This window comes from Cetorhinus maximus, chromosome 8 (genome assembly GCF_964194155.1).
Source record: "Cetorhinus maximus chromosome 8, sCetMax3.hap1.1, whole genome shotgun sequence".
In the NCBI taxonomy this organism is placed as follows: domain Eukaryota; kingdom Metazoa; phylum Chordata; class Chondrichthyes; order Lamniformes; family Cetorhinidae; genus Cetorhinus; species Cetorhinus maximus.
In genome coordinates, this window is record NC_135886.1 from 61,561,592 (window position 1) to 61,849,949 (window position 288,358).

Here is a 288,358-nt window from a genome sequence, read left to right on the forward strand (position 1 = left end):
CGCCAACAAGGTTGGGAGCTGCACCGAGGTTAGAGACGCCTTCGGGATTTCGACAAGCAAACGCCAGGTCAAGGTCACGCTCAAGACCGATGGTAAGGGAGTCGTCTTCCGCCCTCCTTCCAGCTTCGCTACTGGGGGAAGCCGTGGTTACCTTGTCTACGCTGGGCAGCCCAAACTTTGTCGCTCATGCGGCAAGTCTGATCATGTGGCGGCCAATTGCAGCGCCGCCCTCTGCAAGAACTGCAAACAGGAAGGGCACCAGACAAAGGACTGCAAACAGACTAAGTGCTGCAGCCTGTGTGGCAAGGCAGGCCACCTCTACAGGACCTGCCCCAAACGCTGCCTCACTTATGCACAGGCAGCCAAATCCAATGAGGGGGAAGCAGATGAAATGCTTCTTGTCACTACTACCAAGGACACTTGCAACCCTCCAACACCAAGACCCCAAGTGAGAACAACGGGACAAAGGAGGGCACAGAGAGAGACAAGGTGGAGGAAAAGATTGAGGCAGCAGACAGCCAATCAACAGCACTGCCCCCTGAACCTTCCACTCCTCAGAAGAGCGAATCAATGGAGGAGGAAGCAGCGGAAAATCAGCAGGGGGAGCGGCAGCTGGTGAAGAGAGCCAAAAGGAAGAACGGGCTGAGAAGGGGCCAAGCCACTTCCCAGATGAGTAAGGCAAGAGGTGTCTCCCATCTGACACAGATGACAAGGGCAGCTGCTCTTCAGACGAAGAAGGGAAAGGGCGGCACCTACAGAAGAAGCGGCAAAGCTCTAGGGAGTTGGAGGACGAGACACCTGAGCTCCAGAACATTGGAGACTATGAGGAGACTAGCGCACCCCAACTTTGCCCACAACCCAAAGAGGCCAGCGCACCCCAGCCCCAGGAATCTGGGAGCAGTGAAGCGCTCAGCGCACCCCAGCTCCGGGAAGCTGGGAGCAGCAACGCCCCAGAGGGGGAGAGGATCGGAGAGACTTCTCCAACAGAGGACATTTCAAATCTCGTTCTTTGCACGAACCCCCAGATGCCATCTGAGCAGAACATCTCCAATGGGGTGGTTCAGGACAGTTTCCTCAGCCCATCCAAAGTGAGACAATTTGTGAACACTATGGGTATGCAGGAGCAGACCAAAGACCTGGAACTCTCAGAGACAACAGGTTTGGTAAGAGACTAAATGCTTTAAAATGGGGTAAAGATTGTATCCATAAATGTGCGTAGCATTAAATCTACTACGCGATGTGTTGCGACCTTGGACTACCTAACCAAGGTCAAAGCCGGCCTGCTGTTTCTGCTAGAGTGTGCGATACCGCACCTCAGCTCCTACAGGCAATGGTCACGATGGTGGTCCCATGGGCCATCGATCTGGTTGGGAGGAAATGACTCTCATTCCTCCGGCCTGGGTATTCTGCTGCGGGGAGGCAACTTCACCGTCTCCGAGGTTAAGGAGGTGGTGGGTGGGCGCCTCCTCGTAGCAGACGTAATGTACAAGAATGCTCCAGTGCGGTTAATTAATGTGTACGCCCCGTCACAAGGGGCCGAGCGGCTGGCGGTCTTTCAGCAGCTCCCATTGCTGCTGGTGACCTCCAGGCTGGTCATTCTGGGCGGTGACTTCAACTACATCATCAATGCAGCTGGACGATCCGGCAGGGCCGTCAGCAGATTGGACGCTATGTCCAGATCCCTGATGGAAACAGTTAAGGATGCCAAGCTGCATGACGTCTTCAGCAACCCTGCAGACGGAGCACAGCGTAGATACACCTGGTCATGGCCAGACGGGTCCACCTGTTCCAGGATAGACGTCCTGTTTGTGTCCTGTGCATTTGCAGTCAGATCCACTGACGTCAAGCCGGTGTTCTTCTCTGACCACTGCCTCCTACTGGCTGACTGTCACTTAGAGGAAGACCAGAGGGTGGGCAGGGGGGCATGGAAGCTAAATGTGCAACTGCTGACCCCAGAGAACATTGAGGAGCTCAAGAGGGATTACAAAGGTTGGAGAACCGTGAAACCCCTCTTTGAGTCCCTGACACACTGGTGGGAAGTGATCAAGGGAAACATCAAGAGGTTTTTCATCCTCAAAGGCGTCCAGAAAGTTGGAAAGGAACAGAGGGAAATGTCCCGACTCCAGAAAAACATGCGGAACCTGCTCCGGCTGCAGTCGACGGGGGTCGATGTCAAGGAGGAACCCCAAGAGGTGAAGAGCCAGCAAGCTTCGTTCTTTGCCTCGGAGGCCTCCAAGGTCATCTTCCGTTCCAGAGTCCGCTCCGTGGAGCAGGATGAGACGTGCTCACGTTTCTTCTTCCAAAAGGTACATAGAGAGAGCTCTGTGATCAGCATCCTGAAGGAAGAAGACGGTTAAGTAAAGTCATCGCAGTCCGACATTTTGAGGATCAGCAAATCCTTTTATGCCGGATTGTATGACGTGAAGCCCACAGACAGCACGGCCTCCCAGTCCTTCCTGTCCTCTATCACGGAGGTCTTAGACGACAGTACACGGGAGAGCCTGGACAAACCGCTAACTCCTGACGAACTTACTAAGGCCCTTGAGTCCTTTGAGAAGAGTAAAACTCCCGGAAGTGATGGCTTGCCGGCGGAGTTGTATTCGGCTCTGTGGGACTGGATCGGCCCAAACCTACTTGAAGTGTACGCGAGTATGCTCCTGGCCGGCAGCATGTCAGAATCCATGAGGAAAGGCATCATCAGCCTCATCTACAAGCACAAGGGGGAAAGGGAGGAAATTAGAAATTGGCAACCCATTTCACTGTTGAATGTGGACTATAAGATTCTGTCCAAGGTCATCGCCAATCGGGTCAAGTCCGCTCTGGAATTGGTGACCCACCCTGACCAGACCTGTGCTGTGCCGGGCAGGAAGATCTCTGACAGCCTAGCGCTGCTCAGGGACATGATTACCTATGGGCAGGACAGAGGTGTAGACACCTGCCTCATCAGCCTGGATCAGGAGAAGGCCTTTGACAGAATATCGCACACCTACATGGTGGATGTGCTCTCCAAAATGGGGTTTGGGGAGGGAATTCGCAATTGGATCCAACTGCTTTACACTAACATCAGTAGCGCAGTCTCAATCAATGGGTGGGAATCAGATAGCTTTCCTGTTAAATCTGGAGTCAGGCAGGGCTGCCCTCTCTCCCCTGTCCTGTTTGTGTGTTGCATAGAACACTTTGCTGAGTCCATCAGGAAGGACCCGGGCATAAGATGAGTGACAATCCCAGGCAGTGGAGGCACTCAGGTCAAAGCCTCCCTGTACATGGACGATGTCGCCGTCTTCTGCTCGGATCCGCTGTCGGTGCGCAGACTGATCCACATCTGCGACCAGTTCGAACTGGCCTAGGGAGCCAAGGTAAATCGTGGGAAGAGCGAGGCCATGTTCTTTGGGAACTGGGCTGATCGATCCTTTGTCCCCTTCACCGTCAGGGCTGACGGCCTGAAGGTGCTGGGGATATGGTTCAGAGGGACTGGGGCATGCGTTAGAAACTGGAAGGAGCGAGTGTCTAAGGTGCAAAGAAAACTGGGCATGTGGGAGTGACGCTCCCTCTCCATTGTGGGTAAGAACCTGGTCATCAGGTGTGAGGCACTCTCGCTGTTGCTGTACATGGCGCAGGTCTGGCCCATTCCAGACTCCTGCGCGATGGCGATCACCCGAGCCATCTTTTGCTTTTTCTGGAAAATGGATTGTGTCCGTAGGGACGCAATGTACAAGCTCTCTAGATAAGGGGGGAGAAATCGTGCCCAACATCGCCCTCATACTGATGGCCACCTTTGTGTGCGGCTGCATCAAGCTGTGCGTAGACACTCGGTACACAAACACCAAGTGTCACTACGTGCTGAGGTTCTACCTGTCTCCGGTGTTGCGAAGGATGGGTCTGGCCACGCTGCCGCGGAACGCTCCAAGTGGTTGGACCGTGCCGTACCACCTGTCCCTCGTGGAAAAATTTATGCAGAGAAACAGCTTTGACCACAAGTCCATCAGGCAGTGGTTGGCACGTAATGTCTTAGAGGCCCTGCGGGAAAAGGAGAGGGTGGATCCTGTGGGATGGTTCCCCGAGCAGACTGTCAAAGTCTTTTGGCAGAATGCCTCATTGCCAGAACTTTCCAACAAGCACCAAGATGTAGCTTGGCTGGTGGTGAGAAAGGCCCTCCCTGTCAGATCCTTCCTACACGCCAGGAGTCTCACCCCCTCTGCACGTTGCCCTCCAGGTGGCTGTGGTGGGGACGAGACCGTTGTTTACCTCCTTGTGGATTGTGCCTTTGCAAAGTAGGTCTGGAGAGAGATGCAGTGGTTTTTGTCGAGGTTCATCCCGAGCAGTTCTGTGACACAGGACTCTGTGCTCTACGGGCTGTTCCCAGGGACACACACTGAGACAAACATCAACTGCAGCTGGAGGATCATCAACTCGGTGAAAGACGCTCTTTGGTCTGCCCAAAACTTGTTGGTCTTCCAACGCAGAGTTGTCCCCAACCGAGTGTTGCAGACTGGCACATTCCAAGGTCCAGGACTATTTGCTGAGGGACGCACTAAAGCGTGGGGCAGCCACCGCAAAGACGCAATGGGGAAAGGTCACTGTCTAAGACCTTTTAACCATAGTGCACCGAGGGGCTGGGAACTGTTGAGAGCCCCTCAGGCTGTACAGCTCAAAATGAATGTCTGCATTGAATACTAATTGTATTATAAGTGTATTGAAGCACCTCAGAGTGCAACATGATGTATGTTGATAACTCCAATACCATTGTCTGATTGTCTGTAATGACCATATTGAAATGATTGTAATATTCATTGATTGTATTGATGCACCTCGTGAACCATATGTAAAAGTTGAATCTGATTGTACTTTTGTGATGGTGATTTTGAAATGTTTTGGAACATTCTTCCAGATATTTTATGAATAAAGTATATTTTTCAAAAAAAATTGTGCCTTATTACATCACTGTGTGGAGGGTACTGTACTCAGTCCCACATTAACCCCGTGTGTGCCACATCTTTATACTACTACATGTCTGTCCTGTTTTGCCCTTACGCATTCCACATAGGTCAACTGCATCCAGTCCATTACATCTGTCATCCATTTTCTCCTTTGTTTCTCTCTGCTATGTTTTCCATCGATCCTTCCTCCCCTCCCGTCTCTATCTACCGTCTGCTCTAATGGTGTGACCAAAATATTGTATCATTCTTTCTTTGATGTTATGCACTAGTTTCCTCTTTTCTCAAGCCAGTCCCAGCACTTCCTCATTAGTCTCTCTGTGTAGATTATGCGGAACATCCTCCTATATAGCCACATCTTGAATGCATTCAGTTTACCAATAGTCTCTTCATTCGTTGTCTATTTGTTGTCCATGCCTCCGAGGAAAATAACATAGATGAAAAGTTGTAGCACCCCAGCACTTTTTCCTGAAGATTCAGGTTCAGTTTCTTTGTGTTTACGTTTCTAAATGAGCCCCAAATCTTTACCGATAGTAGTAATTTTGCACTTCTGTGGAATCATCCTTTAAAATCTATTTTGCACTTTCATCAGTAACATAGCAACCAGAACTGTATGCAAGAATTACTTACATTGGTGAGACTGTAGTGTGTACATGCACCCCAAACTCTGAACTCTGAACACTGCACATCTTGGAAAACAAAACTGAAATGATTGTGCTGACTGTAAACAGTGACAAGTTGAGAGAGAATGTTAAGATCAGAATGTAACAGAAAAATTACTGACTCGAAAACTGAATGATAATGTGCAGTTGCAGAGTCTTCACTCCAATGCAAGGCACCTGCCCCATTACCATTTTAATTAGACTTCTAGCCTGAGGTATCTTTCAGCTAACAGAGCCTCCATTGGGCTTCCGATTATCATCATAGAACTAAAATGATCATAGACTGTAATGTTTTCAAAGCTCAGGTTGACCTCCAGATAATATGAATCAATATAAGGCTGAATAACCTGTCATTTGTTCTTGTTCGTGTCTCAGGGTTGAATCTGTTTGAATAAGCACTCACGGAGCTTCCTCAGGCAAAAATTATACATTTAACTCCTTCAGGGAGAGTGTAACAATGCTACAAAGCACAGAAATGTTTTACCAATCAGGAACATCAAAGATGTATTCCAGAACTACTAAACTGCTGATTCTCACCATAACACAGCTCACTGTCTTGAAATATCAGTGATTCTCCACTGAGATCAAATGGCTCTGAGCTTACACTCGTATAGTTCGATCCACCAAGAGGTGAATACTTTTAAAATACGTAGGTGTTTTAAAATGCTCAGTTAAAGCATCACTTAGGGAGGACCTGTATGTGAGATGCCTCCTGCCTGCCTCAGGCACTCCTGCACACCCGGAATTTGGAAAGTGATGAGGAAAATCAATGAACTGGAAAAGCAGAAAACAAAAACCTACTGAGGAAGATCAGAACATTTGGCAAAAAGAAAAATTTAGAAGATAAAATGTCATTAGGATTAGCTCAGTTTGAACATTCTGTATAAACAGCTCAGGCTTAATATTTGCAATAAATTGCCCAGCATAAACAGCATTGTGGTTATGTGGTGGGACTAGTAATTCAGAGACATGAGTTCAAATCCCACCATGGCTGCTGTAGGATTTAAATTCAATTAATTAATAAATCTGTAATAAAAAGCAAGTCTCAGTAATGATGACATTGTTTGCTATAAAAACCCATCTGGTTTACTCATGTCCTTTACAGAAGGAAATCTGCCCTCCTTACCCAGTTTGGCCTACATTTGACCACCGGCCCACAGTAATGTGATTTACTTTTAAATGTCCTCTGCAATGGCCTGGAAAACCACTCAGTTGATACAGAAATATTTAATAAGAATTAAACTAGATGGACCAGCCTGAAATGACAAAGACACATTTAGTCCAGTTGACCCTGCATATTCCTCATCACTGACATCTGGGAATTTGTGCCAGAATTGGGAGAGCTATCCTACAGACTAATCAAGCAACTGCCTTTGTCCCTGGGTATGTCCAGTCTCATCTGCAGGACAGACCCAGCAGAGGCGGTGGCAAATGGCATACGGTTGGTAGGGAGTTACCCTGGGAGTTCTTAACACTGACTCTGGGCCCCTTGAAGTCTCATGGCATCAGGTCAAACACAGGCCTCCTGTTGTAATATAGCTTTAAGGGATAGCAGCATGACATCATTGGAAGGGAATTATGTCATGTGATCCAGCCTCAGTTTCACTTTGGCTTGTGAACAGAACACATCACACACAGCTCTGCTGCTGACGTCTTCAAGTTTTCTACCTTTGTATCGCTGTTCTTATTCAATGTGTTTATCCAATTCCTAATGAGTGATTGGTGCCTTTATATAATTGTGAAAACATGACAGAAACCTCCTGATGCTTACCACCGACAAACCCATCCTCAATGTTGAGTGCTCCTCCAGATAGGACATCATTTGGAAGAAGCATTGAGGGTGGCAAGGGCACATAATGTACTCTGGGTGGGAGACTTCAACGTTTATCACCAAGAGTGGCTCGGTGCTACCAATACTGACCGAGCTGGCCATGTCCTAAAGGACATAGCTGTCCACTGGGTCTGCAATAGGTAGTGAGGGAGCCAACACTAGGAGAAAACCTCATTGTTTCAAATCAAGGAAAGGTATACTTGCACTGGAGGTGATACAGCGAAGGTTCACTAGATTAGTTTCTGGGATGGGAGGGTTGTCCTGTGATGAGAAGCTGAGTAAATTGGGCCTACACCCTCTGACATTTAGAAGAATGAGCAATGATCTTAAGGAAACAGATATTTTGAAGGGACTTGACAGGGTAGACATTGAGATTGTTTACCCAGCCTGTTACTTAGTTGGGTCACAGGGTGGACGCCGTGGGTTTGCATCGGTAGAAGAGAAAGTTCGGGCAATAAAAGATGTGCTCTCACAGTCCAATGTAACCAAACTCAAGCCTTTCCTGGGTATAATCAACTACTATAGTTGCAAAACTTATCAACTGTGTCAGCACCATTACGCTTGTTGTTAAAAAGGAATCATGGTTGGTCATGGAATTCACAACAGGAAGAAGCCTTTGTGAAAGTAAAGAAACTGTTGCATTTGTTGCGGTTATTGGTACACTACGACCCAGAGAATGAGTTGGTGTTAACATGTGATGCCTCTCCTTATGGTGTAGGTGCTGCGTTATCACATAGAATAGAAAATGGATCAGAAAGGCCCATTGGCTATGTCTCGAGAACCCTCTCCACAGCCCAGAAAGGTTATTCCCAGTTGGAAAAGGAAGGTTTATTGGCGATATTCAGAATGAAGAAATTCCACCAGTATCTGCATGGGTGACATTTCACCATTGTGTCGGACCAAAAATCATTAATGGGTTTATTCAGTGAGGATAAGGCCATTCCACCAATAGCATCAGCAAGAATTCAACATTGGGCTTTGATATTATCTGTGTATGAGTGTACTTTTATACACCTGGCTTACATATGGCAAATGCAGATGCACTCAGTCATCAGGTAGCATTGTACATGCTCCAGTGCCACATGAAGTTGGTGCTTGTGCTGAATGGAATGTCTGTGTGTGTAAAGCAAGTTAGAAATTGGACGAACAGAGATCCAATTTTGTTGACAGTCAGAGACCTTGGGCAGAATCAGCCCAGATTTGCACTAAGTGCAGTAGTGGGCGGGTAAAACGGCGTTATACCCGTCAGCTGCAATGGCGGCTTCTCACACCGTATCATTCCAAACCCACTGTGTTAATTGTGCATTCCCAGGAAACAGGCCATTTCGAAGAGCTCCAATTCGCCTGCCATGCCGTCACCTCGCCGCTTCAGCACGCCAGGCACCGCAGAATCATAGAATTGTTATGGTGTAGAAGGAGGCCATTTGGTCCATCATGGTCTGCACCGGCTCTCTGAGCATTTTAACTTAGTGCCAATCTCCTGCCTTTTCCCAGTAACCTGGCACATTGTTTCGATTTAATTAATCATCCAATTCCCTCTTGAATTCCTCAATTTTGAGTCCACCACCACACGTCCAGGCAATGCATTCCAAACCCTAACTATTCACTGTGTGAAAAACCTCGTATTTGCTTCTTTTGCGAAACACTTTAAAACTGTGCCCTCTGGTTCTCGACCCATTTCTAAGCGGGAACAGTTTCTCCCTATCTACTCTGTCCAGACCCCTCATGGTGAAAACTTCTACCAAGTCTCATCTTAGCCTTCTCCTCTCCAAGGAAAACAGTCCTAACTTCTCCAATCTTTCCCCATAACTGAAGTGTCTCATCCCTGGAACCATCCTCATAAACCTCTTCTGCACCATCTCCAATGCGTTCACATCCTTCCTATAGTGTGGCGTACAGAACTGTACACAATACTCCAGCTGAGGTCTAACCAGTATCCTATATATGTTCATCCCTGCTCTTGTACTCTATGCCCCTATTAATGAAGTCTAGAATACTGTATGCTTTAGAAACAGCTCTCTCTACCTGTCCTGCCACCTTTAATGACTTATGTACATATACACCTAGGACTCTTTGCTCCTGCACACCTTTTAGAATGGTATCCTTTATTTTGTACTGTCGCTCCATGTTCTTTGTACCAAAGTGTTTCTCCGCATTGAACTTCATCTGCCACCTATCTGCCCACTCCACCAATGTATCAATGTCCTTTTGAAGTTCCACACTGTCCCCTCACAGTTTACAATTCTCTCAAGTCTTGAGTTGTCTGCAAACTTTGAAATTGTCTCCTGAACTCCAAGATCTAGATCATTTATACTATCAGGAAAAGCAAGGGTCCCAATACCGACGCCTGGGGAGCTCCACTACAAACCTTCTTCCAGCCTGAAAAATACCCTTTAACCATTACTCTCTGTTTCCTATTCCTCAGCCAACTTTGTATCCACGTTGCTACTGTTCCTTTTATTCCATGACCTATAACTTTCCTCACAAATCTGTTGTGTAGCACTGTACTGAACGTGTTTTGGAAGTCCATATAAACGACATCAATGGCCTTGCCCTCATCAACCATCTCTGTTACCTCTTCAAAAAACTCCAGCAAGTTAGTTAGACACGATTTTCCTTTAACAAATCCATGCTGACTCTTCTGAATCAGTCCACGTTTCCATGTGACTATTAATTATATCCTGAATAGTTGTTTCTAGAAGTTTCCCCACCACCGAAGTTAAACTGACTGGTCTGTAGTTGCAGGGCAGATCTTTACAACTTTTTTTGAATAAGGGCGTAATGTTTGCAATTCTCCAGTCCTCCAGCACCTCCCCGAATCTAGGGAACATTGAAAGATTATGGCCAGTGCCTCAGCAATTTCCACTCTCATTTCGTTCAATATCCTTGGATGCATCTCATCCAGTTCCGATGCCTTATCAACTTTAAGTACCGACAGCTTATCCATTACCTCCTCCTTATCAATTTTATACCCTTCTAGTGACTGAGTTTCCTCCTCTGTCACCGTGGCCTGGGCAGCATCTGCCTCGTCGGTAAAGACAGATGCAAAGCATTCATTTAAAACCTCAGCCGTACCTCTTGCCTCTATGTGTAAATTCCCTTTTTAGCCCCTAATCAGCCCTACTCCTCCATTTAATACCGTTTTACTATTGATGTGCTTATAGAATACTTTGGGATTTCCTTTTATGTTAGCTGCTGGTCTTTTTTCATAATCCCTCTTTGCTTCTCGTATTTGCTTTTTCACATCCCATCTGAACCTTCTGTATTCAGTTTGGTTCTTAATTGTATTTGCTATCTGACACCTGTTGTAAGCACGTTTTCTTCTTTAACTTAAATTCTATCTCCTTTGTCATCCAGGGAGCCCTGGATTTGTTTGTCCTACCTCTCCCTTTTGAGGGAACATATATTGACTGTACCCAAACCATCTCCTCTTTGACGGTAGCCCATTGTTCAGCTACTGTTTATCCCGCCAACCTTTGGTTCCAGACTATCTGGCCCAGCTCTGTTCTTGCCCCATTGAGGCCCACTCTCCATCAGTTGATTATTCTTACCCTGGATTGACCAATGTCATTTTCCACCGTCATCCTAAACCTTATGATGCAATGATCACTGTCCCCTAAATGATTCCCCACTGTCACTTGATCTACTTGGCCTGCCTTATTCCCAAGAACCAGGTCTAGCAGTGCCTCCTTTCTTGCTGGACTGGACACATACTGCGGTAAGAAATTATCCTGAATACAGTCTAGGAATGTTTGCCCCTCACTGCCCCTTACACTACCACTATCCCAGTCTATATACAGGTAATTAAAGTCCCCCATTATAACTACTCTATGATCTTTACACCTATCTGTAATTTCCTGGCAGATTTTGTCTTCTATATCCTTCCCACTAGCTGGTGGTCTATATATTGCATCGAGCAATGTAATTGCACCCTTCTTATTCCTTAGCTCTAGCCAAATCAATTTTGTCCTTGAATCCTCTGACATATCCTCTTTCTCCGGTACTGCAATACTTTCCTTAACCAAAATTGTCACCCCTCCTCTTTTTTCCATTTCCTATCTTTTCTGAACACCTTGTAACCAGGAATATTTAACACCCAGATCTGCCCTTCCTTAAGCCAGGTCTCTGTTATCGCCACAAAATCATAATCCCACAAGGTAATCTGCGTCTGTAACTCCCCAATTTTATTAACTATACTCCCTGCATTCATGTACATGCAGTGTAACCCTGATTTAGACTTCATTACTTTCTCCCTTACTCCGACTCCATCTATTAACTTACTATTCTCTATTTTAGTGTTATCTGCCTCTCCCAACATTCCGTACACCCTGATATTACTTTCTAATATTTTTTCTTGGTTCCCACACCCCTGCTGAGTTAGTTTAAACCAGCAAAATGCCCCGCAAGGAACTCAGTCCTGGCTCTGTTCAGGTGCCACCCATCTTCCTCAGAGCCAGTTCCAGTGTCCCAGGAACCTAAAGCCCTCCCTCCTGCACCATCTTTCCAGCCATGCATTCATCTACCATATCCTCCTATTTCTGCACTCACTGGCATGTGGCAATGTGTGCCACAGGACGGGCATTCCGCTTGGCTGAACTGACCTGCCATGCCTTAACCTTAAACTTTTAAATCATTTTATTTATTTAAACTTTAGTTACTTTTACTTACTTTAACCTTACTCTTGTACTATTAATGATAAACTGGAGGTTAGTAGAAAGCAAAAATTCTTTAACCTACTCAGAAATCCGCCCCCTCTCCTGTGTCTAGAAATTCTTATTTCCCTGAGCTTGTTTAGAAATTTACGTTTTTTAAAATTACTGGGATTGAAGCATAGTCCCTAACAGTAACTGCTGAAAATCCAATCAACTCATGACTTTCCTGTGATGTCACTTACACACTTTTTTTCAAATCCACTGAGCAGCTCAGGAAGGGTGCTCCCACGCAGGTCTGACTCCTGTCGCTCCCACACAGCTTTGACTCCTCTCTTTACTCACAGCCCTGGAACGTGCTCCCATGCAGGTCTGACTCCTCTCACCCCCGGAAGTAAGACTGCTGCTCCTCTCGTGCTGTTTTCAATCTCCAGACACCACAGTTGAAGTACAGCCACGCTCGGTGCTTCCAGCCCAGGACTGCAGTAAAGAAGACATGGCCCCTAAAGGCAAAAAGACTGTCACCCTCAAGTGCCTTTTGGACGCCATGGGGGCCCACTGTGATGTCCTTTACCCCTGCTCTGGCTGCAGGAGGGGCAGCTACATTACCACTCTGGCTTGGTAGGCGATGGCTGTGGTGGTCAATGCCAATGTTGCACATAAGAGATTGCAGAAAGAGAATGAGTGATCTCATCTGTGCAGCCAGGGTATGGCAACCATCTCATCACTCTAAACACACACTTACAAGCCCATCACACATTCACTGGCATCTCACTCACTGCCAGCTCAAGGGACATCATCACCCATTCTCCCACACATGTCCATCTGGCCTCATCTCCTCTGGAGACTGCCTCCTCAGCCCTCACCATCTTGAGGCCACTTGCACAGATCAACATGTGCCCCCACTCACACCCTAGGATACCCTCCTTCCCCCTGCAGCCTCTTCCTTTGCCTGAGGCCATTTCTCCCCCTTCCCCAAGCAAGCCCTGGCCCTGCAGCCATTGAAAAGCCACTCACATACGGCTGATCTGGTAGGTAGAGACCTGTCTGTGAGCCACCCTAAAAGTGATGTGTTGTGTCTGTGAAGCCTGGCGCTGATGCCTGCGAGTGCTGCCCAAAGCAAGGTAGGCAAACAAACCTCGAAGTCCTGAGCAAAGTGCAGCCCGCCAAGTGCACGCCTTAAATACGGTGTTGTGAAACACATAGGCATGTTTTCCCACCAACATGCGTGGATGATCCAGTGGAGGGGGTGGGGGGAGGGGGGTGGGGTGGGGAGGAGTCCGGTGGGCTGGCCTTGTAATGATATGCTGATGTATTATAATGAGGTTCCCAACACTCCATGGCGGGGAACGCGGCCCACCATCGGCGGGCGCAGCAGGCGACCGCAAACTGGTTTAACGATGCTGTGAAACCGATTTTTCACCTTTTCCATATTGTCACCATATTGTCCGCTCATGCCACTGAGCACGCCCAATGTCAGTGGTCATGGAAAAATCCCGGCCCGTGTCTTGCCAGGTTGGTCAAATTCACCTGCATCTGAAGAGTTGAGACCATTCCAGGCCCAAGAAATGGAGTTAAGTTGTCAAGATGCAATCTTGTTGTGGGGATCAAGTATTGTTGTCCCTTCGCATGGAAGAGAACCACTCTTGACAGAGTTTCACACTGCACATCCAGGCATATCGAAGATGAAAATGCTTGTGTGAAGCTATGGCTGGTGGCCAGGCATAGACAGGGACATTGAAAGAATGGTCAAGCACTGTCTCCATTGTCAGCAACAACAGAAGTTGCCTGTTTCAGCTCCACTGCATCTGTGGGAGTGGCCTGGTCGACCCTGGGTTAGACTATATATTGATTATGTAGGACCATTCTTAGGTACTATGTTTTTGTTGATTGTAGATGCACAATCTAAATGGATGGATGTGTACGAAGTCAGATCACTGACATTGAGCGCAACTATCGAGAAGCTGTATCATTGTTTAGCATACATGGCCTACCGGAAATCATGGTTTCTGATAACAGTACAGTTTTTACCAGTATAGAGTTTCAGAGATTCATGAATTTAAATGGAATCAGACATATTAAAGCAGCCCCATAACATCTCCCATCAAATGGGTTAGCTCAGAGAGATGTGCTAACTTTCAAACCTGGAATGAAGAGGTTATCAGAAGGCACTCCAGAATCTCGACTTCCCCACTTTCTTCTTGGTTATCGTACGATGCCACATTCGATTACGGGTTCAACACCGTCTGAATTATAGAAGAAACACCGCCTATGTACAAGGTTAAGTCTGATGTTTCCAAACTTAGAGGGGAATTAGAGAGGAATCAGAATAACCAAAAATTGAATGATGATATTCATAGCAAACTCGCACATTCTCTGTAGGAGACACAGTATTATTGGAATTTCGGAAGTGGACCTTGTTGTGTTCCTGGAACCTTTGTCTCAGAGACTGGTTCCTTTTCCTTCCAGGGGGAAGTGGAAGCCAGAATTGTTTGAAAAAGCATGGACCATATTTGTGATAGAGAGACATTCCAATAACTAACTATTCCGCCTGTGATTAACATCGAACTATTAATCCCTGAGGTGACAAATTGACCTAGAATAGACATGCCGGATGTCTCTGTAGAGTTGCCAAACCCTGAAATGCCACTTTCTAATAATGTATCTTGTGCTGCAGTTCCTGATCATGTCAATCCTGTGAAAGAACCTCAAGTGGTAGAGCTATGCCGCTCTACCCGAATAAGGAAATCACCACAGAGACTTAATCATTAATCACCTGAAGTTGTATCTATGTATATGTTGTTGTATATTCAAATGTTCTCTGTAAATAGAAACTGTAAAAAACTAATGGGGAAGAAATGTAGTAATTGAAGATAAAGCCCCTCCTGCTACCTATCAGGGGTCACATGATGTTCTTGGAGGCTCCGAACATTGAGCCCCAAGTGTGGTTTATCTGGGGGGGTGGGGCTTCCTGACAAGAGTCCTAATCAAATATGTAGCATCCGAAAAACACTCTGTAATAATCTGGTTCTTGTTGAAACCTGTCTGGTCCGTCAAGTCATTACAATGATACAGCACCAATGCAGTCCAGCTGCTGCTGATCCCTTCTAATCCACATGCAAAAATTCTTTCATGTTTTGAAATGCTACAGCCACAAACCACATTTTAAATGTGATCATTAAATTAGAATACCATAATAAAATGCTGCCCACTCACCAATGTAATGCAATTCCTTCAAATCTCCCAGTAGGAGAATCTGAATAAATAATACATTGAACCGCTGTTGGATCCTTTAACTTCATAAATCAGACGCTTGTTGGATCATTGGGAGCTTACGGCCATTATTGTACAATCTATGTTTCAGAGGCGATAAAATTAATATTGATGCAGGAAATTTCTGATCACGATTGATTGTGAACTAGGCAGAGTTATGATAATTTCATAAGGAAGGCAGCACAGTAGTGAAAAAGGCTCTGAAAATTAATTTAAAAGCAAAAAACTGCGGATGCTAAAAATCCAAAACAAAAACAAAAATACCTGGAAAAACTCAGCAGGTCTGGCAGCATCTGTGGAGAGGAGCACAGTTAACGTTTCGTGTCCGCATGACTCTTCAACAGAACTGAAGAGTCATGCGGACTCGAAACGTTAACTGTGCTCCTCTCCACAAATGCTGCCAGACCTGCTGAGTTTTTCCAGGTATTTTTGTTTTTGTTCTGAAAATTAATTCTTGGTGTAAATATCCATGTATGTTACTTAAAACAGCAACAAGATGCACTCCTACAATGGGAGCATATCTCCAGGAAATTCAGGTTCGTTATTCCTGGTTACAATATTTTCGGGATAGACCGATTGTGGTGCCAGTGTTGATGAAGGATTCGGCCCTGCCTTAAAAGCTAAAGATGTCCCACAGGTGCTTTAAGACAGAATCTATGGGCAGAAACTTTCGCTCGGCGGGCAGGCGCGTGCCTGACCCGCTCAAGTGTGAAATGAAACATCAGCCGAACGTGCCGGCGTCAACGCGCGATAGTTCAGTCGGCGGGCGCATGCTGGAGTCGGCAGCGTACCCACCAGCAGTTAAAAGGCCTGTTAAGGCCATTAAGTTAACGATTAAATTCAATTTTTCACTGCCCATCCAACCTAACAGTTGGCGGGCAGATGAAAAGGCCAAGAGGCCTTTGCATTTTTTTAGAAACCTCATCCACGGGTGGGATGAGGTTTCCAATAGCAAATAAAAATAAAAACTTTAATTTTTCATTAATAGCTTGTCCCTGCTCATGTGATAGTCACATAAGGGGACATGTTTCGTTACATTTTTATATTTTTATTTATTTCTTTCAAATGTCTTCATCTCCCTGAGGCTGCTCTGTGCCTCAGTGAGATTATGCAGTGCTCTCCCACGCGCATGTGTGAAGTTTGCACTCAGCCCGCTTGCCCTCCTCCCCTTCCCCGCACAATCAGCGCTCAGCGCTGCTGCTCGCATTTCATGCTGGGCAGGCCTTAACTGGCCCGCCAGTGTGAAATTGCGGTGCGGTGCCTATTGCGAGCGGTGGTCAGCTTCCCGACCACCTCCGCCTTCCCCCACTGAGCCTGCCAGCCAAGGGCAAAATTCTGCCCTATATCAGTAGATAGGGAATAGGGAGGGAAATTGTGTAATTTTCGATGTGTATTACAGGTCGCAGGATAAGATAGAGGGAGAGATCCGCACACAGTTCAGAAGAATATGTAAGGACAAAAGGGGCATTATAGCGAGTGATTTTAACTATCCCAAGGTAGTTTGGGTAAAGCGTGAGGTCAAAGTGGCAGTCAGGGAGGGATTTGAAAAGGACAATGATCTTGAAATTGAGGCATTCTGGACCAGGAGACAACAGATCAGTGAACCCGTCCAGTGAACTGGACTTGGTGCAGTTATGACATTATAGCATCACTTCCCACTTAATGGCATTAAATCGCAACTGCCAATTTCTGTATCATCTGCAAACTTCAAGATTTTATTCCCTATACTCATTTATATATAACAAAAAAAACAATGGTTCCAATAACAACCCCACTGCATACTTCTCTCCAGTGGGAAAAACAACCAATCACCCTAACGATTGTTTGGCCAATTACGTAGCCATATTCCCACCATCCCTATAATACCACGAACTTCTATTTTCTGAACTAGTCTGTTATGCAATAGTTTATCAAATGTATTTTTAAATCAGTTGTACAACATCTTCTGCATTACCTTCATCAATCCTTGTCTATTACTTCATCAAAGAACTCAATCAGGTTAGTCAGATATGACTGGCCTTAAACAAATTTGGCCAGGCAATCCTTTTAATATCCCATGCTTCTCCAAGTGAGAATGAATTTTGTCCTTGACAATGGTCTCTAGTTGTTTTCCCACCATTGACATTAGACTGAATAGCCTTTGGCAACTGTTCCTTCAGACTTTCCGTTCTTGATTCAAATCTTCCACCTTACATGCTCTTCCCTCTGATTGTATTGACATCATGGCTCATTTCACTGTTTCCCATTCTAAGGCCTTCTTTCCCAGATTTCCAACTACACATGTTTGAAACTCAGCTTGGTGTTAACTGCACGCTGGCAGGAGAAATCCCTCCAGCTTTTCCATTCCTTCTCATACACACGCTGCAGTTAGTGAACTTTGCATTTGTTACACGTTTCTGCTCCTGGAGCCCAGATTGGTTCTATTGAGTTCCATAAAAATAAAAACAAAAGTTATATTAAAATATTAAATTAATATAAATCAGATTAACCAACTTGGAATTTCACATGAAATGTCACAACCTATAAACCGAGAGCTTGAAACTGGGATTAGGCTGGCATGGATACATTGAGATGAATAACCTCCCTCTGTGCTGTAAGTCCCTTTGATTCTGTGATTAAAATTTGAGTGAGGAAAGGAAAAGGATTAAATGGGGGAATGGCAATAGTGCGTGTCAATATAAAGTAGATAAATAGCTTATTTTAATTTTAAATTTACTTGTAATGTGTATTTTAATAGTTCAGAGTTAATATCTAACAAGATATAAGACTCATTCTCTGTTTGAGTAGACTGGTAGCTGCAATATTATTGTTACTATGTAGTAATAAATCTATCCCCAGTGTTTATATAGATTTATTACGATAATATTACTGCTTGTTTAGATTTAATATCTAGTATTAAATCGATCCCTGGAGTTTGTGTAGATTTATGACTGCAATATTATAGTTTGTTTAGACTTAATGCCCAGTAGTAAATCTCAGTATTTCTGTAATATTAGTGTTTTATATGTGTCATTTAAAAAAAGACACAATGTGCCTGGAATAACACTCAGTCAACAAGCACAGGATTAAATTTTGTTTTTGCTACTGTACAAATTCAAACCATTTATTGCTTACAAGTAAAAATATTCCTCTTTCAGTTTCCTAAACATCCTGACTTTATGGACAGCTTGTAATAATGGCTTTGTTCTCTAAATTGAATAAAATTCTCTGATGCTTTTTATGTAATACATTCATTGGAAGAAGTTAAACAAGGTGGGAGAGGGAACAATGGAATTTCTCATCAATGTTGGATTGCTTCCAGGGTGGAGGGAGAATCATTCACAGGATACTAGCACTGATTTCTGTACTCTACATGGAAAGAAAGACAGAAACAACTTGCATTTCTATAGCACTGTTCACAACCTAAGTCCCAAAGTACTTCATAGCCAAAGAAATATTTTTGAAGGGTTGTTCACAGCAAGCTCTCACAAACAACAATATGATCAATGACCAGATAATTGGTGTTAAAGATATTAGTTAATGGATAAATGTTGGCCAGTATCCTGGGGAGAACTTCCCTGCCATTCAGTTAGATTAAACAAGGAAGATGTGCCTTTTATCAGTCCGTGTTGGCTCTCCTTAATTAAGTCAAATCGATCTAAATTGAACCCTGACATTGTCATCAAACCTGCTGACAAGGGTGGTGCTGTTGTTGGCTGGTGCACTGACCTCTACCTCGCAGAGGCTGAGCATCAACTTGCAGACACTTCCTCCTACCTCCCCCTGGACCATGACCCCACCACTGAACATCAAGCCATTGTTTCCAGGACTGTTACTGACCTCATCCCTTCTGGACATCTTCCTTCCACAGCTTCCAACCTGATAGTCGCCCAACCTCGGACGGTCCGCTTCTACCTCCTACCCAAAATCCACAAGCAGGACAGTCCCGGCAGACCGATCGTGTCAGCCTGTTCCTGCCCCACCGAACTCATTTCTAGCTATCTTGACTCTATTCTCTCTCCCCTTGTCCAGTCCCTTCCCACCTACATCCGTGATTCCTCTGACGCCCTACATCATATCAACAATTTCCAGTTCCCTGGCCCCAACTGCCTCCTCCATGGACGTCCAATCCCTCTACACCTCCATGCCCCACCAGGATGGTCTGATGGCTCTCCGCTTCTTCCTCGAACAGAGGCCCGAACAATCCCCATCCACCACTACTCTTCTCACACTGAACAATTTCTCCTTAAACTCCTCTCACTTCCTCCAAATAAAAGGTGTGGTTATGGGTACTTGCATGGGCCCCAGTTATGCCTGTCTCTTTATGGGGTATGTGGAACATTCCTTGTTCCAGTCCTACTCCGGCCCCCTCCCACAACTTTTTTTCCGATACATCGATGATTGCTTTGGTGCTGCTTCATGCTCTCGTCTGGACCTGGAAAAATTTATTAATTTTGCTTCCAATTTCCACCCTTCCATCATTTTCACATGGTCCATCTCTGACACTTCCCTTCCCTTCCTTGACCTCTCAGTTTCAATTTCTGGTGATAGACTGTCCACCAATATTCATTACAAGCCTACCGACTCCCACAGCTACCTTGACTACAGCTCCTCACACCCCGCTTCCTGTAAGGACTCCATCCCATTCTCTCAGTTCCTTCACCTCCGTCGCATCTGTTCTGATGATGCCACTTTCAAAAACAGTTCCTCTGACATGTCTTCCTTCTTCCTTAACCGAGGTTTTCCACCCACAGTGGTTGACAGGGCCCTCAACCGTGTCCGGCCCATTTCCCGCGCATCCGCTCTCACACCTTCCTCTCCCTCCCAGAACCATGATAGGGTCCCCCTTGTCCTCACTTATCACCCAACCAGCATCCGCATTCAAAGGATCATCCTCCGCCGTTTCTGCCAACTCCAGCATGATGCCACCACCAAACACATCTTCCCTTCACCCCCCCTGGTGGCATTCCACAGGGATCGTTCCCTCCGGGACACCCTGGTCCACTCCTCCATCACCCTCTACACCTCAACCCCCTCCCACGGCACCTTCCCATGCAACCGCAGAAGGTGCAACACCTGCCCCTTTACTTCCCCTCTCCTCACCGTCCAAGGGCCCAAACACTCCTTTCAAGTGAAGCAGCATTTCACTTGCACTTACCTCAATTTAGTCTACTGCATTCGCTGCTCCCAATGCGGTCTCCTTTACATTGGAAAGACCAAACGCAGAACGGGTGATCGCTTTGTGGAACATCTTCGGTTTGTCTGTAAGCATCACCCAGACCTCCCTGTCGCTTGCCATTTCAACACTCCACCCTGCTCTCATGCCCACATGTCCGTCCTTGACTTGCTGCGTTGTTCCAGTGAAGCTCAACGCAAACTGGAGGAACGGCACCTCATATTCCGACTAGGCACTTTACAGCCTTCTGGACTGAATATTGAGTTCAACAATTTTAATTCATGAACTCTCTCCTCCATCCCCACCCCCTTTCCGATCCCCCCCTTTTTTTTCCCAATAATTTATATAGATTTTTCTTTTCCCACCTATTTCCATTATTTTTTAATGTATTTCCACCCATTGTTTTATCTCTACCTTTTAGCCTATTTCGATCCCTTCCCCCAACCCTACCCCCACTAGAGCTATTTGTTTGTCTTGCTTTCTACCCTTAATGTCACTTATTAGCATATTCCTTAGATAATATCACCACCTTCAACACCTCTTTGTCCTTTTGTCTATGACATCTTTTGGCTATCTCCATCTATCAATTGCCCTCTATCCAGCCCTACCTGTCCTACATCCCCACCTTAAACCAGCTTATATTTCACCGCTTTTCTATTTTTACTTAGTTTTGTTGAAGAGTCATGCGGACTTGAAACGTTAACTGTGTTCCTCTCCGCAGATGCTGCCAGACCTGCTGAGCTTTTCCAGGTATTTTTATTTTTGTTTTGGATTTCTAGCATCCGCAGTTTTTTGTTTCTATCTAAGTGCATGTTGATTTGATTTCCCTGATTATTGTTTCTAAAACCTTACCCTCCACTGATGTTACTTGGATGGTCTGTACACCATTTTTTGAATATTGTCAATCGTTTGTCGATCTCCAATTCTTTAGCACCTCCCACATATCCAGTGAAGATGGGAAGATTATGGTAAGCCCCTCCACTATCTCCATTCCTACCTCCTTTAGCAACCTGGAGTACAAGTCATCTGGACCAGGTGACTTATCCAGTACATCCTGCCGATCAGTTTACACCCTCTCCATTATCTTTAGCATCTCCACTTCTATAATTTATCGGCATCCTCTTCATTAGTAAAAACCAATACAAAACACTCATGAAGTATTCTAGCCATGTAAACATACATCACCCTCTTTATCCCGCATGTCTCCTGCTACCCACTTACTATTTACATGTGCTCCCTTTTATGTTGCCTGCCACTCTATTTTATATTCTCTCTTTTGCAATCTTATTTTCTTCTTCAGTGAGAGTGACTGCCCTTGATATCTAGGCAACATTGACCAAGTGTGTCATCATGGAACTTGAGAAAAACTGGAGTCAATGGGAATCAGGGGGAAAACTCTCCACTGGTGGAGTCATACCTAGCACAAAGGAAGATGGTTGTGCTTGTTTGAGGTCAATCATCTCAGTCCCAGGACATCACTGCAGGAGTTCCTCAGGGTAGTGCCTCAGTCCAACCATCTTCAGCTGCTTCATCAATGACCTTCCTTCCATCATAAGGTCAGAAGTGGAGATGTTTGCTGATGATTGAACAATGTTCAGCACCATTCGCGACTCCTCAGATACTGAAGCAGTCCATGTCCAAATGCAGCAAGACCTGGACAATATCCAGACTTCAGCTGACAGGTGGCAAGTAACATTAGTGCCACACAAGTGTCAGGTAATGACCATCTCCAACAAGAGAGAACCCAACCACCGCCCCTTGCTGTTCAATGGTATTACCATCACTGAATCCCCCACTATCAACATCATGGGGGTTACCATTGGCCAGAAACTGACCTGAATTAGCCATTTAAATATTGTGGCTACAAGAGGTGGCCAGAGGCTGGGAACCATGCAACGAGTAACTCACCTCCTGACTCCCCAAATCCTGCCCACCATCTACAAGGCACAAGTCAGGAGCGTGTTGGAATACTCCCCACTTGCCTGGATGAGTGCAGCTCCCACAACACTCAAGAAGCTTGACACTGTCCAGGACAAAGCAGCCCGCTTGATTGGCACCACATCCACAAACATTCACTCCTTCCACCACTGACGCACAGTGGCAGCAGTATGTACTAACTACAAGATGCACTGCAGGAATTCGTCAAGCAACCATCGACAGCACTTTCCAAACCCACGGCCACTACCCTCTAGAAGGACAAGGCAACAGATAGATGGGAACACCACCACCTGGAAATTCCCTTCCAAGTCACTCACCAACCTGACTTGGAAATATATCGCCGTTCCTACAGTGTCGCTGAGTCAAAATCCTGGAACTCCATCTCTAACAGCACTGTGGGTGTACCTACACCACATGGACTGCAGTGGTTCAAGAAGGTAGCTCACCACCACCTTCTCAAGGGCAATTAGGGATGGGCAATAAATGCTGGCCCAGCTACCAAAGCTCACATCCCATGAATGAATAAAAAAAAATTGCTCTCAATTTATTTTATTTAGCCTGCTTCTTGTTTGAAGAATTCATCTGACATGTATTATACAGCCACTTTATTTCTACTTCCTAGTTGGACTGGGAACATATTGATCAAGGAAGTTCTCCTGAACACATTTTAGAAGATCCTCCCCCACTGCATCCCCTTTACTCTAACATTATCCTCATCCATATTTGGGTAATTAACGTCTCCCAATGTCACCACTCTATAGTTCTTGTAAATCTCTGTGATTTCCCTGCAGATTTGCTCCTTTATCTTTTTTTCTCTCATTAATTGGAAGGCAGTGGCATGATCATTCTGTTTTTTCTTCTCAACTATAACCAAATGAATTCTGTCTTTGCCTTTTTAAGGACATTCTCTCTTTCCAACACTATACTGCCTTCCCTAATTAATATCCTTGAATATTACTTCACCATTTTTAAGCTATGTTTCCATTATGGCCAACACATAATATTCCCACACAGCTATTTGTGGTTGTTGCTTACCACAATTCACCACAATTTGTGTGTTTACGTAGATACATCTTGGAACTAACCAGGGAACAGGTTATTTGAGATCTGGTAATATCTAATAAAATAATTAATGGCCTCATAGTAAAGGATCTTCTAGGTAAGAGTGATCATAACATAATAGAATTTCACATTCAGTCTGAGGGTGAGAAGTTTGTTCTGAAACTCGTGTCTTAAACGACATTGATGACTATGTGGGGGGTAGGATTAGTAAGTTTGTGGATGACACAAAGATTGGCCGGTTGGTTAACAGTGAGATTGAGTGTCTTGGGCTACAGGAAGATATAGGCGGGATGGTCAAATGGGCAGATAAGTGGCAGATGGAATTTAACCCTGAAAAGTGTGAGGTGATACACTTTGGAAGGAGTAATTTGACAAGGAAGTATTCAATGAATGGCATGACACTAGGAATTTCTGAGAAACAAAGTGACCTTGGCGTGTGTGTCCATAGGTCTCTGAAGGCGGAGGGCCATGTTAGTGGGGTGGTGAAAAAGGCATACGGGACACTTGCCTTTATCAATCGAGGCATAGATTACAAAAGTAGGGAGGTCATGTTGGAATTGTATAGAACCTTGGTGAGGCCACTGCTGGAGGATTGTGTGCAGTCCTGGTCGCCACATTATAGGAAGGATGTGATTGCACTGCAGGGGGTGCAGAGGGGATTCACCAGGATGTTGCCTGGGATGAAACATTTAAGTTCTGATGAGAGGTGAAGAGCCATACGGACTGGAAACGTTAACTGTGTCCTGCTCCGCAGATGCTGCCAGACCTGCTGAGTTTTTCCAGGTATTTTTATTTTTGTTTTAGATAGACTTGGGTTGTTTTCGTTGGAGCAGAGAAGACTGAGGGGTGACCTGATCGAGGTGTACAAGATTATAAGGGGCATGGTGGATAGGGAGCAGCTGTTCCCCTTAGTTGAAGGGTCAGTCACAAGGGGACACAAGTTCAAGGTGAGGGGCAGGAGGTTTAGGGGGGATGTGAGGAAAAACTTTTTTACCCAGAGGGTGGTGACGGTCTGGAATGCGCTGCCTGGGAGGGTGGTGGAGGCGGGTTGCCTCATATCCTTTAAAAAGTACCTGGATGAGCACTTGGCATGTCATAACATTCAAGGCTATGGGCCAAGTGCTGGTAAATGGGATTAGGTAGGTAGGTCAGGTGTTTCTCACGTGTTGGTGCAGACTCGATGGGCCGAAGGGTGTCTTCTGCACTGTGTCATTTTGTGATTCTGAGAGGCAATTACAAGGGTATGAAGACAGAGTTGGCTAAAGTGGACTGGGAAAATAGGTTAAAACAGGTTAGATAGTAGAGAATCAGTGGCAGACATTTAAGGAAATGTTTCATAACTCTCAACAAAGGTATATTCTTTTTAGAAAGAAAGGAAGATAGGGATGGTATCAAATTGAAAGAAAAGATGTACATGCTGCAAAGATTAGTGATAGGTCAGAAGATTGAAAACATTTTAGAAACTAGCAAAGGATGACTGAAAATATAATCAAGAGGGAGAAACTGGAGGAAGAGAGCTAGCAAGAAGTATAAAATCAGACAGTAAAAGCTTCAACACGTATATAATCCCATTGCTCCCTTAGAGGGTGAAACCTGGGAATTAATAATGGGAAACAAGGAAATGACAGAGACTTTGAACAAGTATTTAGCGCCTGTCTTTACTGTAGAAGACACAAAAAGCATCCCAAGAATAGTGGAAAATCAAAAGGCAAAAGGAAGGAAGGAACTTAAAACACTCATGATCACTAAAGAAAAAGTACTAGGAAACCTAATGGCATTAAAGGCTGACAAGTGCCCTGGACCTGATGACTTGCATCCTTGGGCCTTAAAGGAAGTGGCCACAGAGATAGTGGATGCATTGGATGTAATCTTCCAAAATTCCCCAGATTCTGGAAAGGTCCCAGTGGATTGGAAAACTGCAAATGTAATACCTCCATTCAAGAAAGTTGAGAGTCAGAAAACAGGAAACTATAGCCCAGTTAATCTAACATCAATCATTGGCAAAATGCTAGAAACCATTATTAAGGAGGTAGTAGCAGGACATTTAGAAAACCATAATACAATCAGGCAGAGTCAACATGGTTTTGAGAAAGGGAAATTGTATTTGACAAATTTATTAGAGTTCTTTGAGGGTGCAACAAGCAAAGTGGATAAATTGGAATCAGTGAATGCAGTGTATTTGGATTTCCAAAAGGTATTTGATAAGGTGCTACACAAAAGGTTACTGCACAAGATAAGAGCTTACGGTGTTGGGGATGATATAGTAGTGTGGATAGAAGATAGGTTAGCTAACAGGGAACAGAGGGCAGGATTTTCCCCCAGTTGGTGGGGGAGTAGAAATGCGGGCGCGTGGAGGCACGCTTCCAAAAGGCGCCCCTGATTGGGGACGCATCATCATTTTACATGGGCGGGCCAATTAAGGCCTGCCCAGTGTGACGTCCGCACGGATGTGCTATGCGCTCCCTGCGCGGTTTGGGGGGAGTCCCTAAACCTGAGAGTGCACTCTTTTGCCCATGTGCAGAAAGAGCGCACTAATCTCCCTGAGGTTAAGTGCTACCTCAGGGAGATCGCCTCTACTGTCACAAATTATTAAAAATAGAAAAAAAGATCTCTGACATGTCCCCTCATGTGACACTGTCACATGAATTGGGACATGTTCATAACCTTTTAAAAAACTTTTATTAAATTTTTTAAAACCTACATGAAACCTCATTCCACCCGTGGATGAAGTTTCAGGCTTTTTATAATTCCCGCCAGGGCTCCTGGCCTGCCAGCCAACCTTAAAGTTGAACAGGCAGGTCCTTTACTTACTTAAATGACTCTGTCAATGGCCTCAATTGGCCATTGATAGGTCGGCGGGCGCACGGCTGATTTTGCTGAGCCCCCGCTTACCTGAAAATTTAAATGGGACGCAGTGACATTGGGAGTTCCGCCCGACGTCATCACGTGTCATTTTACGCGTTGGCGAGTGGGCCCCGTCTCCCGCTCACCGACAGGAAAATCCTGCCCAGAGAGTCAGGATAAATGGATCATTTTCATTAACTAGTGGAATGCCACAGGGATCAGTACTAGGCCTTCCTTGCAATTTATATTCATGACTTGGATGCAGGGACAGACTGTATTGTAGCCAAATTTGGTGATGATACAAAGATAGGTAGGAAAGTAATTTGTGAGGAGGATACAATGAATTTTCAAGGGCACATAGACAGGTTAAGTGAGTGGGCAAAAAATTTGCAGATGGCGCATAACGTGGGAAAATGTGAGGTTGCCCACTTTGGCAAAAATCATAGAAAAACAGAATATTACTGTATATACTTGAGTAATAGTCAATCTCATGTAAAAGTCAACCACTGACTTTCTAAGGACACCCACCCTGACTGAGCTCACTGCCCCGCTCTGTGTTCAGAGTCACACAGCAGAGACCAGGATTTGAAGTAGAAGTTTTCTGACCTTTCTGCATTGGTGCTAGATCACAGAGTATAATTTGCCTACCGGGATAATGGGGAATTTTTAGTAAAAGTTTAATTCCTCATTGAAATGACAGAGGTAAGATTAGAATAAACTGCAGAGTGAGTGTCCACCAGCCCAGGAGGTATCTGTGTGGAGTAACCAGCTGCCTGTGTGAGCGATGAGCATCAGTAGTAGGAAATAAACGCCTTGAAAACATTACCCGTGTAAAAGTTGACCACTTAATATTTTGCCTAAAAAATGGGTCTCAAAAATGTGACTTATACATGAGTATATACAGTATTTAAATAGAGCGAGACTGCAGAATGTTGCAGTACAGAGGGATCTGGGTGTCCTTGTACATGAATTGCAAAAGGTTAGCATGCAGGGCAGCAAGTAATAAGTTACTGCAAGGGGGATGGAGGTTAAAGTAAGGAAGTCTTACTACATCTTACAGGGTATTGGTGAGACTGCATCTGGAGTACTGTGTACAGTTTTGGTCTCCTTATTTAAGGAGGGATATATTTGCACTGGAAGCAGTTCAGAGAAGGTTCACAGGCTGATTCCTGGGATGAAGGGGTTGTCTTGAGGAAAAATTGAGGAAGTTGGGCCTATGCTCATTGAAGTTTAAAGAATGAGAGGAGCTCTCATTGAAACATGGAAGATTCTAAGGGGGCTTGACGAGGTAAATGCTGGGAAGATATTTCCCCCTCATGGGGGAACCTAGAACTAAGGGGCATGGTTTAAAAATAAGGGGCTACCCATTTAAGATGGAGATGAGGAGGAATTTCTTCTCTCAGAAGGTCATTAGCCTTTGGAATTAATCTTTGGAGAACAGTGGAGGCTGGGTCATTGAATATATTCAAGGCTGAGTTAGACAGATTTTTGATCTCCAAGGAGTTGGGACAGGCAGGAACGTGGAATTAAGGCCTCAATTTGATCAGCCATGATCTTATCAGATGGCAGACCAGGATCGAAGGGCTGAATGGTCTACTCCTGCTCCTGGCACCCATGAGGTAACACACCACACACGACTCATGATAACAGTTACAAAGACATCTGTCTGTCCCCCTGATTATGGAATATCCTAAAACAACAGCATTGCTGCTCCCTCCTGTACAGTCTGGCTTGTTATGGGTGGGCTTGTGTTGAATTTGAGGACTTATGATAATATGGGATGGGATCTGAGTTGTTATTGGATTCCATTTGGGAGGGGGGATTTGGGTCCTCATGGTTTAGGGATTGGGTTGATATTGCGGTTCTGGATGATATTGGGAATTTCTTGAAATAGACTGGTGGTTTGATACCTGGCTTGAAGTTTGAGATTGTGGGGTTGACACCAGGGCTCAGAGTGCAGGATCTGTCCCAACACAGGTTTAGCTCTGAACTGCCATGCTGAGCTGTGGCTGCTACGAGACTGAGGTGGGAGGTGAAGACTGGGCCAGGTGAAGGTGCACTATATGCGGGCATTGAACTTCTACCAGTGTCATGTTTTTGACCTGTGTCAGTGAATAAATGGCCCTCTTTAAGGTTCTTTAAGTTTTGCAATTGGTTAAAAAGCTGGTGTACTATGTAAGAGGGTTTACTGCTGTACATGCTAGGTAGACAGGCCAAGTCAGGAGGGATTGCAGACACACCTGGCAGTGTGACTGACAGATAATAGAGGCTGAAACAGAGAAACTTCAGTAATTCTAATCACTAAGGCATTAAACCAGTGGCCAACATTAGAGAAATTTAATGAGCAGTAAGTGTCTGCAGAAATACAATTTAAAGAACATCAGATGGTATAAATACTGCAATTCATCAGAGACTGGCTCCTCATGACCCCATTCATTAAGATTTTTGCACATTTCATTCCCATGTTTGACATTTCCTCAACATTATATCTATATCAATTAGGCCCCTTGCTCAATGAGCTGATTGGAGATTGCAAGGAAGCTTGTTTGCTTGCTCTCTGTTAGCCACTGAGTTAATCTACTCACTGGCTCTATTTTAATCAGTGTAGGAAGATTGATAATCTCATAATTACAAACACTTTTATTTGGAATTTTTAAAAATCTGAGACGTGCTCCCTGTAGGATTTGTGTAACAGTTGGAATATTAACTTTGTCAAATAACAGACATTGATTACAATGTAATTGGAGAGCAGCTGCTGAAGTTTAGTGAATACAGATGATCCTCATTGTCCTCAACAACGACCCTCAGGGAGAAAGCGAAAGCAGTTAAACTCATCCCAGAACTCAATGTTCCTTCTGCTTTGTGAAGATCAGAAATCATTCAGTGTTTTGTTCTACAAAAGAAAAATACTGCAGATGCTGGAAATCTGAAATAAAACAGCAAATGCTGGAAATGCTCTGGTCTGGTAGCATCTGTGGAGAAACAGAGTTAACGCTCCATGTCGTTGATGTTTTTTTCTCCACTGATACTGCCTGACCAGCTGAGTAATGCCAGCATTTTCTGCTTTTATTCTTTATTTTGCTTATTCTCACAATGCAACAGTGATTTCATTTCATGGTGCTGTTTGTGGGATCTTGCTGTGTGCAAATTGACTGCCACTTTGTTTACATTATGACAGTAGCTACAATTAAAAATAAGACATCCTGAGGTTGTGAAAGGTGCTATATAAATGCAGGCCTTTTTTGTGAAACTACACACAAACAGGAAATGTTTATCTTACTGGTCATGCCACATGCCTGGCCTGGACAAAAGCAATCACCAGATCTGCAGAGGAAGAGGCTGATACACCCCATCTTGCTCAGCATACCAACCTCCAGGAGTGCAGTGGTCACAACGGGTGAGGCTTAGAGAGGAACAGACAGGGTGTTCTCTCTCTCTCTGTTTCTCTGTCTCACTTTCTCTCACACACTCACTCTCTCTCTCTCTCCCCCTCACACACACTCTCTCTCACTCTCCCTCCCACACTCTCACTCTCACTCTCCCTCACACACACACACACACTCTCTCTCTCCCAAACACACGTTCTTTCCTTTTTTCTCTCTCTCACACTGTCTTTCTGTCTCTTTCTGTCTCGCTCTCTGTCTCTATCTCTCTCTTTATGTCTCTCTCTGTCTCTCTGTCTCTCTCTGTCTGTCTCTATGTCTATCTCTCTCTGTGTGTCTCTCTCTCTCTGTGTCTCTCTCTCTCTCTGTCACTATGTCTCTCTCTATGTCTCTATGTATCTCTCTCTATGTCTCTCTCTCTCGCTCTCTCTATGTCTCTGTCTCTCTCTCTGTCTCTATGTCTCACTCTCTCTCTCACATTCTGTCTCTATGGGCAGAATTTTCTGCCTGTCGGGTGGGCAGGCCCGACCCAATTTCCGGCGGGCGGGGAGCTGATCTCCGCCAGAGAAGCAGGCCCCGTGGCCATTTTATGTGGGCAGGCCAATTAAGGCCCGCCCAGCGTGACGTCCGGCAGGAAGTGCTATGCGCTACCTGTGCGGGCGGGTGGGGATTCCCCAAAAGCAAGAGTGCGCTCTTTCGCGCAAGCTCACGAAAGAGCGCACATCTCCCTGAGGCTAAGTGCAGCCTCAGGGAGATCGCTTCCACGTTGAAAAATATTAAAAATAGAAAAAAAAAATCCTTAACATATCCCCCTCATGTGACAATATCACATGAGATGGGACATGTTCATAATTTACATAATAACTTTATTAAAATTTTTAAAACCCTGCATGAAACCTCATCCCACCGGTGGATGAGGTTTCATGTTGGGCAGAATTTTGCCGTTGGTGAGCAGGGGATGGGGCCCGCTTGCCCACATGTAAAATGACACGGGTGACGTTGGGGGAAACCCTGACGTCACCCCGTCCCATTTAAATTTTCAGGAAGGTGGGCCCACAGCAAAATCAGCTGTGCGCCCACCGACCTGTCAATGGCCAATTGAGGCCATTGACAGAATCATTTAAACAATTAAAGGACCTGCCCGTCCAACCTTAAGGTTGGCGGGCAGGCCAGGAGCTCTGGTGGCAAATAGAGAAAACATGAAACCTCATTTGGGGGATTCCCCAAAAGCGAGAGTGTGCTCTTTTGCGCATGTGCACGAAAGAGCGCACATCTCCCTGGGGCTAAGTGCTGCCTCAGGGAGATCGCTGACAGCTGTATAAACACTAAAAATAGAAAAAAAAACCCTTAACATGTCTCTCTCATGCGACAATGTCACACGAGATGGGACATGTTAAGAAATTTCACAAAAACTTTATTACACTTTTTTAAACCCTACATGAAATCTCATCCCACCGGTGGATGAGGTTTCCTATTTTTCTATTCCCCGCTGGGGCTCCTGACCTGCCCGCCAACCTTAAGGTTGGATGGGCAGGTCCTTTAATTGTTTTAATGATCCTGTCAATGGCCTCAATTGGCCATTGACAGATTGGCGGGTGCACAGCTGATTTGGCTGTGCCCCCCGCCTTCCTGAAAATTTAAGTGGGGCAGGATGACGTCGGGGGGTCCCCCTGATGTCATTCCGCATCATTTCGCACGTCAGCAAGCAGCACCCGCCCCCAGCTTGCCGACGGCAAAATTCAGCCCTATGCCTCTCTGTCTTTCTCTCTCTCTCTCTGTCTCTCTCTCTCTATGTCTCTGTCTCGCTCTCTCTGTCTCTCTCTCTCTGTCTGTCTCTCTCTCTCTCTCTCTGTCTCTCTCTCTCTGTCTCTGTCTCTATCTCTCTCTGTCTGTCACTCACGGTGAGTCAGTAAACAGCATGAGACAAAAACATTTGTGTAGTGACATCACAGCACAAGATGATGCAGAGTGATCAGTCTGCAGATAAGCATTGAATTTATTTTAATCATAATGCAAGGATAAATTAGTATTAAAAACTAAAAGTAAGCCAAATTGCTAAAATACATAAACTTTAATCTATCATATTTTATACATCAGAATTATATGGTAAATTATACAATATTAAATCAATGTTCAATTAATTAATCAGATCCATGTGGGTAAAGTTTAAAATTAAATAACGATTGATAGTGCCATTAAAATGTTTGTATTTTTTCAATAAATTAAAATCCAAAATATATGGATAATAAAGAGGTCATGTGGGGAAGTGGGTAACATTCCTGTCTTTGAATCAGAAGCTCCAAGTTTGAGTCCTACTCCAGGATTAATGACAAATGAAGGTGTGTTCATAATGCAGCCAAACAGGCTGAGTATCAACTTGTAACTGTAAATCCTTTCAACATGCACCAATGGTGGGTGCTAAGAGTGGGAGAGATTCCTGGTCAGCCATGTGATGGAAACAAATTGGAGCCTCTACCATCACTATCCATAGCTCCTGGCTACAACATGCATGTAAAAGTGTCTGATGCCATAGCAACTTGGACTCCTTGGGGGCTAGTTGGACGGCTGGTGCCAATAGCACAGGGTTCAATCCCTGTTTTGGCTGGGGTGGATTTGGAGCCTCCTCCTTGCCTTATCTGTGATAGAGATTATGGCACTGTGGCTTGGACTTGCCTTTGGGGAGAGAACGGAAGAAGCAGAAGACATATAATAACAGTGAAGTAAAACATTTAAAGTTAAACTCCTGATTAAAAAAAAATAGAGGGACATCATGTTAGGGCACTTCAGATCCATGGAGTGCACATCCTGTTCCATGTGGGAACTGATAACAAAATGTGCAGATGTAACTTCAGCTGGAGCAGCTCGAACTCCAGGTTTTGGACCTTGAGCAGTAGCTGGTGTCACTGCAGTGTGTCCTTGAGGTTGAGAGCTACGTGGATAGCATGCTTGTGAACATGGCCATCCTGTAGCTTAAGAGTGTGCAGGCAGAGAGGAAATGAGTGACCATCAGACAGACAAGCGGGACCAGGCAGGTAGTGCAGAGTCCCCAGAGTGCATCTCACCATCCAACCGGTTTTCAGTTCTGAATACTGGAGACAGTGATGGCTCCTCTGGGAAGCGTAGCGAGAACCAAGTCTCAGCACCACAGCTGCATAGAGAGGTCTGGGCATGTGTATGTGTGTCCTTGGGGTGGTGGTGGAGGAGGGGAGGTGGAGGAGGGGGGCGGAAATTATAAGGAAGAATGGGGAAGTCAGAGTGATAGGAGATTCAACAGTTAGGAGAACTGATAGGCATCTCTGCAGCCATAGACATGATTCCAGGATAGTATGTTTTCCCACTGGTGCCAGTGTCAAGCATGCAGCCCATCCTGGAAACAAAGAGTTCAGCTAAAGACAGGTAAAGAAAGAAAGGAGGAGTGGTGGCAGCATTGATTAAGGATAATATTACAGTGCTGGAGAGAGGGAATATCCTGGAGGGGCGTGGGACACAATCTATTTGGTTAGAGTTAAGAAACAATAGAGGAAAGGAGTTTAGAAGATTGAGATGTGATCTCATTGAAATATTCAAGGTTATGAAGGGGCTTGACAGCATAACACTGAGAGATTGTTTCCTCTGGCTTGGGAACCTAGAACAGTTTCAGGATTAGGAAACGACCATTTAGGATTGAGATGAGGAGAAATTCCTTCACTCAAAGGGTTGTGAATCTTTGCTATTCTCTACCCCAGAGAGTTGCAGATGCTGCAATGTTGAATACATTTAACGCTGGGATAGACAGATTTTTCGTCTTTCAGGGAATCAAGGGGTATGTGGAATAGCAGCATGTTCTTCTCCTGCTCTGATTTCCTACATTCTTATGTACCATTACACAACTGGGTGCATTCTATATCTTATCAACTATTGGGAAAGATATAGAGGAGCAACTTTTCAGGCAAATTATACAGAAAAGTGAAAAAACTATAGAGCAGTGATAATGAGGGACATTAATTATCCTAACATAGACTGCGATAATAATAGTGTAAAGGGCAGAGAGGGAGAAAAGTTTCTGAATTGTGTTCAGGAGAATTTTCTTCATCAGAACATTTCCTGCCCAATGATTTCTGGAAACATTGCTGGATTTTGTTCTGGGGAATGAAGTGGATCAAGGATCAGTAAGGGAACGTTTAGGTAACAGTTATCATATTATCATAAGATTTAGGTTAGCTATGGGAAAAGACAAGGAACAATCTAAAGTAAAAATAATTAATTGGAGGAGGGCCAATTTCAGTGGGGTGAGAAACTGTCCTAGTCCCAGTTAAATTGAAATGAAAGATTGGCAGACAAAAATGTGATTTAACAATGTACAGTTGAGATAAATCACCATGAGGGGGAAAGGTAGGGTGAGCAAAGTCAAAGCTCCCTAGATGACAAAAGAGATAAAGAGCAAGAGGAAGCATAAAAAGTGACTGTAGGGGAGATATCAAGTTGATAATAGAAGTGAGGACCTGGTTGAATATAGAAAGTTCAGAGAGGAAATGAAAAAAGAAATAAGAGAAACAAAGAGAGTATGAGAAGAGGCTGGCAGCTAACATAAAAGGGAATCCAAAAGTTTTTGAATGCCATATAAATATTGAAAGCATAGCAAGAGGAGGGGTGAGGCCGATTATGGACCTAAAAAGAGCCCTACATGGGGGCATGGCTGAGGTACTAAATGAAAACTTTGCATCTGTCTTTACCTAGGAATAAGGTGCTGCTAAAATGATGGAGAAAGAGGAGATAGTTGAGATGCTGTATTAGATGGGCTACAACTTGATAAAGTGGAGGTATTATTAGAAAGGGTGGCTGTACTTAAAATTGATAAGTCACCAGGACCAGATGGGATGCATTCATGTAGGCTAAGGGAAGTAAAGGTGAATCTGTAGATATACTGGCCGTAATCTTCTAATCCTCTTTAGGTACATGCTTGTTAAAAAAAGGGTGTAAGGATAAATCCAGGAACTGCATGCCAGTTAGTTTAATCTTTATGTTTCTACAGTGGAGGAAGAACTTTTAGAAATGGTAACCCAGAACAATTAACAGTCACTTGGATAAATGTGGATTAATTAAGGAAAATCAGAATGGATTCAGTTATTTGATAAGGTAACAGACAGGATTGATAAGGGTAATGTAGTTGATATGGTGTGCATGGACTTCCATAAGGTGTTTGATAAAGTGCCACATAACAGACTTTCCAGCATGGACATGAAGTTGACTGACTGGCAGGAAAGAGAAAGCAATGGTGAACGGTTATTTTCTGGACTGGACAAAGGCATTCCCCAGGAATCAGTTTAAGGATCACTTGATCTATGTTAATGCTTTAAATTTGCAGTTGGCATGAAACCTGTAAATATAATGAACTATGAAAGTGGACAGTGTTAGACTTCACGAGCACATAGACAGGTTGGTGGAATGGGCGGAGATGTTGCAGATGCAATTTAATGTAGCGAAGTGCAAAGTGATGCATTTTGGTTGGAAGAACAAGGAGAGGCAATATGTAATAAAGAATACAATTCTATAGGGATGCAGGAGTAGAGGGACCTGGGGGTGAATGTGTACAAATCATTGAAAGTGGCAGGACAGGTTGAAAAAGTAGTGAAAAATACTTATGGGATCCTGGACTTTATAAATAGAGGCATAGAGTACCAAATCAAGGAAGTTGAACCTTTATAAAACACTGGTTCAGCCTCAACTGGAGTATTGTGTCCTATTGTGGGAACCACATTTCAGGAAGGATGTGAAGGAATTAGAGAGGGTGCAAACAAGATTTATGAGACTGATTCTGGTGATGAAGAACTTTAGTTATATGGTTAGACTGGAGAAACTGGCTCTTGGAGCCCTGTATCATTTGATAGTCCTATGGATGTGCAGAACCCAGACATATACAGGGTTGTGTAGGTACATAAGAACCGGCAGGGCCATTTAGACCCTTTGGCCTGCTCTGCCATTCAATTAGATCGTGGCTAATCTGCCCCTCAACTCCAGTTACTCACCTTTGCTCCATACCCCTTGATACCCCAAAACAACAAATATTTATCAATTCCAGTTTTGAAAACTCCAGTATAAAGGCAAGGACCCAACAGATACAGTTATCTTCCAATGCTTGTTGGTTGGGGTTTTACAGTTATTGGACCAGGAGAAGAAGGAAGTGGTGGCAGAGGGAGATGATGCTGAAGAGAGAAATGCCTCAGCTGCGCAAAAAGCTGGCTGAGCACAGCTCGGGGTGTGAAGGGCTGACGAGGATGCCATGAATGTCTGGGAACTCCTGGTCCAGGAACATTTCAACTAAGCCCTTCAGGTTAAGAGGCATGGCATGGGAGGGAGTCTGAGATACTGTGCTAACATATGTATGGGAAATGCAACTGGAACATCTAATTACTTCCCACCAATGATGGAAGGTTATCTGTCGAGAGGTTTTCCTCACCGTGGAAGATTCCATTCTGGCTTTCACCACCTCATACCACTTTTCCTATTGTGGCAACTTTAAAAGGAGTCCCAGAGGTGTAGCTTAATGTGTCATCTTTTATACAGTGTAAAGAGAGGAAAACAATTGACAGAGACAGTAAGAAGACATCCCAGTGACCCAGTTAGTGTTCCACATGATGCAGCGGCCTCCTCCTACCACCCTCCCAGGAGAGGACCTCCATCCTCTCCCCACAGCCTCCAACATTAGATTCAAGTTGGTATCAATGAAGCGAGGGACTGATATTCCTCAGGTGCCAAGCCTTTGGCTCCCCTTCGACATCTCACTTCCCTCTGGTGCTGTGGAATGCTGTGACACAATCTGCAGATCTCTCCCTCAGGACAACCAGCAGCCTCAGTGATGCCTGTTGTGTGATATAAATCTATCTCACACTTCTTGTGACCCGCCTCTGATCCCACTCCCATGGGGTTGAGTTGGACAGGGAACCCATCTCCATCTTCTGTTGAAGGGTCGTGAGGACTCGAAACGTCAACTCTTTTCTTCTCCGCCGATGCTGCCAGACCTGCTGAGTTTTTCCAGGTAATTTTGTTTTTGTTTTGGATTTCCAGCATCTGCAGTAGTTTTTTGTTTTTAACCCATCTCCATGTCAGTTAAGGGGCACCTCCATGAAAAGGTGATTTCGGTTTCCCATCAGAACTGTGTTTCTGACCCCAAAACAGAGCTTCCTCCTGTTTTCCACCTCAACTCTGCCCTCAGTGTCAGTGGTGATAGATTAGTCTGGATTAGTCTGGCCTCTATCTGCTCCTGATTCTCCTCATCCTCTGCCTCATGAGAAGGGGATTCCCAGTGAAAGCGCTGCAGTTCTTGAATCTTACCAATTTACTTTTGAAATATGGCAGCAGAACATTCTTGGTTTCACTTCCAGGAAAGGTTTATACTTTTCCCTCCTTTTCAAGACTGTAAAATAGGCTGTAAACCTACAGTTTAACAATCCCTCGCTACACACTGTGACCCCACCCCCCTCCCCAATCTCTCCCTTTCCCTGGACACGGTAGTGAATGGTCAGAGCTACCCTTATTTCCAGGGGAAGGAGAAATGTTTGGATCGGGAGGGGGTCTGTCCAGAAGGAGAGAGAGATGGAGGGAGTCCTACCCACTCATCAGCAATTATGTGTGACAGGCTGTCATGTGATGTGAAGGGTGAGGGGGTGGGGGGCACTGTGAGACGGAGAACTCCAACCTATTTTCCTTTATTTTCCATCACAGTATCATTGAACTGCAAACAACAACCCTCCCCATTATTGATATAAACTCTACAGCATAGACTCGAAGGGGCGAATGGCCTCCTTCTGTGCTATGTAACAATTTTATGTTTCCATCTTCTTCCCTCTCACTATGAGCAATGGGCGTGGAAGATCAGCTGAATATGTCTTACATACACATCTATATAAATGTATATGTATATTAATCCTAGACTGACCTCTATGGGAGATTATTTCTGCAGTTTGTAGGAAAAACCAGTTCAACGTTTTCAAATCCCAGTAAAAATTAGTAATAGTGGCACCAGAAATACTGAAGTTCCATTTTAGGGGATACAAGACCAGTTTGGACAAGTTTTACTGGTACCCATAATTTCCAAGTTTTACTGGTTTTTCCTTTAGTGCTGGATCTGCTCCTGCCCACTTGTCCCATGTCAAGTTTGACAGGGAGTCAGGCCTGATCTACATAAACACAACCTGGGAGTTTAAAATAGTCCCTGGCCTCATGCTGGTGAAGCCCTCAAACCCACATAAAATCGGGCTTTGGTGGTACAGGGTCACATGTCTCTGTTGGCCACTGTTGAAATGTTGAACCTGACCCAAGCTGCTAGTGTCCACCCTTCTCATTTCCTGAAGGACACAGATGGTACTCTGGGAGTGACTTTGCCCCATTACCTCCTTGGCCCTGAGTGATGTACAGCTTTGTGGACCAAAACTGATTAAGAGAAAACAATTAACAAATAAATGATCCATTTTAAACCAAATCCCCATCTGCAGGGCATTGTGGAGGTGATCAGTTGTGACTGGATCATTTTAATCAGAGACATACATACATTTACAGCAGAGATATGTTTCATCTGAAAATTTATTATACAAGAAATTTTGGCACAGAAGAATCAGAAATATGTCCATGTGCAGAAAGGCTTGAAGCCAGTGTGAGTATTGCAGACACAAGCAGTTGGTGCTGGGCGGTAGCTGGGGTGGGGGGGAAGCAGGTTCCGTTTCAGAGTGAGCCTCTATAACTGTGTGGTAAACAGTATAAATATAAAAAATAGAATCTGGCTGGGTGGCTATGGGGCAGGTGTCCAGTGATGCTGGGGTTTAACTTTTAGCCCATGAACCGGGATGGTGGAATGTTTTCTGCTTTGATGATGGCCCACACACAAGTACACATACACACATCTGTACAAATGCACACACACACATACATGCATGTACCAATGCACAAACGCATGTATATATACACACATATGCATACATAAGTACACACACATGCATGTACAAAAGCACACACACTTACATATGCACACATGCTTACAGATGAATACATACACACATACATGTACACACAGCTGCATGTATATGCACCCATGCGCGTACACACACACGCACACACTTAGTGTCCCCTCCCCAAAAACAGGGTTTCATGATAAATTTCCTAATCACCTGGTGGGGCTTCAGTGGGAGATTTACTTTGCATCTAACCCATATGCTCACTCGAAATTCAGTATTTCTCTGTTTTACAACAGCAGCAATATCTTAATCAGTTTCTTGTGCAATTGGAAGGATCCAGAAGACACGAACCTTGATTTGAGATCAAGTTGTCAGTTATAAACACTGTGTTCTTGGTTTATGATTCCAGGACCTCTCAAAAACCCATACCGTAATCTCTCCCAGTCACCTACTACTGCCCCCATCTATCTCATTTTTAAAAGAGGTTTTCTTCATGAAATTATGCCAAAAATAATATTTTCAAAGTAAAACTAAATATTATTACATGGGCACAGTGTATTTACAGATGTTCCTTTATGACAGTAAATGTTCCAAGTTGTTTAACAAAGGGGCTAAAAGCAGGCACCAAGCACTGATAGGAGAATTGGAAGAGAGCATTGAGGACATGACAAAGAGATGGTTTTTCAGGAGGTTGATGAAGTGGACAGAGAGACAATGGGGTGCAGTGGTACAGGTAAAGAGTTATGGACAAGAACCTAGCCACTTTACTGTTCTGTTACTACAGTATTGAAAACCACATATAAGAGTGGGACTGGGACATGTAGAGCTGTCCAAGTCTTCAGTTAGCACTTTTCACAATCTTAAAATTAGAGCCAGTTTATTGAGGCAGGAGATCAGAAGGTGCTTTCTCTACACAAAGCTGATGTCTGGAACACTCTCCCTCTAAGGGCTGTGGATACCGGGGGAGGGTCAATTGGAGCTTTCAAGATGGAGATTAATAGATTTTTGATGGATGTTAGTATCAAGGGAAATGGCGTAGGTCCAGGGAGTCGAGGTACAGATCAGCTGTGATGTGGCAGAATGCAGGAACAGATCCTAAGGGTTGGATGGACTCCTCCTGTTCCTGTGGGAATTGCTACCATTTCTGCTGCTGTTCGTTCAGTCAGGTTCCATTTCATTAAAGTAGCAGGTGTAGGGTCAAAGGACAAACTTGCATGTTAAGTAGAAAGAGATATATTACATCTCTTTCTATCCACATCTATATATTCGATTTTAAGAATCTTACTCCAGGGCACACCTACCAGTCACTTTTTCACTTAGGAGTTTTTCTGTTGATGTTTGTAATGGGAAGCTCCGATGGAAACATGTCACAATGTAATTACACCTACTTGCCAGAGGAGGCACTTCAATCACACCATTGACTGGAGGATATTTGTGTATTTAGATGTGGTCCTCGCTGGCAGGGCCAGCGTTTGTTGCCAATTCCTAATTGCTCTTGAGAAGGTGGTGGTGAGCCATTTTCTTGAACCGCTGCAGTCCATGAGGTGTAAGCACAACCACAATGCTGTTTGGGAGGGAGTTCCAGGATTTTGACCCAGTGACAGTGAAGGGATAGCAATATCCAAGTCAGGGTGGTGAGTGGCTTGAAGGAGAACTTGCAGTTGTTTGTGTTCCCTTGTCTTTCTAGGTGGTAGAGGTCACGGATTTGGAAGATGCTGTCGAAGGAGCCTTGGTGAGTTGCTGCAGTGCTTGTATATGGTACACACTGCTGCTACTGTGTGTCGGTGGTGGAGGAGTGAATGTTTAAGATAGTGTGGATGGAGTGCCTATCAAGAGGGCTGCTTTGTCCCAGATGGTGTTGAGCTTCTTGAGTGTTGTTGGAGCTGCACTCACCAGGCAAGCAGAGAGTATTTCATCACATTCCTGGCTTGTGTCTTGTTGATGCTGGACAAGTTTTAGGAAGTCACGAGGTGAGTGGATTTCAGGATTCTCAGCCTCTGGCCTGCTCTTGTAGCCACAGTATTTATGTGGTTACTCCAGTTCACTTTCTAATTTATTAGAGTTCTTTGAGGAAGCAGCAAGCAATCTGGGTAAAGGGGAACCTGTAGATGTGGTGTACTTGGATTTTCAAAAGGCACTTGATAAGATGCCACATCAAAGGTAACTACACAAGTTAAGAGCTCAAAGTATGTGGTGGGGGGTAACATATTAGCATGGATTGAGGATTGGTTAGCTAACAAGAAGCAGAGAGTAGAGATAAATGTGTCATTTTTGGGTTGGCTGCAACTCGTGGAATGCCACAGGGATCAGTGTTGGGGCCACAACTATTTACAATTTATATCAGTGACTTGGATGAAGGGACCAAATATATTGCTGTTAAATTTGCTGGTTGTACAAGAATAGTTAGGAGGGTAAGTTGTCAAGAGGACTTAAGAGATCTGCAAAGAGATATAGATAGGCTAAGTGAGTGAGCAAAAATTTGGCAGATCCTCAGAGCAGTGGAGGCAAGGTCATTGAATATTTTTAAGGCTGATTTTCGTTGATTCTTGATTGACAAGGGGGTCAAAAGGAATAGGGTGTAGACAGGAAAGTAGAGTTATAGCTACAATTTGATCAGCCATGATCTTATCAAAAGGTGGAGCAGACATGAGGGGCTGAATGGCCTACTCCTAACTTGTATGTTTGTTTGTTTGTATGTTTCTGGCCAACGATAGCCCCTAGAATGTTGATAGTGGGGATTCAGTGATGGTAATGCCATTGGATGTCAAGAGGCAATGATTAGATTCTCTCTTGTTGGAGGTGGTCATTCCCTGACACTTATGTGGTGCAAATGTTACTTGTCACTCATCAACCCAAACCTGGATATAGTCCAGGTCTTGCTGTATGTGGGCACAGAGAGCTTCAGTATCTGAATGCAACGAACATCCCCACTCCTGACCTTATAATGGAAGGAAGGTCATTGATGAAGCAGCTGAAGATGGTTAGGCTGAGGACACGACCCTGAGGAACTCCTGCAGTGATGTCCTGGAGCTGAAATGATTGGCCTCCAACAACCACAACCATCTTCCTTTGTGCTAGGTATGACTCCAACCAGCGGAGAGTTTCCCCCTGATTCCCATTGACTCCAGTTTTACTAGGGCTCCTTGATGTCACACTCGGTCAAATGCTGCCTTGATGTGAGGAGCAGTCACTCTCACCTCACCTCTTATCATTATATTGTGACAAGTTTACAAATAAATTCTTATTCTCAATTTGGATATGGGAAATATAAAAGGAGGGAAATGTGAATGAATGATTGGACTGAATTCCATCTGTGGCCCTTATACAATGATCTCCAATTCCTCACCCCGTTTTACCTGAAGGTTAATTTGGTCTTTATTTCCTGAGTGCAGAGACACAGGAAGTATGTGTAAATGTTTAGTAATCCATCAGTTCTATATCAGCTGTCACATTTCAAGAGGTATTTGAAAACAAAAGGCAGTAATTTCCTGCTGGTTTTGGGAAACATTCACAATGATAGAGAATAAACTCTGGCCGGGATTTTCCAGCCCTGACACCAGTGGGCATCATCACCGGCGGGACAGGAACATTTGGGGAACTGTTGGTCACCATGGATTTACCCACTAGCAGCTTTGTCGACAGTATAAAGAAACCTTGAAGCAGGTTTCCGGGAGGCAGGCGTGTGGTGAGTGCAAAATGCATGTCCTGTCTGTGTGTTATGAGCTCTGTACTGGGATAGGGAACCAGCTCTTTAAAAACACATGGATTGCACATTTCAGGAGGTAGTCACCCCACAGCTGAAGGATGTCAGGCAGAGTGTGACCTGGCAAGTAGTGCGGGAGTCCCCTGAGGGCATTTTATAGTTAGGGGAATAGACAGGATTTTCTGTGATATAAACACAGATATAAACCCAAGATGATATATTGCCTCCCTCTACCAGTATCAAGGTCATTATTGGATGGCTGCAGAGCATTCTGAGGGAGGAGAATGAGAATCCAGGAGCCATGGTCACCATTCGTATCAGCACCAATGACATTGGTAGAAAGAGAGATGAGGTCCTGCAGACAAGTTTTAGAGTAGGGTGTGATGCCGATGAATGTGTGGCTGGAGAGATGGTGTGGAAGAGACAGCTTTAGATTCCTGGCACTTTGGGACCAGTTCTTGGGGAGGTGGGACCTGTATAGGCTGACGGTTTGCACCTCAGTAGAGCTGTGACCAATGTCTTTGCAGGGTGTTTTGCTAGTTTAATTTTAGAGGGTTTAATCTAATTTGAGAGATGAGAATAAGGATGTAGCATTAAAAATGGCTGGGAAACAAGGTGCATAAAGGACTGAGGGGTTCAGATAGCACTAGAGTAAGAAATAGTAAGATATTGCAAAAAGGGGCAGAACTGGGTACTAATACTCCTGGATATAAGGTGTTCAAGAAAGTCAGGGAAAGAAAGGAGGAGAGGTGACAGTACTGTTAAGGAGAATATTACTCTCCTGGAGGGGTGACAGATTGAATTAATTTGGTTAGAGTTAAGAAACAATAAAGGTAGCATTACACTGCTGGGTGTATTCTATAGTTCACCAGGTACAAGGAATTTAGGGCTTTAATTATCCTAATACAAACTGGGATAGTAATAGTGTAAAGGGCAGAAAGGGGAAGAGTTTCTGAAATGTGTCCAGAAAGCATTTTTTGATCAGCCCAATGATTAAGTACGTATGCCTTTCCTGTGCCTAGTGAGGCAGACAAAGCACATGCTCATATCTGTTTCCATGGCTAGTTTTGCCTGGAACAGGTCACCAGCGGCTATAACTTGAGGGGCACCACTCCACATCAAGCATAGCTGACCAGGAGACTCTCCCATTCTTACCACCTGCCCTAGGCTTGGTCAGAAGGATTTACAGGCTGGTAACCAACCTGCTTGGCCATGTTATGAACACACTTTCCCATGGCCATCAAGTCCTTGGGTGGGATTTGAAACTAGAGCTTTTGGCTCAGGGATAGGGACATTACCCATTCTGCCACAAGACCTCCAAATGATTAAGGAAGTGCTGGATCAGTTTCTGGGGAATGAGGTCAAGTGGATCAACTGTGAGACAGGGACATTTAGGGAACAGTGTTCATAGTACCATAAGGATTAGATTAGATAGGGAAAAGGGTAAGAAGTATTCTAGAGTAAACATACTTAATAGAATGTGGAGCAATTTCAGTATATTGAGAATGGACCTGTCCCAGGTAAATTAGAATTAAAGATTGGCAGGAAAGTATGTGACAGAACAATGGGCTTCCTATAAAGGGGAGATCGTTGGGTATAGTCAATGTATTTCTCACAAGGGGAAGGATAGAACAACCAAAGTCAGAGCTCCCTGGATGATGAAACAGACAGAAAATAAGATCCAGCAGAAAAAATGTGCATAAGGCAGGTGCCAGGTTGATAATACAAGTGATAATGAGGCTGCATATGGAAAATACAGAGGAGAGGTGAAAAAGTAAATAAGAGAGGTAAAGAGACTGGTAGCTAACATAAAAATGAATCTAAAGTCATCCAAAGGCATAGAAATAGGAACAGTGTAGTAATAGTTGGGGCAGGCCAATTAGAGACTGAAAAGGGGAACTTACCCTGGAGGCTGAGGGCATGGCTGAGGCATCTGCCTTTACCAAGAATGGAGATGCTGTAAAAGCCATAGTGAAGGAGGAGGTAATTTAGATACTGGATGAAAAGGTAAAGCAGAGGTATTAGAAAGTTGCTATGTCAACAGGAGCAGAGGAAACGTTGAGGGAAGTAAAGGTGGAAATTGTAAAGGCATTGGCTATAATCTTCATATCTTCCTTAGATATAGGGGTGGTGCAGAGGGCTGAGAATTGCAAATGTTACACCCTTGTTGAAAAGAAAAGTGCAGGGATAAACCCAGCAACTACAGGCCAATGAGTTTAACCTCAGTGTTGGGAAAGCTTTTAGAAGCTATTATCTGGGATTAAATTAATAGTCACTTGGACAAAGGTGGATTAATTAAAGAAAGCGGTATGGATTTGTTAAAGGCAAATCGTGTTTAATTAAAATAAAACAGAAAGTGCCAGAAAAACTCAGCCGGCCTGGCAGCATCTGTGGAGAGAGAAACAGAGTTAATGTTTTGAAAGTTAACTCTCCTTTGGAACTTTTGGAGTGAAATTGGCTGAGTGACAGGAAACAGAGAAGTTGTGGATTTTTGGACTGGGGGAAGCTATACCATGAGGTTCCCCGGGGATAACTGCTTTTTAACTCTGTCACTGAAGGTGAGTGGAGGTAATGTTTTTGCCCATTTGTTAATCTGTTTGTCTGTGAACAATATATCTCAAAGACTAATGAATGGATTTCAACAAAGCTTGGTACACAGATAGGGTATAGCCCAAGGAAGAACTGATTAGCTTTTGGTGAAGATGCAGGTCCAGATTCAGACTCTAGAATGTTTTGAAGGATCCAGTAGCATTGGAAGATAGTGTGAATTGACCTTTTTTAAATAATGCGGTGGATTGTTTTATTTAGAATGTTGTTGATTGTGTTAAAATATTATGGATATTCTCAGCTGCTAGGGTGGAGTTTGTCACAGCTGTCAAAATGTGAGCAGAGTTTTTAGAGCAGGTTGCTGGATGTGTATTGGTCTGAAGCCTCCTCAGTGAGATGGAAGCTCTTTAAAAATGATTATTTTGCTCAGCTTTTTAGTCACAAAGCACCAACCCAGCAGGGAAAAGCCTCAGGAAGAGCTGTGTAATTTTAATAACAGTGAGTTAACACAGCATGATGGAGGTCTGCGACATACTGAGTGCCCGCGTCAGCTGTCTTGAATGAATCAATGACTCAGAACTGGGTGCACGGGGCATAATTTCAAAATTTGAAACCAAACTTAAAAGTATTGTGAACAATGGAGAGAAGAGTCATTGTGAACTGTGAGGAGGATAGTGATTGTGAACTGTGGGGAGGATAGTGATTGTGAACTGTGGGGAGGATAGTGATTGTGAACTGTGGGGAGGATAGTGATTGTGACCTGTGGGGAGGATAGTGATTGTGACCTGTGAGGAAGATAGTCATTGTGAACTGTGAGGAAGATAGTGATTGTGAACAGTGGAGAGGATAGTGATTGTGAACAGTGGGGAGGATAGTGATTGTGAACAGTGAGGAGGATAGTGATTGTGAACAGTGAGGAGGATAGTGATTGTGAACAGTGAGGAGGATAGTGATTGTGAACAGTGAGGAGGATAGTGATTGTGAACAGTGAGGAGGATAGTGATTGTGAACAGTGAGGAGGATAGTGATTGTGAACAGTGAGGAGGATAGTGATTGTGAACAGTGGAGAGGATAGTGATTGTGAACAGTGGAGAGGATAGTGATTGTGAACTGTGGAGAGGATAGTGATTGTGAACTGTGGAGAGGATAGTGATTGTGAACTGTGGAGAGGATAGTGATTGTGAACTGTGGAGAGGATAGTGATTGTGAACTGTAAGGAAGATAGTGATTGTGAACTGTGAGGAGGATAGTGATTGTGACCTGTGGAGGGTTTAGTGAATGTGAATTGAGAGGAGGATAGTGATAAATTTCAAGAGGACCAAGAGGGATGGTGAAATGTTCGGATGTGTGACCGGAGAAATTTAACGTAGAGATATGTGAAGTGATAGATTTTGGTAGGAAGAATGAAGAACGGCAATATAAAACAAAGGATCTAAATTAAAGGGTGTGGTGCAGGAACAGAAGGACCAAGGAGCTATATATGCACAAATGGTTGAAGGTGGAAAAGCAAGTTGAGAAAGCAGTTAATAATGTAAATGGGATCCTGGGTTTTATAGTAGAGACAGAATGACTAGCAAGGAAGTTATATAACTTTACAAAGTTATATAACTTTACAGTGTCCAGTTCTGGGCCCCACACTGTGGGAAGGATGTGAAGACGTTAGAGACGGTGTTGAAAAGAATCACAAGAATGGTTTGAGGGTTAAGGAACATCAGTTACATGGATAGATTGGAGAGGCTGGGTTTGTTCTCCTTGGAGAGGAGGAGATTTGACTGAGGTATTGAGGGGTTTGGACAGAAGAGACAGGGGGAACAGAGGACAGCAATTTAAGGTGATTGGAAGTGTGCTGGAGGCAGAGTCAATCATGGCTTTCAAAAGATAATTGGATAAGCACCTGAAGAGAAACGAATTGCAGGGCTATAGGGAAAGGGTGGGGAATGGGACCGGCTAAAAATTGCTCTTGCAGAGAGCCAGAACAGACTTGATGGGCAGAATGGCCTCTTTCTGTGCTGTAGCCATTCTATGATTCTACAACAGGAATGTACTGATATAGATAACAGACTGTAATAACAGTAATTGGGGACACACTGTAGGTCAGAAACCACATCTTGCCCAATATGTTTGAGTTCCACTTTAGACATGGTACAGCTGGACTTAACACACTAGATGGATTCAGTATGATGGACCAATGAGACACTTCACACATCATTCGATCCAATAGCTTGCTTATTGAGTATGTGTTAGTGTGTGTGTGTGGTGTGTGCATTTGTGCGTGCATATGCACGTGTGTATCTCTGTACCTGTGTATCTGGACGTGTGGGTGTCTGTGCCTGTGTGACTGTATGCTTATGTGTCTTTGTACCTATGTGACTGTATGCCTGTGTGTCTGTAGCTGTGTGACTGTATGCCTGTGTGTTCCTGTACTGTGGCTGCATGCCTGTGTATACCTGTACTTGTGTGACTTCATGCCTGTGTGTATCTGTACCTGTGTGACTATATGCCTGTGTGTCTGTACCTTTGTGACTATATGGCTGTGAGTCTCTGTACCTGAGTGACTATATGCCTGTGTGTAGCAGATTATTTCAGTAATAGATGCAATGGCGCTGATTTAAACCTCATGAATATCCCGATGCCGTATGATTTTATATGTCAGCCAATAAAAAATATTAAATATAAGAAATGTGAGCGGAAAGACAGCACGGGATATCCTGTCAATCTGTTTTGCTCTGTCCAAAAATCTCTGCCGGATGGACTCTGTGTCTCTCGGTGTGGGAAGCGGAGAGTTAAATGGGCTCAGTCCCTCCAGCTCGGTGCTGTCCTTCACTTGAACACAATGCCCCAGGCCGTAGCCACGGAAATAGAAGCGACTGTCCCTTTGGTGCTCCTCCTCCTGCTGTTTGCAAACAGAGTAAGAATATTACATTAGGCGGCTGACTCCTATTCACTCATCATCATTCTGTACCGGGGCTTGCATAGGATGGGCACTCAGTACAGATCACATCCTCTCTCACTAGAGTGTACGAGACTTGACCTCTCTCCCTGTAGAGTGTACATCCTTAACCTTTCTCACTAGAGTACATGAGACTTAACCTCTCTCACTAGAGTGTGCAAAAATTAACCTCTCTCTCTGGGGTGGTCATTCAGTCCTGACATTGTCCTCTTTCTCACTTGATTGGACACTCAGTACCAATCATATCCTCTCTCTATAGTGGTCACTCAGTTTTAGCTTTCTCCTCTCTCTGAAATGGACATTCAGTCCTGGTCTTCACCTCTCACTAGGGTGGGCGCTTAGTACTAAACTTATTCTCTCTCTTTAGGGTGTATCAGACATAACTTCTTTATGCTGGTCACTCAGTGCCAGCATTGTCCTCTATCTCTCTCTCTCTCTCTCGCATGGTGACTCAGCCCTGGCTCCTTTGTTCTCTCTCTCTTTCTCATGTGGTCACTCAGTCCTGGCTTTGTCCTCTCTCTCTCTCTCGTGTGGTCACTCAGTCCTGGCTTTGTCCTCTCTCTCTCTCTCTCTCTCCCTCCCTCTCTAGGGCAGTCACTCAGCCCTGGCTCCTTTGTTCTCTCTCTTTCTCTCTTTCTTTCTCGCGTGGTCACTCAGCCCTGCCTTTGTCCTCTCTCTCCCGGGTGGTTACTCAGTCCCGGCTTTGTCCTCTCTTTCTCTCTCTCTTATGGTCGCTCAGTCCTGGCTTCTTTTTTCTCTCTCTCTCTCTCTGTGTCTGTCTCTCAGGTGGTCACTCAGTCCCAGTTTAGTCCTCTCTCTCTCTCTGTCTCTTGGGTGGTCACTCAGTCTTGGCTTTGTCCTCTGTCTCGGGTGGTCACTCAGTCCTGGCTTTTTATTCTCCTCAGAACGTCCCCAAATTCTTCACAGTGGATGAATTACTTTTGAAGGGTAGTACCTGCAGCCCGAGGCCTATTTCAGCGTTACAGACAAATTGGCATAATTAGCTGACATGAAACTAAGAATATCATTTTCAAATCCTTCCCAGCTTGCTCAATGTAGTGAGTTGGTTTATTTCACAGGGTGATATGTTTACAGGGCATTGACAATCTGCTAACATACACAGCATGCAAAGATGTTCCAGGAAGTTCTCTCTACTGTCACGATACATCCGCTTTCTTTTTCACATGGACATGGAATGGAGAATATCCGGTTTCACAGCGACAGGCACACATCACAGACACAACATCAGAAGTTTACCCGGAAGCCTAGGTTGCAGAACTGAGTTAAAGTCCCAAATGTTTTCTCCCTGCTCCTCAGGCTGTACTCAGGCCCCAACAAATCACCACTTTCGATTCGGTGAGTCAGTCCCTGTCGTAGACATGGCCCAGTAAAAACAAAAGCAGAGAAAGTGGGAATTAAAGGGACCAAGTAGAACAACCCAAATTAAACCAACAGTAATCCCACAGTTACACCCAAACCAGAATTAATATTTCGCTGGTAACACATGGCACTCTAATCCAACACCCTTCAAACTCTTTCAAGTTATCAACAGTCACAGATTGCAACTCTTTCGAGTACAATCACAGTTCTTGGTTTTCTAGGAGTGGGACATGAACCCACAACCCTCTGATTCAAAGGTGAGGGTGCTATGAACTGAGCCACAGCTGACACCTCTCCAAACCAGAATTAAACTCTTTCGAGTTATCAACAGTCACAGATTGCAACTCTTTCGAGTACAATCACAGTTCTTGGTTTCCGGGAGTGGGACATGAACCCACAACCCTCTTATTCAAAGGTGAGGGTGCTATGAACTGAGCCACAGCTGACACCTCTCCAAACCAGAATTAAACTCTTTCGAGTTATCAACAGTCACAGATTGCAACTCTTTCGAGTACAATCACAGTTCTTGGTTTCCAGGAGTGGGACATGAACCCACAACCCTCTGATTCAAAGGTGAGGGTGCTATGAACTGAGCCACAGCTGACACCTCTCCAAACCAGAATTAAGCTGAAGGAAGCACATATCCTTCCAAATTGCTCCTTAATCCAAAGCACTTAAAGAGAGACATTAGTACTGCTGCATCTTGTTAGATCCTTTCATATGTTTCACCTGCTGCTTTCAGGCAATTTGGGAATGGTCAGTTTGTGTAAAACGTTTCTTTGTGAATTGCCACTGGGGCTGAGTCCATTGATCATCAGTCGGACCCCATTTGAGGGGAACTTCATGGCCTGACATTATGAAGAATTTTATAAAGAATGGGCCAGATTTTGATGAAAATATAATGGCGTCTGAATGACGCAAGTCACTAATAATGCACAAATTAGCCAACAACTTGTGAAAAGGTCAGCAATTGTCAGAAGTTGCGGTTGCTTGGCTCTGTTTCACAATTTGCTTCATTAAAATGGCATCTCATTCTTCACCTCCCTGTGATTTTCATTAAGTTGCTGCATTTGTACATTAATTGTCCAATAAATTCACCGCAGAAAGGTAAATCTGGTGATGAACAGTGTAAGTATGCTTAACTCTATGAAAATTGTGAATGACTTGCAATCAGCCTCTCTGGCCCAGAATGTGAACAATTATAACTGTGGAATCTCAATTTTCCAATTTTAAGTTGCTATAGAAAATTTAAAGTGCCAGGTTTGAAATTTAACTTTATTTTCTTAAATTACCAGTCCCTTTTTCTCTCTTCTAATCCTTCTTCTTTCCCTCTCCTTATTTCTCTCTGTATCTGATTTGACATTGAATTCACCACTCTCATTCCACCTCCTTCTCAGTCCATCCTCTGTTTCATTCTCAATCTTTAAATCTCATCGGTTAAGGGGAGACAGTGTTTGTGATATTATTCACAAAGGTCCCAGATGCCCTGTTGCCCTTGTAGCATCATTACCAGCTTGTATTCCCAGCAACATAATGGGCAAAAAATGTGTAAAACCTTAACCTGCCTGAATATGTGTAAATAATGGGGCATGTTGTGAAATGCTGCATCCAGCAAAATCTACCCCAATATCTACCCAAATACAGCATCCAATCAGAGTGCAACACAGTAATAAAGGATCATTGATAAACACTGCACAGACACTGCTGAATAGTGGCAGAAAAGGTTTTCAGGACCTATGATTGGGGGATCCAAGGAAGGATCAGCTAGATGGGCTGAATAACGATCCTTGTCATCTTATCCTTGTTGCAGGATTATGGGTTCATTCAGTGGTATATACTTGCTTTTAAATTTAATCATGTCACTTACCAAAAACAACAGCTTGTATGGATAGAACACCTTTAACATAATAAAACATCCCAAAAGGCTTCACGTACTAATCAAGAAAGTTTTGACACCAAGCCGCATAAGGCAATATCAGGCCAGATGACCTAAAGCTTGATTTTAAGGAGCATCTTAAAGGAGTATAGTGATCAGAGGTGAAGATGCTTCGGAAGGGAACTCCAGAACTTAGGACCCAGAAAGCTGATGGCATATTTACCAATTGTGGAGCGATTATAATTGGCGATGTGTAAGGGGCCAGAATTGGAGTAGCACAGATATCTCGGAGGGTTGTGGGGCTGGAAGACATTACAGAGTCAGGAAGGGGTGAGGCCATGGAGAGATTTGAAACCAAAGATGAAAGTTTAAAAAGAAAGCAACTACCTACTTTTCCACTGAGCTTTTACAAAGGCACCATGCCCACTGAAACACTTTAACAAGACAGGCACTGGGGAAAAGTCCATAAGAAATAGGAGCAGAAATTAGGCCATTCGGCCCATCGAGTCTACTCTGCCATTCAATCATGACTGATAAGTTTCTCAACCCCATTCTCCCGCCTTCTCCCCGTAACCTTTGATCCCCTTACCAATCAAGAACCTATCTATCTCGGTCTTAAATACACTCAATGACCTGGCCTCCAGAGCCTTCTGTGGCAATGAATTCCATAGATTCACCACTCTGGCTAAAGAAGTTTCTCCTCATCTCTGTTCTAAAAGGTCTTCCCTTTACTCTGAGGCTGTGCCCTCAGGTCCTAGTCTCTCCTACTAATGGAAACATCTTCCCCACGTCCACTCTATCCAGGCCTTTCAGTATTCTGTAAGTTTCAATCAGGTCCCCCCTCATCCTTCTAAACTCTCCATCGAGTATAGACACAGAGTCCTCAAACGTTCCTCATATGTTAAGCCTTTCATTCCTGGGATCATTCTTGTGAATCTCCTCTGGACCCTCTCCAGGGCCAGCACATCCTTCCTGAGATATGGGGCCCAAAATTGCTCACAATATTCTAAATGTGGTCTGACCAGAGCCTTATAAAGCTTCAGCAGCACATCCCTGCTTTTATATTCTAGTCCTTTCGAAATAAATGCCAACATTGCATTTGCCTTCTTAACTACCAGCTCAACCTGCAAGTTAACCTTAAGAGAATCCTGGACTAGGACTCCCAAGTCCCTTTGCACTCCAGATTTCAGAATTCTCTCCCCATTTAGAAAATAGTCTATGCCTCTATTCTTCCTACCAAAGTGCATGACCTCACACTTCCCCACGTTGTATTCCATCTGCCACTTCTTTGCCCATTCTCCTAACCTGTCCAAATCCTTCTGCAGCCTCCCTGCCTCCTCAATACTACCTGTCCATCCACCTATCTTTGTATCATCTGCAAACTTAGCCAGGATGCCCTCAGTTCCTTCATCTAGATCATTAATGTATAAAGTGAAAAGTTATGGTCCCAACACTGACCCCTGCGGAACTCCACTAGTCACCGGCCGCCATCCTGAGAAGGACCTCCTTATCCCCACTCTCTGCCTCCTGCCAGAAAGCCAATCTTCTATCCATGCTAGTACCTTGCCTCTAACACCATGGGCTCTTATCTTACTGAGCAGCATCCTGTGCGGCACCTTGTCAAAGGCCTTCTGGAAGTCCAAGTAGATAACATCCATTGTCTCTCCTTTGTCTAACCTACTTGTTACCTCCTCAAAGAATTCTAACAGATTTGTCAGGCATGACCTCCCCATGATGAAACCATGCTGACTTTGCCCGATTTTACCATGCACTTCCAAGTATTCTGAAATCTCATCCTTAATAATGGACTCTAAAATCTTACCAACGACCGAGGTCAGGCTAATCGGCCTGTAATTTCCCGCCTTTTGCCTCACTCCCTTCTTAAACAGGGGGGTTACATTAGCGATTTTCCAGTCCTCTGGGACCCTCCCTGACTCCAGTGATTCCTGAAAGATCACCACTAACGCCTCCACTATCTCTTCAGCTATCTCCTTCAGAATTCTGGGGTGTAATCCATCTGGTCCAGGTGATTTATCCACCTTCAGACCTTTCAGTTTTCCTAGCACCTTCTCCTTGGTAATGGCCACCATACTCACCTCTGCCCCCCGACTCTCTTGAACTTTGGGGATGTCACTCGTGTCTTCCACTGTGAAGACTGACGCAAAATACCTTTTCAGTTCATCCGCCATTTCTTTGTTCCCACTACTACTTCTCCAGCGTCATTTTCCAGCGGCCCAATGTCCACTTTTGCCTCTCTCTTACCCTTTATATATCTAAAAAAACTCTTGCAATCTTCTTTTATATTACTGGCTAGTTTACCCTCATATTTAATCTTCTCCCTCCTTATTTCTTTTTTAGTTGTCCTCTGTTGGTCTTTGTAGGCTTCCCAATCCCCTGGTTTCCCACTGCTCTTTGCCGCATTGTGTGCTTTCTCTTTAGCTTTTATGCTGTCTCTGACTTCCCTTGTCAGCCATGGTTGCCTCGTCCTCCCTTTAGTATGCTTCTTCTTCCTAGGGATGAATTTTGCTGTGTCTCCCAAATTACTCCCAGAAACTCCTGTCATTGTTGTTCCACTGTCTTTCCTGCTAGGCTCATCTCCCAGTCAATTCTGGCCAGCTCCTCCCTCATGCCTCTGTAGTTGCCTTTATTCAACAGTAATACCGTTACATCTGATTCCAGCTTTTTCCTCTCAAATTGCAGGGTAAATTCTATCATATAATGGTCACTTCCTCTTAAGGGTTCCTTCACCTTAAGCTCCCTTATCAAATCTGCCTCATTACGCATCACTAAATCTAGAATTGCCTGTTCCCTAGTGGGCTCCACCACAAGCTGTTCCAAAAAGCCATCTCGTAGACATTCCACAAATTCCTTTTCTTGGGATCCACTACCAACCTGATTTTCCCAGTCTACCTGCATATTGAAATCCCCCATGATCACTGTAACCTTGCCTTTCTTACACGCCTTTTCTATCTCCTGGTGTATCTTGTGCCCCACATCCTGACTACTGTTCGGAGGCCTGTATATAACTCCCATTATGGTTTTTTTACCTTTGCAGTTCCTCAATTCTACCCATACAGATTCTACATCATCTGACCCTACATCATTTCTCGCTATCGATTTAATTTCATTTCTTACTAACAAAGCAACCCCACCCCCTCTGCCAACCTGCTTATCTTTTCGATAGGATGTATATCCTTGGATATTTAGCTCCCAGTCCTGATCCCCTTGCAGCCATGTCTCCGTCATGCCCACCACATCATACCTGCCAATTTCAATCTGTGCCACAAGCTCATTTACCTTATTTCGTATACTGCTTGCATTCAGATAGAGCACTTTCAGTCCTGTATTTCCCATCCCCTTTCTCATTGTCGTCCCTTTATCTGATGTGCTTGAAGTTAGATTCCTAGCCCTTTCCAAACACTCTGTCCTATTTTGTGTTCTGGAGAATTTAATAGCCTCTCCTGGGCTCTCCTTTCTTTTCAGTTTTTTCATAATTTTCCATGAAGTTGAATTCACCCCCCCACACACTAACCTGCTGCTTTGTTTCCCATTAGTCATACTTCTTGGAGTTTTACCCTTCCCTCCCCCCACACTTTCTAATTTAAAGTCCTGTTGACCACCCTATATACCCTGTTCGTGAGAACATTGGTCCCAGATCGGTTCAGGTGGAGACCGTCCCAATGGTACAGATCCCTCCTGTTCCAATACTGATGCCAGTGCCCCACGAAATGGAACCCCTCTTTCCCGCACCACTCCTTTAGCCACGTGTTTACTTCCCTTATTCTCGTGTCCCTATGCCAATTTGCACGTGGCTCGGGTAGTAATCCGGAGATTATAACCCTTGAGGACCTGTTCTTTAATTTAGTTCCTAGTTCCTGATTATCCCCAAACAGGTCCTCTTTCCTAGTCTTACCTATGTTATTTGTCCCGACGTGGATCACAACAACCGGATCCTCCCCCTCCCTCTCCAATATCCTTTCAAGCCGGTCAGAGATGTCCCTCACCCTGGCACCGGGCAGGCAACATAGTATGCGGGACTCTCGATCCTGCTTACAAAGGAAGCTATCAATTCCCCTAATTATAGAATCCCCTACAACTACCACTTGTCTTTTTGCTCCCCCCTCTTGAATGGCCTCCTGTGCCACGGTGCCGTGGTCAGCTGGCTCATCCTCCCTACAGCCCTGTTCCTCATCCACACAGGGAACAAGTACTTCGTACCTGTTGGACAAGGTCAAGAGCTGAGGCTCCTCTGTTCCTGAACACAGGATCCGTCTACCTGCCTCACTTGCAGTCACACCCTGCTTACCCTGACCACTGACCGGACTTGAGGTACTTAATCTACCGGGTGCGACCGCCTCCTGATACAAAGTGTATCAAAGGATGTGGGAATGGCAGAGATCGATGGGGGGTTTTGAAGTTGGGGAGAGAGGGGGGGAAAGGAAAATGGATTGGAAGCTGCAAAGGGCAGCTGACTTATAATGGAGTAGGAGGCTTGGGAACTAGGTAAGTCAATTCGACTTACCCTACATATTGCATAGAATTACAGACTATCTACAGCACAGAAACATTTGCCCAAGTGTCTACGGTGGAATTTATGCTTCACAAGAGCCTGCCCCCATCCCATTTCATCAGCACCCAATCAACATATCCGTCTATCCCTTTGTTCTGACACTGTCCATATTGCAAGAACTCTCTGGTAAAGTTTCTCCTGAATTCTTTATTAGATTTATCAGTGGCTATTCTATATTTAGAGCTCCCAGTTTCGATTGTCCCCACAAAAGAAACCATTTTTCTATGTCTACCCTATAAAAACCTTTAATACTTGAAAGGCTTTGGTCAGGTCACCTCTCAGCCTTCTCCTTTCTGTAGTAAAGAGCCTCAAGTGTTCAATCTTTCCTGATAATTATAACGTTGCAGTTCTAGTAGCATGTTTGCGAATCATTTTGGCACCTTCTCCAGTGCCTCTATATCCTTATTGTCAAATGGAGACCAGAACTGAGCTCAGTATTCTAAATGTGGTCTAACCTAGGTTCTATATAAATTCAATGTAACTTCTCCGCTTTTCACTTCTATTCCTTTAAATATTAACACTAGGACTTTATTTGTATTTTTATGGTCTTTTAGTGATTTGTGTGTCTGGATTCCAATATCACTTTTCTCCACTAACTCATCTAGGACTTTGTTATCTTAGCAGCATATGACTTCAGTATTCTTCCAACAAAAGGCACCCCTTCACCAATTTACCAATTAAGCACCCATTCTGCAAGTTTATTAATATCTTAAACAAATAGGCATTACAAAAGGTTAAATAGGGCTGCAAAGTTCAAACAGTTAAGATGTAGAACCAACAAGACAAACTCGAGCAACCACTCGGATTGCACGCTTCCAACTTACAATCTGTTGCCGCTTCTGTTTCTTTCGAAGCCGCATGAATTCCTTGTGCTGTCGGGACACGAAGTTGACTGCTGCATATTCAAGTAGCGCAGCAAAGACATACAGAAGGCAGACAGCCATCCAAATATCGATAGCTTTAACATAGGAGACCTGTCAGAACAAAGGTCACCATTACATGCAGCTCATGATGGTTTACAGAGTTTTATGCCCAGTACAAGCATTTAAAAATTGTTGAAGCTATTTCTTTAAAGCCGCATCTTTAACGGCTGTAGAAGGCGGCAGCCAGGGGTCACTAGACTTCTCTTGTGGATTGAAACTACTGTCTCCAGAGTGATTAAAAGAGTACATTTTTAAAATTCATTAGATGTGGGTATGTCCAGCATTTATTGCCCATCACTAATTACCCTTGTTTAGAGTCAACCATATTGCTGTGGGTCTGGAGTCACATGTAAGCCAGACCAGGTAGGGACAGCAGATTTCCTTCCCTAAAGGGCACAAGTGAACCAGATAGGTTTTTACAACAATCATTTCATGGTTGTCATCAGTCTTTTAATTCCAGATTTTTATTGAATTCAAATTTCATCTGCTGTGGTGAGATTTGAACCCAGGTCCCTAGAGAATTATCCTGGAATAACTAATCCAATGATAATGGCACCATGCCACCATCTCGCACGATTTTACAATTGATCAGGTAGGGCACGCATCCACCCAGGATGTAAAATTCAGCCCTGGCTAAACCACTCGGAGGGTAAGAAAACACATATATCCAAATACAAACATATTGATCACAGGTAAGAAAAAGGAAATGCATAAAATATATCCATGGCAACAGAAAGCACTGAACAGACAATATACAGAAAGGAAACAGGAGGTGTTGCATGCAGTAGGATTTAGGGTGATTTCTGACTCAGTGGCTGGAATTTTCCGGTGGGTTCCGGGCCAGCGAGCCATTGAAATCTCTGTTCACATCAGCAGGACTGGCAGATCCCACTGGCGTGAAGGCTGAAAAATTCCGGCCAGTATTTCATCACAATGTGATTTTTTTTGTTTGTCCTGTAGGATATTTTCCAAAATTAAGGAATTGACTCTTTCCAGTTTACAATCCCATCATCAAGCACCTCATGTCCCTCTGCCTCAGAATGATCACTCTGTGTATTAGGTAAGAGAGTGAGGCTGACTTTTGACCATAGGGTGCATCACACCTGAGTTCACCCAGTCTTCACATACCTGCAACTTGCAGCATTGGTGGCAACATGGAGCAGAAACGTTGGCTAATTTTCTTCCTTCTTAACCCTAAGCATCATGTCCAATCAGGAAATCTGATTGAGGTATTGAGACTGAAATCAGCACAAGAGTAGTGTCCATTGCGTCGTCTTCCTGGCTCTAATGGCCAGTCACCACACTCAACAGCAGATGTCACCACTGGGGAGGGGAGAGGATGAGTATTGATATAATTGGGCTCTGGGCATGCCTGCTGCATCCCAGAGATTGAGAATCCATGTACACATATGAAGAGATCTTTCCATCACACTTCAGGTAATGTTACCAATGGCAGCACAACTCTCTGACCAAATTCACCAGGGCAATCAATAGAGGCTTTATTTAAGGAAATGCAAACCCAGGATCTGACGCCACTTCAGCAGCTTGCCTCAAGGAGTTGTACAGAAAGCAGTACTCGCAATTCATTATAAAATAATGTCCAAGTTCCCATATTTTTTCAAATTGAGAGAGTGGGCACCATCTCTGTGACATATGAGGAAATTAAATTCACTTCAATTAACTTTCTCCTAACCAGACTGAACACAATCCCAAACTGGAACAGAAAATAACATCTCACAGCACAGAGGGAACTGAAGGAAGCTTGTCAAGGATTGAGGAACATTAGCAGGTGTGGGAGGTGATGAGGAATGGCATAAATCAGGGAAAAGGGAACTCAGTGATTCAAAGCTGGTAAAGCTACAACACAGGGATTATAAACATGCTAAACAGTGGAAGCAGTATGTCATCGACTGAGCTAAGTGATCCCACAACCAGTGGATCAGATCAAAACTCTATAGTTTTGCCACGTCCAGTCGTGAATGGTGGTGGACAATTAAACAAATAACTGGAGGAGGACGCTCCCATGAATATGCCCATCTTCAATGATTGTGGCCCAGGACATCAGTGCAAAAGACAAGGATGATGCATTTGCAGCCATTTGTAACCATGAGTGCTGAGAGCATGATTCATCTTGGCCTCCTTCTGAGGTCCCTGTTATGAAAGTATAATAATTTTCATAATATTATTTTCTGATTTATTGTAAAGTAGGTTCATGGGTGTGAGTATAGATGGTGCTGTCTTTGTGATTTAATTACATTTGGAGTCAGGTAGACTGCAATCTTGAAATTATCAAAAGAGGTTAGGTGTAAAAAATTATTTGAAATGCTAATGAGTAAACATGGATGAGGTCTTAGCATATAAGGTGTGAAGGAAGTTTGCATTTTTAGATAAGTGAAGGAGTTGTTTGGATTTCAAAGGGATGTTAAGACATTTACAACTAGACAAATAAGCAAGACCAAGCAGTGTGTTTATTTTTCCCCATATTACTGACAATATTCGCAACATGAAAGTTTTTATATTATGGGAACAGTACATTTCCAAATACATATGGAACAATGGAATTTACAGATTAAAGAAAGAGAAATATACATAAAGGGGAATGGAAGGCTATGCTGGGGTGCCATGTAAGATCTAACAGGTGTGTGTGAAACAGCCTTTGGGAAGCATCCAGCCATTTGTGCATAAGTCTGCTGTGTCCAGTAATTAAAATTGGGGAAAAGCCTTTGGGAATTCCACTGTCAAGTGGGTACTGTAGTAACTTGCTGGCTTGCTTTTTAAATTTAAAATCTATTTTGGATTGTAGCCTTAAAGGGGGTGTGTAATTGGGAGTCAGGTTAATTAGGAACTTTAGGATTTATTATAGTATTAAGTAATCATAATCTTATATATGTGCTTGAAATCCTTTCTTTTGTTATTTAAATATTTTAATTTAATTTTAAAAATCTCTAAAGGTCTTAGTTGACTCATTACTTCTAAATTCAGTACACACATCTTCTCATAATAAATACAAATTGCAAAACCATTGTGATAGCATGGCCAAATTTCCCTTGTGGATTTGGTCCGCCTGGCACACATCATCTGCCATGTCATAACAGTCCCAAACATCACTTTAGACATGTTGACTCATTCCATGTGACATCAAGAAATGGCTGAAGGCACTGGATACACCAATGGCTACAGGTCCTGATCCCATTCCGGCAGTAGTGCTGAAGGTTTGTGCTTCAGAACTTGCTGCGCCCCTAGCCAAACTCTTCCAGTACAGCTATAACATTGGCATCTACCCAGCTATGTGGAAGGTTGCTCAGGTAGGTCCTGTCCACAAAAAGGACAAATCCAATTCCGTCAATTTCTGCCTCATCAGTTGTTACAAGAATGTGCTTTTTGAAGAGTCAATTTCTAAATTTTCTTTTTCTGACTGGGTTAAAAAAAAAACTGGGGTCTTCTAGAAACAATGATAAATCTGCTCAGACTGCTACACTACACGCAATCGCACGTTCCACCAGATAGGATGAGAAACAGACATTTGTCCCCCTGGGGAGCACAAAGGCCTCAATCCCCTGTTGATTCACACCATCCTTAGACTTTTCAAATGTTTCTGAGATGGGACATCAAAATACAATTACCTGTTTTGAAACAATAACTAAAGTAGAGATGAACTAATAGAATTTGTCTGGAATATACAGCCAGAAAGGTGCTTTAAGGATCCCTTATCTAGCAGGAGAGGGAACAAAAGACAATGCTGTACTGAACAAAGGCTGATTGAAGCTGTGTGCCTCTCTGTGTCTCTCTCTCAGAAGTTCTGTGCCCATTTGCAAAGAAACCAACTGCGACTGTGATTTTTTTGGAAATAAATATGAAATTCTGCTCGTGCGACTACACCCAGGAGGACAGCTGAATGAAATGGCCACCACATGGGACCACCACATCGAGACCAGCCAAGGAACAGCTAACCCTATACTCCTCCATTTTATTTTTCGTTAACTGTAAAAGTCCTATACGTCTATCCTCTTACTTTGTCATCTGTACTTGTGTGTGTGTATGTGTGTGTGTGTAATGTATGGTGGTAGCAATTAACCTATTTTTTTTTTAGTTCCGCAAATTGTTTCAATAAACTTGTCTTGTTCTTTGTCTAAATAAAGAAAACCTCTCTGACCAATTCTTTACAACCTAAAAGTGTAAATAGTGGGACTCTTACAGAATTGGCAAAACATAGCCTCTCCAAATTCACAAAAAAACTCTGTTATGGTCAGACCTGGAGTGGGAGAATTGGGGAGTCATTTCACCCCTCCTCATGTGGGTGTAACACTGTCTACCCTCAATTATCAGTAAAGTGACAGAAGGTGTGTTATCAAGCAGCACTTTGTAGTCCCCTGCTTAATGATCCTCAGTTTGAGTTCCACCAGGACCACCAGGCACCGTACCTCATTAAAGCTTTGGGCCAAACATGGACACGGTGCTGAATTCAAGAGTTGAGGTGAGAGTGACTGCCCTTGGCATTAATGCAGCATTTGGCCAAGTGGGGAACCAGAAGGCAATGGGAGTTAGGAGAAAACTGTCCACTGACTGGAATCACACCCAACACAAAGATAGATGATTGTGGTTGTTGGAAGTCAATCATCTGCACCCCAGGACATCAAGGCAGGAGCTCCTCAGGGTGGTGTCCTCGGCCCAACCATCTTTAGCTGCTTCATCAATGACCTTCCCTCCATCATAAGGCCAGAAATTGGGATGTTCATTGATCATTGCACAATGCTCAGCACCATCTTCAGATGCTGAAATAGTCTGTGCCTGCATGCAGCAAGAATGGACAACATTCAGGCTTGCTCTGATAAGTGGCAAATAATATTCACACCACAAGTACCAGGCAAAGACTATCTCCTACAAGTGAGAATCTAACTATCTCCTTGAGATTATTATGGATCAATCCCCTACATCCTTGGGGTTACCATTGAACAGAAACTGAACTTGACTAGCCATGTAAATACTGTGGCTACAAGAGCAGGTTACAGGCTGGTTAATCCTATGGAGAGTAGCTCACCTCGTACTCCCCGAAATCTGTCCACCATCTACAAGGCACAAGTCAGAAGTGTGATGGAATACTCTCCACTTGCCTGGATGAGTGCAGCTCCCACAACACTCAAGAAGCTTGACACCATCCAGGTCAAAACAGCCCGCTGATTAGCACCCCATCCACGAACATTCACTCCCTCCACCACCGACGCACAGTAGCAGCAGTGTGTACCATCTACAAGTTGCACTGCAGGAGTTCACCAAAGCTCCTTAGACAGCGCCTTCCAAATCCACAGCCACTACCGCCTAGAGGGACAGGGCAGCAGATAGATGGGAACACCACCACCTGGAAGTTCCCCTCCAAGTCACTCACCATCCTGACTTGGAAATATATCGCCGGTCATTCATTGTCGCTGGGTCAAAATCCTGTAACTCTCTCCCTAACAGCACTGTGGGTGTACCTACACCACATGGACTGCAGCGGTTCAAGAAGGCAGCTCACCACCACCTTCTGAAGGGCAATTAGGGGTGGGCAATGATGCTGGCCCAGCCAGCGACACCCACAAGAATGATTCACATGAAAGAATAAGAAAAACCTAAAACCCAGAATGAAAGAATATCATTTTTGGTGATGATTCCCAATGAAGCCTTGCTATAGTTGGTCTTTGAAATTCCTTCTGCTTTCCCTTTATAGAAAAGGAAGTTGGCAAAAGTATCCTAATGACTTCTTTCACAGCAATTTGTCCCTTGCTCTGCTGATATTGCATTGTGAACAGTTAAAATGAAAGGCTTAATATTCATGCCTAAAAAAAAAAATAAACTTGTATTTCTATAGCATCTTTCATGACCTCAGGTGCCCTATAACCAATGTAGTGCTTTTAAAGTGTACACACTGTTGTAATATAGGAAATGCTCCAACCAGTTTGTGCACAGTAAGATCTGACAGCAGCAAAGTGCTAAATGATAAAACAAGCTGGTGTTTTCCACCAGTGGGATATCGTTGCTTGATTTTGTACTGACCTTTGGGAGTGAGGCCCTGGAGCCTGAGCTCTGTGTCGTCATGGTGAGGACTGTGGTGATCCCAAGGCCGACCCGTGCTGGTGCAGCATCCATGTTGATCCAAAAGGAGACCCAGGACAGGATGACGATGAGGAGACTGGGGATGTACATCTGGATGAGATAATAGCCCATCTGCCTCTCCAAGTGGAACTTGACCTGAATGCAGGTGAACGTGCCTACATTACACAAAGAAACACCATTCAACAATGTTACAACGTAGCTCACATCAACACACCTCATAATCAATGAGGCCACATACTGAACCATCTACTGCCCAGTCCATACACTCACTATTTAAACACGGATTGAATCATAAGGAACTGTTGGTTCCTGGTCTGGATAGACCTGGCTGACCACAGAAGAGGCAGTAGGTATACAAAAACAAAATACTGCAGATACTGGAAATCCACAGTGAAAACAGAAAATGCTGGAAATACTCAGCTGGTCATGAAGCAACTGTGGAGAGAAACAGAGTCAATGTTTAACCTTTCCTCAGAACTTGGACAAACAGTGGGACATATCTGCTGATGCCAACAAGCAGTGAATGTTCAGTTGTTTGCTGCTATTGCAGGCTGGGATCCAGTGAAAGCCCTGACCCACAGATATGCACAGTAATTGCCTGGGAAGTTTGAACTTTTGATGGGCAGATTTGTGCTGTCCGGGCCTCTCTGAAAACGTCGCCATTTAGGCATTTCGTGCGATACTTACCTGGGTATTTACCCCAGTATTGGCCCGTTGTTAATTTCCATTGTAGGTCAGTGATTAACAGCAGAGTCCACCACCAACCAACTCCCCCACCACCAACCTCCCCAACACCACCCACACCCCCCCACATGCTGTGAAGGGATGCAGCTATAAATAAGGGGTGATTAACAGCAGTGATTTACTTATGAAGTCGGGATTAAAAATTAAAAGCAGAGTCCAATAGCTGGACAAAGGTTCAAGTTTATAAACATGCCTGGGCATAATTGTGTGCTCAAGAACACCAACATCCTGTGGCATATCCTCTGACACAGTCCTGAGAAAACAGGGACTGGCTTCTACATCACCTCAGTAATAAATTGGTAAACTGTAAGATACTGTCTGGAAAAAAAATAATTCTCATAATATTATTGGAATTTATTGTAAAATAAAGTAATAGTGGGATGTGTCTATGTGCCTATGTGTCTGTGTATGTGTGTGTGAGAACTAATTGAATTAGAGGCAGATAGTCTGGGTGCTTTGATGTAAGAAGAAAAGTTAGGTTTGAAAAAAGAATCACTGCAACACAGAAGGGGGCCATTTGGCCCATCGAGTCCATGTCAGCTTTCTGTAGAGCAATCCAGTCAGTCCCATTCCCAAAAGAGGAAATCCAACATTATAATGATGCAGAAGGGACACGCTCCTTTTGACTTGCTGCTGCAGTGCATTGTTGAGGCAGTGTAGACGTGGATATCTCTCTCTTCCAGATGGTAATCATGGCTCCATGCAGCACTCTCACCTCTTTCAACATGCTTCATCAGCACTTTGGAATGGCCTGGGTTCATGAAAGGTGCAAAATAAATGCAATTACTTTCTTCCTTATTTATAACCCGCACTGTACCTGACCTGGAAGAGATTGACCTTGACACTTAGGGCCCAAATTTGAATGAAAAGTTCAGCAAGATGGAGCACCAGGAGTGGAGCATTGCTGGACAGGACTGTGACTCTGAGTGAGGACTCGAGGAGCAGCCATTCCAGCAGGGAGTAGCACCTGTGAATTCAGGTCCACAATCCATGATTTTCCTTCTATTACAATGGGGAGGTGGTGGTGTAGTGGTATTGTCACTAGATGAGTAATCCAGAGACCCAGTGGCAATCCTCTGGGGACCTGGGTTCAAACCCTGTCCATGATAGAATTGAATTCAATAAAAATTAGGCATTAAAAGTCTGATAATGACCATGAAATGATTGTTGTTAAAAACCCTTATGTTCCCAATGCCCTTTAGGGAAGGAAATCTACTGTCCTTACCTGGTCTGGCCTATGTGTCACTCTATACCCACACCAATGTGGTTGACTCTTAAATGCTGGCAAGGGATGGCCAATAATAGCCACATCCCAAAAACAAATAAATGTTTAAAAAAATGGATGGTGACTGGCATGAGAACATTTCCTGTTCTATCTGTGAGTAACACTGGAGCTCTGTATTGTTGGATCTGCTCATATGCATTATGGGTCTAATTCTTTCTCTTGCATTCCCATCCAATGGCCTCCACTCCAGGGGTGGGATTTTCCACATCCGATCGCCACCGTGATCTTCCGGTCCCGCCGCAAGTCAACGGGCTTCTGGCTGGGGTGGTGGGGCTGGAAAATCTCGGCCCAGGACTTAGCCTGACTGAATTGTCCATTCACGTGTACCATTCCCAGCTCCAATGTCATCTTAATACTTTGGCTTCCTCTCCTCTGAATTAGTGCTGCAGAATCATCTGTGTTCTGATAAGAATATTACATTGTCAGTGGAATCAAGATGCTAGATGTTTCTATAAATTGTTGGACCGCACTCCCAGGCAGCAGGGGTGAAAAATTACCCCCAGTTGCTATTGGGTGGTGGAAGTGGGGTTAAGGAAAAAGGGATTAAAGACATCTGGGAATAGCATGGGTAAACATAATTCTGAGGAACAGAGGTCAAACCCTGACACAAACTGAGTTGGGCCAAATGGCCTGCTTCCATCCTGTGACATTCCTCTTTCCATTTTGAATTGTGAGGAGGTGGTGGTGTAGTGGCATTGTCACTGGACTAGTAATCCTCAAGCCCAGGCTAATGCTTTGGCAACATGGGTTCAAATCCCACCACAGCAGCTGGTGAAATTTAAAATCAATTAATAAATCTGACAATCATGACAACTAGCACTGATCGATGTAAAAGCCCATTGTTCACTAATGCCCCTTTAGGGAAGGGAATCTGCTGTCCTTACCTGGTCTGTCCTACATGTGACTGACTCTTCACTGCCCTTGGAAATGGCTGAGCAAGCCACTCAGTTCAAGGGCAATTAAGGATGGGCAACAAATGTTGGCTATGTCAGTGACACCAAAAGAATAAATAAAAGCAATGAACTTAAAAAAGATAGTAGCCAGCTCAGAGAGACTGAATCTCCTTGTACCTGGTGACAATTGGAGGGTTAATATCACAGTATCAAGCTGCTCCTGATGTCTCAGCATTACTTATTGCTATGAAATAATGGGTAGGATGAGGAGAGGAATGAAGCAGATCTTTATTTCCCCTAATTAGCCATGGGTTTTTATCTAAATTTCTCACCTCTGCCAGGAGATCACATTGTCTTGGTGGGGTGGGAAGTGTTTATATTGTGATTCACAAGGCATTGCAGTCATGTGGGACAAGCTGGATGGAGCAAAAGTCTTTGTTCCTGTCCATCACTGACCCCGTGTAAAATGGGGACCACTTTTTCAAAGTGTGCTCTGGCATCTGCCTAGCTCTGAAGATGGCAATTCTCTGTAATGAATGACAGTTTAAGTGTCATGATCCTCTCACCTGTATTGTAGTACTTGGTGCAGTATCCCAGGTCTTTCTCATCATTCAGGATAAATTGTGGAAGTGTTAAACCCTCCGCTACCTGGACCGACTCTGTCTCCAGCCACTCGAATATTAAATCATTCATCGTGTAACCAACTAGAGAGAGAGAGGCCGAGCAACAGCGAGAAAGAGGGAGAGAGATGATTAAAGTGTTAGGCACAACTATCCTGTAGAAATACGACAAAGTGAGTGCAGAGAGGCTTAAGGGGAGGTGTTGTATATTTTATATCTCGGACCTATGCAGAGATGACAGCAGTCTATAAATGTGCAGGAACTTTATTTACAGAGTTTTATAAAATGCTTTAAAGTGTCCACACCATCCTCCCAGCTCAGCTTCAAATAGTTTTTGTGGTGTCCATTTACTTTGTTCTGAATCAGCACCCAGGCTTTACCAATCAGGCACAGTGAGAATGGATCAGTTACCAGACTCACATAATCAAACACAGAACAAATGAACGAATAAACACGATAGGAGGGCCCCAGTGGCCAGTACAATGAGGACCGAAAGTCAGCGTTCACGCAGAGATATATCCTAGGCTTTCAGGAACCCTGAGTACTCACAGCTTTCTAGCTGCATGGCACATGTCTGAACATCCATGGGGAAATTCTTCAGGTCCATGGGGCACGAAAGGATTAACGTGAGCCTGCGGGCAACAGAAAACACGTGATGTTGTCAAATGGTTTGGGTTGTTTTTAATTTATCATCACAGGTGACGCCTCAATCGGTTCAGAAGTAAGAGTTCAACAAACAAGAATCTGAGCAACATCGGTGTCAGGGGTCAAGGGTCAGGTGACAGGATGACAAGTTGCCTCAAGTCTCTGAAAAAAATTTGTGAGGATACAAGAACATGTTTAAAATAACTTGTGTTCTATGCAATAGAAAGAACTCCCCTGATCTTCCTCGAAGTAGTGCCAAGAGATATTTTATATCCACAGAGAGAAAGATGTGGCCTTGGTTTAATTTCCCATCCAAAAGACAGCAGCTTCAACAGTGCGGCACTTCCTCAGTACTAAACCTCAAACAGTGTGGCACTCCCTCAGTACTGAACCTCAAACAGTGCAGCACTCCCTCAGTACTGAACCTCAAACAGTGCAGCATTCCCTCAGTACTGACCCTCCAACAGTATGGCAGTCCCTCAGTACTGACCATCTGACAGTACAGCACTGCCTCAGTACTGACCCTCTGTCATTGCAAAACTGCCTCAGTACTGACCCCCTGACAGTGAAGTGCTCCCTCAGTACTGACTTTCTGACGGTGTAGCACTCCCACAGTACTGACCCTTCGACAGTATGGCAGTCCCTCAGTACTGAGCCTCCGACAGTGCAACATTCCCTCAGCACTGATCCTCCAACAGTGCAGCACTCCCTCACTACTAACTTCCTGACAGTGCAGCACTCCCTCAATACTGACCCTCCGACACTGCAGTGCTCCCTCAGTACTGACCTTCTTACAGTGCAGCACTCCCTCAGTACTGACCATCTGACAGTACAGCACTGCCTCAGTACTGACCCTTCAACAGTGCAGCACTCCCTCAGTACTGACCCTCCTGACAGTGCAGCATTCCCTCAGTACTGACCCTCTGACTGTGCAGCATTAGTACTAATGCTCCGACTCAGCACCAGTCATCTCTCTCTAATGAGAGAGATGCCTATGGTCCCCTGGGACTACGGCAACATTCATTCATATTGAGTGCAAACTGGCAACCGATGAGAGGTTTATATGTTAACATGTTAACTAGGCACTTGTGAAAGGAGGAAGAGCAGATTGTACACTGTGGCACTCAAGTTGTAAGTAAAAGAAACCATGTTGCATTGATAAACTACAGCCAAAATAGAGAAATAGATTGGTATTTGCTGATTGATATCAGAGGGTGAGTACTCTGTGTTATTAATGCGTAGCGGCTTTGAGTTACTTGTAGTTTAAACATCACATTAATATCTCTGCCCTGTGCACACTGTTAGATATTAATGTCCCACTGCAGGGAAAAGATGCACAGCCCTTTAAATCATGTAGCTATAATTATTAAAAGAGGCAATGTCAGCCCTCGGCATTCTAGAATGAGAGGCCATAGTTTTAGGCTAAGGGGTGGTGGATTTAAGTCAGAGATGAGGAGGAATTACTTTTCTCAAAGGGTCGTGAGTCTGTGGAATTTACTACCTCAGGGTGCCGTGGATGCCGGGACGCTAAATAAATTTAAGGAGGAGATACAGATTTTTAATTAGTAATGGGTTGAAAGGTTATGGGGAGAGGGTGGGAAATTGGAGTTGAGGCCGAAATGAGATCAGCCATGATCGTATTGAATGGTGGGGCAGGCTCGAGGGCTGAATTGCCTACTCCTGCTCCTAGTTCTTATGTTCTTATGTTCTAATCCAGATCTTTATGGAATAATTTTCCTGCAACTTCACAGTGTAGAAAGCTTAATTTACAAAAAAGTGAGACTTGCATTTATATTTTAGCATCTCCCAGGAACATTGCAGCATGTTTCACACATTATGTTTTACACCCTTTAGTTAGATGATTATAACAGCTATTACTAACACAGCAAAATCATGAATGGGCCAGTGCCCTAAGGGAAGATGATCAGTCAAGGCACCAGGAGGACAGCATTGCCTTATACTGCAAATAGTAACAAGGGATTTCTAGTGATCACTTCGGAGCTAGGGCGTCAGTTTAATATCACATCTGGAGGACAGCACCTCTGGCAGTGCAGCAGCCACTTGGGATGGCATGGGAAGCTCCTTCAACACTTTCCCATCAAACACCCCTAGGGCAGGCACAACACAGGGTTAGATACAGAGTAAAGCTCCCTCTACACTGTCCCCATCAAACACTCCCAGGGCAGGTACAGCACGGAGTTAGATACAGAGTAAAGCTCCCCCTACACTGTTACAACATCACTGTATTTGTTCTTCCTCTTGAGTTCTCTGCCTGAAGGCAGGTCTGACCACAGCACCACAATCCATATTGGTCCCATATCCACCCCAGCCAACAGGGATCAAACCCTGTGCTCGGCAGCAATCTGATCCTCATTGGCAGTCCAGCCAACTGAACCAATCAGGTCCCCAAGGAGTCTGAGTTGCTGTGGAAATGGACATTTTTACATGCATGTTGTAGTCTAGAACTATTGATAATGATGATAGAGGCTCCAATTTTTTTCCATCACAGGGATGGCTGACCAGGGATATCTCCTGCTCTTACTGCTTGCCATTGGCGTGTGTTGGAAAGATTTACAGGTTGATACTCAACTTGTTTGGCCACCTTACGAATGCACCTTCCATGGCCATCAGGTCCCAGAGCAGAACTTGAACCCGGGGCTTCTGACTCAGAGGCAGGGACGCTACCCGTTGCACCACAAGACCTCCTCTTCTCCTTATTTAATCTATGAAACTTTTCCTGATTTTGAGAAACAGTATTAAATTACCCTCCAGCCTTCCCAGTCCTCCAGAGTCTCCACACTAATGCTCTATTTACTGATTGTTGTTGATATCAGCTCATTATTCAGTGAGGCCTAACACTTCTGTGAGGCCTGCTGGTAGTTCCAGGTCAGTTCTACCCAGGTGCCACCCCTCACCTGATGCTGTACAACACATTCCCATTTTTAAAGATCCGCAACAGTTTGTTGTCCGTTGTCACCTCATGGAAATTCGCTCCTTTCTCATTGGCAAAAAACAGGTCAGGCTTCCAGATGGAATCCAACATGGAGGGATCGAGGTCGAGGGATTCATCCGGGTATTCACTGTAAGCCAGCCGAGGGTCGTTCCACTGTTGCCGTAAGAAGACGTTGAGTCTGTAATCCTTTGGGAAATAACAGGCTGTTATACCAAGCTGATTCTAATGGGTAGATGGTATAAACTGCCAACAAGTCTTTATTACATAATATTTAGTTTAAAAACAGGCCATCCTGCCCAAAATCCTGTGCTGGTCTTTATGCTCCACATGAGCCTCCTCCCACCTGGCCTTACTGACTCTATCAGCACAACCTTCTATTCCTTTCTCCCTTGTGTTTATCCAGCTTCCCCTTAAATTAAGTAAGAACAGAAAACTTTGGAAAAACTCAGCAGGTCTGGCAGCCTTCGTGGAGAGAGAAGCAGAGTTAACGTTAATTCTGAAGAGGAGTCATACGGCCTCAAAATGTTAACTCTGTTTCTCTCTCCACAAATGCTGCCAGACCTGCTGAGTTTTTCCAGCATTTTTTGTTTTTATTTCAGATTAACAGCATCCGCAGTATTTTGCTGTTATTCCCTTAAATGGATCTATTCACCTCGACCCTCTCCCCATGGTAATGAGTTCCACATTCTAACCACTCTGGGTAAAAAATTCTCTCATTAATTCCTTATTGGATTTATGCGTGACTATTTATTATTTATGACCCCTAGTTCTGGTCTCTAACCCAAGGGGACACAAAACCATCTGTGTCTGCCCTACCAAAGCCCTCATATCTGGTCTCCTCTCAGCCTTCTCTTTTCTCAAGGGAAGAGCTCCAGCCAGTTCCTCTATTGGTGAACACAGGGCTTTTAACTCACTCCACATATAAAAGAAACTGGAATGGACACAGTCACCTTCCTCCACTCCTCCGGATTACTGCTGCCCAAGAGCACCACCCTCAGTGAACTCCCCACCACCCTACTGCCCAACCCCTCCACCACTTACCTTCTTCGGGCAGCTCTGCCCTGGTTTCTCTGCCATATATGGAGGCTTGTTTCACATCCCACAGCTCACCTGGGCAAAGTAAATGAGGCACAAGGCTCACAAGCACTGAGGCTAGGTCCCCTTTATCTGCACGCCATTGTAATGGAAAGGTGCGCAGCAGAGCAAGGGTTAATGTGGGACTGGAGAATATGGGGTATGCTCTTGGTATGATGCATAGAGTCACATGGTTATAGATGGAGAGAACACTCTGGAACCAGCCTGCATGGAGGTAACAGCACCATGCATGACAGTATCCTGGGAACTGTAATTTTCTTTTTATCCATTCATGGGATGGGGGCATCGCTGGCTTGGTCAGCATTGATTGCCCATCCCTAATTGCCCTTGAGAACTGAATGGCTTGCTAGGCCATTCACAGGGCATTTAAGAGTCAACCACATTGCTGTGGGTCTGGAGTCACATGTAGGCCAGGCCAGGTAAGGATGGCAGACCCATGCAACCACAGAAGGTGCAACACCTGCCCCTTTACCTCCTCCCTCCTCACCATCCAAGGGCTCAAACACTCCTTTCAGGTGAAGCAGTGCTTCACTTGCACCTCCTTCAATTTAGTCTACTACATTCGCTGCTTCCAATGCGGTCTCCTCTACATTGGAGAGACCAAGCGCAGACTGGGTGACTGCTTTGCGGAACACCTTTGGTCTGTCTGCAAGCATGACCCAGACCTTCCTGTCACTTGTCATTTCAACACACCATCCTGCTCTCATGCCCACATGTCCGTCCTTGGCCTGTTGCAATGTTCCAGTGAAGCTCAATGCAAACTGGAGGAACAGCACCTCATCTTCCGACTTAGGCACCTTACAGCTTCCGGACTTAATATTCAATTCAACAACTTCAGACCATGAACTCTCTCCTCCATCCTCACCCCTTTTTTTAATTCCTTTTTTCAAAATTCATTTTTATTTCTTTATCCACTTAATTTAAATTTATTTTAATTTTAATTTTAATTTTTATTCATTCATTCATCGTTTTATCCCTCTTTTTTACACCCCCATTTTATCCTATTTTCGATCCATTTTCTCCCCCCCCACCGCCCCCTCTCCTCCACCTCCACAAGGGCCATCTGCTACTTGTTCATGTTGTTCTTTTTAGAGTCCTTATCCATGTTCTGCTGTTATCACATTCTGCTTTCTTACTTTGCCGCTATTAGCACCTTTTTTTAGCCCTTACCACTACCATTAACACTCTCGTTATCCTTTTGTTCATGACATCTTTGTCAATCTCTCCTTAGACCCCACCTATCACTGGCCCTCTATTCAGCTTCATCTGCTCCACCCACCCCTCCCCCCACTTAAACAATATAAATTTCATCACATTTCTACTTCTCTTTAGCTCTGAAGAAGGGTCATACAAATTTGCAATGTTAATTCTGTTTCTCCCTCCACAGGTGTGTCAGACCCGCTGAGTTTTTCCAGCATTTTCTGTTTTGTTTCAGATTTCCAGCATCTACAGTAATTTGCTTTTATATAAGGATGGCAAAGTTCCTTCCCTAAAGGGAGGACATTAGTGAACCAGATGGGTTTTTACGACAATCGGCAATGGTTTCATGGTCATCATTAGACTTTTAATTCCAGTTTTTAAAAAAAATTGAATTCAAATTTCACCATCTACCATGGTGGAAATTCAAATCCTGGTCCCCAGAGCATTACCCTGGGTCTCTGGATTACTAATCGAGTGAAAACACCACTACACCACCACCTTCCCCTAGTTAAAGGTTAACAATAAAGGGTTCATGTTTAAATATAGAAGTCTCAAGATCATATGGTTGAGACACCATCATATTACAACATGGTTGGCAGCAGTGGGAGCTCCTAAAATGTATCACATCAAAGGTAGTAGCATAATCCGACATGTTGATAATGGTGATATGAAAGGTGGCAACTAAATGCATGAACCCAGAACAGCATCCCAAGGTATGAAAAACTACAAGCAACTGAAGCCTAACTAGAGATGTGAACCTAAGAAGAACACTTGAAGAAAAAGTTGAAGAAGCTTCACTACAGACTTGGAAGTGAGGAATCCATCAGAGCGATTGGAAGTCCATTACAGAAAATTGCAAGGACCTGAGTGACACAGTTCATGAGATGGTGAGCAAAAATACAAAAAAAAGTAGCTGTACTTACAGTTTAGAATAGGTGTTGGTTGCAAGGGCTCAGCATCCAGAAGGCAGCTAAAAGAGAGCTGCAAGTAAATACAAAGGTTTAGAAAAAAACAAACCCGTAAAAGTTGGCTGGCAGAGTCAAAAGTTTAAGAAGAAAAACTGCAGAGTAAAGAAGAATCTGCTGGAAAAGAGAGAAGGTTACCTGAAAAAAACACAAAGGGCGGGCAGTGCGGAGGAGAAAAGCGCTGTTGCTTTAAGTTAGAAAAAAAGGCCCCAAATCAGATCACAAGCTTGCCAAAACCCCAAAGAAGAGGGCCTGGAGAAAAAAAAAGAATCAAGCAGAAAAGAAATGCAGCTATATTAAAGTGCTGTGGCTTTAAAAGTTTTTTAAAAAAGGCCCAGATCGGAGTACGTGCCTGCCGAGTCTCCAAAAACATGGGACATTCAAACAAAAATGGACTGAGGGTTTTAAAAAATAAAGAGCTGCTGACTGGTTTTTTGAACAAGATAAAAGTTTTACAAGTGCAGAAAGCTTACCAAACAACGAAGCAGTCACGATTGCTGGGGAGCCCGCCGAGACCTGAACAACGTGGGGAAATCACAGCACAGAAAGCCAACAGCTGCTGACAGTCTCTGAAAAAAAAAAGAAGCTACTGCACTCACAGCCTTAAAGAAGCAATACAATTTAAAGCTGTAATCACAAGAAAAGAAAGCAACCATGGACAGAAAATTGTAAGAGATGCCACAGAAAGGGCACATCTGCTGAGGGCAATAAGAGACCCCAGAGAGAGGGAACTCCCAATCAAGGGCTAAGGGCAACAAAATACTCCATGGAGAGGACAACAAGAGACCCCAGAGGGAGGGCAACAAGAGACCCCAATGGGAGGGCAACAAGAGACCCCAGAGGGAGGGCAACAAGAGACCCCAGAGGGAGGGCAATTCCACCGAAGGCAACAAGAAACCCCAGAGATACAGAAACAAATAGCCCCAGAGCGAAGGACACAGGTAGCTCTGCAGAGTAAGCAGGTGGCTAAGCATGAAGTAAAGCTAGCTGAGGTAACTCAAAAGCAGCAACACATGCAAAAAGTAAATGAAGCTGTTCTCCAGGAAAATGTTTACATCAGAGCTGAACTGGAAAATTTGAAGCTCAAGATTCAAGCTGAATATATACCTTTGAAAATGCATGCTAAACTGGTCTTCAATGGACCAAGCTGTTTGAGGTCTGAACAAACAAATTTCAGAGATGGCACAAGGGTACCAGGAGGAGATAATGATCCTCAATTCCTCAGTCGGCAAATCAAAGCAGGGGTTAGTAAAACTCAACCAGATGTACAGCTGGGCGAAACAGCAGGCAGAAAAGTCACACAAATAAGTTATGATCCTGAAAGACTCCTTGAAGAATCAATATGTAGCCATGGAAAGCTATGAGGAGCTAGAGAGGATATTGAATATAACTTCAGAAAAAGTTGCATTGGAATTATCAGTAGCAACAAAATAATGCACTGAAGCTGAGTGAATTGTTAAGAGATCAACTTCAAATGTCTGCACTAAGTGCTTGAAGTTTGAGCAGCTTCAGCTCAGAGTTTATGAGCTGCAGTCTGAACTACAGACATTGCGACACATCAGGGAGGGGGAAAGTTACCTGGATCCTTTGTACCAGGAGGCAGTCACACCTCTTAGGACAGGGTCTTCTGATTTGGTCGGTGGTCAGGGACAAGAGAGTGTGACTGTGAGTGAGGCAGGCAAGGGAACTCAGAGGGCAGGACCGCAGGAATGTGAGTCTCTGCAATTATCCAACAGGTTTGAGGTTCTCTCAGCTTGTTTGGATGAGAATGGGGGCTGCAGGGTGGATGAGCAAACTGACCATGACACTGTGGTACAGGAAGCCATTCAAGCTGGGGGACGGAAAGGGAATGTAGTGGTAGTAGGGGACATTATAGTGAGGGGGATTAACACTGTTCTCTGCAGCAAAGAGCGTGAACCCAGACAGCTGTGTTGCCTGCCCAGTGCCAGGGTTTGGGATATCTGCTCAGAGCTGGAGAGGAACTTGCAGTGGGAGGGGGAGGACCCAGTCATTGTGGTCCATGTAGGTACTAATGACACAGGCAGGACAAAGAAGGGGGTTCTGCATAGTCAGTATGCGGACCTAGGCACCAAATTAAGAAGCAGAACCTCAAAGGTCATAACCTCTGGATTATTACCTGAGCCACGTGCAAATTGGCAAAGGACAAATCAGATTAGAGAGATGAATATGTGGCTCAAAGCCCAGTGTGGGAGAAGTGGGTTCCGGTTTGTGCGGCACTGACACCAGTATTGGGGAAAGTGGGATCTGTACCACTGGGATGGTCTACACCTGAACCATGCTGGGACTGGTGTTCTTGCGAGCTGCATAACTATGGAAGTGGAGAGGGCTTTAAACTAAATAATAGGGGCAAGGGATCAAATTTGGACAGATGTGGCAAACCAAAGAGTAGACACGAGGCAAAAGAGAACGGTATTAATATGGGAAATGAAAAACAGATCATGACAAGAGGGGATAGAGACTACAAATCTAACAGTAAATCAACAGATGAAACTAGAGGTTATAAAAATAATAAAAGCATAAAACTAAAGGCTCTGTATCTGAATGCACATAGCAATCGAAACAAAACAGATATGAACTGAGAGCACACAAAAATAAATAATTATGATTTGATAGCCATTAAGGAGACATGGCTGCAGGAGGACATGGATTAGGACATGAATATTGAAGGTGCAGGATATTTATGAGGGACAGGAAGTGAGGAAAAGGTGGTGGGGTGGCTCTGTTAATTAATGATGGTATTAGCGCATTAGAGAGGGATGACCTAAGTTCAGGAAACCAGGATGTCGAAACAGTTTGGGTAGAGATGAGAAATGGTCATGTCAAGAAGTCACTTGTGGGAGTTGTGTATAGGCCCCTAACAGTAACCACATGGTAGGGTGGACCATAAAGGAAGAAATAAAGGGAGCTTATCAGAAAGGCACGGTGAATATCAGAGGAGATTTTAATTTACATATAAACTGGAAAAGGCAGATGGGCAAAGGTAGCCTAAACGAGGAGTACATTGAATGTTTTCAGGATACTTTCTTGGAACAGCACATTCTGGGGCCAACCAGACAGCAGGCTATACTAGACCTGGTATTGTGCAATGAAATCGGAGTAATTAATGATCTTATAGTGAAGGCACCCCGAGGTAGCAGCAACCATAATATGATTGAATTTTACATTCAGTTTGAGGGAGAGAGGAGTGGGTCCTAAGTTTTTGAACATAAATAAGGGCAACTATGAGGGCATGAAAGCTGAGGTGGAAAAAGTGAATTGACAAATTAGGTTAAAGGATAAGTCAATAGAGATACGGTGGCTAATATTTAAGGGGATATTTCAGAATGCACAGAATAGATACATTCCAACGAGTAAGAAAAAATCCAAGGGACAGACATGCCATCCGTCGTTAACTAGAAAGGTTAAATATAGTATCAAACTTAAAGAAAAAATATAATTATGCAAAGACAGGTGGAAGGCCAGGAAATTGGACAGAATATAAGGACAGTAAAGAATGGCTAAAAGATTAATAAGGAGGGAAAATTAGAGTATGAAAGAAAGCTATCCAGAAATATAAAAACAGATAGTAAGTGTTTATAAATATTTAAAAAAGAAGAGTTAACAAAGTGAGGGCTGGACCTATAGAAAGTGAGTCTGGAGAATTGATAATGGAAAACAAGGAGATGGCAGATGAATTGATCAGGTATTTTGCATCAGTTTTCACTACACAGGATACAAGTAACATCACAGAAGCAGCTATAAACCAGGAAATGGAAGTGGGGGAGAAAGGCAGGAAAATTACAATCACCAGAGAAGTGGTACCGAGTAAATTGTTGGAGCTGTGGGCTGGCAAGAGCCCGGGTCCTGATGGACTTCATCTCGGGTCCTAAAAGTGGCAAGTGAGATAGTTGATGCACTGGTTTTAATTTTCCTAAACTCCCTAGATTCGGGGAAGGTCCCATTATATTGGAAGATAGAAAACGTAACTCCATTATTCAAAAAGGGAGGGAGACAGAAGGCAGGAAACTACAAGCCAGTTAGCTTAACATCTGTCATAGGGAAAATGTTAGAAGCTATTATTAAAGAAGCTATAGCAGGGCACTAGGATAAGCTCAAAATCACCGGGCAGAGTCAACATGGTTTTGTGAAAGGGAAATCGTGTTTATCCAACTTATTGGAGTTCTTTGAGGAAGTAACATGTGCTGTGGATAAAGGGGAACTGGTGGATGTACAGTACTTAGATTTCCAGAAGGCATTTGATAAAGTGCCAAATCAAAGATTATTGCAGAAAATGAAAGTTCATGGTATAGGGGGTAACATATGGGCATGGATAGAAGATTGGCTGGCTAACAGGAAGCAGAGAGTAGGCATAAATGGGTCTTTTTCAGGTTGGCAAGATGTAATTAGTGGAGTGCCACAGGGATCAATTCTGGGGCCTCAACTGTTTACAGTTTATATAAATGACTTGGATGAAGAGATGGTTGCCAAAGTTGTTGATGACAAAAAGCTAGGTAGGAAAGTAAGTTGCGAAGAAGACATAAGGAGGCTACACACACACATAGATAGGTGAGTGGGCAAAGATCTGATAGATGGAGTTTAATGTGGAAAAATGTGAAATTGTCCATTTTGGCGGGAAGAATAAAAGAGAAGCTTGTTATCTAAATGGTGAGAGATTGCAGAGCTCTTAGTTGCTGAGGGATCTGGGTAGCCTAGTGCATGAATCACCAAAGGCTAGTATGTAAGTACAGCAAGTAATTAGGAAAGCTAATAGAATGTTATCATTTATTGCGAGGGGAATTGAATACAGTAGGGAGGATATGCTTCAGTTGTACAGGGCATTGGTAAGACCATGTTTGGAGTACAATGTACAGTATTGGTTATCTTATTTAAGGAAGGATGTAAATGTGTTGGAAGCAGTTCAGAGAAGGTTTCCCAGACTAACACCTGGAATGGGTGGGTTGTCTTATGAGGAAAGGTTAGACAGGCTGGGTTTGTATCCGCTGGAATTTAGAAGAGTAAGAGGCGACTTGATTGAGACATATAAGATCCTGAGGGTCTTGAGGGTGGATGTGGAGAGGGTGTTTCTTCTTGTGGGAGAATCTAGAACCAGGGGTCACTATTTAAAAATAAGGGGTCACTCATTTAAAACAGAGATGAGGTGAATTTTTTTCACTCAGAGGGTCGTGAGTCTTTGGAACTCTCTTCCTGAAAGGTGGTGGAAGCAGGGTCTTTGAATATTTTTAAGGTAGAGGTGGACAGATTCTTGGTAAGCAAGGGGATGATAGCTTATCAGTGGTATGCAGGATGCAGATTTGAGGTTATTATCAGGTCAGCCATGATCTTATTGAATGGTAGAGCAGGCTCAAGAGGCCGAATGGCTTCCTCCTGTTCCTTGTTCTTATATTCATATGTACACTACAACTATCCCAGTCTATATTCTGGTAATTAAAGTCCCTCATTATAAACTACTCTATTAGGTTTGCACCTCTCTGTAATTTCCCCACAGATTGGTTCCTCTACATCCTTCCTTTTAGTTGGCGGCCTATAGATGACACCGAGCAATGTAATTGCACCTTTTTGTTCCTTAGCTCTAGCCAAATTGATTCTGTCCTTGAACCCTCTGGGACATCTTTCTCCAGCGCTGTAATTCTCTCCTTAACCAATATAGCCACCCTCCTTCTTTTCTTCCTGTCCTATATATCCTGAACACGTTGTACCCAGGAATATTTAACGTCCAGTCCTGCCCTTCTTTGAGCTGTTCACCTTCACCCAGAAGAATATCTTGCAGCTGTTTGGTGACATCCTTTACCCTGGCACCAGGGAGGCAACATGGAGTTAGGCGCAAGGTCACTGAAATGTCTCTCTGTTCCAGTAGCTAACAAATCCCCTATCACTATTGCCCTTTCTTTCTTCTTTCCACCCCCCCCCCCCCCCCCCGCCACCCCCCACCTCCCCCCCCACCTCCTGTACAGCCGAGCCACTTCTTGTGCCACAAACTTGGCTCTGACTGCACTCCTTTGAGGAAACAATGCCCTCACCAGTATCCAAAGCAGAAAAATGATTAGCGAGAAGGACTCCAGTGGACTCCTGCACTACCTGCCTGGTTCTCTTGGGCTGCCAGGTGGTCACCCATTCCCTTTCTGCCTCCATGCTCCTTACCTGCAGTGTGACCACATCTCTGAATGTGCTATCCATGTAGCTCTCAGCCTCATGAATGCACCACAGTGACTCCAGCTGCAGTTCAAGTTCCAAAAGCCAGAGCTCATGTTTCTGCAGCTGACAGCACTTGCTGCACATGTAGTCATCTACATAACCACTACTGTCCATGACTTCTCATTTATTAATGGCACGCATTCCACACAACCGAGCTGTCCTGCCATATCTTAACTCTACTTCCCTTATGTTAACTTCATTTTACTTTGGTTTACTTATATTACTTTACGTTACTGGCCCGACTTCCCCTTATTCCTAGTGCTTCTTACTTAAATCCAAGGAGCTACTTCTTTAAAAATAATACACTTTTCTAATTTACAGCTATTTAAAGACAATCCCAATTGCAGTTTCTTACCAACTAATGAAGTTACGATGTTCCTGTGATGTCACAGTTCGATTTTTTTTCAAACTAATCTCCGAAGATGAGGTTTACACCCAGGTCCATTTCTGTTCCTGACTTAGAATAATTCCTATGTATACCACACTTCTTTCATCCCGTGCATTGAATTCCCACATGAGCCTAATTCGCTACTCACTCATCCTCCATCTCACTCCGGCATAGTCGTCTGTCTCCTCACATGCCCTTTACTGACCACAGGATTTGAAAAGCCTGTCTTTTTTCTAGACCCTCTGATGAGTCATGAGCTAGTTTAGCTTCCTGCTACAGTAATTAACACCACTTGAACCAACTGCTTTCAGGTGATTGAAAGATAACTGCCACTCCAGGCAGTTCTCTACTTAACAAGCTAGCCTAACTATATAACTATATAACAATCTATAGTTGAATCTGAAATGGACTTCCCAGAACTTATCAAGTGAACCAAATCCACTACTCACTTGGTCTCTGTCTCACTCCAGTGTAGATGCCTGTCTCCTTGAGTGCCCCTTCCTGAATCCCTTTATACCCTGTTGGAAGGGAAATTCTTTTTGGCAAAGTAAGGGGGGGATGTTGTATAATGGTGTATATGCCTGCATACCACTGTAATATAAAGGCTTTCAGCAGAGCAAGGGTTAGTGTGGGGCTGGAGAATAGCACCACCCACAGTATGATGTATAGACTCACATGGTATTAGACCAAGAGAACAGTCTGGTGAGAACAGTCTGGAACCAGCCTGCATGGAGGTAACAGCACCATGCATGACAGTAACCTGGGATTTGCAAATAGTTAAAGGTTAACAATAAAGGGGTCACGTTTAAATATACAAGTTTAAAGATTACATCATTGAGATACCACCGCACACTATGTTATAACACCCTTCTCCTCCATTATTTAGCTTCCCATAGTCAATACAAACCCCTGGGCCGGGGGAGAGGAGGGCAGGGGGGATTGAGTGAGGGAAAGAGAACTTGAAGCAAAACATAAAAAAGAAATGGGAAGGATGCTGCTTACCCATCGCCCTGTGCTGGGACCATCTGCTCAGATCCCCTTTTCCTGCTCCAGGAAGAGATCAATGTGAGAAAGAAAGGGAAAGAGAGGGAAGCAGATATGGAAAGAAGACACAGAGAGGTTCAGTTTTGGGGTTCAGTCTCTGACAAGAAGTCAGAAGTTGGAAGATGACAGAAATATAATGTGTCAGTGTTCAAAGACATTAAAATCCAGGGGAGAGAACTGGCTTAATACAAACAATTCTTTCTTGTGTGATGCGACTTTGACAAGAGTTCATGGAGACCCCAAGGCAAGTAAATGCCATTTACTCCTTGATTGAATTTTCAATCCATTTTGAAAGGGAGAAGAGTGGGTCTAAGACTAGTATCTTAAACTCAAATAAAGGCATCTATGTGGGGATGAAAGCTGAGGTAGCTGAAGTGAACTGGGAAACTAGGCTAGAGGAAAGATCAATAAAGAAGCAGTGGCAGACATTTAAGGGGATATTTCAGAGTATTTAGAATAAGTACATCCCTACTATAAAGAAGATTCTAAGGGGAGGATCCACCATCCATGGTTAACTAAAGAAGTTAAAGAAAGCAGCAAACTTTAGGAACAAACATACGACTCCGCAAAGATGAGTGACAGGACAGATGATTGGACAGAATATAAAGAACGGCAGAGAATGGCTAAAAGGTTAACCAGGAGAAAGAAATTAGAGTGTGAGAGGAAGCTAGCTAGAAATGTAAAAACTGATAGCAAGAGTTTCTATAGTTATTTTTAAAGGAAAAGAGTAAGTAAATTGAGTGTTGGTCCTCTAGAGAGTGAGAATGGGGAGTTAATAGTAAATAATAAGGAATTGGCGGAAGAAATTAACAAATATTTTGCTTCTGTCTTCAGTATAGAGGATACAAAAAACATTCCAGTAACAGCTGCAAATCAGGAGGTGAACGGGAGAAAGGAACTTGGTGAAATTGAAATCACTAGGGAAATGGTACTGAGCAAATTGATGGGGCTGCGGGCTGGCAAGTCTCCGGGTCCCGATGGACTACATCCTAGGGTCTTAAAAGAGGTGACTAATGAGGTAGTCGATGCGCTGGTGTTAATTTTCAAAATTCAGTAGATTCTGGAAAGGTTCCACTGGACTGGAAAGTAGCAAATATAACCTCTCTGTTCAAGAAGGGAGGGAGGCAGAAAACAAGAAACTATAGGCCAGTTAGTCTAACGTCTGTCATGGGGAAGTTGTTAGAATCAGTCATTAAGGAGGTTATAGCTGGGCACTTAGAAGAGTTCAAGGCAACCTGGAAGAGTCAGCATGGTTATGTGAAAGGAAAAGAATGTTTAACCAATAAAGGGGAGCCTGTAGATGTACTGTACTTGGATTTCCAGAAGGCATTTGATAAGGTGCCATATCAAAGATTATTACGGAAAATAAAATTGCATGGTGTGGTGGGTAACATATTAGCATGGATAGAAGATCGGCTGGCTGAAAGCAGAGAATATGCATAAATGGGTCTTTTTTGGATTGGCAGGATGTGACGAGTGGAGTCCCACAGGGGTTTGTGCTGGGGCCTCAACTTTTTGTGATTTACATCAATGACTTAGATGATGGAAGTGAAGACATGGTAGCTAAATTTGCAGATGACATAAAGATAGGTAAGAAAGTATGTTGTGAAGAGGACATGAGGAGGTTGCAGATGGATATAGATAGTTTGAGTGAGTGGGCAAAGATCTGGCAAATGGAGTTTAATGTGGGAAAATGTTCGCTTTGACAGGAAGAATGAAAAAGCAGAGTGTCACTTAAATGGAGAACAGCTGCATAATTCTGAGGTGCAGAGGGATCTAGGTGTTCTAGTACGAGTCGCAGAAAGTTAGCATGCAGGTACTGCAAGTGCTGAATTTTCTGATTGGCGGGGGGTGGGGGGAGCGGGAGCGGGCGCAGGCTGGCACGGATCCAATCGCAGCCTGCGATCGGGTCCATGACACCATTTTACGCGGGCAGGCCAATTAAGGCCCACCCAGCGTAATGAGCTACTTCCGAGGATAGTGGGAATGGGCGGATGGCGGCGGGAGCGCACTATCCACCGGGTCCAATGGCGACCTGGTGGCCTGTTTATCTGAAGCGCTGGCAGCCTTTGGAAGGCTGCTGACAATGGCAAGTGGAAGCGCTCACCAGAGGGCTTCTAGTGAGCAGGCCATTCCGGAGGGTAGGCCAGCAGGACAGGCCATTTGGAGGGTAGGCAGTGGGACAGGACAGGCCAGAGGGTACGGCGGGGAGCCAATGTGCCCCTCGTTTTTCGGATGACTGCTTTGCTGCCCTCCTTGAGGAGGTGGCAGCATGGCGGGAGGTGCTGGTTCCCCAGGATGGGAGGAGGAGGCCCCCCCACATGATGAAACGTGCCTGGGAGGAGGTGGCGGAGGTGATGAGCTCCCGCGATGTGGTGCAGCGCACCTGGGTCCAGTGTCGCAAACGCATCAACGACTTGTCGCACTCTGGCAGGGTGAGTACCATGTTGGCATTGGTCACTTAACCCAGCAGGCCGCAACCCCACACCCCCCGCCAAGTCTGAGTGTGGTGACAGCATTGAATCATTGACGGCATTTGTCCTCCTCTGGGTGGACAAGAGATATTGCCCATGCCATGGTCAGCCTGAGAGAGTGATGAAGAGATGTGTTTTGCCCCTGCAGCATGTGTTACACTGAGTCCCACATGACTGTTTGGGGGCAGCCTGGAGTGCTTGAACTCTAGGACATGTCCAAGTCAGGGTGATGACATGCTGGGAGGGGAGCTTCAAGGTGGCGTCACAACGAACCATCTGCTGCCCTCTGCGCTCCACGTGCTTGTGCCTCCTTGCTATGGAAGGATATACCATGTGGTGTCTAATGTGATGTAGGCAGCATGTGTCCAAGGAGGGGGTGGGGGAGTGGGGAGCATTGGCTAACATCATTGTGTGAGTGTTCAGCAGGAGCAGGGTGAGGAGGCACTGAATCCCTGCGATGTCCCACTCTGGTTGGGGTGGGCCGTATGTGAAGAGAGTTCATGTGCAATTTTCAAAAATCAATGCTCATCTCTCATTTTCAGGAGAAGAATGCTCATAACAGCAGAGCGAGCAAGAACTGGCGGCGGCCAGGCGCAGATCGCCATTCTTAGCTGCTTCAAGCAGGTGGCCCTGGATCTGGAGAGGCGCCTTGTGCCTAGGCCCACTGGTGTTGGTGAGGCTGGGGTGCCACGGCCAGGTATTTATGCCCAACAGTGAGGTCACCATTGTTCCCCCAACAGCCATAGCAGTGCTGAATGTTAATTTTTTAAATTTTGCAACATGGCTTGACCATTGCTTATGGAAGGATGAGCGCATAATGATCCAGGGGACAGGGATGCAATTGACATTGTCTCCACATTAACTGATCCAATGTCCTTGTTCTTCCTTTCAGCATCAGTGGAGCAGGGCCTGGGGGAGGAGCAGCAGAGGCCCCCTCTCACACCTGAGGGCCCTGAAGTCTCACCAGCGTCACACCATTTCTTCCAGGCAGGCACCAGTGCAGATACTAGCACCTTGGTGGGAAATCGTACATTGGCTAGTGTCCCGGGGCACAGGGGTGAGGGCACTTCACAGTTGCTGGAGGAGCTGGCAGAGACAGAGAGCGCCCATGGCGCAAACAGTCAATGGACTGATGATGTGCCTCTGAAGTCGTCTGCAGGGGTCCAGGCACATGCTCAGTTGGTACCTGATGATGTGCCTCTGGAGTCGTCCGCGACGCAGCAGGTGCAGGAAATGCGGCCTGGTGCAGGGGAGCATCTGGGGGAGATACATGAAGCTATGCTTGGCTTGCTCTCCGTGGTGGAGGAGTCTACGCGGACGATCACCGAAGCAATGAGCTACATGTCCGAGCGCCATGCGTCCTCCATGGAGAGAGTGGCGACTCTTGTGGAGAGGCTCCTCCAGGAGACCCGTCAGGGCTTCCTGGGGATGCGCTCTGACTAGCAAGCCCTCATATCCTCATTGATCTCAGCTGGTCAGTGCCAGTGTAGGAGAAGGTTTGGGCATCAACTTTCCCAGCTTGGTGCTCATCCATCCACGGTGAGCAGGGAGGTCCGAAGCGACCTCATATCAGTGCAGCAGCTGCCTGGCGTCTCTGCGGGCACCTCTCAGGGCGCTCTGGGTGAGGGCGGCAGCTCCTCCGCTCCTTTACCAGTGACTGTAGAGTCCGGTGAGGCTGTGATGACCGGGGAGGTGCCAGCTGTGGAACTGGCAGCTCCCTCCCAGGCGGGGCCAGCACTGGCTTCACGGGCCAGAGGACAACCACCAAGGTCATCGAGGCCAACAGGACAGCAGAGTCAGCAGGCTGCCTCAGATGCCACTCCAAGTGATGGGGCAGCACCAAGACGTAGCACCCGGAAATGAAAACATAAGGCACCTTAGGCACATCACGGGTTTTTAACTGGTACTTTTGTGTTGGCTCGAGATGAGGTCCTTATGATTTGTTTTGATTTGAACACTATTGTGTTTTTTTGGGAATAAGTTGGTTTGCTTGACACATTAAATTCAGATATGTCACCATGGCTGAGGGTGCCTCTTTCCTTCTACATGTGTATGGTTTCCAAAAATGTAATGAGTGCTTTGTTGGACATTCAGCTTTATTAACAAGGCCCTTAGTGACTGTTCCTAACCTGGCAGATTTTGCACTTAAGTGTCGAGTATGGAGCCTACAGCCCAGGCTTGTCCTGGTGGTCCATATGTGGTGGGCTAGCTGAATGTTCATTGGTTTAAAGCCTCCCGGGTGTCCCTGCCTCCCTAGAGTATGTCCAGGTCAGCTTCTACCCCTCGGACTCACTGCTGGACTCATCGTGTGCAGCCGCAGCCACTGCATCGACGTCTATATCGTCCACTGCGTCCCCCCATTCCAGCGCAAGATTGTGGAGAGCGCAGCATGCAACCACTAACAGCGACACACGATCTGAGAGGTACTGGAATGCGTCCCCTGAGTGGTCCAGGCATTGGGAGTGCATTTTGAGAAGACTGACGGCTCTCTCCACCACAGCCCTTGTGGATGCGTGGCCCCTATCGTACCGCTGTTCAGCTTCTATTCTTGGGTGGCGGAGAGGTGTCATGAGCCACCTTCTGAGGAGATAGCCCTTGTCACCCAGCAGCCATCCATCCAGCTGGGCCAGAGCACTGAAGAGCCCTGGGACCTCGGAGTGTCTGAGGATGTAGGCGTCATGGGAGCTGCCTGGTTACCTTGCACAGACTTGTAAAATCAGCATCCTATGATCACACACTATCTGCACATTCATGGAGTGGAAGCTCTTCCTGTTGACAAAGACACCGGGCTCACCTGCTGGCGCCTTGAAGACCACATGTGTGCAGTCGATTGCACCCTGAGTGCGGGGGAAGCCAGCAATGGCTGTGAAGCCTCTGGCTCGCTGTGCTTGGCTTGCCTGGTCCCAGTGGTAATGGATAAAGATCAATGCATGCCTGAACGAGCGTCTGTAACCTGCTTGACACAAGTGTGGACAGCTGATTGGGAGACACTGCAAAGATCACCCACCGAGCCCTGGAAGGAGCCAGAGGCATAGAGGTTGAGGCAGCTGTGACCTTTAGCGCCACTGGCATGGGATGTCCACCCACGCAGTTAGTGGAGATCTCAGGCCCAATCATCTAACATATATAGTTGACTGTCTCCCTTGAGAGATGGAGCCTTCTTCGGCACTGCACCTCAGTCATATTGACGTAGTTGCTTCACCTCCTGTATACCCTGGCAGCAGGATAGTGGTGTCTTCTGTGGCCCCTTCCACCTTGGACTACCTGTTGGCCCTGCGCCCCTTGTGCCTGCACCTGTCCTCCCAAAGGTGGCTCCCCTGGAGGCTGAATGTGCACTCCTGGCCTCCTCCTCCTTCTAGCCCTTCCTTCCTCCTCAGAGGAGCTGCCTCCAGTGGACAGTTCAGCTCCCATTCCCAGGCTAAGGGAAGGCTTCCTGAAACCTGCAGGCCCAGAAAAGATTACTCACTGCAGAGTGCTGACCTGAGGGTTGAGAGTCCAGAAAAGTAGCTGGTATGCATTTTGAAGTATTGCAGATCACACAGTAACTTTAAAAAATCAATATTTGACTGTGCACATTTGCGACCCCACTGAGCCCTCTTATCCCGCCCGTGGATGAAATTTACACAAATGTGTCCTACCCGCCTGCCTGTTGCACCCATGTGCCGGCCCGAAGATTGCATGGGCACCGAAAAATTGGCGTCGATTGGTGAGTCAAGGGCCTTAAGTGGCTCGTTACTTAATGACGGGTGCATGTCGGACACCATTATGCGCCCGCCCAGTGAAATATCACGATGGTGTGCGGTGACGTCGGGACGCTCGCCCAACGTCACTGTGTGTCATTTTACGCGCGGACGTGCAGGGCCCTCCCCCGCATGCCTACAGGAAAATTCTGTCCCAAGTAATTAAGAAGGCTAATGGAATGCTATCCTTTATTACGAGAGGGTTTGCACCTAAAAGTAAGGATGTTATGCTTCAGTTATAAGGGCTTTGGTAAGACTGCACCTTGAATACTGCATGTGGTTTTGGCCTCCTTATTTAAGGAAGGATGTAAATGCATTGGAGGTGGTTCGGAGGAGGTTTACTAGATTGTTATCTGGAATGAGTGGGTTGTCTTATGAAGAAAGGTTGGACAGACTGTGCTTGTTTCCACTTGTTTGAAAGAGTGAGGGTTGATTTGAAGTATACAAGATCCTGAACGGTCTTGACAAGGTGGACGTGGAAAGGACATTTCCTCTTGTGGGTGAGTCCAGAACTAGGGGGCACTGTTTTAAAATTAGGGATCACCCTTTTAGGACAGAGATTAGGAGAAATTTTTTCTCTCAGAGGGTTGTTCGACTTTGGAACTCTCTGCCTCAGAAGGTGGTGGAGGCGGAGGTAGATAGATGGTTGTTAGGCAAGGGAATCAAAGGTTATCGGGGGCGGTCGGGGGTGGATGGGAATGTGGAAATCAAAACACAAGAAGATCAGCCATGATCTTATTGAATGGCAGAGCAGGCTCGAGGGGCCGAATGGTCTGCTCCTGTTCCTATTTTTTATGTTCTTATGTTATGTTATTATGCCCTGCCCCCGAACCCCATGTCCTCAGGGTCTTCCAAAGTTAGAATGTTCAATCAGAACCCCTGCACCTCCACACAGAAATTCCACCTCTGCCTCTAAGCTAAGAGTGCCCAACCTTTATAATCCAATCTCTTTCATTTTCTGCATATGTGTCATGCCTATCTGTTGTCCCTACTTCTCTTTCTACATGCCAATTGAACCATATTAGTCTCCATTGTCCTGCCTGCTTGACAGAGCGTATCTTTGGCTCAGCGGTAATGTCCGCCTCTGAGTTAGAAGGTGCCGGGCTCAAACGCTGATCCGGAGAGAGGAGACCAGAATTTGGGCTTGACATCCAATGGGGAGTTTCTCATTTGGTGGCTGTGGGTGACTTCCTTCATAGTATACGATTGGTGAGCCTATAAAAACATCCCCTGTATATGATTAACCTTTCCATTTGCTGGTATAGAGATAACTATTGCGGGAATGTTCATATTGCTGCCTCATGTTGCTCCCAGTATATCACACTGTTCTCCAAAGGAAGACTGAGAAACAATTAACCTGTTTGAGTTGTTCAGTGAGTTTGCAGTATTCCTTTCCTTCCCACTGTGAATCTCTCAACCCCTTTTGCAATAGAGTTCTTCCTTTCACATTGCCTCAAAATCCGATGGGGTCGATGCTCTACAGAGAGAGGGGTGATGAGGAACAATGAACAATCTGTCAATGAATAGCGTACAGAGTCTCAGCTGGCAAGAAGGACCAGCAGAACAGGGGGATCGACGCACCCAATCCTCCACCCTCCCAATTCATTCTAGAAGAGGAACATTGAGAGCGCCATGAACTAAGGGACTGCTTATGACTGTTCAATTCCCAATCCTTTCAGTGGCTGGAGCATCAACTCCTAAATCCTACCCCAGTAATTTGTGTCTCTCCAATCCTTGTGAACATTTTAGTTTGAATGGGATCTGTCTGCTGCTCACAGCCTTGGCCCCCTCCTATGCTGCCTCACACAGCACAGCCAGCAATTACTAACAAGCAAGATCAGTGTTGGCTGTTGATCACTCAGCATGTCAGAGACACGTGGACTCTCAGAGCCAGCCGTACATCTGTGGGAACTCTGAATCACCTGTTTGGGATTTAAGATCTGAGAACAAATCCAAACTGACACTCTCATGCATTAATGAGGGAGTGCAATAGTGTCAAAGATGCAATTATATCCTTTCTGAAGTGAGGAGACCAGAACTGTACACAATACCCCAGATGTGGTCTCACCAAGGCCCTGTACAGCTGCAGTAAAACTTCCCACTTTTATATTCGATTCCTCTTGCAATAAACACCAACATTCCACTTATCTTCCTAATCACTTGCTGCACCTGCATACTAAATTTTGTAATCAAGTACCAGGACACCCAAATCCCTCTGTACCTCAGAATCCTGCAACCTCTCTCCATATTATGCTGCTTTTCTATTCTTCCTGACAAAATGGACAAGTTCACATTTGCCTTTTTTTTGTTTTGATTCATTCATAGGATGTGGGCATCACTTGCCAGGCCAGCATTTATTACCCATCCCTAGTTGAGGGCATTAAGAGTCAAACACACATTGTTGTGGGTCTGGAATCACATGTGTGCCGGACCAGCAGATTTCCTTCCCTAAAGGGCATTAGTGAACCAGATGAGTTTTTACGACAATCAACAACAGTTTCATAGTCACCATTAGACGTTTAACTCCAGATTTTTTTATTGGACTTAGATTCCACCATCTGTCGTGATGGAATTCGAACCCAGAGCATTACCCCTTGTCCCTGGGTTACGAGTTCATCGACAATACCACAAAGCCATTGCCTCCCTTGATGTTCCATCTGCCATTTTTTCTATATTCTTTCACGAGCTGTGGGTATCACTGCCCAGGCCAGCATTTATTGCCCATCCCTTGAGAAGGTGGTGGTGAGCTGCCTTCTTGAACTGCTGCAGTCCATATCGTGTAGGTACACCCACAGTGCTGTTAGGAAGAGAGTTCCAGGATTTTGACCCAGCGACAATGAAGGAACGGCAATATATTTCCAAGTCAGGATAGTGAGTGACTTGGAGGGGAACTTCCAGGTGGTGATGTTCCCATTATCTGCTGCCCTTGTCCTTCTAGGTAGTAGTGGTCATGGGTTTGGAAGGTGCTGTCTGCAGAGCCTTGGTGAGTTCCTGCAGTGCACCTTGTAGATTGTACACACTGCTGCCACTGTGCATCGGTGGTGGAGGGGATGAATGTTTGTGGATGCGGTGCCAATCAAATGGGCTGCTTTATCCTGGATGGTGTTGAGCTTCTGGAGAGTATTTGGAGCTGCACTCATCCAGGCAAGTGGGGTGTATTCCATCATACCCCTGACTTGTGTCTTGTAGATTGTGGACACGCTTTGGGGATTCAGGAGGTGAGTTACTCTCCACAGACTTCCAAGCCTCTGACTGGCTCTTGTAGCCACAATATTATATGGTTAGTCCAGTTCAGTTTCTGGACAATGGTAACTCCCAGGCTGTTGATAGCGGGGGATTCTCTCTTGTTGGAGATGGTTGCCACATGTGTGGTGCGAATATTAACCCAAACCTGAATGTTATCTAGGTCTTGCTGCATATGGACACAGACTTCCTCGGTACCTGAGGAATCATGAATGGCACTGAACATTGTGCAATCATCAGCGAACATCCCCACTTCTGACCTTATGATGGAAGGAAGGTCATTGATGAAGAAGCTGAAGATGGTTGGGCCTAGGACACTACCCTGAGGAACTCCTGCAGTGATGTCCTGGAGCTAGATGACTGACTTCCAACAACCACAACTATCTTCCCTTGTGCTAGGTATGACTCTAACCAGTGGAGAGTTTTCCCCCAATTCCCATTAACTCCAGTTTTACTAGGGCTCCTTGATGCCACACTCGGTCAAATGCTGCCTTGATTTCAAGGGCAGTCACTCTCACCTCATCTCTGGAGTTCAGCTCTTTTGTCCATGTTTGAACCAAGGCTCTAATGAGGTCAGGAGCTGAGTGGCCCTGGCGGAACCTAAACTGTGCGTCAGTGAGCAGGTTATTGCTGAGTAAGTGGCACTTGATAGCACTGTTGATGGCCCCTTCCATCACTTTACTGATGATCGAGAGTAGACTGATGGGGGCGGTAATTGGCCGGGTTGGATTTGTCCTGCTTTTTGTGTACAGGACATACCTGGGCAATTTTCCACATAGCTGGTTAGATGCCAGTATTGTAGCTGTACTGGAACAGCTTGGGTAGGGGCGCAGCAAGTTCTGGAGCACAAGCCTTCAGTGCTATTGTCGGAATATTGTAAGAGACCATAGCCTTTGCAGTATCCAGTGCCTTCAGCCGTTTCTTGATATCACGTAGAGTGCATCGAATTGGCTGAAGGCTGGCATCTGTGATGCTGGGGACCTCCGGAGATAGGCTGGGATGGATCATCGACTTGGCACTTCTGGCTGAAGACTGTTGCAAATGCTTCAATCTGATGCTTCTATACTGATCTGCTGGGCTCCTCATCATTGAGGATGGGGATATTTATGGAGCCTCCTCCTCCAGCGAGTTGTTTAATTGTCCACCACCATTCATGACTGGATGTGGCAGGACTGCAGAGCATAGATCTGATCCATTGGTTGTGGGATCGCTTAGCTCTGTCTATCACTTGCTGCTTATGCTGTTTGGCATGCAAGTAGTCCTGTGTTGTAGCTTCACCAGGTTGACACCTCATTTTTAGGTATGCCTGTTGCTGCTTTTGGCATGCCCTCCTGCACTCTTCATTGAATCAGGGTTGACCCCTGGCTTGGTGGTAATGGTAGAGCGGTGGATATGCCAGGCAATGAGGTTACGGATTGTGTTCGAGTACAATTCTGCTGCTGCTGTTAGCCCACAGCGCCTCATGGATGCCCACTTTTGAGTTGCTAGATCTGTCCAATATCTATCCCATTTAGCACGGTGGGGTAGTGCCACACAACACGATGGAGGGTATCGTCAATGTGAAGCCGGGACTTTGTCTCCACAAGGTCACTCCTCCCAATGCTATCATGGACAGATGCATCTGCGGCTGGCAGATCAAGTAGGCTTTTCCCTCTTGTTGATTATCTCACCACCTGTCGCAGACCCAGTCCAGCAGCAATATCCTTTAGCACCCGGCCAGATTTGTCAGTAGTACTGAGCCACTATTGATGATGGACATTGAAGTCCCCCCACCCAGAATACAATCTGCGCCTTTGCCACCCTCAGTGCTTCCTCCAAGTGGTGTTCAATATGGTGGAGACTCATCAGCTGAGGGAGGGCGGTACGTAATAATCAACAGGAGGTTTCCTTGCCCAGGTTTGACCTGATGCCTTGAATCTTCATGGGGTACAGTGTCGATGTTGAGGGCTCCCAGGGCAACTCCCTCCCGACTGTATACCACTGTGCTGCCACCGCTGGTAGGCCTGTCCTTCCGGTGGGGCAGGGCATAACCAGGGACGGTCATGGAGGTGTCTGGGCCATTTTTGTCCACTCACTTAACCTATCTAAATTCCTTTGTAGACTCTTCATGCCCTTTTGACAACTTACTTTCCTACCTATCTTTGTGTCATCAGCAAAATTATTAACCATACATTCTGTCCCTTCATCCAAGTCATTTATATATGTTTTAAATAGTTGAGGCCCCAACACTGATTCCTGTGGCACTCCACAAGTTACAGCCAATCCAAAAATGAGCTATGTATCTCTATTCTCTGCTTTCTGTTAGATAACCAATCCTTTATCCTTGCTAATATGTTATCCCCGACAACATGAGCTCTTATTTTGTGTTTCTTTTGATGTGGCACCTTATTAAATCCCTTTTGGAAATCCAAGTACACCACATTAACAGGTTCCCCTTTATCCACTGTGCTTGTTACTTCCTGAAAGAACTCAAATAAATTAGATAAACACGATTTCTCTTTCACAAAACCATGTTGATTCTGCCTGATTGTATTATGATTTTCTAAATGTCCTGCTACTACCATTAATAATGGATTCTAGCAATTTCCCTGTGATAGTTGTTAGGCTAACTGACCTATAGTTTCCTGTTTTCTGTCTCCCTCAACCTACTTTACTAAAATGCTTTGGGACATTGTGAGGTTGTGGGAGGTATTATATGAATGCAAGTCTTTGACTTCTTTGAGTTTTTTTCTCCAATATTTTCTCAGGTACTACTTGGGTGACTGAAACCCCAATGATTAATTATTTATCCCTCATCCTCAGAATCACTGACCGATTGTTGATTGGTGCCCCCCCCGCAGGGAGATAGACAATCTGCAATCAGCTATCACCGCACCCCCCACCCCCCCGGCACCACTGGGAGTTTCTCCCCTCCTCTCCTGGGCTGCTGATCAATGCTTTGGTCCAGACCTATGGGTGCTGGATGCTCCACTGGTACTTACTTCAGTGATTTTTCCTCAGTCAGGCTAGGCAGGATATTCAGCTGTAGAGAGCATTATTCATTTTTACTCTTTTGTGGGATGTAAGTGTCACTGGCTAGGCCAGCACTTATTGTGTGTCCCTAGTTGCCCTTGAGAGGGTAGTAGTGAGCCACCTTCTTGAACCACTGCAGTCCATGTCATGTAGGTGCACTTATAGTACTGGTAATCCCTGGCCTCAGCCAACATCCAGAAGCCACACACTCTCTGAAGCTATCTGCCCTGGAATGTGATCAGCAGTAGGAATTCCAACCGTAAGCCTCCAGGGCTGAATTCCTCACTGGATGGGGCATACACACATCAAGCATTTCCCATGCCTAGAATTGGATTTGGGTCAAGTCCAATGGAAGGTCTTCCCATTGCTCACTGTAACTTGGCGGGAGATCAGCAGAAAGCCCATGGAAATGACAGACTGTCCAAAATCAGGAGGTCCCTGCAAAGAACCTACCTTTGCTTCTGAAGAAAGAATTTGCATTTAAAATAACAACTTTTATAACCTTAGATGTCCCAAAGTGATTCACAGCAACTACCTTCCAGGTGGTGGTGTTCCCATGTGTCTGCTGCCCTTGTCCTTCCAGGTAGTAGCAGTCATGGGTTTGGAAGGTACTGCCTAAGGAGCTTTGTAGATAGTACACACTGCCACCACTGTCCATCGGTGGTTGAGGGAGTGAATGTTTGTGGATGTGGTGCCAATCAAGCAGGCTGCTCTTTCCTGGATGGTGTCAAGCTTCTTGAGTATTATTGGAGCTGCACCCATCCAGGCAAGTGGAGAGTATTCCATCACACTCTTGACTTGTGCCTTGTAGATGCTGGCCAGATTTTGGAGAATCAGCTGAGCAACTGAGTTACTCACCTCTGAATTCCCAGCCCCTGACCTGCCCGTGAGCCAAAGTATTTATATGGCTAAAAACAAAAAGCTAAAAGCTACTGCGGATGCTGGAAATCCAAAACAAAACAAAAACAGAATTACCTGGAAAAACTCAGCAAGTCTGGCAGCATCGGCGGAGAAGAAATCAGTTAACGTTTCGAGCCTTCATGGCCCTTCGGCAGAACTGCAGCATAGTTTCAACAAGGGAGAAATATAAATTGGTTTAAGGTGGGTGGGGGGGGGTGGGAAGAGACACATTGAGGGTGTGGTGTGAGCAGATAATCCAAAGATGTCACAGACAAAAGGGTCAAAGAGGTGTTGAAGGTGGTGGTCTTTGTCTGAGAAAAGTGCTAATTAAGAATGGAAAACAGGATATTCAAAGTACAGCTCTAATGGGGGTGGGGTGGAAAGACTAAAGGTTTTAGTTTTAGATTTAAAAATAATGGAAATAGGTGGGGAAAGAAGAATCTATATAAATTATTGAAAAAAAAGCGGGTGGGGGGGGGGAAAAGAAACGGGGTGGGGATGGGGGGAGGGGGAGTTTAAGATCTGAAGTTGTTGAATTCAATATTCAGCTCAGAGGGCTGTAAAGTGCCTAGTCGGAAGACGAGGTGCTGTTCCTCCAGTTTATATGGCTAGTCCAGTTCAGTTCCCGGTCATTGGTAACCCCCAGGATGTTAATAGTAGGGGGTTGATTCACAGATGGCAATGACACTGAATGTCAAGGGGAGATGGTTAGATTCTCTCTTGATGGAGGTGGTCACTGCCTGGCACTTGTGTGGCATGAACGCTATTTCCCACTTGTCAGCCCAAGCCTGGATACTGTCTAGGTCTTGCTGTATTTGGACACAGACTGCTTCAGTAACTGAGGAGTCACGAATGGTGCTGAACATTGTGTAGTCATCAGTGAACATCCCCACTTCTGACCTTATGATGGAAGGAAGGTCATTGATGAAGCAGCTGAAGATGGCTGGGCCAAGGACACTACCCTGAGGAACCCCTGTAAAACTGTCCTACGGCTGAGATGTTTGGCCTCCAACAAGCCAGATACTAATGGAATGTTTCACCTCCATTCCTTTGCCTTCAATTTTGCCTTCTTAATGCTATATTTCACCAAAAACTGCATTGATGTCAAGGGCAGTCACTCCCACCTCACTCCTGAACTTCAACTCTTTTGCCCCATGTTTTCCCATGCCTAGTCTACTTTTCTGAGGTCTGCAGCCATGTAGTCCTGATAGAGCCCACGTCAGTGAACAGGTTATTGCTAAGCAAGTGGTGTTGATGACCCCTTCGATTACTTTACTGATGATGGAGAGTAGACTAATAGGGTGGTAATTGGTCAGACTGGATTTATCCCACTTTGTATGGACAGGAAATACCTGGACAATTTTCCACATTGCTGGATAGATACCATTGTTGTAGCTGTACTGGAACCAACTGGCTAAGGATTCGGCTAGTTTTGGAGCACAAGTCTTTAGTACTACAGCCAGGATGTTTTCAGAGCCTATAGCTTTTCTAGTGCCTCAGCTGTTTCTTGATATCACGGGGAGTGAATCAAATTGGCTGAAGACTGGTATCTGTGATGCTGGGACCTCCGGAGGAATCTTAGATGGATCATCCACTCGGCACTTCTGGCTGAAGATTGTTACAAATCCTCCAGCCTTGTCTTGCGCTGATGCTGGGCTCCACCATCATTGAGGATGGGATATTTGTGGAGCCTCCTCCTCCAGTGAATTGTTTATTTGTCCACCACCATTCACAACTGGATGTGGCAGGACTACAGAGCTTAAGTCTGATCCGTTGGTTGTGGGATAGCTTAGCTCTGTCTATTGCATGCTGCTGCTGTTTAGCCCTGTGTTGTAGCTTCACCAGGTTGGTACTTCATTTTTAGGTATGCCTGGTGCTGCTCCTGGCATCCCTCCTGCACTCTTCATTGAACCAGGGTTGATCCATGTCCTGATTGTAAAGGTAGAGTGGCGGATATGCTGTGCCATGAGATTACAGATTGTGGCTGTATATAATTCTACTGCTGCTAAGGGCCCACAGCGCTCCATGGATGCCCAGTTTTGAGCTTATAGATTCATTCTAAATCTATCCCACCTGGCATGGTGGTAGTACCACACAACACGATGGATGATATTCTGAGTGTGAAGATGAGCCTTTGCCTCCCAAAGAAAATGCGGTTATAACTCGTATCAATGCTGCCATGGGCAGAAGCATCTGCGGCTGGTTGATTTGTGAGGATAAGGTCAAGTAGGTTTTTCCCTCTTGTTGGTTCCCTCACCATCGGAGACACCATCTCTGGTGGGTCTGTCCTGACGGTGGGACAGGACATTTCCAGGGATGATGATGGTAGTGTCTGGGGTATTGTAAAGTAAGACTCAGTGAAAATGACAATGTTAGGCTGTTGCTTGACTAGTCTGTGGGACAGCTCTTCCAGTTTTGACATAAACCCCTAAATGTTAATGAGAAGGGTCGAATAGGCATGTTGTGCTTCTGCCATTTCTGGTGCCAAGGGCGATACAGGTTGATCCGTTCTATTTTACTTCTAGTTAACTTTCCTGTAGCGGTTTGCTAGGCCATTTTAGAGGACAGCTATGAGTCAACCATATTGCTGTGGTCTGGAATCATATATAGGCTACTGTCATGTTCTAGTATACTATGGGCTTTCAATCAATACTTTATGTTTTTAAAAACTGAACAAAAGGCTGCAATAGATGGCCCCACGAGGGTCACCTGAATTCTTTTGTGGATTCAAATCACTCCCCTGTCTCAAGAGGAAACAAAAAGGACCTTCCAGACTGATGTAAATCAATGCCTTTCCTAATACTAATCCAAAAGGGTAATTTCAAAGTTGAATGGGTCAATCAAACACAAAGATATTGGCTGTCTCAAACTCTCAAGGTGTCAAATGACAATTTAGGATGATTGGGACCGACAGATCCATCACCCTTTGTTTGGACTTGTGGAAGCCACATGATGAGGAAATCATGTTGGTTTTCTGCTTTTCAAACCCAGCAAAAGCTGCTTACAGATAAAGAGAGAATTCAACAGAAAGCTATCGAACCAGCTGTAAGTCATCCAAGCAACCAAAGTAATAAACAACAATGCCATGAAAGTGGGAGAAGGATTCCCCAAACCTGTTCCAACTTTGAGTTCACCTGAGAACCAACTCTCTGGAAATTCAATTACAAGAGAGCAGCTTACTGAGAATCCTTCATTTTACCAGACTTTAAAGCACCTCCGTCTAAGATACTACAGGCCTGCCATGAGAGAGACTGAGGTAGTTCTAAGATGCAACCATGTTGTTTTACCTTAACCTGTATCTAATCTTCGTGTGAGTGAGAGTGTGTGTGAGATGAGTAAGTGAGATGTCATGTTTTAAACTCCAGAGCAAGTGATAATTAAAAAACCTTCTTTATTTTAAAACTCACTAAAAGCTTGCTGCTGGAATTATTTTATTGCGACCTTCACTCTGAGAGTAATAAAACACACAACTTTTACATATCAACATACTGATCACAGGCAGAATAAAGAACACATTAGTTCTGCCTGTGACAGCCACACTGTATAAGGACAGCATATTTCCTTTTCTAAAGGACAGTAGTGAATTAGATGGATTTTTTATGACAATCTGTAGTTTCATAATCATCTTTCCTGAAACTAGTTGTTTCTTCCAGATTTATTAATTAATTGAATTTAAATTCCCCCAGCTGTTTCCAAAACATCAGTTCAGTAGCATTATCAGTCAGCTACCTTTCCTCAGAGACATTTGAGAAATAAATATTGGCTGGCACTGGGGTGAACGTCCCTGCTCATCTTCAGTATAGTGCCAGGGGATCCTTTATACCCACCCGAGAGGGCAGATGGGTCCTCAGTATAATGTCTCCTCTGAAAGATGGCATGTCTGATAATGCAGCTGCCCACAACCCACAGACTGCAATGTCAGCTTCAATCAAAACTCCCGCTGCAAATCTGTTGTGGACAAAGAAATTGATCAAAGCAAAGCAGAAAGTAAGGGTCAATGAAGTGATCTGTCAATCTCACATAGGCAAAGGCCAAACTACATCACCCAGTCCAAGTGCTCACCATGGTCGTTTCAGTCACTGAGCCAAAACTGTTGATGAAAATATTGCAAGTGACATTCACTGGAGGACCTGGAAAACAAACAAAATAATAGTTAGAGGAACAAGAGCAAGAGAGTGAGTGGGCTGGAGGGTGAGGACAAGAAACAGAGAGAGAGGGAAGATGAGAGAGAAAGCAAGGCCAAGAAAAAGAGGGAGAGTGAGAGGGCTAGAGTGAGGGCAAGGGAGAAATAAGGTGAGAGAGAAAACGAGGGCAAGCAAGAGGATGAGAAAGAGGGTGAGAATGAGAGGGAGAAATAGAAAAGAGAGAGTGAAAGAGAAGGCAAAGCGGAGAGAGAGCGCGAGGCTGAGAAAGAGTGAGAAAGGATGAGGGTGAAAGTGAGAGAAAGGGCAAGCATGAGGGTAAAAGCAAAAGCGTGAGAGAGAAAAGACAAGAGTTAGAGAGAAAAGACAAGCATGACAATGAAAGTGTGTGTGTGAGAGAGAGAGAGAGAAAGAGATAGAGAGAGTGGGCCAGAGCGTGTGAAAGGGGAAGAGCAAGGCCAAGAGAGGAGGCAAGAGAGAGAGAGCAAAAAGGGGTTAGACAGAAAGAAAAAGGGGAAAAAGACAAAGAAAGGCAATGAAATTTCGGGAGGGAAAGAAAGAGAAAGTTAGAGAGAGAGGGACAGAGAGAAAGGGAGAAGGAGAGACAGAAACAGAAAGAAGGACAAACAGATACAAAAGTTAAAGAGCTAGGATGGGAGATAAAGGGATTGAGGCAGAGAGACAGAGAGGGAAAGAGGGTTTGAGGCAGAGAGACAGAAACTCCTTCCTCCCCTCTCCTTCCTCTGCATCTATAGTGAATAAAGTGTGTATCACCCACTCAGAATGGTGAAGTTGTTCATTTCATGACAGATACAGATTCCTATAGCTAATTGGGCTCACTGTAGATTACAAACAGAAATATCTGGAAAAACTCAGCAGGTCTGGCAGCATCGGCGGAGGAGAGCACAGTTGACGTTGCGAGTCCTCATGACCCTTCAACAGAACTAAGTAAAAATAGGAGAGGGGTGAAATATAAGCTGGTTTAACGGGGGTGGGCGGGGGGAGGGGGGGTGGTGTGGGTGGTGGGGTGAGAAGGTGGGGGAGAGGGGTGTACTTGTTGGGACAAGCAAGCAGTGATAGGAGGAGATAACCAAAAGATGTCACAGACAAAAGGGCAAGGAGGTGTTGAAGGTGGTGATATTATCTAAAAGAATGTGCTAATTAAGAGTGGATAGCAGGACAAACAAGGTACAGATAGCTCTAGTGGGGGTGGGGTGAAATAAGACTAAAAGGGCATAAAAGGTATAGATAAATGATGGGTCGAATACATTTAAAAATGGTGGGAAAAGAAAAATCTATATAAATTATTGGAAAAAACAAAAAGGAGGGGGAAGAAACGGAATGGGAGTGGGGATAGAGGAGGGAGTTCAAGATCTAAAATTGTTGAACTCAATATTCAGTCCAGAAGGCTGTAAAGTGCCTAGTCGGAAGATGAGGTGCTGTTCCTCCAGTTTGCGTTGAGCTTCACTGGAACAATGCAGCAAGCCAAGGGCAGACATGTAGGCATGAGAGCAGGGTGGAGTGTTAAAATGGCAAGCGACAGGGAGGTCTGGGTGATGCTTGCGGACAGACCGAAGGTGTTCTGCAAAGCGGTCACCCAGTCTGCGTTTGGTCTCTCCAAAGTAGAGGAAACCGCATTGGGAGCAATGAATGCAGTAGACTAAGCTGAGGGAAGTGCAAGTGAAATGCTGCTTCACTTGAAAGGAGTGTTTGGGCCCTTGGACAGTGAGGAGAGAGGAAGTGAAGGGGCAGGTGTTGCATATCTTGCGTTCGCATGAGGAGGTGCCGTAGGAGGGGGTTGAGGAGTAGGGGGTGATGGAGGAGTGGACCAGGGTGTCACGGAGGGAACGATCCCTATGGAATGCCACCTGAGGGGTGAAGGGAAGATGTGTTTGGTGGTGGCATCATGCTGGAGTTGGCGGAAATGGCGGAGGATGATCCTTTGAATGCGGAGGCTGGTGGGGTGATAAGTGAGGACAAGGGGGACCCTATCATGTTTCTGGGAGGGAGGAGAAGGCGTGAGGAGATGCGCGGGAGATGGGCCGGACACGGTTGAGGGCCCTGTCAACTACCGTGGGTGGAAAACCTCGGTTAAGGAAGAAGGAGGACATGTCAGAGGAACTGTTTTTGTAGGTAGCATCGTCAGAATAGACGGAGGCGAAGGAACTGAGAGAATGGGATGGAGTCCTTACAGGAAGCGGGGTGTGAGGAGCTGTAGTCGAGGTAGCTGTGGGAGTCAGTAGGCTTGTAATGGATATTGGTGGACAATCTATCACCAGAAATTGAGGCAGAGAGGTCAAGGAAGGGAAGTGTCAGAGATGGACCATGTGAAAATGATGGAGGGGTGGAGATTGGAAACCATGTGAAAATGATGATCCACCCTCATGCCTTCTCCTCCCTCCCAGAAACATGATAGGGTCCCCCTTGTCCTCACTTATCACCCCACCAGCCTCCGCATTCAAAGGGTCATTACCCGCCATTTCCGCCAACTCCAGCATGATGCCACCACCAAACACATCTTCCCTTCACTCCCCCGGCGGCATTCCGTAGGGATCGTTCCCTCCGTGACACCCTGGTCCACTCCTGCATCACCCCCTACTCCTCAACCCCCTCCTACGGCACCTCCCCATGCGAACGCAAGATATGCAAACACCTGCCCCTTCACTTCCTCTCTCCTCACCGTCCAAGGGCCCAAACATTCCTTTCAAGTGAAGCAGCATTTCACTTGCACTTCCCTCAACTTAGTCTACTGCATTCATTGCTTCCAATGCGATTTCCTCTACATTGGAGAGACCAAACGCAGACTGGGTGACCGCTTTGCAGAACATCTTCGGTCTGTCTGTAAGCATCACCCAGACCTCCCTGTCGCTTGCCATTTTAACACTCCACCCTGCTCTCTTGCCCACATGTCTGTCCTTGGCTTGCTGCATTGTTCCAGTGAAGCTCAACGCAAACTGGAGGAACAGCACCTCATCTTCCGACTAGGCACTTTACAGCCTTCCGGACTGAATATTAAGTTCAACAATTTTAGATCTTGAACTCCCTCCTCCATCTCCACCCCCTTTCCATTTCTTCCCCCTCCTTTTTGTTTTTTCCAATAATTTATATAAATTTTGCTTTTCCCACCTATTTCCATTATTTTTAAATATATTCGACCCATCATTTATCTATACCTTTTATGCCCTTTTAGTCTTATTTCACCCCACCCCCACTAGAGCTATCTGTACCTTGCTTGTCCTGCTATCCACTCTTAATTAGCACATTCTTTTAGATAATATCACCACCATCAACACCTCTTTGTCCTTTTGTCTGTGACATCTTTTGGTTATCTCCACCAATCACTGCTTGCTTGTCCCAGCAACCACACCGCCCCCCCTTCTCAGCCCCCCTCCCCCCCTTAAACCAGCTTATATTTCACCCCTCTCCTATTTTTACTTAGTTCTGTTGAAGGGTCATGAGGACTCAAAACGTCAACTGTGCTCTCCTCCGCCGATGCTGCCAGACCTGCTGAGTTTTTCCAGGTATTTCTGTTTCTGTTCTTGTTTTGGATTTCCAGTATCCGCAGTTTTTTGTTTTTATCACTGTAGATTAGGCCCCACTTGATCTATCCAAACATTGGAAGTGCTATGTCAACACTCCAATTGTATGTCCCACCACAGTTTAAATGGGAACATGAGCGTTGTTGTAATTCCACTCCACTTGACAGAAGATTCTTAAGTGGTGTTAATAGCCAGGACAGAGACATAGCTCTTCAGCCACACCTATCCAGAGGCATGAGAGAGGAACATGGAGCAGGATGTTGATTTTGTTATGTTGTCAACTTGCTGCTTATAGATTTTTTTTTTTTTTTTTGTAAAAATATACTTTATTCATAAAATATCTTCAATCACATTCAAAACCATTTCAAAAACAACATTACAAGGGTACAATCCAGGTTAAACTTTTACAAAATGTATCACCAGGTGCATCAGTACAAACAATATTACAATCATTTACAGCCTTTCATTTTGATCTGTACAGCCCGAGGGGCTCTAAACAGTTCCCAGTCTCTCGGTGCGCTGTGGTAGAAAGGTCTTAGACAGCGACCCTTCCCCATTGCGCCTTTGCGGCAGCTGCCCCAAGCTTTAGTGCGTCCCTCAGCACGTAGTCCTGGACTTTGGATTGTGCCAGTCCGCAACAATCGGTCGGGGACAACTCTTTGTGCTGGAAGACCAACAAGTTTCGGGCAGACCAAAGCGCCTCTTTCACCGAGTTGATGATCCTCCAGCTGCAGTTGATGTTTGTCTCGGTGTGTGTCCCTGGGAACAGCCCGTAGAGCACAGAGTCCTGTGTCACAGAACTGCTCGGGATGAACCTCGACAGCAACCACTGCATCTCTCTCCAGACTTTCTTTGCAAAGGCACAATCCACAAGGAGGTGAACAACGGTCTCTTCCCCACCACAGCCACCTCGAGGGCAACGTGCAGAGGGGGTGAGACTCCTGGCGTGTAGGAAGGATCTGACGGGGAGGGCCTTTCTCACCACCAGCCAAGCTACGTCTTGGTGCTTGTTGGAAAGTTCTGGCGATGAGGCATTCTGCCAAATGACTTTGACAGTCTGCTCGGGGAACCATCCCACAGGGTCCACCCTCTCCTTTTCCCTCAGGGCCTCTAGGACGTTACGTGCTGACCACTGCCTGATGGACTTGTGGTCAAAGGTGTTTTTCTGCATAAATTTTTCCACCAGGGACAGGTGGTACGGCACGGTCCAACTACTTGGAGCGTTCCGCGGCAGCGTGGCCAGACCCATCCTTCGCAACACCGGGGACAGGTAGAACCTCAGCACGTAGTGACACTTGGTGTTTGCGTACTGAGGGTCTACGCACCGCTTGATGCAGCCACACACAAAGGTGGCCATCAGTATGAGGGCGATGTTGGGCACGTTTTTTCCCCCTTTATCTAGAGGCTTGTACATCGCGTCCCTGCAGACACGATCCATTTTCGACCTCCAGATAAAGCGGAAGATGGCTCGAGTGATCGCCATCGCGCAGGAGTGTGGAATGGGCCAGACCTGCGCCACGTACAGCAACAGCGAGAGTACCTCACACCTGATGACCAGGTTCTTACCCGCAATGGAGAGGGAGCGTCGCTCCCACATGCCCAGTTTCCTTTTCACCATAGCCACTCGCTCCTTCCAGTTTCTAACGCATGCCCCGGTCCCTCCGAACCATATCCCCAGCACCTTCAGGCCGTCAGCCCTGACAGTGAAGGGGACAAAGGATCGGTCAGCCCAGTTCCCAAAGAACATGGCCTCGCTCTTCCCACGATTTACCTTGGCTCCCGAGGCCAGTTCGAACTGGTCGCAGATGTGCATCAGTCTGCGCACCGACAGCGGATCCGAGCAGAAGACGGCGACGTCGTCCATGTACAGGGAGGCTTTTACCTGAGTGCCTCCACTGCCTGGGATCGTCACTCCTCTTATGCCCGGATCCTTCCTGATGGACTCGGCAAAGGGTTCTATGCAGCACACGAAAAGGACAGGCGAGAGAGGACAGCCCTGCCTGACTCCAGATTTAATCGGAAAGCTATCTGTTTCCCACCCATTGATTGAGACTGCGCTACTGATGTTAGTGTAGAGCAGTTGGATCCAATTTCGAATTCCCTCCCCAAAGCCCATTTTGGAGAGCACATCCCCCATGTAGGTGTGCGATATTCTGTCAAAGGCCTTCTCCTGATCCAAGCTGATGAGGCAGGTATCCACACCCCTGTCCTGTACATAGGCAATCGTATCCCTGAGCAGCGCCAGGCTGTCAGAGATCTTCCTGCCCGGCACAGAGCAGGTCTGGTCAGGGTGAATCACCAATTCCAGAGCGGATTTGACCCGGTTGGCGATGACCTTGGACAGAATCTTATAGTCCACATTCAACAGTGAAATGGGTCGCCAATTTCTAATTTCCTCCCTTTCCCCCTTGTGCTTGTAGATGAGGGTGATGATGCCTTTCCTCATGGATTCTGACATACTACCGGCCAGGAGCATACTCTCGTACACTCCTAGCAGGTCTGGGCCGATCACGTCCCACAGAGCCGAATACAACTCCGCCGGCAAGCCGTCGCTTCCGGGGGTTTTACTCTTCTCGAAGGACTCGAGGGCCTTAGTCAGTTCGTCAGGAGTTAGCGGTTTGTCTAGGCTCTCCCGCGTACTGTGGTCTAAGACCTCCGTGATAGAGGACAGGAAGGACTGGGAGGCCGTGCTGTCCGTGGGCTTCACGTCATACAGTCCGGCATAAAAGGATTTGCTGATCCTCAGAATGTCGGACCGGGATGACTTTACTGAGCCGTCTTCTTCCTTCAGGCTGCTGATCACAGAGCGCTCTCTGTGTACCTTTTGGAAGAAGAAACGTGAGCACGTCTCATCCTGCTCCACGGAGCGGACTCTGGAACGGAAGATGATCTTGGAGGCCTCCGAGGCAAAGTGCGAGGCTTGCTGGCCCTTCACCTCTTGGAGCTCCTCCTTGACATCGACCCCCATCGACTGCAGCCGGAGCAGATTCTGCATCTTTTCCTGGAGTCGGGACATTTCCCTCTGTTCCTTTCTAGCTTTCTGGGTGCCTTTGCGGATGAAAAACCTCTTGATGCTTCCCTTGATCACTTCCCACCAGTGTGTCAGGGACTCAAAGAGGGGTTTCACGGTTCTCCAACCTTTGTAATCCCTCTTGAGCTCCTCAATGTTCTCTGGGGTCAGCAGTTGCACATTTAGCTTCCATGCCCCCCTGCCCACCCTCAGGTCCTTCTCCAAGTGGCAGTCCGCCAGTAGGAGGCAGTGGTCAGAGAAGAACACCGGCTTGACCTCGGTGGATCTGACAGTGAATGCACGGGACACAAACAGGAAGTCTATCCTGGAACGAATGGACCCGTCTGGCCGCGACCAGGTGTATCTACGCTGCGCTCCGTCTGCAGGGTTGCTGAAGACGTCGTGCAGCTTGGCATCCTTAACTGTTTCCATCAGGGATCTGGACGTAGCGTCCAATCTGCTTCCGGCCCTGCCGGATCGTCCAGCCGCATCAATGATGCAGTTGAAGTCCCCGCCCAGAATGACCGGCCTGGAGGTCGCCAGCAGCAGTGGGAGCTGCTGAAAAACCTCCAGCCGCTCAGCCCCTTGTGCCGGGCCATACACGTTAATTAACCGGAGTGGAGCGTTCTTGTACATTACGTCTGCTACGAGGAGTCGCCCGCCCACCACCTCCTTGACCTCGGAGACGGTGAAGTTGCCTCCCCGCAGCAGAATACCCAGGCCGGAGGAACGAGAGTCGTTTCCGCCCGACCAGATCGATGGCCCGTGGGACCACCATCGTGACCATTGCCTGTAGGAGCTGAGGTGCGGTATCGCACACTCCTGCAGAAACAACAGGTCAGCTTTGACCTTGGCTAGGTAGTCCAAGGTCGCAACACATCGCGTAGTAGATTTAATGCTACGCACATTTATGGATACAATCTTTAAACCCATTTTAAAGCATTTATTCTCCTACCAAACCCACTGTCTCTGAGAGTCCCAGACCTTTAGTCTGCTCCTTCATACCCGTAGTGAGCTCAAATTCCTTCACTTTGGATGGGCTGAGGTAGATCTCCTTGGCCGTGTTCTGCTCCAGTGGCATCTGGAGGTTCACGTGGAGAGCGGGTTTTGAGATGACCTTTGCTGGAGAAGCTTCTCCAAAACTCACCCCCTCTGGGGTGTTGCTGTTCCCGGCTTCCTGGAGCTGGGGTGCGATGATTGCCTCTCTGCTCCCAGATTTCAGGGGCTGTGGTGCACTGGCCTCCTCAGGTTGCAGGCAAAGTTGGGGTGCGCTGGTCTCCTTGTTGTCTCCAATTTTCTGGAGCTCGGGTGTCTCGTCCTCCAACGCCCTGGAGCTTTGCCGCCTCTTCTGTCGGTGCCGCTCTGGCACTTCATCATCCGAAGAGCTGCTGCCCTTGTCATCCGTGTCGGATGGGAGACGCCTCTTGCCGCTTCTCTGGGAAACGCCTTTGCTTCTTCTTCGCTCCCTCTTACTTTTCTTGTTCTTCACCGTCCGCCACTCCCCCTGCTGCTTTTCCACTGCTGCCTCCTCCTCAACTTGCTGCTTATAGATGGCGTCAATGAAAATGTCCCAAATCACTGTGGATCAACAGTCATGTGGCTTTGTCTGGGACAGACTCCTATGTCACTACATCAAGGTCATACTAAATGCCTGTGATTTCTTACTGGTGCATGTGCAGAGGCACCATGATTAGCAAAGGGTTAGTGACTTTGGCCTTGGCAATAGAGAATTATAGAATCTTATAGCACAGGGGGGCTGAACGGCCTACTTCTGCTCTGAATTTGTACATTTGTATGCATGTTCATTTGTCCATATATGTGTTTTATGTTCTAGAAGGAGACTATTCAGTCCACAGTGTGTATGCAGGCTCTTTGACAGACAAGTCCAATTATTTCCGTCCCCATAGCCCTGCAAATGTCTCTCTTCTCGGATTCCGGTCGTTCTCTTTTGAAAGTTATTATTGAACCTACGTTCACTGTTCTTTCAAGCAATACATAATAACTCACTGTGTAAAAAAAATCTCATCTTGTCTCTGATTTTTTTCACAAATTATCTTATAATTCATCTTCTGATCATAAGAGTTTAACAGCATAAGAAATAGGAGCAGGAGTAGACCAGTCATCCACTTGAGGCTGCTCCATCATTCAATACAATCATGGCTGATTTTCTGCCTCAGCTCCATTTTCCTGCCCGCTTCCCATATCCCTTGATTCTGAGAGACCAACAATCTGCCCATCCCAGCCTTAAATATAATCAATGATGGAGTATCCACAACCCTCTGAGGTAGAGAATTCCAAAGATTCACAACCCTTTGAGTGAAATTTCTCCTCATCTCAGTCTTAAATGATCAGCCACTTATCCTGAGACTCGGTCCCGTGTTCTAGATTCCCCACCCAGGGGTTACAATCTCTTAGTGTCTACCCTGTCAAGCCCATTCAGGATTTTATGTTTCAATAAGATCATCTCTCATTCTTCGAAACTCCAGAGATTATAGGCCCAGTTTACTCAGTTCTAATCAGAAGACAACCTTCTCATCCCAGCAACCAATCTAGTGAACCATCACTGTACTGCTTCCAGTGCAAATATATCCTTCCATCCATACAGAGACCAAAACTGTACACAATATTCTAGATGTGGTCTCAGCCTATACAATTGTAACAAGATTTATATATTCCTGTACTCCAATCCCCTTGTAATAAAGGCCAACATGCTATTTACTTTCCTAATTATTGCTGTGCTAGCATGCTAACCTTCTGTGTTCCATGTGTGAACACACACAAGCCTCTATGAACATCAATATTTACAAGCTACACACCTTTTAAAAATGTTCTGTTTTTCTACCCTTATGACCAAAGCGAATAATCTCACATTTTCTGACGTTATATTCCAAACACCACCTTGTTGCCCATCCAGTTAACGTGTTTATATCTCTTTGCAACTTCTCACAGCTTACATTTTTACCTATCATCAGCAAACGTTGATACATTACTCTTGGTGTCCTTGTCTTAGTCATTAATATAGATTGTAAATAGCTGGTTCCCAACACCGATCCTTGTATCACTCCACTAGTCACAGCTTGCCAACTTGAAAATGGCCCATTTATCCCCACTCTTTGCTTTCTGTTGATGAACTGACCTTCCATCCATGTTAATATATTATCCCAAACTCCAAAGCCCTATTTTGCCTATTAACCTTTTGTGTGGCATGATATCGAAGGCCTTTTGGAAATCCATGTATACTGCATCTACTGGTTCCCCTTTATCTACCCGAGTAGTTACATCCTCAAAACTGGAATAAACTTGTCAAACATGATGACGTTCGCTGATGATTGCACAATGTTCAGCACCATTCGCGACTCCTCAGATATTGAAAAAGTCCATGTCCAAATGCAGCAAGACCTGGACAATATCCAGGCTTGGGCTGACAAGTGGCAAGTAACATTTGTGCCACACAAGTGTCAGGCAATGACCATCTCCAACAAGAGAGAATCCAACCATCGCTCCTTGATGTTCAATGGCATTACCATCACTGAGTCCCCCACTATCAATACCCTGGGGGTTACCATTGACCAGAAATTGAACTGGACTAACCACATAAACACTATGGCTACAAGAGCAGGTCAGGAGCTACGAATTGTGCGATGGGTAATTCACCTCCTGACTTCCCAAAACCTGTTCACCATCTACAAGGCCCAAGTCAGGAGTGTGATGGAATACTCCCTGCTTGCTGGATGAGTGTAGTTCCCACAACACTCAAGAAGCTTGACACCATCCAGGACAAAGCAGCCCACTTGATTGGCACCACATTCACAAGTATTCACTCCCTCCACCACCAACGCACAGTAGCAGCAGTGTGCAACATCTACAAGATGCACTGCAGGAATTCACCAAGGCTCCTTAGGCAGCACCTTTCAAACCCACGACTACTACCATTTAGAAGGACAAGGGCAGCAGACACATGGGAACACCACCACCTGGAAGTTCCCCTCCAAGTCACTCACCATCCTGACTTGGAAATATATCGCTGTTCCTTCACTGTCGCTGGGTCAAAACTCTGGAACTCCCTTCCTAAAAGCACTGTGGGTGTACCTACACCACAGAGACTGCAGCTGTTCAAGAAGGCAGCTCACCACCACCTTATGGCAACTAGGGATGCGCAATAAATGCCGGCCTAGCCAGCGAAGCTCATATCCCTTGAATGAATAAAAAAAAATCTCCCTTCCGTAAAACCATATTTGACTTTACCTGATCATGTCATGGTTTTCTAACTGCATTGTTAAGAATACCTTAATAACAGATTCCAGCACTTTCCTGAAGACTGATATCAGGCTAACAAACTGCTGGGGTCATTCCAGAATCTAGGAACTTTTGGAAAATTATAACCAGTACATCCACTATCTCTGCTGCTTTCTCTTTTGGAACCCTGGGATGTAGACGATCAGTTCCTGGGGATTGGTTGGATTAAAATTCTTTAAGTTTCTCCAATATTTTTTCTCTGTTGATATTACTTACCTTAATGTCCTCAATCTTATTAGCCCCTAGGTTACCCTTCATTTTTCAATGCAACTTATGTCTTCTACTGTAAAGACAGGCACCAAAATATTTGTTCAATGCTTCTGCCATTTCTTCATTCCCCGTGATCATTTCTCCTGTCTCTGCCTGTCGGAACCAATGCTCACTTTAGCTACTCTCTTCCTTTTATGTACTTGTAAAATCTCTTACAATCTGTTTATTATATTCCTGACTAGTTTACTCTCATATTTTAGTTTTTTCCGCTTATCAATTTTGGTCACCCTTTGCTGTTTCCTAAAACACTCTCAACCCTTAGGTTTACCACTATTCTTTGCAATATTATTACGCTTCTTCTTTTAATCTAATTGTATCCTTAACTTCCCTAGTGTGACAGTTTTTGTCTTTTAATCAAATGCATTTTTGTAGAACATTTTGAATTAATCTTTAAATTATTCCCACTGTTTATGTATTGCCATACCTCTTAGTCTATTTACCTAATCAACCTTAGTCAGTTCTCCCCTCATGCTTTTCTTAAGTTTAAGATTCATAATTGGGACAGGAGTACATAATTTTCAAGGTTAATATGGAATTCAATTGTATTATGATCCCCTTTTCCAAGTGGATCTTTGACTATGAGATTACTAATTAGCCCTGCCTCCTGAACAATACTAGATCTAAAATAACTTTATCACTAGTTGGTTCCAGGAAACTGTCATGAAAGCGTTCTACAAACTTATCTTCCTGACTACCTTTTGCCAATTTCATTAGTTTAATCTAGGGACAAGATATTTCACTGAGCGGGCAGGCGCGCGCCTGATCCGCTCGAGTGTAAAATGACGTGCGATGACGTCAGGTGAGCATCACAACGTCATCGTGCACACGTGCGATATTTCAGTCGGCGGGCGCGTATGGGAGTTGGCAGCATGCCTGCCTACAATTAGAAGGCCGATTAAGGCCATTAAAAATGTAATTGAATTAAATTTTTCGCTGCCCATCAAACCATACAATTGGCGGGCAGGCCATGGGCGGGATGAGGTTTTGATCTGTCATTAAAATATAAAAAAAAGTTCATAATAATTTCTAATTTGTCCCTGCTCATGAGGAGACATGTACTTTTAATATTTTAAAAATCATTATTTTTAATTTTCAAAACTCTTCATCTCCCTGAGGCAGCCCCCATGCGCGTACGTGAACTTGCGCTCTCACTGCTCCCACCCCACCGCCCCCCCCACTCAGGCAGCGCTGAGCTCTGAAGTACTGAAGCATGCGTTTCATGCTGGGGGGGCCTTAATTGGCCCGCCAGCGTGAAATCGCAGTCTGGCCTCAATCGTGGGCAATGGTCGGCTTCCCAACTGCTCCCGCCCGCCCCCACCAAGCCCACCTGACAAGAGAAATATCCTGGCCTATATAAAGATTAAGCTCCCCCATAACTATTACTTTGCTTTTGTTGCAAACTCTAATTATTTTTGTTTAACGCTCTGGTTAATGGTATAACTATTGTTAAGGGGTGTAGAAACTACTCCCACCAGCATTTTCTGACCTTTGTTATTCTTAATCTCCACTTCCCATCGACCCTATCAGTGGGAATAGAGTAGTTTAGGAGAAACGTTTTAAGATTTCCATTAAATCGCCCATAGTCCTTCTCTGCTTTCAGGAGAAATATCCCAGTTTCTCCAGTCTCTACCAATCATTAAACTTCCTCAACCCTGGTATCATTCCAGGAAATCTTCTCTGCACCCTCTCTATGGCCTTGCTATCCATGCTAAAGCATAATGCAGAGATTTGAACAAAATACTCCAGCAGAGGCTTAACTTCCTTGCTTTTGTACCTCAATTTCTCTAAGGATTCCATATACTTAGAAGACAACCCCTCCCAACTTCCCCTGATACTTTGAAAGATTTGTGTACATACAACCACAGGTCCCTCTGTTCCTAGACTCCCTTTAAAATTGTACTGTTTAGTCGATATCATTACCCCTTATTCTTTCTACCAAAATGCCATTTTACAATTCTCTTTATTCAATTTTATGCCCAAGTTCAGGTCATTAAAAATGTCAAAGAGAGCAGCAGTCTCAACATCAACCCCTGGGGAACACCACTGTATACCTCCCTCCAGTCTGAAGAACAACAGTTCACCACTACTCTCTGCTTCTGTCCCTTAACCAATTTCATATTCATGCTGCCACACTGTCCCTTTAATTCCTGAGTCTCAATTTTGCCAACAAGCCTATTATCAATCTTATTTAAAGTACATTTTAACAACGTCTATCATATGACCCTCATCAATCCTCCATCGTTTGTGTAGCACTACCACCATGCTAAATGAGACAGATCAAAAAAGATCTAGCAGCTCTATACTGGGCCTCTACTAGGTACTGTGTATTATCAGCAGCAGCAGAATAGTATTCCACCAATATCTGTAACCTCATGACCTAGGATATCCCTCACTCCCATTACCATCAAGCCAGTGGATCAAGCCTGGTTCAACGAGTTTTGTAGAACAGTATGATGGAAGCAATATTAGACATACTTAAAAATAATATAACAACCTGGCGAAGCTACCACAGAACTATTGCATGCTAAACATAGAAGTATCATGCAATAGAGAGAGCTAAGCAATCCTACAACCAATGGACCAGATCACAGCTCTGAGTTCTGCCCCGCTTAGCCATGATGGTGGTAGACAATGGAGGAGAGCGGGCTATAAAGAGAGAGATTTCAGTGAAGAGAGTGGGGTGTAAAGAGCAAGACTTCAGTGAGGAGAACGGGGTATAGCGAGACACTTCAGTGAAGAGAGCAGGGTATACTGAGTGAGATTTCAGCGAGGAGAATGGGATATAAAGAGAGAGACTTCAGTGAGGAGAGCGGGGTATAAAGAGAGAGAATACAGTGAGGAGAGCGAGGTATAAAGAGAGAGACTTTAGTGAGGAGAGTGGGCTATTGTAGCAACTAGAATTATAGTTTTATTTACAGTGTAATGCAATTTTAAGAATAATACTTGTTAGGAAAGATCACATGATCTGTAGTAACCAATAGGAGAGCAGCGTGGGCTACCTCTACTCAGTGTAGAGATAGGGTTGAAGTTGAAAGCACACTTAGTTGCTGCTGAGTGTACTCTAAATAAACTTAATGTTTCCACTTAGTAAGTTGTCTGCAGATCAACATTATTACCAATAGTACAACTCACCCACCCTACAACAAACTGGTGATGAGGATAAAACAGGATTGAACAGAAGAAATCAAGTTAAGAAGAAATCAACACTTCACCTCGCCCAGTGATTGTAAGCAGCAAGCTCCGTTAGAATTGAAGAAGTTATCCCCTCGGAAAATGCCACAATTTGGGAGAATTGATCCTTGTGAACCAGCCATAGACAATTGGTCTCAATACATAGAACACCTCTTGTTCTTTTTTCAAGTGAATGAGATTACGGGTGAAGAGAAGAGGCAAGCGATCCTCTTGAGTACTTGTGGGAGCAAAACCTAAGGTTTAATTCAAAGTTTGATGGTACCCAGTGCCTCAGATTTGAAGAATTTCGATGAATTGGTGGACCTCGTGGGGGGTCACTTTGAACCTAAGCTCTCAGTCAAGATGCAGAGGTTCAAATTTAATTTGCAAAATAGAGCCCCAGGTGAGATAACTGCATGCTATGTGGCAAATATGAAGCAGCTAATGGAACATTGTGAGTCTGGTATGGCTCTGAATGATATGTTCAGAGATCGTTTAGTATGTGGTGTAAAAGAACACACTATTCAGAAAAGATTATTGTCCAAAGTGAATTTGGATTTCAAGAAGGCATTAGAGATAGCACTGGCCATGGAAAGTGCTGTAAGAGATTCACAAACAACACAGGATGCACAAAATGTCCTCCACATTGGGTGGGAAACCTCAAGCAAAAGTGGCGCGAAAAATTGAGATTCTGCCGAGAAGCAGGAAACAGCCCCCGTTAGCCGCGGGATAAAGAAAAATAACTTAGCAGCGACATCAAAGTATAATTTTAATAGAGGTGGAAACAATCAGTCTTTAAACGGTTGGCAGTTTAAAAAAATCGACTGCTACTATTGTCACAGAAATGGACATATAATGAGGCAGTGCAAGGAAAGATTCAAGCAGGCTTGTAAATAAAAGAAGTCCAATGTGTCATGAAGAGATACTAGTGTGCATAATGTTGTTGGAAATTATTTTTTAAAATAGTATCCTAGTGGGGCTCTGTGTCTAGGTGTGTGTCTGTGGTGTGTCTTAATTGGGTTAAAGCCAGCTAGTCTGGGTGCTTTGATGTACAGTAGTTTTGAGATGTTAATTGGGTGAACAGTAAGGAGAACAGTAAGTAAAGTGTTAATTTGCATTTGTTGAATAGACCATTCAAGACTCCGGGTAAAATCTTGCACCTAGCCAGAAGAAGCTAAACAATGTGGTTATTCTTTCAGCTTGCTTACAAAATTGGTGCTATGGAAAGGGTTTTATTGTTAGAAGAGATGAAATTCAAAAGACCTAGTGATACAATGGAAAATTTACATTCAAAGGGAAAGCTAGCTATATAAAGAAAGGAGTTTGTGTGTGTAAGGTAGAGGCATGATGGTGGTAGCAGATGAAGGGCCAAGTCTCCTGGGGCGAAACTGGTTAAAGGAGATTAAGTTAGAATGGTCTGAAATTTTCCAGTTGCGAGAAGTGGGCTACCAGAGCTACTTAAAAAGCATGCCACCGTCTTCAAGGGTGAACTGTGGAAAATCAAGGGCCTGCAGCCCAAGATTTATGTGGATCTGGAAGCAACCTCTCGCTTCATGAGGGCGAGACCGGTGCCATATGCCCTGCTAGAGAAAATCGACATTGAGCTAAACAGACTAGAGAAACTGGGCATTATACAACCTGTTCAGTTCTCAGAAAGGGCAGCACCCATAGTCCCTGTCCTTAAACCCAACCAAAGCATCCGAATTTGTGGAGACTACAAACTGACAGTTAATAAAGTAACTAAGCTAGACAGGCACCCCATTCCAAAAATTGAAGATCTGTATGCCAAGCTGGCAGGAGGGACAATGTACACAAAGCTTGACATGAGTCATGCTTATTAACAACTAGAGTTGGATAATGCCTCCCGGGAATTTATCACAATTAATACCCACAAAGGGTTGTACCAATATACATGATTGCCTTTCGGTGTCACCTCAGCTTGTGCCATCTTTCAGAGAACAGTGGAAAGCCTACAGCAGGGACTGCCCCAGGATGTGGTCTATTTAGAAGATGTATTGGTGACAGGATTCACTGAAAAAGAGCATTTGGCAAACTTAGAAGAAGTTTTAAAACGTCTCTTGCAAGCTGGAGTGTGTTTAAAAAAAAAGTGCATGTTCTAAGTGAGGGAGGTGATCTATTTGGGTTACTGGGTAGATTCGCAGGGCCTCTACCCGGCTGAGGAGAAAGTGAGAGCCATAAGAGAGGCACCTGCGCCAAGGAATGCCTCAGAGCTCAAATCATTCCTAGGAATGATCAACTATTATGAGTGGTTCTTACTCAATTTGTTTACAGTGCTGGCTCCCCTGCATTCTCTACTCAAAAAGAACCAGTGTTGGTCTTGGGAGGCGCCCCAGAAAGAAGCTTTCATAGAGGTGAAACAATTGTTGCACTTGTCCAAGCTATTAGTGCATTAGTACCAGACGAAAGAATTGGTGCGGTTTTATGATGCATCTGCCTATGGAGTGGGAGCAGTGCTCTCTCATCAGATGGACGACAGCATGGAACGGTCAATAGGTTACGTATCAAGAACGCTTACCACAGCGGAAAAGGGATACTCACAGATATAAAAAGAAAGCCTGTCCAACATCTTTGGTGTCAAGAAATTTCACCAGTATGTACACGGCTGCTATTTTACAATCGTTTCAGGCTCGGATTGTTTAGTGAGGACAAGGCTATATCACCCATAGCCTCAGCAAGAATACAACAATGGGCTTTAATTCTGGCAGCATACAAAGACACTTTCGTACACAGGTCTGGTAATCAAATCACAAACGCTGATGCTCTCAGTCGTTTGTCTTTACAAGAAAATGATGAGCACGTCCCAGTTCCACAGGAACTTGTTTTACTGTTAAATTTCTTAGATTCCTCGCTGGTATGTGCTCGACAGATCAGAGACTGGACAAGTTGGGACCCAATCCTATCTCAGGTACGAGAACAAATGCTACAGTGTTGGTCACAGGAGTCCGTATCTGATGAATTGAAACTGTACTTCAACAGAAGACATGAAATAACCAGCCAGGATAGCATCTTATAGTGGGGAGCATGAGTGATAGTTCCTCCGAAGGGGAAGGAGCCTCTTTTAGTTGAACTACACAGTGCCCATCCAGGAATTTCCCGAATGAAGACCATAGCGGGCAGCTGTTGATGGATGGTGAAATAGAAGGCAGAAATCTTTGCTTGGCGTCCGAGCGTGCCAACGCCAACATGCACTTTGGTTGGCGGGCATGCACCAGATTCGGCAGCATGCCCAACTACAATTAAAAGGCCTGTTAAGGCCATTGTATAATAAATTAACCTAAATTTTTCGCCAAGAAGCCTTTGCTTTTTGGGAACCTCATCCAGGGCGAGATGAGGTTTTCAAAAGCAAATAAAAATAAAAGTTTTAAAATTGAATTAATAACATGTCCCTGCTCATGTTACATGAGGTCATGTGTTTTATTACATTTTTATTTTCTTTATTTTCCTTTTTTAACAGTGCTTCATCTCTTTCAGGCAGCTCTGTGCCTCAGGGAGATTATGCAGCGCTCACTCGTGTGCATGCACAAAGTTCACGCTCGATCTGCTCAGCCCCCTCCCCTGCCACACAGGCAGCGCTCAGTGCTACCACTTGCGCTTCATGCTGGGTGGGCCTTAATTGGCCCGCCAGCATGAAATTGCGGTCCGGTCCCGATTGCGGGCGGCGGGGGTCGGCTTCCCAACCGCCCCTGCCCGCCCCCACCGAGCCCACCTGCCAAGGGCAAAATTCTGCCCAGAGAGTATGGTAAAGCATTGAGGGCAATGTCAGCAACTGCAAATGTTGCTCCCATTACACCCATGGGAGTGGCCAGGTAAACCCTGGGTGCGGCCACACATTGATTACTTTGGATCTTTCCTAGGGACATTGGCGATGCCCATTCAAAATGGTTGGACATATATGAGGTGAAGTCACCGATGTTGGGCGCTACAATTGAGGAACAATATCAAAGTTTTGCCATTCATGGACTACTAGAAGTAGTAATTTCCGATAACGGCACGGCATGTATGAGTGCTGAGTTTCAACGATTTATCAGTCTCAATGGTATAACTCATGTAAAAACTGCACCGTACCACCCTTCCTCAAACGGACTGGCTGAAAGGGCGGTTCAAGCGTTCAAGACAGGCATGAAAACGCTAACTGACAATTCCTTAACAACAAACTAGCACACTTTCTTTTTTCATTCCAGGACTACCCCTCACACAACAGGTGTCACACCTGCGGAGTTATTGTTGAAACACTGTCTCAGGACAAGATTGAGATTAATAATGCTGAATTTAGAGGGGAAGGTGGAAAGGAGTCAGGGAAGCCAGAAAACCAGACATGACTGGCATAGTCACAAGAGGAAATTTACCGTGGGAGAGTTGGTATACGTGAAAAACTTTGGGGAAGGACCAAAGTGGTTACCGGGTGGAATAAGTGCACTGACTGGACCTGTATCTTACCACGTGGAGGTGGAAGGTCAGGTCGGATCATCCGTAAACATGTGGGTCATTTAAGGAAGAGAGAGACAAATCACCAAGGTTTGGTTGCACCAGTCATCATGACCAGGTCTGCATTTCCTGTTGAGGATACTCAACCCAGGACAGACATGTCTGATGTTCCTGTAAGAGTGGAGGATACAGAACTGCAAATGCCACTGAAGCACCTGATGTTCAGGGAACTCCAGAAAAGGAGGTTTCCGACAAAGCATCTGAAGTTGTGGAGATGCGACGTTCCACAGGTATCAGGAAACCATCTGAAAGACTGAACTTGTAAACTCCTGACCCAGTGTGAATATTATGTTGTCTTGAAAAATATGTGCTTGTTAATATATGTATAGCTGAGTTAAAGGGGTGGGGGGGGGGAATGTAGTAATTATGGTTTTATTTAGTGTGTAATGCAACTTTAAGAATAATACTTGTTAGGAAAGATTACATGATCTGTAGCAATCAATAGGAGAGTAGCAGAGGCTACCTCTAGTCAGTGTAGAGACAGAGTTGGAGTTGAAAGCACAAGTGTAGTTGCTGCTGTGTATATTGTAAAAAAACTTAATGTTTCCATAAAGAGTTGTCTGCAGATCAACTCTATTAATAATAGTACAGCTCAGCCATCCTACAACAGGTATAAAAAGAGAGGCTTTGGTGAGGAGGGTGGGATATAAAAGAAGAGACTCCAGTGTGGAGAGCTGGGTATAAAGGGAGGGACATCAGTGAGGAGAGTGGGGTATAAAGAGAGAGAATATAGTGAGGAGAGTGGCGTATCAAGGGGGACACTTTAGTGAGGAGAGTGGGGTATAAACAGAGAGACTTCAGTGAGGAGAGTAGGGTATAAAGAGAGAGACTTCAGTGAGGAGAGTAGGGTATAAAGGGAGAGACTTCAGTGAGGAGAATGGGGTATACAGAGAGAGACTTCAGTGAGGAGAATGGGGTATAAAGAGAGAGACTTCAGTGAGGAGAATGGGGTATAAAGAGAGACTTCAGTGAGGAGAGCAGGGTATAAAGAGAGAGGCTTCAGTGAGGAGAATGGAGTATAAAGAGAGAGACTTCAGTGAGGAGAATGGGGTATAAAGAGAGAGACTTCAGTGAGGAGAGCGGGTTGTGAGTGGAGAGGCAGTTGGGAATGTGAAAACAGCGCGAGTGGAGAGGCAGTCAGCAGTGGAAATTCAGAGTGGGTGAGGACCCGGAGGCAGGAATCACCACCCGGTGGTTACGGCCCAGGGTGGCGCAGCAGGGCCAATAGCGAGATCGCGAGGCCATCACTGCTCTTTATGAATCCCAGGGAGAGAGGTCCTGTGGGAAGGAGAAGAGAGGACTGTAGAAGTACGTGTGTCTGTTTGTCCTAGGCCCACACAGCGGAGCCTGATCTCCAGTCATCTTGGACCCCCTTGCTGCTGGACCAAGGCCTTGCTCTATCAAGCCTGTGTGGTAGCAGGTGTGCAGTGGCCACCCCACATTAAAAGAACTCACACACAGGCATCGTCCACCTCTTTAAATGAAGTCTGGGACCTGGAACATAAGGACCCTCATGTACAACCTCAACAGTGACAGACACCCAGGAGTTCAGATGTTTTGACATTGACAACGCTGCCCTAAGTGAGAGCTGGTGGGAAGGGGAAGGCCAGCTCAAGGAACAAGATGGCGGTCACCCCTTCTTCTAGAAAGGTAAACCAGTAGAAGATGGCTGCCTCCACAGGGTTGACTTTGCCATTAAAAACCAACTAGTTGGCCGCCTCAGAGACACCCCTTGCAGGGTAAACGAGTGCCTCATGTCCCTTCGGCTCACCCTAGCCCAGAACCAATGCACTACAGTCTTCAGCGCATACAGCCCAGCACTGGATACTCCAGACGGATCCAGAGAGGAATTTTACTCCAGCCTCGAACAATCCCTGGCCCAAGTCCCAGCGGGCGATAAGCTGACCCTCCTTGACAATTTCAAAAACAGAGTTTGGAAGGACACAGACCTATGGGGAGATGTAATTGGCAAAGGGGGGTAGGGAAATCCAACACCAACGGTACCCTGCTCCTGACAAAATGCCTAGAACACGGCCTTGTCATAACCAACACCTTCCATCAGGGAGACAAGTACAAGGCCTCATGGCAACCCTCGCTCCAAGCACTGGCACCTGCTCGACTACGTCATTGTCCAAGCGAGGGACTACAAGGACATATGTTTCACCCACGCCATAACAGGAGCTGACAACTGCTGGACGGACCACCATCTAATTCACTCTGTCATCAACATCAGTGTAACCCCAAAGCAGCGATGGCAATGCTGCAGAAAAATCAACACTGAGGCACTGAAGAATTCTGATAAGAGAGCCCTATTCAGCCAGCGTCTCATTGCCCACCTGGCCACTCCCAGTGACACAGAGACGCTGAGTGTCCACAGGGCCTGGTCTGCCCTCAAGGCCTCTATAATCAGCACCTGTGAAGAGATGCTTGGTCAATCAACCAGGAAACATCAATACTGGTTTGATGAGGACGATCAGGAGATCCAGGAGCTAATAAGCCACAAGTGCAAGGCGTTTCTGAACCTGAAATAGCAACCCAACTCGAGAGCAAGAAAGCAGCTCTACAGACGGCTGAAGGCTGAGGGCCAGCAGAAAACCCGTGACCTAGCGAGCAGATGGAGAAAGAGCAGGAGACCCAACAGTGAGCCGACGACCACGACATGCGAGGTTTTTTCAGCATAGGCAAGACCACCCATGGTCCAAGCACCCAAGGCCCCACTCCACTGCTGGCCAAGAACGGAGAGGTGCTCATCAAGGACAAAGAGGCAGTCAGCGCCTGCTGGAAGGAACACTTCGAGGATTTTCTTAACAAAGACTCTGGGTGGAATTTTTCCAAATTTCCACTAAGTGTGGTAATGGGTGGGTAAAACAGCGGGCTGCCCACCGATGGCAATTGCAGGTTTTCACGCCGTATCATCCTGAGCCTGCCTCATTATTTATGCATTCCCGGGAAACACACCATTTCCATGGCAGGCGGCTCCTCATTAGCCCGCCCACCATCACCCCACTGTTGCATCACGCTGGACGCCATGTTTAAAGGCCAGCTGCAAGCACAGAGCCCATTGCTTCCAGCTCACCACTGCTGCCTGGGAGACATGGCCCTCAAAGGCAAGAAGACTGCAGCCTCGCAGTTTAATGACGGGTCCCTCAAGCGACTGCTAGATGCTGTGGAGGCCCATCCGGCTGTCCTGTACCCCCACTCTGGCCGCAGGATGGGCGGCAATGTGACCAACCTGGCTTGGGAGGCGGTGGCAGCAGTGGTCTGTGCTAATGCCCTTCAGAACAGGACGCCAAGCAGTGCCACAAAAGGATGAATGATCTCCTCCATTCCGCCAGGGTAAGTCACTCTTTTCCTCACTCTCAACTCACACACTCACAAACCCATCACACATCCACAGGGCCCTCACTCACGGCCAGTTCAAGGGATATCACCATTTACTCTCTCACACTCACCTTCGTTGTCCTCAGCCCGTCCATGGGACCACTCACCACCCACACAGGCCAGGTACGTTTATCACCTGGCCCAACAGGTATCCTGCTTACACTTTCTCCATCTCTATCCATGCAGGACAAGCTGGCACACAATGGGAGAAAGAGGTCACAGGCTGGTGGTGGAATCCCCAAAACCAAGGTCATCGCGGACTTTGAAAATAGAACCATCCAGCTGGCCGGTGATGACCGGGACCGGTCCTGGGCTGACGGTGAGGCCGGCGCTGTTCCACCAAGTGAGGACCCAACAGTGCAACATCCATCAGACAAACATGCTGCGAGTGATGTGTCCTCTTTCACAGGCCACTGCCATGCACTAATTATCTCTCCTTGCTTTCACAGTCACATCTGCCAAATAGCCGACAGAGTCCATGACCCAGGGCATCCAAACAAGCCCCGAAGAAACCTCTGAAGAGGAATCTGAAGGCACCCTCCCTGAAGTCCTGTCACAGCGCTCACCCACACCCTCCAACAGCGCAGAGACACACACCTCAGTGGGACCTAGCTGTAGGTTAGGATCACAATCTGGTGAGCACATCGCACTGTGTGATCCACAGCAGGCGGAGGTAGGGACTTCCCAGGTGTCTGGCACTCGAAGGACTGCTGGAGGCCAGAAATTCACTCAGTCCGAGTCAGATGATGAGCCTTTGGACTCAGTCATGTCACAGTTGCTGGAGCTGCAAAGGCAAGCTCGGGAGCATCAGGAAGGGATGTCCACTGCACTCCTCAGATTGCAAGGCACAATGGAGGAGTCAGTCCACCTTCGGCCTGAGGTGATAGCGTCGGCATGCCAACGCACCGAGGCCAACACTAGTAGGATGGTGGCCACCATGGAGACCTTGGTCCAGGACTTCACTCCTGCACTGCTGCAGGGGCTCAACTCCATTGCTAATGCCATACTTGGCCTCCAACAGTACGTACGCGAGAGGGGTGTCGGGCAGCTCGATCTCGCTCCAGCTATCCCTGCCCCTTAAGGAGTCAGCCCGGGGCCCCCTGGCGCCTATAGGGAGGAGGATCTGCAGGTGCACATTCCGGGCCCATCCATCCAGGTGACTCCGAGAGTGTCCGGCCCATCCGACTCCCCTCTTCCTGTGACCTCAGCAGCTCCAGCCCCACAGGCTGAGGAGGGAGCCACAGCCACACAGCAGGACCCCGAAAGCAGGCTGGGGCCCTCCATGTCTCCGCCCTCCAGAGGACGCCAGCCAAAGTTATCACAGACAGGGTGTCACAGTCAGCAGGCTGCCTCCACCTCCGCTGTGGATGTCATGGGCAGGCGTCACAGAGTTCCGTCATTCTCTCTGTGCGTTCTCAGCACCTTTAAGGTGGGTGGCCCCTATCTCTTCCGTACCTGTGGCCGGTGATGCTGTGCTCCTGAAGGGGTCAGGTGCTGAAGGCTGACAAGGGATCTGGTGCATTTAAAGTTTCTTGGCTGCATCTTTATGATATGACCCTGATCATGGAGCGCAAGTGAGCTGCCCTCAGCCAGACAGGAGTCAAACATTCACAGAGGCTATGTGAAGATTTATGTAGTGTCTTCACTGCAGGTCGTCACTATCTTCCTGGAATTGAGCGTCTATTAGGGCCTCCACTGTGTCTCCATGACAGAAGTATTATCGCAGAGGGTATGTGCGCTGCCAAAGGCCAGACTGGAGTCAAACATTCACAGTTACAATGTTCACAGATGCAATGTGAGGATCTATGGTGCTTCCTCACTGCATGTCGTCATCATCCTCCACAAATCTGGCAGCTATGAGGGCCTCCTGAGTGCGCCTGCCTTGTCTAGCAGTGCGAGGGCCTCATCGCCTTCGAGGGACTCTTCACGTTCATCATTGTTGATGTCCTCCTCATGAGAGGAGACCTCCAGCTCTTCCATCTCCTCCTCAGCCAGCTCCTCTCTCCATTACAGCGCCAGATTGTAAAGGGTACAGCAGATGACGACAATGTGTGACACCCTCTGTGGACTGTATTGCAGGGCTCCACCAGACTGGTCCAGGTACCGGAACCTCATCTTCAGCGTCCCGATGGTCTGCTCCCCCAAGTGAGCTGCTGCATGAGCCTCATTATAGTGTCGCTCTGCTGCAGTCTGAGGCCGCCACACAGGTGTCATCAGCCACGGCCTCTGTGGGTAGCCCTTGTCCCTGAGGAGCCAACCCTGTAGCCTCTGTGGACCCTGGAAGATGCAAGGGATCTGAGATCTTCTGAGAATGTAGGACTCGTGGACATTCCCTGGGAACTGTGTGCAGACCTGCAGGATGCATTTGTGGTGGTCACACAGCAGCTGAATATTTTGTGAATGGGAGCCCTTGTGGTTGACATAGTTGACCACTTGTTGCCATGGAGATCTGAATGCCATGTAAATGCTGTTGATGGCACCCTGCACCTGTGGGAAACCTGAGATCTGGGCAAATCACAGCGCTCTTGCATCCTGGCTGTCCTGGTCTTGGGTGAAATGTACAAAGTTGTGTATCCTCGCAAAGATGTCATCCATGACCTCATGGATGTATTTGTGGGTGGAGGATTGTGATATTCCACAGGGGTCACCCGTGGAGCCCTGAAAGGAGCCACTGGCTAGAAATTGAGCACCGTGGTCACTTTCACGGCCACTGGCAGTGGATGCCCTCCATGTCCCTGTGGCGCCAAATCCTGCAGCAGGTGGCAGATGTGACCGACCAGTTCTCTAGACATGCGCAGCCTTCAGTGACACTGGTTCTTGTTCATCTGTAGGAATGAAAGGTGGCATCTATAGACCCTGGGTCCAGCTAGGTGCTGACCATTGACAGCTCGCTGTGGTTTTTCAGCGGTGTGTGAGGAAGCCCGAACCGCCCCTTCTTCCTGAGGCAGCTGCTCCTCTCTGTGCCCAGCTAGGCACATCCGTCACTCTCTTCTCCCTCATCTCCACTCTCTTTCGGCTGTGAGGCATACAGCTAGTTCACCAGGCTTCATGCTCCTGATATACTCCTCCTGCAGGATGAAAGAGAGACACGTGGGTTAGCTTGGGTGTACTAAGAACCTCTCATGGCTAAGTCCCAGAGAGTGCTGGCCACCACTTGGATGGCCAGTGTTTAGTGCGCTGCATGGCTGCCTGAAACCCCAGCGACCTCCGCCTCACTCCACCCAACTGATTGGCGGCAGCTTTGCCCACTGGACTGCATGCTGTGCTCTCAGCTCAGGCACAGGCATTCTCCTAACCCACACTGCAAGGCTGCACTGTTAGCTTGAACTATGGGGGAGACTGGTCCAAACCGGGATACTGACATTGCAAGGGGCTGTGAGCACCTCCACCAGTGACTGCTCCATGGCCAGCTTTAGCAAGGAGAATGTACAATGTGTGCAGTCATCCAACTGTTCTGCAGTCCACGAAAATGTTCATTAGTTTTAGCCGTCTGTGCCTGAGGGGTGAAAAGCTTTGGAGCATTTGGTGCCACTTTCATCCCTCTCGATTGCTTGAGTGGGCAGATAAGCAAGAGGCCCAACTCCAAAAATGTCATTACGGCTGCACCTGAACTGTCTCAGCTGCGGAGGAATGGTCACTTTATACAACGTTTCCCTAATGCGTGGCTGCTTCCCTTCACCTCACAACCCCGCACATGCTAATGCACTACCCTCAACTGCAGGACAGCTCTTGCCCCCCCGGCAAACTTGTCTCAACCGCAGCGTAGCCCTTGACCCCTCCCCACAACCTCACCCCAACCACAGTGCAGCCCTTGACCCCTTCCCACAACCTCACCCCAACCACAGTGCAGCCCTTGACCCCTCCCCACAACCTTGCCCCAACCACAGCGTAGCCCTTGACCCCTCCCCACAACCTCGCCCCAACCACAGCGTAGCCCTTGACCCCTCCCCACAACCTCGCCCCAACCACTATGCAGCCCTTGCCCCAGCACCGCACTGTCAGCCAACTGGAAAAATGTGGCCTGTCTGTGCCCTCGCCTGAATGCGAGGTTCCCCAAGCTTGTGGTCAAACAGGCAACTATCACAAACGCTGTGCAACATTACTGTGCACTCACCTCCGACTTACCCTCAAAGTGTAGCTCATCAGCTGCATGCCTTATAAATGCTTTTGTGACATACGTCGGTGTGATGCTCAGATGATCCAGCGGGGGCAACGATTCCGGCGAGCTGGGCTGATAATGATATGCAGATGTATTACAATGAAATTCCCGACGTCTGGCGGTGGGACATGTGGCCCACCATTGACAGGCGGAGCAGACGGTTGCAATCTTGTGTTCACAGTGGCGTGAAACCGATTTTTGGCCTTCCCGCCATATTGTCTGCTCATGCCTGACACCTGCTGCCAGTGGGCAGGGAAAATTCTGCCCTGTGGGCCCTGACAATATTCCAGCAATAGTACTGAAGACTTGTGCTCCAGAACTTGCTGCGCCCCTAGCCAAGCTGCTCCAGTACAGCTACAGCGCTGGCATCTACCCGGCTGTGTGGAAAATTGCCCACGTATGTCCTGTACACAAAAAGCAGGACAAATCCAACCCAGCCAATTACTGCCCCTTCAGTCTTCTCTCCATCATCAGTATCCCTTTATGTCTTTGGCATTTAAAAGTCTGTCAATCTCGGCTTTAAACATTCTCAATGACTGAGCTTCCATGTAACATTGTCACATGGGACAGCTTGTATTATGAATTTGTTCACAGGTTTATGTGAATATTTAATGGTAGAACAGCAGAAATGGTGGTTTTACTGGCCAGCTACAGTAATAAAAGCAGTCATCTCCTGCCCTTGATATTCTCAGGTGATCTAAGGGACTCACCACTGTCCCCTTTAACGTCTGGGCTGGACATGCAACCCTGCCAGAATTCTAATCCAACAATTCGAATCGGTGTTTTCCGGTCATTAGAGACAGGAGGAGACCATTCAGCCCTTCTAGCCTGTTAGATAGGAACAGGAGGAGACCATTCAGCCCTTCTAGCCTGTTAGATAGGAACAGGAGGAGGCCATTCAGCCCCTTAAATCTACTCCACCAATCAATTAGATAATGACTGATCTTTATCTAAACTACATTAACCCACCTTTGCTCCGTATACATTGACATCCTTACCCAACTAAAATCTTTTGGGATCAATCTGAAAGCTCCAAATGTCCCCCAGCATCCACAGCCTGACAGTGCCTGGCCCCCACCACCCTTTGTGTGAAAATGTGCTTCTGGATTTCACTCCTGAATGGCTTAGCTCTAACACATTTTGCAGGGAGAATAAAAAGCAGTGTAAAATAAAGAATACAATTCAGTAGGGGACATAGGAGCAGAGGGAGCTGGGGGCATATGTGCATAAATCATTGAAGGGGGCAAGACAGGAGAAAGTGAGTAAAAAAAGCATCTGAGATCCTAGGCTTCATAAATAGAGGCATTGAGTACAAAACCAAGGCAGATATGATGGACCGCTATGAAAGACCAGTTTGGCCTCAACTGGAGGATAGGATCCAAATCTGGGGATGACAGATTTCAGTTATGTGGAAAGATTGGAGAAGCTGGGGCTGTTCTCCTTAGAGAAGTGAGGGTTGAGAGGAGATTTGATAGAGGTATTTAAAATCATGAAGGGTCTGGACAGAGTAGAGAGGGAGAAACTGTTCCCTTTGGCAGAAGGATTGAGAACCAGAGGACACCAATTTAAGATGAATGGCAAATGAACTAGTGGTGACATGAGGAAAAACCTTTATATGCAGCGAGTGGTTGGCATCTGGAATGTGCTGCCCGAGAGTTCAGTGGAGGTGGATACAATCGTGGTTTTCAAAAGAGAATTGGATAATTATCTGAAGAGAAAAGAAATACAGGCTACAGGGAAAAGGGAGCAGAGTAGGACCAGGTGAGTTGGTCTTGCTGAGAGATGGCAATGATAGGATGGGCTGAGTGGTCTCCTTTTGTTCTGTAGCCATTCTATGATCCTACAGTTCATCACAGAGAGAGGTTTGAGGCATCTTTAAACACAGGGGGTGACGCATAATTTTAAGATTATGTCCCATTGTTGTGGATTCCACCACCAAAAGAAACAGTTTCTCTCCATTTATGTTACTAAATACTTTTATCTTTTTAAACACCTCGATCTGATCACCTCACAATCTTCATTCTGAAGAAGAAATCCTAACCTTCAGTAACTTCACCCACTACAGGAGGGAACTGGGATTCTACCATTACATTGGAACAGTTCCGTCTTCTTGCTGTTCGTGTTTCCCAGAGGGGTGAAAATTTGATAGAATAGGCCTGTTAGGAGTAAGATGTTTTGGCCTAAGCTCTCCTGGCACTTAGAAAAATCACAAGCTGGAGATGAGCAGAAGGGCACAGATACCTGTACCTTTAAAATTTGGCCGGATCCGTGCATCATAGCCTGAGGTTTTCCCCATCAGTTTGTCAAGGAAATCAGACGGTGATGGTGGCAATGATGTTCTCCTGGTGGACTTTGTCTCCGCCTCTTTAGATGACACTGGTCTGTGGGATAGAACGATACAAACAGACTGAGTACTTGGTACTGAAGCTTTATCTTCCTGAGGGTGACCACTCTCCACCCTGAAACCACAGCTTTGAAAATGGGGGAAATGTTATGTTTACAATGCTATCTTTACAAAGTGTCTATTCCTCAATGCAATCTCCTACAGTGTGAGGTAAAAGAGCTGGGTTCAACCACCCGGTGTAAGGGGCCACACGCAGATAAGCCTACACCAGAGTGAGACATTGACAGAGTGAATAGTTGGGAATTTGGCTCAGGTGGGAATTCGGTGCACAGAGAGAAAAAGTTGCTCCTTTTTTTTCCCAACCTCCAGCAGTTGATGAATTTCCTTCCTTGTCTCTGAGCTAGGTGAGTGTAACTTTCTATGACTTTATCTGTGTAAATTAACTAATGGACTAATTAAATAAATAAGGTTGGGCAGAAGTGACAGGGCTGGTGGTGTGCCGTGACTGCAGCATGTGTGAATCTGTGGAATGCACTGCAATCCTAGACAAACATATCTGTAGGAAGTGTCTGCAGCTTAGGCAACTCCGGCTCGGAGTTGCTGAGCCGGAGTCTGAGTTGTGGACATTGGGAGGCATCAGGGAGGGGGAGAGTTACCTGGGTACTTTGTTCCAGGAGGCAGTCACCGTTAGGTTAGGCAGATCTTTAGAGTTGGTCGATGGTCAGGGACAGGAGGGTGTGGCTGGGAGACAGGCAGGTACGGAGAATCAGCATATAGTGATGGAGGAGCCTCAGCCCCTGACTTCGACCAACAGGTATGAGGTGTTGGCTAACTCTGTGAATGAGGAGAAGGACTGCAAGGTGGATAAGCAGACTGACCATGGCACCATGGTGAAGAACACTATTCAAGTGGGGGGTGTGAAGAGGAAAGCTGTTATGAAGTGGAAGGTGACAAGTGCCAGGCAGACCAAATCTACAAGGGAAACTTGACCACGCTATCACAATGGTTTTTCAGTTTGTATTTATTACGAGGAGATTTGTGCATTGAATTCAGAAATAGAGTCCATTAACACCTTCAGTGATTTAAAAAATTAAAATAAACCATTTATTAACAAAAGAAAAGAATTTAAACACATACATAAAATTACAGTTACTTGATATTGTAACAAATCCCAAAAATCATAATTAACCTGACTCCCAACTACACAACCCCTTAAGGCAACAGCCTAAAATAGATCTTAAATTTAACTAAGGAATTCAGCAAGGTTACCATAACACCCACTTAACAGTGGAATTCCAAAGGCTTTTAACACCACTTTAGTTACTGGACCAGCACTTCTTCTGAATCGCTAGGGCTTATTCCAAGTCTGTATTACACGGTGTACCTTTCAAGATTTTACACCCCCACATAGCCTTGCATCATTCTTTACATATATTTCTCTCTCTTAAATGTGTAAAATCTCATTGTTCTACATGTCTTTGGAAATTTACTTTTCCCATAATATAAAAATTTTTCCTGTTGTCAATATGGCCCTTTTTACCTTTAAGGAAAAATAAACATAATAACCTTGCACTTTTTATCTTGTTAGTTGTAAACACCCTACCATCCCTTTGAAAATCAAACAACTCCCCACTTATCTTAAATGTAAATTTCATTCACACCTTATCTACTGACCCTTATAATCAAGCTCACTCATTATCATTTCAAATACCCATCACTACATGCTGGTTCCCCTTACCTGCCTGTCTCCCTGTCACACCCTTTGGTCCCTGTCCATCGATCAACTCTAAAGTTCTGTCTAATCTAAGGGTGACTGCCTCCTGGAACAAAGTTTCTAGGTAACTCTCCCCTTCCCTGATGCCTCCCAATGTCTGCAATTCAGACTCCAGGACTCCAGCTCAGCAACTCAGAGCCGGAGTTGTCTAAGCTGCAGATACTTTCTGCAGATATGTTTGTCTAGGATTGCAGTACATTCAATAGATTCCCACCTGCTGCAGTCATGGTACACCACCAACCCTGCCATTTCTGTCCAACCTAACCCTTGCAGTCTATCTGACTCGAATTCAATTAAATAAATCACACAGGCAGAACCATCCAACTCACACCCATAAGCCTACAGTAATATTGTGGAAAATATGATAGCTTCATGATACCTCATTATGAGCCGTCATAATTTTAAGAAATGGCTTCATTTTCTCAATCCATCTTACACTACTTACTATACTTATCTATATACACGAACTAGTACATTACCAGGTGTGTGTATTAACATAACAATATATCCAAATCTTTTGTATCAACAGAGGCTGTTTCAGTCCAGTGTACAGGTTTTAAATGTCCAATTTCCCTTTGATCTTTAAACTCTCGACAATGCATCTGCAATTAGATTTTCTTGTCCAGTCACATGTATAATCTGCAACTTAATGGTGGCAGTAATAACCTCCATCTGAACAGTCTTGCACTTTGGTCTTGAAATTTATCCAGAAATTTTAAAGGATTGTGGTATGTATAACCAGTTGTTTCTGATGAATTGCTTTCAACACAAATCTTGAAATGATGCAATGCTAACACCAGACCTAGTGTCTCCTTTCCGATATTTGAATATCATCTCTGATGTACATTCAACTTGCTTGAAAAATACCCTGTTGGTTTCTCAATTCCAGTTTCATCTTCTGGTAACGATACAGCACCAATACCTATATCACTTGCATCAATCAGCAGCATAAACTGCTTGGCATTATTGGGTACTGCCAAAACTGGTGTTGTAGTCAATACAGTTTTCAAACTGTCAAGTGCCTTCTGACACTCCTGTGTCCATTGAAACATCTTGTTCTTTTTTAGTAGTTCAGTCAATGGAGCAACCACACTGCTAAAATTTGGTACAAACTTCTGGTGCAATCCAATCATGCGCCAAAATCTCATAACTTCTCATTTTGTTGTAGGCACGGGCAAATTCATGATGGCTTTCACTTTCAGATCTCTCGGAGCTACATTACCTCGTCCAATGGTATAGCCTAGATATGTAACTTGCGCTTTTGCAAATTCACTTTTGCCCAAATTCATCACCAAGTTAGCTTATTACAGTCAATTAAACAGTTCTTTCAGATGTTGTAAATGCTCCTCCCACGTTTGACTGAAAACTACCAAGTTGTCAATATAAACAGAACAATTGCTCAGTCTTGCAATTTGTCAGTCTTTGAAATGTTGCAGGTGCATTCTTCATAAAATGGCATAACTTTGAACTAATATAGCCTATTTGGTGTCACAAAAGCCAATATCTCTTTTGCTCTCTCTGACAACGGTACTTGCCAATATCTTCTCAGCAAGTCAATCTTTGTGATAAACTTTGATTGTCCCACCTTCTCAATGCAATCTTTCAACCTTGGAATAGGACATGAATCCACTTTTGTCACTGTATTCACCTTTCGGTAGTCCACACGCAGTCTTTGTGTCCCATCTGGTTCTGTTACCATCACAATGGGTGAACTCCAATTACTGCAACTAGATTCAATTATGTCATTTTGAAGCATGGAGTCAATTTCTTTCTGTACTTGCGATAATTTTATCAGATTCAATCTAAAAGGATGTTTCCTTATTGAAACTGAATCACTCACATCTACATTCTGTGTATTTGTCCTCCCCAGCCTATTCCCACAAATAGTTTTGTGCGACTGCAATAGCTTCTCCAAATCACTTTGACACTTGTCTGGAAGGTAACTTAATATTACATTTAACTTTTTAAGTACCTCCTCATTGTCTAATTTGATTAGAGAAAAAACAACTTCAGAATCTTCCATTTCTACCTCCTCTTTACCACCACTAATACCTCCTTTTGGTTATCTTTCCTCTCGAAGTACATTTAAGCATATTTACATGACACACCCTCTGCTTCTTTCTTCTGTCTGGGGTATTTATTAAATAATTTACTTCACTTAGTTTCTTTTCAATCCTGTAAAGTTCACTAAGTCTTGCCTTTAATGGTTCACCTAACACTGGTAACAAAACGAATACATTTTTCCCAGCAATAAAATTATGAGCTTTGTCTCTCTTATCTGCTGAAATATGAGACGGCCTCCACTTCCTCGTTAACACATTACTTATAAGGTAATAACATTCTGGAATACATTCTGCCCCTCTCCTGAATAAGCTCTCTGATATAACTTCTTTATTTGTGAATCCTTCTGCTGTAACTCTACCAATTAACTGAACTAAACACTTCCACTTCATTCTCTTCAACCTTTTCTTTCTGTGCAATCTTTTCAAAAACAGATCCAGCTGATTGAATATCAGCATCCTTTCCCTCCTCTTGTTTCAACCTGTGAGTTTGTGATCTTGTTACTACACAACCTGGAAACAATCCAGGATGTTCTTCCTGCAATACCTCTGTTGAATACATCTCCACAGGCTGCTTGGCTACAGTTGGCATTGCCAACATCTGTGACCCAGCTATATCATTGCCTAAAATAAACCAAAGCCCTGCAATGAGCAATTTTTCCACTATTCCAACAATCAGTTTACCTGTTTTCAACTTATTTTTTAAATTTGGTTTAGCATCTCCATGAATCCAACTTTTTACCCCCTGTCCCTGCAATATTCCCTCTAGACACAAATATCATTATCCCACGACATTAAGGATTGACTAGCACCTGTATCCCTTAAAATTTTAACATCTTTACCTGCTCCACCCCATACACATGTAAAGACTTTCCCTTCACATACAAAATCTTTAAACATTTCTGTAGCCTGCACTTCAGCACTCCCTTGGGTAAATTGTGAACACACTCCTGCTTCTTTACCTATCACTGATTCTTCCTGCTTTACCTGTACACAAACCATTGGCTTTTCCTGATTCTGGATCTCAGAACCCAGAGTACTCTTATTTCCAGGACTTTTCTGTGTTCCAATTACGGCAATAGGTTTTCCCTGTAACCTCCAACACATTGATTTTGTGTGCCCCATCTTACTACAATCAAAACACCTCAGTTTTTGATTGTCACTTCTACCCTCGGCACCTTCCTTTCTAGTCTGAAGAGAAACTTCCTGAAAATTTCCACCTACTCCTTCTCTTCCCTAACTACCCACCTTCCTTTCATCTTCCCACTTCCTATCCTTTTATGATTTAAAAGGGTGAATAGAAAAGGTTTAGCTCTATGAACTAACTCATAATCATCAGCTATCTCTGCTGCTTGTCTTACAGAATCAACCCTCTGTTCCTCCACATGGATTCTCATCACCAAAGGAATTGAATCTTTAAAGTCCTTCAAAAGAATTCTCTAAGAGCTGCATATGTTATCTCTACCTTTAATGCTCGTATCCACCTATCAAAATTACTTTGTTTTTCTCTCTCAAACTCAATATAAGTCTGACCAGACTGTTTCCTTATATTTCTAAATTTCTGCCTGTATGCCTCAGGAACCAACTCATAAGTACCCAAAATAGCCTTTTTTTACTGCCTGGACATCTCTTTTTACAGCGATGCATATCTCTCATGAGCTCCACCTACCAAACTAGACTGTAAAAGCAATATCCAGATTTCTTGTGGCCATTTCATCTGCTTAAAGATATCTTCTCAAATGAAATAAAGAATACCTCTACATCCCTCTCCTCAAACTTCGAAAGTTCCTGCACAAATTTAAGTATCTCCCCACTTGGTTTTAAATTGAAAGTGGTTGTTTTCACATTAGAACCTTCCTCCACATCTGAGATCTCTTTTTTTAACTTTCAGCTTCCTAGGTTGATATTCTCTCTCCCTTTCCTTTTCTCTTTCCTCCATTGGTAATTTCAGTCTCTGAAGATCAAGTTTTCTTATTTCCATTTCCCTTTGAAATGCTCTCTATTTTTCCTGTTCCTTTTCTTTCACCTTTGATGTTCTACTTTTTTCATTTTTTTCATTTGCAGCTGAATCTTAGCCAATTCAACTGACTCACTAGCTTCAGGTATCCCTTCCAATTTCAAATGCTGCACTATTACTGCAACATATCCACCAATTCTGTTAACTTAACCTTAGTTACTTTTTGCAAACCAATCAGAGTTATATCATCTATTCCTAGAAGTTATAGCAATGGTTAAAGCCATATTTGCAGTCTAACTACTTTAAAATCCCTCAACACCAACTCCTGAGTTCAATGTTCTTCTTGTACTCATAGTCTTAAGATTCACCAACTCCAACCCAGTCAAGGAATAATAAAAGTCCCGCAAAGAGCTCTCAATTTTGTTATAACGTGGCAGGTGATATGTGCCAGGCAGACCAAATCTACAAGGGAAATTTGGCCACACTATCACAATGGTCTTGCAATTTGTATTTATTATGAGAAGATTTGTGCATTGAATTCAGAAGTAATGAATCCACTAACAGCTTTAGTGATTTAAAAAAATTAAATTAAAATATTTATTAACAAACACAAAGGACTTAAACACATACATAAAATTACAGTTACAAATCCCCAAAATTCATAATCAACCTAACTCCCAACTACACACCCACTTAAGGCAACAACCCAAAATAGGTTTTAAATTTAAATAAGCAACCCAGCATGGTCACCACATTACCCGCTCGACAGTGGAATTCCAAAAGCTTTTAACACTACTTCAGAGTGGTTAGAGATTATTCCAAATCTATGTCACACGGTGCACCTTTCAAGGTTTTACATGGCCACCCCCACATATCCTTCCATCCTTCTTTAAATATGTTTCTTTCTCTTTAATGTGTAAAATCCCTTTGTTCTACATGTCTTTGGAAATTTGCTTTTCCCATGATATAAAAAATGTTCATGTTGTCAATATGGCTCTTTTTACCTTTAGGGAAAAATAAACATAATAACCTTGCATTATTTATCTGGTTAGCTGTAAACATCCTACCATCCCTTTGAAAATCAAACAACTCCCCACTTATCTTAAAATTCAAATTTCATTCATACCTTATCTACTGGCCCTTAGACTCTAGCTCATTCATTATCATTTCAAATACCCTTTTTACACCTAACCATTTTCATAATTTCCACCTTGCATCTATCTGACTCTAAATCAGTCACACAGGTAGAACCATCCACACTCATGTCCATAAGCTTACAGTAATGTTGTAAAATGTATGATAGCTTTGTGACAATGTGGTAGTGATAGGAGACAGTTTGGTCAGGAGGATAGATACTGTTTCCTGCAGTCACGACCAGAAGCTCCAAAGGTTGTGTAGAATGCTTGGTGCCTCTCCTCATGGCTAGAGAGAAACTTGGAGTGGGAGGGGGAGGATCCAGTTGTCATTGCCCACATGGTAACCAATGACATAGTAGAAATAGGAATGATGTTCTGCTAACAGAATTTGAGCCAAATTAAAAAGTAGAACATCAAAGGTAATCATCCTCAGGATTGTTAGCAGAGCCACGTGTTTACTGACATAGGGTGGCTCAAAGAATGGTTTAGGAAGAAGGGGGTTCAATTCATGGGATACTAATATCAGTACTCGGGGGAGAGTGAGCTATTTCGTTGGGATGGGCTCCACTTCAACCATGTTGGGACCAGTGTTCTGGCCAATCATATAACTATGAACAGGACTTTAAATTAATAGATGGTGGGGAGTTATTGGGGAGGGTTCAGGTAAAGAGAGATTTAGAAATTCAAAAAGAAAAGTTGAGGTATCGGAACAGTATAGTGATTTGAGTAAAGGCAAGTAGAGTGGGACAGGAAGAGGCAGAGAGTTTAACAAAAACTGTATGTCATAGAATAAGATCATTGAAGGGAATCAGAAATAAAATGAAATTAAAGTTTCTTTATCTGAATGAATGAAGCATCTTCAATAACATAGATGAACTAGTGCCAAAAATAGAGGCCAATGATTTAGATCTAATAGTTATTTATACAACTTTTTACAATTTGTATAAATGATTTGGATGAAGGGACTGAAGGTATGGTCGCTAAATTTGCTAATGATACAAAGATAGGTAGGAAAGTAGTTATGAAGAGGACATAAGGAGGTGGCAAGCAAACATAGATAGGTTAAGTGAGTGGGCAAAGACCTGGCAAATGGAGTATAATGTGGAAAAATGTGAAATTGTCCATTTTTTCTGGAAGAATAAAAAAGGAGCATAGTATCTAAATAGTGAGAGATTGCAGAGCTCTGAGATTCAAAGGGACCTGGATGTCCTTGTGCACAAATCACAAAAGGCTAGTTTGCAGGTACTGCAAGTAATAAGAAAGCTAATAGAATGTTATTGTTTATTGTAAAGGAAATTGAATATAAAAGAAGAGAGGTTATGCTTCAGTTGTACAGGACACTGCTGAGGTCACATCTGGAGTACTGTGTTCAGTATTGGTCTCCTTATTTAAGGAAGGATGTAAATGCATTCGAAGCAGTTCAGTGAAGGTCTGCTAGACTAATACCGGAATGGGTGGATTGTCTTATGAGGAAAGGTTGGACAGGCTAGGCTTGTATCTGCTGGAGTTTAGAAGTGTAAGAGGCGACTTGATTGAAACATATAATACCTCCAGGGGTCTTGACAGGATGGATGTGAAAGGATGTTTCCTCTTGTGAGAGAATCTAGAACTCGGGGTCACTGTTTAAAAAAAGGGGTCACCCATTTAAGACAGAGACGAGGAGAATTTTTTTCTCTCAGAGGGTAGTGAGTATTTGGAACCCTCTTTCCCAGAGAGCAGTGGAAACAGTGTCTTTGAATATTTTTAGGGCAGACATAGATAGATTCTTGATTACCAAGGGGGTGAAAGGTTATCGGGGTATGCAGGAATGTAGGGTTGAGGTTACAATCAGATCAGCCATGATCTTATTGAATGGTGGAGCAGGCTCGAGGGGCCAAATGGCCTACTCCTGCTCCTAATTTGTATGGTTGTTTGTTCATATAGAAAGCAGAGAGTAGGTATAAACAGGACTTTTTCAAACTGGCAGGCTGTGAATAGTGGAGTGTCGTAAGGATTAGCACTGGTGCCTCAGCTATTTACAATCAATATTATTGACTTACATGAAGAGACAGAGAGTAATGTATCAAAGTTTGCTGATGATACTAAGCTAGTGGGAAGGTAAGATGTGGGGAGTGTAGTATAACGGTCTGGGACACAAACAGGGTTGACGTGGGACTGATTACAGTACCACCCACACAGTGATGTAAGAAGGCACATGACCCCGACCTAGGGGTCAGTGTGGTGTCGAGCAGAGACGTGTAAAGACCTAAACATGGAGATAGTTCCTAGCCTGTACCCTTTACTGTACATGTGCACACTTTTCTAGTAGTTATCAAAGACTTACAGTTAACCTACTGAAGACTTGGAAGCTTCTTTAAGATATATCGTTCTGTAACAAACACCCTCCCAACATGGTGGCAGCTGGGGATCAAAACCCTCAACCTCGCTAAAATCCTGAAACAAAGCAAAATGCTGGATGGCTAAGAAAAACATCAGTGAAATCCTGACCTGAAAGTAGCTCCCAATAGAAGCTGAAGGCATGGAGAAAAATCATCAGAAAACACTCCAAAGAAAAGACCTGGAAACTGAAGGCAGAGATTTTTTCTGCAGCAGAAGACTCCATTCCCTTGGAAGTCCAGCTTCAAAGTGCATACTGCACTGAACCTGCAAGGGTGAGCTAAATCTTATAAAGTTCCAGGCTGCAGCTAGTCCTGAGATCCCTTTCTGTAATTCAGTGTCAGGAGTGTCATTGAAATAAATCCATCAGTTAAACCAGATCCCCTAGTCAGAGCCTCAACACTCTGCATTCATAAGAAAAGAAAAAATAATTGATTATCTAAATTTCTCAAGAAAGTCATGTTTGTTCAGCTCAGAAAATGGCAAGCATAAGTTCTAATTTGAACACCTTATTATTCACCATAGCAAACCGCTATGAACAAAAGAAGTCAGCAGACAGTCGATCTAGACAGCTACTGTTAAAACTTCTTCTTCAAGAAGCGTACCATCGCCACTTCGCGGAGCCTGCCAAAACCGGAAATGCGTGAAATCCTTACGTCTTGGAGTCAACAGCGACGGTATCTTGAAGTCCAGGAAAAGCTCCAGAGAAAGTAAAAAATAACTGAAGGCAGAGCAAGAAATTGCCTTTCAGCACAGTTTTCCAACTTCAAAAAAAACCCTAGATGACCCAAACTTCTTGTTATGAACTTTTCCTGCAGCATTAGAGGGTCAAAAAAAGGTTATTGCTAGCCATTCTTAAAAGGGCAACACCACTTAAAGCTGTAACTGCTAAAAATTAAATGACCATGGATCTAAAATCTAACTTACCAGATTAGTTTGGACTTATCCAAGGGCCAAACCCAACAGGAAATGGCATCACTGAGAAGCAAATTTTTACATCATTGGAGTACATCAGGTCTCAGTAAAAAATCAGAGAAAGCCCAGATTACTGCCTTTTTCTGCTAGTTTGGTGAACTTGCAGATGAAGAACTCCTAACGCATGGCACTGATGAAGCCTCAACTAGCCTTGAAGAAGTATTTAACAAATATTTTAATCTTCAAGCTGAGAAGCATGCAGAGCTTAAAAAGAGGGATAGAAAACCATCAAAAAGGGGGCAAAGAGACAGCACTTGAACAAACCACACAAAGGGACTAGAGATTCAGGGAACTTTCCAGAAGTCACAAAAGAATACATTTTTGAAGATCCCAACATGTTTCCTCAAGCAGCTGATAGTGAACAACAAGGAAATAGTTCTGTGGTAGGTGGAGCAAGAAAACGCAGAAATAAAATCCGAAAATGTTCATGTCAAAGCTGAACTGGAAGAGTTGCAGCACAAGATTCAAGCTGAGTATACACCTTTGAAAACACATGATAAACTAATGTCTTCAATGACTCAAACTGTTTGATATCTGGACAAATTTCAAAGGCGGAGGAGATAGGAGGAGATAATGATCCTCAATTCCACAGCTAGCAAATCAAAGCAGGAGTTGGGAAAACTCAACCAGATGTACAGCCAGACACAACATCAGACAGAAAAGGCACCCAAAGAAGTTGTGGCCTTGAAAGACTCTTTGAAGAACCAATATGTGCCCCTGGAAAAGCAGTGTGGAGATGGTGGCATAGTGGTAATGTCACTGGCCTAGAAATCTAGGGACCCAAGTTAATGCTCTGAGGTCATGGGTTCAAATCCCACCACAGCAGCTGACGACATGTAAATTCAATTTATCAGTTGTGACCGCAGACCTACAGCAATGTGGCTGACTCTTAACTGCTTGCTGAAATGCTGAATAAGCCTCTTAGCTCAAGGGCAATTAGGGATGGGCAATAAATGCAAGGTGCCAGTGATGCCCACATCCCATGAAAGAATAAAAAGACATTAAATGCCACTTTAGGGAAAAGCTATGTTGGAGCTATCAGTAGTAACAAAGCAATATACTGAAATGCAGAGTGAGAAGGCAAGAGCTGATAAAGAAAATAAACATATTAATAAAGACTAACTTGAGCAGCTCAAGACAAAGTAACTGAGCTTTGTAATGAAAAGGAAAACCTGTTGAAGGACCTTCACATGCTACAAGGATATGTTAGGTCAGAGTTCATTCCTCTGGAACATTACGCAGTGAAACAAAATGAATTTAATGCTACTCTGAAAGAAATGAAGAACCGGTTGGCAGAGAAGGCTCAGGAATGATCTATATTCTGGGAGAAGCCGAGAGGTATAAGAAAGAGACAGTAGTGCTAAAGAGAACATTGCATGTTTTGGAAGAAACCTTGGAAAAACATTACATTTGCAAATAGATATACCAAGAGATGAAAATCAAGAACACCGAATGGCAAGTGAAGATAGAAATTCTCACAAAATAGTGTGAGGTCTCAAAAACAATTGGCAGAAGTGTAATTATAGAATGTGAACTTGAAGGATAGTACAGTGGAATTATAAACAAAATAAAAACAGAATTACCTGGAAAAACTCAGCAAGTCTGGCAGCATCGGCGGAGAAGAAATCAGTCAACGTTTCGAGCCCTCATGGCCCTTCAGCAGAACTGAAGCATAGTTTCAACAAGGGAGAAATATAAATTGGTTTAAGGTGGGTGGGGGGGAAGAGACACATTGAGGGTGTGGTGTGAGCAGATAATCAAAAGATGTCAGAGACAAAAGGGTCAAAGAGGTGTTGAAGGTGGTGGTCTTTGTCTGAGAAAAGTGCTAATTAAGAATGCAAGACAGGATATTCAAAGTACAGCTCTAGTGGGGGTGGGGTGGAAAGACTAAAGGTTTTAGTTTTAGATTTAAAAATAATGGAAATAGGTGGGGAAAGAAGAATCTATATAAATTATTGAAAAAGAAGGCGGGTGGGGGGGGAAAAGAAACGGGGTGGGGATGGGGGGAGGGGGGTTTAAGATCTAAAGTTGTTGAATTCAATATTCAGCCCAGAAGGCTGTAAAGTGCCTAGTCGGAAGATGAGGTGCTGTTCCTCCAGTTTGCGTTGGGCTTCACTGGAACAATGCAGCAAGCCAAGGACAGACATGTGGGCAAGAGAACAGGGTGGAGTGTTAAAATGGCAAGCGACAGGGAGGTTTGGGTCTTTCTTGCGGACAGACCGCAGGTGTTCCGCAAAACGGTCGCCCAGTTTGCGTTTGGTCTCTCCAATGTAGAGGAGACCGCATTGGGAGCAACGAATGCAGTAGACTAAGTTAGGGGAAATGCAAGTGAAATGCTGCTTCACTTGAAAGGAGTGTTTGGGCCCTTGGACGGTGAGGAGAGAGGAAGTGAAGGGGCAGGTGTTGCATCTTCTGCGTGGGCATGGGGAGGTGCCATAAGTGGGGGTTGAGGAGTAGGGGGTGATGGAGGAGTGGACCAGGGTGTCCCGGAGGGAACGATCCCTACGGAATGCCGTCAGGGGGGGTGAAGGGAAGATGTGTTTGGTGGTGGCATCATGCTGGAGTTGGCGGAAATGGCGGAGGATGATCCTTTGAATGCGGAGGCTGGTGGGGTGATAAGTGAGGACAAGGGGGACCCTATCATGTTTCTGGGAAGGAGGAGAAGGCGTGAGGGAGGATGCGCGAGATATGGGCCGGACACGGTTGAGGGCCCTGTCAACGACCGTGGATGGAAAACCTCGGTTAAGGAAGAAGGAGGACATGTCAGAGGAGCTGTTTTTGAAGGTAGCGTCATCAGAACAGATGCGACGGAGGCGAAGGAACTGAGAAAATGGGATGGAGTCTTTACAGGAAGCGGGGTGTGAGGAGCTGTAGTCGAGGTAGCTGTGGGAGTCGGTAGGCTTGTAATGGATATTGGTGGACAGTCTATCATCAGAAATTGAGACAGAGAGGTCAAGGAAGGGAAGAGAAGTGTCAGAGATGGACCATGTGAAGATGATGGAGGGGTGGAGATTGGAAGCAAAATTAATAAATTTTTCCAGGTCCCGACGAGAGCATGAAGCAGCACCGAAGTAATCATCGATGTACCGGAGAAAGAGTTGTGGGAGGGGGCCGGAGTAGGACTGGAACAAGGAATGTTCCACATACCCCATAAAGAGACAGGCATAGCTGGGGCCCATGCGGGTACCCATAGCCACACCTTTTATTTGAAGGAAGTGAGAGGAGTTAAAGGAGAAATTGTTCAGTGTGAGAACAAGTTCAGCCAAACGGAGGAGAGTAGTGGTGGATGGGGATTGTTGGGGCCTCTGTTCAAGGAAGAAGCTAAGGGCCCTCAGACCATCCTGGTGGGGGATGGAGGTGTAGAGGGATTGGACATCCATGGTGAAGAGGAAGCGGTTGGGGCCAGGGAACTGGAAATTGTTGATGTGACGTAAGGTGTCAGAGGAATCACGGATGTAGGTGGGAAGGGACTGGACAAGGGGAGAGAGAAGGGAGTCAAGATAACGAGAAATGAGTTCCGTGGGGCAGGAACAGGCTGACACGATCGGTCTGCCAGGACAGTTCTGTTTGTGGATTTTGGGTAGGAGGTAGAAGCGGGCCGTCCGAGGTTGGGCGACTATCAAGTTGGAAGCTGTGGGAGGAAGATCTCCAGAGGAGATGAGGTCAGTGACAGTCCTGGAAACAATGGCTTGATGTTCTGTGGTGGGGTCATGGTCCAGGGAGAGGTAGGAGGAAACGTCTGCGAGTTGACGCTCAGCCTCCGCGAGGTAGAGGTCAATGCGCCAGATAACAACAGTACCCCACCAGCCTCCGCATTCAAAGGATCATCCTCCGCCATTTCCGCCAACTCCAGCATGATGCCACCACCAAACACATCTTCCCTTCACCCCCCCTGACGGCATTCCGTAGGGATCGTTCCCTCCGGGACACCCTGGTCCACTCCTCCATCACCCCCTACTCCTCAACCCCCACTTATGGCACCTCCCCATGCCCACGCAGAAGATGCAACACCTGCCCCTTCACTTCCTCTCTCCTCACCGTCCAAGGGCCCAAACACTCCTTTCAAGTGAAGCAGCATTTCACTTGCATTTCCCCTAACTTAGTCTACTGCATTCGTTGCTCCCAATGCGGTCTCCTCTACATTGGAGAGACCAAACGCAAACTGGGCGACCGTTTTGCGGAACACCTGCGGTCTGTCCGCAAGAAAGACCCAAACCTCCCTGTCGCTTGCCATTTTAACACTCCACCCTGTTCTCTTGCCCACATGTCTGTCCTTGGCTTGCTGCATTGTTCCAGTGAAGCCCAACGCAAACTGGAGGAACAGCACCTCATCTTCCGACTAGGCACTTTACAGCCTTCTGGGCTGAATATTGAATTCAACAACTTTAGATCTTAAACCCCCCTCCCCCCATCCCCACCCCGTTTCTTTTCCCCCCCCACCCGCCTTCTTTTTCAATAATTTATATAGATTCTTCTTTCCCCACCTATTTCCATTATTTTTAAATCTAAAACTAAAACCTTTAGTCTTTCCACCCCACCCCCACTAGAGCTGTACTTTGAATATCCTGTCTTGCATTCTTAATTAGCACTTTTCTCAGACAAAGACCACCACCTTCAACACCTCTTTGACCCTTTTGTCTCTGACATCTTTTGATTATCTGCTCACACCACACCCTCAATGTGTCTCTTCCCCCCCACCCACCTTAAACCAATTTATATTTCTCCCTTGTTGAAACTATGCTTCAGTTCTGCTGAAGGGCCATGAGGGCTCGAAACGTTGACTGATTTCTTCTCCGCCGATGCTGCCAGACTTGCTGAGTTTTTCCAGGTAATTCTGTTTTTATTCAGTGGAATTATACTCTGCCAAGGAAAACTTATCTGTGCGGAGAATCAGCTTTCATGTACGAATGGTGAGTTACCAAGGCAAAATGAGAACTGATGAGAACACTGCTCTGTCGCTTACAGGGATAGAACACTTGATGAATTTCAAGCATCAGATGTCTCTAGTTAACATCTTGAGAAATGCCTGGAACAGAAGAAGTAATTGCTGAATATGCAGAACAGTTGTTTGAATACAGAATTACTAACCAAAACTGATTAAATTGTTGAACTCTGATCGAACCTGAACAACATGATGAATGGGATGCACAGCAGGAAGAACAAGACCAGACTTTGAAAGCAGGGAAGGAGAATTCTAAGAAATACATTGAGGATCTAATGAATGAATTGAAAGAGTCTAAACAGCAGTCAGTGACCAGGCAAGAAACATTCCCAACAGAACCGAATGTCTATGTGAAGTTGTCAGCCTTATATTAGAGTTCCATGGATAACTCTGAGATGAAGACAACTCAACTTACCAGAGTAGTTGCCAAGCTGAATGAAAAGATTTGTAGGCTCAAAAAATAACTGAAAAGAAGAAAGTAATCCAAAATTTGGCAAAAATTGTGAAACAGATATGAGTGAATGTTCCATTGTTGAAACGTTAATGCCTATGTACAGCGAGATGGCCCACACAACAAAAGAAGAGAGGGGAGCAACATGGAGACAAATACAATGTTCATCCACCTCACAAGAAACGAGTTAGAGTAGCAGCAGCCACTTCCCAATGCAACAGCAGAACCGACCAAGTGCAGTTCAACCCAAAGGGATGGAAAAGAATGAAAGCATACCAAAATGGCAGCCCAATCCCCAAGCCAACAGGAAGGACTAGAAACAACAGAGCCTACTACTCCCCCAACAGAATGGCAAATGAGATATGGAAGGGTTATATGGCCTCCAGACTGCCTGAATCTGTAAATTCAAGGACTTGAAGGAGGGAGATGGAATAATGAGAATGTTGTAATAATGCTAACACAGTAAAAGCAACAATGTAGTAATAGCAATAATGTGGTATCAACAATGTAAATGCATGAGATTGTTAACAATGTAAGGCATGGAGTAAACTAGTGTAACTCCATATACATTGGATAAAGACTTTGGGGGAGGTGTAGTATAATAGCCTGGCACATACATAAAGACCTAAACATGGACATAACTCCTAGCCTGTACCCTTTATTGTACATGTGTACATAGTTCTAGTAGTTAATAAAGGCTTAAAGTTAATCTATTGAAGACTATGAAGACTACTTTAAGATATACCATTCTGTAACCAACAGCCTCCCAACACAGAGAGGCCACAGTGAGATATAGACAGGTTAAGTGAGCTGGCAACAGGATGGCAGATGGAGTATAATGTGGGGAAGTGTGAAGTTATTCACTTCAGTTATCAGAATAGAAAAGCAGAATATTTTTCAAAAAGTGTGAAACTTGTAAATTTTGATGTTCAAAGAGACTTGGGCATGCTTGTACAAGGAACACAGAAAGTTAGCATGCAGGAGCAGCAACCAATTAGGAAGGCAAATGACATTCTGGGCTCTATTGCAAGTGGATTGGAGTACAGGAATATAGACATTTTGCTACAATTGTACAGAGTTTTGGTGAGACCACATCTAAAGTACCAAGGGCAGTTATGGTCTCCACATTTAAGAATATATTTGCAATGCAGGCGGTATAGTGAAGGATCATTAGATTAGTCCCAGGCGTGAGGGGGTTGTCCTATGATGACAGACTGAGTAAATTGGGCTTATAGAACCTATTCTAAGGGATGTGATAACTGGAAATTTAAAAAATAATGGTGAGATTGGGCAGAGTCAACATGGATTTATAAAAGAGACGTCATGTTTGACAAACCTGTTGGAGTTTTTTGAGGCTGTAACTAGCAGAATAGATAAGGGGGAACTAGTGGATGTGGTGTATTTGAATTTTCAGAAAGCTTTCGATAAGGCCCCACTTGGGGGTTGGTAAACAAAATTAGAGCTCACAGAATTGGGGATTGGTTAATGGATAGAAAACAGAGTATGGATAAATGGATCATTCTCAGATTGGCAGGTGGTGACTACTGGGACACTGCAAGGATCAGTGCTTGACCCCCAGCTATTCGCAATCTATGTCAATGATCCGAATGTCGGCATCAAATGTAATATCACTAAATTTGCTGATGACACAAATCTAAGTGGGAATGTGAGTTGTGTGGATGATGCAAAGAGGCCTCAAGGAGATTTAGACAGACTAAGCGAATAGGCAAGAACATGGGGGATGGAATATGCGCCGGAAAAATGTGAAGTTTTCCACTTTGGTAGGAAAACAGAAATGCAGAGTATTGAGAGAGATTGGGAATATTGATGTTCAAAGAGATCTGGGTGCCCTTGTTCATGAGTCACTGAAAGCTAATATGAAGGTGCAACAAGCAATTAGAAAGGTAAATGGTATGTTAGTATTTATTGCAAGGAAATTTGAGTACAGGATTAAGGAAGTCTTGCTGCAATTGTATAGAGCCTTGGTAAGACCATATCTGGAGTATTGTGCACAGTTTTGGTCTCCTTATCTAAGAAAGGATATACTGGCCACAGAGGGAGTGCAATGAGGTTCACCAGACTAATCCCAGGGATGGAGGGATTGTGATACGAGGGCAGATTAAAGAGACTAGTTCGGTATTCTCTGGAGTTTAGAAGAATGAGAGGAGGCCTCATTGAGACACACAAAATGCTTACAAGGCTCGACAGGGTAGATGCAGGAAGGATGTTTCCCCTGGTCTCTAGAATCAGGGCACACAGACTCGGATTAAGGGGCAGGCCATTTAGGACTGAGATGAAGAGGAATTTTGTAACTCAGAGGGCGATGAATCTTTGGAATTCTTTACCCAGAAGGCTGTGGAAGCTCACTCATTGAACATGTTCAAAGCAGAGGTTGAGAGGTTTCGCGATACCGATGACATCAATGGAGACAGGATAGTGTGAGAAGATGGCAATCGAGTAGAAGATCAGCCATGATTTAGTTAAATGCTGGAGCAGGCTCGAGGGGCCCATGGCTGACTCATGCTTTTCTGTTCCTATGTCTCGATTAGGCAGAAAGTGAGAGAATTGTTTCTGCTGGTCAGGAAATCTAAAATACAGGGGGACAGTCTCAGGATAAGAGGGCGATCTTGGTGGATTGAGATGAAGAGAAATTTCTTCAATCAAAGGATTGTGAATCTTTGGAATTCTCTACTCCAGAGGATTGTGGAAGCTCCATTGTTTAATACATTTAAGGCAAGGACAGATGGATTTTTGGTCTCTCAGGGAATCAAGTGATATGGGGAATGGACGGATAAGTGGATTGAAGCTCTGAATCAGGCAAAAATCATATTGAATAGCGGAGCAGGCTTGACGTGCCATATAGTCCACTCCTGTTCTATTTGTTGTGTTCTAGTGTTCTTGACCCTCTCTCAATTCACAAACCTGGAGAATCTATCTCGATTCACTAACCTTAAGTTTTGCACAATTCACTAACCTGGAGTCTCTCTCTCAATTCAGTAAACCTTGATTCACTCTTGATTCACTAACCCAGGGTCTGTCTCGATTCACCAACCCGGGGTCACTCTCGATTCACTAACCCGACATTTTTTCTCGATTCACTAAACCGGAGTCACTCTTGATTTACGAAAGGGGAATCTCTCCCGATTCACTAAGCTGGTCTCTCTCTCTCTCTCTCTCTCGATTCAATAACGCGGACTCTCTCTCGATTGAAGGAGTCAAGGTATATCGGGAGTGGACGGAAAAGTGGAGTTGAAACTCAAGATCAGGCAAAAGCATATTGAATGGCGGAGCAGGCTTGAGGGACAGCGTGGTCCAGTACTGTTCTAATTGTTGTGTTGTTATTTTATTGGGACTCCATCGATTCACTAACCGAGAGTATCTCTCTCGATTCATTAACCCGGAGTCACTCTCGATTCAGTAACCCGGAGTCACTCTCGATTCACTAACCTGGAGTCTCTCTCGATTCATTAACCCGGAATCACTCTCGATTCACTATCCCGGAGTCACTCTCGATTCATTGACCCGGAGTCTCTCTCTATTCACCAACCGGGAGTCTCTCTCGATTCATTAAACCGGAGTCTCTCTCGTTTCACTAACACGGAGTCTCTCTCTATTCACTAACCCGGAGTCACTCTCTCGATTCACTAACCTGGCGTCACTCTTTATTCACTATCCCGGAGTCACTCTTGATTCACTAACCAGGAGTCACTCTCGATTCAATAACCCGGAGTCTCTCTCGATTCACTAAACTGGAATCTCTCTCGATTCAATAACCCGGAATCTCTCTCGATTCACTAACATGGAATCCCTTTCGATTCACTTACCCGGAGTCTCTCTCAATTAACTAACCCGGAGTCACTCTTTATTCACTAACCCGGAGTCTCTCTCGATTCACTAAACTGGAGTCTCTCTCGATTCAATAACCCAGAGTCTCTCTCGATTCACTAACCCAGAGTCACTCTCGATTCAATAACCCGGAATCTCTCTCGTTTCACTAAACTGGAGTCTCTCTCGATTCACTAACCCGGAGTCACTCTCGATTCACTAACCCGGAGTCTCTCTCTATTCACTAACCCGGAGTTTCTCTCGATTCACGAACCCGAAATCTCTCTCGATTCACTGACCCAGCGTATCTGTCGATTCACTAACCCGGACTCTATCTCGATACACTAGCCCGGAGTTTCTCTCGATTCACTAACCCGGAGTCTCTTTCGATTCACTAAGCCGGATTCTCTCTCGTTTCACAAACCCGGAGACACTCTCGATTCACTAACCTGGAGTCTCTATCGATTCACTAACCTAGAGTCTCTCTGTATTCACTAACCTGGAGTCACTCTCGATTCACTAACCCGGAGTTTGTCTCGATTCACTAAGCTGGAATCCCTTTCGATTCACATACCCGGAGTCTCTCTCGATTCACTAAGCTGGAATCCCTTTCGATTCACATACCCGGAGTCTCTCTCGATTCACTAACCTGGAATCCCTTTCGATTCACATACCCGGAGTCTCTCTCGATTCACTAACCCGGAGTCACTCTCAATTCCCGATCCCGGAGTCACTCTCGATTCACTAACCCGGAGTCTCTCTCTATTCACCAACCCGGAGTCTCTCTCGATTCACATACCCGGAGTCTCTCTCGATTCACTAACCTGGAATCCCTTTCGATTCACATACCCGGAGTCTCTCTTGATTCACTAACCCGGAGCCTCTCTCGATTCACTAACCCGGAGTCACTCTCGATTCACTAACCCGGAGTCGCTCTCGATTCAGTTACCCGGAGTCTCTCTCGATTCACTAACCTGGAGTCTCTCTCGATTCACTAACCCGGAGTCACTCTCGATTCACTAATCTGGAGTCAATCTCGATTCACTAATCTGGAGTCAATTTCCATTCACTAACCCGGACTCTATGTAGATACACTAGCCTGGAGTTTCTCTCCATTCACTAACATGGAGTGACTCTTGATTCACTAACCCAGAGTCTCTCTCGATTCACTAACCCGGAGCCCGGAGTCACTCTCGATTCACGAACCCAATGTTTCTTTCGATTCACTAACCCGGAGTCTCTCTCGATTCACTAACCCGGAGTCTCTCTCTATTCACTAACCCGGAGTCACTCTCTCGATTCACTAACCCGGAGTCACTCACATTTAACTAGCCTGGAGTCTCTCTCTCGATTCACTATCCCTGAGTTTCTCTCGATTCACGAACCCGAAATCTCTCTCGATTCACTGACCCAGAGCATCTGTCGATTCACTAACCCGGAATCTATATAGATACACTAGCCTGGAGTTTCTCTCGATTCACTAATCTGGAGTCACTCTCGATTCACTAACCCGGAGACTCTCTCGATTCACTAACCCGGATTCACTCTCGATTCACTAACCCGGATTCACTCTCGATTCACTAACCCGGAGTCACTCTCGATTCACTAACCCGGATTCACTCTCGATTCAGTAACCTGGAGTCACTCTTTATTCACTATCCCGGAGTCACTCTTGATTCGCTAACTCGGACTCTCCCTCGACTCATGAACCTGAAATCTCTCTTGATTCACTAACCCGGAGTCACTCTCATTTTACTAACCTGGAGTCTCTCTCGATTCACTATCCCGGAGTTTCTCTCAATTCACGAACCCAAAATCACTCTCGATTCACTGACTCAGAGTATCTGTCGATTCACTAAACCGGACTCTATCTCGATACACTAACCCGGAGTCTCTCTCGACTCAATAACCCGGACTCTCTCTCGATTCACTAAGCCGGAGTATCTCTCGATTCAGTTACCCGGAGTCTCTCTCGATTCACTAACCCGTAGTCTCTCTCGATTCACTAACCCGGAGTCTCTCTCGATTCACGAACCCGAAATCTCTCTCGATTCACTGACCCAGAGTATCTGTCGATTTATGAAACCAGACTCTATATAGATACGCTAACCTGGAGTCACTCTCGATTCAATAACCCGGATTCTCGCTCGATTCACTGACCCGGAGTCTCTCTCGATTCATTGTCCCGGAGTCACTCTCGATTCACTAACCCGGAGTCACTCTCGATTCAATAACACGGAGTCTCTCTCGATTCACTAACCCGGAGTCACTCTCGATTCACTAACCTGGACACACTCTCTCGATTCACTAACCCGGACTCACTATCGATTCACTAACCCGGAGTCACTCTCGATTCAGAACCCGGAGTCACTCTTGATTCACTAACCGGGAGTCACTCTTGATTCACTAACCCGGACACTCTCTCGATTCACTAATCCGGGGTATCTCTCGATTCAGTTACCCGGAGTCTCTCTCGATTCACTAAAACGGAGTCACTCACATTTTATTAGCCTGGAGTTTCTCTCGATTCACGATCCCAAAATCTCTCTCAATTCACTGACGCAGAGTATCTGTCGATTTACTAACCCGGACTCTATATAGATACATTAGCCTGGAGTTTCTCTCGATTCACTAACCTGGTGTCTCTCTCGATTCAAAAACCCGGAGTCACTCTCGATTCACTAACCCGGATTCACTCTCGATTCACTAACCCGGATTCACTCTCGATTCACTAACCCAGTGTCACTCTCGATTCATTAACCCGGAGTCACTCTCGATTCACTAACCCGGAGTCACTGTCGATTCACTATCCCGAATTCACTCTCGATTCAATAACCCGAAGTTTCTCTCGATTCACTATCCCGGAGTCACTTTCGATTCACTAACCCGGATTCACTCTCGACTCAATAACCCGGAGTCTCTTTTGATTCATTAAGCCGGAGACACTCTCGATTCACTAACCCGGAGTCACTCTCGATTCATTGACCCGGAGTCTCTCTCAATTCACCAACCCGGAGTCTCTCTCGTTTCACTAACCCGGAGTCTCTCTCGATTCACTAACCTGGAGTCACTCTCGATTCAATAACCCGGAATCTCTCTCGATTCACTAACCCGGAGTCTCTCTTTATTCACTAACCCGGAGTCACTCTTGATTCGCTAACCCGGAGTCTCTCTCGATTCACTAACCTGGAGTCTCTCTTTATTCACTAACCCGGAGTCACTCTCGATTCAATAACACGGAGTCTCTCTCGATTCACTAAACTGGAATCTCTCTCGATTCACTAACACAGGGTCTCTCTGTATTCACTAACCCGGAGTCACTCTTGATTGACTAACCGGGAGTCAATCTTGATTCACTAACCCAGACTCTCTCTCGATTCACTAACCCGGAGTCTCTCTCGATTCACTATCCTGGAGTCTCTCTCGATTCAATAACCCGGAGTCGCTCTCGATTCAATAACCCGGAGTCGCTCTCGATTCAATAACCCGGAGTCTCTCTCGATTCAATAACCCGAAGTCGCTCTCGATTCAATAACCCGGATTCTCTCTCGATTCACTAACCCGAAGTCACTCTCGATTCATTATCCTGGAATCACTCTCGATTCAATAACCCGGATTCACTCTCGATTCTCTAACCCGGAGTCACTCTCGATTCACTAACCCGGATTCACTCTCGATTCACTAACCCGGAGTCACTCTCGATTCAATATCACGGAGTATCTCTTGATTCATTTAGCCGGAGTCACTCTCGATTCACTAACCCGGAGTCACTCTCGATTCATTGACCCGGAGTCCCTCTCTATTCACCAACCCGGAGTCTCTCTCTATTCACTAACCCGGAGTCACTCTCTCGACTCACTAACCTGAAGTCACTCTCGATTCACTAACCCAGAGTCTCTCTCAATTCGCTAACCTGGAGTCACTATTTATTCACTATCCCAGAGACACTCTTGATTCGCTAACCCGGACTCTCTCTCGATTCACGAACCCGAAATCTCTCTCGATTCAATATCCCGGAGTTTCTCTCGATTCACGAACCCGAAATCTCTCTCGATTCACTGACCCAGAGGATCTGTCGATTCACTAACCCGGACTCTATCTCGATACACTAGCCCGGAGTTTCTCTCGATTCACTAACCCGGAGTCTCTCTCGATTCACTAATCCGGATTCTCTCTCGATTCACTAACCCGGAGACAGTCTCAATTCACTATCCCGGAGTCTCTCTCAATTCACTAACCCGGAATCTCTCTCGATTCACTAACCCGGAGTCACTCTCGAGTCCCGATCCCGAGTCTCTCTCGATTCACTCACCCGGAGTTTCTCTCCATTCACCAACCCGGAGTCTCTCTCGATTCACTAACCTGGACTCACTCTCGATTCACTAACCCTGAGTGTCCCGCGATTCAATAACCCGGAGTCACACTCAATTCACTTTCCTGGAGTTTCTCTCGATTCACGAACCCGAAATCTCTCTCGATTCACTGACCTGGACTCACTCTCGATTCACTGACCCGGAGTGTCTCTCGATTCACAAACCCGGAGTCTCTCTCGATTCACTACCCGGGGGTCACTCATGATTCACTAAACCGGATTCTTTCTCGATTCCCAAATCCAGAATATCTCTTGATTCAGTTACCCGGAGTCTCTCTCGATTCACTTAAACGGAGTCACTCACATTTTATTAGCCTGGAGTCTCTCTCGATTCACGAACCCGAAATCTCTCTCGATTCACTGACCCAGAGTATCTGTCGATTCACTAACCCGGACTCTATATAGATAAACTAGCCCGGAGTTTCTTTCGATTCACTAATCGGGAGTCACTCTCGATTCACTAACCTGGAGTCACTCTCGATTCACTAACCTGGAGTCACTCTCGATTCAGTAACCCGGATTCTCTCTCGATTCACTAACCCGGAGTCACTCTCGATTCATTATCCCGGAGTCACTCTCGATTCACTAACCTGGAGTCACTCTCGATTCACTGACCCGGAGTCACTCTCGATTCAGTCACCCGGAGTCTCTCTCGATTCACTATCCCGGAGTCACTCTCGATTCACTAACCCAGATTCACTCTCGATTCCCTAACCCGGAGTCACTCTCGATTCAATAACACGGAGTCTCTCTCGATTCATTGACCCGGAGTCTTTCTCGATTCATTGACCCGGAGTCTCTCTCTGTTCACCGACCCGGAGTCACTCTCTATTCACTAACCCGAAGTCACACTCTCGATTCGCTAACCTGGAGTCTCTCTCAATTCACTAACCAGGAGTCTCTCTCAATTCGCTAACCCGGAGTCACTCTCGATTCACTAACCCGGAGTCACTCTCGATTAACTAACCCGGAGTCACTCTCGATTCACTAACCCGGATTCACTCTCGATTCACTAACCCGGAGTCACTCACATTTTTTTAGCCTGGAGTTTCTCTCGATTCACGAACCCGGAGTCTCTCTCGATTCACTAACCCGGAGTCTCTCTCTATTCACTAACCCGGAGTCACTCTCTCGATTCACTAACCCGGAGTCACTCACATTTAACTAGCCTGGAGTCTCTCTCTCGATTCACTATCCCTGAGTTTCTCTCGATTCACGAACCCGAAATCTCTCTCGATTCACTGACCCAGAGTATCTGTCGATTCACTAACCCGGAATCTATATAGATACACTAGCCTGGAGTTTCTCTCGATTCACTAATCTGGAGTCACTCTCGATTCACTAACCCGGAGACTCTCTCGATTCACTAACCCGGATTCACTCTCGATTCACTAACCCGGATTCACTCTCGATTCACTAACCCGGAGTCACTCTCGATTCACTAACCCGGATTCACTCTCGATTCAGTAACCTGGAGTCACTCTTTATTCACTATCCCGGAGTCACTCTTGATTCGCTAACTCGGACTCTCCCTCGACTCATGAACCCGAAATCTCTCTTGATTCACTAACCCGGAGTCACTCTCATTTTACTAACCTGGAGTCTCTCTCGATTCACTATCCCGGAGTTTCTCTCAATTCACGAACCCAAAATCACTCTCGATTCACTGACTCAGAGTATCTGTCGATTCACTAAACCGGACTCTATCTCGATACACTAACCCGGAGTCTCTCTCGACTCAATAACCCGGACTCTCTCTCGATTCACTAAGCCGGAGTATCTCTCGATTCAGTTACCCGGAGTCTCTCTCGATTCACTAACCCGTAGTCTCTCTCGATTCACTAACCCGGAGTCTCTCTCGATTCACGAACCCGAAATCTCTCTCGATTCACTGACCCAGAGTATCTGTCGATTTATGAAACCAGACTCTATATAGATACGCTAACCTGGAGTCACTCTCGATTCAATAACCCGGATTCTCGCTCGATTCACTGACCCGGAGTCTCTCTCGATTCATTGTCCCGGAGTCACTCTCGATTCACTAACCCGGATTCACTCTCGATTCACTAACCCGGAGTCACTCTCGATTCAATAACACGGAGTCTCTCTCGATTCACTAACCCGGAGTCACTCTCGATTCACTAACCTGGACACACTCTCTCGATTCACTAACCCGGACTCACTATCGATTCACTAACCCGGAGTCACTCTCGATTCAGAACCCGGAGTCACTCTTGATTCACTAACCGGGAGTCACTCTTGATTCACTAACCCGGACACTCTCTCGATTCACTAATCCGGGGTATCTCTCGATTCAGTTACCCGGAGTCTCTCTCGATTCACTAAAACGGAGTCACTCACATTTTATTAGCCTGGAGTTTCTCTCGATTCACGATCCCAAAATCTCTCTCAATTCACTGACGCAGAGTATCTGTCGATTTACTAACCCGGACTCTATATAGATACATTAGCCTGGAGTTTCTCTCGATTCACTAACCTGGTGTCTCTCTCGATTCAAAAACCCGGAGTCACTCTCGATTCACTAACCCGGATTCACTCTCGATTCACTAACCCGGATTCACTCTCGATTCACTAACCCAGTGTCACTCTCGATTCATTAACCCGGAGTCACTCTCGATTCACTAACCCGGAGTCACTGTCGATTCACTATCCCGAATTCACTCTCGATTCAATAACCCGAAGTTTCTCTCGATTCACTATCCCGGAGTCACTTTCGATTCACTAACCCGGATTCACTCTCGACTCAATAACCCGGAGTCTCTTTTGATTCATTAAGCCGGAGACACTCTCGATTCACTAACCCGGAGTCACTCTCGATTCATTGACCCGGAGTCTCTCTCAATTCACCAACCCGGAGTCTCTCTCGTTTCACTAACCCGGAGTCTCTCTCGATTCACTAACCTGGAGTCACTCTCGATTCAATAACCCGGAATCTCTCTCGATTCACTAACCCGGAGTCTCTCTTTATTCACTAACCCGGAGTCACTCTTGATTCGCTAACCCGGAGTCTCTCTCGATTCACTAACCTGGAGTCTCTCTTTATTCACTAACCCGGAGTCACTCTCGATTCAATAACACGGAGTCTCTCTCGATTCACTAAACTGGAATCTCTCTCGATTCACTAACACAGGGTCTCTCTGTATTCACTAACCCGGAGTCACTCTTGATTGACTAACCGGGAGTCAATCTTGATTCACTAACCCAGACTCTCTCTCGATTCACTAACCCGGAGTCTCTCTCGATTCACTATCCTGGAGTCTCTCTCGATTCAATAACCCGGAGTCGCTCTCGATTCAATAACCCGGAGTCGCTCTCGATTCAATAACCCGGAGTCTCTCTCGATTCAATAACCCGAAGTCGCTCTCGATTCAATAACCCGGATTCTCTCTCGATTCACTAACCCGAAGTCACTCTCGATTCATTATCCTGGAATCACTCTCGATTCAATAACCCGGATTCACTCTCGATTCTCTAACCCGGAGTCACTCTCGAATCACTAATGCGGAGTCCCTCTCTATTCACTAACCCGGAGTCTCACTCGATTCGCTTACCCGGAGTCACTCTCGATTCACTAAACCGGAGTCACTCTCGATTCACTAACCCGGAGTCACTCTCGATTCACTAACCCAGTGTTTCTTTCGATTCACTAACCCGGAGTCACTCTCGATTCACTAACCCGGAGTAACTCTCGATTCACTAACCCGGAGTCTCTCTCGATTCACTAAACCGGAGTCTCTCTCGATTCACTAACCCAGAGTCTCTCTCCATTCACTAACCCGGAGTCTCTCTCGATTCACTATCCCGGAGTCACTCTCTCGATTCACTATCCCGGAGTCACTCTTGATTCAATATCCCGGAGTCCATCTCCATTCACTAACCCGGAGTCTCTCTCGATTCACTAACCCGGAGTCTCTCTCGATTCACTAACCCGAAGTCTCTCTCGATTCACTAACACAGAGTCTCTCTCCATTCACTAACCCGGAGTCTCTCTCGATTCACGAACCCGGAGTCACTCTCTCGATTCACTAACACGGAGTCTCTCTCGATTCACTATCCCGGAGTCCGTCTCCATTCATTAACCCGGAGTCTCTCGCGATTCACTAACCCGGAGTCTCTCTCGATTCACTAACCCAGTGTTTCTTTCGATTCACTAACCCGGAGTCACTCTCGATTCACTAACCCGGAGTAACTCTCGATTCACTAACCCGGAGTCTCTCTCGATTCACTAAACCGGAGTCTCTCTCGATTCACTAACCCAGAGTCTCTCTCCATTCACTAACCCGGAGTCTCTCTCGATTCACTATCCCGGAGTCACTCTCTCGATTCACTATCCCGGAGTCACTCTTGATTCAATATCCCGGAGTCCATCTCCATTCACTAACCCGGAGTCTCTCTCGATTCACTAACCCGGAGTCTCTCTCGATTCACTAACCCGAAGTCTCTCTCGATTCACTAACACAGAGTCTCTCTCCATTCACTAACCCGAAGTCTCTCTCGATTCACTAACACAGAGTCTCTCTCCATTCACTAACACGGAGTCTCTCTCGATTCACTAACCCGGAGTCTCTCTCGATTCATTTAGCCGGAGTCACTCTCGATTCACTAACCCGGAGTCACTCTCGATTCACGAACCCAGAGTCTCTCTCGATTCACTATCCCGGAGTCCGTCTCCATTCATTAACCCGGAGTCTCTCGCGATTCACTAACCCGGAGTCTCTCTCGATTCACTAACCCGGAGTCACTCTCGATTCACTAACCCAGAGTCTCTCTCGATTCGCTATCGCGGATTCACTTTCGATTCACTAACCCAGAGTCGCTCTCCATTCAATAACCCGGAGTCTCTCTCGATTCACTAACCCGGAGTCACTCTCGATTCACGAACCCAGTGTTTCTTTCGATTCACTAACCCTGATACTCTCTCGATTCACTAACCCGGAGTCACTCTCGATTCACTCTCCCAGAGTCAGTCTCGATTCACTAATGCGGAGTCTCTCTCTGTTCACTAACCCAGAGTCTCTATCAATTTACTAACCCGGAGTCTCTCTTAATTTATTAAACTGGAGTCTCTCTCTATTCACTAACCCGGAGTCACTCTCTCGATTGCCTAACCTGGAGTGACTCTCGATTCATTAACCCAGAGTAACTCGCGATTCAATAACCCGGAGTCTCTCTCGATTCACTACCCGGAGTCTCTCTCGATTCACTAACCCCGAGTCTCTCTCGATTCACTAACCCGGAGTCTCTCTCGATTCACTTACCCGGAGTTTCTCTCGATTCACTAACACAGAGTCTCTCTCGATTCACTAACCAGGAGTTACTCTCGATTCACTAACCCAGAGTCCCTCTCCATTCACTAACCCGGAGTCTCTCTCGATTCACTAACCCGGATTTACTCTCGATTCATAAACCCGGAGTCACTCTCGATTCACTATCCCAGAGTCAGTCTCGATTCACTAACGCGGAGTCTCTCTCTCGATTGCCTAACCTGGAGTCTCTCTCGATTCATTAACCCAGAGTAACTCTCGATTCAATAATCCGGAGTCTCTCTCGATTCACTCAACTGGAGTCTCTCTCTATTCATTTACCCGGAGAGTCCCTCGATTCAATAACCCGGAGTCTCTCTCGATTCATTAACCCGGAGTCTCTCTCGATTCACTTAGCCGGAGTCTCTCTCGATTCACTAACACAGTGTCTCTCTCGATTCACTAGCCCGGAGTCACTCTCGATTCACCAACCCAGAGTCCCTCTCCATTCACTAACCCGGAGTCTCTCTCGATTCACTAACCCGGAGTCACTCTCCATTCACTAACCCAGAGTCCCACTCCATTCACTAACCCGGAGTCTCTCTCGATTCACTAACACGGAGTCTCTCTCGATTCACTAGCCCGGAGTCCCTCTCCATTCACTAACCCGGAGTCTCTCTCGATTCACGAACCCGGAGTCTCTCTCGATTCACTAACCCGGAATCTCGCTCGATTCATTTAGCCGGAGTCACTCTCGATTCACTAACCCGGAGACACTCTCGATTCATGAACCCAGTGTTTCTTTCGATTCACTAACCCGGAGTCTCTCACGATTCAGGAACCCGTAGTCACTCTCGATTCACTTACCAGGAGTCACTCTCCTTTCACTAGACTGGATTCTCTCTCGATTCACTAACCCGGAGTCTCTCTCGATTCACTAAACTGGAGTCTCTCTCGATTCACTAACCCGGTGTATCTCTCGAATCACTAACCCGGACTCTCTCTCGATTCTCTGTCCCGGAGTCACTCTCGATTCACTAACCCGGAGTCTCTCTCGATTCACTAAAATGGAGTCTCTCTCGATTCACTAACCCGGAGTCTCTCTCGATTCACTAAAATGGAGTCTCTCTCGATTCACTTACCCGGAATCTCTCTCGATTCACTAACCCGGAGTCTCTCTCGGTTCACTAACACAGAGTCTCTCTTGATTCACTAACCCGGAGTCACTCTCGATTCACTAACCCAGAGTCCATCTCCATTCACTAACCCAGAGTCTCTCTCGATTCACTAACCCGGAGTCACTCTCGATTCACGAACCCAGTGTTTCATTCGATTCACTAACCCGGACACTCTCTCAATTCACTAACACGGAGTCTCTCTCTATTCACTAACCCAGAGTCTCTCTCGATTCACTAACCCGGAGTCTCTCTCGATTCACTAACCCGGAGTCTCTCTCGATTCACTAACCCAGAGTCTCTCTCGATTCAATATCCCGGAGTCACTCTCGATTCACTAACCCAGAGTCCCTCTCCATTCACTAACCCGGAGTCTCTCTCGATTCACTAAGCCGGAGTCACTCTCGATTCACGAACCCAGTGTTTCTTTCAATTCACTAACCCGGACACTCTCTCGATTCACTAACCCGGAGTCTCTCTCGAATCACTAATGCGGAGTCCCTCTCTATTCACTAACCCGGAGTCTCACTCGATTCGCTTACCCGGAGTCACTCTCGATTCACTAACCCGGAGACACTCTCGATTCACGAACCCAGTGTTTCTTTCGATTCACTAACCCGGAGTCTCTCACGATTCAGGAACCCCTAGTCACTCTCGATTAACTTACCAGGAGTCACTTTCCTTTCACTAGACTGGAGTCTCTCTCGATTCACTAACCCGGAGTCCCTCTCGATTAACTAACCCCGAGTCTCTCTCGATTCACTAACCCGGAGACACTCTCGATTCACGAACCCGGAGTCACTCTCGATTCACTTCCCTTGAGTCACTCTACTTTCACTAGACTGGAGTCTCTCTCGATTCACTCTCCCGGAGACCCTCTTGATTCACTAACCCGGAGTCTCTCTTGATTCAGGAACCCGGAGTCTCTCTCGAGTCACTTACCCGGATTCACTCTCCTTTCACTAGACTAGAGTCTCTCTCGATTCACTAACCCAGAGTCTCTCTCGATTCAGTTACCCGGAGTCACTCTCGATTCACTATCCCGGAGTCACTCTCGATTCACTAACCCGGAGTCTCTCTCCATTCACTATCCCGGAGTCACTCTCGATTCACTAACCCAGAGTCTCTCTCGATTCGCTATCCCGGATTCACTTTCGATTCACTAACCCAGAGTCGCTCTCCACTCAATAACCCGGAGCCTCTCTCGATTCACTAACCCGGAGTCACTCTCGATTCACTATCTCGGAGTCGCTCTCGATTCACTAACCCGGAGTCTCTCTCCATTCACTAACCCGGAGGCACTCTCGATTCACTAACCCGGAGTCTCTCTTGATTCATTAAGCCGGAGTCACTCTCGATTCACTAACCCGGAGTCACTCTCGATTCACGAACCCAGTGTTTCTTTCGATTCACTGACCCGGACACTCTCTCGATTCACTAACCCGGAGTCACTCTCGATTCACTAACCCGGATTTACTCTCGATTCATAAACCCGGAGTCACTCTCGATTCACTATCCCAGAGTCTCTCTCAATTCACTAACCCGGAATCTCTCTTGATTCACTAAACTGGAGTCTCTCTATTCACTAACCCGGAGTCACTCTCTCGATTGCCTAACCTGGAGTCACTCTCGATTCATTAACCCAGAGTAACTCTCGATTCAATAACCCGGAGTCTCTCTCGATTCACTAACCCCGAGTCTCTCTCGATTCATTTACCCGGAGACTCCCTCGATTCAATAACCCGGAGTCTCTCTCGATTCACGAACCCGGAGTCTCTCTCGATTCACTAACCCCGAGTCTCTCTCGATTCATTTACCCGGAGACTCCCTCGATTCAATAACCCGGAGTCTCTCTCGATTCACTAACCCGGAGTCTCTCTCGATTCACTAACCCAGAGTCTCTCTCGATTCACTAACACGGAGTCTCTCTCGATTCACTAGCCCGGAGTCCCTCTCCATTCACTAAGCCGGAGTCACTCTCGATTCACGAACCCAGTGTTTCTTTCAATTCACTAAACCGGACACTCTCTCGATTCACTAACCCGGAGTCTCTCTCGAATCACTAATGCGGAGTCCCTCTCTATTCACTAACCCGGAGTCTCACTCGATTCGCTTACCCGGAGTCACTCTCGATTCACTAAACCGGAGTCACTCTCGATTCACTAACCCGGAGTCACTCTCGATTCACTAACCCAGTGTTTCTTTCGATTCACTAACCCGGAGTCACTCTCGATTCACTAACCCGGAGTAACTCTCGATTCACTAACCCGGAGTCTCTCTCGATTCACTAAACCGGAGTCTCTCTCGATTCACTAACCCAGAGTCTCTCTCCATTCACTAACCCGGAGTCTCTCTCGATTCACTATCCCGGAGTCACTCTCTCGATTCACTATCCCGGAGTCACTCTTGATTCAATATCCCGGAGTCCATCTCCATTCACTAACCCGGAGTCTCTCTCGATTCACTAACCCGGAGTCTCTCTCGATTCACTAACCCGAAGTCTCTCTCGATTCACTAACACAGAGTCTCTCTCCATTCACTAACCCGGAGTCTCTCTCGATTCACGAACCCGGAGTCACTCTCTCGATTCACTAACACGGAGTCTCTCTCGATTCACTATCCCGGAGTCCGTCTCCATTCATTAACCCGGAGTCTCTCGCGATTCACTAACCCGGAGTCTCTCTCGATTCACTAACCCGGAGTCACTCTCGGTTCACTAACCCAGAGTCTCTCTCGATTCGCTATCGCGGATTCACTTTCGATTCACTAACCCAGAGTCGCTCTCCATTCAATAACCCGGAGTCTCTCTCGATTCACTAACCCGGAGTCACTCTCGATTCACGAACCCAGTGTTTCTTTCGATTCACTAACCCTGATACTCTCTCGATTCACTAACCCGGAGTCACTCTCGATTCACTAACCCAGATTTACTCTCGATTCATAAACCCGGAGTCACTCTCGATTCACTCTCCCAGAGTCAGTCTCGATTCACTAATGCGGAGTCTCTCTCTGTTCACTAACCCAGAGTCTCTCTCAATTTACTAACCCGGAGTCTCTCTTAATTTATTAAACTGGAGTCTCTCTCTATTCACTAACCCGGAGTCACTCTCTCGATTGCCTAACCTGGAGTGACTCTCGATTCATTAACCCAGAGTAACTCGCGATTCAATAACCCGGAGTCTCTCTCGATTCACTACCCGGAGTCTCTCTCGATTCACTAACCCCGAGTCTCTCTCGATTCACTAACCCGGAGTCACTCTCGATTCATTAACCTGGAGTCTCTCTCGATTCACTTACCCGGAGTTTCTCTCGATTCACTAACACAGAGTCTCTCTCGATTCACTAACCCGGAGTCTCTCTCGATTCACTAACCCGGATTTACTCTCGATTCATAAACCCGGAGTCACTCTCGATTCACTATCCCAGAGTCAGTCTCGATTCACTAACGCGGAGTCTCTCTCTATTCACTAATCCAGAGTCTCTCTCAGTTCACTAACCCGGAGTCTCTCTTGATTCACTAAACTGGAGTCTCTCTCTATTCACTAACCCAGAGTCTCTATCAATTTACTAACCCGGAGTCTCTCTTAATTTATTAAACTGGAGTCTCTCTCTATTCACTAACCCGGAGTCACTCTCTCGATTGCCTAACCTGGAGTCACTCTCGATTCATTAACCCAGAGTAACTCTCGATTCAATAATCCGGAGTCTCTCTCTCGATTGCCTAACCTGGAGTCACTCTCGATTCATTAACCCAGAGTAACTCTCGATTCAATAATCCGGAGTCTCTCTCGATTCACTCAACTGGAGTCTCTCTCTATTCATTTACCCGGAGAGTCCCTCGATTCAATAACCCGGAGTCTCTCTCGATTCATTAACCCGGAGTCTCTCTCGATTCACTAACCCGGAGTCTCTCTCGATTCACTAACACAGTGTCTCTCTCGATTCACTAGCCCGGAGTCATTCTCGATTCACCAACCCAGAGTCCCTCTCCATTCACTAACCCGGAGTCTCTCTCGATTCACTAACCCGGAGTCACTCTCCATTCACTAACCCAGAGTCCCACTCCATTCACTAACCCGGAGTCTCTCTCGATTCACGAACCCGGAGTCACTCTCTCGATTCACTAACCCGGAGTCTCGCTCGATTCACTAACCCGGAGTCTCTCTCGATTCATTTAGCCAGAGTCACTCTCGATTCACTAACCCGGAGACACTCTCGATTCACGAACCCAGTGTTTCTTTCGATTCACTAACCCGGAGTCTCTCACGATTCAGGAACCCCTAGTCACTCTCGATTAACTTACCAGGAGTCACTTTCCTTTCACTAGACTGGAGTCTCTCTCGATTCACTAACCCGGAGTCCCTCTCGATTAACTAACCCCGAGTCTCTCTCGATTCACTAACCCGGAGACACTCTCGATTCACGAACCCGGAGTCACTCTCGATTCACTTCCCTTGAGTCACTCTACTTTCACTAGACTGGAGTCTCTCTCGATTCACTCTCCCGGAGACCCTCTTGATTCACTAACCCGGAGTCTCTCTTGATTCAGGAACCCGGAGTCTCTCTCGAGTCACTTACCCGGATTCACTCTCCTTTCACTAGACTAGAGTCTCTCTCGATTCACTAACCCAGAGTCTCTCTCGATTCAGTTACCCGGAGTCACTCTCGATTCACTATCCCGGAGTCACTCTCGATTCACTAACCCGGAGTCTCTCTCCATTCACTATCCCGGAGTCACTCTCGATTCACTAACCCAGAGTCTCTCTCGATTCGCTATCCCGGATTCACTTTCGATTCACTAACCCAGAGTCGCTCTCCACTCAATAACCCGGAGCCTCTCTCGATTCACTAACCCGGAGTCACTCTCGATTCACTATCTCGGAGTCGCTCTCGATTCACTAACCCGGAGTCTCTCTCCATTCACTAACCCGGAGGCACTCTCGATTCACTAACCCGGAGTCTCTCTTGATTCATTAAGCCGGAGTCACTCTCGATTCACTAACCCGGAGTCACTCTCGATTCACGAACCCAGTGTTTCTTTCGATTCACTGACCCGGACACTCTCTCGATTCACTAACCCGGAGTCACTCTCGATTCACTAACCCGGATTTACTCTCGATTCATAAACCCGGAGTCACTCTCGATTCACTATCCCAGAGTCTCTCTCAATTCACTAACCCGGAATCTCTCTTGATTCACTAAACTGGAGTCTCTCTATTCACTAACCCGGAGTCACTCTCTCGATTGCCTAACCTGGAGTCACTCTCGATTCATTAACCCAGAGTAACTCTCGATTCAATAACCCGGAGTCTCTCTCGATTCACTAACCCCGAGTCTCTCTCGATTCATTTACCCGGAGACTCCCTCGATTCAATAACCCGGAGTCTCTCTCGATTCACGAACCCGGAGTCTCTCTCGATTCACTAACCCCGAGTCTCTCTCGATTCATTTACCCGGAGACTCCCTCGATTCAATAACCCGGAGTCTCTCTCGATTCACTAACCCGGAGTCTCTCTCGATTCACTAACCCAGAGTCTCTCTCGATTCACTAACACGGAGTCTCTCTCGATTCACTAGCCCGGAGTCCCTCTCCATTCACTAAGCCGGAGTCACTCTCGATTCACGAACCCAGTGTTTCTTTCAATTCACTAAACCGGACACTCTCTCGATTCACTAACCCGGAGTCTCTCTCGAATCACTAATGCGGAGTCCCTCTCTATTCACTAACCCGGAGTCTCACTCGATTCGCTTACCCGGAGTCACTCTCGATTCACTAAACCGGAGTCACTCTCGATTCACTAACCCGGAGTCACTCTCGATTCACTAACCCAGTGTTTCTTTCGATTCACTAACCCGGAGTCACTCTCGATTCACTAACCCGGAGTAACTCTCGATTCACTAACCCGGAGTCTCTCTCGATTCACTAAACCGGAGTCTCTCTCGATTCACTAACCCAGAGTCTCTCTCCATTCACTAACCCGGAGTCTCTCTCGATTCACTATCCCGGAGTCACTCTCTCGATTCACTATCCCGGAGTCACTCTTGATTCAATATCCCGGAGTCCATCTCCATTCACTAACCCGGAGTCTCTCTCGATTCACTAACCCGGAGTCTCTCTCGATTCACTAACCCGAAGTCTCTCTCGATTCACTAACACAGAGTCTCTCTCCATTCACTAACCCGGAGTCTCTCTCGATTCACGAACCCGGAGTCACTCTCTCGATTCACTAACACGGAGTCTCTCTCGATTCACTAACCCGGAGTCTCTCTCGATTCATTTAGCCGGAGTCACTCTCGATTCACTAACCCGGAGTCACTCTCGATTCACGAACCCAGAGTCTCTCTCGATTCACTATCCCGGAGTCCGTCTCCATTCATTAACCCGGAGTCTCTCGCGATTCACTAACCCGGAGTCTCTCTCGATTCACTAACCCGGAGTCACTCTCGGTTCACTAACCCAGAGTCTCTCTCGATTCGCTATCGCGGATTCACTTTCGATTCACTAACCCAGAGTCGCTCTCCATTCAATAACCCGGAGTCTCTCTCGATTCACTAACCCGGAGTCACTCTCGATTCACGAACCCAGTGTTTCTTTCGATTCACTAACCCTGATACTCTCTCGATTCACTAACCCGGAGTCACTCTCGATTCACTAACCCAGATTTACTCTCGATTCATAAACCCGGAGTCACTCTCGATTCACTCTCCCAGAGTCAGTCTCGATTCACTAATGCGGAGTCTCTCTCTGTTCACTAACCCAGAGTCTCTCTCAATTTACTAACCCGGAGTCTCTCTTAATTTATTAAACTGGAGTCTCTCTCTATTCACTAACCCGGAGTCACTCTCTCGATTGCCTAACCTGGAGTGACTCTCGATTCATTAACCCAGAGTAACTCGCGATTCAATAACCCGGAGTCTCTCTCGATTCACTACCCGGAGTCTCTCTCGATTCACTAACCCCGAGTCTCTCTCGATTCACTAACCCGGAGTCACTCTCGATTCATTAACCTGGAGTCTCTCTCGATTCACTTACCCGGAGTTTCTCTCGATTCACTAACACAGAGTCTCTCTCGATTCACTAACCCGGAGTCTCTCTCGATTCACTAACCCGGATTTACTCTCGATTCATAAACCCGGAGTCACTCTCGATTCACTATCCCAGAGTCAGTCTCGATTCACTAACGCGGAGTCTCTCTCTATTCACTAATCCAGAGTCTCTCTCAGTTCACTAACCCGGAGTCTCTCTTGATTCACTAAACTGGAGTCTCTCTCTATTCACTAACCCAGAGTCTCTATCAATTTACTAACCCGGAGTCTCTCTTAATTTATTAAACTGGAGTCTCTCTCTATTCACTAACCCGGAGTCACTCTCTCGATTGCCTAACCTGGAGTCACTCTCGATTCATTAACCCAGAGTAACTCTCGATTCAATAATCCGGAGTCTCTCTCTCGATTGCCTAACCTGGAGTCACTCTCGATTCATTAACCCAGAGTAACTCTCGATTCAATAATCCGGAGTCTCTCTCGATTCACTCAACTGGAGTCTCTCTCTATTCATTTACCCGGAGAGTCCCTCGATTCAATAACCCGGAGTCTCTCTCGATTCATTAACCCGGAGTCTCTCTCGATTCACTAACCCGGAGTCTCTCTCGATTCACTAACACAGTGTCTCTCTCGATTCACTAGCCCGGAGTCATTCTCGATTCACCAACCCAGAGTCCCTCTCCATTCACTAACCCGGAGTCTCTCTCGATTCACTAACCCGGAGTCACTCTCCATTCACTAACCCAGAGTCCCACTCCATTCACTAACCCGGAGTCTCTCTCGATTCACGAACCCGGAGTCACTCTCTCGATTCACTAACCCGGAGTCTCGCTCGATTCACTAACCCGGAGTCTCTCTCGATTCATTTAGCCAGAGTCACTCTCGATTCACTAACCCGGAGACACTCTCGATTCACGAACCCAGTGTTTCTTTCGATTCACTAACCCGGAGTCTCTCACGATTCAGGAACCCCTAGTCACTCTCGATTAACTTACCAGGAGTCACTTTCCTTTCACTAGACTGGAGTCTCTCTCGATTCACTAACCCGGAGTCCCTCTCGATTAACTAACCCCGAGTCTCTCTCGATTCACTAACCCGGAGACACTCTCGATTCACGAACCCGGAGTCACTCTCGATTCACTTCCCTTGAGTCACTCTACTTTCACTAGACTGGAGTCTCTCTCGATTCACTCTCCCGGAGACCCTCTTGATTCACTAACCCGGAGTCTCTCTTGATTCAGGAACCCGGAGTCTCTCTCGAGTCACTTACCCGGATTCACTCTCCTTTCACTAGACTAGAGTCTCTCTCGATTCACTAACCCAGAGTCTCTCTCGATTCAGTTACCCGGAGTCACTCTCGATTCACTATCCCGGAGTCACTCTCGATTCACTAACCCGGAGTCTCTCTCCATTCACTATCCCGGAGTCACTCTCGATTCACTAACCCAGAGTCTCTCTCGATTCGCTATCCCGGATTCACTTTCGATTCACTAACCCAGAGTCGCTCTCCACTCAATAACCCGGAGCCTCTCTCGATTCACTAACCCGGAGTCACTCTCGATTCACTATCTCGGAGTCGCTCTCGATTCACTAACCCGGAGTCTCTCTCCATTCACTAACCCGGAGGCACTCTCGATTCACTAACCCGGAGTCTCTCTTGATTCATTAAGCCGGAGTCACTCTCGATTCACTAACCCGGAGTCACTCTCGATTCACGAACCCAGTGTTTCTTTCGATTCACTGACCCGGACACTCTCTCGATTCACTAACCCGGAGTCACTCTCGATTCACTAACCCGGATTTACTCTCGATTCATAAACCCGGAGTCACTCTCGATTCACTATCCCAGAGTCTCTCTCAATTCACTAACCCGGAATCTCTCTTGATTCACTAAACTGGAGTCTCTCTATTCACTAACCCGGAGTCACTCTCTCGATTGCCTAACCTGGAGTCACTCTCGATTCATTAACCCAGAGTAACTCTCGATTCAATAACCCGGAGTCTCTCTCGATTCACTAACCCCGAGTCTCTCTCGATTCATTTACCCGGAGACTCCCTCGATTCAATAACCCGGAGTCTCTCTCGATTCACGAACCCGGAGTCTCTCTCGATTCACTAACCCCGAGTCTCTCTCGATTCATTTACCCGGAGACTCCCTCGATTCAATAACCCGGAGTCTCTCTCGATTCACTAACCCGGAGTCTCTCTCGATTCACTAACCCAGAGTCTCTCTCGATTCACTAACACGGAGTCTCTCTCGATTCACTAGCCCGGAGTCCCTCTCCATTCACTAAGCCGGAGTCACTCTCGATTCACGAACCCAGTGTTTCTTTCAATTCACTAAACCGGACACTCTCTCGATTCACTAACCCGGAGTCTCTCTCGAATCACTAATGCGGAGTCCCTCTCTATTCACTAACCCGGAGTCTCACTCGATTCGCTTACCCGGAGTCACTCTCGATTCACTAAACCGGAGTCACTCTCGATTCACTAACCCGGAGTCACTCTCGATTCACTAACCCAGTGTTTCTTTCGATTCACTAACCCGGAGTCACTCTCGATTCACTAACCCGGAGTAACTCTCGATTCACTAACCCGGAGTCTCTCTCGATTCACTAAACCGGAGTCTCTCTCGATTCACTAACCCAGAGTCTCTCTCCATTCACTAACCCGGAGTCTCTCTCGATTCACTATCCCGGAGTCACTCTCTCGATTCACTATCCCGGAGTCACTCTTGATTCAATATCCCGGAGTCCATCTCCATTCACTAACCCGGAGTCTCTCTCGATTCACTAACCCGGAGTCTCTCTCGATTCACTAACCCGAAGTCTCTCTCGATTCACTAACACAGAGTCTCTCTCCATTCACTAACCCGGAGTCTCTCTCGATTCACGAACCCGGAGTCACTCTCTCGATTCACTAACACGGAGTCTCTCTCGATTCACTAACCCGGAGTCTCTCTCGATTCATTTAGCCGGAGTCACTCTCGATTCACTAACCCGGAGTCACTCTCGATTCACGAACCCAGAGTCTCTCTCGATTCACTATCCCGGAGTCCGTCTCCATTCATTAACCCGGAGTCTCTCGCGATTCACTAACCCGGAGTCTCTCTCGATTCACTAACCCGGAGTCACTCTCGGTTCACTAACCCAGAGTCTCTCTCGATTCGCTATCGCGGATTCACTTTCGATTCACTAACCCAGAGTCGCTCTCCATTCAATAACCCGGAGTCTCTCTCGATTCACTAACCCGGAGTCACTCTCGATTCACGAACCCAGTGTTTCTTTCGATTCACTAACCCTGATACTCTCTCGATTCACTAACCCGGAGTCACTCTCGATTCACTAACCCAGATTTACTCTCGATTCATAAACCCGGAGTCACTCTCGATTCACTCTCCCAGAGTCAGTCTCGATTCACTAATGCGGAGTCTCTCTCTGTTCACTAACCCAGAGTCTCTCTCAATTTACTAACCCGGAGTCTCTCTTAATTTATTAAACTGGAGTCTCTCTCTATTCACTAACCCGGAGTCACTCTCTCGATTGCCTAACCTGGAGTGACTCTCGATTCATTAACCCAGAGTAACTCGCGATTCAATAACCCGGAGTCTCTCTCGATTCACTACCCGGAGTCTCTCTCGATTCACTAACCCCGAGTCTCTCTCGATTCACTAACCCGGAGTCACTCTCGATTCATTAACCTGGAGTCTCTCTCGATTCACTTACCCGGAGTTTCTCTCGATTCACTAACACAGAGTCTCTCTCGATTCACTAACCCGGAGTCTCTCTCGATTCACTAACCCGGATTTACTCTCGATTCATAAACCCGGAGTCACTCTCGATTCACTATCCCAGAGTCAGTCTCGATTCACTAACGCGGAGTCTCTCTCTATTCACTAATCCAGAGTCTCTCTCAGTTCACTAACCCGGAGTCTCTCTTGATTCACTAAACTGGAGTCTCTCTCTATTCACTAACCCAGAGTCTCTATCAATTTACTAACCCGGAGTCTCTCTTAATTTATTAAACTGGAGTCTCTCTCTATTCACTAACCCGGAGTCACTCTCTCGATTGCCTAACCTGGAGTCACTCTCGATTCATTAACCCAGAGTAACTCTCGATTCAATAATCCGGAGTCTCTCTCTCGATTGCCTAACCTGGAGTCACTCTCGATTCATTAACCCAGAGTAACTCTCGATTCAATAATCCGGAGTCTCTCTCGATTCACTCAACTGGAGTCTCTCTCTATTCATTTACCCGGAGAGTCCCTCGATTCAATAACCCGGAGTCTCTCTCGATTCATTAACCCGGAGTCTCTCTCGATTCACTAACCCGGAGTCTCTCTCGATTCACTAACACAGTGTCTCTCTCGATTCACTAGCCCGGAGTCATTCTCGATTCACCAACCCAGAGTCCCTCTCCATTCACTAACCCGGAGTCTCTCTCGATTCACTAACCCGGAGTCACTCTCCATTCACTAACCCAGAGTCCCACTCCATTCACTAACCCGGAGTCTCTCTCGATTCACGAACCCGGAGTCACTCTCTCGATTCACTAACCCGGAGTCTCGCTCGATTCACTAACCCGGAGTCTCTCTCGATTCATTTAGCCAGAGTCACTCTCGATTCACTAACCCGGAGACACTCTCGATTCACGAACCCAGTGTTTCTTTCGATTCACTAACCCGGAGTCTCTCACGATTCAGGAACCCCTAGTCACTCTCGATTAACTTACCAGGAGTCACTTTCCTTTCACTAGACTGGAGTCTCTCTCGATTCACTAACCCGGAGTCCCTCTCGATTAACTAACCCCGAGTCTCTCTCGATTCACTAACCCGGAGACACTCTCGATTCACGAACCCGGAGTCACTCTCGATTCACTTCCCTTGAGTCACTCTACTTTCACTAGACTGGAGTCTCTCTCGATTCACTCTCCCGGAGACCCTCTTGATTCACTAACCCGGAGTCTCTCTTGATTCAGGAACCCGGAGTCTCTCTCGAGTCACTTACCCGGATTCACTCTCCTTTCACTAGACTAGAGTCTCTCTCGATTCACTAACCCAGAGTCTCTCTCGATTCAGTTACCCGGAGTCACTCTCGATTCACTATCCCGGAGTCACTCTCGATTCACTAACCCGGAGTCTCTCTCCATTCACTATCCCGGAGTCACTCTCGATTCACTAACCCAGAGTCTCTCTCGATTCGCTATCCCGGATTCACTTTCGATTCACTAACCCAGAGTCGCTCTCCACTCAATAACCCGGAGTCTCTCTCGATTCACTAACCCGGAGTCACTCTCGATTCACTATCTCGGAGTCGCTCTCGATTCACTAACCCGGAGTCTCTCTCCATTCACTAACCCGGAGGCACTCTCGATTCACTAACCCAGAGTCACTCTCGATTCACTAACCCGGAGTCTCTCTTGATTCATTAAGCCGGAGTCACTCTCGATTCACTAACCCGGAGTCACTCTCGATTCACGAACCCAGTGTTTCTTTCGATTCACTGACCCGGACACTCTCTCGATTCACTAACCCGGAGTCACTCTCGATTCACTAACCCGGATTTACTCTCGATTCATAAACCCGGAGTCACTCTCGATTCACTATCCCAGAGTCTCTCTCAATTCACTAACCCGGAATCTCTCTTGATTCACTAAACTGGAGTCTCTCTATTCACTAACCCGGAGTCACTCTCTCGATTGCCTAACCTGGAGTCACTCTCGATTCATTAACCCAGAGTAACTCTCGATTCAATAACCCGGAGTCTCTCTCGATTCACTAACCCCGAGTCTCTCTCGATTCATTTACCCGGAGACTCCCTCGATTCAATAACCCGGAGTCTCTCTCGATTCACGAACCCGGAGTCTCTCTCGATTCACTAACCCCGAGTCTCTCTCGATTCATTTACCCGGAGACTCCCTCGATTCAATAACCCGGAGCCTCTCTCGATTCACTAACCCGGAGTCTCTCTCGATTCACTAACACGGAGTCTCTCTCGATTCACTAGCCCGGAGTCCCTCTCCATTCACTAACCCGGAGTCTCTCTCGATTCACGAACCCGGAGTCTCTCTCGATTCACTAACCCGGAATCTCGCTCGATTCATTTAGCCGGAGTCACTCTCGATTCACTAACCCGGAGACACTCTCGATTCACGAACCCAGTGTTTCTTTCGATTCACTAACCCGGAGTCTCTCACGATTCAGGAACCCGTAGTCACTCTCGATTCACTTACCAGGAGTCACTCTCCTTTCACTAGACTGGATTCTCTCTCGATTCACTAACCCGGAGTCTCTCTCGATTCACTAAACTGGAGTCTCTCTCGATTCACTAACCCGGTGTACCTCTCGAATCACTAACCCGGACTCTCTCTCGATTCTCTGTCCCGGAGTCACTCTCGATTCACTAACACAGAGTCTCTCTCGATTCACTAACCCGGTGTCTCTCTCGATTCACTAAAATGGAGTCTCTCTCGATTCACTTACCCGGAGTCTCTCTCGATTCACTAACCCGGAGTCTCTCTCGGTTCACTAACACAGAGTCTCTCTTGATTCACTAACCCGGAGTCACTCTCGATTCACTAACCCAGAGTCCATCTCCATTCACTAACCCAGAGTCTCTCTCAATTCACTAACACAGAGTCTCTCTCGATTCACTAACCCGGAGTCTCTCTCGATTCACTAACACAGAGTCTCTCTCGATTCACTAACCCGGAGTCACTCTCGATTCACTAACCCAGAGTCCGTCTCCATTCATTAACCCGGAGTCTCTCGCGATTCACTATCCCGGAGTCAGTCTTGATTCACAAACCCGGAGTCACTCTCGATTCACCATCCCGGAGTCACTCTCGATTTACTAACCCGGAGTCTCTCTCGATTCACTAGCCCGGAGTCTCTCTCGATTCACTAACCCGGAGTCTATCTTGATTCATTAAGCCGGAGTCACTCTCGATTCACTAACCCGGAGTCTCTCTTGATTCATTAAGCCGGAGTCACTCTCGATTCACTAACCCGGAGTCACTCTCGATTCACGAACACAGTGTTTCTTTCGATTCACTAACCAGGAGTCTCTCTCGATTCAGGAACCCGGAGTCACTCTCGATTCACCATCCCGGAGTCACTCTCGATTCACTAACCCGGAGTCTCTCTCGATTCACTAGCCCGGAGTCTCTCTCGATTCACTAACCCAGAGTCTCTCTCGATTCAGTTACCCGGAGTCACTCTCGATTCACTAACCCGGAGTCTCTCTCCATTCACTATCCCGGAGTCACTCTCGATTCACTAACCCAGAGTCTCTCTCGATTCACTATCCCGGATTCACTTTCAATTCACTAACCCAGAGTCGCTCTCCACTCAATAACCCGGAGTCTCTCTTGATTCATTAAGCCGGAGTCACTCTCGATTCACTAACCCGGAGTCACTCTCGATTCACGAACCCAGTGTTTCTTTCGATTCACTGACCCGGACACTCTCTCGATTCACTAACCCGGAGTCACTCTCGATTCACTAACCCGGATTTACTCTCGATTCATAAACCCGGAGTCACTCTCGATTCACTATCCCAGAGTCAGTCTCGATTCACTAACGCGGAGTCTCTCTCTATTCACTAATCCAGAGTCTCTCTCAATTCACTAACCCGGAGTCTCTCTCGATTCACTAACCCGGAGTCTCTCTCGATTCACTAACACAGAGTCTCTCTCGATTCACTAGCCCGGAGTCACTCTCGATTCACTAACCCGGAGTCTCTCTCGATTCACTAACCCAGAGTCTCTCTCGATTCACTAACCCAGAGTCCATTCACTAACCCGGAGTCTCTCTCGATTCACGAACCCGGAGTCACTCTCTCGATTCACTAACCCGGAGTCTCGCTCGATTCACTAACCCGGAGTCTCTCTCGATTCATTAACCCGGAGACACTCTCGATTCACGAACCCGGTGTTTCTTTCGATTCACTAACCCGGAGTCTCTCACGATTCAGGAACCCGTAGTCACTCTCGATTCACTTACCAGGAGTCACTCTCCTTTCACTAGACTGGATTCTCTCTCGATTCACTAACCCGGAGTCTCTCTCGATTCACTTACCCGGAATCACTCTCGACTCACTCACCCGGAGTCACTCTCGATTCACTATCCCGGAGTCGCTCTCGATTCACTAACATGGAGTCTCTTTCGATTCACTTTCCCGGAGTCATTCGTGATTCACTAACCTGGAGAACCTCTCCAATCACTAACCCGGAGGCACTCTCGATTCACTAACCCAGAGTCACTCTCGATTCACTAACCCGGAGTCTCTCTTGATTCATTATGCCGGAGTCACTCTCGATTCACTAACCCAGAGTGACTCTCGATTCACGAACCCAGTGTTTCTTTCGATTCACTAACCCGGACACTCTCTCGATTCACTAACCCGGAGTCACTCTCGATTCACTAACCCTGATTTACTCTTGATTCATAAACCCGGAGTCACTCTCGATTCACTATCCCAGAGTCAGTCTCGATTCACTAACGCGGAGTCTCTCTCTATTCACTAACCCAGAGTCTCCCTCAGTTCATTAACCCGGAGTCTCTCTTGATTTACTAAACTGGAGTCTCTCTCTATTCACTAACCCGGAGTCACTCTCTCGATTGCCTAACCTGGAGTCACGCTCGATTCATTAACCCAGAGTAACTCTCGATTCAATAACCCGGAGTCTCTCTCGATTCACTAACCCGGAGTCTCTCTCAATTCACTGACACAGAGTCTCACTCGATTCACTAACCCGGAGTCACTCTCGATTCACCAACCCAGAGTCCCTCTCCATTAAGTAACCCGCAGTCTCTCTCGATTCAGGAACCCGGAGTCACTCTCGATTCACTTACCTGGAGTCACTCTCCTTTCACTAGACTGGTGTCTCTCTCGATTCACTAACCCGGAGTCTCTCTCGATTCACTAACCCCGAGTCTCTCTCGATTCACTAACCCAGAGTCTCTCTCGATTCACTATCCCGGAGTCCGTCTCCATTCATTAACCCGGAGTCTCTCGCGATTCACTAACCCGGAGACACTCTCAATTCACGAACCCGGAGTCAATCTCGATTCACTTCCCTTGAGTCACTCTACTTTCCCTAGACTGCATTCTCTCTCGATTCACTAACCCGGAGTCACTGTTGATTCACTAACCCGGAGTCTCTCTTGATTCATTAAGCCGGAGTCACTTTCGATTCACTAATCCGGAGTCTCTCTCGATTCAGGAACCGGGAGTCTCTCTCGATTCGCTTACCCGGAGTCACTCTCCTTTCACTTGACTAGATTCTCTCTCGATTCACTAACCCAGAGTCTCTCTCGATTCACTTACCCGGAGTCACTCTCGATTAACTAACCCGGAGTCACCCTCGATTCACTAACCCGTACTCACTCTCGATTCACTAACCCAGAGTCACTCTCGATTCACGAACCCAGTGTTTCTTTCGATTCTGTAACCCGGAGACTCTCTCGATTCAGGAACCCGGAGTCTCTCTCGATTCATTACCTGGAGTCACTCTCCTTTCACTAGACTGGAGTCTCTCTCGATTCACTATCCAACAGTTTCTCTCGATTCACTTACCCGGAATCACACTCGATTGACTAACCCGGAGTCTCTCTCGATTCACTATCCCGGAGTCATTCGTGATTAACTAACCCGGAGTCCCTCTCCATTCACTAACACGGAGTCTCTATCGATTCATTTACTCGGAGTCACTCTCGATTCACTAACCCGGAGTCCCTCTCCATTCACTATCCCGGAGTCTCTCTCGATTCACTTACCCGGAGTCACTCTCGATTCACTAAACCGGAGTCTCTCTTGCTTCATTAAGCCGGAATCACTCTCGATTCACTAACCTGGAGTCTCTCTCGATTCACTAACCCAGGAGTCTCGCTCGATTCAGAACCCGGAGTCTCTCTTGATTCATTACCTGGAGTCACTCTCCTTTCACTAGACTGGAGTCTCTCTCGTTTCACTATCCCGGAGTCACTCTCGATTCACGAACCCAGTGTTTCTTTCGATTCACTAACCCGGACACTCTCTCGATTCACTAACCCGGAGTCACTCTCGATTCACTAACCCTGATTTACTCTCGATTCATAAACCCGGAGTCACTCTCGATTCACTATCCCAGAGTCAGTCTCGATTCACTAATGCGGAGTCTCTCTCTATTCACTAATCCAGAGTCTCTCTCAATTTACTAACCCGGAGTCTCTCTTGATTTACTAAACTGGAGTCTCTCTCTATTCACTAACCCGGAGTCACTCTCGATTCATTAACCCAGAGTAACTCTCGATTCAATAACCCGGAGTCTCTCTCGATTCACTACCCGGAGTCTCTCTCGATTCACTAACACAGAGTCTCTCTCGATTCACTAACCCGGAGTCACTCTCTCGATTCACTAACCCAGAGTCACTCTCTCGATTCACTAACACAGAGTCTCTCTCGATTCACTAACCCGGAGTCTCTCTCGATTCACTAACACAGAGTCTCTCTCGATTCACTAACCCGGAGTCACTCTCGATTCACTAACCCAGAGTCCCTCTCCATTCACTAACCCGGAGTCTCTCTCGATTCACAAACCCGGAGTCACTCTCTCGATTCACTAACCCGGAGTCTCTCTCGATTCACGAACCCGGAGTCACTCTCTCGATTCACTAACCCGGAGTCTCTCTCGATTCACTAACCCAGAGCCTCTCTCGATTCATTTAGCCGGAGTCACACTCGATTCACTAACCAGTGTTTCTTTCGATTCACTAACCCGTAGTCTCTCACGATTCAGGAACCCGGAGTCACTCTCGATTCACTTACCTGGAGTCACTCTCCTTTCACTAGACTGGTGTCTCTCTCGATTCACTAACCCCGAGTCTCTCTCGATTCACTAACCCCGAGTCTCTCTCGATTCACTAACCCCGAGTCTCTCTCGATTCACTAACCCGGAGTCTCTCTCGATTCACGAACCCGGAGTCACTCTCTCGATTCACTAACCCGGAGTCTCACTCGATTCACTAGCCCGGAGTCTCTCTCGATTCACTAACCCGGAGTCCCTCTCCATTCACTAACCCGGAGTCTCACTCGATTCACTAACCCGTAGTCTCTCTCGATTCACTAACCCGGAGTCACTCTCGATTCACGAACCCAGTGTTTCTTTCGATTCACTAACCAGGAGTCTCTCTCGATTCAGGAACCCGGAGTATCTCTCGATTCACTTACCTGGAGTCACTCTCCTTTCACTAGACTGGTGTCTCTCTCGATTCACTAACCCGGAATCTCTCTCGATTCACTATCCCAGAGTCTCTCTCGATTCACTAACCCGGAGTCACTCTCGATTCACTAACCCGGAGTCACTCTCGATTCACGAATCCAGTGTTTCTTTCGATTCACTAACCCGGACACTCTCTCGATTCACTAACGCGGAGTCTCTCTCTATTCACTAACCCGGAGTCACTCTCTCCATTGCCTAACCCGGAGTAACTCTCGATTCAATATCCCGGAGTCACTCTCGATTCACTAACCCGGAGTCACTCTCGATTCACGAACCCAGTGTTTCTTTCGATTCACTAACCCGGACACTCTCTCGATTCACTAACGCGGAGTCTCTCTCTATTCACTAACCCGGAGTCACTCTCTCCATTGCCTAACCCGGAGTAACTCTCGATTCAATATCCCGGAGTCACTCTCGATTCACTAACCCAGAGTCTCTCTCGATTCACTAACCCGGAGTCTCTCTCGATTCACTAAACTGGTGTCTCTCTCGATTCAATATCCCGGAGTCTCTCTCGATTCAATTTCCCGGAGTCACTCTCGATTCACTAACCCAGAGTCCCTCTCCATTCACTAACCCGGAGTCACTCTCGATTCACGAACCCAGTGTTTCTTTCAATTCACTAACCCGGACACTCTCTCGATTCACCAACCCGGAGTCTCTCTCGAATCACTAATGCGGAGTCCCTCTCTATTCACTAACCCGGATTCTCACTCGATTCGCTTACCCGGAGTCACTCTCGATTCACTAAACCGGAGTCACTCTCGATTCACTAACCCGGAGTCACTCTCGATTCATGAACCCAGTGTTTCTTTCGATTCACTAACCCGGAGTCACTCTCGATTCACTAACCTGGAGTAACTCTCGATTCACTAACCCGGAGTCTCTCTCGATTCACTAAACCGGAGTCTCTCTCGATTCACTAACCCAGAGTCTCTCTCCATTCACTAACCCGGAGTCTCTCTCGATTCACTAACCCGGAGTCTCTCTCGATTCACTTACACGGAGCCACTTTCGATTCTCTAACCCGGAGTCTCTCTCGATTCACTAACCCAGAGTCTCTCTCGATTCACTAACCCGGAGTCTCTATCGATCCACTAAACTGGACTCTCTCTCTATTCACTAACCCGAGTCACTCTCTCGATTCACTAACCCGGAGTCTCTCTCGATTCACTAACCCGGAGTCTCTCTCGATTCACTATCCCGGAGTCATTCTCGATTCACTAACCCGAAGTCCCTCTCCATTCACTAACCCAGAGTCTCTCTCGATTCACTAACCCGGAGTCTCTCTTGATTCATTAAGCCGGAGTCACTCTCGATTCACTAACCCGGAGTCACTCTTGATTCACGAACCCAGTATTTCTTTCGATTCACTAACTCAGAGTCTCTCTCGATTCACTAACCCGGAGTCTCTCTCGATTCACTAACCCGGAGTCTGTCTCTATTCACTAACCCAGATCACTCTCTCGATTCACTAGCGTGGAGTCTCTCTCGATTTACTAACCCGGAGTCTCTTTTGATTCACTAACCTGGAGTCACGATCAATTTAGTAACCCGGATTTACTCTCGATTCACTGACCCGGATTCCCTCTCGATTCACTATCCCGGAGTCACTATCGATTCACTAACCCGGCGTCTCTCTCGATTCACTAACCCGGAGTCACTATCGATTCACTAACCCGGAGTCTCTCTCGATTCACTAACCCGGAGTCACTCTCTCGCTTCTCTATCCCGGAGTCACTCTGGATTCACTAACCCGGAGTCTCTCTCGATTCACTAACCCGGAGTCTCTCTCGATTCACTAACCTGGAGTCACTCTCGATTCACTAACCCGGAGTCAGTCTCGATTCACTAACCCGGTGTCACTCTCGATTCACTAACCCGGAGTCTCTCTCTATTCACTAACCCGGAGTCACTCTCGATTCACTAACCCGGAGTCTCTCTCGATTCACTAACTTGGAGTCAGTCTCGATTCACTAACCCGGAGTCACTCTCGATTCAATAACCCGGAGTCTCTCTCGATTCACTAAACCGGAGTCTCTCTCGATTCACTAACCCGGCGTCTCTCTCGATTCACTAACCCGGAGTCACTATCGATTCACTAACCCGGCGTCTCTCTTGATTCACTAACCTGCAGTCTCTCTCGATTCACTAACCCGGAGTCTCTCTCGATTCACTAACCCGGAGTCACTCTCTCGCTTCTCTATCCCGGAGTCACTCTGGATTCACTAACCCGGAGTCTCTCTCGATTCACTAACCCGGAGTCTCTCTCGATTCACTAACCTGGAGTCACTCTCGATTCACTAACCCGGAGTTAGTCTCGATTCACTAACCCGGTGTCACTCTCGATTCACTAACCCGGAGTCACTCTCGATTCACTAACCCGGAGTCTCTCTCGATTCACTAACCCGGAGTCTCTCTCGATTCACTAACCCGGAGTCACTCTCGATTCACTAACCCGGAGTCTCTCTCGATTCACTAACCTGGAGTCAGTCTCGATTCACTAACCCGGAGTCACTCTCGATTCAATAACCCGGAGTCTCTCTCGATTCACTAAACCGGAGTCTCTCTCGATTCACTAACCCGGAGTCTCTCTCGATTCACTAAACCGGAGTCTCTTTCGATTCACTAACCTGGAGTCTGACACGATTCACGAACATGGAGTCTCTCCCATTTCATTAAACTAGAGTCTCACTCTCGATTCACCAACTCGGGGTCTCTCTGGATTCATTAGCCCGGAGTTTCCAGTCTCTCCTAATTTTGGAATCCAATATTCCTACTTTATACCAATTGCCACTCTGTGTTCCAATGTTAAATTTTGCATCTGTGGCATGGTTGGCGCTGTTGATTTGAAATATTAGTTCAATTGATGATTCAAGTTGTTATTCTCGTTTTGTTTTTAGTGTGCTAATTCTTTGATCACTTTTCCATGCTAATTTTGCAGCTGCTGGCCCATCAATGCTCTTCCTTACCTGTCCTTTACATCTGGATAGGCATTCCCCATTTAACTCATCCCGATCTAGTTTTGTATTTCCCTCGTTTTTATCGAAGGTGTTTCTGCAATATTGCCATAGGTGTTGTGACTGATCGATTGACGATTAACTCTGCAGAATTGTGTTACAACAGCTAAAGTTTCACATCAGAGGCTCAGTACCTCAGCTCAGTGCCTCATATTTTGTTGGAAGTTTTTAACCCATGCCTTTATATCCTCTGAACCTCACTATTCCAATGCTCTCATTGTCTGTCTCTCATCTTCCACCCTCTTTCAACTTAAGCTCTTTCAAAACTTTGTTACCTGTGCCCCAATTCAAACCATGCCTCATTCATTCATCATCCTTTCTTGCTGACTTACTTCTGCCGACCAATCAATGACTATTTTGAAATTCTCATCCATTTTCAAATCCCCCATAGTCTGCCCCACCCTATGTCTATAATACTCCCCTGTCCTACAACCCTGTGGGATATCTGCACACATCAAATTTTGGCTCTTCATGCATCTGAAACTTCCTGCACTCCATCACTGTCAGTTGTGCTTTCAGCTCCTGAGATCACAAGCTCTGGAACTCCCTTCTTAAACCTCTCTTCCGCTCTCTCCTCCTTTACAATGCTCCTTAAAACCACTGCCTCTTTGACCTAATGTTTTCTGTTCAACCACTGGAAAGTATTAAAAATTCCTCAACTTGACTGGCAAAGAAAGACATACATGGGATCAATGACAATCAGGACTCTAAGATGCGGACCACGACAAAACTATCTGCAGCAATATCCTCAAAAATGTAACCATCCTTCACTCCCGTTTCCTCTTCCCCCAAATCTTCCTTCCCCTTCCTGTGATATGGGTACATATTGTCTGTAATTGATGGGTCACTGTCATTTGATTCTTCAAGTGATCTCTTTGTCTTCTCTTGCCAGCAGAGTTATGGAGCTGCTGCAACTCCTATATTTCTCTTCTGTTATATGCTTAATAAAATTTTCTAATAAATCATAGAGACGCCTACTATTTAAAGAGGTATCTACACATTGTGGCAGCAGCAGTACTGATTGTTCAAACGACTTTCACTATTTTGGTGGATGTATTAATTTTAAAAGTTGCATGAAAACGAAAGCATGTCACGAGGTCACGAGTCAGGCAATATTCCACCATCATCTCCAGCTCTCAAAATCCACAACACAAAAGCTGCAGAAAAATTGAAATAATTTGAGCGAGCCCAGGAAAACTTTGCTCTGGTGAAGGTACTTGACAGGACAATCAGGGAAGAAATGCTTGAGGTCTACTCAATGTGATTGGACTGGGCTGATGATATTGCCAACCATGGGAAGATGCGCAACAAGTGTGGAAAGAGCAAAATGTTCTGGACAGCCTGACAGATAGCTAAAGCAATAGGTGAAGCACCAAGGACAAAAGAAGCCTTTGTCATCAATGAGGTCAGTTTTATTGTTTGGATGACTCTGTGTGTGGAGACAGGCAACTAAAGGTTTCAAATAGATATGGGTCCACAATCTGCTTTACATACACCAAAAAACAAGAATAGATTTTAAGCTTGCAAAGGTTAAGGCAATGATTATAGCTTAGGGTGGGTGGAACACGTCTACTTGTTAGGGTTTAAAAACAAATCCTAATTCAACGTGGTGACTTTAGGTGTAAACTTATCGATAGCATGATTACACACTTTGATGGGCAGAAAGGCCTGCCTGGGCATGAACATCACTATGTACACAGATGAATAATGAACACAGACAAAATGAATAGAATACCCTGTAGTGCACCTGTATACATGCTCAACAACTACAAACTACTGCCCAACATTGTTTAATAAAGAAACCTGCACAGGTATTCAGTGATGGTGTGGGATAAGTTGATGGGGAATTACTGACGCAGGCTCTAAAAGGCTTTACAGGAAATGCTGAAGGGAACCCTGGATGGCTTGGTCAGACAAGACATCATCATTCCTGAAACAACACTGACCTCATGGATTAGTTCAATGTTATCTAAAAGGAATGGTATACTCTGCATCTGCTTATATCCCAAAGGCTTAAACAAGGAGATCAGTTAAGGATATTATTCTCCACTGACTACTGAAGATTAGCTACAGGCTTACATGGTGTTAAGGCCTTCACGATTCTCCATGTCACTGGGTTTTGGTACATAAGCCTTGTTGATCACTCATATCTAACCACATTTCATGCACTTTTTGTTAATACCATTGGTAGCATATCCATCTGGGATTAGCTCACTGTCTGAAGTCTTCGAATGTAAGATATCTGCGCTGGTGGAAAAACTGCAAGGGAAACAGGTCATTGCAGAAGAGTTTGTTACAGTTGGTTTTGGAGAAATGTTTAAAGATGAAATTTGAGTTCATGATAAATACCTGGAAGCTTTTCTGCATTGATGTAATGAACATGGTGCTGAATTAAACATGGACAATGTGAAACAAGAACAGAAAATGCTGGAAAAACTCAGCAGGTCTAACAGCATCTGTGGAGAGAAAGACAGAGTTAACGTTTCAAGTCCGTACGATTCTTCATCAGAGCTAAAGGGAAGTAAAGATGTGATGAAATTTATACTGTTTAAGGAGCAGGTGAAGCTGGGTAGAAGGCCAGTGATAGGTGGAGGCAAAGGAGAGACTGATAAAGATGTAATGGACAAAAGGACAAAGGGGTGTTAATGGTGGTGGTACTGGCTAAAGGAGGTACTGATGGTGGCATGGGTCTGAAAGCAGAATGTGGTAATAGCAGGACAAGGGTAAGCACTCTGGAAAGAACAACATGAACAAGTGACAGATGGTCCTAGTGAGGGTGGGGTGGGGGCAAAAAAATCAAAAATAAGATAAAATGTGGGGATAAAACAATGAATAAAAATGAAAATAAATAAAAATAAGTGGATAAAGAATACAAGTTAAAAAATAAAAATGAATATTGAAAAAAAGGGATAAAAAAGGGGTGAGGATGGAAGAGAGAGTTCATGGCCTGATGTTGTTGAACTCAATGTTAAGTCCGGAAGGCTGTAAAGTGCCTAGTCGGAAGATGAGGTGCTGTTCCTCCAGTTTGTGTTGAGCTTCACTGGAACATTGCAGCATGCCAAGGACGGACATGTGGGCATGAGAGCAGGATGGTGTGTTGAAATGGCAAGTGACAGGGAGGTCTGGGTCATGCTTGTGCACAGACCGGAAGTGTTCCGTTTTTGATTCAGATTTCCAGCATCCGCAGTATTTTGCTTTCATGGACAATGTGAAACTGTGTAGATCAGAAATACCTTCTATTGGACGTGTTGCTACAGGAGAGAACTTAGTGCTGTCTCAGCCAAAGCATTATTAGTTTTGGAGATGCCATCACCGAGCTGTAGAAGGGGTTTGGTCAGTATTTGGAGTGTGTTTCCCACATTCAGACATAATGAAACCACCCAGAGATTTAACACAGAAGCAGCTAGTGTGGTTTTGGGGAGAATCATAGGAACTGGTGCTGCAACCATTTCAGCTAGCATTCACGACATGGCAGCTCTGAGGTACTATCATCTCAAAGGAAGAACTCCTTTTATGATGTGATGCATCTCAATCTAGACTTGGAGAAGCAATGATGCAGAATGGACAACCAGTCAATTGTGCATCAAGGACATTGACATCAGCGGAGATGAGATACACACAGATTGAGGAAGTTCCTAGTACTAAATTTAAAGCTTATGGCTGAGACATAAGGAATATCGAGGCAGGATACCGTTCACTGGAATCAATAGCGCTCAAACTACTAAACAGCGTGGCTAAGAACTTCCAGGCTCAAAGTTTTATATGAGAAAGGGGAAAAGATGGTCCAAGCTGATACTTGACAGGAGTTAACACCTGTGATTGGACATATGAACTGGAAGAAATTGATCATCATGAATCACTTCAGCCAATAGACTCATGCTGGTAATAGTTCCAACAGGCTACTGCAGATAACCTGGTTCAGAAGAAACTGTGTGTAATCATTCAGTAAGGCTGGACTAGCATCGAGTTGGAGTTATCAAATGCCTCCACTTGGGTTTTGAGTATTGAGATGAACTAATGATCCAAAGTGAATTGATATTAAAAGCACAACAACTCATGGCACCAGTTGCATTGTGTAAGGAATTAATTAATGTCAGTTGCATTTTCAAAGTGCTTCGATATAGAAGGTTATATCCACACAGTTTGCAACATTGGCCCAGGATGTTAACAGAGCTCAAACAATACATCAGGAATGATTTGATTAGTGTTAGTTCTTTTAAGGATACTACAAGATGGAAGACCGGTGAAAAGAGATGTGACGAGCTAAAAGCCCACTAAGCTTGCATGTAAGAGAAACTTTAATACAGATGTGTGACTGGGTTAAACAATCCCTGCAAAACGTGAAACCTTCAAAGAACTCGCACTTGACGATCCAGAATGTGGTGCTTTATTCCTTAAAATATTGTACAGAATTTTACCAACCGGGTGGGAAAACTTTAGTTTTCTTCTTGGGGAAATTTTAAAAAATTTTTTAAATTTACACTTTTAGTGAAAAATCCAAAATGGATTGTTAGTTTCTGTTCCTTGATGAACACTGTACAAATCACAAAGTATAATATGAGTTTGGCTCATCACAGTTCTCCAAGTAACAAACCATTGCGATAACATGAGATTGCGATTGCAGCTTGCCCAGTGGTTGGGGCTGAATTTAATGTAATAGATTGCCAAGCCCTGCTGGTTGTGTGTGACCATTGAACTTTATTGAGGTAGCCATTCTCTCTTCAATTACTACACACAGTGGTCTGAGAGGACTCCAAGAAATGTTTGCAAGATTGGGATTAACACATATTCTAATATTGGATAACGGTCCACAATTCACATCAGCAGAATATTCAATACTTGCCAAGATAGATGAGTTAAACACGTAACATTGTCACCTCACTACCCAGAGTCCAATGGCAAAGCCGAGAATATCATCAATTGTCTCTTTACGGGTTGTAAAGAGTCTGATCAGTTAGGTTTCTGAGCTCCATTAGAATGATGCAACCCACTGAGTGAAGGTGTGGAGACAGTGACTTACAGGTTGTAGGTGTAAGAGCCTACTTCTGATAACAGGAGCACTGCTGCAGCCTTGATATTTGACTAATGAAGACACTCAAACCTTTGTTGATATGAAGCAATGTCAGCAGCATTACCACAACATGCAGATTAAACCACTTCAAGCAACACAGGCAGTCCTCGAATTTATGATGTTCAGGTTATGACAAATGGCATTTACGCCGTTTGTAAACTGACACCCTGTTTTGACTTTCCCATGTTGGTTTTCACTTTACAATGCCACGCCAGTGAACAAATTCGAACCTTCATAAGTGCGCATCGGCATTCTGAGCCGCCCATCTCCCTGACTCAAGACACTCAGTTACTGTTCTGAAGCCATTAGTACGGTACTGTACTATATTTCTATATGTATTTTTAGCTTATTGTTTGCTTTTTATGTCAATATGATTGCTATTTACAACATAAGTACATTAATGTTGCTATATTACTCATCAATAATTGATTGAGTACAAAATTCTGGTTATTTTGGTGAATATAGGGTATTGGGCTTGAGTTCAGGAACCAACCCCCCATTTATAACATTGTTCTTACAAGAAAATCGGTTCTGAGTTACGGTGTTTCAATTTAAGACGTGGTTTTCAGAAACCAATTGTGTCATAAGTCCAAGGACTGCCTGTATACCTGGTGGTACTCCCTGGTCAGAGTGTGTGGAATACTGGGATGTGCACACATTTGGTGGATCCTGGGAATTACGACGTGTACATCAGATATACATCATACCGCAGGAATCAACGTCACATGATTTCTGCTGATGGGCCACCTATAAACAACAGGCCTGAGGTTGAGGACACTCGTTAAACACAGGTCTGGAAGGCAGAATCAGTCCCCATCTCCATTGAAGGACTATTTATTTTTATAATGTCTGCATCTGACTGTGTGTTTTGTTTTTCCTAATGTTCAGAGTTCCTGTGTTTGTGTGTATGTGTGTGTGTGTGTGTGTGTTTTAACTCTGAATCAGAGTTGGATAGCGTATCTTTTTCTTCTTTTTGGGGAAAGCTGTGATGTAGGCCACAAGTGTGCAATATGTAATTGGCATCTGAGTCATCATCTGTGTGTGTTGTCCGTGCGTGTGCGTGTGTGTGTGTGTGCATGAGATCCAGTGAAGCAGCAGATCTGGAGTCCCTACAACTTCAAGGTTCACTTATCCTCAAAGCAAAATATTACGGATGCTAGAAATCTGAAATAAAAGCAGAAAATGCTGGAAAAACACAGCAGCTCTGGCAGCATCTATGGAGAGAGAAACAGAGTCTGTATGACTCTCCTTCAGAGCTAAAAAGAGGTAGAAATGTGATGGACATACTGTTTAAGGGGTTGGGGGGGGGTGGAGGTGGGTTGGAGCAAGTTGAGCAAAATAGAGATAGATGGGAGTACAGGAGAGATTTGACTTAGTGTTAAAGACTAAGGAAGGTGCTAATAGTAGCATAAAGGTAAGATAGTAGAATGTGTTAATAGCAGAACAAGGGTCAGGGCTCTGAAAGAAAAACATAAGAACAAGTTATGGATGGCCCTGTGGGGGGAGTAGGTTGGGAAAAAAAATTAAAAAGCTCAAAATGGAGGTCAAAGATCATGGTCAGAAGTTCTCTCCTGAGCTCCCACCTATCTCCGACCTTCTATTTTGCTCCACCTGCTGCACACCACAAACCCCAGTATAAAACCTCGCTTCAGCTCTGAAGAATAGTCATACAGACTTGAAACTGTTTCTCTCTCCATAGATGCTACCAGGCCAGCTGGGTTTTTTTAGCATTTTATGTTTTTATTTCACTTATCTTATATGCTTAATAAAACATTGACAGTCTTTGTGACAATTTATGGCTATATCTACTATTTGAAGAGGTATCAGTACATTCCCTTCCCCTTTCCACCACTCCGTTCCCTGCTCCATTCCTCTGCCTGATCACGTCTCACCATGTCAAGCTTCATTGTGCATTTTTCATTAGCGATTTATTCAACAGCACAGGTATCTCACTAGAGACTACACTAGTACTTATAAAATGGCTTACACCAGCGATTTTATATAGAATTACAGATCTATTTAGTGACCCCAATGTGCTGTAATCACTAAACCTAAAGCAAGTTGTATGTTTACATTCCTTAACATTGCCTTGATCCTTACTACTCAGTGAGTCAAGGTAACATTTCAACCAATTGGTTCCACATACTATTGATGTACAATCATTATCTAGTACTACCAGTTAAATAATTCAGTTTCGTGACTTGAATGTGCTGGCAACAGCAAACCTAAAGAAAGTATTGCTTTTATATTTCTTAACCTTGCATCAACCCTCACTACTTGTGAATCAAGGTGACATTTTAACTAATCTCCTCCACAAAATTTTGAAGTACAAGTACTATCTAGTACTGCACAGTTAAACAAGGCTGAGTCTAACACATTTATCACAGGACTGACAATCCTTGTGACTAGTATCATTTGTTCAGATTCATCATTATCTTCATGCTGTCCCTCAGAATTATCTTCTTCATGTGTCATTTTGTGGGCCCTGCCTCTGCTTTGGTCAGTTCACTTTATAATTATACTTTGGGACACACTTGGAGCACCTTTAAACTGGTCTTTGGACATTCTTGGGGTTCATTCACTTGTTTTTGCTGCCCATTTTTTTCTTCTGCTATAACAATAAGATCTGCTAAAGGTGCTTTAATCCTCATTCTGCCTGTCTTTAATCCTTCCATTGTATCAACATTTGCATCTATTATCTGGGCCATTTCAAAATCTGACAATCATTGAGTCTATTCTATGTGTCACCACAGAATGTCCTATATGTTCCACACAGGCTGACAGAAATGATTGTTTCCTCAAGAAGTTGTTCAAGACAGCAGACATCTGATCCAAAAGGATCTCCCTCTCCAAGAAGCAAACCCCAGTTAAAGCCAAAAGCTTGCCCATTTGAGACACCTTATCACAATCCAGCAACATAAGTGCTAGTACTGATCCAGGGATCCATAACTGAAGTTTGCCCACCTTTCATACAATCTGCTAAGAACATGATACATTCTTCCATGTAATCGCCACGTGTTTTTCAAAATCTATCAAAGTTTGGTCACACCTTACAGATCATCTTTCTTATATGTTTCATCCAACAACGCTAATAGAAAATGAAAACTTTCATCACTCTACAACTGATGGGCATACATCTCTCAAAATACTTAATATCTGATTATACTTCCTGTAGGAAGTGACATCATCAAGGCCAAATCTTGCTTCTTCCTTGGTCGGGAAGCCCACTTATCCACTTCTTTCTTCCACTGGTCAGGCTCCAAGAACATCAAAGGGTAATCATACCCTAGCAATTTACACTTGCTTTCTGCCATTTTTCACAATGGCTACCAGGATTGTAGTTTTCGGTTTGATTTTTTTCTTAACTTTGAACCTTCACCTTTAGACAAACATTCTCTACTACTATGTTTCAATTCAAGATGCTAATTGGTGAGGCGAGGCTGGAATAAATATTTACACGCTTTCATATTTATTTAGAGTTACACATTACAAACATTGAACTCCTAGTCCAACAACCCACTGTTTTAGTGGGGCAAAGTGTACCCCCAGTTAACGTCTAGCATCTGCATACAATTGAACAGAACTGATATACATTAAGTTGTTTGGTCGAACAGAACTTGAGTATTGCTGAAAAAAGACATGTTGTCGAAGTTTTTAACCTTGCACTCATCAGGTCAATTTGCAAGAATACCAAATGTGAAGGAAACAACAATTTATGCTGCATGAGAAAAGAATGTTTATTGGTTGGCAAGTAGATTCTGATTGGTAGAGGCTTTGCCATGAATAATGCACCAGTTAACTGATGACTGACAGATGTTGAATCCTAGCTGATCTAGCACATGCATACTGCAGGATTCCAAATGACTTGGCCAATTTTCACATGCAACACAAATGCCTGGTTGCACTGTGAAGCCTCAAGGCCAAACTGGACATACTTATCTGCAAATCCAACAAGGCTGCTGGAATAGTCACGCTTAACATGTGTGACTATATCGACAAAATGTATGACATTCTTAATGACAGGTTCAAATTTGTATTCATTGGACCTGCCGCTCAGCAGGATCAGACTGCCCTGCTCAAAAGCAAGCTAGAAGAATATTTGTGGACTTGTGTAAGAGCAATGAGCTACCAGCTGATATATATGATCGGATACATCCTCACAGCTCACTGCACCCTCATATGTATGGACTGCCCAAGACACACAAAAGCAATGTCCCTTTATGCCCTATCTTATCTATGACCGGTTCTGCACAACATGAATTGGTTAAATGGTTGGGCGAGATGTTACAACCAGTTCTGAGCAAGTTTTCCATTTAAACGGTAAAGGATTCCTTCACCTTTGCAAAGACCAAACAGGACATGCATATCAATAGCAATGCTGAGTCCATGGGCTCATTGGACATTGCTAGCCTATTCACCAATGTACCGTTTAAGGAAGCCATAGATATTTGTACTACAGGACTATATCATGGCGATCTAGACCCACTGCCATTGTGTGAATCAGTGTTCATTATGCTTATGAACTCAGCAACTCAGACAGTTGAGTTCAGTTTTAATGACACCAAATAGATGGTGTTGCCATGGGATCCTCTCTAGGCCCAGCTCTTGCAAACATTTTTGTTGGGTTCCATGAGAAACACATCTTCGATGGAATAACACCCAACCTCCTATCCCTCGCATATTTACGATATGTGGATGATACGCTCACTATATTTAAACCCACATATAACAATTTCCTTACATGTCTTAATGGATTCCATCCTGCACTAAATTTCACCTTTGAAATGGAGCAGTCAAATGAACTCCCCTCCCTTACGTACTAGCTGAGAAATCTGCCAGGGGATTCTCTACCACAGTCTACTGCAAGCCTGCTTTCCCTGGTCAATACATACGTTGGGATTCTTACAGTTTCACATGCTATAAGGTCATCCTTATCAGCAACCTCATAAATAGGGTCCAAGCTATTTGCTCACCATGCAAGCTTGATGCTGAAATAGGGCACATCAAATCCATCCTGTGGGATAATGGCTACCCTGATCGTTGCTCACTGTATATTGTGCAAATTCATGAACGGACCTAAAGCCGCCACTTTCGGCCCTGAAAAGTGCCCAGTCTACCTCAGTTTACCCTGGAAGGGCAAGGTATCGTGGATATTTGAACAACAGGTGAAGCTAGCTGTTTCACGCTGCTATTATGTAGTAGCAACATGAGTGGTGTTCGTCACTAACAGGACGCTGCCATCAAGCCAAAAAGACGTCCTGCCTATCACGCAAATGAGTAATGTGGTATATGAATCTCAGCCAGTGTCATGCTAGGTATGTAGGTCATACGTCCCAATGACTGGAGAGTCATATCAAACAGCATGTCCCAGAATCACAGAATTTTAACGGCACAGGAGGCCATTCAGCCCATCATGTCTGCACCAGCTGTCTAATAAGCATTATGACCTAGTGCCTTTTCCCTGTACCCCTGCACCTTGTTTCTATTCAAATAATAATTTAATGCCCTCTCGAATGCCGGGATTGAACCTGCCTCCACCATACTTCCAGGCAGTGCATTCCAGACCTGAACCACTCATTGTGTGAACAAGTTTTTTCTCACACACATTTGTTTCTTTTGCAAATCACTTTAAATCTGTGCCCTCATGTTCTTGATCCTTTTACGAGCGGGAACAGCTTCTCCCTATCTACTCTGTCCAGCCCCCTCATGATTTTGAACATCTCTATCAAATCTCCTCTTAGCCTTCTTCTCTCCAAGGAGAACAGTCCCAACCTCTCCAATCTATCTTCATAGCTGAAGTTTCTCATTCCTGGAACCATACTTGTAAACCTCTTCCACACTCTCTCCAACGTGTTCACATCCTGCCCATAATATGGCACCCAGAATTGTACACAATACTCCAGCTGAGGTCTAACGAGTGTCTTATATAAATTCAGTATAACCTCTCTACTCTATGCCCCTATAAATAAGGCCCAGGATACTATATGCTTTAGTAACTGCTCTCTTCACCTGTCCTGCCACCTTCAATGATCTTTGCACATATACACCCAGGTCTTTCTGCTCCTGTACACCCTTCAAAATTTCACCCCTTTTTTTATATTGTCTGTCCATGTTCTTCCTACCAAAATGTCCCAGTCGCTGTTCACAACAGGCAAGCTACTGACTGTACCCAATCAGCCTGTGCTTGCAAAGCTCAAACATAGTGTTCAGCATTAGATCTGGCTCCGCGATTGGACAACATTTGCTAACCAATCCTGACTATGCTAAAAATTACACTGGCAATCAATTTAAGGTTGTCAGTTGGGCTCGAAGCTCCATATATTGACACATTGGGCCCCGTCCTTTGCAGACAGAAAAAATATGTACTCATATGGCTCCTTTTTCAACTAAATAAAATAGGCAACAACAATTCTCTGGTACATTCCCCAGGGCAATGGCTTGACCAATTAGAGTCCAACCTGCCTGGTTTAAATTTAAACAAAGCTTGGTAGTTAATTGTCAATTCTCAGTTAACTGGTGCATTCTCTATGGCAACACCTCTGCCAATCAGAGTCCACTTGCCAACCAATCAGAACTCTCTTCTCATGCAGTATAAAGCGTTGTTCCTTTTATATTTGGTACTTTTGTGTATTGTCCTGATGAGCGCAAGATGAAAAGCTTCAACGACATGTCTATTTTCAGCAATAACCTACAATTAACAGATTACTGATCATGGGATTGTTTGTGTGTATATACTCCACATTATCCTTGGAATGATGTATAAAAGAATGTTTGTATTTGCAGTGTCCTTGAATTGTTCTCAGGGTTTTTTTTTTAAATGTGTATCTGATTAAATGATAAATGTATTTCAGTAGAATACAGCTGGGTGAATCATTTGACTGCAAAATATACAAATATCTGTAAACTCTCATTTTCTGAAGGTTATATACACCCTCTGTATGCACATCTCCAATTCAGAGCCAACATTGATTAGTTTTCTGCCCCAAAACCTGTCCACAATCTAAAAGGCACAAGTCAGGAGTGTGATGGAATACTCCCCACTTGCCTGGATGAGTGCAGCTCCCACAACACTCAAGAAGCTTGACACCATCCAGGACAAAGCAGCCCGCTTAATTGGCACCACATCCACAAACATTCACTCCCCCCACCACCGATGCACAGTAGCAGCAGTGTGTACCATCTACAAGATGCATTGCAGGAATTCACCAAGGCTCCTTAGGCAGCACCTTCCAAACCCACAACCACTACCATCTAGAGTGCAGCAGATACATAGGAACACCACCGCCTGGAAGGTCCATTCCAAGCCATTCACCATCCTGACTTGGAAATATTTAGCCATTCCTTCACTGTCGCTGGGTCAAAATCCTGGAACTCCTTCCCTAACAGAATGTAGGTGTACCTACACCACATGGACTGCAATGGTTCTAGAAGGCAGCTCACCACCACCACCTTCTCAGGGGCAACTAGGATGGGCAATAAATGCTGGTTCAGCCAGCAAAGCCAACATCCCGTGAATGAATTTTTAAAACATTAATTCTGTACAAGAGCTAGATTTTGTGTGAGCTGGATTGTGGAGCTGGATGTGTGTGACCCAGATTCTGGAGATGGTCATGTGAGATCCAGATTATGGAGCTGGATATGTGAGATCCAGATTCTAGAGATGAATGTTTATGATCCAGAATCTGGAGCTGAATGTGTGTGATTCAGGTTTTGAAGCTGGACGTGTGTGATCCAGAGTCTGGAGCTGACCGTGTGTGAGATTCAGATTCTGGAGTTGGACATGGGTGATTCAGATTATGGAACTGGATGTGTGTGACCTGGATTCTGGAGCTGACCGTGTGTGGGATCCAGATTCGGGAACTAGTTGTTTGTGAACCAGATTCTGGAGCTGGATGTGTGTGATCCAGATTCTGGAGCTGGATGTGTGCGATCCAGATTCTGGAGCTGGATGTGTGTGATCCAGATTCTGGAGCTGGATGTGTGCGATCCAGATTCTGGAGCTGGATGTGTGTGATCCAGGTTATGAAGCTGGGTGTTTGTGATCCAGATACTTGAACTGAACATGTGTGATCCAGATTCTGGAGCTGGACATCTGTGATCCAGATTCTGGAGCTGGATGTGTGTGATCCAGACTCGGAGTCACAGAATCACAGAATCACAGTGTAGAAAAGGCCCTTCGGCCCATCGAGTCTGCACCAACACGTGAGAAACGCCTGACCTACCTACCTAATCCCATTTACCAGCACTTGGCCCATAGCCTTGAATGTCCTGGAGCTGGATTGTGTGCTAACTTGATTCTGGAGTTGGATTCTGCGTACTTTCACTGTACCATATCACCAAAGGTTGTATATGGGACTGTCTGTGTGTACTCTCATATCCCTGGAGTGCTGTATATGGGACTGTTTGTATTTACCCTGGGTAAATCGACCAGACTGGCTGTATCACACTGTACTCTATCCTTGGAGTGCAAGATTTAAAGTCTTCATGCGAACTGGGTTAGCTGGGAGCCAGATTGTGTGTGAGCCCGATTCTGAAGCCGCTTTCTGCACTGGGAATTGCTCTGGGATTAAATAACTTTCTCTCCTGGACATTCGGAGCTCAGGGAATGTGAAAGGCACGCTCACACATAAACTGTACCCAGACCCACAGTGCAGAATACATAAATTTGTAATGAGACAGGAGCATGCTAAACCACAACTCGCTTTGTTCTCAGGAACATACACTATTTGGGGAAACACTTCAGTATTGCTTAATATCATAATCCACCTCGATGTGACAATACATCAATGGCTTAATGATTTATTAAATAGAAATTAAACTCTGAACTTTATACAAAGAGGTTCATTTCACACCTTTAAATATATCTATTCACTTACCTGATGCCACTGTTTGCTTCGAAGAGGCAGAGGAATAATATGGTGCTCAGGACCCCGAAACGTAGCCGCAGCATCCCTCCCCACCACAATCCCGCCTCGGCACACACTTCCATTTGGGAGATGCCGATGTTTTTTTGCCCCTGCGCTCAGCCCCAGCGATCGGGAACTGCCCTCTCTCTGAGCAAGCCTCCAGCCATCAGGTCGAGCTGAGAGAGAGGAAGGGGGCGGGCGGGGTGCAATTAGCAGAGGGGCGTGGGGTGGGGGAGGACAGCCAGCTTGTGTCCAAACCCTCTTTAGTTTGTTCAAGCAGTTGATGGATTAAAGAGACATCATCACATGGTCCGGACAAGCCTGTCAGGGAGGTTGCAAAATATAATCAGCACCGACCCACACACCGAAGGTACAGGGGGAGAGGGAGGGAGGGACTAAGAGTGAGATAAGGTGCTAACCCTATCATTGCCAGACACATTGCACCCTTCAGCCGGTTAGTTTCGCTTCTCAGCTGATTTCAAGATGAAAGGAACAGCACATAACAAAACAGGCGACTAATTAGGAACAGGAGGAGGCCATTCAGCCCTTCATGCCTGCTCCACCATTCTAGGAGATCAGGGCTGATCTGTCCTTCAGCTCCATTTTCACTCCATATACCTTGATACCCTTACCCTGCATTAGTGGTGTGACCAAGCAGGTTAATTGTCAACCTGTAAATCCTTCCGAAACACCTATGACAGGCAGTAAGATTGGGAGAGTCTCCTGGTCAGTCAGAACTGTGTGCGTCCTGCAGCACAACAGCCTTCCACCTTAAAAGATTCCACATACAAGCCCATGCCAGGGGCTCTGTGGCAAGTGGTCTCCTCACTCTGAGGGACTGCTAGAGAGAGAGAGAGAGATACCCTGATCTGACAAAAATCTATCGATCTTGGTGTTGACAGCTCCAATTGACTTTTTGAACACCTCAATCAGCTCACTTCCTCAATCTCCTAAACTCAAGGGAATACAAGTCAAGTTTATGGATCCTGTGCTGAAAATTTAGGCCTCAGCCCAATTCACTGATGCTGCACAATGCACCTCTTAATAAGTGACTTTAAACAATTAACGCACTGTTAAAATCCACTCCACTTCACTCCAAAACAGGTGCTGTGGCCACATCTGGGTCTCAAGTTCTGGAGTTCCTTCTCCACGCCACTCCGCCTCTCTACCTCAGCTTCCTCCTTTAAGATCAGGGTGACCAACGGTGCCGGATTTTCTGGAACAGTCCCAGAATTTGGCTTTCTGTCCCGCGTACTGGGCCTGGCTTCCCCAGGACACCATTTGCCCCAGATTTCTTCTCCCTGTCTTTTTTTAATCTATGCATGCACCAACACCAGTCCACACAGCCAGGGCGGAGGAGGAGCCTGGCTGCCTGGCACTCTCCTCTAAGAGTTGCCATCTTTGACAGGTGGCATAGAAAGGTTGGGGAGTAGAGGCGGGCGTGGGGGGTTGTGTCCAACAGATGTCTGGTTTTGGAGGGGTGGGGACCGGGCTGGCAGCAGTGGCACCAGTGGTGGTGACAGTCTGAGGCCCGACTCAGGGAGGGTGGGTGGCGAGGGTTTTGAATTTGGGCCTAGCTCCTGTGAAATACCTTGGGACATTTTATTCCATTCCAAGCACTATGTGAATATAAGTTGTTGTTGTTGTTGATGTACAGGATAGTAAATGAGCCAGTTCTGTGTATTAGTGAATGGATCCCTGTCTACTAATCAGAGACTTCATTCCTTTTGTTTCAGCAGTTGAATTTTATTTTTTAAAATGATCTTTTACTTTCCCTAAGAGAGACCATGGTACTGTTAATGTCACTGGGACTTAAAGGTGCTTTTGACATGTATACAGTGACAGTCTGCTTTGACAGTCTGCTTCCTGCCCCTCAGAGGTGTTTTATTCTATTGTCCCTGTTCTGAAATTCTTCAATATCAATGCAGACAGATAATCAGCTCCCCCAAAAAAACAAAATCAGAATACCGCAGTCACAGCTGCTGTAAAGAGATTCAGGAAACATTGATCCATCCATCCACAGTATAAAAAGGGACAGCAGCCCTCCGGCACCGCACGCCAGAGCTGGTTGCAAAATAATCTAAATGAGATAGCCAGTTATTTAGCACTGTGTGCTCCTGATTCAAGCTGACAACCACTTTAAAATTTACCAAGTTCCCCAAAAGCACAAAAAAACACAATTAAACACTGAATAACCATTTGTTTCTGTTCAACAATTAGATTTTGTTATCCTAAAGGGACTTACCGTGGCAGACTAATGCATTGGATAGAAATGTTATAAACCTCAGACCTTAATAATAGCAATAAAATAGTTACTATGAGTAATGCTATGGGAGCTAACTCTAGCATGTGCTATGACACTGGATAAAAAGAAAACCAAAGATTTTCTTCAGGATTCCAGACCTTGATGAATTAACTTCTCTCACAGACCAAGAGTTGGATCTTGGCCAGAGCTTGCAAAACCTTTCGCAACTTCAGGATGCCCAAAAAAAGCGTTACAGCCAATGAACTGCTCTCCAAATGTAGCCTCTAATATGATGCAGGAAACACAGCAGCCAATTTGCACACAGCAAGTTCCCACAAGCAGCATGTGATTATGCCCAGATAATCTGTATTAGAGATGTTGTTTGAGGAGTAATTATTAGCCAGGATATGACAAACAATTCTTTGAATAATGCTATGGGATTTTATGCCCTTATATTAAATTTCATTTACTATGTGTCTGCCCATTTTCACCAATCTGCCCATGACCTCCTGAAGTTTGCTGGCATCCTTCTCGCTGCTTACTGCATCATCTGAAAATTTTAAATTTATCCTGTGTATCCAAGTCCAGATATTTAATACATATCAAAAGAAGCAGTTATCTTAATATTGAATACCTGGGGAATACCACTTTATAATTTCCTGAAGTCAGAAAAACAAATGTGAACCACTGCATTCTGCTTTCTGTCCCTGAGTTAATTACTTATCCATGCTGCTATTTTCCCTTTAATTGCATAGGGTTTAATTTTGTCAACAAGTCTATTATGTGATACTTTGTAAAACACCTTTAGAAAGTCCATATACAACATCAACAGCACTGCCCTTATCTACCCTCTTTGTTACTTTATCAAGGTACTCAAACTTAGTCAAACGTGATTTGCTTTTAACAAATCCATAGTGAATTTCATTTATAAGCCTAAACTTTTCTAAATGTGAATTCATTTTGTCCTGGATTATTATCTTTAAAATTCTTACTGACCACTGATGTTAGGCTGACTAGCCAGTTGTTGTCAAGGTTCTCTCCCTCCCTTTTTTCAAACAGGGGTGCAATATTTACAATCCTCCAGTCCTCAGTCCCCACCCCCATATCCAAGGAAGATTGGAAGATTGTGGCCAGAGCCTCCGCAATTCTCACATTTTCTTCCCTAAGTAACCAAGGATGTATCCCATCCAGACCAGATGACCTTGTCACTTCAAAGACAGGCAAGTTTTTAATTACCTCCTCTTTATTTTTATCCTTCTCAATATCATTGCCTTCTCTTTTACTCCCGCAATAGCAATGAATCTCTAGTGAAGACAGATGCAGTGTATTCATTTAGTGCCTTAACAATACCCTCTGCCTCCACAGGAAGATCCTCTTGGTCCTGATTGCTCTCACTCTTCCTTTAACGATGTTTTACTATTTATATTGTTATGACCACAGCCGGTGTTAATTGCTGCACAAACCAAATCCCAGGGGGTGGGACTTGCTTTACTGGCCATAACCTTTTTTCTTGTATTCTGATAATGAGAAGACAATGTGCAAATCTCAGCAGTAAGAGGTCCAGTAACACTTTTGTTTTTTTTTAAATTAAAAGTAAAAGTTTTATTAACAAAAAAAAAAGAAAACTTAAGCACAAAAGAGCGCGAGGAGAGCGGTGGAGACACAGGATAAAATAGCACGAGGAGAGCGGAGACACAGGATAAAAGAGCGCGAGGAGAGAGGCGGAGACACAGGATAAAAGAGTGCGAGGAGAGAGGCAGAGACACAGGATAAAAGAGCACGAGGAGAGAGGCGGAGACACAGGATAAAAGAGGGTGAGGAAAGCGGAGACACAGGATAAAAGAGCGCGAGGAGAGAGGCGGAGACACAGGATAAAAGAGCGTGAGGAGAGCGGAGACACAGGATAAAAGAGCATGAGGAGAGCGGAGACACAGGATAAAAGAGCACGAGGAGAGCAGAGACACAGGATAAAAGAGCACAAGGAGAGTGGAGACACAGGATAAAAGAGCACGAGGAGAGTGGTGGAGACACAGGATAAAAGAGCGCGAGGAGAGAGGAGACACAGGATAAAAGAGCGCGAGGAGAACGGCGGAGACACAGGATAAAACTGAAGAAGTGACGTCCCAGGAAAGCTATGACCTGATTAGTTAGTAGGAAATCTGCACAAAATTTGAAAAAAAACAATGCAAGCTAATTAATAAATTAATTAACTAAGTAGAGATGGCTGGGCAGGTGATGTGCTGTAGCTGTATGATGTGGGAGCTGGCAGATCCCATTGCAAGCCGCAATGACCACATCTGCAGCAAGTGTTGGTTGCTGGAGGAACTCCGGCCTAGAATTGATGAGCTGGAGTCTGAGCTCCAAACGCTGCGGCACATCCGGGATTCAGGAGCAGAGGAGCCTCAGCTCTTGACCTTGTCCAACAGGTACGAGGTACTTGCTCCTTGTGTGGATGAGGAACAGGGCTGTAGGGAGGATGAGCCAGCTGACCACGGCACCGTGGCACAGGAGGCCATTCAAGAGGGGGGAGCAAAAAGACAAGTGGTAGTTGTAGGGGATTCTATAATTAGGGGAACTGATAGCATCCTTTGTAAGCAGGATCGAGAGTCCCGCATGGTAAGTTGCCTGCCCGGTGCCAGGGTGAGGGACATCTCTGACCGGCTTGAAAGGATATTGGAGAGGGAGGGGGAGGATCCAGTTGTTGTGGTCCACGTCTGGACAAATAACATAGGTAAGACTAGGAAAGAGGACCTGTTTGGGGATTATCAGGAACTAGGAACTAAATTAAAGAACAGGTCCTCAAGGGTTATAATCTCCGGATTACTACCCGAGCCACGTGCAAATTGGCATAGGGACGCAAGAATAAGGGAACTAAATACGTTACTAAAGGAGTGGTGCGGGAAAGAGGGGTTGCATTTCGTGGGGCACTGGCATCAGTATTGGAACAGGAGGGATCTGTACCGTTGGGACGGTCTCCACCTGAACCGATCTGGGACCAATGTTCTCGTGAACAGGGTAAATAGGGTGGTCAACAGGACTTTAAACTAGAAAGTGCGGGGGAAGGGAAGGGTAAAAGTCCAAGAAGTATGACTAATGGGAAACAAAGCAGCAGGTTAGCATGTGGGGGGGTGGATTTAACTTTATGGAAAATTATAAAAAAACTGAAAAGGAAGAAGAGCCCAGGAGAGGCTATTAAAGTCTCCAGAACATAAAATAGGACAGAGTGTTTGGAAAGGGCTAGGAATCTAACTTCAAGCACATCAGATAAAGGGACGACAATGAGAAGGGGGACGGGAAATACAGGACTGAAGGCATTGTATCTGAATGTACGCAGTATACGAAATAAGGTAAATGAGCTTGTGGCGCAGATTGAAATTGGCAGGTATGATGTGGTGGGCATCGCAGAGATATGGCTGCAGGGGGATCAGGACTGGGAGCTAAATATCCAACGATATACATCCAATCGAGAAGGTAGGCAGGTTGGCAGAGGGGGTGGGGTTGCTTTGTTAGTAATAAATGAATTTAAATTGACAGAAAGAAATGACGTAGGGTCAGATGATATAGAATCTGTGTGGGTAGAGTTGAGGAACCGCAAAGGTAAAAAAAACGTTAATGGGAGTTATATACAGGCCTCCGAACAGTAGTCAGGATGTGGGGCACAAGATACACCAGGAGATAGAAAAGGCGTGTAAGAAAGGCAAGGTTACAGTGATCATAGGGGATTTCAATATGCAGGTAGACTGGGAAAATCAGGTTGGTAGTGGATCCCAAGAAAAGGAATTTGTGGAAGGTCTACGAGATGGCTTTTTGGAACAGCTTGTGGTGGAGCCCACTAGGGAACAGGCAATTCTAGATTTAGTGATGTGTAATGAGGCAGATTTGATAAGGGAGCTTAAGGTGAAGGAACCCTTAGGAGGAAATGACCATAATATGATAGAATTTACCCTGCAATTTGAGAGGAAAAAGCTGGAATCAGATGTAACGGTATTACAGTTGAATAAAGGCAACTACAGAGGCATGAGGGAGGAGCTGGCCAGAATTGACTGGGAGATGAGCCTAGCAGGAAAGACAGTGGAACAGCAATGGCAGGAGTTTTTGGAAGTAATTTGGAAGACACATCAAAAATTCATCCCTAGGAAGAAGAAGCATACTAAAAGGAGGACGAGGCAACCATGGCTGACAAGGGAAGTCAGGGACAACATAAAAGCTAAAGAGAAAGCATACAATGCGGCGAAGAGCAGTGGGAAACCAGGGGATTGGGAAGCCTACAAAGACCAACAGAGAACAACTAAAAAAGAAATAAGGAGGGCGAAGATTAAATATGAGGGCTAAAAGGTGGAGATAAAACAATGGATCGAAATAAATTTAAAAATAGGTGGGAAAAGAAAAATACATTAAAAAAATTATAAATTATTGGAAAAAGGGGGATCGGAAATGGGGTGAGGATGGAGGAGAGAGTTCATGGTCTGAAGTTGTTGAACTCAATGTTAATTCCGGAAGGCTGTAAAGTGCCTAGTCGGAAGATGAGGTGCTGTTCCTCCAGTTTGCGTTGAGCTTCATTGGAACATTGCACCAGGCCAAGGACGGACATGTAGGCTTGAGAGCAGGGTGGTGTGTTGAAATGGCTAGCGACAGGAAGGTCTGAGCCATGCTTGCGGACAGACCGAAGGTGTTCTGCAAAGCAGTCACCCATTCTGCGTTTGGTCTCTCCAATGTAGAGGAGACCGCATTGGGAGCAGCGAATGCAGTAGACTAAATTGAGGGAAGTGCAAGTGGAGTGCTGCTTCACTTGAAAGGAGTGTTTGGGCCCTTGGACGGTAAGGAGGGGGGAAGTAAAGGGGCGGGTGTTACACCTTCTGCGGTTGCATGGGAAGGTGCCGTGGGAGGGGGTTGAGGTGTAGCGGCTAAATATCCAACGATATACATCCAATCGAGAAGGTAGGCAGGTTGGCAGAGGGGGTGGGGTTGCTTTGTTAGTAAGAAATGAAATTAAATCGATAGCAAGAAATGATGTAGGGTCAGATGATGTAGAATCTGTGTGGGTAGAGTTGAGGAACTGCAAAGATAAAAAAAAACCATAATGGGAGTTATGTACAGGCCTCCAAACAGTAGTCAGGATGTGGGGCACAAGGTACACCAGGAGATAGAAAAGGCGTGTAAGAAAGGCAAGGTTACAGTGATCATAGGGGATTTCAATATGCAGGTAGACTGGGAAAATCAGGTTGGTCGTGGATCCCAAGAAAAGGAATTTGTGGAATGTCTACCTGGAGCAGCTTGTGGTGGAGCCCACTAGGGAACAGGCAATTCTAGATTTAGTGACGTGTAATGAGGCAGATTTGTTGTGGACCAGGGTGTCCCGGAGGGAACGATCCCTGCGGAATGCTGCTGGTGTTGGGGGGCGGGGCGGTGAAGGGAAGATGTGTTTGATGGTGGCATCATGCTGGAGTTGGCGGAAATGGCGGAGGATGATCCTTTGAATGCAGAGGCTGGTGGGGTGATAGGTGAGGACAAGGGGGACCCTATCATGGTTCTGGGAGGGAGAGGAAGGAGTGAGGGCGGATGCGCGGGAGATGGGCCGGACACGGTTGAGGGCCCTGTCAACCACCGTGGGTGGAAAACCTCGGTTAAGGAAGAAGGAAGACGTGTCAGAGGAACTGTTTTGGAAAGTGGCATCATCAGAACAGATGTGACAGAGGCGAAGGAACAGAGGGAATGGGATGGAGTCCTTACAGGAAGCGGGGTGTGAGGAGCTGTAGTCAAGGTAGCTGTGGGAGTCGGTAGGCTTGTAATGAATATTGGTGGACAGTCTATCACCAGAAATTGAGACAGAGAGGTCAAGGAAGGGGAGGGAAGTGTCAGTGATGGACCATGTGAAAATGATGGAGGGGTGGAAATTGGAAGCAAAATTAATACATTTTTCCAGGTCCAGATGGGAGCATGAAGTGACACTGAAGCAGTCATTGATTTACTGGAGAAAGGGTTATGGGAGGGGGCCTGAGTAGAACTGGAACAAGGAATGTTCCACATATCCAATAAAGAGACAGGCATAACTGGGGCCCATACGGGTACCCATAGCCATAGTTGTGGGGACTATGTGTGCATAGTGTGTGTTTGACTAATTTAATTAAACTGAATACAATCAGACAACAAGGTTTAAATCATCAAGGTGTAAAAGCAGGCATTTTGAAATGCAAATGGATGAGCTAACATTTGCATTTGTAGATAAGTTGAGAAGCTGTCTGAATTTCAAAGAGACATGACCGGAAGTCTTACAGCTGGCAAAATCATAAATAAATAAGGCAAAGTTATTAAGTTTATTTTTCCTGAAAGTGCTTAGTCATAACGACAACATGAAAGATTTTTATATTCCGGAAAGGTAACTTCCAAATAAAGTTTAAAACAATGGATTTAAAGATCAAAAGGGAGAAAATATATTTAAGGAAAGATGTGAGCAGTCATGTGAGATCTTGAAAGGTAGGCTGTGCGAAGACAGACTTGTGAAAAGCAGCCCCTAGACACTCCAGAGAAGTGTTTGCTTGTTCCAGAAAGCGAGGTTTTGTTACAAGCCTTGGAATTCCTTTGTCGAGTGAGATGGAGGGAGAAGTTGTGAAATACCTGCCGTATAGCAACAGTGGTGCCTTGTGGTAATATTATTGGATGTTTATTGATTAAGAATCTATTTGGACTGTTGTCTGAAAAGGGTATTTATTTTGGGAGTCTAGCTAAGTAGAAATCTTTTGGGAAATGTTGGAAGACTAAATTTAGATGTGTAACTGTAATCTTGTGTGTTTAAGTTTTCTTTTCATTCATTAATAAATGTTTTAATTTAATTTTTAAAATCTTCAAAAGTGGTAGTAGACTCTTCACTTTTGACTTCAATGCACATACCTTCTCATAATAAAAATACAAATTGCAATTTGTTGTGATAGCTTGGCCAAGTTTCCCTTTGGGATTTGGTCAGCCTGGCAAGTACCACTTGCTATGTGATAACACCCTCCAGTCTTCCCCCCAAGCCCATCCTCCAATTTAACCCCCAACCCCGACTCTGACATTCCCCCCAATTCCCCCTAACCTCCCCTCATTCCCTGCATCCCCACCCGCCCCGCTAAGCCTTCACAGCAGCCAATTGCTTGTAAAATTACAGGGATTTGACTTAGCATTTTTAGGTAGGAACACTCGCAGTTGCTGCTGCTGCTTCTCATCTTTGGGCAACATCGTTGATTCCTGGCGGCTTTTTTTAAAAATCAGAATCACGAAGCTGCCCGAAGGTCAGAAACAGCAGCAATTACTAATGGAATTGACCTGACACTGACAGACCAGCTTAAAAAGTATCAGAACTCCCAGCCTGACACGTCCAGTTTTTTCAAGCCGGTTTGTCAGGTCTGCAGCTCTGGCTGCTCAGTATGGATGACAAGAATCTGTTTGAAACACCAAGTTCGGCACACCCCCACCACCTCGCCCAGACTCCGGGCCCCAGTGTTTGGTACCATCTGCACCCTCCCTCACCTGGGCCCTGACAGCAAAGGCTACTGGCCCTGACAACATTCCAGCAGTAATACTAAAGACTTATGCTCCAGGACTAGTTGCATCCCTAGCCAAGCTGTTCCAGTACAGCTTGTTAGGGCACAGGTAAATGCTGAGTTATTCAAATCTCAGAAGGAAACTTGAAACAACTGACGCAACTTGTTTTGCAATTTGTATAAATTTCAAGATGCATGCCTTGAATTCAGTAGTAATAGGACCACCAAGCCTTACAGGTTTCTTACCAAACTAAATTAAACATTTATTAATAAGAGACATGGTTTAAAACACATACATATATCTGTAAATTACTACTATAATAACTTGTAAATCCCCTAATTAATGTGACTCCCAGTTACACCTTCGTTAAGGGAACAGTAAGACACACTGATGTTAAAAGACCCGGGCAAGGTGACACACAAAACCCTGAACCAGTCGAATTTAAAGTGAGTTTTCTTAACTTCAGTTCTTTGAAGACAGCAGCTTGAGGCATAGATGCTGAAGGCTTTTCACACTTGTTAGATCTTAAAAATGCTCACCCGTACACACAGCCTTCACTCCTTTATACATATTTTCTCCTTTGAATGCAAATACCCATTGTTTCACTATGCCTTTGGACATAACATTTCTGATAATAAAAATCTCTCATAGCACTAAGCTTTACCAGTAATCTTTGGGAAGAATAAACACATTGGGCAGAATTTAACCCTTGTCAGGTGGGCTTGGCAGGGGTGGGCAGGGTAGGGGGGGTCGGGAAGCTGACCACCGCTGCGCTCGGGACCGGTCCGCGATTTCAGGCTAGCAGGCCAATTAAAGCCCGCCCAGTGTGAAATGTGAGTGACAGCGCTCCCTATGTGGGTGGGGGGAGAGTGCACGCTTGCAAATCTCCCTGAGGCAGACTTTTCAGAAAAATAAATAAAGGCTCATAAAATATTATAAAACATGTCCCCTCATGTGACTCTGTCTCATGAGTGGGGACAGGTTATTAATTAAATTTCAAAATTTTTATTTTTTTAAAAATTTGCTTTAGGAAACCTCATCCCACCCATGGATGAGGTTTCCTAAAAAGTGCAAAGGTTGCTTGGCCTTTTCATCTGCCCGCCAACCATATGATTGGATGGGCAGCAAAAAATGTAAGTTAATTAAGACTTTTAATTGTTGGCAGGCGTGCTGCCAGTTCCTGTGCATGCCCGCTGACCAAACTATTGTGCGACTGCACGTTGATGTCAGGACACTCGCCCGACGTCAATATGCGTCATTTTACGCTTGAGCGGGTCGGCATGCTGAGGTAAAAGTTTTGCCCACTGTTTCTAAACTTCATTTGGCTAGGTGACACATTTCACCCCTCCTTTGAAAACAATCTAGTCGGGTTTATTTAAAAATGCAAATGTTCCCTTGACACCTTCTGAACATTTCAAACTTAGCTCATCTTCTACCACATCAAAGCCTTCAGATTAGCTGCCTTTAATCCAATTAAGTCTCTCTCTCTCTCTCTCTCTCTCTCACACACACACACACACACACACACATACATACACAGACACAGATACCTCTATTTTACAATAAATTCCAATAACATTATGCAAATTATTATATCTTCCTGACATCCCCCTCATTATTTAAAAATGAACTGTCACAGTTTAAAAAGACGGCTTCATTTTTATTAACCCATGTTATACTATCCCCTATACTTATCTAGATACTTACACTATTACATTACTAGACGCATGTATTAACATAATATATATACAAATCCTTCACATCAACAGAAGTCATTTCAGTTCAGTATCCAGGTTTTAAATTTTCCCTTTAAACTTCAACTCTTGATAATGGATCTGCAATCAGATTTTCTGGCCCCACGACATGTATAATCTGTAGAATTAAATAGTTGCAGTAATAAACTCCATCTGAATAGCCTTGGACTTCTGTCTTGAAATTTGTCCAGAAACTTTAAAGGATTGTGGTCTGTATAAACAATTGTTTCTGGTGAATTGTTTGCAACATAAATCTTAAAATGCTGCAATGCTAAAACCAAAATTAAAGTCTCCTTTTCAACCGTTGAATATATTCTCAGTTGCACATTCAACTTTCATCGGTTTTTCAATTCCAGTTTCATCTTCTTTTAACAGTTCGGCCCTAATGCCCATTTCACTTGTGTCAACAGCCAGCTTAAATTGCTTGGCATAATTGGGTGCTGCCAAAACTGGTGTCATAGTTAATACAGTTTTCAAACTGTCAAATGACTTCTGACACTCTAGTGTCCATTGAAACTTCTTGTTTTTTAATAATTCAGTCAGTGGAGCAGCCACTTGGCTAAAATTTGGAACAAATTTCCGATAAAACCCACTCATGCCCAGAAATCTCAAAACTTCTCATTTTGCTGTAGGTACGGGGAAATCCCCGATAGCCTTGACTTTCGCATCTCTTGGAGCCACCTTACCATTGTTTCTGATAAATTGTTTGCAACATAAATCTTAAAATGCTGCAATGCTAAAACCAAAATCAAAGTCTACTTTTCAACCGTTGAATATCTTCTCTGGTATGGCCTAGATACGTAACTTGCGCTTTGGCCAATTCAATTTTAGCCAAGTTCACCACCAAATTAGCTTCTTGTAATCAAGTAAATAATTCTTCCAGATGTTGTAAATGCTTCTCCCACGCCTGACTGAAAACTACGAAGTCGCCATTATGAACAGCACAATTCCCCAGACCTGCAATTATTTTGTTTGTCAGTCTTTGAAATGTTGCATGTGCATTTTTCATTCCAAATAGCATGACTTTAAACTGATATAGTCCATCTGGCATCACAAAAGCTGACATCTCCTTTGCTCTCTCCGATAACGGTACTTGCCAATATCCTCTCAGCAAGTCAACCTTTGTGATAAACTTTGATTGTCCCACTTTCTCAATGCACTCTTCCAAACAGTGGTATAGGATATGAATCTGCTTTTATCACCACATTCACCATTTAGTAGTCCACACACAGTCTTTGTGTTCCATCTGGTTTTGGTACCAGCACAATAGGCGAACTCCAGTTACTGCAACTAGCCTCAATGATATCATTTTGAAGCATTAATCTGATAGCTTTCTGTTCTATAAAGATGTTGCATTAGGGAAAGCGAAACTTCGACAGACAGATCGTGTAAAGCTAAATTTGTCCTTCCCAGCTTATTTCCACAAACATCTTTGTGTGGCTGCAATGGGCGGAATTTCCCCAGAATTGCACTAAGTGCAGTAGCGGATGGGTAAAATGGAGTCATATTGGCTGACAAAAATGGCGGGTTTTCACGCCGTATCATCCCGAGCCCACCTCACTATTTGTTCACTCCTGCGAAACACTCCATTTCCATGGCGGGCGGACTCTCATTCACCTGCTCGCCATCACCCCGCTGTTGCAGCACGCCAGCCGCCATCTTTAAAAGGCAGCTGCCAGCAATGTGCTCATCACCACCAGCTCACCACCGCTGCCTGGGAGACATGGCCAGCAAAGGCAAAAAGACCGTAGCCCCCCGCCCATTTCAACGATGGGTCGCTTGAGCAACTGGGTGCCATGGAGCCTTGCCAGGATACGCTCTACCCCCACCCTGGCCGCAGGATGCGTAGCAATGTCACCAACCCGGCTTGGGAGGCAGTGGAAGCGGTGGTTTGCGCGAACGCCCTGCAGAGGAGGACAGCCACCCAGTGCCGCAAAAGGATAAATGATCTCCTCCGTTCTGCCAGGGTAAGTCACTCTTTGCATTACTCCCAACTCACACATTCACAAACCCATCACACATCCACAGGCCCCTCACTCACTGCCAGTGCAAGGGACATCACCACTCACTCTTTCACACACATCATCATTGTCCTCATCCCATCCGTGAGACCACTCACCACCCACACAGGCCAGGCATACTTATCATCTGACCTGGCAGGCGTCCTGATACACTCTCCCCATCTCTATCCATGCAGGACAAACTGGCTCACAACAGGAGGGAAAGGTCGCAGACAGGTGAAGGGTTGCTAGAGATCAAACTTCTGACAGAATTCAAAAACAGAGCCATCCAGCTGGCCGACGATGACCGGGACCAATCCTGTGCTGACGGTGAGGTCGGTGCTGCTCTACCAAGTGAGGATCCAGCAATGCAACATCCATCAGACAACCATGCTGTGAGTGATGTGTCCTCTTTCACAGGCCACTGCCATGCACTAATTATCTCCCCTTGCTTTCACAGGCACATCTGCCAAACATCCGACAGAGTCCATGACCCAGGACCTCCATTCAAGCCCTGATTCCACTGAAGAGGAATCTGGGGGCACCCTCCCTGAAGTCCTGTCACAGCGCTCACCCACACCCTCCACCAGTGCAGAGACACACAGCTCGGTGGGACCTAGCTTTAGAGTAGCCTCAGGACCACAATCTGGTGAGCACATCACACTGTCTGATCCACTACAGGCGGCGGCAGGGACTTCCCAGGTGTCCGGCACTCGGAGGACTGCTGGAGGCCAGAACGTTGCTGAGTCTGAGTCAGATGATGAGCCTCTGGATTCGGTCATGTCACAGTTGCTGGAGCTGTAAAGGCAAGCTGGGTACATCAGGAAGGGATGCCTGCTGCACTCCTCAGATTGCAAGGCACGATGGAGGAGTCCGTCCGTCTTCAGGCTGAGGTGATAGCCCAGCATTGCACGGACCGAGGTCAACACTGGCAGGATGATGGCTGCCATGGAGACCTCGGTGCAGGATGTCACTCCTGCACTGCTGCATGGGCTTAAATCCATCACTGATGTCAAAGTTGGCCTCCAACAGTGTGTACACAAGAGGGGTGCTGGGCAGCTCGATCTCACTCCAGCTACCCCTTCCACTCACTGAGTCAGCCAGGGGTCCTCTGGCACCCGAAGGGAGGAGGATCCGCAGGTGAACAGTCTGGGTCCAACCACCCTGGTGACTCTGGGAGTGGCTGGTCCATCTGAATCCCATCTTCCTGTCACCGCAGCTCCAGCTTCACAGGCCAAGGGGAGAGCCACTGCCACACAGCAGGAACCCCAAATCAGGCCCTCCAGAGGACGCCTGCCAAAGTCATCACAGACAGGGTGTCACAGTCAGCACAGAGGCTGCCTCCACCTCTGCTGTGGATGTCCGGGGAGCACCAAAACGTAGCGGCAGGGTTAGGAAAGTTAGGTAAAAGTAGTTGCACAGCCTTAGCATGGGAGTTTATTACTTGTACATACTGTTCACTATGGCCACTAAACTCCTAAGAATGTCTCCCTGCCTATGGCTCCTTGTTCTGATGAGCAGTGTTTGTGTCACTCAGATGTGAAATCTTTCTGCACAAGATAAAGGCAGGTGGCTCAGTCCAGGGCCTCTTCCCTCTGAAGCCTTCAAATCAAAGTGATGATCCAGCCTCACACTCCCTGGAAACATTACTGATTCCTGCACCTCAGTGGTGCTGGTCATTGCTGCCAGAATGTAGTGGGCAGGTGCTACAGAGTTCCCTCATTTTCCCAATGTGCTCTCAGCACCTTTCAGGTGAGGCTGGTCCTCATCACACCAGTATCTGTGACCAGTGATGTTGTGCACCAGCTCCTGAAGGGCTCAGGTGCTGAAGGCGGACACAGCATCAGATGCGTCTAAAGTTTCATGGCTGCGTCTCTGAGAAGGCCCTGATCATGGAGCGCAAGTGAGCTGCCCTCGGCCAGTCAGGAGTCAGACATTCTCAGAGGCCATGTGAAGATCTATGGAGTGTCCTCACTGCATGTTGTCACCATCCTTCTGTGCTCGGGCGACTATTAGGGCCTCCACTGCATCTACATGACAGGAGCATTTTCACAGAGGGTATAGGCGCTGCCGTAAGCCAGACTGGAGTAAAACATTCACAACTGCGATGTGAGGATCTATGGGGTCACCTCACTGTATGTTGTCATCATCCTCCACAAACCTAGCAGCTATGAGGGCCTCCCGAGCTTACCTGTCTCATCTTGCCAGTGCGAGAGCCTCATCCCCGCCATCGTCACCATCGCGGACTCATCGGCATCCTCCTCATTGAACGAGACATGCAGCTCTTCCATCTTCTCCTTAGCCAGCTCCTCTCCCCATTGCAGCACCAGGATGCAATGGATGCAGCAGATGTCAACGATGCATGACACCCTCTGTGGACTGTACCACAGAGCTTCCACCAGACGCCAGAACCTCATCTTCAGTATCCCGATGGTCTGCCCCACCAAGTTGTGAGCTGCAGCATGAGCCTCAATATAGCGTCGCTCTGTTGCAGTCTAAGGCCGCTGCACGGGTGTCATCAGCCATGGCCTCTGTGGGTAGCCCTTGTCCCTGAGGAGCCATCCCTGCAGCTTCTGTGGATCCTGGAAGATATCAGGGATCTGTGACTGACTGAGGATGTAGGCGTTGGACACACTCCCTGGAAACCGTGTGCAACCTGCAGGATGCGTTTCTGGTGGTTGCATACCAGCTTCACGTTCAGTGAATGGGAAGCCCTTGCAGTTGATGAAGTCCATAGTGTGTAGTGACGGAGACCTGAGTGCCACATGAGTGCAGTCAATCGCACCCTGCACCTGTGGGAATCCCGAGATCAGGGCGAATCCAATGGCCCTTACATCCTGGCTGCCCCGGTCCCGGGTGAAATGCACAAAGTTGTGTGCCATGGAGAGGATGGCATCCGTGACCTCATGGATGCATTTGTGGGTGGCAGATTGTGAAATCCCACAGAGGACACCTGTGGAGCCCTGAAAGGAGCCACTGGCTAGAAATTGAGCATCGTGTTCACTTTCACAGTCACTGGCAGTGGATGCCCTCCATGTCCCCTTGGCACCAAGTCCTGCAGTAAGTGGCAGATGTGAGCCACCAGGTCCCTAGACATGCGCAGTCATTGGCGACACTGGTTCTCAGTCATCTGCAGGAATCACAGGCGGTGTCTATAGACCCTGGGTGTCTCTAGGCGCCGACCAGCCACGGCTCACTGTAGCTCCTGGGCAGCGTGTGCGGGAGCACCTGCTGCCCCTTCTTCATGAGGTTGCTGCTCCTGCCTTTGCATGGCCAGGAGCCTCAGTCACTCTCTCCTCCATCTTCTACGGTCTCTGCAGGCCATCAGGCATACAGCTATGTCACCAGGATCCATGATCCTGACCTGGTCCTCCTGCAGCATGAAAGAGAGAGAGAGAGACAGAGAGAGATAGAGACAGGTGGTTATCATGGCTGTACTTAGCACCTTTCCTGGCCCTGTGTGATCACCCTTTAATGCCTCCTGGAGAGTGCTGCTCACCCCTCAGATGGCCAGAGGTGAGTGCGCTGCATGGCTGCCCTGTCAACCTGTGATATGGGGGACACTGGTCCAAACCAGGATGCTGAGATTGCAAGGGGCTGTGAGCACCTCCAGCAGTGACTGCTACATGGCCAGCGTTGGCGAGGAGATTGTACAACGTGTGCAGTCCAACTGCTCCATGGTCCAATAAAATGGGGACGGACTCGAAGCCTGTGCCGGGGCAGGTGGGGGAGGAGAGGGGACATGGCTGGGGGTGGGGAGTAAGATATGGAGCACTTGATGGCCCTTTGGTGCCTCCATGTTGCTTGCATGGGTGGGCAGGCTAGGAGCCTGACTCTATCATATCACTGCGGCTGTGCCTGATCTGTCTTAGTTGCAGAGGCATGGTCAGTTTATACAGGTGCCCCTACTGCGCGGCCACTTCCCTCGCCCACCCTGCCCCCTGCCTTGATTGCCTGTGCGCGGGATGCAGCGCCAGGGCAGCACTTGACCCCCGCCCCCCCACCTGACAATGGTCGCCTCTAAGGCTGGCTAACATTTGCCCCCGGACATCCCTCCTCCACCCACCCCCCCTCAGCAGTCGCCTCCGGGGCCAGGCATCAGTTGCCCCCCCCCCGCCCCCCAGCACTCCTGAGGCCTGTAAACAATGGGTGAGCTGTGGGGAACGCTGCTGCTCACTCACCTCAGTTCCCCCACAATGAAGCTGCCAAGTGCACTTCGCCTGCGTGTTGTTGTGAAACACATGGACATACTTTCCCACCGACGTGGACAGGCGATACGGTGGGGTTCCAAAAGCCTGCTGGGTTGGCCTTTTAATTATATGCTAATCTATTACAATTAGCTCCCCACCGACTGATGGTGGGAAATGCGGCCCGCCATTGGTGGGCTAAGCATAAGATCACGACCTGCCTTCATGACGTCATGAAGCCGGTCTTGCCATATTTTCCGCACCTATCATGCCCGCCGCCTGTGGACTCAGAAACAGCTTTTCCAAATCACCTTGTCACTTGTCTGGAAGGGAACTCAATTCTACACTTATAATTTCAAGTACCCCCTCATTATCCAATTTGATCAGAGGAAAATCAATTTCAGAATCCTGCATTTCCAATTCTTTCTCATTATTTACCTCCACTAATACTTCCTTTTTGTTGTCTTCCATGTCAAAGTACTTTTTACATGACACACCCTTCGCTTCTTTCTTCTATCTGGAGTATTTATTAAATAATTTCCTTCACTCAGTTCCTTCTCAACCCTTTCAGGCCCACTAAATCTTGCCTTTAACGAATCAGCCAGTACTGGTAACAGAACTAGCACTTTCTCCTCAGCAACAAAACTACGAGCTGTAGCTTTCCTGCCTGCCTTCACTTTCATCACTTGCTGTGATACCTTTAAATGTTTCCTAGCTAACTCACATGCTCTGTCCAATCTCTCTCTGAAGTTTGATACATAGGCCAGGGTTTTCCCATCGGCCAGTGGGGGGCGGGGCCCGCTCGCCGACGTGTAAAATGACGCGCGATGATGTCGGGCAGAATTCCCGACGTCACCGCGTTCCATTTAAATTTTCAGATAGGCGGGGTCTCAGCCAAATCAGCTGTGCACCCACCAACCTGTCAATGGCCTTAAGGTTGGTGGACAGGCCATGAGCCCTGGCGGGCATTAGAAAAAGCATGAAACCTCATCCAAGGGCGGGATGAGGTTTCATGTAGGTTTTTAAAAATTTAATTAAAGTGTTTTTAAAAGTTATGAACATGTCCCAACTCATGTGACAGTGTCACATGAGGGGACATGTCAGGGATTTTTTAATTTTCTATTTTTAATATTTTTTATAGTAGAGACGATCTCCCTGAGGCAAGACTTAGCCTCAGGGAGATGAGTGTGCTCTTTCATGCATATGCGCGAAAGAGCGCACACTCGGGTTTAGGGAATCCCCCCCGCCCGCACAGGGAGCGCACAGCCCTTCCATGCAGACATCACACTGGATGGGCCTTAATTGGCCAGCCCACGTAAAATGGCGGCGTGCCCTGAATCGGGGGCACCGATCAGAGGCGCACCTCTGTGCGCCTGCTCTTCAACTTGCCCCCCAACGGGGGGAAAATTCTGCCCATAATCGAAGAGAGTAGTTTCTGAATTTTGACCCATCAATTTCTCATGAATGAATTTCAGTGATCCTCTCATCTCATGACCATAAATTAGTTCAAAAGGACTAAAACCAGTCGATGCATTAGGAGTGTCCCGAATAGCAAATAAGAAGAATGAAATTCCCAAAACCAATCCTATGGATGATTCTGACTATACACCATCATACTTTTTAGAGTTTGATACCATCTTTCCAAAGCCCCTTGTGACTCCAGGTGATAAGCTGTTGACTTCAACTGCTTTATTCTCAAGCTGTTAATTACTTCCTTAAACAGCTGTGGCATGAAATGTAAACACTGATCTGATTGTATTTCCTGAGGTAAACCATGTCTTGTAGAAAATAGTTAACTGTTCCACCATTTTCTTTGTTGTAATATTCCTCAAAGGTATTGCTTCAGGGAACCTGGTAGACATGTCCATTATTGTCAGTATGTAATGATTTCCACTTTTAGTCTTAGGGAGGGGTCCTACACAATCAATCATGACCCTAGTAAAAGGTTCTTCAAATGCTGGAATGGGAATTAAAGGCGCCAGCTTAATCACAGCTTGTGGTTTCCTTATCACCTGACATGTGTGCCATGTTCTACAGAGTTTGACTACACCCTTATGCAATCCAGGCCAAAAGAAATGTTTTTGTATCTTGACCTGTGTCTTTCTAATTCCTAAATGTGCCCCACATTGGAATTTCATGAGCTATCTTCGGAATCTCATTTCAGTAGTACATTCTGATGCACCTCCCTCCAGCTTTCATTTGTTGGAGCATGATAAGGCCTCCATCTTCTCATTAAAACATTAGCCTTAAAGTAATAACACTCTGGAATACATTTTGCCTCTATTTCTGATTAAGCGGTCTGATATAAATGTATTTGCAAATCCTTTTTCAGTAACTCAACTAACCTCCTTCAGTGAAACACTTTAGTTGAATTGTGTTCCAGTCTTTCTTCCTGAACAATGTTATAAAACACAATGTAAGCTAATTGGATTTCCACACCTTTTCCCTGCCGTTGAAATTCCTGTTCGGCTTGTTTCAACCTAAGGACCTGTGATCACGTTATTAAACAATCTAGAAATAATCCAGGATGCTCTCTCTGTAAAGCTTCTGTTAAAAACACTTCTACAGGCTGCTCAACTACAATAGACATCACCCACATTTGTGATCTAGCAATATCATTACCCAGAATAAATTGAACCACTGCAATGGGCACTTTTTCCACTATTCCAATAATCACCTCACCTGTTTTCCCTTTACTCGTTAAATTATCTTTCATAATGGAATAAATTTAACATCTATAAAACACTGGATTGCACTGTAACCAGTTGAATGATAGAAACACAGGCCTGCACTGTAACCAGTTAAAAGATAAAAACACAGGCCTGCACTGTAACCAGTTGAATGATAGAAACACAGGCCTGCATTGTGACCAGTTGAATATAGAAGCACAGGTCTGCACTGTGACTGGTTTAATGATGAAAACACAGGCCACCACTGTAGCCAGTTTAATGACAAAAACACAGGCCTGCTCTGTAATCAGTCGAATGATAGAAACCCAAGCCTGGTCTGTGGCAAATTTAATGATGGAAACACAGGCCTGCACTGTGACCAGTTGAATGATGGAAACACTGGCCTGCACTGTGACCAGTTGAATGATGGAAACACTGGCCTGCACTGTGACCAGTCGAATGATGGAAAAACTGGCCTGCAATGTGAACAGTTGAATTTTAGAAACACAGGCCTGCACTGTGACCAGTTGAATTATAAGAACATAGGCCTGCTGTGCAACTAGTTGAATGATAGAAATACAGGCCTGCACTGTGACTAGTTGAATAATAAAAACACAGGCCTGTTCTTTGACCAGTTGAATGTTAGAAACACTGGCCTGCACCGTGACCAGTTGAATGATAGAAACACAGGCCTGCAATGTGACCAGTTGAATGATGGACACACTGGCCTGCACTGTGACCGGTTGAATGAAAAAAACACAGGCCTGTTCTTTGACTAGTTGAATGATAGAAACACTGGCCTGCACCGTGACCAGTTGAATGATAGAAACACAGGCCTGCAATGTGACCAGTTGAATGATGGACACACTGGCCTGCACTGTGACCGGTTGAATGAAAAAAACACAGGCCTGTTCTTTGACCAGTTGAAGGATAGAAACAATGGCCTGGACTGGGTCCAGTTGAATGATAAAAACAAAGGCCTGCACTGTGACCAGTTGAATGATAGAAACAGTAGCATGCACTGTGACAAGTTAAATGATAGAAACATAGGCCTACACTGTGACCAGTTAAATGATAGAAACACAGGCCTGCACTCTGACCAGTTGAATGATAAAAACGGAGGCCTGCACTGTGACAAGTTAAATGATAGAAACATAGGCCTACACTGTGACCAGTTAAATGATAGAAACACAGGCCTGCACTCTGACCAGTTGAATAATAAAAACGGAGGCCTGCACTGTGACAAGTTAAATGATAGAAACATAGGCCTACACTGTGACCAGTTAAATGATAGAAACACAGGCCTGCACTCTGACCAGTTGAATGATAGAAACTTAGGCCGGCATTGTGACCAATTGAATGATACAAACAGGGGGCCGCATTCTGACCAGTCGAATGATGGAAACACAGGCCAGCACTGTGACCAGTTGAATGATGGAAACACAGGCCAGCACTGTGACCAGTTGAATGAAAAAAACATAGGCCTGCACTGTGCACAGTTGAATGATTGAAACACAGGCCTGCACTGTGAACATTTGAATGATAGAAACACAGGAATGCATTGTGACCAGTTGAGTGAAAAAGAGACAGGCCTGCACTGTGACCAGTTGAATGATGGAAACACAGGCCTGCTCTGTGACCAATTGAATGATGGAAATACAGGCCTGCACTGTGACCAGTTGAATGATGGAAACACAGGCCTGCACTCTGACCAGTTGAATGATTGAAACACAGGCCTGCTCTGTGACCAGTTGAATGATGGAAACACAGGCTTGCACTGTGACCAGTTGAGTGAAAAAAACATAGGCCTGCACTGTGACAAGTTGATTGATAGAATCATAGGTCTGCACTGTGACCAGTTGAATGATAGAAACATAGGCCTGGACCGTGTCTTGTTGAATGATACAAACACAGACCTGCACTGTGTCCAAGTGAATGATAGAAACGCTGGCCTTCACAGTGATCTGTTGAATAATAAAAACACAGGCCTGTTCTTGGACCAGCTGAATGATAGAAACACTGGCCTTCACTGTGGCCAGTTGATTGATAGCAACACCGGCCTACACAGTGACCAGTTGAATGATAGAAAAATCGGCCCGGATTTGTCTTGTTGAATGATACAAACACAGGCCTGCACTGTGTCCAGTTGAATGATAAAAATACTGGCCTGCACTGTGACCTGTTGAATGATAAAAACACAGGCCTGTTCTTTGACCAGTTGAATGATAGAAACACTGGCCTTCACTGTGGCCAGTTCATTGATAGAAACACTGTCCTGCACTTTGACCAGTTGAATGATAGAAACACAGGCCTTCATTGTGACCAGTGGAATGATGGAAACATTGGCCTTCACAGTGACCAGTTGAATGATAGAAATACGGGTCTTCACTGTGACCAGTGGAATGATGGAAACATTGGCCTGCACTGTGACCAGTGGAATGATGGAAACATTGGCCTGCACTGTGACCAGTTGAATGATGGAAACATTGGCCTGCACTGTGACCAGTTGAATGGAAAAAACTCCGGCCGACACCTTGCCTAGTTGAATGATAGATACACAGGCCTTCACTGTGACCAGTTGAATGATGGAAACACAGGCCTGAACTGTGAGCAGTTGAATGATGGATACACTGACCTGCACTGTGACCAGTTGAGTGAAAAAAACACAGGCCTGCACTGTGAACAGTTGAATGATGGAAACAAAGGCCAGCACTGTGAACATTTGATTGATAGAAATACAAGAATGCTTTGTGACCAGTTGAATGATAGAAACACGGGGCTGCATTGTGACCAGTTGAATGATGGAAACACAGGCCTGCACTGTGACCTGTTGAATGATGGAAACACAGGACTGCACTGTGACCAGTTGAGTGATAAAGACATAGGCCGCCACTGTGACCAGTTGAATGATGGAAACACTGGCCTGCACTGTGCCCAGTTGAATTTGAGAAACACAGGCCTGCACTGTGACCAGTTGAATGATAGAAACAGTAGCATGCACTGTGACCAGTTGAATGATAGAAACTTAGGCCTGCACTGTGACCAGTTGAATTATAGAAACTTAGGCCTGCACTGTGACCAGTTGAATGATAGAAACTTAGGCCTGCTCTGTGACCAATTGAATGATGGAAATACAGGCCTGCACTGTGACCAGTTGAATGATGGAAACACAGGCCTGCACTCTGACCAGTTGAATGATTGAAACACAGGCCTGCTCTGTGACCAGTTGAATGATGGAAACACAGGCTTGCACTGTGACCAGTTGAGTGAAAAAAACATAGGCCTGCACTGTGACAAGTTGATTGATAGAATCATAGGTCTGCACTGTGACCAGTTGAATGATAGAAACATAGGCCTGGACCGTGTCTTGTTGAATGATACAAACACAGACCTGCACTGTGTCCAAGTGAATGATAGAAACGCTGGCCTTCACAGTGATCTGTTGAATAATAAAAACACAGGCCTGTTCTTGGACCAGCTGAATGATAGAAACACTGGCCTTCACTGTGGCCAGTTGATTGATAGCAACACCGGCCTACACAGTGACCAGCTGAATGATAGAAAAATCGGCCCGGATTTGTCTTGTTGAATGATACAAACACAGGCCTGCACTGTGTCCAGTTGAATGATAAAAATACTGGCCTGCACTGTGACCTGTTGAATGATAAAAACACAGGCCTGTTCTTTGACCAGTTGAATGATAGAAACACTGGCCTTCACTGTGGCCAGTTCATTGATAGAAACACTGTCCTGCACTTTGACCAGTTGAATGATAGAAACACAGGCCTTCATTGTGACCAGTGGAATGATGGAAACATTGGCCTTCACAGTGACCAGTTGAATGATAGAAATACGGGTCTTCACTGTGACCAGTGGAATGATGGAAACATTGGCCTGCACTGTGACCAGTGGAATGATGGAAACATTGGCCTGCACTGTGACCAGTTGAATGATGGAAACATTGGCCTGCACTGTGACCAGTTGAATGGAAAAAACTCCGGCCGACACCTTGCCTAGTTGAATGATAGATACACAGGCCTTCACTGTGACCAGTTGAATGATGGAAACACAGGCCTGAACTGTGAGCAGTTGAATGATGGATACACTGACCTGCACTGTGACCAGTTGAGTGAAAAAAACACAGGCCTGCACTGTGAACAGTTGAATGATGGAAACAAAGGCCAGCACTGTGAACATTTGATTGATAGAAATACAAGAATGCTTTGTGACCAGTTGAATGATAGAAACACGGGGCTGCATTGTGACCAGTTGAATGATGGAAACACAGGCCTGCACTGTGACCTGTTGAATGATGGAAACACAGGACTGCACTGTGACCAGTTGAGTGATAAAGACATAGGCCGCCACTGTGACCAGTTGAATGATGGAAACACTGGCCTGCACTGTGCCCAGTTGAATTTGAGAAACACAGGCCTGCACTGTGACCAGTTGAATGATAGAAACAGTAGCATGCACTGTGACCAGTTGAATGATAGAAACTTAGGCCTGCACTGTGACCAGTTGAATTATAGAAACTTAGGCCTGCACTGTGACCAGTTGAATGATAGAAACTTAGGCCTGCACTGTGACCAGTTGAATTATAGAAACTTAGGCCTGCACTGTGACCAGTTGAATGATAGAAACAGTAGCATGCACTGTGACAAATTAAATGATAGAACATAGGCCTACACTGTGACCAGTTGAATGATAGAAACATAGGCCTACACTGTGACCAGTTGAATGATAGAAACACAGGCCTGCGCTGTGACCAGTTGAATGATACAAACAGGGGGCCGCATTCTGACCAGTTGAATGATGGAAACACAGGCCAGCACTGTGACCAATTGGATGATAGAAACACAGGCCTGCACTGTACCAGTTGAATGATACAAACAGGGGGCCGCATTCTGACCAGTTGAATGATGGAAACACAGGGCTGCACTGTGACAAGTTAAATGATAGAAACACAGGCCTGCACTGTGACCAGTTGAATGATAGAAACACGGGGCTGCACTGTGACCAGTTGAATGATAGAAACACAGGCCTGCACTGTGACCAGTTGAATGATAGAAACACGGGGCTGCATTGTGACCAGTTGAATGATAGAAACACAGGCCTGCACTGTGACCAGTTGAATGATACAAACAGGGCGCCGCATTCTGACCAGTTGAGTGAAAAAAACATAGGCCTGCACGGTGAACAGTTCAATGATTGAAACACAGGCTTGCACTGTCACCAGTTGAATGAAGGAAACACAGGAGTGCACTGTGACCAGTTGAATTATAGAAACTTAGGCCTGCACTGTGACCAGTTGAATGATAGAAACACGGGGCTGCATTGTGACCAGTTGAATGATACAAACAGGGGGCCTCATTCTGACCAGTTGAATGATAGAAACACGGGGCTGCACTGTGACCAGTTGAATGATAGAAACACAGGCCTGCTCTGTGACCAGTTGAATGATGGAAACACAGGCTTGCACTGTGACCAGTTGAGTGAAAAAAACATAGGCCTGCACTGTGACAAGTTGATTGATAGAATCATAGGTCTGCACTGTGACCAGTTGAATGATAGAAACATAGGCCTGGACCGTGTCTTGTTGAATGATACAAACACAGACCTGCACTGTGTCCAAGTGAATGATAGAAACGCTGGCCTTCACAGTGATCTGTTGAATAATAAAAACACAGGCCTGTTCTTGGACCAGCTGAATGATAGAAACACTGGCCTTCACTGTGGCCAGTTCATTGATAGAAACACTGTCCTGCACTTTGACCAGTTGAATGATAGAAACACAGGCCTTCATTGTGACCAGTGGAATGATGGAAACATTGGCCTTCACAGTGACCAGTTGAATGATAGAAATACGGGTCTTCACTGTGACCAGTGGAATGATGGAAACATTGGCCTGCACTGTGACCAGTGGAATGATGGAAACATTGGCCTGCACTGTGACCAGTTGAATGATGGAAACATTGGCCTGCACTGTGACCAGTTGAATGGAAAAAACTCCAGCCGACACCTTGCCTAGTTGAATGATAGATACACAGGCCTTCACTGTGACCAGTTGAATGATGGAAACACAGGCCTGAACTGTGAGCAGTTGAATGATGGATACACTGACCTGCACTGTGACCAGTTGAGTGAAAAAAACACAGGCCTGCACTGTGAACAGTTGAATGATGGAAACAAAGGCCAGCACTGTGAACATTTGATTGATAGAAATACAAGAATGCTTTGTGACCAGTTGAATGATAGAAACACGGGGCTGCATTGTGACCAGTTGAATGATGGAAACACAGGCCTGCACTGTGACCTGTTGAATGATGGAAACACAGGACTGCACTGTGACCAGTTGAGTGATAAAGACATAGGCCGCCACTGTGACCAGTTGAATGATGGAAACACTGGCCTGCACTGTGCCCAGTTGAATTTGAGAAACACAGGCCTGCACTGTGACCAGTTGAATGATAGAAACAGTAGCATGCACTGTGACCAGTTGAATTATAGAAACTTAGGCCTGCACTGTGACCAGTTGAATGATAGAAACTTAGGCCTGCACTGTGACCAGTTGAATTATAGAAACTTAGGCCTGCACTGTGACCAGTTGAATGATAGAAACAGTAGCATGCACTGTGACAAATTAAATGATAGAACATAGGCCTACACTGTGACCAGTTGAATGATAGAAACATAGGCCTACACTGTGACCAGTTGAATGATAGAAACACAGGCCTGCGCTGTGACCAGTTGAATGATACAAACAGGGGGCCGCATTCTGACCAGTTGAATGATGGAAACACAGGCCAGCACTGTGACCAATTGGATGATAGAAACACAGGCCTGCACTGTACCAGTTGAATGATACAAACAGGGGGCCGCATTCTGACCAGTTGAATGATGGAAACACAGGGCTGCACTGTGACAAGTTAAATGATAGAAACACAGGCCTGCACTGTGACCAGTTGAATGATAGAAACACGGGGCTGCACTGTGACCAGTTGAATGATAGAAACACAGGCCTGCACTGTGACCAGTTGAATGATAGAAACACGGGGCTGCATTGTGACCAGTTGAATGATAGAAACACAGGCCTGCACTGTGACCAGTTGAATGATACAAACAGGGCGCCGCATTCTGACCAGTTGAGTGAAAAAAACATAGGCCTGCACGGTGAACAGTTCAATGATTGAAACACAGGCTTGCACTGTCACCAGTTGAATGAAGGAAACACAGGAGTGCACTGTGACCAGTTGAATTATAGAAACTTAGGCCTGCACTGTGACCAGTTGAATGATAGAAACTTAGGCCTGCACTGTGACCAGTTGAATTATAGAAACTTAGGCCTGCACTGTGACCAGTTGAATGATAGAAACAGTAGCATGCACTGTGACAAATTAAATGATAGAACATAGGCCTACACTGTGACCAGTTGAATGATAGAAACATAGGCCTACACTGTGACCAGTTGAATGATAGAAACACAGGCCTGCGCTGTGACCAGTTGAATGATACAAACAGGGGGCCGCATTCTGACCAGTTGAATGATGGAAACACAGGCCAGCACTGTGACCAATTGGATGATAGAAACACAGGCCTGCACTGTACCAGTTGAATGATACAAACAGGGGGCCGCATTCTGACCAGTTGAATGATGGAAACACAGGGCTGCACTGTGACAAGTTAAATGATAGAAACACAGGCCTGCACTGTGACCAGTTGAATGATAGAAACACGGGGCTGCACTGTGACCAGTTGAATGATAGAAACACAGGCCTGCACTGTGACCAGTTGAATGATAGAAACACGGGGCTGCATTGTGACCAGTTGAATGATAGAAACACAGGCCTGCACTGTGACCAGTTGAATGATACAAACAGGGCGCCGCATTCTGACCAGTTGAGTGAAAAAAACATAGGCCTGCACGGTGAACAGTTCAATGATTGAAACACAGGCTTGCACTGTCACCAGTTGAATGAAGGAAACACAGGAGTGCACTGTGACCAGTTGAATTATAGAAACTTAGGCCTGCACTGTGACCAGTTGAATGATAGAAACACGGGGCTGCATTGTGACCAGTTGAATGATACAAACAGGGGGCCTCATTCTGACCAGTTGAATGATAGAAACACGGGGCTGCACTGTGACCAGTTGAATGATAGAAACACAGGCCTGCTCTGTGACCAGTTGAATGATGGAAACACAGGCTTGCACTGTGACCAGTTGAGTGAAAAAAACATAGGCCTGCACTGTGACAAGTTGATTGATAGAATCATAGGTCTGCACTGTGACCAGTTGAATGATAGAAACATAGGCCTGGACCGTGTCTTGTTGAATGATACAAACACAGACCTGCACTGTGTCCAAGTGAATGATAGAAACGCTGGCCTTCACAGTGATCTGTTGAATAATAAAAACACAGGCCTGTTCTTGGACCAGCTGAATGATAGAAACACTGGCCTTCACTGTGGCCAGTTGATTGATAGCAACACCGGCCTACACAGTGACCAGCTGAATGATAGAAAAATCGGCCCGGATTTGTCTTGTTGAATGATACAAACACAGGCCTGCACTGTGTCCAGTTGAATGATAAAAATACTGGCCTGCACTGTGACCTGTTGAATGATAAAAACACAGGCCTGTTCTTTGACCAGTTGAATGATAGAATCACTGGCCTTCACTGTGGCCAGTTCATTGATAGAAACACCGTCCTGCACTTTGACCAGTTGAATGATAGAAACACAGGCCTTCATTGTGACCAGTGGAATGATGGAAACATTGGCCTTCACAGTGACCAGTTGAATGATAGAAACACAGGTCTTCACTGTGACCAGTGGAATGATGGAAACATTGGCCTGCACTGTGACCAGTGGAATGATGGAAACATTGGCCTGCACTGTGACCAGTTGAATGATGGAAACATTGGCCTGCACTGTGACCAGTTGAATGGAAAAAACTCCGGCCGACACCTTGCCTAGTTGAATGATAGATACACAGGCCTTCACTGTGACCAGTTGAATGATGGAAACACAGGCCTGAACTGTGAGCAGTTGAATGATGGATACACTGACCTGCACTGTGACCAGTTGAGTGAAAAAAACACAGGCCTGCACTGTGAACAGTTGAATGATGGAAACAAAGGCCAGCACTGTGAACATTTGATTGATAGAAATACAAGAATGCTTTGTGACCAGTTGAATGATAGAAACACGGGGCTGCATTGTGACCAGTTGAATGATGGAAACACAGGCCTGCACTGTGACCTGTTGAATGATGGAAACACAGGACTGCACTGTGACCAGTTGAGTGATAAAGACATAGGCCACCACTGTGACCAGTTGAATGATGGAAACACTGGCCTGCACTGTGCCCAGTTGAATTTGAGAAACACAGGCCTGCACTGTGACAAGTTGAATGATAGAAACACAGGCCTGCAATGTAACTAGTTGAATTCTAGAAACACAGGCCTGCACTGTGACCAGTTGAATGATGGAAACACAGGAATGCATTGTGACCAGTTGAATGATGGAAACACAGGAATGCATTGTGACCAGTTGAATGATGGAAACACAGGCCTGCACTGTATCCAGTTGAATGATGGAAATACAAGCCTGCACTGCCACCATTTGAATGAAGGAAACACAGGACTGCACTGTGACCAACTGAATGATTGAAACACAGGCCTGAACAGTGACCAGTTGAATGATGGAACCAAAGGCCTGCACTGTGAACATTTGATTGATAGAAAAACAAGAATGCTTTGTGACCAGTCGAATGATAGAAACACAGGCCTGCACTTTGACCACGTGAATGATAAAACCACAGCCCTGCACTGTGACCAGTTGAGTGATAAAAACATAGGCCTGCACTGTAAGCAGTTGAATAATTCAAACACAGGCCTGCACCGTGACCAGTTGAATGATAAAAAAACGGACGGCACTGTGACCAATTGAATGATAGAAACATAGCCCTGCAATGTGACTAGTTGAATGATAGAAACACTGGCCTGCATAGTGACCGGTTGAATGATTGAATCATAAGCCTGCACTGTCACCAGTTGAATGATGGTAAAACAGGCCTGCACTGTGACCAGGTGAATTATGGAAACAGAGGCCTGCACTGTGACCAGGTGAATTATGGAAACACAGGCCTGCACTGTGACCAGGTGAATTATGGAAACAGAGGCCTGCACTGTGACCAGGTGAATTATGGAAACACAGGCCTGCACTGTGACCAGGTGAATTATGGAAACACAGGCCTGCACTGTGACAATTTGGTTGACAAAATCATAGGTCTGCACTGTGACCAGTTGAATGATGGAAACATAGGCCTGGATTGTGTCTTGTTGATTGATACAAACACAGGCCTGCATTGTGTCCAGGTGAGTGATAGAAACACTGGCCTTCACAGTGACCAGTTGAATGATAGAAAAATCAGCCCGGATTTGTCTTGTTGGATGATACAAACACAGGCCTGCACTGTGACCTGTTGAATGATAAAAACACATGCTTGTTCTTTGACCAGTTGAATGATAGAAACACTGGCCTTCACAGTGACCAGTTGAATGATAGAAACATAGGCCTGGACTGTGCCTTGTTGAATAGTAAAAACACAGGCCTGTACTTTGACCAGTTGAATGATAGAAACACAGGCCTGCACTGTGACCAGTTGAATGATAGAAACAGTGTCCAGCACTTTGACCAGTTGAATGATGGAAACACAGGCCTACATTTTGACCAGTTGAAAGATTCAAAAGTTGCCCATCAATCCTGAGTGCTGGAGAAATGAGAAACTGAAATCGCCATGGACCTGAGCCGTTTATGAGACATGGGAATATTAGAGAAGGAACAAAGCATTTAACACCTAGAACCTGTCATCCAGTGAAGTCATGGCTGACCTGTGGCCTAATTCCATATACCTTCATACCTGTGGACAGCATAAATTTGTCATTCCCAGGTTTAAAATTGACAATGGATTTAGCATCAATTGCCATTTGTTGAAGCGAAGTCCATACTTCTACACAGCTCTGAAGAATGGTCAGACATACTCAAAACTTTAACTGTGTTTCTCTCTTCACAGATGCTGTCAGGTCTGCTGAGTGTTTGCAGCATTTTCTGTTTTTGTTCCACACGTTTACCAACCTTTTTGTGTAAATGTGTTGCTTAATTTCAGTCCTGAAAGGTCCTGCTCTAATTTTTAGGCTTAGACTCACCAACCAGTAAAAATAATTTCTCTCTTTCTCTCCTATCTGTTCCTCTGAAAATTTTGAAAGCTTTGATCAACTCATTGTGTGACCTTTTACATTCCAGGGTATACAGCCCTAGATTGTATAATCTCCCACCATCTGAACTTTCCCGAGCTATAATTTTCTTTGGTTTGGGCTTTCTGATATATTGATTGATTTATTGTCAGGGAACACTTGCCCTTGCATTCCCATCACATAATGAACTCGTATTCCCTACTCCCACACAAAACTGTCTCAGGAGCTCTTTCTCCTGGTCATTACTGTCATTTCTGTACTTCCCTCAAACAACCGTAACACAGATGTCTTGTCATAGAAAGTGACTAATGCTAACAGATTTTTAGCTTTAATTCATAATTCTGTACCTTCAGTTGATTATCTTTGACAATATGGAAATATTCATACACAAACTCCCTTCAGAATGTTAAACGTGTGGATAGATAGGGCAGAGTGTACATCAGCTGTGGAACGATGCTAAATAGATGGGTGCAGTCTATGACAGTGTCATAAGATTCAGATTAATAATGGGAGAAGAGCAAGGAGCAATCTTAATTCAAACTTCGAAATGGGTAGAGGGCTAACTTCAATGGGATGAGAGGGGATCTATCCAGGGTAAATTGGAATCAAAGTTTGACAGAAAAACTATCACTTCCTTAAGGAAGCAATGTTTCGAGCACAGGCTAAGTACATTCTAACAAGGGTGAAAAGTCAGGGGGCCAAAAACGATGCTTCTTGAATGACGAGGGAGATAATATGATGAAACAAAACAAGGGTGTATGATACATGTCAGGTGACTCCTTCAAGCAAGAACCAAACCAAATAGTGAAGAATGAAAAGGAAAATAAGACTGGCAAAGAGAGAATATGAGAATAGAAAGGCAGTCAACATAAAAGGGAAGCCAAACATCTTCTACCAGCTTGTAAATACCATAATACTAAACAGACAGTGAAGGAGTGGGTGGGGCCTAAAAGCAACAAAGATGATGATATATGCTGAGAGATGCAGTGCAAGACTAGAATACTACTTCAGTACTTTGTATTGGGATTCACTAAGGGACAGGGATCGGACAATATATCAGTAGAAGCAGAGATTATAGAGATAATGGATGAGGTGAAAATTAATAGGAAGTAGCTACTGGAAAGGCTGGCTATTGTTCAAATGGATAAGTTACATGGTCCAGACAACTTGCTGAAGGAAGTGGGAGTGGAGGCAGCAGAAGGATTTGTAATTATCTTCCAATCATCCTTAGATATGGGATTGGAGAGTGGCAAATGGGACACCATTGTTCAAGAAAAGCTGCAAGGACATTCCTAGTAATTACAGGCCGGTCAGTTTAACAACCGTAGTGGATAAGATTTTCTCCATCCATGCAGGGCAAGCTGACACACAACAAGCGGGAGAGGTCGCAGACTAGTGGCGGAATGCCTGAAACCAAGGTCCTCACCGACTTTGAAAATAGAACCATCCAGCTGGCCGGCGAGGATCTGGACCGGTCCTGGGCTGATGGTGAGGTCAGCGCTGCTCTTCCAAGTGAGGACCCAGCAATGCAACATCCATCAGATAACCATGCTGTGAGTGATGTGTCCTCTTTCACAGGCCACTGCCATGCACTAATTATCTCTCCTTGCTTTCACAGGCACATCTGCCAAACAGCTGACAGAGTCCATGACCCAGGGCCTCCAGTCAAGCCCCAAAGAAACCTCTGAAGGGTAATTTAAGGCACCCTCCTCGAACTTCCATCACAGCGCTCACCCACACCCTCCACCAGCGCAGAGACACACACCTTGGTGGGACCGAGCTCTAGAATAGGCACGGGATCACATTCTGATCAGCACAGTGCACAGCCTGATCCATGGCAGGTGGCGGCAGGGGCTTCCCAGGTCCCCAGCTCTCGAAGGACTGCTGGAGGCCAGAACGTTGCTGAGTTCGAGTCAGATGACAAGCCTCTGGGCTCGGTCATGCCACAGTTGCTGGAGCTGTAAAGGCAAGCTCGGGGACATCAGGAAGGGATGTCCATTGCACTCCTCAGATTGCAAGGCACGATGGAGGAGTCCGTCTGTCTTCAGGCTGAGGTGATAGCGCCAGCATTGCAACGCACCAAGGTCAACATTGGTAGGATGGCGGTCGCCATGCAGACCTTTGTCCGGGACGTCACTCCTGCACTGCTGCATGGGCTTAACTCCATCACTGATGCCATAGTTTGCCTCCAAAAGTATGTACACAAGAGGGGTGCCGGGCAGCTCGATCTCACTCCAGCTACACCTCCTCCTGAAGGAGTCAGCTAGCGGTCCTCGGGCACCCATAGGGAGGAGGATCAGCAGGTGCACACCCTAGGGTCATCCACCCAGGTGACTCCAGGAGTGACCGGCCCATCCAAATTCCCTCTTCCTGTGACCTCCACAGCTCCAGCTTCACAGGCCAAGGAGGGTGTCACTGCCACACAGCAGGACCCCGAAAGCTGGCTGGGGCCCTCCAAGTCTCGGTCCTCCAGAGGATGCCCGCCATAGTCATCACAGACAGGGTGTCACAGTCAGCAGGCTGTCTCCACCTCTGCTGTGGATGTCCAGGGAGCACCAAGATGTAACAGCAAGGTGAGGAAAGTTAAGGAGAATTTGTTGTAGAGCCTGGGCACAGATGTTGATCACTTGTACATGCTGTTCACTATTGTCAATAAACTCCTAAGAATGTCTCCCTGCCTGTGGCTCCTTGTTCTGATGAGCAGTGTTCTTGTCACTCAGATGTGAAAGCTCCCTGCACAAGATAAAGACAGGTGTCTCAGTCCAGGGCCTTTTCCCTGTGCAGACTTCAGGCCAAAGTGGTGGTCCAGTCTCACACTCCCTGGAAACATTACTGATACCTGCAGCTCGGCAGTGCTGGTCATTGCTGCCAGAATGTAGTGGGCAGGTACCACAGAGTTCTCTCATACTCTCTCTGTGCTCTCAGCATCTTTAAGGTGAGGCTGGCCCCCATCACACCAGCATCTGCGACCAGTGATGCTGTGCACCAGCTCCTGAAGGGCTCAGTGCTGAAGACGGACACAGCATCAGATGCGTCTAAAGTTTCATGGCTGCGTCTCTGAGATGGCCCTGATCATGGAGCGCAAGCAAGCTGCCCTCGGCCAGACAGGAGTGAGATATTCTCAGAGGCTGTGTGAAGATTCATGGAGTGTCCTCACTGCCTGTTGTCATCATTCTCCTGCAATCGAGCAACTATTAGGGCCTCCACTGCATCTCCCTTAGTGGAGTATTCTCACAGAGGGCATTGGCGCTATGATAAGCCAGACTGGAGTCAAACGTTCACAACTGTGAGGATCTATGAGGACGCTTCACTGCATGTCATCATCATCCTTCACAAATCTGGCAGCTATGAGGGCCACTTGAGTGCACCTGCCTCGTCTGGCCAGTGCGAGGGCCTCATCCCCATCATCGTCACCACCGAGGACACCCTCACCTTCATCCCCGTCAGCGTCCTCCTCATCAGAGGAGACCTCCAGCTCCTCCATCTCCTCCCCAGCCAGCTCCTCTCCCCATTACAGCGCCAGGTTGTAAAAGGCGCAGCAGACGACCACGATGCGTGACACCCTCTGCGGACTGTATTGCAGGGCTCCACCAGGCTGGTCAAGGCACCGGAACCTCATCTTCATTCTCCCGATCGTCTGCTCCATCAAGCTGGGAGCTGCTGCATGAGCCTCATTATAGCGTCACTCTGCTGCAGTCTGAGGCCACCGCAACCGGTGTCATCAGCCCCGGCCTTTGTGGGTAGCCCTTGTCCCCGAGGAGCCAACCCTGCAGCTTCTGTGGACCCTGGAAGACTGCAGGGATCTGCAAGTGACTCAGGATGTAAGCATCGTGCACAATCCCTGGAAACCATGCAGACACCTGTAGGATGCGTTTCTGGTGGTCGCAAACCTGCTGCACGTTCAGTGAGTGGAAGCCCTTGCCGTTGATGTAGTCTACGGAGTGGAGCGATGGAGACCCGAGTGCCATATGAGTGCAGTCAATCGCACCCTGCACCTGGGGGAATCCCGAGGTGCAGGAGAATCCAAGGGTCCTTCATCCTGGCTGTCCCAGTCCCGGGTGAAATGCACAAAGTTGTGTGCCATGGAGAAGATGGCATCCGTGACCTCATGGATGCATTTGTGGGTGGCGGATTGTGAAATCCCACAGAGGTCACCTGTGGAGCCCTGAAAGGAGCCACTGGCTAGAAATTGAGCACTGCGTTCACTTTCACAGCCACTGGCAGTTGATGCCCTCCATGTCCCCTTGGCACCAAGTCCTGCAGTAAATGGCAGATGTGAGCAACCAGGTCCCTAGCCATGCACAGTCATCGGCGACACTGGTTCTCAGTCATCTACAGGAATGACAGGCGGCGCCTATAGACCCTGTGTGTTGCTTGGCGCCGACCAGCCACTGCTCACTGTCGCTCCTGGGCAGCATGTGCAGAAGCCCCAGCAGCTCCTTCTTCATGAGGCTGCTGCTCCTGCCTTTGCATGGCCAGGAGCCTCAGTCGCTCTCTCCTTCATCTTCGACGCTCTCTGTAGGCCATCAGGCATACAGCTAGGTCACCAGGATCCATGATCCTGACATGGTCCTCCTGCAACATGAAAGAGAGAGAGAGACGTGGTTATCATGGCTGTACTTAGCACCTTTCCTGGCCCTGTGTGACTTCCCCTTAATGCTTCCCGGAGAGTCAACTCACTTTGGGAACAATAGGTGCCATTGATATTTAGAATGGGTGAGTAGCTCTTGATGTTGTCAACCACGGGACTGTTGTCAATGAGTGCATCCTCGGATGGCCAGAGATGAGTGCGCTGCATGACTGCCCTGTCAGCCTGCGACATGGGGGACACTGGTCCAAACCAGGTTGCTGGGATTGCAAGGGGCTGTGACTGCTACATGGCCAGGCTTGGCGAGGAGATTGTACAACGTGTGCAGTCCAACTGCTCCGTGGTCCAGTGAAGTGGTCACAAACTCACAGTCTGTGCTGGGGTGGTGGGGGTAAAATCTGGAGGGATTGGTGGCACATTGGTGCCTCCGTATTGCTTGTGTGGGTGGGCAGACCAGGAGCCCAACCCCAATCATATCACAATATAATAAAGGCAAAATACTGCGGATGCTGGAAATCTGAAACAAAAACAAAAAATGCTGGAAAAACTTAGCAAGTCTGACAGCATCTTTGGAGAGAGAAACAGAGTTAACGTTTCGAGCCCATATGACTCTCTTTCAGATCTAAAGGGAGATAGAGATGAAGTGAAATATATATTGATTAAGGAGGGTGTAACCAGTGAAGCTGGATTGAAGGCCAGTGATTGGTGGAGGCAAAGGAGAGATGGCAAAAGATGTCATAAACAAAAGGTCAAAGAGTTGTTAATGGTGGTGATACTGGCTAAAGGAGGTGCTGATGGTGACATTAAGAAAGCAAAATGTGATAATGGCCGGACCAGGGTAAGCACTCTGGATGGCCCTAGTGGGGGTGGGATGGGGAGAGGGGGCGGTGATGGGAAGAAAGATCAAAAATAGGCTAAAAGCTGGGGATAAAACAATGAATAAAAATGGAAATAATTTTTTTTTAAAATAATGAAAATAAGTGGGAAAAAAATTGATTTCCAATAGGGCCAACTGTCACTTTCCAGAGTGCTTCCCCTGGTCCGGCCATTATCACACTGAGGGGAGATTTAATAGAGGTGTACAAGATGATGACCAGTTTAGGTAAGATAGGGGGGGGATAGCTGAAGGTACCAGGATCACGGGAGACAGATTTAAGCTTTAGGGCAAGTGATGCAAGGGGAATGTGTCATAATACGTCTTTAAAGGATTGCAGCATTACATCACTAGAAAAGAAATGTGTCCTGTGATCCAGTTTTAGTTTCTTTTTACTTTCAACAGAGCACACACACACACACAGCCCTGCAGCTCTGATGTTGTCGAGCTTTCTGTCCATGTATATCTGTTCACTTGTGCCAAGAGTTAATAAACAAACCCACATGTTTGCACAATCCCTTATGAGTGATTGGTGCCTTTATATATCATTATAACACATGCAACAGAACATAAGGAAGAATTGTTTTTACGCAGCGAGTGGTAATGACCTGGGACTTGCTGCCCACGAGGGTGGTGCATGTGAGGAGGAGCAATGATTTCAAAGGGAAATTGAATGGGAGCTGCAGGGAAATAAATTTACAAGGTGCAGGGATAGAGTGAAAGTGGGTCCAGCTGGACTGATCTACAAAGAGCCAGCAAGGACTTGATGGGCCAAATAACCTCCTTCTGTACCGTGAGGACTATATGACTCTCTGACACTGGTTTCCTTATTATAACTCTCAATATTGAATTCTTGTCCTCCTGTTAGTCCTGTAACTCATAAATTGGGAATTCAGGAATAAATGGAAATGGTTGTTATGGTAATAATATAAGGTTGGTTGGTTGCTAGGAACAACACAGCTGTAAGATGTGAGTCTCAATCCAACTCTCTCATCCTCCCCCTACACAGTCCCCACCCCCACAACCATTTGAAGGAATCCCCACTGTTATGTTACTGCCTCAAAGCTTGCAGCAGTTCTTGATTCTCCTTTATATAACATGCTGAGCGACTGGGACTGAGCATTGACATGTGCTGTGTACAGTCTCTGTGGGACTAGATTTTAAAGTGAGGTGCATACAATTGCACAGGGACTGGACAATAACATGTGCTGAGGTACAGTCCCTTTTAGATTTCTCTTTTAAAAGGGTGTAGGGAGATTAATATCTCGGAAAGGAGAAACAGCCAGACAGCTAACATGTTCCGAATCTTGTATAGGTTGACAGTGTGACTTAGTTTACTCCCTAACAATAAAAACTGAATTTCCCCATCAAACACACACAGGGCAGGTACAGCCTGGGTTAGATATAGAATAAAGCTCCCTCTACACTGTCCCTATCGAACACTCCCAGGGCAGGTACAGCACGGGGCTAGATACAGAGTAAAGCTCCCTCAACACTGTCCCCATCAAACAGTCAAAGGGTAGGGACAGCAAGGAGTTAGGTACAGAGTAAAGCTCCCTCCACACTGTCCCAGTTAAAGACTCCCAAGACAAGTACAGCATGGGTTAGGTACAGAGTAAAGCTCCCTCTACACTGTCCCCATCGAACACTCCCAGGGCAGGTACAGCATGGGGTTATTTAGAGTAAAGCTCCCTCAACACAGTCACCACAAACACTCTCGGGGCAGGTACAGCACGGTGTTTGATACCGAGTGAATCTCCCTCTACACTGTCCCCATTGAACACTCCCAGGGCAGGTACAGCATGGGGTTATTTAGAGTAAAGCTCTCTCAACACAGTCACCACAAACATTCCCAGGGCAGTTACAGCACGGGGTTAGATACAGACTAAAGCTCCCTCTACGCTGTCCCCATCAAACACTCCCAGGGCAGGTACAGCATGGGGTTATTTAGAGTAAAGTTCCCTCAACACAGTCACCACAAACGCTCTCAGGGCAGGTACAGCACAGTGTTTGATACCAAGTAAATCTCTCTCTACATGATTCAGAAGAGATTGTTATCCAAAGCAAATTTGGATTTTAAGAAGGCGCTGGAGATAGCACTGGCCACGGAAAGCGCAGTACGGGATTCAAAAGCAATACAGGGAGCGTAAAATGGTGCTGTCCTCCACACTGGGCGGGATGTCACAGCCAACAGCGGTGCTGAGAAGCGGGAAACAGGCCCGGCTAGCCGGAAAATGAGAAAAAATGATTTAGCGGCAAAAACAAGAAATAATTTCAATAGAGGTGGAAACAAGCAGTCTTATAGCCATCAGCAGTATAAAATAATCAAATGTTTTTATTGTAATAGAAATGGACACATAATGAGACAGTGCAAGGAAAGAGTTAAGCAGGCTTTTAAACAAAAGAAAAATCCCAGTGAGATCTACAATGTAGAACAGCCTGAAGCAACAAATTCAGATAGTTATTCATTGTTTAATTTCAGGTTGGAAAGGCAGAAACAGTATTTGTAACAGTGAAAGTAAATGGCAGACCTGTTAGAATGGAAGTGGACACAGGAGTTTCCACTACAGTAATTGGGGAACATACCTTCAGATATCTGAATAATGTTGAACATCAATTAAATTGAGAAAAAATTGATGCCAAACTTAAAACCTAAACAGGTGAAGACATTCAAGTCAAAGGCATAAATAGAGTAACTGTCCATTATGGAAGCCAATCAGCAAAGCTGCCAGTGTTGGTATTGAGAGGCAGAGGACCAAGCCTTCTCGGCTGAAATTGGCTAAGGGCCAATATTGAAGTTGAAAAGAAGGCCGAGCGTAGAAAGTAGAAAGTAGAAAGCAGACAAAGAAACACAAATAAGACTTTAATCCTGGCAGCATACGTGTATATTTTTGTACGTAGGCCTGGAAATCAAATAGCAAACGCTGATGCTCTTAGTCGTTTACATTTGCAAGAAAATGACAAGGACATCTCAGTTCCACAGGAACTTGTTTTATTGTTAGGTTTCTTAGATTCCTCGCCTGTATGTGCTCGACAGATCAGAGACTGGACAAGTTGGGACCCAGTCCTAACTCAACTACGAGAACAAGTGCTACATGGTTGGTCGCAGGAGCCTATATCTGACGAAACAAAACAGTACTTCAATAGAAGATATGAAATAATCAGCCAGAATGGCATCTTATTGTGGGCAGCGCGAGTGATGGTTCCTCCAAAGGGAAGAGAACCATTGCTAATTGAACTACACACTGCACATCCAGGAATATCCAGAATGAAGACCATAGCATGCAGCTATCTATGGTGGCCTGGGATGGATGGGGAAATAGAGAGTTTAGTAAAGCACTGTGTGCAATGTCAGCAACTGCAAAAGTTGCCAGTGACAGCTTCGTTACACCCTTGGGCGTGGCCAGGAAGGCCATAGGTATGATTACACATTGACTATGTGGACCTTTCATGGGAACAACGTTTCTGCTAATTGTTGATGTCCATTCAAAATGGATGAGTGTATATGAGGTGAAATCACCAACATCTTTCGCTACAACTGAGAAGCTATGTCAAAGTTTTGCCATTCACGGACTACCAGACGTAGTCCTTTCCAATAACAGTATGGCATTTACGAATGCTGAGTTTCAACGGTTTATCAGCCTCAACGGTATCACTTATGTGAAAACTGCACCGTACCACCCTTCCTCAAATGGACTAGCCGAAAGTGTGGTTCAAACATTCAGGTCAGGCATGAAAAAATTAACTGGAGATTCCTTAGCGACCAAGCTAGCATGCTATCTTTTTCATTATAGGACGGCCCCTCACACAACAACAGGTGTCGCACCTGCGGAGTTATTGATGAAACACCATCTCAGGATGAGATTGAGCTTAATAATGCCAAGTTTAGAGGGGAAAGTGGAAAGGAGTCAGGGAAGCCAGAAAACTAGACATGACTGGCATAGTAGTGAGGGGAAATGTACTGTGGGAGAGACGGTATATGTGAAGAACTTTGGAGAAGGACCAAAGTGGATACTGGGTGAAATAAGTGCAGTGACTGGACCTCCATCTTACCACGTGGAGGTGGAAGGCCGAATCATACGGGGACATGTGGATCATCTAAGGAAAAGAGAAACAAATCACCAAGAAATGATTCCACCAGTGTTCACAGCCGGGTCAACGTTTCCTGTTGAGAACTCAACCCAGTACAAAATGTCTGATGTGTCTGATGTACCTGCAAGAGTGGTGCATACAGAACTGCAGGTGCCCACTGAAACACCTGATGTTCAGGCAACTCCAGAACAGGAGTTTCCTGACAAAGAATCTGAAGTTGTGGAGCTGAGATATTCCACATGCATAAAGAAACCTCCAGGAAGACTGAATTTGTAAATTACTTACCAGTATAAATAATTTGCTGTCTTGAGAAAATTGTACTTATAAATATAAAATGTATTCCCGAGTAAAGGGGGAGGGATGTGCTAATTATGGTTTTATCTAATGTATAATATACATTTAAGAAGAATGTTATAAAGGAAGATCGCATGATCTTAGTAACCAATAGAAGAGTAGCGCGCCTACCTCGCTAGTTAATAGTCAGCAGTTTGGAGACATGTAGTTGCTGCTGAGTGCCTTAATAAATAAACATAATGTTTTCCACCTAAGAGGTGTCTGCTGATCAACTCTACCTATAGTACCAACTCGGCCACCACTTACAATAAGCGCGCGACAAGGATCCACAAGATCCAACAAATGCTTTCTTGAATGCCTCAGTTGAACCTGCCACCACCACACTTCCAGGCAGTGCATTCCAGACCCGAACCACTCACTGTGTGAAAGAAATTTTTTCACATCACATTTGCTTCTTTTGCAAATCACTTTAAATCTGTGCCCTTTCGTTCTTGATCCTTATACAAGCAGGGACAGCTTCTCCCTATTTACTCTGTCCAGCCCCCTCATGATTTTGAACATCTCTATCAAATCTCCTCTTAGCCTTCTCCTCTCCAAGGAGAACAGCCCCAACCTCTCCAATCTATCCTCATAGCTGAAGTTTCTCATCCCTGGAACCATTCTTGTAAACCCCTTCTGCACTCTCTCCAATGTGTTCACATCCTTCCTATAATAGGGCACCCAGAACTGTATACAATACTCCAGCTGAGGTCGAATGAGTGTCTTATATAAATTCAGCATAACCTCCCTGCTCTTGTTCTCTATGCATCTATTAATAAAGCCCAGGATACTATATGCTTTATTAACTGCTCTCTCCACCTGTCCTGCCACCTTCAATGATCTATGCACATTTACACCCAGGTCTTTCTGCTACTGCACTCCCTTCAATTTCACCCCTTATTTTATATCATCTGCCCATGTTCTTCCTACCAAAATGCATCACCTCACAGTTCTCCACATTGATCTTCATCTGCCACCTATCTGCCCACTCCACCAGCTTGTCTATGTCCTCTTGAAGTTCTACACCATCCTCCTCGCAGTTCACAAAACTCCCAAGCTTCATATCATCTGCAAAACTTTGAAATTATCCCCTGCACACCAAGATTTAGCTCATTCATTTATATCAGGAAAAGCAAGGGTCCCAATCCTGATCCCGGGGGAACTCCACTACAAAGCTTCCTCCAGCCTGAGGAATAACCATTGGCCATTACTCTCTGTTTCCTATTTTTCAGCCAATTTTATATCTTCATTGCAATGTCCTTTTCATTAGTAAAGCTCTCTCTACTCTGTCCCCATCGGAAACTCACATTGCAGGTACTGTACGGAGTTTAGAGACAAAGTAAAGCTCCCGCTACACTGTCCCCATCAAACACTCCCAGGACAGGTACAGCACAGGGATAGATACAGAGTAAATCTCCCGCTACACTGCCCCCATCAAACAGTTCCTGGACAGGTACAGCATGTGGTTAGATACAAAGTAAATGTCCCTCTGCACTTTCCCAACAAGCAAACCCAGGGCATGTACAGCCCGGGGTTAGATACAGAGTAAAGCTCTCCCGACAGTGACCCTATCAAACACTCCCAGTGAGGGTACAGCATGGGGTTACAACAGGGTAAATCTCTCTTACCACTGCCTCCATCAAACTCTCCCAGAGCAGGTACAACACTGTGTTAGATACATAGTGAATCTCCCTCTACACCTTCCCCTTCAAACACTCACAGGGCAGGTACAGCATGGGTTTAGAAACAGAGTAAAGCTCCTCCTGCACAGTCCCCAAAAAGCACTGCCATTGCAGGTACAACATGGTGTTAGATACAGAGTAAACCTGCCTTTACATTGTCCCCATCAAACACCCTCAGGGCAGGTACAGCATGGAGTTAGATACAGAGTAAAGCTCCCTTTAGACTGTCCCCATCAAACACTCCTAGAGCAGGTACAGCACAGGGTTAGATACAGAGTAAAGGTCCCTCTACACTGTCCCCATCAAACACTCCAAGGACAGACACAGCACGGGGTTAGATACAGAATAAATCTCTGCCTGCACTGTCCTCATCAAACGCACCCACGGTAGGGACAGCACAGGCTTAGATAGAGATTAAAGATCCCTATAAACTGTCCCCATCAAACACTCCTAGGACAGATATAGAAGAGAGTAAGATACAAAGTAATGTTTGCTCTACACTGTCCACACCAAACACTCCCAAGGCAGGTACAGCAAGGGTTTCAATACAATGTAAAGCCACCTCTACACTTTCTCTATCAAAGACTCCCAGTGCAGGTATAGCACGGAGTTCGATACAGAGTAAGTCTCCCTCTACAATGTCTCCACCAAACACTCCCAGGGCAGGTACAGCACGGGGTTCGATGCAGAGTAAAGCTCCCTCTACACTGTTCTCATCAAAGAGCCTCAGGACCGTTAGAGCATGGGTTTAGATACATAGTAAAGCTCCCTCTACAGTGTCCCCATTGCACACTCCCGTTTCAGTGTCAGAAGGGATTAAATACAGAGTAAAGCTTCCTCTACACTGTACCCATCAAACACTCACTGGACAGGTACATTATGGGATTAGATACAGAGTAAATCTCCCTCTACACTGTCCCCATCAAACAATCCCAGTCCTTGTACTGCACAGGGTTAGATACAGAGTATAGCGATCTTTACATTGTCCCCATCAATTACTCCCAGGGCTGGTACAGCACAGCATTAGCAACAGAGTAAATCTCCTTCTACGCTGCCCTGATTAAATATTCCCAGGGCGGGTGCAACACAGGGTTACATACAGAGTACACCTCCCCCTATACTCACCCAGTGAACACTGCCAGGGCAAGTACAGCATGGGGTTAGATACAAGTAAAGCTCTTTCTACACTGTCCCCATTAAACATTCCCAGGGCAGGTGCAATAAGGGTTTAGATGGACAGTAAACCTCCTTCTGCACTGTCCACATCAACACTCAAGCCAGGGATGGCACAGGTTAGATATAGGTTAAAGCTCCCTCTGCACTGTCCCCATGAAACACTCGCAGTGTAGGTACAGAACAGGGTTAGATAAAGAGCAAATATTCCACTGCACTGCCCCCATCAATCACTCCCAGGACACGTATATATGGGGTTACAAACAGAGTAAATCTCCCAATACACTGTCCAAATCAAAACCTCCCAGGACAGGTACAGCATGGCGTTAAATAAAGATTTAGGCTCCGGATGCAGTGTCCCCATCAAACAGTCCCAGGGCAGTTACAACATGGGGTTAGAAACAGTGTAAATCTCCTTCTAGTAAAGTAAACACCCCCAGGGCAAGTACAACATGAGCTTACATACAGAGTATATCTCCGCCTACATTGTCCCATCAAGCACTTCCAGGGCAGGTATAGCACAGGTTTAGATACAGAGTAAAGCTCCCTCTACACAGTCCCCATCAAACACTCCCAGGGCAGGTACGACACGGAGTTACATACTGAGTAAATCTCTCTCTACACACTCCCATTGAAGACTGCCAGTACAGGTATAGCACAGGGTTAGATACAAGTAATGCCCTCTCTACACTGTCCCCATTTAACACTCCCAGGGCAGGGGCTGCACTGGGTTACATACAGAGTAAAGCTCTCTCTATACTGTCCATATCAAACAATCCCTGGTCAGGTACAGCACGGGGTTAAATGCATAATAAACCTCCTTCTACACTGTGCCCATCAAACACTCCCAGGGCAGCTACAGCACAGTGTTAGATACAGAGTAAAACTCCCTCTACACTGTCCCCATCAAACATTCCCAGGACAAGTACAACATGGGGTTAGATACAGAGTAAAGCTCCCTCTGCACTATCCCCAACAAGCACTCTCAGGGCAGGTACAGCATAGTGTTAGATACAGAGTAAAGCTCCCTCTACACTGTCCCCATCAACACAGGGCAGGGATGGCACAGGTTACATGCAGGTTAAAGCTCCCTCTGCACTGTCCCCATAAAACACTCGCAGTGTAGGTACAGAGCAGGGTTAGATAAAGAGCAAAGATTCCACTACACTGCCCCCATCAAGCATTCCCAGGACAGGTACAACACGGGGTTAGATACAGAGTAAAGCTCCTCTACACTGTCCACAGCAAACACACCCAGGACAGGTACAGCATGGGGTTAGATACAGAGTAATGCTCCCTCAGCTCTGCCCCCATCAAACACCCCTAGGCTAGGTGTAACATGGGATAAGATACTGAGTACAGCTCATGCTACACTGTCCCCATCAAACACTCCCAGGCCAGGAACAGCATCAAATTGTATACAAAGTAAATCTCCCCCTACACTGTCCCGATCAAACACTCCAAGGGCAGCTACAGCATGGGGTTAGTGTTGTAAGGTGGCCGAGTTGTGCGATTAGTGATAGAGTTGATCTGCAGGCGCTTCTTGGTTGGAAACTTTAAGTTTAATTACAATATACTCAGCAGCAACTACAAGCGTGTTTTCAACTCCAACTCTATCTCTACACTGTCTGTTGAGGTAGCCCCCACTACTCTCCTGTTGGATACTACAGATCATGTAGTCTTTTCCAACAACTATTATTCTTAAAGGTACATTACACACTAAATAAAACCATAATTACTACGTTCCTCCCTCTTTAAGTTGGCTAAATATATTATATTTATAAGTACATATTTTTCAAGACAAGACAACATAATTTTTAAGGTAAGGAATTTACGAGTTCAGTCTTTCAGGTGGTTTCCTGATACTGTGGAATGTCGCAGCTCCACAACTTCAGATTCTTTGGGCAGAATCTTGCCCTTGGAGAGCGGGCGGGCCCCACCGGCTTGGCGGCGGGCAACCAGCCGACCCCCGCCACTGAAACGGGGCCCGCTGCCATCTTAAGTGGGTGGGCCAATTAAAGCCCACCCAGCGGCATCCCCGACAGGAAGCGCTATGCGCATCCTGTGCGGGGGGGGGTGGGATTCCCCATCAGCCAAAGAGCGCACTGCTCCCTGAGGCAAAGTCCTGTCTCAGGGAGATTACTGACAGTGGTAAAAACTTTAAAAATAGAAACACTAAAAAATTATTAACATGTCCTCCTCATGTAACAATGTCATACGAGATGGGACATGTTAATAAAGAACAGATAAACTTTATTATTTTTGTACAAAACGGACATGAAACTTCATCCCGCCAGTGGATGAAGTTTCATGAATAATCTGGAGCCCGCTGGGGCTCCTGGCCTGCCCGCCAGCCTTAAGGTTGGCCGGGCAGGTCTTTAAGTGCTTTAACTAACTGGTCAATGGCCTCAATTGGCCATTGACAGGTCGGCGGTTGGCAGCAGATTTCGCTGTCCGCCCGCCTTCCTAAAAATTTAAATGGCCCGGGATGATGTTGGGGATTCCTCCCGACGTCATCCCGTGTCATTTTCCCCTCGGCGACCGGGCCCCGCCCCCAAATCGCCAAGGGGAAAATCCTGGCCTTTGTCAGGAACCTCCTTTTGCAGAGTTGCCTGAACATCAGGTGCTTCGATGGGCACTTGCAGTTCTGTGTCCTCAACTCTGACAGGAACATCAAACATATCAGTGCTGGGTTGAGTATACTCAACAGGAGATGCAGACCTGGTCGTGGTCACTGGTGGAATCAAATCTTGATGATTTGTCTCTCTCTTCCTTAAATGGTCCACATGCTTACGGATGATCAGGCCTTCCACCTCCTCATGGGAAGATCATGGTCCAGTCAGTGCACTTATTTCACCCGGTAACCACTTTGTCCTTCTCCAAAGTTTTTCACTTATACCGTCTCTCCCATGGTAAATTTCCTCTCGTGACTATGCCAATCATTCTAGTTTTCTGGCTTCCCTGACTCCTTTCCACCTTCCCCTCTAAATTCAGCATTATTAATCTCAATCTTGTCCAGAGACGGTGTTTCAACAATAACTCCGTGGGACACCTGTTGTCGTGTGAGGGGTGGTCCTATAATGAAAAAGAAAGCGTGCTAGCTTGGCTGTTAAGGAATCTCCAGTTAACTTTTTCATGCCTGTCTTTAACTTTTGAACCGCCCTTTCAGCCAGTCCATTTGAGGAAGGGTGGTACGGTGCAGTTTTCATATGAGTGAAAAGTTGAGGCTGATAAACCGTTGAATCTCAGCACTCGTAAATGCCGTGCTGTTATCGGAAATGACCACTTCTGGTAGTTCGTGAATGGCAAAGCTTTGACATAGTTTCTCAATCGTAGCGGCCGACATTGGTGACTTCACCTCATATATGTCCAACCATTTTGAATGGGCATCGACAATGAACAGAAGCATTGTTCCCAGGAAAGGTCCAATGTAGTCAATGTGTAACCGCACCCAGGGTCTACCTGCCCACTCCCATGAGCATATTGGAGCCGTCACTGGCAACTGTTGCAGTTGCTGACATTGCACACAGTGCTTTACTAAACTCTCTAGTTCGCCATCCATCCCAGGCCACCATAAATAGCTGCTTGCTATGGTCTTCATTCGGGAAATTCCTGAATGAGCATTGTGTAGTTCAATTAAAAGTGACTCCCTTCCCTTTGGAGGAACTGTCACTCATGCTCCTCACAATAAGATGCCATCCTGGCTAGTTATTTCATGTCTTCTGTTGAAGTGCAGTTTCATTTCAACAGATACGGGCCCCTGTGACCAACCATGTAGCACTTGTTCTCGTACCTGAGGTAGGACTGGGTCCCGACTTGTCCAGTCTCTGATCTGTCGAGCACATACCAGCGAGGAATCTAAAAAATTTAACAGTAAGACAAGTTCCTGAGGAACTGGGATGTGCTCATCATTTTCTTGTAAAGGCAAAGAACTAAGGGCATCGGCATTTGTGATTTGATTGCCAGACCTATGTACGAATTTGTATGCTGCCAGAATTAAGCCCTATTAGAATTTCTGTATCTTATTTCTAAGTGCATTCTTCTTTCTAGCACAGGCTTTAATCTCGGCCTTCTTTTTGACTTCAATATTGGCCAGGCTAATCTCAGATGCGAGGTCAATTTGTCTGAGCTCAGTGGCTGAGTCTCCCAAAATTTCACTATTTGTCTGCTTCTTGGGAAATTCTGAGACTTGTGCTTCCAAAGCCTCGCTGGCTTCATTTAGCTGATTCTTCAGCTCTTCCCTCTCTTTTTTGTATTTGTTTGCAGCCTCCTGGAAAACTGAACATTGTTGTGTCTTCTCTGCCAACTCATTCTTCAGTTTGTTCAGAGAGGTGCTGAATTCTTTCTGTTTCTCTTCATTCTTTTCCAGAGGTACAAACTTTGACCTGAGGGAATCTTGTGTTTGAAGGTCTTTCTGCAGGTTTTGTTTTTCCCTGCGAAGGTTGTTCACCTCGTCTCGAACTCTGTCATCAAGCACGGTCTCTTCGAGTTCCTTCTGCTGTTCTTCCAGGTTTTAGCTTAAGGTAGCCTGCATTTCTTCAGCTTGTTGAGTCCTTACACACTCATTTTTCAAAACAGGAATGCTTCCAGTTTCTTTTTGGAATCCCAGTGGCCAATGTTAATTTCCCTTAGCCAATTTCGTCCTAGAAGGCTTGGTCCCCTGCGCCTCAATACCAACGCTGGTAGCTTTGCTGATTGACTTCCATAATGGACAGTTACTCTCCTTATGCCTATTAATTGAATGTCTTCACCCATATATGTTTTAGCTTTGCAGCTGTTCATTCCAAACTTAATTGATGTTCATCATAATTCACATACCTGAAGGCATGTTCCCCAATTACTGTAGTGGAAGCTCCCGTGTCTACCTCCATTTTAGCAGGTTTGCCATTTACTTTCACCGTAACAAATATTGATTCTGACTTTCCAACTTTCAGATTAAATAACATGTAAACGTCAGAATTTTTTGTTTCAGGCTCTTCTACATTGTAGATTTCATTGGGCATCTTCTTTTGTTTACAAGCCTGCTTGAATCTTTCCTTGCATTGCCTCATTATATGTCCATTTCTGTGACAATAGTAGCATTCGAATTTTTTAAACTGCCGATCGCTAAAAGACTGCTTACCTCTGTTACCTACTTACCTACCTCTTACCTACTTCACCTCTGTTATAATTGTTCTTCGATTTTGCTGCTAAGTCATTTTTCTTTATTCTTCGGCTAGTGGGGGCTGTTTCCCGTTTCTCGACAGAGTCTCGCTCTTTTGCGCCACTTTCGGCTGAGGTTGCTCACACGATGTGGAGGACGGCGCCATTTTGCACACGCTGTATTGCTCATGAATCTCTTACAGCACTATTCATGGCCAGCGCTATCTCTAGCACCTTATTGAAATCCAAATTTACTTTGGACAACAATCTATTATGAATAGTGTCCTCTTTCACACCGTAAACAATCTCTGAGCATATCATTCAGAGTTGTACCAAACACACAATGTTCCATTAGCTGCTTTAAATTCGCCACATTGCATGCAATTGTCTCACCCATGGCTCTATTTTGCAAATTAAACCTGAACCTCTGCATCATGACTGAGGGCTTGGGTTGAAAATGACCCTTCACAAGGTTCACCAATTCATCAAACATTTTAGAATCTGGGGCACTGGGTGCCATCAAACTTCTGTAGCTTTTTCTTCCACAAGTGCTCAAGAGGACCGCTCACCTCTTCTTTTCCCCCATAATCTCGATCGCTTGAAAAAAGAACATGATGCGTTTTAAGTGTAGACACCAATCGTCTGTGGCTGGTTCAAAAGGATCAATTCTCCCAAATTGTGGCATTTTGAGAGAGGATAATCTTCTTCAATTCTAACGGAGCTTGCTACTTACAATCACTGGGTGAGGTACAGTGCCGATTTCTTTTTAACTTGATTTCTTCTGTGCAATACTGTTTTGTACTAATCGCCAGTTTGTTGTAGAGTGGCTGAGTCATACTATTTGTGATGGAGTTGATCTGCAGACACTTCTTGGGTGGAAACTTTAAGCTCATTACAATATACTTAGCGGCACTATACGTGTGCTTTCAACTCCAACTCTATCTCTACACTGACTGCTGGGGTAGCCTGTGCTACTCTCCTATTGTTTACTACAAATCATGTGATCTTTTCTAACAAGTGTTAATCTTAAAGGTGCATTACAAACTAAATAAAACCATAATTAATACAGTTAGATACAGTGTAAATCTCCCTCTACACTGTCCCCATTAAATTCTCCAAGCACAGGTACAGAAAGGGGTTAGTTACACAGTAAAGGTCCCTCTGCACTATTCCATTCAAACACACCCAGGGCAGGTACAGCATGTGTTAGAAACTAAATAAAGCTCTCTCTATACTGTCCCCATCAAATACTTCCAGGGCAGGTACATCACAGGGTTAGATACAGAGTAAAGCTCCCTCTACACCATCCCCATTAAATACTACTAGGACAGATACAGCATGGGTTAGATACAGGGTAAAGCTCCCTCTACACTGCCCCCATCAAACACTCCCAGGGCAGATACAGCATGGGCTGGATACAGAGTAAAGCTACCTCTATAATGTCCCCATCAAACACTCCCAGGGCAGATACAGCATGGGGTTAGATACAGAGTAAAGCTCCCTCTGCACTTTCCCCAACAAACACTCCCAGGACAGGTACAGCTTGGGGTTCGATACAGAGTAAAGCTCCCTCTGCACTTTCCCCAACAAACACTCCCAGGACAGGTACAGCATGGGGTTAGATACAGAGTAAAGCTCCCTCTGCACTTTCCCCAACAAACACTCCCAGGACAGGTACAGCATGGGGTTAGATATAGCTTCCGTTTCCCTCTGCATTCTCGCCAGCAACACTTCCATGGCAGGTACAACACGCACTTACAGAGTAAAGCTCCCTCTATTCTGTTCCCATCAAACACTCCCAGGACAGGTATGGCACGGGGATAGATATAGAGTAAAGCTCCCTCTATTTTCCTCAATATCTGGTAAAGAGCTACTTAGCATCACGGATAAGCCTCGACAAAAAGCTATGAATGATTCTCTCAGTATGACATCTTTCATTTCCTCATTGTTACACCCTCGCCTTCACTGAGCAGACTGATCAATTTTCATGCCATTGTGTTGCATATGTCCATTACAGAGATTTCTAAACTGAGAACTTCCAAGGTAGGATTGTGTGGTGTGGTCTGAGGGCTGTACAAGTATCTAGTCTGTATGGAGAAACCTCAGCCAAAGCCCACTGCACAATAATGACTGAGCTAAGCTTCTCTGAATTAGTGGATGATTCTATATTTACAATGGAGAAAACCTTGCTTTGGGAGGAAAGAGGTGATATTACTGGATGTGTAATCCAGAGGCTTGAACGAATTATGCAGCATTACATGAGGTCTGCACAGGAGTGCTGTGTTTGGCTGCAGCAGAGAGTTTCAGTTGGAGATTGGTAACTGAGGGAGCTTAAGGGTTAAATTAAGGGTGAAATTTTATCTAAAATCTAGTTTTTCTTTAATTTAGCAATTAACTGAAAGTTGCTATTAGGGTTGGAAGGTGAGTTTTAGACCAGCTTTAAAACAGGGATCATACAGACTCTGCTTGCAAATGTAATAGTTAATTAAATAACTGGCTTAATCAGGTTTTCAGGGGCGAGGTTCAGAGAGTAGAAAAGTAGGCTATCTTATAGTGCTGAGTTTGTCTGCACTGGACTGCTGAGTTTGGCTGCAGTGGAGAGTTTGAGTTGGAAAAAAGCAAAAAACTGCAGATGCTGGAAATCCAAAACAAAAATAAAAATACTGTTCAATAAAAATAAAAATTCAGTTGGAGTTTGGTGACCAAGGGAGTTTAAGGGTTAAACTAAAGGTTAAATTCTATCTAAAGACTAGTCATTCTTTAATTTAGTAAGTAACTTAAAGTTGCCGTTAGGGTTAGAAGAAGGTGAGTTTTAGACTGGAGCGGAGAAGCCAGTGAGAGCGGTATAAAAGGGCGTGAGAAACAGAGGCCGAGAAAGGAGAGGAGAGGCCAATGAGAGCGGTATAAAAGGGCGTGAGAAAGAGAGGCTGAGAGCGGAGAGGAGAGACCAGTGAGACCGGTATAAAAGGGCACGAGAAACAGAGGCTGAGACTGGAGAGGAGAGGCCAGCGAGAGCGGTATAAAAGGGTGTGAGAAAGAGAGGCTGAGAACAGTGAAGAGAGGCCAGTGTGAGCGGTATAAAAGGGCGCGAGAAACAGATACTGAGACCAGATAGGAGAAGCCAGCGAGAGCGTTATAAAAGGGCGCGAGAAACAGAGACTGAGACCGGAGAGGAGAGGCCAGTGAGAGCGGTATAAAAGGGCGTGGGAAACAGAGGCTAAGAACAGAGAGGAGAGGCCAGCGAGAGCGGTATAAAAGGGCGCGAGAAACAGGGACTAAGGGCGGAGAGGAGAGGCCAGCAAGAGCGGAATAAAAGGGCGCGAGAAACAGAGGCTGAGACCGGAGAGGAGAGGCCAGTGAGAGCGGTAAAAGAGCGCGAGAGAAACAGATACTGAGACTGTAGAGGAGAGGCCAGCGAGAGCGGTATAAAAAGGCGCGAGAAACAGAGGCTGAGACCGGAGAGGAGAGACCAGCGAGAGCGGAATAAAAAGGCAAAAGAAACAGAGGCTGAGAATGGAGAGGAGAGGCCTGTGAGAGCGGAATAAAAGGGCGCGAGAAACAGAGGCTGAGACCCGGGAGGAGAAGCCAATTTGAGCGGTATAAAAGGGCAGGTTTGACAGAGGCTAAGAATGGAGTGGAGAGGCCAGCGAGAGCGGTATAAAAGGATGCGTGAGACCGAGGCTGATACCGGAGAGAAGAGGCCAATGAGAGCGGTATAATAGCGCCTGAGAAACAGAGGCTGAGACCGGAGAGGAGAGGCCAGTGAGAGCGGAATAAAAGGGCACGAGAAACAGATACTGAGACCGGAGAGGAGAGGCCAGGGAGAGCGAAATAAAAGGGCACGAGAAACAGAGACTGATACCGGAGAGGAGAAGCCAGCGAGAGTGGTATAAAAGGGCGCGAGAAAGAGAGGCTGATACCGGAGAGAAGAGGCCAGTGAGAGCAAAATAAAAGGGCATGAGAAACAGAAGCTCAGACCTGAGAGGAGAGGCCGGCGAGTGCGGTATAAAAGGGTGCGAGAAACAGCGGCTGAGACCGGAGAGGAGAGGCCAGTGAGAGCGGAATAAAAGGGCACGAGAAACAGAGGCTGATACCGGAGAGGAGAGGCCAGCGAGAGCGGAATAAAAGGGCTGGAGAAATAGAAGCTCAGACCTGAGAGGTGACGCCAGCGAGAGCGGAATGAAAGGGCGCAAAAAACAGAGGCTGACAACGGAGAGGAGAGGCCAGCGAAAGCGGTATAAAAGGGCGCGAGAAACAGAGGCTGAGACTGGATAATAGAGGCCAGCGAGAGTGGTATAAAAGGGCGCGTGAGACCGAGGCTGAGACGGGAGAGGAGAGGCCAGTGGGAATGGTATAAAAGGGCGTGAGAAGCAGAGGCTGAGACCGGAGAGGAGAGGCCAGCGAGAGCGGTATTAAATGGCATGAGAAACAGAGAATGAGATCGGAGAGGAGAGGCCAGCGAGAGCGAAATAAAAGGGCGCGAGAAACGGAGGCTGATACCGGTGAGGAGAGGCCAGTGAGAGCGGAATAAAAAGGTGCGAGAAATAGAGGCTGAGACCGGAGAGGAGAGGCCAGGGAGAGCGGAATAAAAGGGCGCGAGAAACAGAGGCTGAGACCACAGAGGAGAGGCCAGCGAGAGCGGAATAAAAGGGCGCGAGAAACAGAGGCTGAGACCGGAGAGGAGAGGCCAGCGAGAGCGGAATAAAAGGGCGCATGAGACCGAGGCTGAGGTGGGAGAGGAGAGGCCAGTGGGAATGGTATAAAAGGGCGTGAGAAGCAGAGGCTGAGACTGGAGAGGAGAGGCCAGCGAGAGCGAAATAAAACGGCGTGAGATACAGAAGTTCAGACCTGAGAGGAGAGGTCAGCGAGTGCGGTATAAAAGGGCGCGAGAAACAGCGGCTGAGACCGGAGAGGAGAGGCCAGTGAGAGCGGTATAAAAAAGCGCAAGAAACAGAGGCTGAGACTGGATAGTAGAGGCCAGCGAGTGCGGAATAAAAGTGCGCGTGAGACCGCGGCTGAGACCGGAGAGGAGAGGCCAGTGAGAGCGGTATAAGAGCAACTGAGAAACAGAGGCTGAGACCGGAGAGGATAGGCCAGTGAGAGCAGAATAAAAGGGCGCGAGAAACAGACACTGAGACCGGAGAGGAGAGGCCAGCGAGAGCGTTATAAAAGAGCGCGAGAAACAGAGTCTGAGACCGGAGAGGAGAGGCCAGCGAAATTGGTATAAAAGGGCGCGTGAGACCGAGGCTGAGATGGGAGAGGAGAGGCCAGTGGGAATGGTATAAAAGGACGTGAGAAGCAGAGGCCGAGACCGGAGAGGAGAGGCCAGTGAAAGCGGAATAAAAGGGCGTGAGAAATAGAGGCTGAGACCGGAGAGGAGAGGCCAGTGAGAGCGGTATAAAAGGGCGCGAGAAATAGAGGCTGATACCGGAGAGGAGAGGCCAGTGAGAGCGAAATAAAAGGGTGTGAGAAATAGAGGTTGAGACCGGAGAGGAGAGGCCAGTGAGAGCGGTATAAAAAAGCGCAAGAAACAGAGGCTGAGACTGGATAGTAGAGTCCAGCGAGAGCGGAATAAAAGTGCGCGTGAGACCGAGGCTGAGACTGGAGAGGAGAGGCCAGTGAAAGCGGAATAAAATGGCGTGAGAAATAGAGGCTGAGACCGGAGAGGAGAGGCCAGTGAGAGCGGTATAAGAGCACCTGAGAAACAGAGGCTGAGACCGGAGAGGATAGGCCATCAAGAGCGGTATAAACGCGCGTGTTAGACCGAGGCTGAGACCGGAGAGGAGATGCCAGTGAGAGCAGTATAAGAGCACCTGAGAAACAGAGGCTGAGACCGGAGAGGAGAGGCCAGCGAGAGCGGTATAAAAGGGTGCGAGAAACAGAGGCTGATAACGGATAGTAGCGGCCAGTGAGATTGGTATAAAAGGGCGCGTGAGACCGAGGCTGAGACGGGGGAGGAGAGGCCAGTGGGAATGGTATAAAAGGGCGTGAGAAGCAGAGGCTGAGACCGGAGAGGAGAGGCCATCGAGAGCAGAATAAAAGGGCGTGAAAAGCAGAGGCCAAGTCCAGAGGGGAGAGGCCAGCGAGAGCGGAATAAAAGTGCGCGAGAAACAGAGGCAGAGACCGGATAGTAGAGGCCAGCGAGAGTGGTATAAAAGGTCGCGTGAGACCAAAGCTGAGGCGGGAGAGGAGAGGCCAGCGCGAGCGGAATAAAAGGGTGCGAGAAACAGAGGCTGAGACCAGAGAGGAGAGGCCAGTGAGAGCGGTATAAAAGTGCGCGTTAGATCGAGGCTGAGACCGGAGAGGAGAGGCCAGCGAGAGCGGAATAAAAGGGCGTGAAAAGCAGAGGCCAAGTCCAGAGGGGAGAGGCCAGCGGGAGCGATATAAAAGGGCGCGAGAAACAGAGGCTGATACCGGAGAGGAGAGGCCAGCGAGAGCGGTATAAAAGGGCGCGTGAGACCGAGGGTGAGATGGGAGAGGAGAGGCCAGTGGGAATGGTATAAAAGGGCGTGAGAAGCAGAGGCAGAGACCAGAGAGGAGAGGCCAGCGAGTGCGGTATTAAAGGGCACGAGAAACAGAGAATGAGACCGGAGAGGAGAGGCCAGTGAGAACGGTAGAAAAGGGCGCGAGAAATAAAGGCTGAGACCGGATAGGAGAGGCCAGCAAGAGCGGTATAAAAGGGTGCGAAAAACAGAGGCTGACACCGGAGAGGAGAGGCCAGCGAGAGCGGAATAAAAGTACGGGAGACACAGAGGTTCAGACCTGAGAGGAGAGGTCAGCGAGTGCGGTATAAAAGGGCGCGAGAAACAGCGGCTGAGACCGGATAGGAGAGGCCAGCGAGAGCGGAATAAAAGGGCGCGAGAAACAGAGGCTGAGAACGGATAGTAGCAGCCAGTGAGAGCGATATAAAAGGGCGTGAGAAACAGAGGCTGAGACCGGAGAGGAGAGGCCAGCGGGAGCGGAATAAAAGGGCGTGAAAAGCAGAGGCCAAGTCCAGAGGGGTGAGGCCAGCGAGAGCGGAATAAAAGAGCGGGAGAAACAGAGGCTCAGACCTGAGAGAAGAGGCCAGTGAGAGCGAAATAAAAGGGCGTGAGAAAGAGAGGCTGAGAACGGAGAGGAGAGGCCAGTGAGAGCGGTATAAAAAAGCGCAAGAAACAGAGGCTGAGACTGGATAGTAGAGTCCAGCGAGAGCGGAATAAAAGTGCGCGTGAGACCGAGGCTGAGACCGGAGAGGAGAGGCCAGTGAGAGCGGAATAAAAGGGCGTGAGAAATAAAGGCTGAGACCGTAGAGGAGAGGCCAGTGAGAGCGGTATAAGAGCACCTGAGAAACAGAGGCTGAGACCGGAGAGGAGAGGCCACCAAGAGCGGTATAAAAGGGCGCGTAAAACAGAGGCTGAGACCGGAGAGGAGAGGCCAGCGAGAGCGGAATAAAAGGGCGCGAGAAACAGAGGCTCAGACCTGAGAGGAGAGGCCAGAGAGAGCGGTATAAAAGGGCGCGAGAAACAGAGGCTGACACCGGAGAGGAGAGGCCAGCGAGAGCGGAATAAAAGTGCACGAAAAACAGAGGCAGAGACCGGATAGTAGAGGCCAGCGAGAGTGGTATAAAAGGTCGCGTGAGACCGAAGCTGAGACGGGAGAGGAGAGGCCAGCGAGAACGGTAGAAAATGTCGCGAGAAATAAAGGCTGAGACCGGATAGGAGAGGCCAACGAGAGCGGAATAAAAGGGCGCGAGAAACAAAGGCTGAGACCACAGAGGAGAGGCCAGCGAGAGCGGAATAAAAGGGCGCGAGAAACAGAGGCTCAGACCTGAGAGGAGAGGCCAGCGAGAGCGGAATAAAAGGGCGCGTGAGACCGAGGCTGAGATGGGAGAGGAGAGGCCAGTGGGAATGGTATAAAAGGGCGTGAGAAGCAGAGGCTGAGACCGGAGAGGAGAGGCCAGCGAGAGCGGAATAAAATGGCGTGAGAAACAGAGGATCAGATCTGAGAGGAGAGGCCAGAGAGAGCGGTATAAAAGGGCGCGAGAAACAGAGGCTGACACCGGAGAGGAGAGGCCAGCGAGAGCGGAATAAAAGTGCACGAAAAACAGAGGCAGAGACCGGATAGTAGAGGCCAGCGAGAGTAGTATAAAAGGTCGCGTGAGACCGAGGCTGAGACCGGAGAGGAGAGGCCAGTGAGAGCAGAATAAAAGGGCGCGAGAAACAGAGGCTGAGACCCAAGAGGAGAGGCCAGTGAGAGCGGAATAAAAGGTCATGAGAAACAGAGGCTGAGACCGGAGAGGAGAGGCCAGCGAGAGCGGTATAAAAGGGCATGAGAAACAGAGGCTGAGATTGGAGAGGAGAAGCCCTCGAGTGCGGAATAAAAGGGTGGGAGAAACAGAGGCTGAGACCGGAGTGGAGAGGCCAGCGAGAGTGGAACAAAAGGATGCAAGAAACAGACGCTGAGACTGGAGAGGAGAAGCCAGTGAGAGCGGTATGAAAGGGCCCGAGAAACAGAGGCTGAGAACGGTGAAGAGAGGCCAGCGAGAGCGGTATAAAATGGCGCGAGAATCAGAGGCTGAGATGGGAGAGGAGAGGCCAGTGGGAATGGTATAAAAGGGCTTGAGAAGCAGAGGCTGAGACCGGAGAGGAGAGGCCAGCGAGAGCGGTATAAAAGGTCGCGTGAGACCGAAGCTGAGACAGGAGAGGAGAGACCAGCGCGAGCGGAATAAAAGGGTGCGAGAAACAGAGGCTGAGACCGGAGTGGAGAGGCCAGCGAGAGCGGAATAAAAGGGCGGGAGAAACAGAGGCTGAGACCGGAGAGGAGAGGCCAGTGAGAGCGGTATAAAAGTGCGCGTTAGATCGAGGCTGAGACCGCAGAGGAGAAGCCAGCGAGAGCAGAATAAAAGGGCGCGAGAAACAGAGGCTGAGACCGGAGAGGAGAGGCCAGCGAGAGTGGAATAAAAGGGCGCAAGAAACAGAGGCTGAGACCAGATAGTAGAGGCCAGCGAAATTGGTATAAAAGGGCGCGTGAGACCGAGGCTGAGACGGGAGAGGAGAGGCCAGTGGGAATGGTATAAAAGGGCGTGAGAAGCAGAGGCTGAGACCGGAGAGGAGAGGCCAGCGAGAGCGGAATAAACGGGCGCGAGAAACAAAGGCAGAGACTGGAGAGGAGAGGCCAATGAGAGCAGTATAAAATGGCGCGAGAAACAGAGGCTGAGATCGGAGAGGAGAAGCCAGCGAGAGCGGAATAAAGGGGCGTGAGAAGCAGAGGCTGAGATCAGAGAGGAGAAGCCAGCGAGAGCGTTATAAAAGGGCGCGAGAAGCAGAGGCTGAGATTAGAGAGGAGAAGCCAGTGAGAGCGGTATAAAAGGGTGCGAGAAACAGAGGCTGAGACCGGAGAGCAGAGGCCAGTGAGAGCGGTATAAGAGCGCCTGATTAACAGAGGCTGAGACCGGAGAGGAGAGGCCAGTGAGAGTGGTATAAAAGGGCACGAGATACAGAGACTGAGACCTGAGAGGAGAGGCCAGTGAGAGCGGTGTAAAAGGGCATTAGAAACAGAGACTGACAACGGTGAAGATAGGCCAGCGAGAGCGGTATAAAAGGGCGCGTGAGACCGAGGCTGAGACGTGAGAGGAGAGGCCAGTGGGAATGGTATAAAAGGGCTTGAGAAGCAGAGGCTGAGACCGGAGATGAGAGGCCAGCGAGTGCGGTATTAAAGGGCACGAGAAACAGAGAATGAGATCGGAGAGGAGAAGCCATCGACAGCGGTATAAAAGGGCGCGAGAAACAGAGGCTGAGACCGGATAGGAGAGGCCAGCTAGAGCGTTATAAAAGGGCGCGTGAACCAGAAGCCGAGACTGGAGAGGAGAGGCCAGCGAGAGTGGTATAAAAGGGCGCAAGAAACAGAGGCTGAGACCGGAGAGGAGAGGCCAGTGCGGGCGCTATAAAAGTGCGCGTTAGACCGAGGCTGAGACCAGAGAGGAGAGGCCAGCAAGAGCAGAATAAAAGGGCGCGAGAAACAGAGGCTGAGACCGGATAGTAGAGGCCAGCGAGAGCAGAATAAAGGGGCGCCAGAAGCAGAGGCTGAGACCGGAGAGGAGAGGCCAGTGAGAGCGGTATAAAAGGGTGCGAGAAACAGAGGCTGAGACCGGAGAGGAGAGGCCAGTGAGAGCGGAATAAAAGGGCGCGAGAAACAGAGGCTCAGACCTGAGAGGAGAGGCCAGCGAGAGCGGAATAAAAGGGCGCGTGAGACCGAGGCTGAGATGGGAGAGGAGAGGCCAGTGGGAATGGTATAAAAGGGTGTGAGAAGCAGAGGCTGAGACTGGAGAGGAGAGGCCAGCAAGAGCGGTATAAAAGGGCGCGAGAAACAGAGGCTGACACCGGAGAGGAGAGGCCAGCGAGAGCGGTATAAAAGGGCGCGTGAGACCGAGGCTGAGATGGCAGAGGAGAGGCCAGTGGGAATGGTATAAAAGGGCGTGAGAAGCAGAGGCTGAGACCTGAGAGGAGAGGCCAGCGAGTGCGGTATTAAAGGGCACGAGAAACAGAGAGTGAGACCGGAGAGGAGAGGCCAGCGAGAGCGGTAGAAAAGGGCGCGAGAAACAAAGGCTGAGACCGGATAGGAGAGACCAGCAAGAGCGGTATAAAAGGGCGCGAAAAACAGAGGCTGACACCGGAGAGGAGAGGCCAGCGAGAGTGGAATAAAAGGGGAGGAGACACAGAGGCTCAGACCTGAGAGGAGGGGCCAGAGAGAGCGGTATAAAAGGGCGCTAGAAACAGAAGCCGAGACTGGAGAGGAGGGGCCAGCGAGAGCGAAATAAAAGGGCGTGAGAAACAGATGCTGAGACCGGATAGTAGAGGCCAGCGAAATTGGTATAAAAGGGCGCGTGAGACCGAGGCTGAGACGGGAGAGGAGAGGCCAGTGGGAATGGTATAAAAGGGCGTGAGAAGCAGAGGCTGAGACCGGAGAGGAGAGGCCAGCGAGAGCGGAATAAACGGGCGCGAGAAGCAAAGGCAGAGACCGGAGAGGAATGGCCAGCGAGATCGGTATAAAAGGGCGCGAGAAACAGAGGCTGAGATCGGACAGGAGAAGCCAGCGAGAGTGGAATAAAGGGCCGCGAGAAGCAGAGGCTGAGATCAGAGAGGAGAAGCCAGCGAGAGCGGTATAAAAGGGTGCGAGAAACAGAGGCTGAGACCGGAGAGGAGAAGCCAGTGAGAGCGGTATAAAAGGGTGCGAGAAACAGAGGCTGAGACCGGAGAGCAGAGGCCAGTGAGAGCGGTATAAGAGCACCTGATAAACAGAGGCTGAGACCGGAGAGCAGAGGCCAGTGAGAGCGGTATAAGAGCAACTGATAAACAGAGGCTGAGACCGGAGAGGAGAGGCCAGTGAGAGCGGTATAAGAGCGCCTGATTAACAGAGGCTGAGACCGGAGAGGAGAGGCCAGTGAGAGCGGTGTAAAAGGGCGTGAGAAGCAGAGGCTGAGACCGGAGAGGAGAGGCCAGCGAGAGCGGTATTAAAGGGCACGAGAAACAGAGAATGAGATCGGAGAGGAGAAGCCATCGACAGCGGTATAAAAGGGCACGAGAAACAGAGGCTGAGACCGGATAGGAGAGGCCAGCTAGAGCGTTATAAAAGGGCGCGAGAAACAGAAGCCGAGACTGGAGAGGAGAGGCCAGCGCGAGCGCTATAAAAGTGCACGTTAGACCGAGGCTGAGACCAGAGAGGAGAGGCCAGCGAGAGTGGAATAAAAGGGCGCGAGAAACAGAGGCTGAGACCGGATAGTAGAGGCCAGCGAGAGCGGAATAAAAGGGCGCGAGAAACAGAGGCTGAGACCGGATAGTAGAGGCCAGCGAGAGCGTTATAAAAGGGCGGGAGAAGCAGAGGCTGAGACCGGAGAGGAGAGGCTAGTGAGAGCGGTATAAAAGGGTGCGAGAAACAGAGGCTGAGACCAGAGAGGAGAGGCCAGCGAGAGCGGAATAAAAGGGCGCGAGAAACAGAGGCTGAGACCGGATAGTAGAGGCCAGCGAGAGCGGAATAAAAGGGCGCGAGAAACAGAGGCTGAGACCGGATAGTAGAGGCCAGCGAGAGCGGTATAAAAGGGCCCGAGAAGCAGAGGTTGAGACCGGAGAGGAGAGGCCAGTGAGAGCGGTATAAAAGGGCGCGAGAACCAGAGGCAGAGATCAGAGAGGAGAAGCCAGCGAGAGCGGTATAAAAGGGTGCGAGAAACAGAGGCTGAGACTGGAGAGGAGAGGCCAGCGAGTGCAGTATTAAGGGGCACGATAAACAGAGAATGAGATCGGAGAGGAGAGGCCAGTGAGAGTGGTATAAAAGGTCGCGTGAGACCGAGGCTGAGACGGGAGAGGAGAGGCCAGCGCGAGCGGAATAAAAGGGCGCGAGAAACAGAAGCTGATACCGGAGAGGAGAGGCCAGTGAGAGCGGTATAAGCAACGCCTGAGAAACAGAGGCTGAGACCGGAGAGGAGAGGCCAGCGAGAGTGCTATAAAAGTACGCGTTAGACCGAGGCTGAGACCGGAGAGGAGAGACCAGTGAGTGCAGAATAAAAGGGCGCGAGAAACAGAGGCTGAGACCCAAGAGGAGAGGCCAGTGAGAGCGGAATAAAAGGTCATGAGAAACAGAGGCTGAGACCGGAGAGGAGAGGCCAGCGAGAGCGGTATAAAAGGGCATGAGAAACAGAGGCTGAGATTGGAGAGGAGAAGCCCTCGAGTGCGGAATAAAAGGGTGGGAGAAACAGAGGCTGAGACCGGAGTGGAGAGGCCAGCGATAGTGGAACAAAAGGATGCAAGAAACAGACGCTGAGACTGGAGAGGAGAAGCCAGTGAGAGTGGTATGAAAGGGCCCGAGAAACTGAGGCTGAGTTCGCAGAGGAGAGGCCAGAAAGAGAGGCATAAAAGAGCCTGAGAAACAGAGATGGAAACGGAGAGGAGTGTCCAGTGACAGTCGTATAAAAGGGCGCGAGAAACAGAGACTGAGACGGGAAAGGAGAAGCCAGCGAGAGCGTTATAAAAGGGTGCGAAAAAGAGAGGCTGAGATCGGAACGGAGAGGCCAGCGAGAGCCAAATAAAAGGCGCGAGAATCAGAGGCTGAGACCTGAGAGAAGAGGCCAGCGAGAGCGGTATAAAAGGGCACGAGGAGTAGAGGCTGAGATCGGAGAGGAGATGCCAGCGAGAGCGGCATAAAAGGGCGCGTTTGACAGAGGCTAAGAACGGAGAGTAGAGGCCAGTGAGTGATTTATAAGTGCGCGAGAGAGAGAGGCTGAGACCGGAGAGGAGAAGCCAGCGAGAGATGAATAAAAGGGTGCAAGATACAGAGGCCGAGACCAGAGAGGAGACGCCAGCGAGAGCGGTATAAGAGCGCCAGAGAAACAGATACTGAGACCGGAGTGGAGAGGCCAGCAAAAGCGGTATAAAAGGGCGTGAGAAACAGAAGCCGAGACCGGAGAGGAGAGGTCGGTGAGAACGGTATAAAAGCGCTGGAAAAATAGAACCTGAGACCGGAGAGGAGAGGCCAGCGAGAGCGGTATAAAAGGGCGCGAGAAACAGAGGCTGAGACCGGAGAGGAGTGGCCAGCGAGAGCGGTATAAAAGGGTACAGAGACAGAGGCTGCCACCAGAGAGGAGAAGCCAGCGAGAGCGGTATAAAACAGCACGAGAAACAGAGGCTGAGACCAGAGAGGAGAGTCCAGCGAGAGTGGTATGAAAGGGCACATGAAACAGAGGCTGAGACCGGAGAGGAGAATCCAGTGAGAGCGATGTAAGAGGGCGCGAAAAACAGAGGCTGAGACCGGAGAGGAGAGGCCTGGGAGAGCGTTATAAAAGGGCGCGAGAAGGAGAGGCTGAGACTGGAGAGGAGAGGCCAGCGAGAGTGGTATAAAAGGGCGTGAGAAACAGAAGCTGAGACCGGAGAGGAGAGTCCAGCGAGAGTGGTATGAAAGGGCGCATGAAACAGAGGCTGAGACCGGAGAGGAGAGGCGTACCCTCAGACCCTCAGGCGTTGGAGTTCAAAGTGATATCACAACTCAAAAAGTGACATTATGCAGGGGAGGCAACTGATTGGTGAGTAGGTTCAGGTGAGTGCTCCTTCTTTTTCTACTAATTAAACTGCTGCATTCCATTAGCTTGATCAAAATAAGGTGAGGACTTTGGACTCTCGTGGGCATGTTTGGAATGGAATAGGGCCCCTAGTGTAGTTAGTAAGCTTTAAAGGGATTAACTAATGAGCTTAATCTAAAGGGAAGTCATGACAGTAGAGCTCACACCCATGATATGCTCCTCCTGCGCTATGTGGGAATCATGACCATATGTGTAGGAAGTGTGTCCAGCTGCAGCTACTGGCTAACTGCATTCTTGATCTCGAGCTGCAGGTGGACTCACTGTGGAGCATCCACGATACTGAGATTGCCGCGCACTGCAAGTTAAGTGACGTGGTCACAGGTAAAGACTGAACAGGCAGAAAGGGGATGGGTGACCACCAGGCAGAGTAGAGGATGGCAGGTGGTTTAAGAGTCCCCTGTGGCCATTCCCACCTCTAATAGATAAACCGTTTTGGATACTGTTGGGAGAGGTGACTTCTCAGGGGAAAGCAGCAGCAGCCAAGTCCATGGCACCACGGGTGGCTCTGTCGCACAAGAGGGGAGGAAGAAGAGTGGCAGGGCTATAGTGATAGGGGATTCAATAGTAAGGGGAACAGATAGGCATTTCTGTGGCTGTAAAAGGGCCTCCAGGATGGTATGTTGTGTCCCTGGTGCCAGGGTCAAGGATGTCTCGGAGAGGCTGCAGGGAATTCTGAAGGACAGTGAACAGCCAGTGGTCTAGATACCAGTGACATACGTTAAAAAAAGGGATGAGGTCCTACAAGTCGAATATAGGTAGTTAGGATGTAAATTAAAAAATAGGACCTCAAAGGTATTAATCTCAGGATTACTACCAGTGCCACGTGTTAGCGAGAGTAGAAATAACAGGACATACCGGATGAATACGTGGCTGAAGAAATGGTGTAGAGGGGAGGTATTCAGATTCCTGGGGCATTGGGACCAATTCTGGGGAAGGTGGGACCAGTACAAACAAAACAGGTTGCATCTGGGCAGGACTAGGACCAGTGCCCCTGGGGTGTGTTTGCTAGTGCTGTCGGGGAGGGTTTAAATTAGAATGGCAGGGGGATGGGGACCTGAGCAAGGAAACAGAGGAGGGGGAAACAAGGATAGAAACAAAAGACAGAAAAGTAAGAAGCAAAAGTGGAAGCAGAAAAAACAAGGGCGATAAACAAATGGGGTCATAGTGTAAAATAAAGTTAAGATGACTAACAAAGTTAAAAAGACAAGTCTAAAGGCATTGTACCTTAATGAGCGGAGCATTCGCAATAAGGTAGATGAATTAACAACGCAAGTAGATATAAACGGCTATGATGTAGTTGCAATTACGGAGACATGGCTGCAGGGTGACCAAGGATGGGAACTAAACATCCAGGGGTATTCACTATTTAGGAAGGACAGACAAATAGGGAAAGGAGATGAGGTAGCATTGTTAGTAAAGGAGGAAATCAATGCAATAGTGAGGAAGGAGATTGGCTCGGAAAACCATGATGTGGAACCAGTTTGGGTGGAGTTAAGAAACACCAAGGGGCAGAAAACATGGGTAGGGGTTGTTTATAGGCCCCCAAACATTAACGGAGATGTAAGGGAAGGCATTAAACAGGAAATTAGAGACACATGCAATAAGGGTGCATCTGTAATCATGGATGACCTTAATCTACATATAGATTGGACAAACCAAACTAGCAATAATACTGTGGAGGATGATTTCCTGGAGTGTGTACGTGATGAATTTTTAGACCAATACGTTGAGGAACCAACTAGAGAGCAGGATATCCTAGACTGAGTATTGTGCAATGAGAAAGGATTAATTTCCCATCTTGTTGTGCCTTAGGGAAGAGCGACCATAAAATGATAGAATTGTCCATTCAGATGGAGAGTGAAGAAGATGTATCCGAAACTAGGGTCCTGAATCTAAATAAAGGGAACTAAAGAGGATATGGGGCACGAGTTGGCAATGATAGATTGGGGAACTTTACGAAAAGGGTTGCTGGGATAGGCAATTGCTAATATTTAAGGAACATATGCATGAATTACAACAATTATTCATTCCTGTCTTGTGCAAAAATAAGAAGGAAAGGTGGCTCAACCATGGATTACAAAAGAAATTAGGGATAGTATTAGATCCAAAGAAGAGACATACAAAATTGCCAGATAAAGCAGCAAGCCTGAGGATTGGGGACAGTTTAGAATTCAGCAAAAGTTGACAAAAAGATTGATCAAGAAGGGGAAAATGGAATATAAGAGTAAACTTGCAGGGAACATAAAAACTGACTGTAAAAGTTTCTATAAATATGTGAAGAGAAAAAGATTAGCAAAGACAAATGTAGGTCCCTTACAGCCAGAAATGGGGGAAACTATAATGGGGAACAAAGAAATGGCAGAAGAATTGAACACATATTTTGGTTCTGTCTTCACAAAAGAGAACATAAACAATTTCCCAGAAATGCCAGGGAACCAAGGGTCTAGTGGGAGGGAGGAATTGAAGAAAATCAGTATTAATTTTTTAAAAAATGGTGCTCGAGAAATTAATGAGGTTAAAGGCTTAAAAATCCCCAGGGCCTGATAATATACATCCCAGAGTACTAAAGGAAGTAGCCCTGGAAATATTGGATGCATTGGTGGTCATCTTCCAAAATTCTATAGACTCTGGAGCAGTGTCTACATTGGGGGGTGGCAAATGTAACCCCACTATTTAAAAAAGGAGGGAGAGAAAAAACAGAATTACTGACCAGTTAGCCTAACATCAGTAGTGGGGAAAATGCTAGAATCTTATAAAATACATGGTAACAGAACACTTGAAAAGCATTAACGGGCTTAGACAAAGTCAGCATGGGTTTATGAAAGGGAAATCATAGTTTAACTAATCTACTGGAGTTTTTGGGGAATGTAACTGGGAGAGTAGATGAGGGGGGTCCCCTTATCTATGTGGTGTATTTGGATTTCAAGGAGGCTTTTGCAGAGGTCCCACTTAAGTGGCTAATGGGCAAAATTAAAGCACATAGGATCAGGGGTAATATACTCGCATGGATTGATAATTGGTTGACAGACCAGAAACAGAGTGGGAATAAATGAGTCTTTTTCCGGATGGCAGGCAGTGACTAGTGGTGTACTGCAGGGATCGGTGCTTGGGTCCCAACTATTCACTAGGCTGATATCGGGGATGGCAGGACTGTCATTTGAGGAGAGATTGGTTCAACGGGGCCTGTATTCACTAGAGCTTAGAAGAATGAGAGGGGGTCTGATTGAAACATATAAAGTTCTAACAGGGCTAGATAGACTAGGTGCAGGGAGGATGTTTCCCTTTGGGGAGTCTAGAACCAGGGGCCACAGTCTCAGGTTACGAGGCAGGCCATTTAGGACTGAGATGAGGAAAGATTTCTTCACTCAGAGGGTGGCCAACCTGTGGAATTCTCTACCACAGAAGGCTGTAGTGGCCAGGTCACTGAGTATATTCAAGAAAGAAATTGATATATTTTTTGGATATTAGGGGCATCAAGGCGTATGGAGAGAAAGCGAGAATATGGCGTTGAGATAGAGGATCAGCCATGATCATATTGATTGGCGGAGCAGGCTCGAAGGGCTGAATGGTCTACTCCAGCTACTAGTTTCTATATTTCTATGTTAAATCTCACAATGGCACTTTGAGAATTTTGAACTGTGTTTTTAAAAATGTGGTCAAAGTAAAAGTGGGCATGACGCTCTTAGATTGTGGTAAAAGTGCAACTGATTCACTAATCTCCTTTAAGGAAGGAAACTTGATGCTCTTACCCAGTGCAATCTCTCTGTTACTCCAGTCCCATACCAATGTGATTAACTCTTGATGCCCTCTGAGCTGGCCTGACAATCCACTCAGTTGCATCAAATTGCTATTGATGGTAGCTGTTGATGGAGAGAGCTCATTGCCACCTCTTCATGGGCAACTAGGGATGAGCAAAAAAGTGGCCTTTGCACTAACACCTACTCCCCAGGATAAATCAAAAGATGTGGGAAGTTGTTGATGCTGGTTTCTTTTCCACAAAACACTATCTATATTCCTCGCCACTTTCCTAAATGAAATATATAATACACAGCTGGAAACCTATCACTGTGGCACTTTGTAATCGGTATTTTTAATTCATTTTGCTTTGCAACCACCCCTGCTCCCTTATTCTAAACACTGGTCTCAGAGACAGCAGTGTCTCAGGGTTCTACACGTTGCCCTGCTAGAAATGTAAATTGCAACCCACACTTAAATTTACAAAAGAGCATTTGCTGTTAAATATGTTGACAGTTCAATCCTGCCAATTCACTTTCACCCCTTCTACCTAACACAAACAATGTTTGCTTCACATTTTCTCATGTTTTCCATCTTACATCTTAAAAAGATAACTGGGATCAATTTGATGCAAAATCTGATATGTAATATGCCTTTAAGAAGAATGTTGTAATGGAAGATCACATGGCCTTAGTATCCAATAGAAGAGTAGTGTGGGCCACCTCAGTAGTCAGTAGTCTATAGTTAGATTCTGTAGTATAGAGATAGGGTATGAGTTGAAAGCACACAAGTGTAGCTGCTGAATACCTTTGTAAATAAACAGAATGTGTTCCACCTAAGAAATGTTTACCGACCTACTCTGTCTATTGTACCAACTCAGCCATCCCAAAACAAGTGTGCAACCTGGATCCATAAGTCCCAACAAATTGGTGACCAGGATCCAACAAACTGGTGATGAGGAAAAGCAAGTAAAAGTGTGGAAAACACAAAGATACAATAGACTGGCTTAGAGAATAAAACAAGTTAATGAAAGAAATCAAGAGAAACGAAATCGGGCTGTACCTCGCACGGTAATTGTAAGTAGAGTTTCTGTCCTATTCATCGAAGCAATCCCTTCACAGAATGCCGCAATTCGGAAGTATTGACCCTTTCAATCCAGCCACGGACGACTGGCCTCATTATATCGAACACCTCGCATTCTTTTTCCAAATGAATGACAATGTGGGGGAAGAGAAATGGCGAGCGATCCTCTTATCCACGTATGGGAGTAAAACCTATGGATTTATTCGCAGTCTGATGGCACCCGGTGCCCCTGATCCGAAAAGTTTTGAGGAACTGATTGATCTCGTAAAAGGTCATTACCAGCCAAAGCCCTCGGTAATGATGCAATGGTTCAAATTTAACTCAAGAAATAGAACCGCGGGGGAGACAGTTGCTTGTCATGTGGCAAGTTTGAAACAGTTGACAGAACATTGCGAGTTTGGTACATCTTTAAATGATAAGCTCAGAGATCATTTAGTGTGTAGTGTGAATGAGGACATGATTCAGAAGAGATTACTGTCTGAAACAAATTTGGATTTTAAGAAAGCGCTAGAGATAGCACTGGCCATGGAAAGCACAGCAAAGGGTTTGAAAGCCATACAGGGAGCGCAAAATGGCATCATCCTCCGTGTTGGGTAGGAAGCCCCAGCCAAAAAGGACACAAAAATGCAAGGCTCTGTCAAGAAGTGGGAAACAGCTACCGCTAGCAGATAAATAAAATGAAGCAACTTAGCAGTGAAAACATGGAAAAATGGCAAGAGAAGTGGAAACAGACAACCTTATACTGATTGGCACTTTAAAAAATCAAATGTTTTTATTGTCATCAAAACGGTGTGAGGAAGGAATCAGAGGGACTTTCAAACCAAAGAAAAAACCCTGTGAGATCTACAATGTAGGACAGCCTGAAGTAACAGATTCAGATATATATTCATTGTATAACTTAAAGGTTGGGAAAACAGAACCAATGTTTGTAACAGTGAGGGTAAATGATAGACCTATTAGAATGGAAGTGGACACAGGAGCTTCCACTACAGTGATTGGTGAACACATCTTCAAATATCTGAATTATGGGGAACATAAATTAAATTTGGAAGAAACAGATGCCAAATTAAAAACTAACATGGGTGAAGACATCCAAGTCAAAGGCATAAGCAGAGTTAATGTCCATTATGGAAGTCAATCGGTAAAAATACCCTTGATGGTGGTAGCAGGCGAGGGGCCAAACCTCCTTGGTTGAAACTGGCTAAAGTTAAAATGGGCTGAAATTGTCCAGCTGAGAGTAAGTGGGTTACCAGAGCAACTACAAAAATACGCCTCAGTCTTCAAGGATGAACTTGGGAAGATCCAGGGGCTGCAAACAAAAGTTTATGTGGATCCAATGGCGAGCCCCCGATTCATGAAGGCAAGACCAGTACCTTATGCATTGTGGGAAAAGGTTGATACCAAGTTGGACAGATTAGAGAAACTGGGAGTTATACAACCTGTGCAGTTCTCAGAACGGGCAGCACCAATTGTCCCCGTACTTAAACCCGACCAAAGCGTTCGAATTTGTGGAGATTACAAATTGACTGTTAATAAAGTGGCTAAGCTGGACTATACCAAAAATGGAAGGCTTTTATGCTAAGCTGGCAGTTGGAGCTACCTACATGAAGCTTGATATGAGTCATGCTTATCAACAATTAGAGTTAGAGAAAGCCTGCTGGAAATTTGTCACAATTAATACACACAATATACCTGTTTGCCTTTCGGCGTCTCCACAGCTTGCGCCATATTCCAGGGAACAATGGAAAGTTTACTGCAGGGACTACCCTACGTTGTACTTTATTTAGATGATGTTCTGGTGACAGGATTCACTGAAAAGGAACATTTGGAAAACTCAGAAGAAGTTTTAAAATGTTTCTTGCAGGTTGAAGTGCATTTAAAAAAAGAAAATTGCATGTTGCAAGCGAGGGAGGTAATCTATTTGGGTCACCGAGGAAAGAATTGGTGTTGACATGTGACATATCTCCCTATGGAGGTGATCTATTTGGGTCACCGAGGAAAGAATTGGTGTTGACATGTGACATATCTCCCTATGGAGTGGGAGCAGTGCTCTCCTACTGAATGGGCGATGCCTCAGAATGGCCTACTGGATATGTATCAAGAACACTCACCACAGCGGAAAAGGGATACTCACAGATAGAAAAAGAAGACCTGTCAATCATGTTTATCAAGAAATTTCACCAGTATGTACATGACTGCCATTTTACTATAGTTTCAGACCACAAGCCATTGCTAGGATTGTTCAATGAGGATAAGGCCATACCACCCACAGCCTCAGCAAGAATACAAAGGTGGGTGTTGATCCTGGCAACATACATGAGTATACTTTCATCCACATGCCTGGAAGTCAAATTGCAAACGCTGCTGCACTGAGTCATTTGCCCTCACAAGAAAAAGATGACGATGTCCCAATCTCTCAAGAATTCATTTTATTGTTGAAATTCTTAGATTCATCACTGGTATGTGCTAGATAGATCAGAGATTGGACAAGTTGGAACCCAGTCTTATCCAAAGTACAAGAACAAGTTCTTCATGGTTGGTCATAAGAGCAGGTAACTTCTGAAATGAAATGAAATGAAACCATATTTTAACAGAAGACATGAAATAACCAGCCAGGATGGCATCTTATTGTGGGGAGCATGAAAGGGCAATTCAAACATTCAAGTCTGGCATGAAGAAATTAACTGAAGGTTCCATAGCAATCAAGTTAGCAAGCTTTCTTTTCCATTATAGGACCACCTCTCACACAACAACAGGTGTCACATCTGCGGAGTTATCGATGAAAGTCGTCTCAGGACAAGATTGAGCTTAATAATGAGAAATTTAGGGGGAGAAGGTGGAAAGGAGTCAGGGAAGTCAGAAAACTAGACATGACTGGCATAGTCATGAGAAGAAATTTACCGTGGGAGAGACAGTATATGTGAAGAATTTTGGAGAAGGACAAAAGTGGTTATCGACTGAAATAAGTGCAGTGGCTGGACCTCTTTCTTATCATGTGAAGGTGAAAGACTGAGTCATTTGGAGACATGCAGATCATATAAGGAGGAGAGAAACAAATCAAGAAATGATTCCGCCAGTGTTCACGACCAAGTCAACGTTTCCTGTTGAGAGAACCCAGCCGAGTACAGATGTGTCTGAAGGGTCGGCTGTACCTGCAAGAGTTGAGGAAACAGATTTGCAGGTGCCCACTGAAGAACCTGAAGTTCAGACAACACCAGAAAAGGAGGCTCCTGACAAAGCATCTGAAGCTGTAGAGCTGAGACATTCTACATGCATAAGAAAACCCCCAGTTAGACTGAATTTGTAAAATGTGTAAATAATTTGATATTTTGAGAAAATTGTAATTGTAACTGTAAAATGTATTTCTGAGTGAAGGGGGAGGGATGTGGTAATCTGATGCCTAATATACCTTTAAGAAGAATATTATTATGGAAGATCACATGATCTTAGTATCCAATTGAAAAGTAGCGTGGGCTACCTCAGTAGTCAGTAGTCTATAGTTAGAGTCTATAGTGTGGAGTCAGGATTTGAGTTGAAAGCACACAAGTGTAGCTGCTGAATACCTTTGAAATAAACAGAACGTGTTCCACCTAAGAAGTGTTTACTGACCTACTCTGTCTATGGTTCATGTGTGCAACCCGGATCTATAAGTCCTAACAAACTGGTGACCAGGATCCAACATACACCTTCTTTAAACCATCAGACTCTAATGGAATCTCATCTGCACCAACTGATCGAGATTAAATCAAATATATCTCTGCATTCTCTCACATTTCAAATCAGTTCCATCATTTCGGGATGAGTCAGACAGTCATGAAAAGAAAGTAAACATAGGAAATAGCCAGTTAGCAACATTAAGCTTTTACTTTGGACCCTCTAATCTACCCAGTCCAACACCCTCCTCACCCAGTCCGACACCCTCCTCACCCAGTCCGACACCCTCCTCACCCAGTCCTACATCCTCCTCACCCAGTCCGACACCCTCCTCACCCAGTCCGACACCCTCCTCACCCAGTCCGACATCCTCCTCACCCAGCCCGACACCCTCCTCACCCAGTCCGACACCTTCCTCACCCAGTCCGACATCCTCTTCACCCAGCCCGACACCCTCCTCACCCAGTCCGACACCCTCCTCACCCAGTCCGACACCCTCCTCACCCAGTCCGACACCCTCCTCACCCAGTCCGACATCAAACTCACCCAGTCCGACATCAAACTCACCCAGTCCGACACCCTCCTCGCCCAGTCCGACACCCTCCTCGCCCAGTCCGACACCCTCCTCGCCCAGTCCGACACCCTCCTCGCCCAGTCCGACATCAAACTCACCCAGTCCGACACCCTCCTCACCCAATCCGACACCCTCCTCACCCAGTCCGACACCCTCCTCACCCAGTCCGACATCCCCCTCACCCAGTCCGACACCCTCCTCACCCAGTCCGACACCCTCCTCACCCAGTCCGACACCCTCCTCACCCAGTCCGACACCCTCCTCACCCAGTCCGACACCCTCCTCACCCAGTCCGACATCAAACTCACCCAGTCCGACATCAAACTCACCCAGTCCGACATCAAACTCACCCAGTCCGACATCAAACTCACCCAGTCCGACACCCTCCTCACCCAGTCCGACACCCTCCTCACCCAGTCCGACACCCCCCTCACCCAGTCCGACACCCCCCTCACCCAGTCCGACATCAAACTCACCCAGTCCGACACCCTCCTCACCCAGTCCGACTCCCTCCTCACCCAGTCCGACACCCTCCTCACCCAGTCCGACATCCTCCTCACCCAGTCTGACATCAAACTCACCCAGTCCAACATCAAACTCACCCAGTCCAACACCCTCCTCACCCAGTCCGACACCCTCCTCACCCAGTCCGACACCTCCTCACCCAGTCCAACATCTGCCTCACCCAATCCGACATCTACCTGGAATATTAGCAGTGATTTAATTTAATTTTTTAGGTATTAAAGGGAACAGATAGGGTAGATAGATTTCCCCTGGTAGAGGAGCCTCGGACTAGGGATCATAGTTAAATACTTAGAGGGAATCTTTCAGGAGTTAAATTAGGAAACACAAAGGAAAAACACAGGGTGATGAAAGTTTGAAACTCTCCCCTGAAAACAGCAATTGATGCTTAATCAGCTGTTAAATTTAAAACCGGGATTGATAGATTTTTGTTAACCAAATATATTAAGGGATATCTGGAGCAAGGATCCAAGGTGGGGTTAGGTCACAGATCAACATGATGTCATTGAAAGGTGAAAGACCCTCAAGTAGCAGAGTGGCCTGCTTCTTTTCCAATATTCCTGGAAGAAAACTTAGGCTGTTTGAGGCAACAATGACAACAAAAACTTGCATATCTAATACCCGGCTCTGTGAAAGCATCAGTGAACATCCCCACTTCTGACCTTATGATGGAGGGAAGGTCGTTGACAAAGCAGCTGAAGATGGTTCAGCCTAGGACACCATCCTGAGGAACTCCTGCAGCAGTATCTAGGGGCTGAAGTGATTGGCCTCCAAGATCATAACCATCTTCTGTTGTCCTAAGTATGACTCCAAATGGTGGAGAGTTTTGCCCCTGATTGCCATTGATTTCAGTTTAATTGTACTCCATGTTTTCAAACTCAGTCAAATGCTGCCTTCATATCAAGGACAGTCACTCTCATTTCACCCCTGGAATTCAACTCTTTTGTCCATGTTTGGATCAAGGCTGTAATAAAGTCTGCAACCAAATAACCCAGGTTAAACCAAAACTGAGGATTGGTGTGCAATTTTTTGCTGAACAAGTGTTGCTAGTTAGCACTTATAACCTCTTCCATCACTAGACTGATGGGGCGGTAATTAGCCAGATTGGATTTGTCCTGCTTTTTATGGACAGAACATAGCTGAGCAATTATCCACATTGCAGGTAAATGTCGGTGTTGTAGCTGTGTTGGAACAGCTTGGCTTGGATTACAGCTAGTTCTGGAGCACAAGTCTTCAGTTCTACAGCTGGGATGTTGTCAGGGCCAATAGTCTTTCCTGTATCCAGTGCCTTCAGCTGCTTCTTGAAATCATGTGGGGTGAATCAATTTGACTGAAGACTGATTTATTTTATGGTGGAAACTTATAGAGGAGGAGGAGATTCATTCACACTTCTGGCTGAAGATGGTTGCAAATGCTCAACCTTGTCTTTTGTAATGATGTTCTGGGCTCCCCCATCAGTGAGGGTGGGGATATTTGTGGAACCTCCTCCTCCTCCAGTTGGTCTTTTAAATATCCACTACCATTCACGACTGGATGCGGCAGAAAAGAAAGCTTTGATCTGATCCTCCTATTATTGAATTACGTAGCTCTGTCTCTATCATGCCACTCTACTGTTTAGCATGCATGTAGTCTTGTGTTGTAGCTTCACCAGGTTGACATCTGAGGGATCTGCTTGTCCATGAGGTTATGAGGCCATTGTGTTCAAATACAATTCTGCTGATGATGGCCCACAGGGCCTCATGGATGCCCAATTTTGAGCTGATAGATCTTCTTTTAATCTATCAATTTTGTCTACTAGTTTGCCAAATAACACGATGGACGGTATCCTCAGTGTGAAGCTGGGACTTTAACTCCACAAGGACTCTCAGTGAACACTTCTACCAATATTGTCATGGACTTGTGCACCTGCATCAGGTAGATTGGTGTGGACAAGGTCAAATAGGTTTTGGCCTATTGTTGGTCCTCTCACCGCCTGCCACAGTCAGGCAACTATGTCCTTCTGAACTCAATCAGTTTGGTCAGCAGTGGTGCTGCTGAGTCACTTGATGATGGACATTGAACTCCCCCACCCAGAGTACATTCTTTGCCTTTGCTACCCTCAGTACCTCTTCCAAGTGCTGTTCAATATGGAGGAGTACCGATTCATCAACTGAGGGGGAGTGGTAATCAGCCTGAGGTTCTCTTGTCTACATTTCAGCTGGTGACGTGAAATTTCATTTGGTTTCAGAGTCATTGGGCTGAATTTTAAGGCCCCCTGTAACAGGTTTGAAGGTGGGAATGCTCATCAAATCCAGTGAATGGCCTGCCTGCCACCTACTCACCCACATCCAACCTGTGTCAAATTGTATACGGGTGGGGGATGCTTTGGACAGTCCACTGGCCCTTATGCCCAATTAGGTCATTCACTGGACAAATATTGGGTATTTAAGGACCTCACCCACTCCAACTGGTATCTTACCCACAGCAGGGAGAGTCCCACACCAGACAGGGAGCCCAGCAGTTTGAGTTGCACAGACTGGTGTTAGGTAAGTGGAGGTGGGGCAGGAATATCTCCTTTGTGGGTCACTTGGGGCCATCAGAGCTCACCTCGCCATCCCCTCCCCAAGTCATCCTTTCCCCTTTACCCTTCCATGACCTCCCAATGCCCAAAACCCTTCAACCCCTCATCGGGGCCTGACAGCCTGATCCCCAGTGAAATCCTAACCTACCCACCCGCCCACCCACTTTCCTTGGTGTCCAGCTCCAGTGACCATCTCCATTAGGCACTATCTGTAGCCCCAGCTGAGACCACCACTCCAGCCTGGCCCTGCTGGGAATATAAGGAGCTTCTAGTCATCCCATTGGCAGGCAGCTCTCCAAAGTGGGACTTCCTCCCAGCATTAAGAAGCTGTTGGGCTGCTGTTAAGAATGTGCCTGGCTCGCCATCAACTTTTTTAGCAGATGGGTGGGAGCAAGGCACCCCATAAAATCCAGCATCATTTTCAGGATCCCAGGGCCATCCCCTCACCATTATGGTGGGTTTGTCCTGCTGGTGGAACAGGGCATAACCAGAGATGATGGTGGAGGAGTCATAATTATTCAATATGTCCTAATTTTCATTGGCAATATCACTGTTAGCAACTGTCAAGAGACACTCATTGCTCCTGAATACTCTCTTCCTGATGTAATTGTAAAATGTTTGTGTTGATTTTAATATCCCTTGTAAACTTATTTTCATACTCTATTTTATAGCTCTTACTATCTGCTTTTTCATCCTTTGCTATTCTTTTTAAATTTCCCATGTGCCAGAATCGGTATGTTTTAATGTGAATCCTATTCAGCTCTGAAGATAAGTCATATTGGACTCAAAAAGTTAACTCTGTTTCCCTCTCCATGGATGCTGCGTTTTTCCAGCAGTTTTAATCCAATATGAGTGATTGTATTGTCATTTGATAATAGCAATACAAAACATAATGTGACATAAATAAATATGTTATTTGCTAGTGCAGAACTTGAATATTGCTGAAAAGAGAGTCATGTTGCCAAAAATTTTCACTTTGCACTCATCAGGACAAACACAAGAATTCCAAATTTCAAATGTTCACAACTTATACTACAGGAGAAAAAAGTGTTGCTTGGTAGACAAGTTGACTCTGATAGGCTGAGGCATTGTCATGGAGAAAGCCGTACATCCCAACAATTGGCTGATTGAATCAAACAGCATGTTTCTTCGGAAGATGAGGCGCTGTTCCTCCAGTTTGCATTGAGCTTCACTGGAACATTGCAGCAGGCCAAGGATGGACATGTGGGCATGAGAGCAGGATGGTGTGCTGAAATGGCAAGGGGCAGGAAGGTCTAGGCCATGCTTGCGGACAGACCAAAGGTGTTCCGCAAAGTGGTCACCCAGTCTGCGTTTGGTCTCTCCAATGTAGAGGAAACCGCAGCAAATGCAGTAGACTAAATTGAGGGAAGTGCAAGTGAAATGCTGCTTCACTTGAAAGGAGTGTTTGGGCCCTTGGATGGTGAGGAGGGGGGAAATAAAGGGACAGGTGCTGCATCTTCTGCGATTGTATGGTTAGTACTAATAACTCCAGTACTACCCAGGCCCCCTCCCAAAACTCTTTTCCTGGCACACCGATGGCTATTTCGATGCTGCTTCATGCTCTCGCTTGGACCTTGAAAAATATATCAATTTTGCTTCCAATTTCCACCCCTCCATCACTTTCACATGGTCCATCTCCGACAATTCCCTTCCCTTCCTTGACCTCTCTGTCTCATTTTCTGGTGATAGGCTGTCCACCAATATTCATTACAATCCCACCAACTCCCACAGCTACCTCAACTACAGCTCCTCACACTCTGCTTCCTGTAAGGACTGCGCCCCATCCTCTCAGTCCCTTTGCCCCTGTTGCACCTGTTCTGATGATGCCACTTCCCAAAACAGTTCCTCTGACATGTCTTCCTTCTTCCTTAACCGAGGTTTCCCACCCATGGTGGTTGACAGGGCCCTCAACCATGTCCAGCCCATCTCCCACGCCTCTGCCCTCACGCCTTCTCCTCCCTCCCAGAGCCATGATAGGGACCCCTGGTCCTCACTTTTTGCCCCACCAGCCTCCGCATTCAAAGGATCATCCTCCACCATTTCCACCAACACCAGCATGATGCCACCACCAAACACATCTTACATTCATCCCCCCACATCAGCATTCCGTAGGGACCATTTGCTCCAGCACACCCTAGTCCACTCCTCCATCACCCATAACACCTCAACCCCCTCCCATGGCACCTTCCCATGCAATCGCAGAAGATGCAACACCTGCCCCTTCACTTCCTCTCTCCTCACCGTCCAAGGGCCCAAACACTCCTTTCAAGTGAAGCAGCACTTCACTTGCACTTCCCTCAATTTAGTCTACTGCATTCGCTGCTCTCAATGCGGTCTCCTCTACATTGGAGAGACCAAACGCAGACTGGGTGACCGCTTTGCGGAACACCTTTGGTCTGTCCGCAATCATGACCCAGAACTTCCTGTCTCTTATAATTTCAACACACCGTTCTGCTCTCATGCCCACATGTCCGTCCTTGGCCTGCTGCATTGTTCCAGTGAAGCTCAACGCAAACTGGAGGAACATCATCTCATCTTCAGACTAGGCACTTTACAGCCTTCCGGACTTAACATTGAGTTCAACAACTTCAGACTATGAACTCTCTCCTCCATCTCCACTCCTTTTTGATCCCCTTTTTTCAATGTTCATTTTCATTTTTTAATTTATATATATATATATATATATGTATTTTTTTCCAACTTATTTTTATTATCATTATTATTTTTTAAACTTATTTCCATTTTTATTCATTGTTTTATTCCCACCTTTTAGCCTATTTTCGATCTTTTTTTCCATCACCGTTCCCTCCCTCCACCACACCCCCACTAAGGCCATCTGTCACTTGCTCACTCTGCTTTCTACTCTTCATGTCACCATCAGCACCTCCTTTAGCCAGTATCACCACCATCAACACCCCTTAAACCTTTTGTTTATGACATCTTTTGCAATCTCTCCTTTGCCTCCACCTATCGCTGGCCTTCTATCCAGCTTCACCTGTCTCACCCCATTAAACAGTATATATTTCACCACAATTTTACTTCGCTTTAGCTCTGAAGAAGAGTCATACGGACTTGAAACGTTAACTCTGTCTTTCTCTCCACAGATGCTGTCAGGCTTGCTGAGTTTTTCCAGCATTTTTTGTTTTTGTTTCAGATTTCCAGCATCGGTAGTATTTTGCCTTTAGCATGTTTCTTCGGTTGTTCATAATAGACAAAGTACAGACCGTACTCAATCAGCCAGCACTTGCAAAACCCAAAACAAAACGTTTGCTGTTAGATGTTATTCCATGATTAGGCAGCACTTGCTGAACAATCCTGAATGTGCTCATAGTTACACTAACAGCCAATTTAAGATAATCTGTTGAGCTCATAATGTTTGCTAGAAGTGGCATACATTGATACTCAAGGACCCTTTCTATGCAAACAAAAGGAATACGTTCAAGCCTTGTACTTATTTTTAATTACCCAGGACTTTGTGTAGCCTATAGTTTCCCATTGCTTTCTCAATGGCAACACCTTGGCCAATTAGAATCAACTTGTCAACCAATCAGCACTCTTTTTTCCTGTAGCATAAATTCCTGTGATCATTTGAAATTTGGCATCCTTGCGTTGAGACATTTGATAGTACAGAGTTTGAGTCTTGCCGAAAAAAAGAGACATGCTTTTCAAGCTTTTTGTCTTGCGCTCACCAGGATAGTCACAACAATGCCACATTTCAGAGAGAACAATCATTTAAACGGTACGAGAAGAGGGATGCTGATTGGTTGATAAGTTAGCACCACCTGCAAGTTCCCCGCCAAGCCACTCACCATACTGACTTGGAAACATATCACAAATCCTTCACTGTCGCTGGGTCAAAATCCTGGAACTCCCTCCCTAACAGCACTTTGGGATACCCACACCACACAGTCTGCAGCAGTTCAAGAAAGCGGCTCACTACTACCTTCTCAAGGGCAATTGGGGATGGGCAATAAATACTGACCCAGCCAATGATGCCCATGGCCCATGAATGCATTAAAAAAAAGCCCTGATTGACCTAGGAGTTGCCATGACGAATGCAACAGGGATCTAGTGCCACCATGCTTTTGTTTATTCAAAAAAGGTGAACTGACTGGAGAAATCCCTTTTGTCTGCAGAGGGCAGGTCCCTGCATATGAATATATCTCACTCCTAGTAAGTATAAGTGAGCTACATTACGAGCCTGGCTGATAATCTTAAATTAGTTGTTGGTGTAATTCTTAGCACAGTCAGGATTGTTCAGAAAGTGCTGCCCAATCGTGGAATCACATCAAATGTTACACATTATGTTCTGAGCTTTGCAAGCACAGGTGGGTTGAGTATGGACAGTACTCTGCCTATTGTGAACAGCTGAAGGGATGTGCTATTTGATACAATCCACTAGTCCTTGGGACATATGGCCCATGCAGCTGGAATCACACTGCTGCTGACTTTCATATGCTACATTACTCATTTGTGTGCTAAGCAGAAGATCCTTTTGGCTTGTCTAAAATTTGTCTAATGCTTGTCTAATGTTCATCAACCTTTGGAAGGTGGCTGAGGCATTTCTTAATCTGAACGTATAACTTGGCATTGGAATAAGCACAGCTGGGGGGATGAAAGCCAAGATCTCTTTAGCTTGGCTTGTTAAGGGAACCTGCCAGTATCCTTTTAACAGATCTAACTTTGTTATATAGGTGATGTTCCCTATTCTATTGATATAGTCTTCCAGGTAGAGAATTGGGTAGGAATCAGTATATTAACTTTTCTGTAGTCAATGCAGAGCCTGGTTGGGAAATTGGGCTTAGATACAAACACAACCAGGGAACTCCAGCTGCTTTGAGTGGGCTCAATCAGGTTGTGCTCCAACACGTACTGAATTTATTCCCAAACCTGGGTCCGTTTCTCAGGGCCAAGGGATTTTACTTTATGGGAGGGGTCTCTCCTACATCCACATGGTGTAGGGCTAGGGTTGTGCACCCTGGTTTGTCCCTACGGTCTCTTTAAAAACTGTTAGCAGTCTCATCAGTCTTCTCTCTGTTCTGAGTTTAAATAGGAGAGCACGGTGTCTAATCTCCCTAATATTTCGGTGTTAGCTAACTGGATGGGAGAGGGTTCATTTTGGGAATTGCCCAGGCCTCCCTCTGCTTTATCCTCATTATCCCTTTTGTCCTCCTCTGTCCAGACTGCCTGACAGACCTGTGCTTGTTTGTCCCTTTCCCAACTGTGATACATCATCAACACAGTGACGTGACACAGCCTTTGCTTTCTACTATAGCCTGGGGTGAGAATTATATAATTCACCTCACCTAATCTCTTTACCACTCTGTACAGGCCACTGAACTGGGTTTTTAGTGGTTCAACCTGTAGTTATAGTAGCACTAACACATTGTCTCCTGGCTGAAATGTTGTGGTTTTGGCATGTTTACTTGCCTGCCTTTTCATTGCTGTCTGGGAGGTTTTAAGGTCCGCCTGAGCCGCAACACAGACTCTCGAGAGCTACTCCCTGAACACGGATGTGTAGTCTAACATGGAAGGCTCTTCACTTTGCTCTAAAACCCTGTATAAGATGATGCCTCACCTCATGTCCATAAACTAATTCAAAGAGGCCAAAGCCAGGTCACTCATTGGGTGAACCCTGTGTGACAAACAGAAGAAACGCCAACCCTTTGCCCCAGCCATGGGGGCAATCAGAGCAGTGTGCCCCCCATCATCATCCTGGGGGGTCTGATGGCACCGTTCTAAAGCCCCTTGTGATTGTGGCTGATAGGCTGAGGACTGTAACTGGGTTATACCCAGATTACCCATGGCCTTTTGAAAAATACTGGACATAAAATTCATTCCTTGATCCAGCTGGTAAAGGATTGGGTTAACCCCTCCACCACTTCCTTGGCAGAGATAGTTCTTAGTGGGGGTGGCTTCTGGGAATCAGGTAGCCACATCCATAATGGTGAGAGTATAGTGTTGGCCCACTTTTATTTTCGGCAGAGGACCCACACAATCCTGCTGAAGGACTCCCCAAAAGCTGTTATGGCAATTAGGGGCACAGGTTATATTGTATGTTGGGGCTTCCTCACAACGTAACGTATGTGGCAAGTTTTACAGAACACCACTATGTCCTTGTGAAGGTGAGGCCAGTAAAGTTACTGGCTTATGTGGGCTTGGGTGTTTTGGATGCCCAGCTGCTGAAATTTCGTGGACTATCCGCAATAACATGTCCCTGAGGTACCTCCGCAGCACCATTGCCTGGTGGACCAATGTCCACTCTTTGTCTGAAGGTCTGTGAGGAGGTCTCTACTTCCTCATCGACACCTCATGATTTAAACAGTAGCAGCGCAGAGCTCCCTCTGCTTCAGCTTCAGTTTGGGCAGGCTGTGCTAGCTTTTTAACACTGGCTCAGCTTGCCGAGCCTCGACCAAGGAAGATCAGCTTAACATTTCCTTTGACTTATCTAAATGGCCAAAGGAGGTTTCAGATAACCAGACATTGGGGTCATCTGTCTGTAGTGCCAGTTCAGCCTCCTCCTTGTTTGGCCATGGACTGGGTCTCCACACAGTCAGGGAAAATGCCAAGAGCCTCCTCCTGTCTTGGTCTGTCTCCCGGACCTTTATCGGCCCCCCTAAGGCCACTGGGAAAGGTACCACCTTCGCTCTGCTAGATCATTACCAAGGAGCAGGTTGACCCAGTTACAGGTGAACTAGGAACAATGCCCACGGACCTGAAATAAGGGGCTGATTAACACGTCACACTTCGGAGGGTGGGACTCCCGCCGAGAATTGGTGGATTTCCGACCTCCGTTCCCACCATCGCTGCATGCCGTATAAAACAGCAATGAGCCAATCAATGGCTTCAGGGCGGGTTTTAAGCCCGCAACGCTGGAGGATTCACTAAAATAAAAGCAAAATAGTGCAGTTGCTGGAAATCTGAAATAAAAACAGAAAATGTATGCTGAGAAAACGCAGCATCTATGGAAAGAGAAACAGAGTTAACGTTTCGAGCCCAATATGACTCATCTTCAGAGCTGAAGAGGATTCACGTTTGTCTAAGCAGGATGGTGGGATGTCCATCAGCTGTAGTTGTTGGCCATGACCTGAAAGAAGGTCACGGCCACACATTTAAAGGGCCACCTGGCACAGGACAGTGTCAGGTGTCCATGCAAAAGTGTAAAGGTAAATGCCACAAGGAAATATATTTTTTCAGAAAGGCTATCAGGCATTGTTTGAGGTGAGTGTTATTATTCTGTAAAGTGTGTTAAATTTTGCAGAGGTTTTGAGTTGATTGTTGCCAGTGAACACAGATGGTATTAAATCTGATCCTGCACATGGTGATAAGATCTGAATATTGCTGCTCAGTTTTAGTATGTTTTCCTCCGCAGATGGCTCAGATGGCTTCAGGGCGGATTTTGGGGTGCAGGGAAGAAGGGCCAGAACTGCCCTGCATTTTGATGATGAATCATTCCGTGTCCTCCTCCAAGCTGTGTCCACCAGGCATGAGGTCCTTATGCCAGCTGATGGGAAGGAGGGACCTCCCTCAAAAAGCTGATCAAGCCTGGGAGGAGGAAGCCGCAGATGACAGCAATGTGGGGGTCATGCCTTGAAACTAGAGGCAATGCAGGAAGAGGCTGAATGACCTCTTGAGATCGGCAAGGGTGAGTCAGTCCTCACAATGTGTATTAGTGCACAAGGAAGCTACAGGGAATATACTGGAATACTGGAATCTTGTAAGTACCTCTATGGTCCAAGGCAGCACTATGTACGTATGTACATAATCTCCCTGAGGCACAGAGCTGCCTCAGGGAGATGAAGAGATATGAAAAAAAAATGTAACAAAACATGTCCCCTCACGTGACTCTGTCACATGAGCAGGGACATGTTATTAATGAAAAATTAAAGTTCTTACTTTATTTGTATTTGCTTTTGGAAACCTCATCCCGCCCGTGGATGAGGTTTCCAAAAAAGTGCAAAGGCCACTTGACCTTTTCACCTGCCCATCAACCGTAAGGTTGGATGGGCAGCGAAAAATAGATTTTACTTACCTTTTTAATGGCCTTAATAGGCCTATTAATTGTAAATGGGCAGCATGCCCACCGACCGACATATCGCCCGACATCATTGCATGTCATTTTACAATCGGTCGGGTCGGGTGTGCGCCTCCCGCCGAGCTAAAAATTTTACCCATAGTCTTTAAGCAGACATCAGGCAAAGCACATTTGACCTTACAAATTCGAAATGAGGTTCCTTGCAATTGGGTTCCTTTGCAGACACAGTTGTAGGGATTACAGGCTGCATAGATCTCACATGCCTCCGACTCACACATACAAATTCCTCTCGGTTTATATCTAACTTTCCCTATAAATGTACGTTTTCCATTGTATCACTAGGTTTTTTAATCTGACCTCTCCTAACAATAGACCTTTCATTCCAACAATTTTATTAGAAATATAAACACATTGCTTGGTGTCTCCCAGCTAGGTGCAAGATTTCATCCATTCTTTTGAATGGTTTATTCAACAAATGCAAATGTACTCTTTACCTTTCACTCCTTAAGTTTATCTAATTAACATCTTAAAACTACTATACATCAAAGCACCCAGACTTTAATCCAATTAAGCTACACACAGAAACACACATAGGGCAGAATTTTAACGGTTGGTGGGCAGGCGAAAAGGCCAAGTGGCCTTTACAATTTTTAGGAAACCTCATCCAAGAGCAGGATAAGGTTTCCTCAAGCTAACACTGATGAAATAAAAACTTTATTTTGAAAATAAAAACATGTCCCATCTCATGTGACACAGTTACACGAGGGGACATGTTTCATTAAATTTTTAATGTTCTTATCTATTTTTTTAAAAAGCGCTTCAATCTTCCTGTGGCAGCTCCATGCCTCAGGGAAGTTAAAGCGCTCGTTCGCGCGCGCGAACTGTGCACTGGACCTGACTCTCCCTCCTCCTCCCCACCCACACAGGTAGCCGCACTACCGCTCATATCCACGCAGGGCAGGCCTTAATTGGCCAGCCCGTGTGAAATCGCGATGTGGAGCCGATCTCGGTGAGCGACCGCTCCCGCCGAGCCCGCCTGACGAATGGAAAATTCTGGCCATAGACCCAAACCCAAATTCCAATTTAAAAATAATTTCCAAGGACATTATAAACATTAATATCTCTTCATGACAATGGTCAAAGTACTGCAGCGCCTCTCTCGTGTAATCAGCTTCCAAGACGACATGCTCATCACCGGGAAAAACTTCCCAACTTATTTGGAGAACCTAGGCCGGATCCTGAGTTTGTTGGAAAAATACGGCATCCGCTGTAAGAAACCCAAATGCTCATTCCTGAAGCCCCCAGTGGAGTACCTGGGACATGTGATCGATGAAACTGGCCTCTCAACCACAACCAGAAAGGTGGAGGCAGCAGTGAATGTACCACAGCCAAAAAATATTAAGGAGCTTCGTTCATTTTTGGGGCTTGTGAATTACTACAGCAAGTTTATTTCCAGCTTGGCTACTGAGGCAGCACCACTGAATAGTCTGCTGAAGAAGAATGCAAAATGGGATTGGTCACAAGCCTGTCAGGAAAGCATCAAGGAACTCAAGCAAGAGCTCGCTTCTGCTAAAGTCCTGGCACATTTCAATGAAAAATTGCCTGTCAGCCTGGCTTGTGATGCATCTGGATATGGTGTTGGAGCTGTCATCTCCCACACGTTTCCTGGTGGCAGTGAAAGGCCCATTGCATACGCCTCATGCACATTGTCCAAGGCAGAACAAAATTATGCCCAAATTGAGAAGGAAGCTCTTCGATTAATATATGAAGTCAAGAAATTCCACCAATATTTGTATGGGTGTAAATTCACATTAAATACAGACCACAAGCCTTTGACCTGGTTGCTTAGCCCAAAGTCACAAACCCCGACACTAACCGCTGCACGCCTACAAAGGTTGGCACTGATCTTATCTGCTTACCAGTATGAAATTGCATTTCGCTCTACTGAGAATCATGGAAACACAGACGCACTTTCCAGAATTCCGTTACACCACATCTCTACAACCCAAAGTGAAGTCGCTGCTTTCAATGTGAACCAGATAGACATGTTACCTGTTAAAGCGAATCAAATTCGACAGGAAATGCAGAGTGATGCTGTGCTCTTCAAAGTTTACCTGCACACACAGAAGGGTTGGTGGGTACCTCAAGAAGTAACTATTGAGCTTAAACCTTACGACATGTGTAGATTTGAGCTGACTCTGCAAGACAGTTGTTTGTTGTGGGGAATCAGAGTTGTTATTCCTTCGAAATTCCAAACACGAGTGTTAGAGGAACTTCACCTCAGTCACATGGGAATCGCCAAAGTGAAAGCATTAGCTCATCTGCATGTATGGTGGCCACACCTGGATAAAGACATCGAAGGCATGGTCAGTGATTGCCTTCCATGCCAAGAAGTGAAGTCTTCTCCTGCACCTGCCCCATTACATACTTGACATGACTACCCAGGGCAGAGTCTTCATGTGGACTTTGCCAGACCACTTCTCGGACATACGTTCCTGATTGTGGTGGATGCCCACACAAAATGGCCCCATGTTATTTCCATGAAGTCAATTACTTCAGCACAGACCATTGATGCTCTCCGGAATGTATTCATCACTTTTGGGTTGCTGGAGCAGATTGTGTCTGACAAAGGCACACAGTTCACATCATGTGAATTTCAAACATTCCTGAAAAACAATGAGATCAAGCAGATTCTCATCTTGCCTTACCACCCATCCTCAAATGGTAAAGCGGAATGCTTTGTCCAGACGTTCAAAATGGCCATATTGAAGGGGAGGACACAAACAGATTGGAAGCTGAAGCTGAATAACTTTTTGATGATGTATCGTAACACTCCACATTTAACAACAGGCGTATCTCCTGCTGAGCTAATGTTTGGAAGATGACTGCGGACCAGAATGGATTTACTGTGTCTGGATTTGAAAGGAAAGATTGGTTCAACCAACGTGATCAGAAAAGGTCACATGACACAAGTAAACCAGCTCCTGAGTTTAATCTGGATCCGTCTGTTTCAGTCCAAAATTACTGTGGAACACCAAAGTGGCTCTTGGGAAGAATCATCAAGCGTCAAGGACCACTGACCTATGGTGTTGAATTTTCCTGTGGAATCTGGAAGAGACACACTGACCAGATTAGAGAAGCCAAATTTCCAGGGATTTCCAGTCACAGTGGAAGATTTCTGGGAAACATCTGCTCCAGTTGGTCAAACCCGACTTGGTTCAACTGACAAACCTGTAGAACCTGTAGCTGCACCTGTTGAACCTGAACAGAGTCAAGTGGAACAGCAGGACCTTCCATTTCTAAACAAACAAATTGAGATACCTAAGCCAACACTCCTCTCTAGACCAAAGCGAATCTGCAAACCACCTGACCAATTTTTTCCTGGATAAAGGGGAAGGAGATGTGATGTTTATATTTAACGTTTATGCTTTTTTGTAAAAGGACATTTAGTTAAAAAGAAGTGTTATATTAAAAACCTGATGTTGGGTGTGCTCATCCCTGGATGTGTTACCCACTGATGTGGAATAGGGAATAAAGGAATCTTCTGTCTTTTACACAGGATGTTGGGGCTCAGAAAGAGATACCTGTGTGTGTGTGTGTCTGTGTGTGTGTGTCTTCTTAATGGTTAAGAAGTGACAAAACAATTCAACACCTTTCCCTGATACCCTTCACCAATACTTCGGCATTCAATATGCTCTCTAGTGGAAAGGTCATGCCTTTCCCCAACAGGGTGACTCCTGTATCCTATCACTGTGAGCTTACTCGTTCACCTGAGGGGATGGGGTCACCTCTCCTTTCGACACAAAATCCTGGTATTGCTCAGGGATTTTGTGAAACTCTCCTGCTTTCACCGTGTTACTTTGTGGTTAGGGCCACAGCATTTTCTGCTATGCTTTCCATCAATGCCCCTTTTCATCCACTTGTCTAGTGTAACCCCACAAATCCTACAGGTTTTCCCTGTAGCTTCCAGCAGTCAGCTCAAAGGTGACTTACCTTATAGCAATGGAAACACACAGGCTTTTGGGCTTCACTCCTACTCTCAGCACTTTCCTTTTGAACTGAGGAAGGTCCCTGCATTCCAGCTTTCTCTTCTTACCCAGTGCTGTTCAATGTCTGATCACCCTCCTACCTTGTATCCTATTCAATTTTTAGGGAGGTGACTAGGGAAGGATTTCCCTTGGGGACAAGTTCATAATCATCAGCCAGAGTTGCTGCCTGCCTTGGCCTTGAAGCGTTTTGCTCCTCCATGTGGGTTTTTGTGGAAAGAGGAAATGAGTTTTTGAATTCCTCAAGAAGGATCACCTCCCTGAGGCTTTCATAGGTGGACTTTATCTTAAGCGCCTCTTCCCACCTGTACAAACACGTCCTGGGAGGCTTCTTAGCCAAACAAAACAAACTTTGTTTACACCAGAGCTTCCGTGGCTGCTTGTATCCTTGCAGCCCCTCATACAGCCATCATCTTCATAGGAAACCCCTCCCTAGAATTTATTGCTCCGCGCTAGCCACACTTCGGTTGAACGCATCATGTGACCCCTACTCAGTTGAACGCTCTTAAAGTTATAGTGATCACATCACCGGTTGAAAGCAAGTTACTTAACCCCCTCAAGAGTGATGTAAGTTTGTCCAGGCTATTTTCAGAGCGTTCAGGATATTAGATGGTACGCTTCTGGTACCAGCTCACATGGAGCCAGGATAGCATTTCTGGTCATCGCACAATTTGACAAACTCTCATTGGACAAGAGGGAATGGGCCTTTCCTGTTAATTTGCTTTGCAGTAACAGCTCCAATCTTCCACTTAAGCGATTTGCAAGCTTTGCAAACTCATCAAACTTTGGTATCAACTGGGAGAACTTTAAGAGCTTAGCACTTGCTCTTGAGCTATTGAAGTGGCACTGCCGGCGCCTTCACTGCGGTAAGGAGGCACTATTGGCGCCTTCACTGCGGTGAGGCAGCACTGCCGGCACCTTCAGTGCGGTGAGGTGACATTACCGGCAGCTTCACTGCGGTGAGGCGTCATTACCGGCGCCTTCACTGCGGTGAGGCGGCACTGCCGGCACATTCAGTGCGGTGAGGCGATATTACCGGTGCCTTCACTGCAGTGAGGAGGCACTGCTGGCGCCTTCACCGCAGTGAGGAGGCACTGCTGGCGCCTTCACCGCAGTGAGGAGTCACTGCTGGCACCTTCAGTGCGGTAAGGCAATATTACCGGCACCTTCACTGCGGTGAGGAGGCACTATCAGCACCTTCAGTATGGTGAGGCAACATTACCGGCACCTTCACTGCGGTGAGGAGGCACTGCCAGCACCTTCACTGCGGTGAGGAGGCACTGCCAGCACCTTCAGTGCGGTGAGGAGGCACTGCCGGCACCTTCACTGCGGTGAGGCGACATTACTGGTGGCTTCACTGCGGTGAGGAGGCACTGCCGGCACCTTCACTGTGATGCGGAGGCACTGCCGGATCCTTCACTGCGGTGAGGCGACATTACCAGCGCCTTCACCGCGGTGAGGAGGCACTGCCGGCACCTTCACTGTGGTGAGGCGACATTACCGGTGCCTTCACTGCGGTGAGGAGGCACTGCCAGATCCTTCACTGTGGTAAGGAGGCACTGCCGGCACATTCACTGTGGTGAGGCGGCATTACCAGCGGCTTCACTGCGGTGAGGGGACACTGCCGGTGCCTTCACTGCGGTGAGGAGGCACTGCCGGTGCCTTCAGTGCGGTGAGGAGGCACTGCCGGTGCCTTCAGTGCGGTAAGGAGGCACTGCCAGATCCTTCACAGTGGTAAGGAGGCACTGCCGGCACATTCACTGTGGTGAGGCAGCATTACCGGCGGCTTCACTGCGGTGAGGGGACACTGCCGGTGCCTTCACTGCGGTGAGGAGGCACTGCCAGCGCCTTCACTGCGGTGAGGAGGCACTGCCGGCGCCTTCACTGCGGTGAGGAGGCACTGCCGGCGCCTTCACTGCGGTGAGGAGGCACTGCCGGCGCCTTCACTGCGGTGAGGAGGCACTGCCGGCGCCTTCACTGCGGTGAGGAGGCACTGCCGGTGCCTTCACTGCGGTGAGGAGGCACTGCCGGCGCCTTCAGTGCGGTGAGGAGGCACTGCCAGATCCTTCACAGTGGTAAGGAGGCACTGCCGGCACATTCACTGTGGTGAGGCGGCATTACCGGCGGCTTCACTGCGGTGAGGGGATACTGCCGGTGCCTTCACTGCGGTGAGGAGGCACTGCCGGTGCCTTCACTGTGGTGAGGAGGCACTGCCGGCGCCTTCACTGCGGTGAGGAGGCACTGCCGGCGGCTTCACTGCGGTGAGGGGATACTGCCGGTGCCTTCACTGCGGTGAGGAGGCACTGCCGGTGCCTTCACTGTGGTGAGGAGGCACTGCCGGCGCCTTCACTGTGGTGAGGAGGCACGGCCGGCGCCTTCACTGCGGTGAGGAGGCACTGCCGGCACCTTCACTGCGGCGAGGAGGCACTGCCGGCACATTCACTGCGGTGAGGAGGCACGGCCGGCGCCTTCACTGCGGTGAGGAGGCACTGCCGGCACCTTCACTGCGGCGAGGAGGCATTGCCGGCACCTTCACTGCGGTGAGGAGGCACTGCCAGCGCCTTCACTGCGGTGAGGAGGCACTGCCGGCGCCTTCAAAGCCTGTCTCCTTTCTGGGAATTCTATTTCCTCTTTTCTCCCTTCTCTCCTTTTCTCTTTTCCTCTCTCTATTTCTGTCTCCCTCTTTCTTCTCTTTCCTCTTCTCTCCCTCTTTCTCCTTTCTCCTTTCTCTCTTGTCTCCCCCTTTCACTCTCTTTCTTTTCCACTCTTTGGAATTCTAGCTCTAGTCTACGCTGTTCCAGCTGCATTCTTACTAATGCGAGCCTGTCTGTTTTAGATTCTACGCCTGTCTCCCAATTTTCAAGTTCAATTTCAAAACGGTCACTCACAAATTTTAGGATTTTGGATTTCATATTTTTTATGGATTTTTATCTCTAAATGCCTAACTAAATTCCTTACCTCATCAATGGATTACGTTTGTAAACTGTCCCAAGTTTACAGTCATTCTATTTTGCAAAGTTACAGGTTTCGAATGCGGGCATGTTTTAGTATTGTAACCTGCACACCACAAAAAAACCTGCATTCAAATTTTTAAATTAGTTCTAAGAATCAATTTGGTTCTCCATTCCCCATTTCTCATTGGCTTTGAGTTTGTCAGGGACACAGCTCCAAAATTTCTGTTCTGATCAGGTTAGGAAGTGTCAAATGGCCCCCCTCTTCTCCCTCTCCTCATTTGACCGCAACAGTTTTTTTTGTTTGAAACAGATATAGTTACCAATTCAGTGATTACTTAACTGTTTACACGCTGTGATCATAAAATAAACAATAGGGCAGATTTTCTTGAGTTTAACAAAGAAAGAGATTTGCTTTGTTGTGCTTAAACCAGTCTTAGTATAATAATAAAATACACACTGGGCGGAATTTTCCGAGCCCACTGGTGGCGTGCGTGGAAAATATAGTGGGACCCACTTCACGACAGCGTGAAGGCAGATCGCGACCTTCCGCTCAGCCGGCTGCTGGCAGGCTGCGTTTCCCGCCTTCGGTCGGCAGGGGGCTAATTATAATACACTAGCATATAATTAAAAGGCCATCCCACCAGGCTCTTGGAAACCCGCTCGTCCGTCCACATCGGCCGATATGTTTCACAGCACATGGGACACGGGCACTTGGTGGCCTTCACTTTGGGGGACCTGAGGGGAGTGAGCAGCATCGTTCTCCATGGCTCGCCCAGTTTACATGCCTCAGGGGTGTTGGTGGGGGGGGTGGGAACTGATGCCTGGCCCTGGCGGCAACTGCTGAGGGGTGGGGGTGGTGGTGGTGGCAGCAAGTGCTGCCTTGGCACTGCATCCTGTGCACAGGCAATCGAGGTGCGGGCAGGGTAAGTGAGGGAAGTGGCCACACATTAGGGACACCTATATAGACTGACCATGCCTCTGTAACTAAGACAGATCAGGCGCAGCTTCGAGGTAGCTGCTTCGCCGCCTGTAAACCCTGGCAGCAGGATAGTGGCATCTTCTGCGGCCCTTTGCACCTTGGACAACCTCTTGGCCCTGTGCCCCTTGTGCCTGTGCCTGGCCTCCCAAAGGTAGCCCCCCTGGAGGCTGATTGTGCACCCCTGGACCCCTCCCTTCCTCCTCAAAGGAGCTGCCTCCAGTGGACGGTTCAGCTCCCATTCCCAGGCTAAGGGAAGGCTACCTGAAACCTGCAGGCCCAAAAAAAATTCCTCACTGCAGAGCGCTGACCTCAAGGTTAAGAGTCCAGACCAAGCAGCTGGTATGCGTTTTGAAGTATTGCAGATCACACAGGCAAGTTTAAAAAACTTTCAACAATAAATGATTCACAGAGCAGAGTCACGACCCCACTGAGCCCTCTTATCCCGTCCGTGGATGAGGTTTATACAAATGTCTCCTACCCGCCTGCCCATTGAGCCCATGCACCAACCTGAAGATTGCATGGGCGCAGAAAAATCGGCGTCGATTTAACACTAAAGGGCCTTAAGTGGCCCGTAAATTAATGGCAGGTGCGCATTGAACTTCATTGGGCGCCCGCCCAACGAAATATCACGCTGGCACGTGGTGACGTCGGGACACTCGCCCAACGTCACCATGCATCATTTTATGCGCGGATGTGCGGGGCCCAACCCCTGCACGTCAGACGGAAAATTCTGCACTTGAATAAAAGACATCATTGTGTAAAAATGTTTAGGTTAATAATGGAGAAGAGCAATAAACAATGTAAAGTAGAACTTCAAATTTGAAAGATGACTAATTTCAATGGGATGGGAAGGGGTCATGCCAGAGTGGAATGAAACCAGAGATTGATAAGAGAAGCTCTAACAAAACAATGGAGGAGGTGTTTCAGGTGCAGACTAGCTACATTCCAAAATCAGATCTCCTTGGATAACGAGGGACATGGAGGTTATGATGTTTGTCAAATGATTTTTTTAAGTGAGTCCCAGGCCAAATATGACAACATGAGAGGGGAAGTGAAGAGGAAGTTAAACTGGCAAAGACAGAATATGAGAATGGAATGAGTTAACATTCATCGGAACCCAAAGATCGTCTGCCAGCATGTAACTAGTAAATGGATAGAAATAGACAGGGTGTGGTCTATTAAGGACACAGAAGGTGATATCTGTTTGGAGGTGCAGGGCAAGGCTAGAATTCTTATTGAGTACTTCGCATCAGTGTTAACTAAGAAAGAGAATGTTGACAAAATATTGGTAGAAGTGGAGACAGTAAAGGTAATGGAGAGGGTGAAAACTGATCGGCAGGATGTACTGGAAAGGCTGTCTATGTTTAGACTGGATAAGTTACCTGGCCCAGATGGCTTACATGCCACGTTGTTAAGGTTAGTGGGAGCGGAGATAGCAGAAGTGCTTGCCATAATTTTCCAATTTTCCCTTGATATGAGGGAGGTGTCAGGGGCTTGGAGAGTGGCAAATGTGACACTCTTATCAAGAAAGGGTGTACAGACATTCTTAGTAACTACAGGACAGCTAGTTTAACGTCAGTGTTGGATAAGGTTTTGGAAACAAGAATCAGGGAAAAGAAAATCAACATGTATTCAGAGGTTTGAGTTAATTAGGAGAGTCAGTGTGGATTTGTAAAAAGCAGATTGTGCTTAACTAATTGAATTAAATTTTTCGTGTCCCATTCTGGACACTACACTTGAGGAAGGATGCAAAGGTTCTTGAGAGGGTGAAGAGGAAATTCACCAGAATGGTTCCAGGGATGAGGGATTTTGGCTACAAGGTTAGGCTGGAGAAGCTGGGGTTGTTCTTCTTGGGGAAAAGGGGGTTGAGGGGAGATTGGATAGAGGTGCACAAGATGATGAAAGGTTTGCATCAGGTAGACAAAGAAAAGCTGTTCCTATTGGCTGATGATACATGGACTAAGGGACCAAGATTTAAGGTTTTGGCAAGAGATACAGGACGGGATGTAAGGAAGAACATTTTTACCCTGTGATCGGCAATGACTTGGAACTTACTGCCTACGAGGAAGGTGGAAGCAGAAACAATGATTTCAAAAGAAACTTGGATGGGCACTTGAGGGAAATAAACTTGTTGGACTGTAGGGATGGAATGGGGGAATGGGGCTGATTGGGTTGTTCTACAAAGAGCCAGCATGGACTTGATGGGCTGAATGTATTCCTTCTGTGCCATAATGGGCTGAATAAAATGGGGTCGGGGAGGGGGGTGGGGGTTGCTCCTGTATCAATGGGCATTGAAAGACTGTGACCAAATCCTCTGCTCTTACTACCTTAACTTTTTTTAAATGACCGAGAATGCTTTCCATCTGATGACTTATCAACTTTCAGTAATAACCACCTTTTTAGTATATCCGCTTGATCTAAATCCATAGATGAAATATGGATTTATGTCCATAAATTCCTTCTACTTTTTTAATGTAACCTTCACTTTATCCGCTTCCTCTGTGAAGACAGCTGTAAAGTATTCATTTAATACTTTTAATACTCACCTCAACTTGGGAGTTTCCCTTGACATCAAGGCCACATTTGACCAAGTGTGGCATCAAGGATCCCTAGCAAAACTGGAATCAATGGGAATCAGGCGGAAAACTCCCCGCTGGTTGGTGTCATACCCAGCACAAAGGAGGATGGTTGTGGTTGTTGGAGGCCAATTACCTCAGTTCCAGGAAATCACTGCAGGAGTTCCTCAGGGTAGAGTCCTAGACCCAACCATCTTCAGCTACTTCATTAATGATCTTCCCTCCATCATAAGGTCAGAAGTGGGGATGTTCGCTGATGATTGCACAATGTTCAGCACCATTTGCGACTCCTCAGAAACTGAAGCAGTCCATGTCTAAATGCAGCAACACCTGGACAATATCCAGGCTTGTGCTGACAAGTGGCAAGTAACATTCATGCCACACAAGTCTCAGGCAATGACTATCACCAACAAGAGAGAATCCAAGCATCACCCCTTGACATTCAATGGCATTACCATCACTGAATCCCCCACTACCAACATCCTGGGGGCTACCATTGACCAGAAACTGAACGGAAATAGCCATATAAATATTGTGGCTACAAGAGCAGATCAGAGGCTAGGAATCCTGCGGTGCATAACTATCTCCTGACTCCCCAAAGCCTGTCCACAATCTATAAGGCACAAGTCAGAAGTGTGATGGAATACTCTCCAGTTGCCAGGGTGAGTGCAGCTCCCACAACACTCAAGAAGCTGGACACCATCCAGAACAAAGCAGCCCACTTGATTGGCACCCCATCCACAAACATTCACTCCCTCCACCACCGAGTGTGTACTATCTACAAGATGCACTGCAGGAATTCACCAAGGCTCCTTAGACAGCACCTCCCAAACCCACGACCACTGCTAACTAGAAGGACAAGGGCAGCATATACATGGAAACACCACCAGCTGGACATTCTCCTCTAAGTCATTCATCATCCTGACTTGGAAATATATCGCCGTTCCTTCACTGTCGTTGGGTCAAAATCCTGGAACTCCCTTCCTAACAGCACTGTGGGTGTACCTACACCACATGGACTGCAGCGGTTCAAGAAGGCAGCTCACCACCACCTTCTCAAGGGCAATTAGGAATGGTCAATAAAAGATGGCCTAACCAGCGCCATCCACATCCCATGAATGAATTAAAGAAAAAATGCTCCTGCCTTCACATGATTTCCTTTGGATCCTTAAGAGGCCCAACTTTTCCTTGCTAACCATTTATATTTTATGGGCAGAATATTGCCGTCGGCGTGCAGGGGCAGGCCCGACATGCCGATGCGTAAAATGACGCGCGCAATGACGTCGGGCGTGTGTCCCAACTTCATCGCGCGTCATGTCGATATTTCATTTGGTGGGCGTGCAGCCGAACTGTCAACGGAGGCCGTTAAAAAAGTAATTAAATGAGTTTAGAATGCTGCCGGCCCAACCTTAAGGTTGGCGAGCTGGCGAAGAGCCAAAGCGGCCTTCGCGTTTTT

At 45.9% G+C, this 288,358-nt stretch overlaps 1 protein-coding gene across 1 annotated transcript; it reads right to left on the reverse strand.

Annotated features, from left to right (window-relative positions):
- Positions 1–47,516: 47,516 nt before the first annotated feature.
- On the reverse strand, positions 47,517–192,827 carry LOC144683663 (glycine receptor subunit alpha-4-like). Its single transcript, XM_078546916.1, has 11 exons — positions 192,510–192,827; positions 126,821–126,966; positions 105,950–105,985; positions 103,705–103,722; positions 98,174–98,241; positions 69,800–70,023; positions 66,789–66,871; positions 66,186–66,323; positions 62,638–62,852; positions 56,509–56,658; positions 47,517–47,798 (listed from the first exon to the last, which is right to left on the reverse strand). Exons 1-11 carry the CDS (start codon positions 192,620–192,622, stop codon positions 47,517–47,519), a joined length of 1,473 nt encoding a protein of 490 aa, XP_078403042.1. The 5' UTR covers positions 192,623–192,827.
- Positions 192,828–288,358: the final 95,531 nt, after the last annotated feature.

Excerpts from the sequence above, each read along its gene's own strand:
- LOC144683663 (XM_078546916.1), bottom strand. The coding sequence starts at position 192,622 with ATGGAAGTGTGTGCCGAGGCGGGATTGTGGTGGGGAGGGATGCTGCGG. Across the intron at positions 126,967-192,509 it reads GAAGCAAACAGTGGCATCAG|ACCAGTGTCATCTAAAGAGG; the intron begins GTAAGTGAATAG and ends TCTATCCCACAG. Across the intron at positions 105,986-126,820 it reads TTTTAAAGGTACAGGTATCT|CTCCAGGAAGCCGGGAACAG; the intron begins GTGCCCTTCTGC and ends ATCGCACCCCAG.